Source organism: Notolabrus celidotus, chromosome 5, assembly GCF_009762535.1.
Source record: "Notolabrus celidotus isolate fNotCel1 chromosome 5, fNotCel1.pri, whole genome shotgun sequence".
Lineage (NCBI taxonomy): Eukaryota > Metazoa > Chordata > Actinopteri > Labriformes > Labridae > Notolabrus > Notolabrus celidotus.
This window is the reverse complement of record NC_048276.1, coordinates 34,624,805-34,871,202: the sequence shown is the minus strand read 5'-3', so window position 1 is coordinate 34,871,202 and position 246,398 is coordinate 34,624,805. Positions and strand designations below refer to the sequence as shown.

At 40.9% G+C, this 246,398-nt stretch overlaps 1 protein-coding gene and 1 long non-coding RNA gene across 3 annotated transcripts; one reads left to right on the top strand and one right to left on the bottom strand.

Annotated features, from left to right (window-relative positions):
* Positions 1-7,082: 7,082 nt before the first annotated feature.
* Positions 7,083-223,097, bottom strand: gria4b (glutamate receptor, ionotropic, AMPA 4b). Of its 2 annotated transcripts, XM_034684264.1 has the most exons (16): positions 222,610-223,097; positions 213,240-213,398; positions 121,430-121,669; positions 97,816-98,000; positions 89,409-89,462; positions 86,880-87,038; positions 78,898-79,065; positions 77,419-77,523; positions 75,217-75,327; positions 61,844-62,050; positions 46,657-47,030; positions 25,312-25,510; positions 22,280-22,527; positions 18,692-18,806; positions 14,927-15,064; positions 7,083-8,983 (listed from the first exon to the last, which is right to left on the bottom strand). In XM_034684264.1, exons 1-16 carry the CDS (start codon positions 222,698-222,700, stop codon positions 8,819-8,821), a joined length of 2,718 nt encoding a protein of 905 aa, XP_034540155.1. In that variant the 5' UTR covers positions 222,701-223,097; the 3' UTR covers positions 7,083-8,818. The 2 variants fall into 2 exon arrangements, with proteins under 2 accessions (XP_034540155.1, XP_034540156.1); XM_034684265.1 differs by lacking the exons at positions 121,430-121,669; positions 213,240-213,398; positions 222,610-223,097 and adding an exon at positions 109,789-110,179.
* Positions 144,517-151,110, top strand: LOC117813147. Its single transcript, XR_004631329.1, has 3 exons — positions 144,517-144,606; positions 146,489-146,584; positions 150,729-151,110. It is a non-coding gene; the product is annotated as an uncharacterized LOC117813147 (long non-coding RNA).
* Positions 223,098-246,398: the final 23,301 nt, after the last annotated feature.

The window sequence follows — 246,398 nt, the reverse complement described above, 5'->3', positions numbered from 1 at the left end:
TAATTTCAATGACACACAGGTGTCACACACATTAACACAGGTGTGGGTGTTGATGAGGACAAGGCTGGCGATCAATCTGTCATGATTGAGTGACTGGACACTTTAAAAGGAAGATGGTGCATGACACCATTGTTCCTCATCTGTTAGCCATGGTTACCTGCAAGGAAACACGTGCAGCCATCATTGCATTGCACAAAAAGGGCCTAACAGGGAAGTTTATAGCAGCGAGTAAGATTGCACCTCAGTCAACCGTCTATCCAATTATCAAGAACTTCAAGGAGAGAGGTTCAATTGTTGCCAAACAGGCTCCAGGGCGCCCAAGAAAGTCCAGCAAGCGCCAGGACCGTCTCCTGAAGGTGTTACAGCTGCGGGATCGGGCCACCACCAGTGCAGAGCTTGCTCAGGAATGGCAGCAGGAAGGTGTGAGTGCATCTGCACGCACAGTAAGGCGAAGACTTTTGGAGGAAGGCCTGGTGTCAAGGAGGGCAGCAAAGAAGCCACTTCTCTCCAGTAAAAACATCAGGGACAGACTGATATTCTGCAGAAGGTACAGGGACTGGACTGCTGAGGACTGGGGTAAAGTCATTTTCTCTGATGAATCCCCTTTCCGATTGTTTGGGGCATCTGGAGGAAGGCTTGTTCGGAGAAGACGAGGTGAGCGCTACCATCAGTCCTGTCTCTTGCCAACAGTGAAGCATCCTGAGACCATTCATGTGTGGGGTTGCTTTTCGGTCAAGGGAGTGGGCTCTCTCACAATCTTGCCTAAAAACACAGCCATGAATAAAGAATGGTACCAGAACGTCCTCCGAGAGCAACTTCTCCCAACCATCCAAGGGCAGTTTGGTGATGAAGAATGCCTTTTCCAGCATGATGGAGCACCTTGCCATAAAGCAAAAGTCATAACAAAATGGCTCGGGGAACAAAACATTAAGATTTTGGGCCCTTGGCCAGGAAACTCCCCAGATCTTAATCCCATTGAGAACTTGTGGTCAATCCTCAAGAGGCGGGTGGACAATCAAAAACCCACAAATTCTGACAAACTCCAAGCATTGATTATGCAAGAATGGACTGCCATCAGTCAGGATTTGGTCCAGAAGTTGATTGACAGCATGCCAGGGAGAATTGCAGAGGTCTTGAAAAAGAAGGGTCAACACTGCAAATATTGACTTATTGCATGAATTCTGTGTAATTCTCAATAAAAGCTTTTGATACTTATGAAATGCTTCTAATTGTATTTCATTATACCATAGAAACATCTGACAAAAACACCTAAAAACCCTGAAGCAGCAGACTTTGTGAAAATGTAATATTTGTGTCATTCTCAAAACTTTTGGCCATGACTGTACATAGATAAATACATAGAAACAACAACAGCAGCAAGAGCAACAGTGGTCTGATAAATAAAACCTTTTTAAAAAAGAAATGACTTTAAAAATAAATAGTCTTTACAGTTATGTAGTATTTACAGTTGTTATTGCAGTGAGTATTGCAAGTCGGGTGGGGGGGGGCAGGATATTGCACATTGATTTTATTACATGGGAGGAAGAGTGTAGTCGGTGTGTTTTATGGTGAGTGTTCAGAGCGTTGATGGCTCTACGGAGAGCAAAGAGCTGCCGCACCTGTGCGCGCCGACATCTTGGAAAAAGAGGCGAAGAGTTCAGAGTTTAGGGACATAAAAACAGAAAGCTCTCTCTTTGTGTGAGACACAGGAGGAACATTTAAAAAGGAAGCATTCGAGGACCTCATAAAATGACAACAGGTACATTCATGTTACAGCAGCGTTTGAACGTTTGCAGGTTGAGTTTACTGAACTTTTCAACAGTAAGGCAACTTTCAAAGTTTACATTGTACGTTTCCTGAAGTACAGGTGTAGAGGATTTGTTCTTTAAATAGTCTTTTTTATGCCAGGTTCTATTACTAAACAACATTTCAGAAGAACATATTCTGTTACTTGTATTAAAGGCAGAGTGGATAATCATCACAAAGTCTAACTTCACACTATATCAGACCAACTTCTTCCGCTTATTTACTTTACACTAAAATATCTGGAAAGGAAAAAAAGCTTTTGCATATTTATTTCAAAAGACAGGTGAGTAAGAGGGCAGACGATCAAAAAGTGAAACTCTCTCACGAACGAGAAATACATTTATTAGCAACTTTTGGACCTAAACCATCAGGTGAACAGTTTTTCAGAAAGGAAAAAACACCTTTACAAAGGAGTGACTGAAATCCTGCAACAGATGAATGTCAGATTATCGGGTGTGAGTTCATAAAGGAGATAGAAAATATAAAAACTCAACTTCCTGACGAAGATTATAACTAAGAAAAAGAGATTAAGAGATTAACGTAAAGCAAAAGAAGATATCAAACAATGAATTGATAAGTAAGGGGACATTGGAGGCCCCAAATGAATCATTAAATCACAAGTGTGACAATCACAAATATCCAGCTAGAAATCAAGGAAATGTCTGAAAAAAAACATAACCCCCCCAACAAAAATACAGTTAAATAGCAGAAACAATATTCAGTGTCACCACTGAGACTAAAACATGTCAGATAATCACCATCAAGATAGAAAAATGTCTCATCAGTATATGTGTTGATTAATTAGACATGTTTCAATCACCATTTTGGTAATTTATTTTTATTCAAAACTTTCCACTGTTTCAGCTCTGCTGCTTTCACTTCAGAGTAGGGATGTAAACTTAAGGTATTTTTCGTGATCGATCTTTGGAAATGTTAATGATCAATCATCGACTAATCATTAAAAGAAAACATTAACATTTTCCATGTCAAAAATAATGACAAATGTGTTTTTTCCCCTGAATCAATTTTTCCTTCACGGCACGATGTATATAACTGACAGTATTGAATATCTACGGATTGTATTGAGGTGTTCAAAATGTTAAACACGCTGAATATCAACGTGTGGAGCAGGCTCATAATCTCTGCAGACATACAGTCATAAAAGTGAAGGCTCAGACTTCAACAAGAGAACTGAACAGAAACATATTTCAGACTCACAGTGTCCACTTTTCTGTCTACTCGTTCTGAGAAAAAGAAGCATGTGAACGTGGTCAGGTGTCAGCCGGGAGCGCTACAGGGTCATAATCAGTCCTGCGGCGGAGATAAAAAGCGCTCGTGGAGACCTGTCACTCAGCTACAGCCCCCAACTGAGCGTCTCTGCTGTGAGCAACACCTTCAGTCAGCTGATTCACATCCAAACATGCTTTAAACTTCAAACACCTCCCTGATAGCTGAACCAAATATGTGACCACATGATGTTTGTTCCACGTGATAGAAAATCCAAACAAAGAAATGTGTTCAAGCAAGTTCTTAACAATCAATTAATCCATACTCCATTAATTGTTGACATCCCTACTTCAAACCATTTATATTATTTTCATACATTTTGAATAAGGTAAGGTTAAGATGCTCTGATTTATCAGCTGGGCATCGTTATGTAGAGGAAAGTATGGTTAGCAGGGAATTATGGGAAATAGAATCCCTTCAGGGTCAGACCAGACAGCGAAGCATCAGGGTTTTGTCTCACCCTGCCAGGTTTCTTTTTCCCATAATTACCTGCTCACCATAGATTATTGTGACGGTGATGGATTCTTCTCTGCCTGTTGCAGTGGATTGAACATGAAACTGTCCTCATTCAGCTCTCCTTTTTCTCTGAGCTCTGCGGTTCACACACCTTTAAAAAGAAACTAATGTCACAACTTTGAACCCTGCTGCTATCATCACCACCGCTCATGGTTTAACTTTCTTTGGAGAGATCACTAACCTAAAGTTTCTCTCACCTGCTCCACTCCTTCATCATACTGATGCTAACGTAAGCTAACGGTTTTACCTCACCTTACGGTCTATGGTGTCAACAAGCAGAAGATAAATGTGTCTGAACTCTTTTCTGTGGATTGATTTGACATGACTTGTGATCAGTTTGTCTCTGGTGTTGCTCATGTTAGTGAAAGTTAATAACCGACATCAAGGGGTTCTGACCAATCAGAATCAAGCTTCTTACACAGCCGAAAGATCAGTAAGAGAGCCGGGTAATAACGACAGATATTTGCTGTGTTGACAGACCATCAGCCCATCAGCAAATAATGCGCCATGCTCCGATGTCAGTGAGTGATGTTTGTCTGTTGTTTCAAATCAGTGCAATACGAGCTGATTCAGAGAACGAGGGTGTCACAGGGCAGAAGAAATCACCTGTTGGACTAACTTGTGTTTGTTTGTAAAGAAAATGTCACATCAGCCCTGATTTTCCACAGTCGGCGCCTCTCGGGTCGTGTTTTTATCGTTTTATCAGACATTGTTAAAGGGGACAGTTTGGGCTCTGGGTCATTGTGACTGCATTTCTTTACAAACTATTTTACGTAGGCAGGTTTCTGTTTTATATCTTAGGAGCACAGATGTGTTATCAGCTTATTGAGTGTCTGCAGGTCGCACCAAAGTGAGTCAGAAAACCCCGGGAGGTCTTAACACTTCATTCATAACACTCAGAGCTTTAGAGCATGCTATTTTTAGAGTTTAATCCCACTCCATGGAAGGCTAATAATTCTAACGTGGGTGTGTCTCTACACACTGACCCTGTTTATGTACGTACGTGCAGTTTGTAGTTTGTGCATGTTGTGGTTTGACCCTAATCATGAGGCAGAAAGTGAAGAGTGTACATGAGTCAGTTTGTTCTGATCCCAGATTTCGAAGACTTTATGCCGACAAACAGCGGTGTTCAATATCTGATATGGTTATAATAGAGTCTTCCTGTCCTCAGTTCATTTACCTTTTTAATGTATTCCTCAGTAAGGTCAGATAAATACCCAGAAACATTTAAAATGTGTGCATAGGGATGCTGGTGTGTCTAAGCGCCCCACATACAGAGGCTAAAGTCCTCGTCGCAGAGGTCGCCGGTTCGATTCCTGGCCGCGACAAATTGCTGCATGTCTTCCCCTACTCTACTCCCCACATTCCCTGTCTATCTACGGCTGTCCTATCAGTAAAGGCATAACGCCCAAAAATATAACTTTAAAGATAAATAGAAGAATGGAGCATTGGTATGTCTCTCTATAAGGCCGTACTTCAGGAGCTGCCGTCTTATTTATGCTCTTCATGGACTCCTAGAGTCGTCAGTTGCTGTAATCTTCTGGTCGTCACTCCTTGGACTCGCTCTGTTTTTGGTAAAAGTGCTTTTTTAATGTTTTGCTCCTTCGTAGTGGTCTTAGCTTCAAGGTCGCCTACAACTGGATCCTTTAATTCCATTGGAGGATATTAAAACTAGGATGAAGGATCATCAGATCAGCTTGTGCTCATGTTTTAGAGCTTAACACGCTAATTTATAAATTGATGTAATAGTTACTTGGTACCATAGACTGTATAAAATATGGACGTAGTATCCGTGACGTCACCCATCTGTTTCTGAAGAGCTGTTTTGAAGCCAATCGGCGGTGGCGGCCATATTGCTTCTGTGGAGCCAGTGTGACGTGAAGAGGCAGAGTTTGAGCCTCCTAGCCAACAGCTACAGTGTTCCTGCAGTCAGCTGTGCCTCTCATTGGAAGACTAGTAATCTCAATATCTTCGAAATTGCCACTTTACAAATAAATTCACCCCCTCACAGTGAGAGCACATCGAGAAATGAGCTACACTCGTCTTTTGAACCAGGCTGTAAACATGTTTATTTCTACTGTAAAGATCGTCTCTTTCACATTCATGTGTATGTGACTTTTGTTACTTCCAGAGCCAGCCTCAAGTGGATCCTCGATGGACTGCAGCTTTTTGCACTCCCGCACTGGACTCACATTTTTTGACCAGAAGTGGCTGCTTGCTTGGTACAATATGTTTTGTCTTGTTCTCAATGTGAAACTCTTTATGCTGCTGTCTTGGCCAGGACTCCCTTGTAAGAGAGACTTTGTATCTCAATGGGACCAACCTGGTTAAAAAAAAAGTGAAATAAAAAAAGATCAGATAATGATGTAGCTCCCAATCACATGAAATATTCCAGCACATTTAATCTCTTTTCTTCTTGAGAGTTAATCAAGAGTGATAAGACCTTCACGCCTACAGCTAGCTAGCTTGCATTAGCATGGGCAACAAGGAGAAACAGCTCATTTTAATTAGAGTGTACAGGGGGAAAAAATCCTCTTATCAGTGCCTCAATTGATCACTTATTTATATGTTACTTCAAAATATCCAAACTCTTCAACTTAAATGTTTTTTTCTAAATTGTATATAACCCTAAGACACCAACGTTAGGTGATTTTTAACCCATGTGATTGTGGTTATGGGATTTTCATTACGTTGCTGCTGTCTGAGCTGCATGGGTCCCTGGGTAGCTTCATGCTGCTCTCTGATGTCACCCAAGGTAGGCCTGTTTCCCTTCTATCATCCCTGTTTTTTTCAGCAGGCCTATGTTCCGGTGATTTTCACACTATGTAAGTGATTGAGAGTAAATTCTTTGTTTATCTCTCCCATATAGTTATCAGGGATCCAGGGAGACTGTGCTTTCACTGGATAAGGCTCACATGTCCCAGGAATGGGTGGCCTAAAGAACAAATTCCCAGCTCCATTAATTAAAAAAAAATTATAATAATGATTCCCTAATTTTCATTAATTTTGGAGCATTTGGGTCCCACCAGGAAACTTTTTTTCGTCTTATGAGATGTTTTATTCTGGGAAACCCAAGAGGAGTACTTCAATTTGCAATGTATTGTTGTACTTTGATATATTTTGATGTGAAGTATTTTTCATCGGTATATCATATTGGGTAAAATATTCCAGATGTTAGTGATGGTGTTACTAAATGTTACGTTAGTGTTCTAGGGTTAATGGACTTCTTTTATGAAAGTAAATGTGACCTACTGAAGAAAAATGACAAATCATCAACTAAAACACACAGCTCTTCCTTAAGGTCCCTGTAATGTGAGTTTTATTACATTTTGTTGTTTCTGTTTCCAAACAACATCAAAATATTTAAATCATCCTTCATCAGAGACAGAATATCTGCTCATTGATAAAGCCTTGAACTCAAAACACCAACCACGTGTCACTCTTACCTCGACGGCAAATAAAGACATGGTACATTGCAATTTGAAATTTGATTTTACTTAAAAAAGTTTAAAATAAAGATGTACAATTGAACCAAAATAAGACGCCATATTACACTTCAGCTCTAGAGACAGATGGCAGGACAAAAAGGCATGACCTGAAATATTTCCCTGTCAGAGCAAACCTGTCGAGAACCGGGAACAAACAAACAAACAAAAACATGTAAAGCCAGCCGCACCGTTGGCTGAGGATGTGGCGTCTTGTATGCTATTGCAGATTGTACTTCGGTTGTCTAAAAGAGATGAGGACGCTTCAGCCGGCGAGACCGGAGCAAATACATTTCTGCTACAGCGTTGTCCAGCCTCTCCGGAGGGTCCACAGTGTTTCTGATCCAGTGATTCGACATACAAACAGTGTAGGCTTCGTCAGCTCTGGTTCGAACATGAACACTTTAAATAACATATAATGAGAGAAATGGTGTCTTTTCATTTCATCTGGACTCACGTCTCCACACACAAAATGGTCTAAAAGATCTACCCAGATAGTACTTCACCGTCGACACGTAAAACCAGGAGACAGACGGCTGCTTCTTAATTTCTCAGTACAAAAAATAGATCAAAGAATGAGAAAATAGTAAAATCTGACAGCAGAAACTCGATTTATAAAGCTCTACTCATGAGCGACTGTCTGGGTCTACGGCTGCACAGTGAGGGGGCGTGGCTTAAGGATTGGGGGTGGAGCTACTTAACATTCATCGTTGAATATATTAATGAATTTGTATGTAACAGGTATCAGAATATTTGGGCAGTCGATACCCCTTCACATTAAAAGTTTGAATGTTCCTACATTATACAGTTACATTTTCAACACGTTACAAGTTTTAACACTGCCGTCCACACTCCTCCTCCTCCTCCTTCAGGTGGCATCGTCTTTTTTATTATTGCAATGAATAAAATCTTTAAAGATGATTTACAAAAGAACTGTCCGTCTGTCTGTCCACTACAGTATCTGCTATGTACATCTGTTTAAAAAGCAAGCATGTTACACGGTCGTCCCTATGTACAGCTAAAGTCTTCATTTATTTTTCACGGAATATACATATTTACTTATTTTCACAGTTTCTATGTTTGCTCATATATTCAATATCAATAGATTTCTTTGTCATAATTATGAATACAAATATTTTCTGTGGTGTCCTCTCGGCACTGGGCTACAACTTCTCCCAGTGTTGATATCTGGGGAGACTGTTGTCCTTGAACGCTGCCCACGTCTGTGCAGCAAATACTGCTCAGTTTGAAAACAATCCTGATTGTGGTTCAGTTTTTTGCCAAATCACAGCAATCCCCCAAAATGCACAGTTTTCAGTTTCAAGTTTACAGTTTTCTGGTCTTCTTTGTTATCATGTGTCATGATATTATTCATGTCTGGTCCTCTTCCGTCACTGGATTAGAAGTTTGAATGGTTCCAGTGGATCCCATGAACACACTAGCATAGCATAGTAAACGTATGCCACACAGTTATAAAAATGGAGAATGTTTTCCTCTGGTGTCCACAGATTTCTGAGAGAAATCATCAAACCACAACAAGTCGTGATCTCAATCAGTGGGGTTTGTTTTTTGCGCCTCTTACGGTCCCGTCTCGCCCACTTGGAGGTGACCAGTTGCGTTCCTGGATCCTGTTCTTGTGAAGTTAGTTTCTGGTAGTTTCGTGGGCGGAGTGATTGTTGTTTGTTTACTTTATTGGAATAAGGCACTTGAGAGGTTTTTGGTTTTCATGGGAGTTCAGAGGACACCAGGGCGAGGCCAGAGCTCTGTCGGAGGGGGGGTCCGGTGTGGACGGCCTTGGGACAGTCAGGTGTCAGCACCCGTCCGTTCTCCCCGACACTGCCTGTGATGGACAGACGGGCCTTGTTCCTCATGGCCTCTGTAAATGTTAGCTGAGGAGAACAATAAAGAGAGAGGTTTGTGTACAGAGCAGGAGACAACAAGAGCAGGTTCACACCGGCGGATTGGAGTTTTAGAGATCTCACAAAGCTCTTTGTTTAGGGATTCCACAGACAGGTCCTGTTCTCTGACAGAGGCAGCACTATTATCTAAAATTAAAGAAATTTAATTTAACTCTGTCATGTGTGGAAAATGTTTTGATCGAGTGTCAGGTCTTGGTAAAGCTAATTAATACGCCAAAACATGAATTTACAATTGAAACAACCCGCAATAAACCAACTGTCTGAGTTAAAGACTTGGTTCTGATTGGTCAAAGACTCCAAAGCAATCGTTGATAGTTTAGTTGGTAGACTGGTAATAAGCATAACCACCTGCTCACTTTATACATTAACCCTTATCTAATTGTTATCCATGCTAAAAGAATGAATATATTCCATGTTTATATACTGATCTTTATTATGGAGTTTGTTAGATAAAATACGGCACATGTGAACAGAGTAAAGTCAGATGCAGTCTGGATACTGGTTCAGCCCAGTTTCTGGAATCAGACTGAATCAGTTAAGAAGTTTGAGGAAGGACAGCGCGCCTGATTAATTACTCAAAGTAAGAGTTTAATTGGTTTAGTCTGCTATCATCTTTATGAGAATACTGCTGCTGACTAATGATATGCATTAATCTTTAGTGAGCTTGTTTTAATTAACTGGATAATGACAAAAATCTACCAGGGGTTCAGTGCAAAGACCTTATATATGAAGAGGAACCAACCACAGTGACGTTAAGCTTTGGTTTTTGAACTACAGCTGAACCCTTCTGATGGCTCGTGTTTGGTATGTTGGGTGTTTTGGTTTTTTTTTTTTAGCCTACAGCGTCTATTTTAGTCCAAAGGGGAATGTTATTTACAAAATGAATCAGCAGTTTAGTTCCTGAACTCATTAAGAAAATGTTTCGGAATAAAATACAGACTTACACACAGCCAGAATTATTTTATCAACTTGTAGAGGCTCCCCCTGCTGGCTGTGAAAAAAGAATGCAGGCTCAACAGACATGAGCATACACAAACCAGGAGGATCAGGTAGTTCTAATTCTGTCTACGGTCAGTGTTTAGTTTAAGTGTGAGACTTCCTTGTGATGGTCAGTAAACGGACCACTACAGAGCTAGCTCTGGCTGTGCTAAGGGGGCGGCGCAAGACTTTATTTGACTTGGTGGCCGTACTGGGACACTGACTTTTGCATCATGACATTAAGTAGCCTATGTTTGCACACATGATGATCAGCATTTCTACCCCTCTTTTCATACTTTAACTACTTAAATAAAAGTATTGAAAACATGTTTTATTCATGTGTATTTGTTGTTTTTACTTTAACCCTTAAAGACCTAGACCATCTTTGGGGGCGCCAGACTCTCCTGAATTCGAATATGCTGAATGAGACAAATGCGGCATCAATGGAAAGCTAAGAATGTCCGCTGTAACAAGGATTTTAAAGCTTGTTGATAGGATTAGTGGTTCAAAAGTTATCAAACATTTAAGAACAAGTAGCCGGTGGCAGCTGCCGAGGTCTTTGAGGGCTACAAAGTAAAAAAAACAGAGGGGTAACATTTAAATCGTGTTAGCTTGAATTGACCGGCTAAATTTAAAATGCATGTTCGAAGTCACGATCTAAGCTTCTGACAAAAGGAAAATACGTTGTATTAACTTGCTAAATGCTGCAAAGTGCTCTGCTCATGGTGGATTAAGATCAGATCATCTTGTAGGTACATCGCTTTTGAAAAAAGCGTCTGCTAAATGACATTGTAACATCAGACTGAGTCCTGTCTGTAAGATGGGACTGGATCTGATCCTGTCTTGATGTTGGGTCTTTGTTAATAATAGAACATAGAGTACGGTCTAGACCTGCTCTGTTTGGAAAGAGTCTGAGGAGAACATTTGTTAGGATTTGGCGCTTTATAAATAAAGATTTAGTTACTGAAGTATTGCCTCTGACAAATAAGTGAACATTGTTTAGGGTTTTGGGGTGGGCACTGAGACGGCCAATCAGGTTTGTTTATGGAGGGTCAAGGCCACCCCTGGTCTCCCGTTGGAATGGCACACAATTACATAATCATTAGACGTTGGTTTAACCCAATGAGTAACTCAGCTTGAGTAGAATTAAAACTCCAATCTGCTTCAACATTATTTAAAAAGACAGAACAGCCTCACAATAAAAACAGGTGTACATTTAAATATGTGTACAGTACAATCCACAGAGTCAGAGAACACCTTTCATAGCCATTCAGTACAATATCAAGCCAGCCCCAAACTACCAGTAAGTCTATTAGCGACAGAATTATTACACAGTGAGTGATAGTTGCAGGCAGAGGGACAGGGAGGCTGACTAAGCAACAGAGAAGCTAATGAAGAGTTTGTGCTGAAGTGCTGATGGGGGACACATAACCACGCTGGACAGATACACACCGAGTGTGAGAGTGTAAGTGTAATGGTTGAAGGCCTGAGGGAAATATCCGGAGGAAGCAGCTCACATCAATAAAATCAGCTCGAGGGAAACTTCACTGAAGTTTACTTCACAATGTATGGTGTTTAAACATGGCCTTATTATATATGGGTCTTCCTGTGTGCTCAGGGCTGGGTTCTCATTAAATTGGTTCTGTGGCTGTAGATTGAGGAGGGTGTTTTGTTACTGACTGACTGGAGACAGTACACTCCCTGAGCGGCTGCATGTACTGCTCAGGCTGTACTAAGGTTGAGAGTGTGTAAGCCCTCACAAGGATGCAGAGAAGTTTCAATGGTTTGCTGTGACAAAACAAAGCAGTGGGGTGTTAGAGGCTTTGGCTCGATGGACGAATGCACTGCGGTTTCATGAAATGTCCTCACAAGTGTAGACTACTGTGTACAAGTAAGACGTTGGTCCTCATTTAACACGCCTTTCCTTCCCATAAGCTTTGAGTCCAGAGGCCTGCACTATGAAGAAGGATTAGCGAGCAAACTTCAGGGTTCACTCAGGTTTTCAGTACTGGTATCAGGTACAAGGGTATGTTCACTAAAACTGCACGCGTCTGTTCGAGATAAGAGGTCCACATTTGTGAAAGCTCTGCCCACAGAACAAGCTCAGGTGTCTGGATCCTGGAGCTCCGTGAGTATAGATAGTATAAAAAGATGGCAGAGACAAGAGATCCTCAAAAGTGAAGCCAAAATGTTTGGAGCCTCCTCCACTGACTGGCTGCAGCACAGGTCATAAAGCCTGTCCCTCCATTTTAACAGATGGACCATGCCTCAAACTAGCTCCCTTGACTGGTAGGTTCCTCTGAGCTGCCGTAGACGTCCTCCTGCTGTGGACGTTCCAGACTCCAGCTGATACGGACGTGCTGGACTCCAGCGGCAACAGCTACTACTACTCGTCTCATCACTATCACCACTCCCTCTCTGTCTTATTCTCCTCTATCCCTCTTTCCAGACCCAACTCGGTCGAGGCAGATGGCTGTCTTACAGGAGTCTGGTTCTGCTCGAGGTTTCTGCCTGTTAAAAGAAGTTTTTCCTCTCAGCTGTAATTAGCTAAATACTGTGAGGTGCAATGCTCATGGTGGATTAAGGTGGGGTCAGACTTATCCTGTCTTGGTGTTGGGTCCCTGTTCATAATTTGACATAGAGTGGTCTAGACCTGCTCTGTTTGTAAAAGCGTCTTGAGATAACGTTTGTTGTGATTTGGCGCTATACAAATAAAGATTGATTAATTGATATCAAAGTAAAATAAACATCAAATACATTTTTCTACAACACGCTTTTTATCATAGCAGTTTCGTCTTTCCTTGCTGAATCACGCCAACGTGTTCTTTAATCTGAGAAGTTCAGTTTTAAAAACAAGTTGAACACCATGATTGATAAACGTGACTCTTGCATCACTGTGTGCAGCAGATAGTCAGACTACAGGAGGGACAGGGTGAGAGAACATAACAAACACTTACAGTCATTGAACTTTCCATCACCATGACTGTTCAAACCAACACACGACTCTGCTGCTGAGGGAGCTTTGCTGAGTTACTGTGTGTTCCTGTTAGTTGAAGAGGCAACACATTGATATATGGCACCATGAGTCGTTCTCCACTGGATGGATATTTTGGCTTCACTTTTGTACAATGGTAGAAGTTGAGGACCTGCCATCCTTTTTAATATGCGGTCAATGGAAGCAAAATGTAACTATGTGTCAAAACAACACAAACTGCCCTTTGATTGGTCTGCTGGGTAGCATCGCATTTCCTGCATTTACAACATGTCTGGTCTTCCCCTGTACTCTGCCTACACTGGTACATCCCATCTCCAATAATCACAGTGTGATCAGCTACTTTCAGCTCAGAATTCAACATAGTGCACTCTGATTCAGACACACAGTTTCTTCTGATCAAACAAGCAGATCATTGAGAGGAACTTCAAACTGATGATATGACTATGAGAGAAACCGCTGCCAACTAGTGTTTAGGCGGGGCTATGCACGTAGCTGACATGCACCTCCTCCAAAATTTAACTACGCGTGGAATTGACGAGTAACATAACACGCTCTGAATCTCTGTGGAAAAGTAAACAGAGATCGCAGCGGGGCCGGAAGCAGGCGACCGGCTATCAGAGAGACCACACTGCCCTCAAGTGTTTCATTGGAGAATTGCTGCGTGACACGGACACATCGACACACAAGTATGTGGTGCTCATGTCCTCGTCTGCCCCTGCTGCATAGGAGCGCCTTAAGTAGTGCTCGCGGTGTAGGCCGCTATAGCGTGGATACAGCGTGAAGTCAATGCAGAAGTAGAATCATTTCAAATGCATTGATATAATTATAGTCAGATATTCTTTGTACAAATGATGGAAAAGTATACATATACCTTTATTGGCTCATTAACACAGCTAGAGACTCTTTTCAAACTATCCTTCCTGTGGTTTGGCTTCATTTCGGGCCTGGATGTGACATCTTCTTTAAACTTCTCTGATATGACAGTTAGCTCTAAATGTATAAAGTTAAACCGCTCTGCAGACACAACAATAAAAAATGTTTGCAAATATTTAAATTCATCTTTTATGTCACTTCTCCTTTAGGGATAGTGAAGCTACATATCCAAGGTAACCCTGAGTATGTTGAACTCCCTCCCTAGGGCAGGCCCCTGGTCTCAACAGAAACAAATTCAGTCCATTAAAAGCAGAATTTTAACTTTAAACTACACGCTGAAACTGTCTTTTTAAAATTATCTGATTTGGGTATACTTACTTTTCTTCCTCATTAACACTTTTGACAGCAGTAATAAATTACAGCATTATCCTGCCTTTCTGTGTTATTGAACTCCCATAAGAACACCAGACATGGATGTTATCTCCTTCTGAAATCAGAGTGAGTAATACTTTTTTGATTTTGGCAGGAAAATGGGTCACACGGTATGCTCGCTTGATAAATGAGGGCCAACGTCTGCAGCCACACAAGCTGCGAAGCATTAGAGGCATTAGACGTCATGTCTGAGGATGACTCATCGCTTCCTGTCACATTGAGAAAAAGCTCCAAACGCAGACCAGGACGTCACATGACCACATACTGAGCAGATCAGACAGAGGAGTGGGAAGCGCTTTGCCACTGGTCACGACAGTCACTCAGCATGGAGAAGCTAGCAGCGGGGGTACGGGAGGTTTCACTTACAGTCTCTGTGCAGGGAGCTAGAGAGGGGGAGGGGGCAATGGTTTGGGCAGACCCGCTATGAAAATCCCCAACTACATCTTATCAGCTTCCCCATCGCTGCCGTATGCATTGAAAACCTCGCTAAACTCGGCTAAGTTGGGGATGCTGGGTCTGGGGCTCTGGTTCTGGCTAGGCTCGGGGCTATGGCGGGGGCTGCTTGTGTGGCAGGGGTAGCAGGGATGCTGGGGGAGGTGGTAATTGGGGTTTTGGGGCTGGGATTGGGCCTCCACCTTCATTCTCTTGGCCTCGTTGCGGGACTTGTAGCAGAATTCAATGAGGGCCACCAGCATGGCCAGGCCCAGGCCCCCGACGAGGATGTAGAAGACCCCCGCCACGTTGCTCAGACTGAGGGCCTGGGACGACTTGTCCTGGAGGCGACGGGGAGAGAGACAACAAAATAAAAGTCAGAGCAAGTTTTAGAAGCAGCAGAACACAAACACACAAACACTCAACATTTATACTCAGTCAAACCACTGACACACTAAGACATCACACATCATCTTCACCATGCACAGACACACACAAACACTCACACTGAACATTTATGACTACTCTACCTCTACACAATCAGTCTATTGTTTGCACAGCTGTATGTGTCCATGCAGCTGTGCAACTGCTCCTGCAACCATCTTGCCTCTAATGTTTATGAGTACTTCAAAGATCAGCTCAAAACTCTTTAAGAGGAATATTTTCTCACCCACTCCCAGTGCAGATAGCAGATCTTTTTTTTTTCATGTGTTTACCTCTGCTAGGACTAAACAGTGGATAATACAACAACATTTAATGTTTTAATTGTAACTTTTCTTTCCAGAAACAATGCCATTTTTGAGATAATCCATAGATTTAATTTCCCACCAGCAACTTTAGCACGCCGTGGTTTGTCAGTATCCTGATCTAGAAAATGGAGACAATAGTTGTAACTAGCTAAATACTGCGAGGTGCAATGCTCATGGTGGGGTCAGACTGAGTCTTACCCTATCTTGGTGTTGGGTCTCTATTCATAATTTGACATAGAGTGGTCTAGACCAGGGGTGCCCAAAGTGGGGGTTGTGAGATGTCTTCCAGAATGTTTTTTTTCTTCAAGTTATCTAAAAATAATACATTTTACCCATTTCAGTAAAAAATCTAAACAAAAATAGCAGCTAAACTTGAAATAAAACCTTGAAAATAGAAAAAGTAATGAGTTTTCTGTCTTTCTTTGTTTCCAGATGACTCCTAAGTTTAGGGTTAGTGAACAGTTAATTATCAAAAGCATCAGTAGCAGTAGATTAATTCATAACAGCACAGGAAACACAGACACATGCTCATGTAGGTAGGGTCATTTTCTGCAGACCAGCTAAATGAAGCCACATTAAATCACTTTGAGGGACAGTGGGGGTCACAAGTCTTTGGCACCTATATTTTGGGGGCCGCGGGCTGAAAAGTTTGGGAACCCCTGATCTAGACCTGCTCTGTTTGTAAAAGCGTCTTGAGATAACGTTTGTTGTTATTTGGTGCTATATAAATAAAGATTGATTGATTGTATCTCGTCTGTGTCTGGTCAAACTTGTTTGAATTTCGACTAGTCGGCTATTTGTAGATAAAATTTCCATTTAAAGGGCTGTAATATCAGTCATTGCAGTCGTTTCCTAGTGACAATAATTAATCAAATAGATGTCAACAACTCATTAAATCAACAAATGTTTAAGCTGATTAAATATTTCACATAAAAAAAAACGGTTTCTTAATTCTGATAATGTTCTGGTTTGATACTTCTTTAGGACAGCTAACATGAATGTTTTTATGTTGAGAATGTCGTCTTGAGATTTCTGTTCTGTTTTTTGTCTATGTTACAAATGTTGGACGATTCATAGATGCAAGAAATATTTAATAAAGACTGGTTTAACTTAGCAGCAGTCAGGTGCATTGGTGTGCTTTCCTGTTGAAGTACTACTTCTTTAACCTTTGCCAGTTTAGTCCTGCTCATTTTAATTTGACCCTTTTTAAATAACTAATCTCATCCTGCTGAACAGTCAAACCACACTCACTATAGCTGTTATACTCCTCATTTGACTCCTGCTCCCTGGCAGTGGTTTCAGATATTTAAAATAACTATAAATGAACCTGTTTGCTTTTGCAGCTCATTAAAGGCATCAGTATTCATTCTAATCTGTTTTAAAACCAGCAACCACATGAGCTTTAAGTTTGGAAACTGATTTAGTGAAGAAGCTTCAACCATTTAAGTTCTGTTCTGGTAAACGTACATATTGTTTCATTTGTTGTGCTGATATGTTTATTCTGCGTCACTTTATGAATGACTGCTTGGATTATAGGAGGAGTTGGAACAGACCTAAACATGATTGTACATTTGAACACTGTCTGGGTTAAAACATGGGTCTTGAATGGAGATCTAGGACAACCAAAAACTTTAAGATCTGTCCCGGATCATTTCGGTTTCTACTCAGACGGACAACGACGATCAGAAGAGACATTGTTCCTGGAAACAGAATTGGTGTTCATATTAAAATGATCTGCACGGCCATGTATAACTGGAGGTAAATGAGAAAATAGGATTTTGCCATTTTAGCTGGACTAGCCCTTTAATTCCCTCCATAATTCCCAGCTCTGACATTCACCTTTTAGCCCCTTTTATTCAAATATATGCAGCTAATCTCACTGCGCTCTGACTCCTGCTCCTTCCTGTCACTTATCTCGCCCAGATAAATCACCCGAGTCCTTAAGGGGCGTTCAACTTATTACCTCGACACAAAAAAGTCTGCCTGTCATGCTTGGTCTCATTTGCAGGTGATAGCTGTGTGTGTGTCCTGCACTCAGGGATCTGATTAAGAGGACATGACTGATGTGGAAGCTGCATGCTGCTTTATTTAAAAGCTGGCAGTTCTCTTCCTGCTCTATTGCAAACAGGGAGGGAGTGTGTTTCTACAGGCTGAGGCTTACATTAGTGAACATGCCCCAGGACCCTCTGGGTGACACTCAGTGTAAGTGTGTGCCTTCATCTGCAGTTGCAAAACCTAGCTTAGCTGCTGTAACACTGTTGACATGCCTTGTGTCTGTCAGTCTGTATCCCTCAGGCTATGCCTCTTAAGTCTCTACCTGCGTGTCTGTCACTCGCTCTCTGAGTATTAGGTGTGTGAGTCATATCAGCCAGCCTGCTGTAATAACAGAACAGTACTGCCAAGTTATGAAAGACAAAAAGAGGAGGGGGGAGGCTCCCAGGCTGGTGGAGACTGACCTTACTTCCCGAGTCCTTGGGTCCACACTCCCCTTTATCGTACCACCATTTGTTTTTCAGTTTGTCTAAGACTCCTGCTTCACTCAGTTTCAATACGGCAAGGTTTACAGGCGTTCTTCAAATCACGGGGACGGGGGAAGGGTGGGTGGGGAAAATAACATAAATAACATCATAGGACATGTTATTTTATGTTATTCAATCAAAGAAGCCCAACAAGAGCAGCTCAGTACTCTTTACAAAGTGACGAAGCCGGGAAGGGGGCCCCACTGTGGCTACATGTCTCTTTGCTCGTAGGTCGAGATCTTTATTTAGAGGGTGGGGTTAATTTGGATCTATTTGGGGAAGGGGCGGAGCTAACAGACATATATGCTGGGGCCCCGGCTGCATCGCTTTCTGGAACGGGAACATACTGCCGGGACCTTTTCAAAAGAAACACAGAGGCAAGTCCTGTTGACCCAAAACCATTTACACAGGAAGTGTACTTCATCCTGTATCCCGATAACCCAACATGGGCTACTGTCAGATGTTAGTTTAAGCAGCAGGCTAATAATGCTAAAAGCAACATTTTTTATAATTTAACCTTTACAATCATCCCCACACACGCAGTGCTGCAAATATTTTTGCTTCAACAGTACTCGCTCTCTTCTTTAGACTTAAGAGTAAACTTCCTGGTCGACCCGGCAGATGCTCCTGTTACCAACAAAACACATTTCTCTTTTGACCGCATCAAGGTTCACATGGGCATAGCGTCATAGCGGCTAACCTTCTCGCCACCGCCTCCGCTGCCACACTCTCCTTTGTCGTACCACCACTTGTTTTTCAATTTGTCCAACAGGCCTTGCTCATTGAGTTTTAACACTGCCAGGTTAACTGCACTTCTTGAAAACGATAAAACATATTTGGTGAGAGGGCGTGAGTATGCTGTCCAATTCAAGAGGGAGGGGGAGAGAGAGGGGGGAGAGGGGGAGGAGCAGCATTAAGAGAGGGACAAGGGTGGAAAAGTGCATTTAAAATTACATCCCATCCCAGGACCCAGACGCACTCTGAGCACAACTCTCTCCCTTTAATGTGTGTGATTTAAAGACGTGTTAAATAATGTGTATGTTTGAGCTAAAGCTAAGTCTAACCTGCTGTATAGAGACAATACTCCTTTTAAATTAAAATTTGACGTCAGTTAATGTTACACACATCTTAAAGAAGGTCAATTATGTTAAACTGATTTGTGTTGCCATCATGTGCAAATTTGAAGGCTTTAACACGTATTTCAACCAATTATTTTTAGCTAACAATTAGCTTGTACTAGCTAGCAGCTGATGAAATGTGTTAGTCACAATTTGTATTCCTGCTACAAAGTGCACTGTCATTGGCCGGTGATTAAAGCCAGCTTTAGTGAGGGGGTTAGTCTTTTATTGTTATGGCTTAAGGGTAATTATGCTAAAACAAAAAGTCAAATACAGACTGCTAGCATAGCAGAAGTTGCTAAAAGGATATGAGGCTAAATGCTGGGCTTTTGTTGTAAATAATCTTTTTTTCTGCTATTTTGAGGGAAAGTTCTGTTGATAGATTATGGAACTGTGTATAGAAAGTGGGGAAAAACCATAGACTGTATAAATAATGGACGAGGTATCCATGACGTCGACCATCTGTTTCTGAAGCGCTGTTTCGAGGCCAAGAATTTAAATTATTAGAAATTAAACAAACCTTAATTGATTTTTTTCATCTGGCGCAGTAATTGATGCTTTAATTTATTAAATTTCAACATGAAACACTGGCATCAGCACCGCCAGTCCCAAAACATTGGCAACAGCTGACGCTTTGAGAAACAGACGCCTTGAAATAATTTGGACCTGTTTTGGCACGTGTGCATGGAGTACGTCTGTTGTCAGCCAATTCAAAGCTCACAGGATTTCTGAGCATTAAGCTGTTCTGGAAAATCATGATTGACTTGCATAAAGCGTCTTTGAATAGCTGTTTAAAAGAAGTGAGTGTTTTGATTTCACGGCTGCTTTTGAAAGCTGCAGTAGTGATGTCTGATGGCTCAGATCAAGAGTGGAAGATTTGTCTCAGGGTGCGTTTTGGTCGTTGTAATTTATTTGCATCGTTATGAAAAAAAAAAAAAAAAAAACAGAGATGGAAATGGATCAGATACACAAAGCAGGACAGCTCATATTTCATTTTATGCTGACGATGTTGTTTTCGGAGCTGTTTGAAATAACAGACCTGAGCGACAGTGATGCCTGCTCGTGATGTTGCTGGTGTGTTTCCTCGCTGATATCTGGACAAGTGGCTGACAGAAAATGATAATCCCCAAAACAACAAGATGGAGGCCCTGAGAGGGTGGAGGACTACCGTGATCTGTCAGGGACTCCTCCTGGTCAAAGCAGTGGCTGAAAACTGGCATCAGCCTGGCTGCAAAACAAACCAGCAGCTGCTCCGCTGTGCTTCAGGAGTCATGGGCAGAAGAATTTACAGAGAACACCAGGTGGGGTTGAATTTATATGCTGTGAGGAGTTTAGGTGGTCAAACTGTCATGTGAGAGGCTGGACTTCTACACTTTTTTCCTTCTTCTTTTTTTCTAAAATAATCATCATAATCTGCACCTCTACTAGACTGAAGAATGGTGTTACTTTTGCCCCCTTTGGTTAGGAGATAGAACAAATGACCTAATTTGTACCTATTCACTCGAAGTAACAAACCTAATATTTGGGGCCAGAGCACCGACAAGGTCGGCAAAGGCCCTCTTGTAACCCTAAGGATTTTTCCTTCTTTCTGGGGAGCCCCTCAACACGGTTCAACTTACATGCATGGCATTTTTTTCACATATCTATCAAGACCTACAAAGAGGATTCCTAATGTCATGGTGAAATCCCGACAGGGAGTCTGCCATTTTTTTTTCTTTTTAGTTTTTCACCTGATTCGCAAGGGTATGTATTTAAGAGATGTTGCCCTCGGCCTTTTCTCGGATCAAGTTCAAACCACACACATTTTGTAGTAGACACATTGACGAGTCAAAGTTATCAGAAAAATTTCGCGAAATCTAAAAATTGTGGGCGTGGCAGACATGCAGGCGATGCATCAAACGCACATGTCTTGCCATAAACAGGAAATTTATTTTGGGTGGCTTTAAAATGCACAAAATATCCCCAAATCAGCCACACTTATCAGCCACACATCCCATTTATATATTTTGGGACTCTCGTCAGAGAAATTAAAAAATCTGCTCAAAAGCGCCCCCTAAAGGATTTAAAAAAGGGGTAAAATAACCCTTCCCTTAGAGGTTTTATTGAGCTATGTGCATGATTTCGGACATGCATATTCAGGGCACCAGGACAAACAAAAAAGCCTCTTGCACCCGTATCCTAAAACCAACAGGAAGAGCGCCCGTGTGAGAGGGCCCGTTCATCGTTGCTAATTTAATTGGTCATTGATTTGGATGGACTCTTTCATTACACATGACTAATGATAGTCGTGCTCCCCTTAAGTGGAGTTGCTACGAGCCTTTAAAAGACCAGCACTCCCCGGTGTTCTCTAACATGTGTGTGTTGTATTCCGGTGTTCTCCACAGGAGGAAATTAAAGTACAAGCAATCATGGAGCTGCTTCACACTGTGCTACAGACACACACACACACACACACACACACACACACACACACACACACCTGTGAAGTTTTGCCCTGAGTATATTTTTCCACACCCCTCAGTGAGGTCTTTCTGGCGGGCTTTGATCGATGAGCCTGTGGATTGAATGTGCTACTCCCCACAGTAATGACACTGCATTCAGTGGCAGGTCTGTAAATTCCACTATGTGCAGGAGGCAGTGACAGAGTCTGGCACAGTCACCCAGGGCTGCACTTTCAAACAGCTCCCAAACTGCTATTTTAGTCACTTAGTCGAAAAGAAAGAACCAGTCAGCCGTGAAGGAAAGCTGGAGTAGCATTAGCAAAAAATCTCAACTAATGAATCTGTTGCAAAAATGCAGATTATTTAAAAAGACATTTCTCTAAACAAAACATTTCAGGTGAGTCTAGAGCTTCAAGCATGCCATTCAAACATGTCTGCCCAAACAGCAAGCACAAGCACAAAGCACAAGCACAAAGACTTACCTGGTGTGGAGAGCTGCAAAGAAAAAGAATGAATAACCACCGCTGCATCATCACACTGACCCCACATGCATGCAACAAACACAGATGTAAAAAAAAGCTGCGACTTCTGCGCTGAAACAAACACAGAAACGCCCCACCACCCACACCAAGCATTAAGAGGACACACATAGAGATATAAGGCGGCACACCAGGGAAGGTGGAATACCATAACAACACGTAGAACATATTGTTACACTATTCCACCCACCTTAACTGTGAACCCTTGGGTGTAGCTACTCCGTAGCCTTTGGAGTCCAAGTTTCCTCCCACTTTCATCGTGTCGCACGGCTTTCGCTGTTCTGTGTACTCGTTCATGGTGGACTCCAACAGGAAGGCGTATTTCCCTTTGGACTTCCGGACTCGTGCCACGCCCTCAGCCGTGGTCTTGGTGAAGACCGTGGGCTCGGCAGACTTCATGTATCCCCACATCTTCTCGTAGACGGCGATTTTTGAGCGCTGTGGGTTTTGAGGGAGGTGGAGGTTCAGAAGTAGATGTTGTATGGAGGTAAGATAGAGAGAGAGAGCGTATCCACGTACAACATCAACAGCTGGGGTGACTGGATTAAAGCATTTCATCATATTGTTACTTCACACATGTCACACAGTAAAACATGTCTCTGTCTACAACTTACCACCTCTAACGGGACAGCAGAGGATCGAAAGTCTACATGTTGGTCTGTCTTATTTGGAGTAGAAAACAACCATACAGTTGTTTACATATTTAGAGCTGTAATCTAGAGAGAATGAATTTGTGGTTTCAGGACAAAGGAGACTAAAAGAAAGCCTTTGACATAACAAGTGACCCCCACAAAAGTGCTCCCATCAGGTCAGCGCTTCAGACTGACACCATACAGAAAACCCTTTGTCCTTTAGCCGTTAGATGTCTTTATTCTTAAATCAACTAAAATAGCCCATAGTTTATTTTTATTTACTGACTTTAACCTCTCTCACTTTTCACTTTTCCCCAGTTTATGAAACGTTTTCAAAATGTGAATGTCCACATTATGAAACAATGTTTTTTCTTCATATTGACTGAGATGATGCTAGAGACTCCACACTCTCTATAGCTTTTGATGTTTTTAAATGTTGTCTTATTTGTCATCCATGTCATTGTGTGTCAAAGACAATTTTCCATATTTTGGACACATTTAGTTTTCTTCTTTTTCTTCTGATTAAAAACACAGTTTCTGAGACAACTGGATCACTTTACTAACCCTTTGCATTAAACAGGTTAAGTCACAATTTTAAACTGCAAATACTCCAATCGTATGTATTTATCTAATTTCTATTCTTATCTCTAAAGCTCTACATGATCAGGCTCCTCAATATATCATTCTTACTCCTCAGGAGCCCGCCCTCTCAGATCAGTCGATATGGGTCTGCTGGTTGTTCCCAGAGCCCCTATAAGACTGAGGGGTTTCAGGCTTTTGCAGTCCTGGTTCCTAAACGTTGGAGCGACCTGCCTGTTGAGATCTGGTGTGCTGCATCCATCACTGATTTTAAATCTCAAAACGTTATTTTTAAAAAAAGGCTTTTATAGCTGTGTAAATCTGTTGTTCTGCTCTCTAGTATTTGAAGGTTATTTTTCTTGTTTTTTGTGAAGCACTTTGTAACTTTGTTTAGAAAAGTGCTATAGAAATAAAGGTCATCATTATTATGAATCATTATTATTATCATTATCAATATTATTTATTATTATTAAGCATGGTTATTATTATAATTATTATTATTATTATTACAACTATTAATACCATTCTTATACTACTACTACTACTACTACTAATAATAATAATAATAATAATAATTATTATTATATCTTCATTATCATCGCCATCACCATTATTATATATATCATTTTTATTATTATTATATCATTATTATTATCACCGTTATTATTTTTATTATTATTATTATTATTATTATTATCATTATTATTATTATTATTATTGTTGTTTTACTGTTGTTCTTATTACTATTAGTATCATTATTTATTATTATTCTGATTATTATTATTATGTTTATTTGTATTATTATCATTATTACTGTTATTATTATTATTGTTATTATTATTATTATTATTATTATTATTATTATTATTATTTAACGTGGAATATACGTGGTAGAGAAGACAGTAGCTCTTTCTCTGTTACCTGTTATCCCCAGTGTCAGCTACCTGCATGGTGGTTGAACACAGTCTATGGTGGCGTTGATAGTTGTGAAATATGAACAGACTCACTGCCTGCGACCAATTCATCAAGACTCATTTCATTACTTCATAGTATACCAATGTTTACTCTGATGATTATGACCTAGTGAGGGATTAAAAGGGTTAAAAATTGACACTACATTACAAACTGGTATATTGGTCACATGGGTGTACAGCTGCTCCCTTTTTAGACGACAACAAAGGTATCAAAAGTGCAACTCACACTCTAAATTTTACATCATTTTATCAACATTCACATGGATTAACATTTCCAATATGCTGAATATGGTCATAAATGTTTGCAGTGAGTAAAAATTGCCAACATGTCAAATTTTCTTGGCGAGTTTCTTGAAATAGGATGAAATCTGAATGTCATTTTTTCTTGTGAAATTCAATTCAAATTGTGTTATTTTTTCTTGTAATAAAATGTGTTAATGAGATATTTGGAGCAGATTTCAGATGAGCACAATCTCTCAGATTAGAGTTTTTCATTGTGTAGTACTTAAACACTAGTTAATATTCTTATATTGTATTAGAGCACTTTAATACTGGACATCGTTTTACAGACTTTTTGCAATATTATCTCAACTGTCCATGAAAGTATTATTGTGCATGAATTGTTCTTTAATGTTCCTTCATTTCTATAACCGACTCTCATCGTATTTCTTCTTGAAGTCATGCAGCACTTTATCGTTTCTCTTACCTCTCAGCCTGTCTCTGAGTGAATTTCCACTCTTGGATCGATACACTTTTATCTTATCTAACATCCGCCCTGATGACCTCCTAACATATTGCATCGATGTAGAGATGTGTAACTACCTGTATCTAAAAAACCTTTGCTACACAACATCAACAAGGGCGGCGATAACGGGCGACCCAAACAGTGTTTCACTAAACAAATTAGCGTTCATGATTTCATTTGTACGCCACCAGTTTGTCTTGAGATCTGAGATCAGCCTCTTCTCATGTGATTGGATGTTTGGTTCCCCTGCCTGTCTCAGATTAGACCATTAATCCCTCTAACACCCACTCACCCTGAAGAACTCTTTGGTGGAACCAGAGTCCAGAGTGCCGTAGGCGATGTCTGTCTGCTTGGCCAGATCCTCGGCGCTCTCGATGGGGGAAACCATCCTCTCCACTGTGAGGAAGGCAGCCAGGTTGGCCGTGTAGGAGGAGATGATGATGAGGGTGAAGAACCACCACACTCCTCCCACGATTCGACCCGATAAGGATCTTTGAAAAGCGGAGAAGGAGGGAGGGAGGGGAGAGAAAAAAGGAGGAAAAGAGTGGGGAAAGTTTGGAGGGAGGGATGACATTTCCAGAGAGTAGAAGGATAGTGGAGGGTAAAGTAAAGGTGAGGATGAAGAGGGGTAAGATAGAAAGAGATCAGTCAGTCAGTGTTTGAAGATACAGTGAGAGAACACAGGCCACTGAAAGAGATGATGTATGAGTGTGAGAGCATGAGAGCACCAGCACCACCAGGTGGAGCTCTGACAACACTCAAACCCTCCAGAGCTTTGATTTACCCCTCATTAGAGCACACTGCCTCATGAAAATACCCTCATGGTGACCAGCTATGATGAAGAAAAGGTTAGCTACTCCTGCTCCCTCTCTCCCCCTCCTCCCCCCTCCCCACTCATGTCTTTTTGTTTATTGGTGGGATGAAAAAGAGCGGCGGGTCCCTCTGGCCGTCGTGGCGGCAGCACTGTTCTTTTCTTGTTTGTTCGCTCAGGGGAGACAGATAGCCCGCTGCTCCGGAGCAGCAGAAGGTCGTGAGGAGAATCTTAAAGCATAAATGCTGCATTGAGGAGAACAAACAAGATCTCCCCTCGGTGCAAATCAAACAGAGGAGGATACAAAACCCTCAGGCCTGCTTGTCAGATGGTGAGAGAGATGGGGGTACGAGATGGGGAGGGGGGAGGCATCTGCAACACTCAGTGTTTGGCGGTTATTTCCACTTTGTCTTATTCCAATCTGGCTGCACTTCAACCTTTTCATACAGCCCCCTTCTGCAAGGAACACTGGCATGCTTTTTCTCACCTGAGTCCCTATGACACAGCTTAGTGATTTCCAACCTTTAAATGCTGGAATATGAAAAGAGACTGTATTTGAGAGGCTCCTGTCTCACACAGAATCTAACCACAGATCCAAGAGAGACCTCTGTGTTCTGGTCTGTAGCCATCAAAGTGCCTGCAGCAGCTCAGGCGACTTCCAGCAGAGGAGCGCTGCAGCAGAGCATGTCTCCTCTGCACACACAGGAAGCTTTACCCATGAAATAGACTTACTTGATGTATTAGCTCTGGATTTGAATACAAATGACTTCCTTCTCTTTTATTCCTCCCCTCTCTCCATGTTCCTCTCCTTGAGTTAGATGCAGTGTTTCTAAGAGAATTTAGGTGTAAACTAACGACTGAACGGAGGAGGAGGGGTCTGTGAATGAGAAGATGTGAGGATCTCCTCTGTTTCCCTCTGCGTCTTTATTTCTACTCGATTTTCCTCTTCCTACCTAAATAAAAAATCCCTTCATTCTCTCTCTCTCTTTAACCGTCTCCATCCTTTCCCCCTCTTTGCTGTTTTTTTTTTCTATGAATGCAGCAGAGGATTGTGGGAGTGTAATAATGGGACCAGAGGAGGAGCGTCACTGTGCAGTGTGTTTGCTGGCTGATACCACTGACTTTGATCCACAGTGACACACTGCTGTGTCTTGATGGGCCCGCAGTAAACAGAGGGGACGGGGGAGGGAGGGGAGGAGTGAGGGGAGGAGAAGCTTAGTGCGGGGAGTTGGGCTGATTTTAAGGCTACGTCAGTGTTATCTCTTTCCCCCTGTTTAACTTTCATAAATCACTGCGGTGCACCAAACTAATGGATTATATTAATAAAATAAAGACAACACAGATTAGACTCGTGTAGGGACGGATGATTAGACTTTGAAATGAGTTAGAAGCGTATAATGTACGATACAAACTGCAGCAGTATCTAAGACATACTTTGCTTTCAGGGCCTCAGGAGAAGAAGGTTCAGCTGTATTCCTGCACAATGATTCCTGCTGCGTTCACCACAGTTCTTTTTGTTTCTCACCGTGAAGAGTTTGCACTCCTGCCAACAGTGTTATTGAATCTGGGACATACAGACAGCCTCTTTCTAATCAAACCAGCCCTCCACATTGTCTCTGATCCGGCAGGTCGGAGTCCTCCGGATCAGATTCTCAGGTCTTCTATTTTTGCTGGATGCCGGAGCACAACTGTATAACTTTACAGTCATTTTAACTATTGTTCTGTTTAAGTGATAGGTGTTTCATGAGAACATAACATGGCTTTATTGGATTGGAGTGTCCTGGTCTCCCAACTGTGTTTGTGGAGTGGGCAGGGCTTACCAAAAAGTGTAGTTAGTCCTTTTGGTTTCATTTTCACATGATGAAGTGTGAGGACTGGTACGCCTTGTCGGTGAGTAACTGTATACTGGCAGTGCTGATGTTTCAAACAAGAATGAATGTAAACTTATGTTGGTTAATTTGGAGTTGTGTTTTGTGCTTGTATTGCAGGTTTACAACCTAATTAAGAGTCCAAATAACTTCTAACCAGCAAGTGTCGGTAGGCAAGTAACAACCCTTCCAGAGGGGAGCTTATTAAACTACAATAGGTAGAGAAGTGAAATCTGGACAACGACACATCAATCTCAACAGAGCAGATGGAGCGGGACAGGAAGTCAGGTTTCACCAAAACAAAATGAAAACATCCGGTTAATTTTCAGAATAAAACACTCTGTGTTATCACCAGATCGTATTTCACTTAACTACAACAACAAACCGTCATGATGAGTGGAGCCAGGCCTGGAGTCAACAGGTCAGAGGTTTTCAGAGGACCAGAAAGACAACATGGATGAGGAGAGGAGGAGAAGAATCTTTGATTCAGTGATTACTGCAGGAAAACCTCGGTCACATGACTCCAGCTGTCCGGCGATACTATCTGTGTCTGCAGCTTATCAGTGGCATAACTCTTTGCCTTAATATATTCAAATCAGCCTCCAAGCTGTGAAGAAATGAGCTGTGAGGGACAAAACGGGTATCTGTCCCAGGCTGTAAAAACTGTCCCATGTATAAAGTGTTCCTGATCGTCTTCCAGTTGTGTTCTTTCTGTGTACGCCCAACATCTAACGCACATACGGAGTGACGTAGGATTCCTCTCCACTTACAGAAGATGGTGGCTTCAAATTCAGACCTGATGACAGCAGAGAGTTTATTTAGAGTAGAAACACTCAAAGAACTTCAAATAAAAGAAAGCTTAGACAGGAGGAAGGTACGCAACACAGACTTGTCAAAAAAGTCCCAACAAACTTAACAACTAACTCCAGCTGCTACAACTACTACTATCCGTCTCTCCACTATCATCTCCCTCTATCCCTCTCTCCAACACGGTCTCAGCAGATGTGTGTCTAACATGAGTCTGGTCCTGCTGGAGGTTTCTGCCTGTTAAAGGAAGTTTGTCCTTGCCACTGTAACTTGCTAAATGCTGCAAAGTGCTCTGCTCATGGTGGATTAAGAGGAGATCAGACTGAGTCCTGTCTGTAAGATGGGACTGGATCTGATCCTGTCTTGATGTTGGGTCTTTGTTAATAATAGAACATAGAGTACGGTCTAGACCTGCTCTGTTTGGAAAGAGTCTGAGGAGAACATTTGTTGTGTTTTGGCGCTATATGAATAAAGATTGATTGATAATGTTAAGTTATGTCAAGGAGGATTAATTTTGGGTCCCTGAAATGAATATACCAAATAATATAGATCTGCTTTAAGTGTCACAAAATGTTGTTTAATTGTTGTGATTTTGCACAAAGTCTTACTGACCCCACACTCCTTCAGCAGGAAGACTCAGCTGTGGCTCCAGATCCTTAAATGAGGCTTCAAGATTATGCAGTAAAGCAGATGTCAGCCTGAGGACCCCATTGTTTCACTTTATATTGAGTTTTAGTGTTTCCTTTGAAATTACAATTTAACTTTTGTCAAATTAACACAGATTAATCTCCACATTTTGAGCCTGGAGCATCAGTCTTCATTAATGTTTGAGGTGAAACAGTTGTCCAGATCTTTAGTTATCAGCTTTGAAAACAGCATCATTTTAACGAAGCCTTGCAGCAGTTTGTGTTGTCAGACTATTTTATAACCAAAGTGCATTAAAAATCCCATCCTTTTCTTGATGCCTGAGAGGACTGGCGATGATTTGCATGTCTTGTATTACACGATCTTGTTAAATATAAAGCTCTGCAAAAAATATCAGAGCGCAGAAACACTCTATGAAAAACGTTGACTGTAATGATATACGAGCTCAGTGCTCCCATGAGTGGAGGAAAGCAGAGAAGCAGACAGGGGAAGTATTAAAGGGAATAAAGAGGAAACAAAATAGAAATTGGCTCCAGTGTTGGAGGATTCTTCGCTGCAGTCCAGAAAGCCTCCGGGCATAAAGAACACTAAATGTAGACCAAAGAAGAAGAGAGGAGTCTCAGTGATTATACAGCTATTAGTCAGCACTTTCCCCACACTGCTGCAATTGAATTAATTCTATTTCAGATAAGATACGATCTTTAAAAAATGTCATGATTTATATGTTGGCTGGGTGGCATTTCCTCACTCATGCTTCCATTATTTCTCTTCATGTGTAGATGAACTTAAAGCCTCTGGAAACATAAATGGAATATTTAAAATTCATATAGAATTCAGTGATTGAAGCAAATATTATTAACATTAATTGAAGTTGAAGTTAAAAACGAAAAAGTAGTCCACTTACACTCTTGGTACTTGTATAAAAAAAAGAGAGGAAAAACTGCATTTTATCCCAGTATCTTTTAGTCCACTGTCAATGTAGGGTCTTAGGCCTGACAGGTCATTTGCCAAAAACACAAGACAGTCCACATGTGAAGAGGCCAGTGCTGATCTCTTTTCATTCACTACGTTCCCAGCGGAGGAAAAGACGTGTTCAGAGCGCACTGAGGATCCGGGGACGGAAAGATTTCTCTCTGCAGTCTGCTTCACGCTGTGCATGTGTGACTCCTGTGACCTGTCCCTGACCCGTCATGCAGTGCGTCCACTCGCAAAGCAGCTGCCGATGTGTTTTTTCTCCACATTTGAAAATTAATTTTCACAATCGAATCTCCGTTTTTTAAAAAATTCGAATATATATTCGAATATAGAATATTCGTTGACAGCCCTACTCTGAATCTAAAGACATAAAAACTCCAGAATCTGAAAATGATTCATTTCAGATGGTCTCTGAGTGCTGAGTCACAAAATACTTCAGAATCAGGACTTCTATCATTTATTAGTTTTATCACTCCATAGTCTCCAGGGCATTAGGACCATGGGACACCTGGACCAGCGGAGGCTGAAGTGTAGCATGTGCACGCAGAGGAGCACGGCTCCGGGTGTCAGACGGAGCTGTTCGTCTAAACTCTGAGCTGTTTGGGGAAAGTTAGTGAACCGGTCCTGGGGAAAGTTAGTGAAACGGTCCTGGGGAAAGTTAGTAGAGCGGTCCTGGGGAAAGTTAGTGGACCGGTCCTGGGAAAATGAGCAGAGCATATGCGGGACTGCTTTAGCCACTAGGCCGAGGCTCAACTCAACCGTGTCCCAAAGTTTCCCCAAATCACAGCAGTTCAGAAAATAGAAGAATGACAACAAGCTGTCATTTTCAGCAGTGGATGTGCAGACAGGGACACAGGAGCACAGCGGTGCAAAGAGCAGAGAGACAGCTATACAGACAGATTACAGGCAGTACGTGATTAGCAAACAAGCTAACAGCTAAGACAACACCGAGGGGAGCCGGCTGAGACGTCAGGAGATGGTCTGAGCAGGAGCAGAGTAGTTTTGTTGAACATGTGTGCACGTGACTCAGTGATTCATTTCTGATTGGTTGGATATTTATGTCATCATAAATATTTAAGTTAACCCCGCCTTCTTTATTCTAGCGTTAGAACAGTATCAAAAACTTAACTGATGATACTTAAAAAAATAGATTCAAGTTCAGTGTTGATATTTTAAATATATACAATCTTATGTAAATATGACCATGAATATCATAGGTAGAAGGTTTTGTTGATTTGGTTTACCAGAGGCTTTAACACAGCTGGGGAAGTACTCATCCTCCATACAAGAGATTCTTACGTCTGTTTTTATGATATAAATTTAAACTGAGCAGAGATCTGTTTTAAATCCCTGATTCTAGTTTGTCCACAAGTTGTTCAACCTGATACAACTTTAATTCAAATCCCTGAGTTATTGAAGTGAGGATTAAATATGGGACAAATGCGTATAATGGGAACAAGAACACAATTAAACACTCCTCCTTTCCGCCTCTCATACTGCCAAAAGTTTTCATGTGGTCTAGATATGGATATTTAATTCAAGCCAACACTTAAGAGATGCCAATAATTCTGATTTCTTTATTAATTACATGAGCGTTTTAAATAGATTTCAGGCTCCATCGCCAATGAGTATCACACTGGAGAATCCAACATTTGCCTCATGTCTGATGTCCCACACTCCCACCTCTATTCTTGGTTTGATCAGTCAAATTTTAGATAATGGTGTCCCTCTACACCTCTTCAAGACGAGTACATAGAATATATAGATACATATATTTGATGTGCAGTAAGTGTGCACGCTTCAAAATAGTGGTTTGAATGTTTTATGGTGTGTGTGTCGTATAGCTTCAAAGAACTGTTACAACAAGCAGCATATAGAATATCCTGAACATGTGATCCTTTCTCACTGTGAGGAATAATGCATGTTTGCCCCGTCCTAAGCCTTTAGAAGGTCAGTTTAATGGAAAACAGCGTTGTTTATTTGTGCGCATGCGCCAACCGTGCATGCAGCCTGTTAGAGTCGCTCCTCTTCGTTCATTCTTCTCTCTGATTTTTCTTCTCGTTCTTCATCAAACTTTGTCTGATTTTTCTCTGGCAGTTTGTTGAAGTTGTGACCTCTTTTGGCCTTCTGTTGGTGAGAGTGGTGTACTGTTTTTCACGTTGAAATCACTAACTTTAACTTTTACTCGCATTACTGTTGCCCGGCAACACTGCTTTTTTTTTGTTTTCACTCATACTCAGCTGGTTGAACTGAAGCCAGCTGGCTCATCGGCTCAGGCCGCTGGATGTTCCTGCAGAACTCTGGAGGTTTAGGATGCATAGAGGCAGAGGAGGCATAGAGCTACGAGGAGGAGAGCTGGTATGAGGAGACGGAGGTTTATGGAGAGGAGATAGAAGCTGTGTCTCTCCTCTCTCATCATGGGCAACGTGAGACCTCTGGCTAATAATATGGACGAGCTAACAGGACTAGCCAGGAGTCAGACGGAGTTTCAGGAATGTAGCATGGTGTGCTTCACGGAAACGTGGCTGCATCAGGATATTCCAGACCACAACGTCTCCATTGACGGCTTCCAGACAGTCCGGGCAGACCGGGATAGCAGCGAGAGCGCTGTCAGCCTCCGACCATATTATCTTGTCATGCTGGTAGCTGTTTACATCCCCCCTCTGCCAACCCGACTACGGCGTCCATGTTCTCAATGCAGCCATAGCCAGGATCCAGACACACCACCAGAATACCCTCTTCCTGATCTCCGGGGACTTTAAACTTGTATTTAATTTCTACACAGCTTATCAATGTATTTGTATAACTTATTGTGTATAGAGCAATATACACAATATCCCCCCCCCCGGGATAAATTTTCTGATTCTGATGAGATTTAATGAAATTTCAAAGATATGAAGGAACCCCAAGCTAGAGTAGATCTCCTCTCAGGATTAAAGTATAATTCACGTCAATGTCGGTGACCGGTCTGAAGAAAACCTCATGCCACTCTGTGATGGGAAGAAGCCAACTTAAATGCGCTCATGCTTCCCTCTTCTTTCTTATATTTCCTTTGATGTGTACGAAAAAATGACGCTGCTGCTGTCAGGGTTGATTTGGTGCAGTGTGTGTGTGTGTGTGTGTGTGTGTGTGTGTGTGTGTGTGTGTGTGTGTTTTCCGCAGGATTTAAGTGAATGTTTGGTTAGGAGAGAAATGAGGGCAAAGAAGAAAACACAGGAACATAAAGTGGAGGAGGTAAAGAAGTGAAGGACTTTAGAGAAGCTGAGATGGAGGGAGAGCTCTGACCTTGAGCAGCACCTAAATAAATGAGTAGGTATTGGTCTGCTCCCAGGGTGATACCTGGGGCGAGACCACACTTTTTCACTTATTCATAGCAGAAAAACTGTCACTCAAGAGCCTCCCTCTTCCTCTTTCTGCCCTCAGCCTCTCTTCTCACCGCAGCTGCAGACCTATTATAGGAACTTATATCGATGTAATACTCTCTAATAAAGCCTGTATTCAAATATCAGCCGGGTGAGGACGACCTGTCAGGTGAAAATCGAGGGTGAGGGCTGAGTGGAGCTAATGATATCAGTTCAACAGGCAGATAATACTGAGGCACAGACAAACTGATTTATTTCACACATTATTCACATTCATTTTCACTTCAGTCCACTGCTGATTTGTTCATTTTAAAAGCAGAGCTGAAATGGGATTTAAGCACCCAATCATTCCTCTCCTATCATCGTGAAGCCTGAAGACCGGCACGGGGGACGTCTCCAGCTTGTTTTTTAAAGAGCCAGACGAGACCACAAGAAGAGGGCAGCCCGAGAGGAGAAGTTCAGAGACTTGAATTAGTTGTGACATCTACCAGACAGCTAGCAGCAACCTGCTATCAGTCAGAACAGTCGCACCCAGAGAGGCCTCACTTTGAGCCTTAACTTGATTTACAGAAACCCTGATGAGTTTTCATTAATGAGGAAATCACAAATCAGCCAATACGTCTGAAATATAATCTGTCACTGTTTGTAGAAATAGCTACCTTAACAGAATTGACTCATCTTGGAGCACGCTCTAGTGGCCATTTGAGGAACTGCATTTTTTTTTGTCAGGTTTGAGTGATTATTATAACATTCATCAAGACTACATGAAAATAGAGGTACATTATAAGAAGGCACCATAATACTAAGGCTCTCTGAGGCTGTTTGAAATAAAGGTCCAGGACTTAAAGGGAATAAAACCCTCAGACCATCATTTGAAAATGTACTTCCTCAAAGCTTTCGTGAGCTCTCTTTCTGATGTCTATCTTCGACCCAAACAGCAGCTCAAAGTGGTGATATATAATCAGAGATAATCCAGGCTCTTTCATGTTGGACAGCGTTGTGCCTGAGATAACGTCTCTCTATTAACTCCATATGATGCCGGCTAATCCTGAAGAAAGTTCTCTCTCTGATCTTTATTAACATTTTAAAGAGTAAAAATATTCACTTCTGATTTATCTTTCTATAGAGCAGAAACATCACGGACACTTTACCAATATAGAATCCCGAACATTTATTTGTCTTTATTTTATTCTTAAAATGTAGACCTATTTTCATCAAAAGACTCTTGTTATAAAACGTTGGTGCTGACTCTATACTTATTTTTTTACTTCTATAATTTTCAAAGAGCATGCAGGTGAAAACACGTGAAACAGAATAAAACACGAAAAGATATCAAAAGAAATAAAACAGTCAACATCAAGTCTGAGTCCTCCTCATCGTCAGAGTCCAGTCAATATTTGAGTCTGAGCCATAGACTGTATAAATAATGGACGGAGTCTCCGAGACGTCACCCATCTGTTCCTGAGAACTGTTTTGAAGCCAATCGTAGGTGGGAGCCATATTGGTAATGCAGAACTCAACCAAACTTAGTGTGACATAAAGAGGCGGGGTTTGAGCCTCCTAGCCAATAGCTATGTGTTCCTGCCTGTCAGTCAAGTCAGCCATATCCTTATTTGGGCAAAAACTTGTAATCTTAATATCTTCTGAATGTCACTTTAGAAAAAAATTCACCCCCGATAGAGAAATTAGCTACATAGAGCCAAGCTGTTTTTTTAACCAGGCTGTAAACATGTTCATTTCTGCTGTAAAGACTGTCTTTTTGAATGGGTGTGTATGTGCTTTCTGTTGTTTCTGCAGCCAGCCTCAAGTGGACGCTCGATGAACTGCAGTTTATCCCACTTCCGTATAGGCTTCATATTTTGAAACCGGAGGTTGCCGCTTTGTCTGAGCCCAAGTCTGAGTCATCAGTCTAAAGCCTGATTTATACTTCTGCATCAAATTGATGGCGTAGCTTAAGCCGTAGGCCTCTGTGTAGTTCCCGTACTTACGCAGGGGCCTACGCACGTAGCTGAAGTGCAGCCCCTCCAAAATGTAACTTCACGTCAAATTGACATGGACTGCAAGCCCTGTGATTGGTTCTGGGATCAACGCACATCAGCAGTATATTTCATCTCCTCCTCTCTGTTCTTCATGTAATCATGTCTGTAGGATAAACAGCAACATGTATCAGCTGTAGATTAACAGAACACGCTCTGAATCTCTGAGGGAAAGTAAACAGAGATCGTAGCGGGGCCGGAAGCAGGCGGCCGGCTATCAGAGAGACCACACTGCCCTCAAGCTTGTCCGCGACACGGACACATCGACGCAGAAGTACACTTGAGGTCAAAATGATTACCCCCCCTTGTGAAATCAGATAAAACCCTTAATTTCTCCATGAAAATGACCATTAACAACAAGTGTTTATAGTTTATGTGTTTCCAAAATAACAAAGACAAATGTTCACTATGTTTGACTTGGATATTTTATTGATGCAATGAATTGAAACAAGAAAAGGTAAAAATGGCATGTCCAAAATTATTAGCCCCCTCGCCCTAAGTAGTCAATAGTGCACCCTTTCTGAGCCACACTTTACAACAACCTCTTCAAATAGTTCTTTATAAGGTTGGCACATGTCTCTGGAGGGATTTTGGCGCATTTTTGCAATGCAAATTGTTCCAGCTGGTCCAAAGTACATGGTTTCTGAGCATGGACATTCACTTTGAGCACCCGCCACAGATTCTTCACAGGATTTAGATCTGGGCTCTGTACAGGCCACTCCAGGACCTTGGTTTTGGTGTCCTTTAAGAGCTGTTGGACCAATTTTGACGTATGCTTTGGATCATTGTCTTGCTGGAAGACCCAGCGCCGACAAAAGCCTAGACTAAGAGCAGAGTTCTTCATATTATCCCACAAAATATCAACATAACTTTCTTATTCCATGATGCCATTCACCAGAACAAGATTTCCTGTGCCTGAGGCTGCAAAACAGCCCCACAGTACGATGCTCCCTCCACCATGTTTAATTCTGAGGACCGTGTTCTAAGGGTTGAAGGACCTTTCTTGGCCAAACATGAACAACATCCATATGCCCAAAAAGTTCCATCAGACCAAAAGATGGACTTCCAAAACTCATCTTTACCTTTCAAATGTTCTCGGGCAAACCTCAATTTGACTGATTTCCATTGTCTTTGGCATGGTTAGTAAGAGTAGTCTCTCTCAATAATGTGTTCAAGTGCCCTGTTTGGAGTCCCTTAAGTAAATCTCAATGCTGTTTGAATGCTCAGGTGTTGTTAGGAAGCCAACAGACCTACAGGAAACAAACTGACTGCTCAGGTGTGTTTTAAAAGTAAAAATTCACAGGGGGGCTAATAATTTTGACCACCCCATTTTTCACTATATTTGATCTAAAGTTATCCTAAAAATGTATTTTAAATTCCAAAATGTACCAAAGCTACTAAAGAACACTGGTGAATGTTTGCTTATATCAAGTTTTATCAATGATTCAAACATTGGGCAGAATTTAAGGAAAATGTTCCAGAATTCCGGGGGGGCTAATAATTTTGACCTCAAGTGTATGTAGAGCTCATGATTGCTTGGCCACTGCTGCATAGGGTCAACACAGAAGTATAAGGCAGTCTTAAGTCAAGTTATGGGTTCTGAAAATCAGGACTCAAATAAGAGTCCTGTGCTGAAGTACTACAGCACTGAAACATTTTAAATAACTGTAAACATACTATAATGCAGTTAAATGCAGATGATTAAAAACTACAACTCGTCCTCTGAGATTGGAGGACTAAGTCTGATGGTATTTGGGTCTGACAGCTCCTTTTGTATTGTCTTAAACTGTTTATTATTGCATCTTCAAATGATTATCGACTGCGACTTCATCACTCTTCTTAGATTCATCTTACATGCAGAATCTTTATCACATCTTGAACCTCCAGCTGGAACCTGCAGGCGGATGCTGCAGGGGTGGAGGGGCTGGGAGTTGAGCACAGCACTAGTATGGGATTGTGTTGCATCTTAAATCATGCAGCTTAAACAGAGAGGAGTTGTTATCCAGCTGATTAAGAGAAGGACGCATGTCAGGTTAGAATCAGTGCAGCTTGATTTACCCGCATCACTCGCATTTTATTACATTAAAATACAGCGTGCCTCTTTTTACCTCATTGATGTGGTTCTCAGTTCAAACTGAACATAAATCTGAAGTGAGCATCCTCACAATGAGCTGAGAGATAAAACAAAATGATGAAAGACGGGGCAGGAACTCAGTAATTTGCTGCTGAACACAACCTTTATTTTTGATCTTGTCTTGTGAAACACGGTTAAGTTTTTACCCCTCAGGGCCTCGACAAAGTGCTGGAATAAAACAATCTGTAGTCTGGCTACACAAAATACAGATGCACATCTCGCATTAAGAGGTCACGAGCGAAGAAGACAGGCCGAGCTGAGAAACACAAACAAGAATTTCAAAGGCTGCAGGAGATGTTTGTTTTGGATGAAAGCTACGCAGTCAGCAATTGCTACAGCAATATCAAAGCAGGAAACGGTAAATTGGCTCTTGACTTTGAAGCTGGAGCAACACTGTACATACAGAGGCAATCAGAGCTTCCAGCAACACCCGTAATTTGCAGGAATAGTGCGACGAATCAGCCGAGTGTGACGAAGGACAAGGCCTGCTGACATAAGCAATAAGCAGTGCGGCAGTAGTGCCGTGTGTCAGCTGGATAACAAAAGCTAATTGGCATTGAATGAATTAATAGAATAATGGGAATCTTTTAGATAGAGACCACTTGAAAGTCATTTCTCCTTTTCAAACGCAGCTTTTGTTGGCCCAAATCCACGGCTCAAATTAAAAGCCACGCTTCCTCTGCAGCCGTCAGGAAATTTGCCATCAGTGTTCACGCTCTCCGGGCTAATCAGGACTAATCAAGCCAATCACAGCGCTCTCATTAGCTCGCCTGCAATGTGGCGACCATGACTCAGCAGAGGAGACAAAGATAATCCATCTGAGGCAATGAGATGGAAATGACTGACAACACCTGCAACAGCCGTGACCGATTAAACCTCCAGACGGCTGCTGGGATATTTATATTGATATTTACTGATGCAGGGATGTGACATCCTGCAGTCTCAGGAGGAAAACACAGAAGAACTGAAGCTGCAGTCATCAGGGATTTAAAGTCAGTGAAGACACTATCATGTCACCATATCATTTAAGCTCCCCTCATCTCCACTTCCCACCGAGACATCGCCATCGGAGATCAGGATATTAATCACTGAATTAATTATTGCGGGCAGCCTTAAGGGAGCAGAAAGGGGTATTAACCCTTATTAACAGAACGAGAGAGGGGGGGAGGAGTGCGGTCTATGCTATTTTCACCTCTGCCTTTCCTGTTGGATCCGTCACAAAATGACTAGAAGTTATAAATAGAGAGGAAGAGGAACAGCTAGAGAAAGAAAGCTGGATTAAATGAGTAAAAAAGAAAAATTGGGAGATTAGGGAGCCGGAGCGACATGACATAAGATAATGAACTGATATGCAACGATAAAACTATGACGTCCATCTTTCAGTTAAAAAATCCATTAAAGCACATTTTTAAAATGATGATAACTATTTGGTTGTAATGAGCACTTTAGAGATTTGAGGTTTGAGAGTTTGACTCAATGAGGCATGAAACACTGAAACCAGGATTTACATAAGAATCTACAAATACTTTAATCCTCATTCACCAGGTAGTTTTTCTTCAGTTGGTTCTTAGCAAGGTGCCTAAGAAAACATAGCAGAGTCAACATTTATTCAAACACTTCTAACATATGTGCTTATTATCCTACACATAACATTACAGGAATGAAAGCTGGTTAATTTCAGATGATGTTTTTATATATTTCTTCATATACTGTATGATATTATTAGAGATACATTGATTAATAAGTAAGCTGATTAATTGACTTGATTAATGACATCTTGAAATAATCGGCATTGGCCGATGTCTGCGCTCATGAAGCCAATGAAAAAAATTAACAAACAATTTTGAGCTGTTGAGCAGTGAATTTTCTCGGTCCTTTAAATTACAACGTTTTTACTTCCCTAAATGACAGCATATCAAATCTAAAACAGTTACTGTTTAGTGTAGACACAAGCATGAACAGAACCAGTTAAAGGGTTACAGCAATATTTCCTTATAGTTTGCTGTTCTGACCTGCTCTTAATGATCAGACACCTTCATATCTTAAAGAGCTCATAGTGCCCTATTACCCCTCTAGAACACTACGCTCCCAACATGCAGGCCTGCTGGTCGGACCTAAAGTCTCTAAAAGTAGTATGGGAGGTAGAACCTTCAGTTATCAGGCCCCTCTCCTTTGGAATCATCTACCAGTCATGGTCCGGGAGGCAGACACCCTCTCTACTTTAAATCTCACTGTCCCATTAAAGTTACTAACCAAAGACCTTTCTGGAGTCCCTGAGCTCCCTTGTCTCCTAGGTTCCTCTGGATCTCTGCTGCTGTGGACATCCCAGACTCCAGCTGCTACAACTACTACTATCCGTCTCACCACTATCATCTCTCTCTCTCTTCATCTCCCTCTATCCCTCTCTCCAACACGGTCTCAGCAGATGTGTGTCTAACATGAGTCTGGTCCTGCTGGAGGTTTCTGCCTGTTAAAGGAAGTCTGTTTGGAAAGAGTCTGAGGATAACGTTTGTTGTGCTACATAAATAAAGATTGGTTGATTGACTTTGTAACAAGTCAGTAAGAGGATCTCTACTCATGACTGTTCGCACATGGTTTCTATTCAACGACAAATGTCAGAATCTTCTTTAAAGTGGATCTGAAGAGGATGGTACCTCCCTGGAGTGGTGGGTGACTGTCTAATGTGATATTATGTGACCTCCAGTCGGTCACAAACCATACTGACGGCTCAACCATTACCTGCTTATATGAAGCTACTGTTCAGTGTTTCATGCAGCAAGAGCAGGACATTTTTTAACAACTGAAACTTATTTTGTAATCCTTCCTCAGGGCGAGCTGTCTCCCGAAAATTCTAGAGACTGTTGTGGACTCAAATTGATTTTGGACTGTCCGATCGGCTCGGGACTGTAACACATGAGCGATCACCGTTGGCCTCTGGCCCTAAATCAGCCCCGTTCACCTCTGCCCTCCTCTCTCCCTCCCCTCCTTCTAATCTCCCCTGTGTTCGGGGATTTGCATGCTGTCCTGTCAGGCTAAACTGCAGCAGAAGAGCCTCTGAGCTCCGGGGCCGCGTGCTGATGGATCGGGAGAGGCCGGTGGGATTAGCAGTGACAGGTGGAACCACAGCCGCAGACAGAGAGGGCTGAAATGTGGACTTTTCTTTCGGATACCGACATTGTTGCATGGTTCTTAAGTCCTTATCTGCAGTACACAGGCGGAGATGTGGTGGGCAGGGGTGGTTATTATGATGGTGACTGTGAACAAAGCGAGAGTACTCCTTAAATGAGCAGGAACAGGCGCTCTATAGTCTCTTCTATAGGTTGCTTACGTGAGGCTGGGCTATAATTGTACCTCGGGATCCTCCATCTTGTGTGTGTCTCTGCTTCCTCTGCTGGGGGGAGGCTGAAAGATACAGGCGGGTTTGGTCCTCCTTTCATCTCCTAAAATCTTAACCAACTCTATCACAGTTCAACATTCATAAGGGCTTAGAGCAGATAAAAAGTACTGTATGAAAGACTTTAAATAACTATAGGAGCTGTTCTAGCAGCATCTTAAAATAACCCAAACAAAGTGAAACTTTAAGCTGGACAAAGCCATTCAGAGGGCTGAGAAAGGCTTTAAAAGATATGAGAAGCCATTATGACTTATAGGCTTCTCCAGTCTTTATGTTATGGATGTCAGCAGAGAGAATGCCAGAGTGTGAGGACGGACATGAAGCTGAGCTTTGATTAAGAAACAAAGACGACCAGCCCTGGAAAGCTACAAAGGAACATGAGAACGAGCCCCAATTTCTCCACCCTTTCACCAAAGAACACAAAGCTTACTGGACTCCAGCCTGCAGGTCTGAAGCCCAAGGGATTCTGGGTATTGGATCTCAGAAATTTGGCCAAAGGGGAGAGAAGAAACGAACACGGTGAAAGACAGCATGGACGGTGTGTTCTCAATGAATCACACGCGTTCAGACAGAATCATGGTCGCTACTGTAACCAGAGCTCAAATACACACAGACATGAGGCAGGTGAGAGACACAGAGACAAACTGCTTCTCTAACAAGCAGACAACATTGTGTATGCAAGTCAGACAGAAAGAACAATATGGCTGAAGAGAGAGAGAGAAGAAATCGATACTAGCTGAGAGAAGCACTCTCTTTCCCTCTCTCTAATAAACACACACAGTGTTGAATGTGCATGTGTGCAAACAGTATGAGCAGCAGATGCAAATAACACAAACAGCAATACAGAGAAACACATCACCTCTATAATACGCTATCGAACTACAATCTTCATGCACATCATTCCTCATATGCAATCGTTTCATGAACAAACATACTTAAACCTAAACAAAACAAATATTCAGTTAGCTAAGCTTAGTTGGTGTAAGAGGGAAAGATTGATATCATCGTATCTATGTGCACAATATTTGTCCCTTGTGTTTTTATTTCAGTTTTTGCATAGACAGAAACCACATACATACTAAAGAGTGAGCTTTGAAATCCTGAGTAGGAGTTTTTAAAGTTTCTGTGGAGTCATAAAAGTAGTTTCATCGTGCCTTAAAACAAGGGATGGGAATCTCCAGGTGACTCGAGATACAATATGACATGATTGATTATGACATGATTACGATATGATACAATGCTATATGATACCATGGGGATATCAGGTTTTAATAACCACAAGAAAGGAATTAAAACTTACTTTAAACTAATCCATGGAAAAAACAAGAGCATGGACGACGTAACAATGAACCGACACAGAAGGGAGGAAACACAGAGACTATATACACACACTGGGTAACGATTCGCAGGTGAGAACAACCAGGCACAGGTGAAGACAATCAAAAAGGAAGGAAAACACAGGAAGTGAAACTATACTAAACACACAGAGATTATTCTACAAAATAAAACAGGAAGCACTAAACACAACACAGACATAAGGATATATGAATAGGAAGGAGAACATGAAAAAAAAAAAATCTCAGGGAATAACTTAAATTTAACTCCAGGGAAAATCAACCCATGACACAGAAAGCACAAGAAATGAAATAAACCTGAATGGATCAAAGAAAAATCTAAAATCACTAAAAGACTGAGAACAGACCAAAACGTGACAGAACGATACGATACAATCAGATATGAGGCGATGAAGAATGATAGGATACAATGTGATAAAACACAATACAATACGATACGATACGAAACGAAACGATACAGTATGATACGATACGATACAATACGATACGATACAGTATGATACGATACGATACAATACGATACGATACAGTATGATACGATACGATACAATACGATACGATACAGTATGATACGATACGATACAATACGATACGATACAGTATGATACGATACGATACAATACGATACGATACAGTATGATACGATACGATACAATACGATACGATACAGTATGATACGATACGATACAATACGATACAGTATGATACGATACGATACAATACGATACGATACAGTATGATACGATACGATACAATACGATACGATACAGTATGATACGATACGATACAATACGATACGATACAGTATGATACGATACGATACAATACGATACGATACAGAATGATACGATACGATACAGAATGATACGATACGATACAATACGATACAGAATGATACGATACGATACAGTATGATACGATACGATACAATACGATACAGAATGATACGCTACGATACAGAATGATACGATACGATACAGAATGATACGCTACGATACAGAATGATACGATACGATACAGTATGATACGATACGATACAATACGATACAGAATGATACGATACGATACGATACAGAATGATAAGATACGATACGATACAGAATGATACGATACGATACAATACAATGCAGAATGATACGATACGATTATGAATGATACGATACGATACGATACAGAATGATACGATCCGATACGATACAGAATGATACGATACGATACGATGCAGAATGATACGATACGATACGATACGATACAGAATGATACGATACGATCCGATCCAATACAGAATGATACGATACGATACATAATGATACGCTACGATACAGAATGATACGATACGATACAGAATGATACGATACAATACAATACGATACAGAATGATACGATACGATACGATACAGAATGATAAGATACGATACGATACAGAATGATACGATACGATACAATACAATGCAGAATGATACGATACGATTATGAATGATACGATACGATACAGAATGATACGATCCGATACGATACAGAATGATACGATACGATACGATGCAGAATGATACGATACGATCCGATCCGATACAGAATGATACGATACGATCCGATCCGATACAGAATGATACGATACGATACAGAATGATACGCTACGATACAGAATGATACGATACGATACAGAATGATACGATACAATACAATACGATACAGAATGATACGATACGATACGATACAGAATGATAAGATACGATACGATACAGAATGATACGATACGATACAATACAACGCAGAATGATACGATACGATACGATTATGAATGATACGATACGATACGATACAGAATGATACGATACGATCCGATACGATACAGAATGATACGATACGATACTATACAGAATGATACGATCGGATATGATGCAGAATGATACGATCGGATATGATGCAGAATGATACGATCGGATATGATGCAGAATGATACGATACGATCCGATACGATACAGAATGATACGATACGATCCGATACAGAATGATACGATACGATACGATGCCGAATGATACGATACGATACGATGCAGAATGATACGATACGATACGATCCGATACGATATGATACAGAATGATACGATGCGATACGATACGATGCAGAATGATACGATACGATGCAGAATGATACGATACGATACGATATGATACGATACAATACGATAAGATACAGATTCAGATTCAGAATACTTTATTAGTCCCAGAAGGGCAATTCAGTTTTACAGTCAACCGGTTCATAGTTTAAAAATACGATACGATACAATGCAATACGTTACGATGCAATTCAAAATGTGACGATACTATTCGATACGATAAGTTAAGGTACGATTCGATATGTTACGATAAGATATAATTTGATATGATACGTTGCGACACGATGCAATATGATATGATTATATATATTACAATTCAATATAATTAGATACGGTACGATTAGATTCAATACAATAAGTTACGATATGACTCAATATGTCAGGATACGATATAATTTGATACGATACGTTGCGTTGCGTTACGATACGTTACGTTACGATACGTTACGTTACGATACAATGCATTACAATATGATTTGATACTTTATGATACTATGCAGAACTACACAACACGGTACAATGCAATATGATGCAGAATGATGCGATGCGATTCGATACAATACGATGCAGATTAGTGCAGAACGATACGTTACAATTTGGTATGATACGATACAATACCATTCAAAATGATACGATACGATTTGATAAGAGAAGATATGATACGATGCAACACAAGTCAGAACAATATGATATGATACAATGCAGATTGATACGTTACGATGTGATACTATCCAGAAAGACACGCTACAATTTGGTACTATACGATACAATACCATTCAGAATGGTACGATATGATTTGAGTCAATACGATACGAGGCACAATGAGACGTTTGGATACAACACGTTGTAATGCGATGCAGAACTATGCCATTTAAAATGATACGATGCAGAATTATAAGATAAGATTTTCATAGATAAGACATTGTATTTGTAAATGTACATATACGAAATTAAATCTGTTTAGATCTTTAATTTTTATAATCAAACAATCATTTTTTTGTCTCTGATGTTTTGATAATTGTTTCACACAAGTCAGGATGACATTGTTTTGCTGTGTCATCAGTTGGCCCCAATTTGAGACGTTATACTAAGCTAAGGCTGTATACTCCGGAAAGTTGGATAGATATCAATCTTTTTGTCACACCAAACAAGTATTCAGAAATAAACTCTTGAATCATTTTTGGTCTTGTCTTAATGCCTCTAAAAAATGTTAAGATATCACAGAATGACATGATTCCAGATCTTAGATTGATGATGAATAATCATGAGGTTTTCTTATCAGTGTTCTGAAAAGCAAATACTTATTTTTTTTAAGTTATATTTTTTGCCCTTTTTTCCTTTATTTTATAGGACAGCTGGAGATATGGGGAGTAGAGAGAGGGGGGAAGACATGCAGGAAATGGTCGACCTGCCGGGAATCGAACCAGCGACCCCTGCGACGAGGACTGTAGCCTCTGTACGTGGGGCGCTTAGACCACTAGGCCACCAGCGCCCCCAAAAAGCAAATACTTCTATTCAATTATCGAATATAATCTCCAGATTTTTGTTTACTGCAAACAACAATCTACCTTAGAGTCAGTAAACAGTTAACTGAGATTGTTTCAGTATTTATGGTTTATGGCTGCAGCTTCCACGTAAGAGGCAGACTCAGGCTGAGGACTCACTTCAAAACTGTCAGGGAGGTCAAATACTTAGAAAAATGCACATTCATGCTAATGGTTAATTGTAGATGTTTTTAAATCTGTAGGTTAGCTTAACAATTAGTACCTTGTCATTTTTAGTGTTATTTATAACACAACATTGAGACTGAACAACATACTGATGATGACTCCTGCCTGTCACAGGATGTCGTCCAGACTTGTCCCGTTTTAATGTGTGTCAATCAAACATGTCTGAACAACATTGAAACCTGATTGACAGGCGAGACATTAAAGCACTTGTCAGACCATCAGAGACACAATCCAATTAGGAGAGATGACACAGTGTGATTCTAATCGACCTGAAAGTGTTGTAATGTGTCCCCAGCCTGAGGACTAATGAGCTCACAGTTTATCAGCAGAAAAACATACTTTAACTTTTCTGCTTTTTGGGATTAAAAGTTTTGACAGCGGAGCTTCAAGCATATCTTACCTTGGGGAGATGTCACAGCCCTGCTGCATGAAGGCGCCCAGGGAGAACCAGAGGGAATTGAAGATACCAAACTCATTGGGGGGCTGGTCGCTTGGCGGACCGTCGGTGCCCTCTTCGGGCTCCTCGGTGTGCCATTCGTACGGGCTGAAGCGGCTGACCAGGAAGAGCACCACGCTCACGCCGATATAGGCGAACACGATGCACATCCAGATCTCATAGGCCAACGGGTCCAGGAAGGAGAACACCCCTGGTTTGGATTTCTGGGGCTTTTTGATCATAATGGAAATGCCCAACGACATGAAGGGCTTTGAGAAGTCAATCACTTCCTCCCGGACCAACGTGATAGTCAAAGGGGCCACAGCGATTTCCGCTTTCTGTGGATGAAAAGGAATTTGATTAGCCTTTCTGAGAACACCACTGAATCCAAATGATGACAGATAAACAAACACAAATGATGGATCATCTCTCTCTGAGCAGGGCGGTGCAACAATCAAACATCACTTAGTCACTGATACAACATGCTGGAGGCCAATAGCCAGCCAGCCATCAGAAAACAAAACAACAACAATTACTCCTTTTTCCTCCTCCGCTCGTTGTTCTCCCTCGACTGAGCAAATCTCAAGTTTATACGCTTGATGAATTCATCTCAGCGTGATCAAGTCAAGACAGAGAGAGAAAGAAAAGACATTCTGCACCCCCTCTGAAGCTCAGAGGCTTAGCTGAAACTGCAGGAGAATCAGCAAGAAGGGTAAAATAATGTGTCTGAGAATATGCTTACAGGACAGGAAGGTAAGAATGGGATACAACAGCCACCTCGGAGGTCTGCAGATGCGGAAAAGTGCAAACTGGCTCACTGAAAATCCACAAACCTGATTACAGTCAGTGACTTAGCAACACTTGTGACCTTGTGTGTCTGGCGACAGAGCAGAGGGCTTAATATCAGCAAGAATTCAAAGTTTCATTACCACCGTCTGACGCTGAAGGAGGCAGAAGAGGAGAAAAAACAGGAGCAAGGGAGAGAAAATGAAAGAGATTTAACTTCTTTCATCCTCAGCAAAAAGCACTAAGATGACAGCCTCGGGTGCTCAGTGCGTGCTCAAAGACATGGCAGGTTAAAGGGAGGCTGGGCTTTTGTGGCAGTGTGGCTTTTTCAGGGAGGACCGGGCAGAGAGGAACGGTCTGAGGACGGGAAAGTGCTGACAGCTTCAGTGTCCTCAGACGCACCACAGACACTTCGCCTATGCCCCCAATCACACACACGAGACACTGAATGAGAACACTGAATACATTTTCTAACACACATTCTAGTTTTTCTGTGCATGTGAGGACCTTACTCTAACGTTGATCTTTCTCTCTGCGCCATCTTGGACACAAATCTTGTTTCTTATCTCAACCCTCGCAACTTTAGGTGCATTTAGATCAAGAGTTCTGGGGTCTTTTAGCCCCCAGAACTACTTTACCCTGAACTAAAAGGTTCCTGTGCCCCCATTGTTGTCTGGGTTTTGACCGCGGGCTGAAGTCCAGGGTAGATTGTGAAAATCAGGCCAGTGACGTATAGAGAAAATAAAAAGTAAATGCACTACACCACCAGACCAGTAGAGGGCAGTAAAACAAAGATGAATGCCATTCATCACAGATGACACCATAGAAGCAGACGGACAGGCAGGTATCATTATGAGCAACACAACAGTTAGCCTGTTGGCATGAAGAGACTTAGCTGGTGCTGTTTTAGATGGTGCTATATTTCATCACAGATGGATTCACTGAATCAACACGTGAGAGGAGATAAGCGCGAGTAGCAAAGACGTTTCAACACGGCTTTAAAATCCTTTTGAACTCAAAAAGCCGTGGCAGAGATCAGCCGGTGTTTTGGTTTAAACAGCAACCCTGTTAACTGGAGACTCTCAGCCGGATGCATCCCTCATAAACGTCTTTAGACGATCATTAAATATCTGAGGAGGATATTTTGAAATCTTAATAAAACTAAACTAGTTTGCATTCCCAGGAACTCCCTCTGTGTTTCAACAGCTGTGTAAACTCCACAAACACTGACACGTTCAACTGAAGGTCTCCAGTTTACAGGGTCACTTTTAAAACCATAACACCGGGAGAGACGCATTCACGGTGGGCTGAGAGAAGACTACTGTTACAAGCTGCTAAATCAAGAGAATCACAGCTTCTTCTTTTGAAAAGTACTGCATACAAAAAAGATAGAGCTAATAAAAACTAATGAAAGAAAGAGAAATCAAGTGAATCACAGATGTGTGTGATGTTATTGTGGACGGAGGGGCGGAATAAAAACACTGCGGTTAATCTACCAATCAGACACGTTCAGCATTGCAGGCCCTGCCCCCCGAAAGTACCAGGACCTTTGAAAAATGAACTACCCCCCTAGCAGGGGCTTTTCAGGGGGGAGATTATCTACCCCTGAACTAAATTTAGACCCTGGGTCCACTGGTCGAAACGCACGTCCAGGGTAAAGTTCCTCTGGTTGAAAAACGCCATTTCACTCTGTATCTTTGTCGTTCATTTTTGGATATATCAGTTGAGGTTGTCACAATCCGACAGCTATCGATGAAATGCTCCAAAGAAGAGCAGCAAAGATCCTGGTTTCTGTGGCCTACGAGGGCTGTTTTCTGGGTCCTTCCAAAACTTTCATTAGGGGCCTGATGTAATGCACAGTTGACTTTATTAATGGTTACTTTCAAAATCTGGCTTTCTAAAAATGTATACAATAAAGTGCCAGCCAGTGTTGAAGTTGCAGATTGCAGCCAACTAGAAGCTGTTCCCCTTGGGCCCTCTTTTATCCTCTGGGAGAATCTACAGTTGTCAAGAAACTTGCAAAAACTTTTGTCCATTCTGGGCTACAGTAGAAAAACGGCTGTGGCAGAGGACCTTATTTCTCTGTACGGAACAAATCACTAAAACATGGAGCTCACAGCAGCAGTAACTCGCCGTTAGACGACAGGCAGAGATAACAAAACTGTCTTTGGAGATAATGCATTGTTGATTTGGAAAAGCAATTAATTCCTCTTGTCTTTTTTCGGCTGTAACTGCTGGTTTAGAGTTTAAATGGAAAGAAATGCATGCCAGTACGCCCCTTATGCACTTGTTGGCGACCATTCGCAGTGAATCATTACTACTGTACAGTTCAAATATCTGATTTTTACAAGCTTTGTTGAAAAAGTTCCTTCAGTGTTTGACATAAAAATGGCTCTGCATCACTCTGCCCCTATCTAATGTTCCATCAGGCTTTATAATCTACAGTAACTTTGATGTGGTGCAAATAATTCTGTAAAGCCTCATGAGTTCACATTCATTTGAAAGCTGAAGGTTGGGCTCAATACAAACTACTTTACTGTGAGGTAGCTCATAAACTTTATATGACATTAAGTTATAAACTTTATACGGTATGACCGAAAGTTTTTAATGCACGTTCTTCATGGAAATTTACTGGATGTGGACGTCTTCATCTTTTTATGAATGTATGACAGGCTGTGCACTGTGGAGTGTGATGACGCCCTCAGGGATGAGGTGACAAATCTGGGAAAAAACAAACAAAACAAACAACCAACCCCCCCCCCTCTGAACTTAAAGGGAGCAGAGGGACTTCAGGGTGAAAGGAAGAAGCTGTGATGTTGATGGTAATGGTGTAAATAATACTAATAATTATGGTTATCTATATCTATATCTATCTTATGGTTAGCTTTATTGCTATAATTACCGTTATCATTATCATTATTATAATTATGAAGTATTTAGTTATAGTATGTTTAGCTATTTATTTATTTGCTTCAAAATTTTAATATATCAAACTAATTACTATTACTATTTTTATACTTATTGTTATTATTAGGGCCCGAGCACCGATGGTGGGGAAGGCCCTATTGTAACGCTAAGGGTTTCATATTATAGGAGATTGCAGTTTTGGACCCCTGAACGTTAATGAAAGTGCGAGCATTTTTGCACACTCATCGGGCCTGGTGAAAATTGCAAGTTATTATAGGTCTCGTAAAAAAAATGTCTGTAGCGCCCCCTAGAGGTAAAAATAACACCCTACGCATCGAGTTTTTTGAGCTACATGCATGAAAAACCTTACACATATTTATGGCATCAGGACGCACAAAAAAGTCAGTGGCACCCATATTCAAAACTCAACAGGAAGAGCGCCACCTAGCTTTGAACATGAAAAAATGGGCCAAAATGGGTCTGTGCAAGGGTGCATACTTTTGCTAATTTCTCCTAGAGCTTTTCTCCGATTCAGTCCAAACTAGGCACATTCTATAGTAAGCCCATTGAGGATTAATACAAAGTAAAGGCATTTCGTTTAGACGAAAGTTGTGGGCGTGTCGGACTTTGGGGCAGGGCATAAAAAAAAACAACGGAAAATTGATTTTTGTGACTTTAAAATTCACTTAATCTCACCTCATCCAACACACTCATCAGTCCTGGGAAAAATTGCGACATTTTATGGGTTTCGCAAAAAAAGTCAAAAAAATGTGCTCACCAGCGCCCCCTACAGTTTTCAAAAACCCCTCCCCATAGGGGTTATTTTGAGCTACATGCTTGAAAAATTGTATCCATATTCATGGCATCAGGATGCACAAAAAAGCCTCCTTCACCCATATCCCAAACTCAACAGGAAGAGTGCCACCTAGCTTTGAACATGAAAAACGGGGTCACAAAATAAGGGTGTATACTTTCGTTATCTTCTCCAAAGGCATTTCTCCGATCCATTCCAAACCAAGGGCAACCTATAGTAGACACCTTGACGAGAAAAAATTATCAGAACAAATTTTGATCAGACAAAAATTGTGGGCGTGGCATGTGTTGAGGCGGGGCATCAAACGCACATACAGCTTTGAATGTGAAGAATGACGCCTAAATAAGGGTGCATACTTTTGAGAGCTCCTCCTAGAGTTTTTCTCCGATTCAGTCCAAACAAGGCACATTCTATAGTCGACATATTGACGATTAAATTATTGTTAAAGGAATTCTGTTCTGACCAAAATTGTGGGCGTGGCATGTGTTGAGGCGGGGCATCAAATGCACATACAGCTTTTAATGTGAATAATGTACATGTGCATGTACATTGTGGTTAATTGTTCCCCCACACACTGAAACACTTTTGAACCAACCTTCAGAGCCTGGTTCTGAAATTACTCTTAACAAAAAAAAGACCTAATGGTAGTGTTATGCTTTATTCATGTAGGTTAAGGATTTTAAATTCATACCTATCTGACAACAGTATAATAATTAACTTGACTGTATGAAGTCTCATGACACACATTTGTAAATTAGGAAAAACTTATACTTTTTCTCTGTAATAAAAGAGACACTTTAAAAATCCACATTTGTTTGTTTAGTTGTTGTTTTTTATTTAATTGTTTGTTGTATTTGTTTGATTAGTGGGGGAAACCGGAGTTACCCGGGGGAAACCCACTAAGACAGAAAAGGGTGAAGACGGTGAAGATGGGGGTGAGGAAATGGGGGAGGAAGGTTAGTTAGGGGTCAGAGGGATGGGGCTGAGGAGTTATTGTAGGCTCTTTCTTCTTCTTCTTCTTCTTCCAGGACTTTGGCTTCCTCAATCCAATAAAATGTCGAAACCTTTTCCAGGATGAAGGTTTGACTTGAGGCGCTATCTCAGTGACTCCAGTCAAATCTTGGGGCTCTTCCTGGGGGGTGAGGGTTGTTGCACTTGATTCAGAAGTCTCAGCACTGGTGATCTCTGAGTCCTCAGGCCCCTCCTGGAGTTGGATGGCTGGTCCCTCAGTGATAGATGACTCCTGCTTGGGGATCTGCTCCTCTGAGTCCTCAGCCTCCTCTTGGACCTTGACAGCTTCAGTAATCTCTCTATCTTCTTCCTCCTTCTCACTCATACTCTTAATCAGGTCTTCCTTCTCAGCTGTCAGGTTCATCTGGTCTTGTTGGTCGTCCATCGCCTTGTGGCTCTTGTGTTCTTTTTGGAGAAGCATATATTTCTGTTTTTCTAGCTGAAGCTCAGCGTCAAACTTCTTCTTGGTGGTTTTTTGTTCCTCTTTCAGCTCCTCATGTTCTTTCAGAAGTTGTTTGTGAGAGTTGAGCTGAATTCTCAACTCCTCTATCTCTCTCATGTGATCTTTCTCCTTGTCCAGGGTGTTTTGCAGGGAGATGTTGGTTTCTGCCATTTCTCTATGCTGGGCGTTCAGTTCCACTTGTAAGTTCTTGATGAATTGCTGGTCTTCCACAATCCTGTCTGCATTTGCCTGGACTTCCCTCTCCAGCTCACTATTAAGTATCTCAGCCTGATGTCTGAAAGTGGCGACCTCTGTTTGATACCTCTCACTGAACTCTTGGTTTGAGACTCTAAGGGTGCCCTGAACCTCTTGGATGAGCTTGTTTTTGAACTCCTCCTGGATGTTTTTGAGCGTGTTCTTCAGCACCGGGTTCTCTTGGGAAGGACATTCCTGGGGGCTGAGTTTCTGTTTCAGCTCATCCACCTCCTCCAAGAGTTTCTCCTGCTTCTTGATGGCCTCTCCCTTCTGGATGTTGATCTCTTTCATTTTCTTTTTGAGGGTATCCCGTTCAGCCGTTAGGTTGACGATAACTTGCTGGCCTTGGATATCAGCGTCAAAAGCTTCCAGCCTCCCCTTGGTGATGATATAGTCCTTCATCAGCTCCAGATACTCCTCTTGAAGTAGCTTTTTTGGCATTCTCTTGATGGACTCAATCAACTCAGCGTCTAGGACAGGAGTTTCATCACCAGTGGAATTACACGGCTCCTCTTGGTCCCCTTGGTCCTGTGGATTTCGTGCAGTGAACTCCTTTTCATTCTTCAACTCTTGCGTGAGTATGGGTCTCTTGTTCTTCTTTTTGGGAGAGATTTCCCGCTCTGCATTCAAGACTTCATCATGTTTTTTTAAGTCCAGATGAAGTGTTGAAACATCGATGGGTTCCTCCTGATGTCTTGGTTTGCGTTTAGCAGCCTTGGTGGTTTTCTGCGATTGTTTCGGCATTTTGATCGTTTGGTTGAGTGTGGACGAGTGTGGATCTCACCTACAACAGATTCAAAATGATCAGACTGAGGAAAAGCTGCTGGTTTATATAGTGCCATTTGTGACATCACAGTACATCATTGTCTTTACAATGCGTACTCATTCCATTCCGTTTGCCTCTGACTCACTTCAAGAATTACATGGTTTTTTTTGTTGTTTTTTAAAAAATGTCATAGAACAAAATAAAAAGCAAAATATGTCAAATTCAAACAATAACAACATAACACACGAGAACTGCATAAAATGTGATATCAAACCTCACACATATAATATGCAAAGTGCATAGAGTGCAAGAGTGAGAATCAAGGACTGGGAGGGAAAAATGAATGAAGTCAAATAAAGTTAACTTCATTATAAAACAAATTTTAAAAACAGCAACAGCTGACCAAGGTGTTGGCTCAGTGGGTTCAAACCTGAGGATGTGGCACCCCCTTATGGTTTGTTGTTACTCATCGGGCCTGGTGAAAATTGCAAGTTATTATAGGTCTTGTAAAAATAAATTCTGTAGCGCCCCCTAGAGGTAAAAATAACACCCTATGGAGTTTTTTGAGCTACATGCTTGAAAAATTGTACACATATTCATGGTATCAGGACGCACATAAAAGCCTCTTGCACCCATATCCCAAACTCAACAGGAAGAGCGCCACCTAGCTTTGAACATGAAAAACGGGGTCACAAAATAAGGGTGCATACTTTCGTTATCTTCTCCAAAGGCATTTCTCCGATCCATTCCAAACCAAGGGCAACCTATAGTAGACACCTTGACGAGAAAAAAATTATGCCTAAAATAAGGGTGCATACTTTTGAGAGCTCCTCCTAGAGTTTTTTTCCGATTCAGTCCAAACAAGGCACATTCTATAGTCGACATATTGACGATTAAATTAGTGTTAAAGGAATGCTGTTCTGACCCAAATTGTGGGCGTGGCATGTGTTGAGGCGGGGCATCAAATGCACATACAGCTTTTAATGTGAATAATATGTATTTCACATTCTATTGACCAGGACAGTAAAAACAAACTTCCAAACACTAACATCAAACCGCCGAAACACTTCTCCAAATAACTTTGCATTCAAATTAAAGCAAAGGTCTCTGCATAAACCAAAGAAATGTTTTTTTAAGACTTTCAAATGCCAAATTCTCCAAAAAGCATCAGGCAGTGGCCAGAACAGGCGATGCTGACTATCAGGCAGTGCATCAAAATACAAACAGATTTCAATGTGAAAATGTAAAAATGATAAAAGCAATTCTGTTCAGACTAAAATTGTGGGCGTGGCACACTGTCAAGTTTGGAGGTTTTCTTGGCAATCTGCCAAAAACTTGGAACATTTGCACCACCTAAGGCTGCATATGCTCTCAGATCTTGCTTTCGCATCATGTGATGGCAAATATCAGGCAGCGGTTTACATGTGGCGGCGGCTCGCGTAGGCGGTGGCTGCAGGTGTGCGAGGGCCCGTTCATCGCCGCTTGCGGCTTTAATATTATTATTATTATTTTTATTATTATTATTATTATTATTATTATTATTATTATTATTATTATTATTATTATTATTATATCTCTTTATTTGTATTTACTCTTGATAATTTGAGTTAATTATACTAATATGTTAATATCTTAGAGCCTACAGAAACAGTTACAGTATATACTTTATAGAGATGACCAGTAAAGGCCTCATCATGTTGTGTTACCTAAAGGAGTAATGGAAATATGTCCACTGAGGAGGCTGTGTTACCGTCAACTGATAACGCAGGAACAAACTTGTGGTCATCAGCTCTGCTTCAAGGTCAGCTGCAGGCTGAGAAGCAACACACACACATTTCTTGGTTACACTGCACAATAGTAAGACTGTCTGAAGACATTTGTATCGATTGAGAGACTAGAGCCAGTACGGAGATGGCTGCGTACAACACCCAACTTCCAGGCCAATAGGAGTTGGCTGCGTACTTCCTGTACGCCTCTCAAGATGATACTCTATATAAGATTATCATATACTGCTCTGTCATTTTGAGACCAGCGCTGTACTTTTTTACGTGTCCACAATAAATGTTTTCTGAGACCTGAACAAATTCTCCGGTTTTCATTCTCGAGCTGTCAACAAAAGAACTGGGGCTAACACTCAATTTATTACTTTCCCCACTGAACTATTTTCCCATTTTTTAAATGCATTTATTTAATTTTTTATGTGATGATAGTAATTTTAATAATCATTATTATTATTATTATTATTATTATTATTATTATTGTATAATTGTTTGTATTCAATGTTTGGTCTCTCTAATTATTGATATTTTAGCTCACCCCCCAAAGATTTGATTTCATGACTTTCTCTAAACCCAGTTTGTCTCATGCAAATACACACACACACACACACACACACACACACACACACACACACACACACACACACACACACACACACACACACACACACACACACACACATACACACACACACACACACACAAAAAGTCTAATATGATACTAATCCTGTGCTTTATTTCAATAACCCATACTTCTGTATGTCCAGACCGCTCTTCTGCTTTTGTGCATTAAACTTTTTGGGGTTTTTAATCCAGAGAGAAAAGAAAGAGTTGATAATACGCTCTTCATCTTACATCTTTCAAAATATAACATCTGTGAAACGTATTTATTTTTAACCTAGCCCGTAAAAAAACACCAATTAGAGGATGCCAGAAGCACCTGGCACCTGTTTGTTTTCCCAGGCTATGTTAATATCACAGCTGCTGTTTGTCTGTATGCGTTTTCCTAATGAAGGTCTGAAGACTGACGGAAAAATAATCAAGTATGAAAATGTTGTCAACAGTATATTTATCTGGACAAGTAGGGCTGATTGGACCTTTATTTTGAACCAAACAATGGATGTTAAAATCTGCACAGTTTCACCTTTTAACTTTCTTTGTATTTGTTTTTTGATTTCATACTTTCTTGCGGCTCATAGGTGACACATGTTTGAGGGGTGAGGGAGTTAAACCTCTTAATCCAGGCACTTTAACATCTAATGTTCAATATTTTCAAAACCGTATAATGAGCTGATAAAAGACTTCAAGAGACAGATAAACTGATAGTAAGAAACAGCCCTAGTCCTGTGCTGACAGGTTTAAACAGTCTAAAGATGACTTTTATTGGGCATGAGGTATTTCTGTGAAGTGACTTAAATTTAAGGACTTTCACGCATGGTTCCTTCTCTTCACAGTCCTTTGACAGGATCTGTTGTGGCTCACGCTGCTTGTAAAAGAGCTGGAAAAAAAGACGAGAACATAGCTGCACTTTTTACTTTGTTGCTTTTGACCAACCTGGTTAGTCTTTACAGCTACAGCGCATTGTACCGCCTGATCAGTCCTGACACATCCAGCACTGTGCCGCTCCTCGCTTGCTGCAGTCGACTTAACAATGAGTCACCGCAGCACAAAAGAAATGCAGGCGTGAAAAATGTCACTTTGTGAAAATGCCAGAAAGAGGACTCAAAATGCCTTTTTCTTCCATTTTTGTTTCAGGTTTATCTGAGACAAGTTGCTCTGCTGGTTGTGTGAATAAAAAATGCATAATTTCCTGCAGAGCAGAAAATGTTATCTATTAAAAGCCTCAAAACCTGATAGATAACTACTGTTTTCCATCGGAAACAAGGAAGACAAGATACATATATTTATACTGTATATAAGCCAATGTTCATGATTTAAAGCCTTGAGAACCTAAACACAATTTAACTTCCCTTCAAACGGTTTATTCACCTATCTATCTTATTTCTGCAGTATTAAATATTAAGGTTAATTTAGAAATAACAATTTAAAAACACAAAAACTGTCCTCTATTTTTATCATCCACCAGTTCACATCTGGGTTATGTTTTATCTCCACTTTTATTTGTTCTGTGTACAAATAATTGTCAGAGCAAACATGCAGGACACCACACTGTCAAGTTTGCTGATGACTCTGTGATTGTCTCCCTGCTCGACAATAACAGCCCGGACCACGGCCCTGTGAAGGCAGAATTTGTACAGTGGTGTAAAAACTCTTTTCTAAGGATCAACTCTGGAAAAACAAAAGAGCTTGTCATGGATTTTAAGAAGACCCTCACTGCCTTCTCCCCTGTTTTTATTGATAATCAAATAGTGGAGATTGTGAACTGGAGCAAATATCTCAGCACTTTTATCGATGATAAACTTACATTCGAGCATTGGGTTGACGCTGTTTACAAAAAGGCTCATCAAAGAATGTGTTTTTATTGTAAGCTGAGGGGTTTTAATGTCAACAAAACTTTTATGCAGATGCTTTTTTTTAATCGCTTTTAACTTTTTCACTGGTTTGCTGGTATGGGTCGACATGTTTGAAAAATAAAAAGAGACTTCAGGCTATTGTAAAGATATGCAGCAGGGTTGCGGGCACATCCCTGCCTGACATGTCAAGCCTTCATCAAACCAGAACCCTCAGCAGAGCCTGGTCCATCGTGGCTGACCCGTGCCATCCTCTTTTTTGAGTCTTCCCAATGCCAAAAAGCAGGACAGAAAGATAAAGAAACTCCTTTGTCCCGGTAGCAACTGGCCTGCTTACTGCTGCCACATAAATATTGTCTTTATGTTGTTACTGTTTTAAATGTATTTATGTTGTGGCGTCATTTGTTGTACTGTTTTGATCATGTCACCGCTGACTGAAAAACAAATTGCCCCCAGGGGATGATGAAGAAACCTTGAACCTCTTTCTGGACTCTAGATGTCTTTACGACTAAGAAACTCTCAGAGTTGTCCAACACCACATGCTTACATCCCCTTGTCTCCATCCCAAGGTCGGCAGCAGAGAGACACCTCACCTCTAAATCAAATCTCCAGATCCGCCTTCCTTTAACGATCTCCACACCTACGCTCTCTCTCTCTCAGCTCAGCTCTAATACCGCACTAATTCTCCTCTTCCTGCGAGCATTAATTCCACCAGAGATTGATAGACTGTTTACAGTTTGATTCCAGATAGGTTTAATTATTTGCACGGCAAACTCTACACAGCTGTGTAACGGACGTGCGAGGATTAAATCCAGACCTGGGGATCAGAAAATAGTGTCTGCAGAGGGATGTACCGATCAGGAGAACCCCATTTGAAGCGTAACTCTGCATGTAATGGACATATTAAGGGGTTTATTGCATATATATATAAAACTGTTTAAAGCGTGTCAGTTATTTAACAATGTGCCATGGCTCGTATACTCTGAAAGCAGGAGGACCAGCATTTATATCATCTTCTCCTAAACTGAGCACTCCCTCCATTTTTCACCTGGTTCTAAAACATTTATAACCCTGTAACGCCAAGCACATCATATTTGATACATCAGTTTTTGAGACCTCTACATCATCAGTGTGATATATTTTTTCAGAAAAAACCTGATGTATGCAATCAGATGCATGCAGTGCACGGATAATCCACCAGGTGTGAGTAATTCATGCACCAGAAGGACGTCACTTGAGACATCCAAAATGCAAGCTGTGGATCAGAGACCCACTTGAGGTTTTTCAGGGATATTTTTACCAAGTTTGACAAAGTTTGGATGTAAATAACTCTCAAATTGTTCCTGAAACTTCAAGAGGAATAGTTACTGGATTGATGCAATGTAAAATGAATGAATAATTCATTAATTAATTCATCTTCAAACCATGTTGAACATGTGTGTATCAAAATTGACACAGCAGGTATAAAAGGACATTTATTTACAGATCTGTCAATCATAATTGTATTAAATTTCATACATTATGCATTCCATAAAGCAACATACAGTCTTTTTATTAATTAAGAACATGTTTAAATGACATAATGAGATATATTTAGAGGATAAATTGAGATATTTATAAAGTATATTGTATTTTTATATATGCAACCTGCTGTATCATGATGATTGATGACTGGTTGAATGTTGCCATGGCTCCCTAGTAAATAATTGTCTTTTACTCATTGATTTCCACTAAAAACTGAACAATTCAGAGAAGAAATACACAATAAATATGTGTTTTTTGTTGTGTAGTATAAACATAGTATGTATGACGTCGTGCAATATGGAACAAATAATCTAGGTTTGAAATTACTTTGGGAAAAATCTGAAAGAAACTCAAAGTTTAATAGGCTAAAAATGTTCTTTTTATATGTTTTAATTTGTTTAAAGAAAAAGAAACTTTGAGCAATACATTTGCACCAAAATGCCTGATGTATCAAATATTATAAAAATGAAAACTCATATATGAAAATTACTTTTTAATTTCTTTTTTTTAAAATTAATCAGAAATTCCAATAAAGACTCCATTTTCTAAGAATTTTAATTTTCTGGCAATTATTTGATGGATCAGACTTTACAGGGTGTTAGAGGAGGAGTTAGTTTTCAGCTGCAAATCTACCAACTAAATACAAACTGATGACCACTTTTGTTGCTTTATGTTTGCATTTTCCTGTTGTGCGTTTCCACCAAGCAGTCTGCTGTGGTTCAGTACGGTTTGATTTACATAAACCCTGATCTTGCTTGTGTTTCAACAGCCAACTTTACCCATGGGCGTTTCACACAGGAAGCATGCTGGCTGCATAACAGCTCTGGAACGGCTTGACATACATTTCTGCGTGCGGGTTAACAGGTTAGAGCTTTCAGACTGCCAGTGTGAGCAGAGCATCTCAAGTCTGTTTCACGTGCTGAAAGTTTAAAGAAAAGAAGGCATGCTAATTTCTTCCACGAGCTGCACGCAGATCTCAGCCAAAATAGGCAGAAATGATAAGCTGAGCGCTGCGTTGCCTCTGTGTCAGTCCTGCTTATGTTACACGCATTAAAAACCAATGGTGGACAAAGAACACGTCTTCATTACTGAAGTCAGAGTATAGTTCCTCCTGGTCAAACATTCCTCCAATACAAGTGAAAGTTGTTCAGTCAGATTCTGACTTGAGTTAAAGTCCTGGAGTACTTGATTTTAAAAATACTGAAGTATTCAAAGCACTTTTTAAAATATCTCTAAATGTATTTTCACAAAGCATGAGGTCAGTCAAGAATGCATGGGTGAACATTCTGCTCTGTTCTGTTTATCTAGAAAATATGATTTCATATCTAAAAAGTCTACCATGAAATCTAAACTAAGTTACTACAAGCACAGACAAGTTTACAATGTTCCTCTGGAATCAAAGCAGTGTGTTAGCTCCAGACCTCCACATGCTTTCTCAGGTTAGATGCTGATGTTTTGGAGGCTGTGATGAAGTTTGTGTGGTAAACAGATCAGAGATTTACAACAATACAAACAATCATTCTTTATTTCAAAAGCTCAAACGTGGGTTTAAAATATGGCCGTGGTGCTCAGGTAGAGAATCATCATCCTTCTCAGTCATAGCCATCATCACCACGACTAAATGAACGCACTGATCTGAAGAACGTTTGATCTACGCTCAACCCAGGTACGGCTACACCACTGAGACAAACCAAACACAAGGACACCAACAGTTTACGGTCTTTGGGATCTGATTTCAGAAAAGAAAACTCATCAGCCGACTTCAAAGATAAAGTAGAGAGTAACTAGAGCACTGATAGAAATGTAGAGGAGTCAAAAGGATGATATTTGTCTTTAAATGGAGTAAAAGTAAAAAGTTCTCCAAAAGTAAAGTACAGCTCCTCAAAAAATGTACTCAAGTACATTTACTTTGTTACTGTCCAACACTGTTGAAAACACAGTATCGTAGTTCTTCTAGAAAGCAAAGGCCTGACCTGATTTCACACAATTCAATAAACAATGAACTTTTGTTGTAAAAAAAAAGTTGTCATTAATAATGTTGGCTGCAGACAAGCTTAGTTAATTATCAAGTATCATCAGGTTATGGGAAATGTTTGTTCTTGTGCGATGTCCCTCTCCCTTTGCATCCATCTCTGTGTCCCTCTCTCTGCTCAAATCATGGTCCAAAATATATATGAGCTTCAGGACTCTCACTTTTGAGATGATTAGTCTGAATGAAAAGAGTATTTGTGTAAAGAGCCCTGTGATAGGTTGGCGACCTGTCCAGGGTGTACCCTGCCTTCCGCCCGAAGCCAGCTGGGATAGGCTCCAGCCTTAACAGGATAAGCAGTTAAGATAATGGATGGATGGATTTGTGTAAAGAGTGCTTTCAAAGTGAGTAAAACCCAAAGCTCTTACCCCGTACACCAGCTCCCCGACCATCCCGTTCCAGATCTTCGTCTCTGGGTCCCTGGCGCCGTACTTCCCGTCTGGGACGATGGAGATTTTGTACTTGATGCCGATGTGTTTAGCGATCTCAGAAGCCAGGTCCACGCAGTATCCCTCATACTGGTCGTTGCCCTCGTACATCTCCCAGTTCTTCTTAAGCATCACATAGGGACCCTCCTACACAGGGGACCATAACCAGTGAACCAAAGCGTCAGACAGACAGACACGCAGACATGAGGGCTCGCACAGCAACACACAACAGAATGAGAAACAGAAGCTCTTGATACCAACTGGGGCTGAGGTTAAAGGCACACTGTGGATTGTTTGACCACTAGGGGCGCTAGAGAGCAGTGTTCACATGAGCAGGCCTGTTCAGTTTCTGTCTAATGCACGAGCAAGCAGATGATACAAAGTACAGACTTACTGATGGTGTTGGCTGTTTCATTGATTAACATTTGATGACAGAGAGGCCCTTCAAAATGAAAACGCAGAACAGGATTGCTCGCAAGAAACAATGATTGCTGACAGTGAATGTTTTAAATGTTATTCAGAGCTGAAAATGACTGATTGTGTAACAAAAAGATGTTTGTTTGAAAGAAGGGTTCCCCTCAGTTTCAGGTTAGCTAGTTAAAAAAAATGTTATAACATGAAAAGCTAAATGAACTGTATGATTGTAAAGAAAAAAAGATTAGTCAAAGATGAAACCAAAGTAGCATCACCGACAGATGTAGGACAAGGGGTTAACTTAAAGTGCACTGAGTCATGTTACATAAAGCATATAGGGATGTGTGCTTTTAGTTGACCACTTAAGTTATCATCTTTGTACTTAAAGCCTCTGGTAACCCAAATCAACAAAAACCTTCTACCTATGATATTTCAGACCATATGTAAATACTAAAAACTATGTACAAATATTAGAACTCAACTTTGATCCATTTTTCAAATATGTTCAATTAGGCTTTTTAACACGTTTTCACACTGGGTTTTAAGGAGGCTGGTTTAACCTGATATTTATTATGTAATAAACATCTAACCAATCAGAAACTAAACACTGAGTCATGTGCACACATGTTCAACAAAACTACTCCACTCCTGCTCATCTCCTGACGTCTCAGCCAGCTCCCCCCTAGTGTTGTCTTAGCTGTTAGCTTGTTTGCTAATCAAGTACTGCCTGTAATCTGTCTGTATAGCTGTCTCCCTGCTCTTTGCACCGCTGTGCTAATGTGTCCCTGTCTGCACATCCACCGCTGAAGATGACAGCTTGTTGTCATTCTTCTATTTTCATAACTGCAGTGATTTGGGAAACTTTGGGGAGCAGTCCCACATATACTCGGCTCATTTATGAGTTCACTGACTTTCCCCAGGACCGGTTCACTAACTTTCCACAGGACTGGTTCGCTAACTTTCCCAAGGACTAGGTCACTAACTTTCCCCAGGACCAGTTCACTAACTTTCCCCAGGGCCGGTTCATTAACTTTCCCCAGGACTGGTTCACTAACTTTCCCCAGGACCAGTTGACTAACTTTCCCCAGGACCGGTTCACTAACTTTCCCCAGGACTGGTTCACTAACCTTCTACAGGACTGGTTCACTAACTGTCCCCAGGAATGGTTCCCCAACTTTCCCCAGGACCGGTTCACTAACTTTCCCCAAACAGCCCAGAGTTTAGACAAACAGCTCCGTCTGACACCCGGAGCCGAGCTCCTCTGCGTGCACATACTACCCTTCAGCCTCCTCTGCTCCGGGCGTCACATGGTCCTGATGCCCCAGAGACTATGGAGTGATAAAACCAATAAATGATAGAAGTCCTGATTCTGAAGTATTTTGTGACTCAGCACTCAGAGACCATTGTAAATGAATAAATTCAGATTCTGGAGTTTTGATGTCTTTAGATTCAGAGTCAGACGGCTCAAACATGCAGGCTGTGAACTCTCTCTTGACCTGTCAATCAAAGAGTTAGGCCACGCCCACACAGTCCTGAGAAATGCTCTGACCTGTAAAATAAGATGTTTTTGAACAGAGTTTTTTCAGAGTTGTGGATGTTTATTTTCACTCAGATTTTTGTTGAAGCTTGATTACACATTACATTTTGATATTCTTGATGTATTTTAAATATTCCATTTATGTTTACAGAGGCTTTAAGATCCATCCGATGTAATCTCTATATCTCTGTGTCTTTGCTTCTGAAGTGATTCAGATTATTCCTCTAACATTATCTGCAGCAACAAACAGAAAACATTTTTACTCCTCGAACCCTGGATAAAAATACTTTCTCCCTCTCAGAAACTTTTAAAGATTTTAGAGATCTTTTCCGTCACCACCTGGCTGTATCAAAGGAAAATATACTGCTGCATCGTGCAGCTTTAAAAGTAATGACTTTAGGCCTGATCCCCACTGCGGTGAGATGCTTTTTTTTTCGCTGAAGATAATTTAGTCTACATCAGGGAGAGATGCACGGGTAATCATAATGACAGCCTTGTGCTTCATATGCACGGCTCAGACTAGAGTTCAGACAGGAGGCTGAAAAAAATCTTCAAAGAATTAAGGTGGATGGATGATACAGAGACTCAAAGAAAGAAGTGAGAGGAAAGTATGACGAAGCAGAAAGTGAGGCAGACGTAAAGCTGAAGGGAAGTGAGACATGTGCTGCCTTCAGACCCAATGACTTAATGCCTCAAACAGGCCCCAACACTTGAAGTAATCATTGGGGGCTACATCCATCCACACTGTGACCAGCAGTGGGCTATAGATCATTACGCCTGCTGTGAGAGGAGGAAGTGATCCAAATGTAAACCTCGTGCTCGTACTTCCAAACAGATTACATTTGTGATGGAGGGAGGTCGACTGCATATTGATGACAGGAGCAATTTATTCCTGAGATGTGTTGGCTTGACATTGCCCCGGGCCAGAGCGAGGTAACTAAAGACTCAACAGTAATGCAAATGTTTGACTGGGCCTGTGGCAGAACTGAACGTTAATATGCATCATAATGAAAGCACAATTTAACCCTTTCCTGCCAGAACTCATCATCAGAAACCTAAAACCTCCTCTCGCATAAAACTACCAATCCATAACGCTCTTTGGTGTTTAGCATTCAAATATTTTCTACAAACGATTAGGTGTGCATCACTTCGTACTTCAGCACACTGAGATTATATCCATCCCTCATCATGATAATCATACTGTAACACAATCAAAAATGCTTAAGAGCAAAATCTGTTTGGAGGACCCTGGAGCTAAAAGTGAGCTCTGTAACCCGCCCCCCTAACAGACTGCACATGCAAGCTTCATCATTTTTTCATAATCACTGAAAACTGAAACGGCTTGTTTCAGCACACATATACAGAAAGGTGGAGAAATCAAAACAGAGGCAGAATGGATTCTTTTCATTCTCGGGGGGTTTGTAGACATGCCAGGGACACATATTTCAGGTAGAGAACCATTAAAAAGTCAATTTTGCATGATATGTCACCTTTAACCTTATTGATTGTTGGTTGGGTTTGGGGCCGGGCCTGGAGTTGGGATCAGGATGGGGGGGTCTTTTTATTTTTATTTTTGTACATATCTCTATTTTTTAAATGTATTCTATTTTAAGTTTTTTTTTATGTACAGCACTTTATGTTACAATGTCATTGTATGAAAAGCCCTTTATAAATAAAGTCTGATTGATTGATATAAATGCTCTAAATATAGTGTACTCTTACACTGATGAACGTTTGAGTCAGAGATACTTAAAACTAGCTCAAAATCAGGCCCTTCTGCAGCGCTTTACAGCTTCTGTGCCTGTACTCAGGCTGGTTTCTTAGCAAAGGGGCCGAGGATCTCCTTTGGGTTTACATTTAATATTGACAAGTAGCTTAATACATACATCCCCACTTCTGTGGACAGCAACTTGTGTTTCACTTGAGCAAGAATCCCTACCATTTGCTAATCTAGTGACATGAAAAAGTTACAGAGATTAGCTCTGTTCCTTGAGCTGTAATATGTTACTGACACCACAGAAAACATTAGCTGGTGAAATAATTGTAGAAGTTTGCCTACTATCACGTCAACTCAGATATATGACCTACAAAAATGTGTGCAAACCAGCAGGCTAAGGTTAGCCCCCTATCACCAGAGCTGGGCACACATCTGTGTATCCTAAAGCCTGATTTATACCTCTGCGTCGAATCAACAGTGTATTCTACACTGTTGGTCCGTGTAGCTCCTATACCTACGCAGAGGCCTACGCACATAGCTGACGTGCACCTCCTCCAAAATGTAACTACCCATGGAATCAATGCAGTCCGCAAGCCCTGTGATTGGTCAGCTTGGCGACATTGTATTTCCCACATTTACAGCACTTCCCCACTCATCTGCCGCACATCGTCCGTGTGTTTGATCTCCTCCTCTCTATTCTTCATGTAATCATGTCTGTATGATAAACAGCAACATGTATCAGCTGTAGATTAACATAACACGCTCTGAATCTCTGTGGAAAAGTAAACAGAGATCGTAGCGGGGCCGGAAGTAGGCGACCGGCTATCAGAGAGACCACACTGCCCTCGAGCGTTTCCTGCACGACATCGACGCACAAGTATAAACCTGCCTTAAGTTATCTGCCATACTTTTTAAAACATACTTTTAATTAAAATAAAATGATTATCCAAGACTTAAACTTCTGTTAAATTCAGTTTTCGTCACTGAACGTCACATCCTCTGGTGATTATCCCAAATCATGAACAGAGAGATATATCCATAAAGGCTTTCAGAGGCAGAGAAAGACTTTCTCATTCTTTAAGCTAATTTATGATTCTTCACACATTGGCGACTCAAAGAGATTAATACTTGTAAATGTTGCACATAACATCTTTAATTAATCTTAACCATATTAATAATGGAAACTTAATTTACAAGTTGATCTTCGCAGATGTTTTGGATAATAAAAAGCCCTAATATAGCTTCCATCCATGTGATTTATGATAGCAGGGTGCATTACAGAGCTGGCAGCCAGAGGAGCAGAGGGAGTGGCAAAGATAAAGGATGCAGTCAGGGTTTCTGGCATGAGAGGAGAGCAGGGCCTCCGAGGTCCTCACAGAAAAGCCAGTATGGCTGACAGACCGGTCAATAATCCCAGACACACTGCTTCAATCACCGCCTAATGAGACTAATTAACATGCCATTGAAAGCACACAAACACACACTCACCAGGACCACTCAGTGTCAGAGAAACATACGAACACACACACTGGTGCAGGACTGTTTGACTGAGACTCCTGAAACCCGCCTGTTTGCTCCTGTGTGTGAGTGTTACGTAAGACAAACAATCTGTTTCTCATTCTGTTTGAACACGAGCAGTAATAAGCAGCAAAGCGATGGTCCATATTGAACTATAGCTGGACCACGAAAACACTTTGTGAAGCCAACACACACTCATGCCTCCCAGTAAGTGACTCATTTGTGGGTCTCAGTCATCAGCAGCCACTTGAGGCGCTAATTACATTTTTATTTGATTCAATTTGGTTGCGTGACATTGAAAATGGGGCCGCACATTTAAAGCACAAATTAGAAATAATTTTTGCAAATGTCCGCTGCCCTTTTATTTTCATGAAGAGCACTCTACTGGCTGCTGAGCGGGGAATAACTGCCGTGTTGAGGGTTTTGGATTGTCGTTGTGCTTTAATCATATCTGTATGTTTTTATAGCTGGGTTCAAATAAAACCTGAACACATGCAGGAAGTCAGGCTGTTTGCTGAAATACACATTAAGTAAAATGAATAGATAGAAGATGTTCCCAGGATTAGATAAGACCTGCCCCCACTGCCACCAGGATGTAACCACTTTGTACCACTCTTTTTGGAGCTTCCCCAGTCTTATGCCATTCTGGTCCGCCATCTTTTTGACATTCTCCATTATTTGTAGTAAGGATATACGTCCTGATCTAATCATTGCATTATTTGGAGTTGTCCCCAGAGTTTTTGCACTTACAGGCACACAGGGTGATGCTTTAGCCTTTCTGTCACTATTAGCCCGACGTTTAGTTTTGACTAACTGGAAATCCACAGAACCACCACCACACAGTAAATGGGCGGCAAGTGTGATGGCCCATCTCAAACGTGAAAAACTCAGATACTCCATTAAGGGCTCAGGACAAGTATTTTTTAAAGTCTGGAAACCCTTCCTCTCTTGCTTTGAAGAAAATTTAACCTCTGAAAAGTCAGCATTATATCTGGGTTCCCTGAACCTCCCCAACCTCAGAGTGTCTGTGAATATTCATGCAACTGCATTTGAAAGCTATGACATGTTGGTAAGTGTTTAACCCACAGAGGAGGCCGGTCAGAACCTGGCCCATTAACCGGGTCGACTCTCACACCCAAACTCTAAAGAAAATGTAAGTGCTAATGCTGTATCTGGAAATCTGTCAGTGCCATAAGAAAGCCACTTTGTTTTAGCACCAATCACGGATGCAACCCTTTCGTTAGTGTACCAATGCCTGCAGAGCTCTGGAGGGTCATGCAGCAGAACACAGTGCAGGCCCCATAGCAGCATCACTGTGATACAGGGCCTGCACTGCGTCCTGCCACAGGACCCTCCAGCTCATCGTGAGAGCAGCTGAGAAGATCGTCGGTGCCTCTCTCCCCTCCTTCCATGACATACACTGTCCCCACCTCATCCGAAAATCCCTGTGTACAGAGTCTCCAGGCCAGGACCAGCAGATACTCTCATAATTGTAATATTATTTTATTTTATTTATTATCTCAGTTAGCTTGTTTATTTTAATGTAGCTTATATTTTTTCTTGCATGCCCCTTTGTATCCTTCTCTACTACGTTGTTTATTTGTTGTACCTAAGGTCTGAGAGAAACGTAATTTCAATCCTTTGTGTGTCTGTCACAAACTTCAGTATTGACAATAAAGGACACTGCAGCAAACTGAGCAGCAGTTCAGGTCTATGAGGTGCGAGGCAACTTGAATTTTACCCAGGTCACTAACATATGGTGAATTTTGATGTTGGTGCATCTCAGCCTTACATAATTTGAAGCTACAAACACCTGTGGGTAACACTTAATATTGAAAAGTATCTCATACTTCAGCGTAAAACGATCTTTTAAATCCAGACAAAAGCGAAAACCTTTTGATCCTTTATCCATATTGTCCCCCATGTCTGAAAAGAGCTGCTGCTTCACATTAAACCGGCTCGTGTCTTTTAAAAGGCCTGATGTGTTTCCAAACACCTACGTACGTCACTCCAGAGTCAGGAGAGGTTTTGGTTTATTAAAGCATCCTGAATCTACAAATCCAAACATGTCCTCCTCCTGTCTGATTCCTTAAAAGAAGCTGAGCAAAAACATAATTACAGCTGGACCTCGTCTGTCCTTTCGCCCTCCTAAAGATGGATGGTGTGCCAGGTTTCAAGTGCAATGAAGGACTTAAAAGCCAAGACACACTTCATCACTGTGCCAGCCTCATCCTGCCAATATGGTGACAATCACACTCTGCCCTTGTCTTAGGGGCCTCAATGTGTTTACACCAACTTCCAGACAGAGAATAAAACTACCTTTGGTTTCAATCTGGCAACTAGGATACGAGCTGCCCAATTGGACTGTGTAGCATTTCAAAGTTCTGATAAGTGACTTATTTAGGACAAAAGCTTTCTTTGGTGAGGTTGTGAGTTTGGGTTTAAAAGTTAAGGTCTATGTTTTGGCCTGAGCAGGAAGCTGGTATGTGTCGGGATGATTACAAAAAATGTCCCCAGTCATTAGCTCTATGTCTGCTATAACACAGTGTAACATTATTTTCAAACTTTAAAGAATAAAAGAAGTCAGAACTGGGCAGACTTTCAGGCTACTGTGTGATTGAAAAGTTGCTTACATGGAGAAGGTGTTTCAGTGTTTGGCCAATCTCTAAACAGCTCGTTGTTTCTTTGAATAACGTAAAATCTGGACTAGAAGTCGCACTGGTATATCAGACCCGGTCAGTTTTGTGGCTCGCAGAGTGAGTCTTCCTACGTATAGTTTCTGTGCAACTGCGATGTGCTTTCCAGTACCATCTGTTTTTGCTGTCCTGCTAGCTATCGGTAGTGTAGCTTAGTAGAACAGTGTAAGTACATTAGCTTTAGCTCGCACAAGCATTGGTTAGTTTGCCAAGACTCGCCTATCCTGTCTCCACTCATCATTTGTTGTCTCACATTGAGGAGTCTTTTCAATCAAACCAGCACACCGCAAGATTTATTTACAGTAACGGACCCCTTTACAGCCTACGTCATCAAAAAGGTGTGTGTGCATTTTGGCAATGGAAGCGCCATTTAGCTACGTTCATTCAGACGAGTTAGCTAGCTTTAAACACACAATTAAATCTGTTGTCAGCATCAAAGTGTCGGGTTGTTCTGTGGACTCAAGATCTCTCTCCAGAGTTCAGACAGGATTACGACCGTTTATGAGCAACCGGTGTTTCTGTGATAAGAGTGACCGTGCTAAAAGGTGACGTTCAACTGAACTTCTCAGGGATTGTCACCATTACAGCTGCTGTTGAAATATGAAAATAGTCCTTGTGAATACACTCTAGTTTATTTTATATTGTATTATCAAATAAACACATCAGATATGTGTTTCATGAAAAACTAAAAGCATTTGTGAGAGGCACATTGGGCTGACACTCACCAGTTAACAGGGTCACACTTTTCACTGAAACACCAGCGGCATCTGTAGTTGCGAGCTTCTAAATCTCTTCTTTATCCAACCTCGGTTCATCAGGTTTGAGTGGGATTAAATAATATTAACTGTTGAACATCTGAACCCAGTTTTCACCGTGAAACAGTTGGTTTCATGTTGAGTTTATGACCAAATAATACGACTAAGACTCAATATGGAGAGGTCAATAATACATGAAAGTTTTAATTATGAGTAACAGAAACAGATTTTATGTTAACATCAACACTACAGTTTATTATGAGACTAATAACTCTGCTGACTAGTGATTAAAAAACACAGAATCAGTATTACTCTGATCTCTACCAGTGCAGTTTGCTGTCTGGACTCTGTTGAGACCAAATGTTTTTTGTTTTTTTTACCAGGCTGTTAACACGTTTATTTTAGCTGTAATACTGAGCTTTGTGGAGTGTGTGTTTTTATGCGGCCTCCAGTGCTTTTGGAGCTAGTCTCTAGTGGACACTTAAGGAACTGCAGTTTCTAGCATTTCTGCATAGACTTCATATTTCAAGACCAGGGCCCGTATGCACGTCCAGTCACGAGCGATGAAAATGGGCCATTTGTACTAATGGTGAAAAAAAAAATGTATTAGTGGTCTGCATGAGCCAGGTTAACACCCCAGCAAAGCATTACATTTTAATGGCGGTAAACCCCACCATTACAGGTGCTAACGGCAGGATTACCGCGCCCGCATGGTTGTGGAACTTGTTGCTCAAAGCTGCTTTCATGTTGCTTATTTTATTTGTTAGGTCTTCTACTGTGCGCTCAGAAACATTACACGCATTTACCCAGTTCAAGATCTTCAGCCAAACTTTCCCTTTCTTCTTGTTTGTGATCTTTGATGATTGACTTGTTGATAACAGCTGTTTGTTCATTCTATATTCTTCTAATCAAATGTTCATTTCTTCTTCCGCTGAAAAATAGTTTTTACTTGATCTTCTTTCAGTCACACCGATACCGCTCGCCATGTTTATTGTTGTTTATGCGTAGTAGGCATGCGCAATTGGAATTTGTTGGATAGGGGTTTTCCAGGAGGCTCCCTGGACAGATGACGTTTTGCACCAGCCTTGCTTTCATGGCGCAATTAGTTAATCAGCCAATTATTTGCAGTCGTGAATGCGGCTAATGCTACGAACAAATGGGCCGTTCCATAATGTTAAGACTAATGGTCCCGTTTGTGTAATGGCTGGACGTGCATACGAGCCCAGATGTTGCTGCTTGTAGACTCGTCTTCCTTGCTATGTATCCAGCGTGCTTCAACAGTACAGCGTTCGCTTGCTTTTTTGAGCACCATTTTCTGGGTAATATACAATAATGCAACAAAATATCTCTCAGCATTTTATTCTGGTGTGTTAGTCGCATTTTACGGTACACTCTGTTTAAAACCTTTCTCTGGCTAACCATAACCATACCAATAATTATCTTCAGTCTGGGAATTTAGCTGTAAATGCATCCTGTAAACCACTGTTTGTTCAACCTTTCCAGCTCCAGCCACTTATCAAATTATGGTCACTTCAGGCTCATAAATGTTTGTTATAAGTTGATATGGTCAACCAATGAAAGGGCAAAGTTACTTAAATATTAGGACATCAATTATCCTGGCCCCAGCTGAGGACAGGGTCTCTGTCAGGACATGATCTCGGAATTAAGTTCCAGAAAAGATGAAAAAGAAATGTGTAACAATATAAATGCTGCTCACTCTCCACTCTATTGTACAAAGCTGTTAAATGAAGCCTCGGGTTATAGTTTGGGAACTTTCTGAGGAGAACAAAAGCAGCTGTGTCCTTTAAAATCTATAGTCACACGGCGAAGCTGAACATAATATCCTTGTTGCAGAATTAGAGACGTGTATGCAAGTTTATTTTCTACATATTAAACATTTCCTTAATAACAGCTGCTCAGAGGTTCCTAAAACACAGAAGCAGCTGTGATGAAATACAACACTGAGACACTTCATTAAGTTCCAACTAAACAAACATTACTTTCATGAACATTAAAAGCGTGTGTATGAAAGGCAGCTGTCATAATGAAACTATAATATCATGCTGCATAAAAGCTTGATGGATATGAACTGGGATGATTATGAGCGCATTAGTCTTTCTAAGCTGTGTTAAAGCTTTACAGGAAGCCCTCAGAGTGTGTAATGTCGTGAACAGTGGAGCAGGTCGTGAGAGAAAGTGACAGATTTAGAGCATTCACTTCCACATAATGTATAATCACATTCTGGTGCCGCTTCACTTTACAGTTCAAGGTCCTTAAATCTTCTCCCAAAAATTACAAATTCAAATCACGATGGTGTTGAAGCTGTGATTGGCCACACAAACACAGCGGGCATGACGATGTATGAATCTAGCACACACAGACAGGTGTAGAGGGAGCTGGTTTATGCTAGTAAGCAGAGGCTGTGCTGTAAGGAGCTGGGGACCCATTCTAGCCTCGATGGGGGTCCATCCACAAGCAGCGAGCCAGTGTCTTTCTCCCTCCATTTGCATTTCATTTTCCTCTGGAGGGGCTCCATTACGGCTCTGAGTGGCTCCATTTCTTGTTCAGTTTTCTGTCCATTAACACAGTTGCCGAGTCTCTCTCCTCTCGCCCAGTGTGTCTTTAGGGCTTCATTTTGGCTCGGGCTGCTGTGTCCATCACTCTCCCATTAAGGGGGCTTTCATATCCTGCTTGCGTCCAACTGGGGCTCAGTTTCTTAAAATGGGGTTCCTCATCAGGGGCTGAAAAGAGGGAGGATTGTGCTGAGCTGTGACTCTCCATTCCCACCCTCCTTCCCTCCTCCTCCTCCTCCTCCTCCTCCTCCTCCTCCCAGCTGCTAAATCTGGCTGCTTTACTGTAGTCAGCCATGTCAGAGTCACTGCTACAGCCAGAGATTCACATGCCATGCAAAGGCCATTCATTCAGTCATGTGTGAATTGATTTAGCGGCTCTATTCAACCCTTTTTTTTCTGTGGAATTGGAACAAAACACTCAGTAACGGCAGCTGGTAATGGAGCTGTTTGACTGCGTTTTGAGATGTTTATTGAGCAATAAAAGACTCTCTCAGTGACGGTAGTTGATTCTGGAGTTCTCTGATGGTTTTCTGAAGTTTTTATTGGTTGTAATAAAAGAAAGCCCCTTTCCAAAGGCTCTATTTGACTGTTAATGTTGCTGTATCGAAAATAAAAACAAGCGTGGTCCCTCACCTCTAGTATTACATGGTTTAGGGGCATTCAAAAGAGAGTAGCCTTCAAAGACCTAGACAGACGCCGGCGGCTACTTGTTCTTTGATTTGATAACTTTTGAACTGCTACTACTATCAACAAGCTTTAAAAACTCAGTTACAGGGGACATTCTCAGCTTTCCATTGATGCCACATTTGTCTCATTCAGCATATTCAAAACAAATTCAGGAGAGTCTGGCGCCCCCCAAAATGGTCTAGTTCTTTAGGCGTTAAGGGCTGAATTTGGGGCGTTGCATGGGACTTTGCATCCTTGCAAAAAGACATCCTAGTACATACACTACCAGTCAAAAGTTTGGACACACCTTCTCATTCAATTTTCTTTATTTATTTTAATTATTTAAAACATTGTAGATTAATACTGAAGACATCAAAACTATGAAATAATCTGGTTTTGCCATAATCTGAATTACAACAGTAGTCAAATAGGGTTATCCATTGTGTACTAACCCTACCTCTGAACAACACAACTGATGGTCTCAAACACATTAAGAAGGCAAGTCATTCTACAAATGAACTCTTGACAAGGCTCATGTTAATTAGAAACCATTCCAGGAGACCACTTCATGAAGCAGACTGAGAGAATACCAAGAGTGTGCAAAGCTGTCATGAAGGAAAAAGGGGGCTACTTTACAGAATCTAAAATATAAAACAGATTCTGCTTTGTTTAACACTTTTTGGTTCATTCAATAATTCCATATATGTTCTTTCATAGTGTTGATGTCTTCAGTATTAATCTACAGTGTTTACAATCATTACAATAAATACAAACCCTTGAAAGAGAAGCTGTGTCCAAACTTTTAACTGGTAGTGTACATACCGCTTAAAGAATTACATGTGGGTGGAAATGTTACTGCTCCATTATTCTTGTATATTGAGGCTTGTATTGAGGGAGATTTGGTATCTTGCTGCCAAAAGAGCATTGATTGTTGTTGCAAAATGTTAAAGAAGTCCTTAATCACTACTTTAAAGGCTGGTAATAAAACATTACGACTAATAGTGCTTTATGCAGCTGAAAGAGTCTAACTGCTATGTAATCTCTGCAGAAACAGTACGTCTACCTATAATACACACCATGACAAATACAGCATCAAACAGAATTACCCATGAATGCAAGGTTAATCAAAAACAGCTGTGTTAAATGGTGAATGCAGAGTATCGCAGTGATGCTTGTAGAGTACCTTGGAAAAAAACTGAGGTACTTTACAAGAAAAAGGTTGGAAGGGAAACAGTGAAGCTAACCAGAGAAGGCTGAATGTTAATGCAGGTTTTAAAGTCTGATGTGTAGCCTCTGACTTGCTCCTGACTCAGCGTATCCCTCATGTGTGGTCTTACATGTGTTCTGCAGCAGCGCAACGTTTTAAAGTCATTACAGAGTGATAACAGCACAGGTGCATGCGTGTGTGAGTGTGTTGAGCACATGCAGGTCTCTTACCATGATGGTGGTGACGACGACGGTGCGGTTCTCCATGCCAGACGTGTCGTTGGGGAGCAGTGGAGAGTCCTGGATCAGCACCAGTTTGTCTGCATCGTTCCAGTAGCCGATCTGCAAGACGATAATGTGTCAGACTGTGTGCATGTCTATGTTCCTATATGCTGCATGATTTACCTATCATATCTTTTTCTGATTATGAGCAGCAAAGCCAACAACCAGGCTGATGAACGCTAAGTCCATTGGTGCTCCAACGGCCCACTGCAGGGACCAGATTTGAAATGCTAACATGAAACTAACAAAGAATGATAAAAGCTTAATTATATATGTAATTATATATATATATGATGATATTTCAACTATTATGTTATTATGAGTTTTTACAAAATGAGTAGATTACTCCATGCATGACATTAAGTCCACTTAAATTGAACAAAGTATTAAAACTAAAGGACTGTGATGTTTTACGTGCAAAGAGGTAGACGTGCAGTAAAATGAAGGGCACAGTCAGTCACTGCGCTCAAATATCACATAAATATTAAATTATTGCAGCTGAAACGCCCTCATGCAATTTTATTGAAAGACGGATGTTCTGCTGCTTCTTTTTGTTGAGAGCTATTTCACGTGGAGGAGACATTTGTTGTCCTCTCCGAGTCCCTCAGGGTCGAGCTGAGCGACCGGAGCTGACAGAGGTGATATGTGGTGGTCCTAACGTTTGGCCCCTCTGTATTAGAAACATGGAGTAGATGAGCCTCACAGTATTTACTCTGATTTTTATAAACACCTGATATCTGCAAACAAATATTATATCAATCAGGTGTATTGATCTTTAATAAACAGGAGCTTTGACAGCAACAACAAGCAGCTGTAAGTCAGTGAAAGCATTGGAGCCAGCTGGCCGCCTGTCCTCTGCTGCTGGAACGCAGAGCTGTGATTGGCTGATAGCTCCTGTGTACTGGGGCATCAGGATGATTGAGGAACATGGAAAATGCAGGAGAGAGGCCGGGACACACACACACACACACACACACACACACACACACACACACACACACACACACACACACACACACACACACAGGCAAGCACACACACCATGTCCTGACAGGACCCTCGCTGAGCACAGGGCGACAGGCCAAAGCAGCTTTTGATTGATGGGAACTCCTCTCTGCCTCCTCCCTTCCTCCTCCCTTCCTCCACCTTGATAGCTCTCTTTTTCATTTCATCCTCTCATTCTCATTCTCACAAGTGCTCCTTTTCCCTTTTTCCTATTTTGCTTGATTCTTTTTTCTTACTTCCATCCTCTCCTTTGAGAAATTCTGTCAGAAGGTGAATCTTTTTTCATACCTCTTTATGAACCATCGCACAACAGAGTGTGTCATCTCTCTCTGCTCTCTGAACATGTACTGTTTCAGGTGGAGGATGGTTGTTGATGTGTCTAGGTTTTGTGCTTTTCTTAGAATTACAAAATGAATTTAATAAATTTTTTTGTTTTATTCTTTAGTTTCTTATAATTTTTTGAAAGGTGGTTAATATTTATTTTTTAATTGATGCATTTATTAATCTTTTCATTTTACAAGGATATAAAAAGGTAAAAGGCAAATCATCGATTTAGAAAATGTACTTTGGTATGGAAGAAACTTGTTGAAGGTTTATATAAAACAAAAGAGGATTAGGGCCACTGAAAAAAATCAAACAAAATGAAGGTCCAATGCATTTTTTAAATTTTTATTCTGAGAAAAAAAAACAGAATTCTGACTTTAATCTCAGAATTCTGAGACAATCTACTAATAAAAAATATATACTGGACCTTCATTTTTTCCAGTGACCCTAATCCTCTTCTGTACCACACAAAGGTAAAAAACAAACACTAGTTAAAGTTGATATTTTTTATATTAATATAATCCTCCTCAGTGTTTATCATGTGCTTTTGATAGTGAATAGGTTCCTCCAGCTGCTGTCGAGGCGTTGATGATCATGCATATCCTGGTGTTTAGGTCTGTCTGGAGTACTGCTCTGGTGGTGATGTACACTGATAAGAGGACATTTAAAGTCCTGGTTGTCCCTGGATCAGCTGCACATATCTCTCCTTACTTCAGAGACATAGAGTGAGCTCAAAGAGGCGATAAATTGATCTAAGGTGGACAAATATTCATACAGAAGAATGAAATGAGGGCAGTGTTGTGTGTTGTGTGATGTGATTACCCGTCTGGGTCCATTATTCTTCAGCTCAAACACGTCCATCGTGTAGTTTACTCTGCGGCCATAGTGGTCAAACTGGACATTACCTGTTAATCCCTGCAGCCGGACCTGCACAAAGACGAGAACACAGAAATTATTAATCCATGGAAAAGACAAAGAAACACAAAATACAGATTATAGTTAGTCCAACAGAGAGTTCAGGGAGAAAAAAACAGCACATTGAGGTCCTTTTATTTGAATGTTCTACCAAAAAAGTTAAAAAATGTGTTCTCTCTGAGTGTTTTACAATGAAAAAAAATAGAGAGGTTTAGAGAATATGATATTTTAAGATGAGACAACTGGTGAAATATGCAAGATAAAGACAACTTTTTCAGATATCAAACATCTTTGATTTTTACATTTTATAGAGCAAGCTGTCTGTGAATAGAGGTGACTTTGGAAGACTTTTTATTGAACCCTTAATCCTTTCTTTCTAAGATACAGTTTAGAATACACCTCTGGTTGTTTTAAGGGCATTAAAGGAATATTTCAACATTTTATTAATCAGTAGCTTCCAAAGACTAAAGCTTTCCCCCACTGGCTTCCAATTCACTTCAGAATTGATTTTAAGGTTTTGCTGTTTGTTTTTAAAGCTTTGAATGGTCTGGACCCTCCCTATATAACTGACCTCCTGAGCCCTTACAAAACTTCCAGGCCTCTGAGGTCTTCTGACATGTATCTAGGCCCCGCTTCTTTTAATAGCCTCCCCTCCTCAATTAGGGCCGCCTCCTCTATTGACTCTTTTAAGATTCGCCTAAAACACACTTTTATAGTTTAGCATTTGAGTCCTCTCACCCTGAGTAAGTTTCTATTCCCAATAATGTGCTTTCCTTGTTGTTTGTTTGTCTAATTGTTCTAAATGTTCAAATAATTGTTTGGTTTGATCTCACATTGTGTTTTTTATTTTACTTTATTTATTAATTTTATAAATTTTTCATGAATTGTACAGCACTTTGGTCAGCTTCTGCTGTGTTTTAAATGTGCTTTATGAATAAATTTGACTTGAGTTCATATTTCCCTCTTAGATAAGAGCTTATACACACTTATTGCAGCTATGTGCTAAACGCCATAGCTAACCTATGCTTCCTAAAATTGATTTTGGATATCAATAAGGAGATGTCTGGATGTTTGCTCCCGCTCTGGGAGTGGTGAAGTGAAGTGAAGGTTATGCTGGTTAAAAAAAGAAAGGGAGTTAACAGAGGCTGCAGTCCTCAGAGCGGGCAACCTGATTCCAACTTGTGTTCATCTGCTGTCTGTCAGTCTCCACTCTCTTTCCAGTTATCCACTGTCATAACCTTTGAATCAAAAATGCATGAAAGCCCCAAAAACCTCAAAACAAAAATTAGGGGGGCAATTATTTAAGTGTTTGTTTCTCAGACGAAACGATATGATTGGATCAAAGTGAGTCAGTCTGCAGATAGCCAGCACCCCTCCCTCTCTCACCTGTTTGAGAGTGCGCTCCATGTCGATGCCTTGGTTCCACGGTGCAGCGGGGTTAGCGAGACAATCGCCAGCGTTCCCCCGTCTGGAGATGTCCACCTTCTGCCGCCTCAGGTTCCTGAAGGCCTCAGCCATCACCATCACCCCGTCGTACGTCAGCGCTGAGGTGTACTGGGGAGGAGTAAAACAAAAGAAGGGGGGGGGGTTATACATAGATGTTTTCTATGTGGGTAAAGTTGGGATCTTTGCTGTATTATGGAAAAGGAAATAAAGCAGAGGCTGGACCTGTGATTTATAACCTCCAGTCATGGTTCTCATGAGGCCTTCCTGCTGTTCTGTTCAGTTTGGGGCCAATTAAATGCCGATTAAGCTGGACAGGTAAAATCTCCTGCAATATTTAGGAGTAAATCTCTTTAACACAATCGGTGTAAGTCTGCCTCGGAGAGCATGCTGAGTTCCAGCAGGCCGAGCAGTGTGCCGTAACGGCCTCGGTGTTGCAGAGAGGCAGCAACTTCTCTCTGCTCATTATTTTCTAGAAACAAAGACGGAGAGAAGGAGAGAGAGAGAAAGCCTCCCGCTTTCCCCTAATCTATCTTTGACCTCAAGACTCTGCTTTTGCTCTGATTATTTACAGACATCACTGTCTCCATCATGAGCCATACATTTGCCTAAAACCCACCTCGAGCTCTGGACAAACTAATTGAGTGAAAGACAAAGAGAACACATGATGCAGGGTGGAAGGGGAAAGAAAGGGAGAAGAGGATGTTTGGTCCAGCCGGGAAGCAGTCTGGCAATAATTATCCGGGCTAGCAGGAGTTCATTAACTTGGCCTCCGGCTTACGATGACTCCTATTCATTAGCCCACTGCTCACTGTGACATTACGGCTCTCTGCGGAGGCTGCTGCTCTCCATCCTTCTGTTACCGTCTGACAGGCGGCCCAAAGTAACGTACACAAACACAAGAGAGGTGCAGGATGAACAGACAGGACAATCGCCGCTGGCAGCTAAAAGCAACCAGGGATGTGGACAGGGGCAGGGTGAAATGAGGGACTGTGTCAGATTTCTTCTCTCTGTGGAGCTCAAACATTGTCAGTCAGATAAGACAAGACATGACAACACAAGAAAGATCAGCCTCATTGATCTCAGAGGAGTTCATTCAGATGATGCAGCAACACAATGACAAAAATAACGCAGGCAAGTGTGATTCAAATCAACACTTCTTTTCTTTAGAAGCTAACACTTTACCCGCCTGAGGTAACGTTATCTATACAGTTAATTTAAACCCTGGCATGGCTGAGGATTGAAGGTTTACATCCTCAAAGCGCTGCCTCTCTGACTGTTCCCTGATCCAGGACTATTGCCTGCTCAGTGATCACAAACACAGAACCAACACGCTGCAAAGTGACTCATTCAGAGGCGGTGTAAGGACTCTGAAGTTTGACAGAAACAATGACACGCTCGGCTGATCATTGATCACTTTCTGTGTTTGCTTTTTGTCAGATTCAAAGATAAATGTTTGGGATGATTCCTGTTAAACAAAGATCTTTAAAAAGCTCAAAGGCTCACATTTTAGTTTACCCTGATCAATATTGTATCGACAGAGTCCGCTTTTCTCTGATTCTTACAGCAAATATTCTGAGTGTCATGACTAATAGGCTGAGCTTTCTTAAGGGTTTCAATCCTGTTGTTATCATGAGATCTGTATCTAATATCCTCACAGGGAAACACATGATAATGCAGGTGTTAACCTGACATATCGACCCAACAGTTTTAAAATCTTTCTTTCTGAAGCTTCTTAAACAAAACTACATGGCAGCATGAGTTCAGGTAACGCCTGAGAAAGCACTCTGAAACATTGTTTCTGACAATTATCAATGGACTACTGTTTGTCAAGATCCAGGTTAGAGCCAGGTAACACGTTGGTCTGTGCTCATCTAAAACAACTGGTCACCTGATGTCTTTGTGAAACAATACCCCAATACATTAGATGTCTCAAGTGACGTCCTTCTGGTTCATGAATTACTCACACATGGTGAATTATCTGTGCACTGCATGTATCTGATATATATATATTTTTTTTTTCTTTAAAAATATATCACACTGATGATGTAGAGGTCTCAAAAACTGATGTATCAAATATGATAGGCTTGGCGTTATAGGGCTAGGTGGCTCTCGAGCGTAGGTAGAAGATTTCTGGTTGGTTCATATTTGGCTCTCAAAGGAACGAATCAAGCTCCACTTGTGTTTGAAAACACTTTATTTTTACACATTTAGTGACTATCGTCGGTCGCTGTGATACACTTCTCACTGATCCAATCATCTTTGCTGCAATAGATGTGAAATGAGACCCAAGAATCTCGTTTAGTATGTTTGTGAATGTGTGGTGATTCTTGTGAGTGAGGCCGAGCACAACGCCTTAGGTAAACACAACAACAGTTGGACCTTCTTAAATAAATCAATCAATAAATGAATAAATAAATAAATAAATGAATAAATGTCCACCATGAATTACTGACATGTTGATTCGGACTGGATTAAATTATCAGAAGACCTCTGTGTGTCCTGAAATTTGGTCGATACACACAGGATTTAAAACACAGACGTCCTCCACAATTATTAAAAATCACCATAGGTCCCTCAATGATACTAATCCTGTGAGAATAGGGCTTATGACGTGACGATGAGGGCTCAGGACTAATAAATAAAGGTGACATATTAGCTAAGTATAGGCAATGATTTTCAAATGTTTGTAATAATCGAAGAGTTACTTTGAATATTTTTTCATTTTAAAAGTACAATTTTTCATCATTTTTATCAGTGCCTGGTTGTAATACAGTGTTCCCACCAGACGGTGGCTACAGAGCGTCTTAAAGCTGTTTGCTAACCGCATTAAATAACAGAAGAAGAAGAATGCTAACTACTAACCCAACTCAAAACCCATCTGTTTAAACTGGTTACTCCATCTGACCACAACTCCACTGTCCATTCACTTAAAACTTTTTAAATTGTGTTTTATTTACTGTTTGTTATTTAAACTCTGTTTGTTATTTAAACTCTGTTTGTTATTTAAACTCTGTTCTTTATTTAAACTCTGTTTGTTTTTAATGTTGTAAGGTGATCTTGAGTGCCAAGAAAGGCGCCTATAAATAAAATGCATTATTATTATTATTATTATTATTATTATTATTATTATTATTATTATTATTATTATTATTATTATTAATAGCAAAAGAAGAAGAAAACATTAGCGACAGTCGCTGTGATTTTCCCCATTTCTGAATCTCACACTACTACACATGTATTTCCAGAGACTGAGCATGGCTGTAAAATGTAAACACACATGCCAAGCTGCGTCACAGAAACACTGACATAAAGATCAAGACAGACACTGTCAGTGCCCGCTACAAGCAGCACCTCGTCCTGCTGCTGGTTAACAAGACTGCCACACAAACGGGCTGTTAATGGGACAGGTGTGTGTGTGAGTGGGGTGGGGGGGATTATTCGAATAATCGTTGAATAGATAACAATGATTATCGAATAGTGTTTTGGCTTGAAATGCCCATCCCTAATATTAGCAAGAGCATTACATAAACTTGATGCATCACAGGTTTAAGGAAGATAACATCTGAAGATATTCAAAGGCATCTCAGCACAGTGAGTCAATACATCAAGGAGGGTCCTCTAGTTTTCTTGGAGATAGTATTTTTGAAATACCTTTCAAAATCTGATAGAAATGCTTCCTCAAAAATGAAACAAATTTAGGGACGATTTGGAGAGCTGAGAAAATGTGTTTTCATGTTTCTACTTTTAGAATACTTTCGGATAATATAGCTGTTTTCATGATAACTCCCCAAAACCTTTTCCAGATGGGCTGCATGTGTGAGCTCGAGCAGGCATTACTTTCACTCCCACTTCATCTGGACTTTATCCTCCCAGCTTGCAGCACAGAATCCCTTTATTCTACACTAATCTTCATTTGCATTGTCAGAGTATGTGCAGCATGCTTTCATACTTTGTTATAAAATCCTGAGTTACACGTCCTGCATGTTCTTCTCCACTCACCTGGGCTATCGTGGATATGTTCAGTTACTAACAGCATTGATATAAAGGCAAAAACTGCAGTCAGAACATCTGACTCGGTTGTTTTAAGTAACCTTGATGTTAATCATGGACATTAACATAGCAGGGACTTAACAAACAAATACAAATTCAAAGGGTAGAGAGAGAAAGAAATAAAAGGAAGAGGAATAAAGTAAAACGTGGACGAATAAAAGCATTAGCAGTTTGACTCTGGGATAAGATTGTGAAGCATTACTCTGAGACTACCGCAGTGTCCTTTGACGTCATGTTCAGCCTCCTGAGACCTCGCCCCACCCCACAGGGAGAACTTCACGCTGAGAGGAGACTTTCGAACACTTTTAGGAACACTCAACCCAAGAAAGTTTTGGAGATAAAGCTCCTGAAGGTTTTTTGCAAACATGCATATCTGAAGAAAAGTTTCAGTTTTAGTGTTTATATAACAACTTTTGATGATTTTTTTTCTTTCTTCTTTTTTGTTCCTATTAAATGGATACCAGTGTTTACAACTACTCAGAGAATTGACTTAAAGGTACAGTGTGCAGGATTTAGCAGCATTTATCAGATCAAGGCTGAAATGGAATACAATATCCATAAGTAAGTTTAAATAGTGTATAATAGTTTTGAATTAATCTTTTATCTCTATATAAGGAGCTGGTCTCCTTCCAGAGAGGCTGCCATCTTGGACAAACAAGTAACATGCATTTTAGGATTTAAGGCTGGTATATACTTCTGGGTCTCCCCTACGCAGCAGGGACTGACGCAGACATGAGCACCACGTACTTGTGCGTCGATGTGTCCGTGTCGCGCAGCAGTTCTCTGCTGAAACACTTGAGGGTAGTGTGGTCTCTCTGATAAGCCGGTCGCCTGCTTCCGGCCCCGCTACGATCTCTGTTTACTTTTCCACAGAGATTCAGAGCGTGTTATGTTAATCTACAGCTGATACATGTTGCTGTTTATCATACAGACATGATAACATGAAGAATAGAGAGGAGGAGATGAAATACATGGCCAATGTGCGGCCGATGAGCGGGGATCCAGGAAGTGCTGTAAATGCGGGAAATACAATGTCGCCAAGCGGACCAATCACAGGGCTTGTGGTCCACGTTGATTCTACGCAGAAGTATAAATCAGCCTTTAGATTGTGGCTGTGTGAAATGCACAACTTGGAAGACAAAGACGAAGAAGAGAGAGGTTGTTGTGTGCAAAATAATTTGTACTTAGATGGTAAAAACTTGACTAATGGAGGATCATATTTATCATTCATCAGCAGCATCTTGTCCTCGAAGGCCACCATCGCTCACCGACAGGAGGGGTGAGCAAGGGAAGCGTTTTAATCAGACTGAATCTTTAACAATGAGAGAAAATACCAAAGTAGGCACTGACTGAAGTTCTTGAAACCTGGCGGACACAGAGCTGAGTATCACCTTGTTTCTCCCTGAGATGATAAATCTTGTCGTCATACACAGTACAAAAACGTCTACCTGCAGATTCTTGTAACTTTGAACACAAGGTGTTAGATTTGTCTCTGCAGAGCGAGTTAATATGCCAGAAGAAGACCTAACTCGCAGGCTGTGTTAATATATTAGAAGAAGACGGGCCGACTGTGACTCAGGCTGTGGACAAACTTAATGGCGAGCAGAGTCATTTAGTCTGAGTGGATTTCCAGGAGAGAGAGCAATTTATCAGGAAATGGAGAGGGGAAATAAACACACACACACACAGAACACAAACAGCCCAGCAAACACACACATATACACACAAACACGCATTATATCATGTGATATCACCCCGTGGTGTAAACTTTTAATTTGAACCGCCCAAATCCATCAGACACACATCCTTCACACTCACACTCACATTCACTCACACTCACACTCACACACACACACACACACACACACACACACACACACACACACACACACACACACACACTCTCTCTCTCGTCTTGACTCACACGGTTTCCACTCTGCTGCATCTGGTTTTTAAAATAGAAATCTTTGTTGGGCACAGATTTGCTCGGGGGCAGGAGGAGGTTTGCTGACCACCATGGCGTGATGCCTTCTTGCCCCAGTGCCATTTGCAATCTGTGTGCCTGAAAAGAATCTAAAGTGGGTCAGTCTGTCACATCCCTGCAGAGGAAAGCGCAGGATGAAGTGCTGCAGATCTCTGCTGCTGCCGCTGAATCTTGTTTTTGTGCATTATCATGAACGTGTTTTATTATGGGTTACATCAAGCCAGCTTTGTACGTGATTCTGAGTCTGAGTGCTCTGCTGCTGTTCTCTGCACGCCTGGCAACATGCTGCTTTGACTTCATACACTTTCATGTAATCTGGTCCTGTCCACCTCTCTTTTCTGCATCCTCTCTCACTCACGCACTCTTCAAATTTCTCTGTAGAATTGCTGAAGCTTCATCCCCAAAGTTACTTGTTCCTACATTTTCCTCACAGCGTGAGTCTCTGTAGGCAGGAGATGACATCAGAAGCCCGCTGTGTGAGCTGCAGTGTGATGTTGAAGCAACAGAGACCTACGCTATGAAGACGTTTTTTGCACTTATATCCACGCTACATGGACGAATGAACAGACATCTTCAGTGCTCTCATTCCAAACATTCACCCTCTTCAACCTCTCCTTTTTTTATTCATCCTGAACGTGTTTCTCTTCTGGGTTTGCACTATTTGTGTGATTTTAATGCCATCAACACTGGCCCACTCACTCATGGTGACTTATCCTCAATATTTCCTGCAACATTTTCACATCAGCTCACCCTCATTTCACAATGCTTTGCAGGATTGGGGGCGCATGGAAGGCAAGAAATGTAAACAAAACTTGCCAAGCACCAATCACGATGCATCAATCTCAACAGAGCAGATGGAGCGGGACAGGAAGTCAGGCACCAAAACAAAATGAAAACATCCGGTTAATTTTCGTCATGATGAGCGGAGCCAGGCCTGGAGTCAACAGGTCAGAGGTTTTCAGAGGACCAGAAAGACAACATGGATGAGGAGAGGATGAGGAGAATCCTTGATTCAGAGATTACTGCAGGAAAACCTCGGTCACATGACTCCAGCTGTCCGGCGGTCCTGCTCCGTGCTGCGTTCCGAAAACGCAACCAGTGGGTGTTGACGGACGAGAGCGCTCAGGGGGAAGTCAGTCCCATCTTGAAATGGCAATGTAAAAGGGGCTTTCCAGGAATTGGGAACGTGTCAAGACCAAGAAAACGGCAGGGGGTGACCAATCAAGAACAAGACTTTGAGGAATCAAGGGATTGGGTCGTAATGAAGACTGAGGCAGGGAAAAACCAAGTCAGGACCAGGGCCAGACTAGTCTGCCCCATGCTGCATGAAACTCAATAAAATGTAAAGTATGCAAACTATATCCACTCTTCAATTTGATCTAAGATAGAACTTTTACACAAAAAAGCACAAATTCCTCCTCAGATTCTTCTCCATTCACCTCTCTGTTTTTGTGAGTGGATGCCGATGAGTCCAGCTGTTTGTTGCATATTGAGTAAGACATTTTCTACCAACAGTAACGATGGGATTAACATCATTATAATCCCTTTCTTGTCTGAAATCCAAGACAAGACTAAGCAAAAAAAAACAAGACCATAGACCAATCTTCAGTACTACAACATTCATGTCCACACACAGCAGACCGGTAGCTGTTGGTTTCAGCTCATCTCTGTCATCTGTTGATCTAGAGAATATAAACTGACTTTAGTTCACCACAGAAATTTGATGCAAGAGGAAACTAAGTAACTCGATCGTTTCTGTAAATGTTTGCATGTCTGCAGAATTTAAGAGCTTACCAAAGTCTCTGAATCCACAACAAGAAGCTTTCAAGAAGGATTCAGTGCCACAGATCCAAATCACAAGAAGATAAACGTATTAATACATTCATACCTTGGGTGGGGCGTCCGAGCCTGGGTACTCTCTCTGATCCAGCTTGTTCCAGCGCTGCATCAGTTTGATGACCATGGGGTTGCTGAAGTCAACCAGCTGGAAGCCTGTGACGTTAGCTCCACCATGCATGAAGCGCTCCAGGTTGATGTCCTTAAAACCCTTCAGGGGCAACAAAACAGGAATGAGTGGTCGTGGGCTGAGTCAGATGGAAAAAAAGCTTACAAGTAGGTGACAGCAAATACAGCTAAGAGACTGATTCAGGACCTTCATATCAAGCTCTCTGAAAGGGGAGGGAGCTGAACCAAACTGTAGATTGTGTCAGGACTTAAAGTCTCCATGGTTATGATGGGAAGACCCTGTCCTGTAACTCAGATTGATTACTGAACAGGGACAGGTCTATCCCTCTTTCCAGACCCAACTCGGTCAAGGCAGATGTGTGTCTAACATGAGTCTGGTTCTGCTCGAGGTTTCTGCCTGTTATAGGAAGTTTTTCCTCGCCGCTGTAACTAGCTAAATACTGCGAGGTGCAATGCTCATGGTGGATTAAGGTGGGGTCAGACTGAGTCTTATCCTGTCTTGGTGTTGGGTCTCTGTTCATAATTTGACATAGAGTGGTCTAGACCTGCTCTGTTTGTAAAAGCATCTTGAGATAACGTTTGTTGTGATTTGGCGCTATACAAATAATGATTGATTGATTGATTGATTGATTGATTGATTGATTGATTGATTGATTGATTGATTGATTGATTGATTGATTGATTGGTAGATTGAGGTGTAATTTGTGTCAAATCAACCATAATGCAGCACCAACATGCCCGGATCCCTGACCCTCAAGAAATCCCTTGGTAATGTGAGTCCGTTAGAAATGAAGGACCAAATCCACTGACTTCATTTAGAGTGAAAATGAACCGGCCTCGAGGTTCATATGAGGCTACAGCAAGCTGAGTAAATATCCTCAAACAGAGATGAGCACATCTTGTTCCCTTCACCTAGTATCAGTTTATCTTCCTGACTTGGGCAGAGCAAATTGTGCTTCCAGATGCTGGAGAGTCTGCTCCAACCAGCCTTTAAAAGAAGCAGCCACTGGGGCCTGAGCTGGAGAGGAAGTGGAGCAGATGCAACAAATTAATCCAGCTAGATGGAGTCAGGCTATGACTTACATCTGAATATATTTAAAGGATGTATTGATACAGTCTTTGCAATCAGCTAATTATATTGAAGCAGCCTGTATCAATGGGGATTTAAGTAAGGGGTGATGTATAGTGAGCAGGCGGTCATATGAATTAGAAACCTATTGGGTACAATAGAATAGAATAGAATAGAATAGAATGTACTTTATTAATCCCTGAAGGGGGAAATTCAGGAGCAGGACCCTGATGTGGCTACCTAAAGAAATAAACATGTTGAATTTTTTTTCATGTTGGTTTAATTGATTTAAATAGCAAAATGGTCAAAGCCAGGGAGGTAAACGGCTCCTGTTTCAGAATAACTAACTCCAACAATCCCAAGTTTGTGAAGGTGCTGTATGATGGCTTCAAGTATCGAGCACAAGCCCTTTTGATTTCTTTATTTGATATACACTACCAGTCAAAAGTTTGGACACACCTTCTCATTCAATGTTTTTATTTATTTTAATTATTTAAAACATTGTAGATTAATACTGAAGACATGCTATGAAACTATGAAATAATCTGGGTTTGCCAGTAGCCAAATAGGACTATCCATTGTGTACTAACCCAACCTCTGAACAACACAACTGATGGTCTCAAACACATTAAGAAGGCAAGTCATTCTACAAATGAACTCTTGACAAGGATCATGTTAATTAGAAACCATTCCAGGAGACCACTTCATGAAGCAGACTGAGAGAATACCAAGAGTGTGCAAAGCTGTCATGAAGGGAAAAGGGGGCTACTTTACAGAATCTAAAATATAAAACATATTCTGCTTTGTTTAACACTTTTAGGTTCATTCAATAATTCCATATATGTTCTTTCATAGTTTTGATGTCTTCAGTATTAATCTACAGTGTTTACAATAATTAAAATAAATACAAACCCTTGAATGAGAAGGTGTGTCCAAACTTTTGACTGGTAGTGTATATGTGGAGGGATATTAGGGTTCATTCAACCTCTTATGGATTTTACATGACTAAGTATGAATAATTGAGTCAGTGTGTGTTTATTGTTTACCTTCCTTTGACTGATCCAGACCTTTGCAGGTGGATTTAATACGACCCAAATCCTCAAATAGTTATCCCATGATACATTACATATAGAGCCGGTCCAGAGTATACTTTTTGTTAACATTAAAGGTAGTGCAGAATGCATGATATATCGTTTTTCATTTCATCGTAAACATGGATGCAAATGGATAACAGAACTTAAATGCACATTGGCACCACAAAAAATAAAGTTAAGCTACAAAGAGGAAGCAGTAGTAGGCAAAATGAGAGAGCAAGAGGAGATGGATTGAGGAAGATATGACGAGAAGAAAGAGAAAATCAAACACAGTAAGTTTCCCTCTCACCAGGTTGGCCATGATGTAATGGTAGCCTTTGACATGTTTCCCCACGCTGACAATCTGCAAGGAGGCGGAGCAGAAATCACGTTAATCTGACTGGATTACAGCATAGCATACATTAATTACAGTTAATGAAGCATGTGACAGAGTGTGTGTAACTTGACACAGAAGGACCATCAGGTTTAATCCTTCGGAGATCAGACGTCTAAACAAATGAACGGGCGGTCACGTCAGTGTCTCATGGAGGGAGCAAACACTTCACGCTTTCAGACACACAACAATGCTTCTCGACACACTGCTATGCACACAAGTATAGGAGAGCTGCGTGCCATTGAGAAAAACAGGTTTTGAAGGCTGACATCTGCTGGGAAATCCCACTGGACGTCCGGTTAATAAGGGCGTGAGTTAAGCTGAAAGGGAAAAGCTTTGATTCACTCACAAAAGCTTGGATGGGAATCAGTGCTGTCAAGACTTGAGAATCAGGTGGGAAGATTAAAACATGAAAACACATCCATGAAATCAATCTGAGTCACAGCATGGAGGTGCAGGAGAGATTAGCATCCAAACAACGCCACTAAGAGGCTGAAAATACATCTCTTTACTCCTGTTGAAAGGTATGTTTGATTTTTATAGAGACTACTTTTTCAGCTGAAAGTAGTTCCAGTCAAAAGTACAAAGACAGAATATATATTCACTTCTGGGGATTTCTTTAGTGTTGTTACGGACATTTTTATTACATTGAGGCTGTATTTTTACTACTCTGCATACTTAAGTTAGTAAAAATGTATAACTTGCATTTACTCATATCTTAGGAGAGTTAATTTATCCAGTAGATGTAAAAAAAGGAGGGAGTAATGACCTGTGCTAGGATCTAAAAACTTTAGTTTGAAGTTGAGATGATTAAGCAGAATGAAGAAGACAGATCCAGTGGCTGCTGTGTCTTGATTGTACAGTTTAATGGTTGAGTTCTGAAGCAGAGTCACGCTCAGGTAGAACATATTAGAAGAGAGAGGCGCTTGATCACTACCGGGGAACGGAGATGAGTTAGAAATCAATGACTCAAAAGACAGCTAGAAAGTTTTGTTATGATTTATCGTGCCATGAAGCCTCAATTAATAAATATTGGTTGCACTCAAAAATGCTGACTCATTAAGTGTTCATGACAGCGTCCATAATTTTCAAAAAGAAAACCAAATTTGGATTCGTCAGACCAAAGGACAGTTTTCCACTTTGCCTCAGTTTATCTTAAAAGGCTCAGGATCCTGGTTATAAAGGGTTTTCTCTTTGCATGGTTCATGCAGCACCAAACTGTGTTCACAGACAGTGATTTTCATTGTTACTTTAAGCCCAAGCAGTGACTTCCACTTCAGAGTCATGTCTCTTTTTAATGCAGTGCCTGCAACTGGGCTGGGTCACACCCATCCAGTCTTGGCTTTGGGCCTTGTTCCTTTCGATTGAATCTTTAAATTATATTTTGTACTGCACATGATGTAACCCCCAAACTCTTAAAGTCTCTGGTAACCAACAAATGTTCAACCTATGATATTTCAGACCGTATGTAAATACTAAAACTATGCAAAAGTATTAGAACTCAACTTTGATCAATTTTCAAATATGTTCAATCACGTTTTTTAACACTTCTTCACACTGGGTTTTAAGGGGGCTGGTTTAACCTGATATTTATTACGTGATAAATATCTAATCAATCAGAAATGAAACACTGAGTCATGTGCACACATGTTCAACAAAACTACTCCGCTCCTTCTCAGACCGTCTCCTGACGTCTCAGCCAGCTCCCCTCAGTGTTGCCTTAGCTGTTAGCTTGTTTGCTAATCAGGTACTGCCTGTAATCTGTCTGTATAGCTGTCTCTCCGCTCTTTGCACCGCTGTGCTCATGTGTCCCTGTCTTCACATCCACCGCTGAAGATGACAGCTTGTTGTCATTCTTCTATTTTACTAATAGCGGTGATTTGGGGAAACTTTGGGACGCGGTTGGGTTGAGCCGTGGCCGAGTGGCTAAAGCAGTCCTGCATATGCTCGATTCATATCCCCAGGACCGGTTCACTAACTTTCCCCAGGACCAGTTCACTAACTTTCTCCAGGACTAGTTCACTAACTTTCCCCAGGACCATTTCAATAACTTCCTCCAGGACTAGTTCACTAACTTCCCCAGGACTAGTTCATTAACTTTCCCCAGAACTGGTCCACTAACTTTCCCCAGGACTGGTTCACTAACTTTCCCCAGGACCGGTTCACTAACTTTCCCCAGGACCGGTTCACTAACTTTCCCCAGGACCGCTTCACTAACTTTCCCCAGGACCGCTTCACTAACTGGCTGTGAACTCTCTCTTGACCTGTCAATCAAAGAGTTAGGCCACGCCCACACAGTCCTGAGAAATGCTCTGACCTGTAAAATAAGATGTTTTTGAACAGAGTTTTTTCAGAGTTGTGGATGTTTATTTTCACTCAGATTTTTGTTGAAGCTTGATTACACATTACATTTTGATATTCTAAATGGATTTTAAATATTGCATTTACGTTTCCAGAGGCTTTAACAATTTCAAACTGAGGAACAATATTCTGAAACTGTTTTACTATTTGCTCACGTGCTCTCTAACAGAGTAGTGTACCTCCTCCCATCTTCACTTCTGAGAGATTCTGCCTCTCTGGAATGGCCTTTGGAAGATGTTCCTCCAGATGTTAATTCTAACATTGTTTACCGGCAGACTCTGTGATCCTGTAGTTAGCTGTGAAACATAAATTCTGCTAACGTTTTTTTAGACTTGTCGGCTAGTCCCAATTTAAATTTCCATATAAAAAACAAATTTGCTGCTTCAGAACATTCCTAGATCTTAACGTTAAACATTTAATGGAAGCAGTAAAATATGTTTGGCACGTGGTGAGATAGAGAGAGGTGTCGCTGCAGTAGAACAGCTGTGAGCTGGAAATAACATGCAGGGAGCCAAGACTAATTTTGCCTTGGAAGACCAAATTAATGACGATGCTCACACGAGAGGCGCTGGCACTCACTTTTATAACAAATCATTAACTTGATTTTCAAATCCTCATCACTTTCTTGCATTTACGTGTCATGTTTATTCATCAAAGTACATTTTATTCCTGTAGAGCCAAAATAAGAATGCTGAGAAGATGCATTCTGATCCGTTGATCATCATGTGTTCATCACTGTTTGAAGCATTTTACTTTATTTGAAATATCAACCGTCGAGTTCACATGGCTGAAGATTAGAAATGAAAGCAGTGAGTTCTCTTTTGTTTTTTTTTGTTGTTGCAGTTGTAGTAGCATCTTTTCATGTTTTTTATTATTTTCTTTAACTTTCTTGATCTAATGTAAGAAGACTCAACTCAAGACCAACCGTTTTAGTCTAGCTTTTAACTGAGTTTTATTCTTAGAGCAGTTTTATTTCACCTTACTTTATTTATTTATTTATTAGCGATTTAAAATTTTAGTCCCTTTTTTATTTTATTTATTTATTTATTTATTCATTTTAAGTAAAGCATCTTATTTTCTTTTAATGGTTTAATATTTTAGTGTTGTATCATCTTAGAAATGTATTATATTTTCGTGAGTTTATTTTCCTGTGTTTTAACATCTTATGTTTCCTCCAGTGTTTCCTCATTAATATATCATGAGAGCGTTTCCTCAGTTCATTCAGCAACTTCTTTTTTATTTTTCATTTAATTATTTATTTATTTAATTTAATTTAATTAATTATTTATTTTATTTATCAATTTTTTTAAGGATAGCATCTTATTTTCATTTAATGGTTTAATATGTTATTGTTTTATTATCTTAGAAATGTATTTTATTTCATTGAGTTTCATTTCCTGTGTTGAGTTTTAACATCTTATTTTACCTCCAGTATTTCCTCATTAAGACATCATGAGAGCGTTTCCTTAGTTCGTTCAGCAGTTTCCTTTCTATTTTTCATTTATTTATTTTATTTTATTTTATTTCTAATGTTATTATTATTATTGTTGTATATATTGTGTTCTTAACCTTAGGACTGTGGGGTGGATTTGGGGTCGGGCTGGGGTTGGGATTAGGATGGGGGGTGTCTTTTATTTTCATATATATCTTTCTTTTTTAAATCTATTCTATTTTCAGTTGCTTTTATGTACAACACTTTGTGTTACAATGTCATTGTATGAAAAGCACTTTATAAATAAAGTCTGGTTGATTGATTGAAGACTCCCCTTGGCAGCTTCACAAAGCTTTGTGTTTTATCAGACTTATTTTCTGCAGAAGAGGTGATAATGAAGTAACACATTTATAACCGTCCTCTTTAAAAAGCACTCCAAGACATGCATATTCAACCTTTAGCTGCTGCAGCATGTATGTGAATGTGAAGGCTCCACAGCACTCATTACTGACATCGATCTACCTTTAATACAAGTTACATCTGCTGTCTCTGGACTCTCTGGATAAAAACTTTCTTGGACTTTAACTTGAACTTTTATTCCACTTTAGTTTGCAACGATGGTTCAGTTTGTACAACTTGCTAATGAGCTTCCAGCAGATTAAATTCCTGCCTGTAAATAAAGAAACATTTAGTATTCAGAGATTTAATGCTCCTAAATCCAAAGTTACATCTGGTTGCTCACAAGCCCTAATATCTCCTGACTGTGCCGTTAATAAGCAGCTAATGAGGCCCAATTACGTATTCAGATCCTCATCCTGGATCAGCAGTGTTTGGAGAGAAGCAGCTACAAACAGGATGCTAATACATACTAAAATACATGTTTATGAGTTTGGCAGTGACTCTGACCACCGCTGCACACACAGTGCATCATCCCACAAGCTCTGAATGTGACAGGGTGCATTATGTCTACTCTGACTCTGGCATTAAGCGTGGATAGAACGAGATGTCTGCTGCTCTGTGGGCCAAACGCACTCACACACATACACACACACACACTCTCACACACATCTGCAGAGTAAATTGTTAGAACTATGACAGATGTCAGAGTGGAGGTTTCCTGAATAATTGAACAACAAACAGAGAAACCAGGTGCCCCTGGGACAGATGCAGGGATGAAGGGATGAGGAGGAAGAGCAAGAGGAAGGCAAGCATCGTATTCTGAGTGTGTTTATGCCAAGTAACACCACCCGAGATCTGAGCAGACTGATTTCAAGCTCAAAACTGTCTAATTAGCACAAACATACAAAAAAACTGAGCAAATGAAACGCAGAGCATGTGTGTAAAATGATACCTCTGTTATTTGGAGATATTTAGTTCATAAAACCCCTTTTTTTTGGACAATGGAGAAGGTTACTTCTGACAGTTTTGCCAAATGTGGAGCATTTATCAAAGGATTTAAGATTTTATGATCAGAAAATCTTTAATCTATTTCCTCTTGTTGTTTAAACAGATATAACACATCGTTTTGGAACCTTATGAGCTGGAGCTTTAGATTCTTTTTCAGGGTATTACATTAACTTAGTAAATTGCTGAGTCATGGATATACAGCAACCATTTAACAAAACCAGCATTAGGACATCTTGGTTACACTTTGACATGATCATGCTTAAAAGAAAAAACAATATCTAGAGGTGGAAACAAATCTAAAGGTGTTTTTCGACTGCAGGAACTTTACCCTGGAACTGCATGCGTTTCGACCAGAGGAACCAGGGTCTAAATTTAGTTCAAGGGTAGATAATCTGCCCCCTGAAAAGACCCTGCTAGGGGGGTAGTACTTTTCAAAGGTCCCAGAACTTTCGAGGGGCAGGGCATGAAACGAATAAGCATTTTCGTCCAAAAGACTAAGACTAGAACTAAGATGACTGCCAAAAACAACACTGGTCTAAATGCACCTTAATCTCCACCAAACTTTATAAAGTCCTCACGCACAGCTACAGCAAGTGAGGAAGGTCAAAGTTACAGGAAGTTTGAATCTGCTCTGATGTACCAGGACACCTCATCCTGCAAGTATAACTCTTTGTATTATGAATTTTTAAACTAGGAAATGTAATATTCATAAAACTTTCAGGGAGCCTTGAAAGGTGATACCTCATCACTTTTAAGTCTGTGAGATGGGACGGGCAACCCGACTTAGGCTGAGAGCAGCAGAGTGTAAGTGAGCCGGGAGGAGAGCTGAACTTGGATCAGGGCAACAACTGAAAACCAAACTTCTAAATCTCAATGACTAGAAAATAATAAATAATCACAGGGGATGTTTTGGATGTTAAAGCCTCTGGAAATGTAAATGGAATATTTAAGAATATCAAAATTAAATGTGTAATCAAGCTTCAACAAAAATCTGAGTGAAAATAAACATCCACAGCTCTGGAAAAAACTGTTCAAAAACAGCTTATTCTACAGGTCAGAGCATTTCTCAGGAGTGTGTGGGCGTGGCCTAACTCTTTGATTGACAGGTCAAGAGAGAGTTCACAGCCTGCATGTTTGAGTCGTCTGACTCTGAATCTAAAGACATCAAAACTCCAGAATCTGAAAATTATTCATTTACAATGGTCTCTGAGTGCTGAGTCACAAAATACTTCAGAATCAGGACTTCTATCATTTATTAGTTTTATCACTCCATAGTCTCCAGGGCACACTTTAAGAACAAGACTGGCATTACTTCTCGCCATATGTGGTTTCATACATCTGTTTAGATTTAAAAAACGTCTACCTTGGCCAGCTTTAAGTTAAAGGTGGTAAACACAAGCACCTGGAGATGGTTTTGCTCAGTTTGTAGCAGTGTTGTAGTACTCGGGTCACGTTTTGCAGGACTCGTGACTCGGACTTGGACTCGAGCACTGATGACTCGTAACTTGACTTGGACTCGAGCGCTGATGACTCGGACTTGGGGTTGGACTCGAGCATTGACTGCAAGAGGACCCGGATGATAGAGAGGAGGACTCGGGCTTATATATTGATACAGACTGTTTTAATGTTCATGTTAGATTTTGTATGTTTCATAAAATGTATTCCGTTCAGAGCGAGGGCTGGCACGAGCGTTCGCCTGCCTGCGCGTTCACGTGACGTCTGCCAGGATTAAAAGACGCTACCAGCCATTCATTTTTCATTCAAAGATTTCACAGTAAATGCAGTGAGAGCAGAGCGACATGTTGGAGATTTAAGAGACCCATCAAGGAAAGAGACCAGCTCAAACTTTAACAAACATCTGTACAGGATGAACCGAAAAGTGAGAGAGATGCTTAAGTTTCTTGAGACCGTTCATCCCTTTACTGTTAGTATAATGGTAATATAAGACTAAAATAACTAAACCCTCGTTATTAAGTTGTTTGATTTATTGTTAGCTTATTGGACACCGACAGTGATCCCAGTGCAGCAGAATCTCTGAGCGCGTCCTCTCATCAACTGAAGCGCGGCGCGCATTTACGCACGTCACACAACGCTGTGACTTCATTCATAAATTAATCTACACACACACCGGTCGGATTTCATTAGCATCTCACTGCAGTGGCATTAAGACCTCGTCAATTTACTAAAATCGAAACTGAAAATTAAACCGGCCACAGCTCTGGGGGAGACTGGATCGTACAGGATCAGACACATTTTAAATGTCCAGGAAAAAACTGCAGATTCTCTGATGTCATATTGAACAAGATAGTTTGATCACCAGTCTGTAGCGTCCTCGTGCTCTAACGTCTTCTGGTAAAAAAAAAAGAACATTCACCTCTCCCTGTGTCCGCCCCTCTTATCTTACCTGCCCATCCAGGTGAAAACAATCAAACTATCAAAATGCTTACTAAAATAAAATAATGATAATGCACATGACATTGCCCTTAATATAAACAACAACAGATAAATGACATAAAGTAAAATGATTATGAATATATTAGAATAATTTATATTTATGGCATAAAATGATGAAAATAGCTCCAACACTAATGTTAATGAAATAAATGTGTTTCCTACACATCCAAAAAGTCCCACACAGCCAGTCTAACAGTCAATAGTTTGGATTCAAACGGCTGCCCTCCTTGTTATATATAACATTATCGGTGAGGACTCGACTTGGACTCGGACTCAAGTCACTCGGACTCGGACTCGGACTCGAATATAGAGGACTGAGGACTCCACTCGGACTCGGATTTGGGGACTCGACTACAACGCTGGTTTGTAGATACATTTACAATAAAGGTGTGTTTGTCATACTCATTTGAGTTTTGAATCCTGTTGCAGCTGAATTCTGTGACTGCTGTAATTTCTTGTCATAGTTGAACGCCAACATGGCAACAAACATGTCTGGCTCGTCTTGTATGAGCTGCACTTTGCTCTGATTCCTCTTGGTATCAAATTGGCAGACAATATGCGTAACGTCTCTTTAAACCACAGCTGTCACACAACATGGCACGCTTCTGTTGAACAGGAAATTGAGGATACACTAATAAAAAGTGAAAGCTGATGTCATGGTCACGTCACCTGTTCCAGCATGTTCTGCAGACGCTCCGCCTCAAGGTCGATTACGAACTTCTTCTCCTGTCTCCGGTCCAGATCCTCCAGCAGCCGTCTGTAGCTGGCATCGTTGAAGTTTTCCACACAGATGGCGCTGACCTGCCAGTTGTTCTGCCCCGCCTTCTCCATGATGGCCTGCAGGATGGCGTATCCTGATAGAGACAGAGAGGAGAGGATGTATCAGGAGGGGGGTAAGCACAAGAAAGGGCTGAACACATTAGACTGTGAGTTTGAGCTGCATCATTATATTTATTGGATCACACAGTATAAAAGTCGTATATATTAACCATCTGGTACAGGCAAAGATGAACACAGTATGCCCAATAAAACTTCAGGGTTTGATATGCAGGAGGAATCTTTGTAAACCCTTCTTATACATCAGCAGTCACACATTTTCCCAAGTTTAGTTTAGAGGTGAGCGCTATTTTGAAGCTAACAATCAAGAAAGGACTAAACTTTTATCTTATCCATTCTAGCATGAATTCACCTCATTTTAAAGAAGTCCTTCAGGGTGTTTTTGCCTGTATGGTCTACATTAACATGATAACCTCTCTGTCACTGTGTAATGTTGCAATCGTCTTAAATGTTTATAGAAACAGCAGAACATTATTTGTGTTTCTTATTATCCAGCTTTCTTTCTTATTACCAGGCTGTTAAATACTTGATTCTGATTGGTTTAAACCCCTTACCAATGATAATTGATTATCAACAACAAAAGCATGGCAAGGCGAACTGATCACACACGTCACATCGAAACTGTTGAGGCGTTTTTTGACCGCAGGAACTTCACACCAGAATTACGTGCATTTTGACCTGAGGACCCAGGGTCTAAAATTAGTTCAGGGGTAGATCATCTCCACCTTAAAAAAACCTGCGAGGGGGGTAGTACTTTTCAAAGGTCCTGGGAGTTTCAGGGGGCCATGGCCTCCAATGCTGAATGTGTCTGATTGGTAGATTAACCGCAGTGTTTTTATTCCCCCCACCGTCCACAATAACATCACACACACCTGTGATTCACTTGATTTCTCTTTCTTTCATTAGTTTTTATTTGTTCTATCTTTTTTGTATGTGTGTGTACTTTTCAAAAGAAGAAGCTGTGATTCTCTTGATTTAGCAGCTTGTTACAGTCGTCTTCTCTAAACTTATTGCAGATGCATCTCTCTCGGTGTTGCGGTTTTAAAAGTGACCGTGTAAAGTGGAGACCTTCAGCTGAACGTGTCAGTGTTTGTGGAGTTTACACAGCTGTTGAAACACAGAGGGAGTTCCTGGGAATGCAAACTAGTTTAGTTTTTATTAAGATTTCAAAATATCCTCATCAGATATTTAATGATCGTCTAAAGACGTTTATGAGGGATGCATCCGGCTGAAAGTCTCCAGTTAACAGGGTCGCTGTTTAAACCAAAACACCGGTCGATCTCTGCCACGGCTTTTTGAATTACAAAGGATTTTAAAGCCGTGTTGAAACGTCTTTGCTACTCGCGCTTATCTCCTCTCACGTGTTGATTCAGTGAATCCATCTGTGATGAAATATAGCACCATCTAAAACAGCGCCAGCTGAGTCTCTTCATGCTAACAGGCTAACTGTTGTGTTGCAAAGATAAGATTTATCACTCTCTGAAGGCTTTGTAGTCGTGAGTTTAAAAGCTCCTGCATATGTTTACTGAAGAAAACTTGGCGGATGTCCTTATTGGCTTAAACACGGCTCTTTGACCATGTGAAGCCATAAAACACATGCTGATAATTGCTGCTTTGAATGCACACTGGCATTAGTTGACACAACACCCTTGGCAAGAGAGCATCCTTCCAATCTAAGAGAAAACCCACTGAGTCAAACTGCACTAAATGTTTTCGAACCAGATCCTGGTTTTTAGTCCACTCAAGGACACGGACTCGTCTCCATGAGGCCGGCGTAACACCAGACTCAGGAGGGGATGTGGGGCTTGCTCTTCGCTGTCATGTTTGTGTCTGAAGAAGATGAGTGTCAGAGAGGAAGCTTGGGAGCTGTGAGGGCGGCTGTTCTCCAGCAGGAACAGATGTCCCCCTTAAACGGCCCCTCCTGGTGGCCATCACAATCTGGCAACCCGTCTCCCTTTGCTCCCAATTAGTGGATTAACCTGTGCTCTGGCAACCAGGCTCCCTCTCCACCTCCTCCATCCCCTCCCTCACCCCCTGCTCCCCATTAGAGGGATGCTGGTGCCAGGAGGGACTTCTAGTTGGGGCAACACACACTCACACACACTCGTATCATCGCTGATTGTCCTCAGATGCTCCTAAAAGGGGAACGAGTTCGTGACATTTTGGCTACAGCTCCAGAAATGTTGGAAGCGATATCCCCAAAGGGAATCAGTGTTCATTTTCTCTGTTTTAAGAGACAAGAGGGGTTTCGTGTTAGAGAAGCTTTAAAAGAGCAAGAAATCCTTGAAATGTTTTGATGAAGCCGTCACTGGACCAGACCCTGGAGACACATCTCTCTATTTTGTGTCTTTCTTTATTTAGTTGACATTAAGCAGCAAGGATGCAGAATGGAATGGGCTGAAAGAGAGGGCTTATATTTCATGGTTTACACAGGGTCATGATGGCCCAGGTGCCGCCTCAGAATCCTTCACTATGATTGGCTATTTGCCTTGTTAGAGACAAGGCTGATGCACATTTATACGGCCTGTGTTGCAAAAGGGTGTCTGTAGTTTTATTTCTTAATTGCTGTTTTTCTTTAAACCAAGCTGCAACCTCCAGTCTTAAAATATGAAGCCATTGCAGAAGAGTTAAAACCTGCAGTTCTTTAATCGTCCACTCGAGGCAGTCTCCAAAAGCCCTCGGAGCCACATACACACCCATTCAAAAAACCCCATCTTACATTAACAGGTTTAATCCTGGTACAATGTTTTTTATTTATTTTAATTATTTAAAACATTGTAGATTAATACTGAAGACATCAAAACTATGAAATAATCTGGTTTTACCATAATCTGGATTACAACAGTAGTCAAATAGGGCTATCCATTGTGTACTAACCCTACCTCTGAACAACACAACTGATGGTCTCAAACACATTAAGAAGGCAAGTCATTCTACAAATGAACTCTTGACAAGGCTCATGTTAATTAGAAACCATTCCAGGGGACCACTTCATGAAGCAGACTGAGAGAATACCAAGAGTGTGCAAAGCTGTAATGAAGGAAAAAGGGGGCTACTTTACAGAATCTAAAATATAAAACAGATTCTGCTTTGTTTAACACTTTTTGGTTCATTCAATCATTACAATAAATACAAACCCTTGAATGAGAAGGTGTTTCCAAACTTTTGACTGGTAATGTATATAGACACAAAATAAATGAATGTGGTTGAGGGTGGGAGTAAACAATCCTTCATTTTTGCATAGCATCTCTGTTATAACCCCAAGAACAACTATATGTTGTAATTTAGGATTTTAATGCTGTAACACTTATATAACCAAGGAATCATGTAAAATCTCTCCCATGTAAAAATGTACTACTTGTAATTAAAGCAAATAATCTGAACAAGATAAAGTTTTCAATCAGACTTTGTTGGAGTGACAGCTTGATGATTTTTTACTTGCAAACAGCTGAATGTTCAAAGCTGCTGCCAGTGAACTTTAACTTAATAAAATATGGTGATCCAGATAATCCAGCCTTTCCTCTGTAAATCTAAAATGTCTCTTTGCAGTGTGCCGCTCTGCTCCTCTGCTAGCTGGGACCTCTTTTGCTTTCTTCTTGTTTTGCGAACGTAGCTTTCCTGAACACATAACCTTTGCCTCGCATGTCTTAAGGGTCCTTAGAGACCCTGAGGGCTTTGAGCAACATGCTAACGTCAACATAACAGCATGCTGACTATAACGGATTCAGACATGCAGATGTTCAGCAGGTGAACACAGCCGTGGTCACCCTTGAAGCTTCATGTCTCTCTATGCTAATATTTACTCATTAGCATCAGAAGTACAGCTGAGGCTGATTTTGACCTGATGAAGACATTAAAGGCGTTTTTAGACCGGAGGAATTTTACCCCTGAACTACATGCATTTCGACCGGTGGACCCAGGGTATAAATTTAGTTCAGGGGTAGATAATCTCCCCCCTAAAAACCCCTGCAAGGGAGTTAGTACTTTTCAAAGGTCCCAGGACTTTCGGGGTGCAGGGCCACAAATTCGTCTCTCCCGGTGTTACAGTTTTAAAAGCTACCCTGTAAAATGGAGACCTTCAGCTGAACGTGTCAGTGTTTGTGGAGTTTACACAGCTGTTGAAACACAGAGGGAGTTCCTGGGAATGCAAACTAGTTTAGTTTTTATTAAGATTTCAAAATATCCTCATCAGATATTTAATGATCGTCTAAAGACGTTTATGTGGGATGCATCCCGCTGAGAGTCTCCAGTTAACAGGGTCGCTGTTTAAACCAAAACACTGACAATCTCTGCCACGGCTTGTATTGTGTCTGCTATAGTGTTATTTGTGATGAATGGCATTTGTCTTTGTTTAACCGCCCTCTACTGGTCTGGTGGTGTAGTGCATTTACTTTTTTTTTCTCCATACGTCACTGGCCTGATTTGCACAATCTTCAGACTTCAGCCCGTGATCGAAGCGCAGACAACAATGGGGGCACAGGAACCTTTTAGTTCAGGGGAAAGTAGTTCTGGGGGCTAAAAGACCCTGGAACTCTTGGTCGAAATGCACATTATATAAAGAATCTCTCATGTGGTAAGGAGAATGTGTGTACAACCTCCCATATCTTCAACATTTACAAAAATATTCCAGCCTGTACTGAAGCTATTGATGACCAGCAATCTGTTTATTCTCACTACAGAGTTTGGACTGTTTCATCTCCCTTCATATTTCACCCATTCTAACGTCTCATTTCCTCTTTTTAAGAACTAGCTGTGGTGTATGTTTGTGTTGGACTTGTCTTTCTTGGGGGTATTGATTTATTAGATAGTGTTTTAAAAACAGAACTGCCTGACACTTATGGGTCCTCTTTTTTTTGCAGCATTTTTCTCTCCAAGGGAGAAAAACCAAAACAGACAAACAAACTAAAACTGCATAAAAGACATCAAAGTCTGCAGTTCCCCTGTCGCCTTCAAACTTTACTTACTTCAGTGTTTACTTTGTGGCATTTGTGTCCACCTGTCGAGGGACCGCACAAAGAAAGCTGCTAGCTAAATCTGATATGAAGTGTTAGTGCTTTTGTTTTGTTTATTGTCCCTGACAAATAAAGATAACATGAAGGCCAGGCTCTGTGCAGAGTGGGATACCACAGACTGGGCTAAAAATGACTCCCTCTGGTCTCTGTAGCTACTTTGCCGCCATCGACTGTATTGACTGTTTCAGCTACAAATGAGCAGCTGTTTTAGACAACTGTTTTGTGCTATGGAAAACACTGGTTTGCCTTACTTTTGGGTCAGGATTGAGCCTTCCTGTTGGAGTTTAGAGAGGTGGAGTTGTATACATATCAATGAGCCCAGCGATGGGAGACACCATATTGTTTTGCTTACTCAGTCAAACTCTAAGCTGAGGTGGGCCTCAAGCTACAAGCAAGCGGCAAGCTCCGGTCTAAAAATATGAGTCCAATGCGGAATTGCTAAAAGCTGCAGATCATCGATAATCTGCTTGAGGCTGGCTCCGGAAGTACCACATACACAGCCATTCAAAGAGACGATCTCTACAGCAGAAATGAACATGTTTACAGCCTGGCACAAAAAACGAGTATAGTCTGGGTAGCTCATTTCTCGATCAGCACACACTGTACAGGGGTGAATTTTTTTCTAACGCTGCAATCTCAAAGATATTAAGATTTTGAGTTTCCCATTACGAGAGGCACAGCTGACTTGATTGACATGCAGTAACACTGTAGCTGTTGGCTCGGAGGCTCAAACCCCACCTCTTTACCTCCCACTTGCTTGACAGCAGTTATGTTGAGTTCAGCATTTCCAATATGGCTGCCGCCGCCGATTGGCCTCAAAACAGTGCTTCAGAAACAGATGGGTGACGTCACGGATACTACGTCCATTATTTACACAGTCTATGGCTACAACATGCACAACATGTCTGTCAACATGTCACACGCCTATTTATGCAAATGTATGCATCCCTTTTAGCTTGTTATATTAAAAACATATATAATAGAAAAAAGAACTCTTATACTGTGTGTGGATAAATAAAGTAGCCACACAGATAAAAACATTTTTAACCAGCCTGTAAACATGTTTTTATTTTTGGCTTTAAAAATGAACATTTTAATGTGGGACCTAACAGAGAATTATTTGCTTTTGCAGCCAGCCTCAAGTGGACACTTGGGGAACTGCAGCCTTTTGCACTTCTACAATAATATCATTTTGTCACAACTGCAGGTTGCTGCTTGGGCAAGACAGAATAATGTGTAAGAGGGAGTGGAGGTGACATTTAGCAAAGGGCCAGAGATCAGAGCTCAACCTGGGGCTGCTTTGTTGAGGACTCTGGCCTCTCCATGAGGCACCTATTCTACAAACTGAGCTTAACTGGCACATCCACAATACATATTCACCCTCTCATTTCAATATGGTCTCCTCTGGCTCCAAGAACCATGATGGAAAAGGACATAGGGCTGCGCTTAAGGTTTCAGAGAGGGGTTCACAAACTAATGAGATGTCACAGTGTCTACATCCACTTCTTTTACACAGTATAAGAAAAACGTTCTATAACTCAAAATTCAGAGTTCAGATGTACACAGTAACTTCCCTGCACCTATTCAAATCAGCAGCTGGAGTAAGCTGTTAAATTGTACGCTATGTAACACTAAGAAGTCCCATCATCTCGTATTGTGCGTTGAGTGTTCACAGCACACGGACAGAAAGCCGCAGTGATGGCAGTCCAGCCAACCAAAGCATGCAGTGGGCCGGCTGATTACCAGCTGATAAATGTGTAGCCCTGAGGCGGTGCGCGGAGCAGCAGCCAGCCGCAATCAGCATCAGCGTCAGAGACACGGCCACAGGCCGCCGGGCACACCAACGCTGGAGCGTGTTTGTGATGATTGGAGCAGAGCTGGATGCTAGATGGAAGCAGCTACAGCACACAGAGAAGAGAGAATATCTGAGGTTATGTGTGTCATTATTTCTTCTTCTTCTTCTTCTTCTTCTTCTTCTTCTTCTTCTTCTACTTCTTCTTCTTCTTCTTCTTCTTCTTCTGTTGGCCAGTCTTTACCCTCCAGTGTGTTTCATGCTGTCAGACTCAGTACGCTGGAACTGGATCCTGCCCTCTCCTCATTGAGTCAGTCTTTCTTTCACCCCTCACTCTCCACAGAGTACACACAGTCTTTCTCTTTTAAACACACTCATTCATCATGTTCTGTAAACACTGCTGCTGCCTCACATCTGCTGGAGGAAGATTGTCCTGTTTCCTGCGCTCTCCTCTTTCCCCCTCTTTTCTTCATATAATCTTGCCTCTTCCTGTTTTCATGTTCTCTTTTTGTCCTCTTGCCTCCTCTCACTTCCTATTTTCCCTTTTTGTTTCCTCTTTTTTCCTTTTCTTTCACAACCCCTCCTCTGTTTTTCTCTTATATTGTTTTCTCTTCTCAACTTTCCTCTCTTTTCTTTTCTCTTTTCTTATCCTTCCTTTCCCTCCCCTCTTGTTTCACCTACTCTTACTTCATTACTTCTCCATCTGCTTGTTCCTCCTCCTCTCTTTCTGACCTCCTCTTGTCTTGATTCATTTCATTTCATTTTGTTTTACATATCGTTCCCTTTCTTCCTCTCCTTCTCTTTCTTCCTCTGTAATCATCTCTTGCTTTGTTTCCCATGTTTTCCTTTCCTTGCTTTTTGTTGCATTTCATTTCATTTCCTTGCTTTCCCTTTCCTTTCCTGTCCCCTTTTTCCTTGCTTTCCCTTTCCTTTCCTGACCCCTTTTCCCTTCCATTTCCTATCCTTTCCCGTCCCCTTTCCCCTTGCTTTTCCTTTCCTTTCCTGTCCCCTTTTCCCTTTCCTTTCCTATCATTTCCCTGTCCCCATTTCCCTTGATTTTCCTTTCTTTTCATGCCCCCTTTTCCCTTTCCTTTCCTTCCCTGTCCCCATTTCCCTTGCCTTTCCTTTTCTTTCTTGTCCCCTTTTCCCTTGCCTTTCCTGTCCCCTTTTCCCTTGCCTCTTTTCCTTTCCTGAATATTCTTGCCCTTCCTTTTTTTTCACCAAAGCTTTTTCAGGTCCTTTCAACCCTTCTTTAACTAATGCTTTCCCTCATCCCTTTTCTTCTTTCTTTCTCCCTTCAATTCCCATTTTTTTCTTTATTATGTTTGCTTCCTTTCCTTTCCCCCTGTGTCTCCTCCTTACCTTCATTCCCTCTTGTTTCATCGTGTTGCCTCTTATTTTTCTCTGCCCTTTCCTGTAATCCTGTGTTTTATCTCCTCGTCATCTTTCTTTCCTGTCATCCCTCTTTGTTTTCTATCATTTTGTCTCTCTCCTCTTCGCTTGCATTCACTTATAGAATCCATGAGGGCCTCTTGCTTCCTCTTCTTTCATTTTGTGTCCAAACCTAACTTGGTTTGTTAAAACCCTTTACTTATATAAACAAGCTTTAATGTATCTATTCTGCTGTGTGAGTGTTGTGGTGATAGTATAGGCAGTATACTCTCCCTCTCTCTCTCTCTCTCTCTCTCTCTCTCTCTGTCTCTCTCTCTCTCTCTCACACACACACACACACACACACACACTCACTGGGCTACAGTAACAGCCCCTTGTATCTCTGGAGCTTTGATTCAGGGAATCAGACTGGCGCTCATTGACTGCGCTCAGCCATGCGTGGGCTGATTCTACATTACAGTCAATACTGGATGAATGCCCGGCCCTGTGTGTGAGAGAAAAACCTCAGGCCAGAGTGCTGCAGCCTGCACCCAAAAGCCTTCTGAAAAGCACCCACATGCACACACAGAACACTCACACGTACACTGAAGCAGTGCTGACGTACACACACATTCATACCCTCTGACAAAGACACAAGAGCTCATGAGCTTTTTAAATATGCAAGTGTGCCTCTTCAGAGAAACAGCCTGAGCGCTCTTACTCATTTTTTTCATAGAGAGTGTGCGGTTACAACATCTCCACAGGAAATACACAAAGATAATGATCTGAAGGATGCTGCCCGCAGTCCTCCGGTAATAGTGATTCTCTGCTGTTGCAGTTGTTTGCAGAAAGAACAGCTCATGATTTTTTGAATTGTGGAAAATGCTTGTGCAGAAAGTTGCTTTCATGCTCTGCAAGGCGGCAAAACAGATTTCATGTGATCAGCTAAAGCTGCTGGTCAGAAATGAACGAGTAAGGGACACTGAAGTTTAGAAATACAGCAATAAGCAGTTATTGATGATTCTTCAGAGAGGCCACTCGCTGCCGGAATCCTATAGCATCATTTTAGGTGCTATTCATTCAAGTTTATTTTCAGGTTCTTAATGCGTTCATTTAGAGGGAAGAGAGGAGGGCAAAGTGTTTCGTCAATGTACATATTATAGATACATCATACATGGTGTAGGAGCCGTATTCTAGTTTATTCCTCATTTGCATAGCTTGTTTATTTTCTGCATTTGGCTTGGTCCCAACTTATTAGAGTGTGTACCAAGCTGAAACCTCCGTTCTAAAAAAATGATTCCAATGCGGAAGTGTTAAAAACTACAGTTCACCGAGGATCCACTTGAGGCTGGCTCCCGAAGTACCGGAAACCACATACACACCAATTCAAAGAAGACGATCTTTACAGCAGAAATAAACATGTTTACAGCCTGGTACAAAAGACAAGTGTAGTCTGGATAGCTCATTTCTCAATCTGCACACTCTGTAGGGGGGTGAATTTATTTCTAACGAGGCAATTTCGAAGCTATTTAGATTACGAGTCTTCCAATGAGAGGCACAGCTGATTTGATTGACAGGCAGGAACACTGTAGCTGTTGGCTAGGAGGCTCAAAGCCCGCCTCTTTACCTCACAATCACTCAACAGCGGCAATATGGCTGCTGCTGCCGATTGGCTTCAAAACAGCTCTTCAGAAACAGATGGGTGACGTCACGGATACTACGTCCATTATTTATACAGTCTATGGTGTGTATCTGCAAAGATCAAAAGCCACTATGCCTTGCGCTCCTCTGACATCTTACAAATGTGTGTTCCTCGTGTTCGGACAGAGTTCAGTAAGAGAGCATTTAGTGATGCTGCACTCTCTGCTTGGAATACGCTCCAGATGACTTGAAACTGTCTGATTTTATTTCACTTGAGGCCTTTGGCTCCATTTTAAAAGAAAGACAGACCACAGAACAGTGCCTGCGTTTTTAAAAAATGCTCTTTTGTGATCACAAATTGCACTTTATTTGCAAATTAGTTGCACTTTTAAATTATTGATATTATACTGTTTTATACTGTCTGTATATATGCTCCATACTATTGAATTGTAATATTTATTTTAAGGTGTGCTGCTGACCTCTTGGCCAGGTCGCCCTTGTAAAAGAGGTCTTGATCTCAATGGGTTCTCATCTGATTAAATAAAGGTTATAAAAATAATAATAATAATACTTTTCTGCATTTTTATTTTGCCTTTTGACTTTGTCTGCGTGATGAGGGCGCTAGTATTTAAGTTGACGCACATGGCACAGAGGAAAGAGGATGGACAGAAAAGATTGTTTTTATTTTATTTATTTTTATTTTTATTTATTTATTGTTTTATTTTTGCAATAAAAAAACCTCAAGCAACTTTGTACCATCGCTCACTGGATTTTTTTTATTTTTGATTGAAAGCCTGCGCTTGTGATGCACATGCCTGTACTCCCTGTGGTAAAGACAATAAGGCAAGGCAAGGCAATTTGATTTATAAAGCACCACTCATACAAAAAGCAATTCAAAGTGCTTTACAGAATTAAAAACAAAAACCAGAACAGTAACAAATCCACAAAAACATACAGCAAACACTTTGAACATTTAAATTGTATATGCGGCCAGTTATATCTGATCTACTCTCTCTCTCTCTGTAGCTTAACGTACATGGTAAATAGTGTTGGGTCTTATTATTTATTTAAATTAGGAGTGATTATTATAAATAATAAGCCCCTTAAGCAGAAAAGGTTCCTGGAAAAACCTGATTTACAATGTTTTCGCCACTTCAAATGGTGCTATTGTAGCATTCACTGCACACATGTTAGTAGTACTTCTAACCCAGCCATGATTTTTAAACGTAACCACAGACCAGCTGCATTAAATATGGATGAAGTCTCGTTAACATCACAGACAGGTTTCTGGATACATCTTGAATCCAATCAACAGCGGTCGCCATATTGGAAATGCTGACTCAACCTAACCTTCAATCAATCCAACCACAGGCAAAGAGGTGAAGCTGAGGCAGGCCTTAAACAGCTACAAGCCCACCTGCCTGTCAACTCTCCTCGTCCCTGCTGATGCACATTATACATAACTCTCAGCCTTATTATTGTTGTTTACTCCAATGCAGTTTTAGTGAAAAGAGGAATGAAAGGTTTTCTGTACCAGACTGTAAACACGTTATTTTATGTGTAGTTAAATCGATGGTCTAACATGTAGCTTAATGGTGTTTCCTTGGCATCCATGGACAGCCTCAAGCTGACACCTAAGGAACTGCCGTTTTTTGCAATTCCACATTGACTTGAGGTTCCAGCTTGCATGTAATCAAGAGGTTTTGTCCTCAAACTGTGGCTGTTTTCAGTTTTAATCACACTATTTACTAAATGTATTGTCCTACTACTAAACTCTGACAAAACTGAAGTCATTGTTATTGTCCCTAAACGCCTCAGACAGACTTTTTCTAATATAACTACCATCAGTCTGGCATCCAGCACCTCTGCTAGGAATCTAGGAGTCCTATTTGATCAAGATTTATCCTTCAACTCCCAAACTCAGCAAATTTCAAGGTCAGCCTTTTTCAATTGTGTAATTGTGATGGCTGGAGCCACACAGTGAGTTACCTGGCTGTGGGAGCATGGCACTTCCTGGAATGAACAAAAGGCGTGGCCAAGGGTGAAAGGGACTTTTATGCTGAAGCCAACTGAGTGGAGCAAACCATCGGCTCTGATGTCACGGGGGGGTTTGGGCTTAGTTAGTATTATTTTGAATTCAGTTTGATTAAGCATCCATTTTGTTTACCCCTTGAGTTAAACTTGGTTTGGCTCAACCACTATATAAGTTCCTTGATGTCTCATTGTGTCAGGTCTGTTTGTTTAGCTCACACGTCACCTTTTGTTGTGTTAAATTGAGTTATGTTAAGTTGACCTCTTTTATAGGCCTAGTTCTTATAAGTTTGTTGGCCTAATTTTGGGTAAAATAAAAAACCCACTTCTCTTTGAAACTTACACCTGTGTCTTGTGCCTTACTGCTTGGTCCCTAACAGTAATATTACAAAGAGCCACGTCCTGTCTCAGAGTGACGCAGAAAAACTAGTCCATGCATTTTGTTACTGCTAGGTTAGATTACTGTAATTCCCTTTTATCAGGCTGCCCTACTAAGTCTCTTAAGACTCTTCAGCTAGTTCAAAATGCTGCAGCTCGAGTATTGACTAGAACTAGGAAGAGAGAGCACATCTCTCCTGTGTTAGCTTCTCTACACTGACTCCCCATAAAATCTAGACTAGAATTTAAAATCCTTCTTCTGACCTACAAAGCTCTTAATGATCAGACACCTTCGTATCTTAAAGAGCTCATAGTGCCATATTACCCCTCTAGAACACTACGCTCTCAACATGCAGGACTGCTGGTCGTACCTAAAGTCTCTAAAAGTAGTATGGGAGGTAGAACCTTCAGTTATCAGGCCCCTCTCCTTTGGAATCATCTACCAGTCAGGGTCCGGGAGGCAGACACCCTCTCTACTTTTAAGAGTAGGCTTCCTTTTTGATAAAGCTTATAGTTAGAGCTAGATCAGGCTTGGACCGGCTCTTACTTATGCTGCTATAAGCTTAGACTGACACACTGGGGACCTGTCTTTCCCTCTCTCTCCTCTCTCTCTCTGTCACTTACTGTAACTCTTCCTGTCCCATTAAAGTTACTAACCATAGACCTTTCTGGAGTCCCTGAGCTCCCTTGTCTTGTAGGTTCCTCTGGATCTCTGCTGCTGTGGACGTGCCAGACTCCAGCTGCTACAACTCCTACTATCCGTCTCACCACTATCATCTCTCTCTCTTCATCTCCCTCTATCCCTCTCTCCAACACGGTCTCAGCAGATGTGTGTCTAACATGAGTCTGGTCCTGCTGGAGGTTTCTGCCTGTTAAAGGAAGTTTGACCTTACCACTGTAACTTGCTAAATGCTGCAAAGTGCTCTGCTCATGGTGGATTAAGATGAGATCAGACCTGCTATATAAATAAAGATTGATTGATGTTTGACTTGTTTTTGATTATTTTGGAAGTCCAGATATGAAAACCTGATGGTGCAGGATTATTAGAGCCAAACTGTAGATAGAGTGGTACCTACTGTAGAATCTTTTGATGCAAACTGCTCTGACTGATTAGTCGGTTGTGAGAACGTGTTGGAAATGCAGTGAGTCGGAAAAGAGTGACTAAAGGATAACGATCAATGAACATAAGTCTGAAGATGTTTCATTACAATATGAAAGATCTTTAAAAAGACAGTTCTGTGGAATACTCTCAATGTCCTTTGGCAGGAATATCGCATTCATAATTCAGCAGTACTGACTGAAACATCAGCAGGTCATTAGTATGTTTCACTGAACAGCAGCTAGCAGCAGAACCACCAGAGAGACGGTCACGTTCTTTTATTTTTTCTGTAGCATTACATCTCCAACATCAGATCCCTGACAGCCAGAGTTTCCCACTCTTAAGACGACAACAGCTTCAACAGAGAGTCAGAGCACAAACATCAGCCTTCAGTCACATGAAATAAGCTGCTGACTGATTTCAGCACCACGGACAGAGCTTTAAGGATGAAGTGACACTTCAAAGAAAGTCCGACTTCAGAAAACACAGCAGAAACAGAGCTGTTCATACTAATCTGACCAAAACACATGGAGGCAGCTCTTTAAAAGACTGATATGGTTACACTTGGTGTCTTTGTTTTTTTCATAACAACTTTATTTAAACATTTCAATGAATACAAAATGCCCATTGAATGTATTGAGCTAGTAATTAAGACACATTCAAGGAACTAATTATTAACATGACAAACAGATAAAGCTTTTCTTTAAATACAATAAAAAAAGTCTAAGGAGACAAAAATAAAGGTCTGCTAAAAAGATATTGACCTATGCCCATCATCATCATAATAATAATAATAATAATAATAATAATAATAATAATAATAATAATAATAATAATAATAATGCATTTTATTTATAGGCACCTTTCTTGACACTCAAGGTCACCTTACATCATTAAAACAATGAGATTTTAAATAACAAAAAGCAAAAAATACAATTTAAAAAGTTTTAAGAGAATGGACTATGGAGTGGTCAGATGGAGTAAACCAGTCTAAACAGATGAGTTTTGAGGTTAGATTTAAAATGTGGGAGTGTGTCAGTATTACGGAGGTCATGTGGGAGAGAGTTCAAGAGCATGTTAACGAGGCGAGCTGGGGGACAGTGAGATGGATGGAGGAGGAGGATCTGAGGGTGCGGACGGGTGTGGCAGTATGGAGGAGGTCAGAGAGATATGGAGGGGCAAAGTTGCGTATGGATTTGAAGGTGAGGAGAAGTATTTTATAGTTGATCCATTGGTGATGGGGAGCCAGTGGAGCTGTTGTAGAATGGGTGTGATGTGGTGGATGGAGGCGGTGCGTGTGATGATACGGGCGGCCGAGTTTTGAACCAGTTGTAATTGCATACACACCAAGTATATTTTTATAATAATATCGCTGATTTCTGGTGAGAATACAAAAAGGTTTCAAATTATAAAGAATGAAAATAATCAAATCCAGAAAGAACAGATTTAATCAAATCTTTAATCAAAAGTTAAAGCTACACTCTGTTATGTGAGGCTACACCAGACATTAAAAGGCTGATTGGCACTTTTTTAATACTAATGATTCACTTAATTTTTTTTTAACCTTTATTTTACCAGGAACAGTCCCATCGAGATACAAAGTCTCTTTTACAAGGGAGTCCTGGCCAAGACAGCAGCATAACAAGTTTCACATTGAGAACAAGACAAAACATATATTACCAAGTAACTATTACATCAATTTATAAATCAGCAGTGTTAAGCTCTACAACATGAGCACCAGCTGATCAGATGATCCTGTATCCTAGTTTTAAAATCCTCCAATCGAATTAAAGGATTCAGTTTTAGGTGACCTTGAAGCTCAAACCAAGAAGAGGAAGCAAAAACATTAAAAGCAATTTTTACTAAAGACAGAGCGAGTCCGAGGAATGACAAGAAGAATAATTTGTCCATGGGACTGAAGATTACAGCCACTGACGACTTTAGGAGTCAATAAAGAGCATAAATAAGATCATGGAGTACGGCCTTATAGAGAAAGACATACCAATGCTCAGTTCTTCTGTTGTATAAGGAAGACAAACCCACCTTTTCATACAAGATACAGTGATGTGTGCAGAATCCTAAACCAGAAACAAAACCGCAATGCAGCATGGTACACTGAGTACAACATTTTCAGAGAGGTTGAGGAAGCATGCATATAAACAACATCACCAGACTCAATTACAGAGACAAAGGTTGATTGAATGAGCTTTTTGCGAGCAAGAAAAATAAAAACAGCGTCTGTTTCTGTAAAAGAAAGACAACTTCGCCCTGAGTTTTTTGGTTAAACTCTCAATATGATGATTAAAAGAAAAAAATTCATCTAAGAGAAAACCCAAGTATTAAAATGTTTGGACACATCCGATTTCCTCATTTGTAGAAGTGAAAATATGAGAATCATCTTCCACCATCCTTTTGGACTTTGAGAAATACATCACCTAAGTCTTGTTGGCATTTTAAAACCAGTAAATCTTTATAAACTAAGATCCATTTGTACTGTATTAAATGCAGCTTGTAGGTTATTGATTACACTTGATAGGGACGACACTGAAGTGTACAGGATGGTGTCATCTGCATGAAAATGAAACTTTGCAGGAAATAAAAAACAGGATGGGACTCCTTGTTCATTTTACTGCAGGGTTAAATAGTTTTAAGTTTACTGTATGGGATAATGAGAGTTTTAAATGGATTGACTCTGCAAGGACACTATATTTTATGGTTATGACTATTAAATATGAGAGTTTTTAACTCTCTGGCTTCCTGCCAGCATGCCCAGACTATTTATTTATCTTGCAAACTCTTCACCTCAATGAACAAGTCCATTTCAAAGCTCTGTTGATACTCAGAGTCTCTGTTCCTCATGAGAGACAAGCTAAGGTTAATGTCAGGAAGTTGTATTTTACAAAGTCAGCCAACAACCTTCCCTCAATCCATTAAGGCACAGGCAAGGAGAAAAGGAGGGGATTATCGCTCCATAATATGAGATTGGACATGCAGTGAAGGTCTGATGGAAAGTGCATTCAAGGAATGGCCTCAGCGGGAGGTCAAGTTAAGGACAGCTGTGCTTAAACTTAAAGAATAGGAACGAGGAGATAGTGCTGCCCGAACAAGCACATATAAAACTAAACATTCCTGAAGGTGACATAAATCTCAAACGTGCTGCAAAGCTAATGATGTCTGCGCCTTGATGTAAACAAGATATTTAGCATACATTAAATCTATATCCATTTATTATTCAACAAAATAAATTAGTCTGTTAGTCTGGGATTGGATTTCAGTGTCGCTACATGTTCTCTCTGTTGTTTGTAGCATATACTGTATGATCAGTATTTTCTCCTTTTCTGAAACAGGCAAAAAAAAGTGAGAGCAAAAGGAGTAATCCACCTCACAACAACAATCCTAGATCACTTGTCACCCAATGACCATTTAGCTTGTGCATTTCGATGTAGCATGCTAGCCCAGCTAACACTCCACTTTCAATGTAGTCTCTCAAATAAAACTTCCAGCTTGCTTCTGAAACTACGAGTTGGACAGTAAAAATTGGCGACTCACAAAAATGGAAGTCATGGCAGGAAGTCATTTATGAGCAGCTGGCTTCACTGGAAACCCTGAAAGGTTGGCTTTCATCTATCAACCTCAAACGCTAACTGATGGGCTCCTAAGACTGGGAGATATCTGATACCAAAGACTCTTTGCAAAAATGCATTTAAGTTCAAAACACAACTGCAGATTTTAAATTAAATTTTTAGTATCTTCAGAAAGTTTGCAACATGGGTGTTTCTGTAACAGGAATCAAAACATGATCATTACAGCTGTGACTGTAACCCGGTGAAGGCCTCATCATGTGCAAAAGTGTGGCCAGGGGTCATTGGCCCTCCTTGAAACCTGATTGGCCACCCCAAAATTCTAAGCTATGATTGGCTGTTAGCCTTGTCAGAGCCGGGACTTACGGTATGTTGTGTGTAAATGAATAATGTAACACGTTTTTCTCTTGTTACTGCCTTCAACTGTAACTTTAAACAAATGTCTTGTTATCGAGCGTTAAAGAATTCAAGAAGCCAAGAACAATCATGTTTACCACTTTGTTGTGTTTCTGTTACAGGTATCATAGTAGTATTAAAAGTATTACACACAGCATCATAATGTAAGATACTTTAATGAGTAAGGGATAATGTATGGTTAGCAGGTTGTTATGGGAAAAAGAATCCAGACAGGGTGAGACAACCCTGAAAGTGGTTCTTTTTCCCATAATTAACTGCTCACCATAGGGGGCCTGAATATTTTTGTACATGTGATATTTGAGTGTATTATTTTTAATTTATTTGCAAAAATTCCACAAAACATTTTTCACTTTGTCATTATGGAGTATTGTGTGTAGAATGTTAGGGAAAAAATGAACTTAATCCATTTTGGAATAAGGCTGTAACATAACAAAATGTAGAAAAAGTGAAGAGGTATGAATACTCTCCGTACTCACTTTAGCATGCTAACCGAAGCTAACGTTTTAGCCACATTGTTTACCAATATGATGCTAACGGAAGATAACGGTTTCCCCTCACCTTACGGTCTATGATGTCAACAAGCAGAAGCTAAATGTGTCTGAACTCTTTTCTGTGGATTGATTTGACATGACGTGTGATCAGTTTGTCTCTGGTGTTGCTCATGTTAGTGAAAGTTAATAACAATCATCAAGGGGTTAGGACCAATCAGAATCAAGCTTCTTACACAGCTGGAAGATCAGTAAGAAAGCCGGGTAATAATAGGTGTTAAAGTAGATGGAGAGGGTAAATGTTAATAATCTGTGTTTGATACCAGATAAATGAAGAGGGAAGGTTTCATTCAAGATTCATGGGCGTGTGTTTTCTGTGTAATATCACTGTGTATCTCGTGTGAATGGTATCTTAATAAAATTGCAAGTGATTTCAATGTATCTGTCTACCTCTATCAGACCCATGACCCCCTCTTTCAGTTCTTGCCCCTTAGAATTGTAAAATCGAACACATCAGTGGCGATCAAATACTCTTATTTGATACTCGTGTTGAGTCTTAGTCCAGATTTCAAACAAAGAGAGACAGCCGTGTTCAACTTCCCTCTGCAACAAGAACACAATCTGACTGTGGTGTAAAGGGCAACGTGTACTGACATGACTTTCAGAGTGTTTCTGCAGAGTACTTCTCATCCATCAGTCATCTGTCTCCTGGAACAGATGCACTTGTATTTCTACAAAGTCTATCACTCCACATCATCTCTGACAGGCCTGCATGTGTCACACGTCAAAACTCCATCGCCTCGTTTTTATTTTTCATTTCAGCTCTATTGTTCCCTCTTTCTCAGTGTTGTAAACCTGACCTGTGAGAAAAACATCCACAGAGGTACACCAAGGAGGCAGTTGGTTTCAGAGTCATGTTAAAGTTGACATTTCTGAACTATTCTTTCAACATCTCTTCATTTTTTTCCCCTTACGCACCCTGTCTTCATCGCTTCTCTTTGTTGGAGTTTGATTGGCACGCCAGACAGATCATAAAGTGTCTGGAAATGGAAACTGTCTTCACTGACCCTTTATTTCAAAGGGAGGCAGGAGACAGAAGTCGTGACATAAGAGACCGTGAGATCATCTGAATGAAGACAGAAAGTGTTCATAGTTACAGTGGAACAGGAGAGAATGGTTACATGAGACCCATAGAGACAGCTGTGGTGGATAACAGCCCAATTTAATCTCCCAGGTGTGGAATGCCTTTGCTTCTTCACAAACTCACATCATGATGTCTTCAGTATTAATCTACAGTGTTTCAAATAATTAAAATGAATAAAAAACCTCGAATGAAAAGGTGTGTCCAAACTTTTGACTGGTAGTGTATATGTAGTAATTTAAAGGTGACATATCACGCTTTTTTCATCAATATATATTGGTCTAAGAGGTCCCCAAAACATGTCTTTAAAGTTTATGCTTAAAAAAACACTTTGAAATCAGATTTTGGCCTGCCTGAAAAGCCCTCCTCTTCAGCCCTCCTAAGAACACTCTGTTTTCTCTCTGACCACGCCCCCTCAGGAAGTGGATGTGCCTCGGCTCTCCAGCACGTTGATCTAATGTTTACATGTTTGCTGAATATACACGGCTGCTCAGAGATCACGTTACTTCAACCCCCTGAATCTGATCCAGAATCTGATCCTGACGGAGAGGCGCCTGCAGCAGGACCTTTCTGAACGATTGGTCACAGATTTAGTGTTTCTTATTGTTTTATTTATCATTATGTAGACATGTGTCTTGGTACACAGCTACGAACATGTAGCTATGTGGCGATGCTAACTAGCGCTAGCACTTATCCATGATAAATAAAAATCATCCACTAGATCTTCAAATCTGCAGACGTGGGGAGTAAAACCATCCTCTACAGCAGGACCTTTCTGAAGGATTGGTCACAGATTTAGTGTTTCTTGTTTTTGTTTATTTGTCAGTATGTCGACGTGTGTCTTGGTACACAGCTACAGCTACAGCTATGAACATGTAGCTATGTGGCTATGCTAATTAGCGCTAGCACTTATCGATGACAAATAAAAATCATCCACTAGATCTTCAAATCTGCAGATGTGGGGAGTAAAACTGACCTCTGCCAGAAAGGCAGCAGGACCTTTCTGAAGGATTGGTCACATATTCTGTGTTTCTTGTTGTTTTATTTGTCAGTATGTAAAAATGTATACATAATATTGAGGAGATCCCGTTCAAAGCAGAGCATAACATAGAGAGGATAATCCACTCATAACATCTAAACAGTAAATACTGAGTCTTCTAGTCAATAGACCTGTTTTTTATTGTGTTTTTTCAGCGTGTCATGTTTTCACCATGCTGCTAATGTGAAGAGCTGCTGATCTGCCACAATGACAATAAAGATCTCTTCTGCTGTTAACTTTATCCCTTTGTTTAGTTGCATAAACCAGACAGACTGTGACTTTAACCACGTCTTAGAAAAACAAATTCAGCATCTTGTGGATGGAATTGCTTTCTCTAAGTATCTTCTATCCTGTTTCCTTTTCAGTTACATTACTCCCTCACACAAGAAGACAACACGGAACATAAACAGACAATGATGAGAGCTGAAACATTTAAAGTGACAATAGATTTAATATGTAGACAGAGCTTGATTTAAAGCTGTATCCCGTACTGTAATGTTTACAGGAGATAACAGATACTAAATAGGTTTATATGATGTATTTAATTCAGTTCTTTGTATATAAAAGAGGAAACTGTGTGTTGCTTTTCTTTTGGCTTCTGACTCCTTTGTTTAGTGCCGTTCAGAGGTTGTCGTCTGTCTACCATCTGCCTGAATCCGTGGGAATGCACCAAGTGCTGATCTGGAATCAGTTACAATGCTGGGAAGAAGCTCAAAGCAACCTAAAAGTCAAGTTGTGTGTCCTCTGCCTGTGAGTCTCACAGCGAGGACCCTCTGTTGTGCTTTTTGAGAACACTTGATCAGATACTTGTGGTTTTTTGTGGAGAAGAGAGGAGGCTTTTTACTCAGCCGAGCGTGTTCGACCTGAGATAAGAGTCAGGGAATGAGTCGTTGTGAGGGGAGGCCATCCTGATACGCTTCTCACTCTGTAGCACGCATACAGACAATCTGCTCACACACTCACTGCAGCCCCCACAGACACACACACACAGAATGAAACCCCTGACTTGCTAGTGGAAAATGTATGAAAGCAAGATGTGGAGATGTGATCCAAGCAGCAGTCCATATCCATTCTGTCTTGTAATGGAAATGTGACACGGAGGGTTGAATAGGTACAAACCTATTGACTGTGTGAGAGTGTGTGAGCGTGTGTGTGGAGAGAGAAAGGATTGGGTAAGGGACAGAAAAAATGAAAAAAAGGCAAGAAAATCCAAAAAAGTGAGAAACAGAGAGAGAGAGAGAGAGAGAGTGACACCACGAAGAAATACAATGTCCTCCGACTCAGGAGGAGAATTGAGCTCCAAACAGAGAAAGAGAAAAGGTCCAACAGTATCACATCTCTAACTGCAGCTCTGCACTGTGATATCGATCGCTCAGTGGCCCCAAGACATGTTGTGGACAAAACAGCCATTATTTTAGAGCCACATCCATTCACACCTCCGTGTATGCTGTGAAGGGGGCACAAGGGCAAAAACACACCGCATAGAGCAGCTCTGTATCCAGTGCTGTTACTTTATTGGAAATAAATGTGTCCTTTTTCAGAAGAGTCAGGTCTATCTCTTTCTATTATGTTATATTTTTATCTTTTTATTTTGAATGATGAACAAAACAATGCTTAGAAACAGCCCAGACAGTTTGCATTAGCACAGCCATTAAACATTTCAGCAAAACAGCGCTACTGGTCATGTGTTTCTTTGTGCTGTTCTCTGGTGTATGCATTCAAGTGCATAGGAGAGTTAAATTGAATGTTTAAGAGCTGCAGATATTTTGAATTCCTTCAAATTAACCAGAAATCTGATACACCATGCACATAGTTCGACAGGTGCTTTATACCTGAACAACGAAATCAGCAAAATTGTCAAAGCCAAAATCAAGTCTCTTTATTTTTTCTATTCCATCATATCCGGAGCATACGTGTCGATGTATTGATGTGTTTCATATAGGGCAGAATACTGGCAGAATTCCCCTTATATAATAAAGTGTGTCCAGATGTGTCGGTGTAACTTTTGATCATGGATTGCTTTTTGACCAACGCATTAAATTAATAACCCGTTCATGCTTCTTCCACCTAAGAAATATAGTGAAAGTTAAATGGCTGGTTTCACACACAGAGTTAGAGATGCTGGGTCATGCTTTTATTTCCTCTCAGCTCGACTTTTGCAATTCTCTTTTCACCAGCCTCAATAAATCTTCTCTTGACTGACTACGACTAATTCAAAACGCTGCCGACTGTTAACCAGGTCCAGCAAAACAACCCACATCACCCTCATCCTATTCTCCTTAGGATATATGATGTTTAGCATTGATATAACAATCATGATGCCATAATATAATTATGATACAAATATATTTTTTCAATTCTTGCAAGAATCTGGATCATATCCGGAGCATACGTGACATTTTATTGATATGCTTCATATTGGGACAAGTACAGGCAGAATTCCCCTCATATAATAAAGTGTGTCCAGATGTGACAATGTGTTTTACATTATAAAATTGAATAAATAAAAACCATTGAATGAGAAGGTGTGTTCAAACTTTTGACTGGTAGTGTATGTCATATCTTGAATAACACATCAGAAATGTGAGTGGTATTTGAAATACAGCATCAGTCATATCAGAAAAATATCCATATTCTGATGGTATCAAAGTCCCGTTCTGGAGATCAGATATACTTCCAATGCTGTGGTCGGACAATATCTAGTATGGACTACATCACATATCGATCATTCTCTGGATTGTGAGGTATCGTGAGCAGTGATTGGCTGGTTCAAGACAGGACGTAAACTGCGGACTCCGGTTTGTGAGTTTGACACTACAAACACTGAACCGTCCCAGTGACTGTAACTTTCTTTTGGTGCTATATTCATTGACTTTGTCAGGTCATGGTAAGAGCTGCTATTTTAGTATGTTTGCATCTCTTCAAGATGCAGATGGATAATTTGAATGCACTTTGAATGGTGAAAAAAAACAGATAAATTCTGAAAACAAGAAAAGTGTCTTGCATGTACATTTGATGTTGCACACTTTAAATAATGTAACTTCAGTAATCTAATTGCATGCACATTGTTTCCTTCTTGGCTTCTGAAAGGTTTGACATTTAGTGCCATTCAGAAAAATTGACTGTTTCCAAGATGTCAGTTCACACAGTTTGATGTATGTTGCAGAAAACAGCTGAGAACAGTGAGGCTTTAACATTAGGCTTTAACATTAGTTTAGCTATCTCAACTTGTGAAGCTTTTTTAATCTTGTTAGTTATTTGTTTGCCTCGTAGTAAAGGTTCAATATCTTCTAATGCAGCCAAAGATTAGATCAGCCCTCCCTCTACTTTAAATTGTGCAAGCTGTTTTCTAGGAAGTACATGCTCCACAGGCATATCAGCAGAGTGCATTCACAGGCTTTAAAAGGCTAAAAAGAAAGAAGAAAATAGTCCAGCATCATCCTCCTCATCACTCACCTCGGTCTGTGTCGTACAGGAAGACAAACTTGTTCCAGTCATAGTGGTCGAGGAGGGACAGGAGCGCCCCTCGGATGGACGGCCGGAGCTGCAGGGTGAACTGGCTCTCGCCCTCAGTGGGGAAACTGGGCGTGATGAGGGAGATGTGCAGGGCGCTGCAGAAGGATGTCAACGTGTGGACTGAGCGCTTGTCATACAGGCCGAAGATGGCAAAGACACCACGGGAGTACTGGGAGCAGACTGGAAGAGAAAACACACAAAAAAACATTGCTCAATGAAATGATGAATAAAGCCAGTGTGCCTCTCCCTTCCTTCAACTGTTCCTCTGAATGTGGTTTATAGTTGGATGCATGTATTCTCTATGAAGCTGCTGCTACTATGGTTTAAAACAAGGTGGTAAAAAAACATATAGACAGGGAATCACAACATGGCACTAAATGATGATGAAAGTCATGTTAGAGCCTGGAGGAAGTGAAAGAGAAGGTTGACCTGAGAGGTTTTGAATGAAGTCTGTTATTTACACAGAAAATAATGAAGCATCTTTAAACATAATGATAATAATATATCTTACTGGCCTCTCAAATTTGAACAAAAAGTAATTCTATTTTTTCATGTATAAATCTTAAATCATTCATTCACACATCGGCGTATCTCAAATGTTGAGTGTTTATTTATTCTTATTAGCTCATTTTGCCGGTGATAATTTTGTTGGTTGGAGTAAAACACAAACAAACAAACAAACTGAGGGCTCATCTCCAGACCTAAGTTGCATTTTGATCAAGAGTCCCGGGGTCTTTTAGCCCCCAGAACTACTTTACCCTGAACTAAAAGGTTCCTGTGCCCCCATTGTTGTCTGCTGAAGTCCCGCATAGATTGTGCAAATCAGGCCAGTGACGTATGGAGAAAAAAAAGTAAATGTACTACACCACCAGACCAGTAGAGGGCGGTAAAACAAAGAGGAATGCCATTCATCACAGATGACGCCAAAGAAGCAGACGGACATGCAGGTATCAGTATGAGCAACACAACAGTTAGCCTGTTAGCATGAAGAGACTCAGCTGGCGCTGTTTTAGATGGTGCTATATTTCATCACAGATGGATTCACTGAATCAACACGTGAGAGGAGATAAGCGCGAGTAGCAAAGCAATTCAACACGGCTTTAAAATCCTTTTGAACTCAAAGAGCCGTGGCAGAGATTGGCCGGTGTTTTGGTTTAAACAGCGACCCTATTAACTGGAGACTCTAAGCCGGATGCATCCCTCATAAACGTCTTTAGACGATCGTTAAATATCTGATGAGGATATTTTGAAATCTTAATAAAAACTAAACTAGTCTGCATTCCCAGGAACTCCCTCTGTGTTTCAACAGCTGTGTAAACTCCACAAACACTGACACGTTCAGCTGAAGGTCTCAGGTTTACAGGATCACTTTTAAAACCATAACACCGAGAGAGACGCATCTCTTCTTCCTTTGAAAAGTACACACACATGCAAAAAAGATAGAACAAATAAAAACAAATGAAAGAAAGAGAAATCAAGTGAATCACAAATGTGTGTGATGTTATTGTGGACGGCAGGCGGAATAAAAACACTGTGGTTAATCTACCAATCAGACACGTTCAGCATTGCAGGCGCTGACCCCCGAAAGCCCGGGACCTTTGAAAAGTACTACCCCCCAAGCAGGGGCTTTTTAGAGGGGAGATTATCTACCCCTGAACTAAATGGGTCCACCAATCGAAACACAAGTAGTTCAGGGGTAAAGTTCCTCCGGCCGTAAAAAGGCCTATACACATCCTCTTAATTGATGTTTCCAGTCTGCTTTGCACAAATAGAAGAAGTAGGTGGTTAGCAGGTGGAGTATTAGTCATCACATTAAACATGTATTCACCTGAAGAGATGATGAAGACAAAACAACGCTTTCTGTTTCGATTGACAATTGATTGCTGGGTAATGTGTTGCAGAAATCACCACAGCAGTGAGCGCTTAGGAGACAAAATAACAAACCATTATCCTGCTGATTACCACTTGAAGTCCTTTCAGGAGCAGCGCTGAATGCCGTAAACAGAGATCAAAACCAAACACATCCGTTTCCTCTGACACTTTCATCTCAAACTGTTCTCTTCACTCATTTAATCACCAACAACAACAGCAGCAGCAGCGGCGCTTCCTCGCAGCAAACTGAATAATTCCCCTCGCTGCTGTGTGGATTTACTCCAAAGGACATATTCCCCCATTAACTAAACACTTCACATTCAAACCGCAGCGCTGCGTGACATCCAAACTGCTCAAACTCAACCTGAGCCTATCCTGATTCATCGTCGGACTTTGAATTAAAAGGAAACTTTGAATTTCCATAAAGTCTACGCAATCTGTTCTACACACACAGAAATACACACAGAGCAACACACAGGCAGTGTTTCCTGCTCGAGGAGCTCTCCTCATTATGGAAAGGGTTGGCTCTCTCCAAGAGAAAGTGCCATAATTACCCATTTTTTACATTCACGCAGAACAACAAGAGAAAGGGAAAGATAATGAGCGCCCTCTGCCAGTTTCCGGGTACGGAGAGAATCAGAGCGAGCCTGAAGATGTGGCTCTTGTTAAAGGAGAATGGGGGGTGGGGAAGCAAACAAAAGGGCTGCTTTACTGACAAACCCAATGTTTCCACGCAGAGTGCACTACTCCACTGTACAGACACAGAGAGAGGGTGTGCATCTCTCCTGATCCGCCTGCAGCTCCCTCTCCCTCAGAGAGACAAACAAGACAACAGGCAGAGAGAGACACGGAGAGAAGAGAGGAAAGCTTCTTCTGCTCACACAATTAAGGTACATGGAGGTGCTCGGGAAAAAACGCTGCGAGTCAAGATTCTGCTGTGGCAGAGTTTGTTTTAATACCACAGCTTTATTTGCTCTTTCTCATGTCGTGGATGTAACACGTACAATCCATCGCAGAGTGATGTGACTACAAATATTGCCTCTTCACACATCCAAGGAACTGCTCACACCCCGAGGCCATCATCTCAGGGCTGTGGTGCTGCGGTGCATTAAAGACTGTCGTTTATCACAATATATGCAGTTCATCATATATTCACATAATGGTAATTAGCACTCAGGTTGCTTTACTTGCATAACTTTAGCACTCCTCCATGTTGCACTTTCACATACAGTACTTCCAGTCAGTGGTAGTTTCTGTTTCAGCATGAGCTCTGATTTTACTGCAGATGTTGTTGATATTGTTTATATGATGTAACATTTGTGTTGTGTCTGATTTTATGTGTAACGTGCATAAACTGTATAAATAATGGACGTAGTATCCGTGACATCACCCTTCTGTTTCTGAAGCGCTGTTTTGAGGTCAATCGGCGGCGGCAGCCATATTGGAAATGCTGAACTCAACCTAACTGCTGTCGAGCGACTGTGACGCAAAGAGGCGAGCTTTGGGCCTCCTAGCAAACAGCCACAGTGTTCCCGCCTGTCAATCAAGTCAGCTGTGCCTCTCATAATGGAAAACTGGAAATCTTAGTATCTTCCAAATTGGGACGTTATGAAAAAAATTCCCCCCCGTACAGTTTGAGCTATCCAGACGACACTTGTCTTTTGAACCAGGCTGTAAACATGTTTATTTCTGCTGTAAATATCGGCTTTTTTGAATTGGTGTGTATGTGGTTTCCGGTACTTCTGGATCCAGTAGAAGTTAAACACACTGTCTAGAATAGAAATAGTATCCGGTGCTGTGACGGATCAGACACAGACTGGACACGGATTCATTGGAATTTGGCCGTGAGGTGCTACAAAGTATGAACTGTATGTAGACGGAGAAAGAAGAAGTCAAACCAGAGGCACTCTCTTAGCTCCTCACTGGAGCTCCATCATAGCCATGATACACTGCTCTGCTCAGTAACATATGGTGATAGTTCTCATTTGCTCCTTAAGACATAAAGTTCTTCAGTAGGTTATGTGCAAGGGTTTGTCTACTGACTTTTCTGATGTGGTGGGAGACCTTGTACCAATGCATCCTTTTCTTCAACTGAGTGCTTTTTATTGAAAAGGGAGAACAGGTTATTTGGAGAGAGGATCTTTATGCTGAGGAAGGACAAAAAGTTTCATATTTGAGCTTTGAAATCTGTTTAAAAACTGCATCATGACTAAAAAAATCAAAGTAACTGCTGTTATTTCCACAAATGACGACACCTGCTCCCTGCAGACCCCTGGGATTTACATTTATCTTAAAGGTCAGGGTCCGTGTGAGTGTGTGTGCCTGCATGTGTGTATATATTTATATATACACATATGTGTGTGTGTGTGTGTGTGTGTGTATGTGTGTGTGTGTGTGTGTGTGTGTGTGTGTATGTCGTGGTAGAGTGTCAAGTCAACCAAAAACAGAAGGGACCAGAGGTTGAAAAAGCTACATAGCCCACTGATGTCCCCTCCAGGGATGGGAAGAACCAAACACATTCACACACACACACACACACACACACACCCACACACACACACACACACACACACACACCCACACAGGCACACACGCACGCGTGCATACACACACACACACACACACACACACACACACACACACACACACACACACACACAAACACAAACACACGTCTGCACACTGATGCAAACACTATAATCCTTATATTTCAGCACACAACCTCTTTCAAGGTGCTGCATTGCTTTAATGTGTCCCACTTTAAATAAGAAGACATGAATATGCATGTATGAACGCTGCCAGTCTGAGATCAGAACCTCTCAAACTTTGTCTCCCCCTGCTGTGTTCAGCTCTAATTACTACCCGCTTCACCAAGGTTCAAGTCCTGAGCTTTTTGGACTGGATTCAACAACAAAATGAATGCTACCACTACTATTCGTTATAAAATCCAATGCTCTGACTGCTCTGACTAATAATGTCTGGTGCCATTGACCTGTTCATGACTGGGAAACTAAAGGCAGCAATAATCACGCAACATAAAGGAAAATTTGAGTTTTGCACACAGTTTATCTCAAAGTTTGTACAGTCCTGTTTGGTTCAGGTAGAAGAGTAAATGATCTACCTCAGTTCACAGTATCTATTTCATGTGTCAACAATGCATCTTTAAACGTGTGCACAGTTTCTGGTAAATAAATAGTGGTGTTTTTGTTGGTTTGAGTTCATGTGAATTAGTAGCAGTACTTTATTTTGTTAGAGTTAAAGTAGAGGTGATGCAGATTTGAAATACTCTGAAATAAGTGAAAGTCCTGCAGTCAGAGTTTTATTAAAGTTAAAGTAAAGAGCATAAACACACTCATTCTACAGAACAGCTGACTTCAGAGAAAATACAATGACGTTTAGGACTGTAGCTCTCTGAGTTATAATGTGGTCAGTATTTTTATGTTGTTGGTAAAAGTGGAGCAGATAACAACAGCTATATTTACAGCTAAATAAGTATTGATCCACCACAGAGAATCAATAGAGTCTTAATTTGAAATATAAATCATGTCTGGATCCCTATTTAGACAGAGATGATTACCCTGACAGTCACTATTGACGTGTTGTGATATTCAAGTGTCTTATCCCTGTTCTCCATCTGTGGTCACTGGATGAGGTGACACACATGAGGTGTGTAATCGTGGTGTCAAAGTTTTGGGGAGAGACGCATTCACGGTGGGCTGAGAGAAGACTACTGTTACAAGCTGCTAAATCAAGAGAATCACAGCTTCTTCTTTTGAAAAGTACACACACATACAAAAAAGATAGAACAAATAAAAACTAATGAAAGAAAGAGAAATCAAGAGAATCACAGATGTGTGTGATGTCATTGTGGACGGCGGGCGGAATAAAAACACTGGGGTTAATCTACCAATCAGACACGTTCAGCATTGCAGGCCCTGGCCCCTGAAAGTCCCAGGACCTTTGAAAAGTATTACCCCCTAGCAGGGTCTTTTCAGGGGGGAGATGCTGGTCATCAATAGCTTCAGTACAGGCTGGAATATTTTTGTAAATGTTGAAGATATGGGAGGTTGTACACACATTCTCCTTACCACATGAGAGATTCTTTATATAATGTGCATTTTGATCAAGAGTTCCAAGGTCTTTTAGCCCCCAGAACTAAAAGGTTCCTGTGCCCCCATTGGTGTCTGCGCTTCGATCGCGGGCTGAAGTCTGAAGATTGAGCAAATCAGGCGAGTGACTTAATGAGAAAAAAAAAGTAAATGCACTTCACCACCAGACCAGTAGAGGGCAGTAAAACAAAGACAAATGCCATTCATCACAAATAACACTATAGCTGGCACAATACAAGCCATGGCAGAGATCGTCAGTGTTTTGGTTTAAACAGCGACCCTGTTAACTGGAGACTTTAAGCCAGATGCATCCCTCATAAACGTCTATAGACGATCATTAAATATCTGATGAGGATATTTTGAAATCTTAATAAAAACTAAACTAGTTTGCATTCCCAGGAACTCCCTCTGTGTTTCAACAGCTGTGTAAACTCCACAAACACTGACACGTTCAGCTGAAGGTCTCCACTTTACAGGGTCACTTTCAAAACTGTAACACCGGGAGAGACGGATTTGCGGTCCTGCACCCCGAAAGTCCTGGGACCTTTGAAAAGTATTACCCCCCTAGCAGGGGCTTTTCAGGGGGGAGATTATCTACCCCTGAACTAAATTTAGACCCTGGGTCCACCGGTCGAAACGCACGTAGTTCAGGGGTAAAGCCCCAGGTTGTAAAAATGCCTTTAGGGTGATGACACTTCAATTATTAAGCTGTCTAAATGTGTACATCCCTCATTGTTACACACTGTCAAGTCAGATAAAAGTAAGGACAACAAAATACATCATTGTATCACTTTATCACATAATATTGAAAAGAAACAAAAGTATGATAATAAGAAAACAATTCATCATTATTCATTGAAATATGGATCTTTTATCTGACAGCACCCAGTGATTTAAGTCATGAAATATTTGTAGCAGAGTAAACAGAACCCTATTTCCCTCTGAGATGAGCTAAAGTAGAAGTTTGAAATAAAGTCTAAATGGTAAACACTCGAGTCACATAGAGATATCTGTAAACTGTGCTCGCATACAGCAGCTGAGAGCTCGTAACTTTTCTTTCCACTAGTGTTCAAAGAAACGTCCTCTTGCCTCAAAGATACCTTTGAAAATCATTATCAGAGAACTGAGCGGGTAGGGTTTGGAAATCCTGGAGCAGCTGTCCCGTTGGCTGCCGTTCACACTTGGCACCTCTGACGCTGGAATATCCCGTAAACTTTTTCACCGTGTGTTCGGTTCAACTGTGAGTCCAACAAAGGATTCCTTCAAGGTCACATTTCAGGAACACATTCAGGAGCTGCCAACGAGAGCGATCAGCACAGAGACGACCTGGCACAGAGCGCCGAGTACAGTACACAGCTACAGTTCATGCCAAATGGCCGATGATGAGTGTTCTCCATTTCATCAAAAGAGAGGCAATCCATCTGAAACCATTAACAGCTACCAGCTTGGCCCAGACCAGCTCACTGTGGAGTGAAACCGGGATGACAACTTTGGACTTTTCATTCAGTCTTACAGCACCACATTACAGTTTGTCTGTTTAACTGAAGAGGAGGAATCTATGTGAGTACAGGTTCCTCCACACAGCACAGTCATCAAATCAGGAGCTGGTTAGAGCTGACCGTGTGTCTTACTCACACAGGGATACTTTAATTATCACTACGCTCAACCTGTCACTCTACAGACACCTTATTGAGAGAAGCCATGGCTCTGTCACTACCGTTTACTACCAGTTTAGAACTGGAGACACGCTTTGCTTTATTTCTTCTGTAACTTGTTTTCATTATGATGTCAACCTTTACATACTGTAAGTTTGATGCAATGATTTAAAGTAGGCAAAAACCTTGGAGATATGTATGTGATCTGTCTGTGATGGAAAACAAAACAGCTCTACAGCTAACGTGGTTTAGCGTTCTTTGAACTTTGTACAGATATTCATTCGGCCTTGCAGCAAATTTTCCTTCTAAACATGCAACTAATCCTAACAGTACTGCAATGTAAAAATTTAAACTTTATTGTTGGCCTGAAAATGATTTTTTGGTTAAATAAACAAAAAATGTTTTTTTCCATTTTGTTTCAAACTACATCAAAGTAGTTATCTCAACTACCTGTATTAAGTTTGTTGTAAAGTTGTTCTCATTTCATAAGTTAGGTTGGCTGAACTTGAAATTATGGGTTTGAGGCTCGGCTAAATTATTTGAGTATGCTTCAGGTAAAGAACGGGGTCTCCAACTCAAATCTACAGGGGTCTTCATCCACACTTTCAATTCCCCACGTGGCGCCATCTCTCCTGTCCTGGCTGGATTTGTTCGCCCTAAAGGTGAGTGTTTTGTTTGAGTATTGTATTGAAACTCTATCTTTACAGTTGGTCAGTTGATGGTGAGTTGATTACCTGTTAATGTAACTTTAATTTGTTTAGTTAGTTTAATAAGGCATGGTCATTACCAAGAGTTAGCCGCCTTGAACATTAGCTAGCTACCTTGCAGGTGTGAAAAAGGTGCAGTTGTTACACCCTTGAAAAAATGAAGAAATAATCATGAGCGTGATTGTGTTGTGTTTCCTCATCAAGAGCGTTTGATAGAATGCAGAAAAAAATGCAATCTCCCCGCTCTGCAGGTGGAGACCGAATTAATCGATCACAGATGAATGTCTGACAGACTACTAAGTAGATCACAGATCAACATGAATAAATCTTATTTTTAAATGATAGAAAACATAGTAATACAGTATATTTAGACACACTTAGCATGACGCTAAGTTTGCTAAGTTAAGTACTGTTTGCTTTTTAACCATTAACTGATTTAATGCATTTTAAATGACTTAAATGTTTCATCCCCTTCTTTCTTCTCCACGTTTCTTGTCCCTCTTCAGCTGTCAGCAAACACATTTATAATTTAACACTGTTGATTTACTGAAACATGCAGCACAAAACTTGCACCTCTTTTTTCTTCCCACTTAATGAACTGAGTAATAATTCAAATACAGCAATTTCCCTAAACAATTGTTGATTATAAGAATTAATAAATAATTGTGATTAATATAACTCATTGCTCAGGTATGCTTTAAAAGAGGTCAGGATGGGAGTGAGAAGGCGTGGCTTGTCTGAGAAAGTTGAATACATGGACTGTATAAAAAATGGACGTAGTCTCTGTGACGTCAACCATCTGTTTCTGAAGTGCTGTTTCGAAGCCCATCGTTTGCGGTAGCCATATTGTAGTGAGGTAAAGAGGCGGGCCTTTAGCCTCTTTGCTAACAGCTACAGGGTGCCCGCCTGTCAATCAAGTCAGCCATGCCCTTATTTGGGCAAAACTTGTAAGTTAAATAACTTCAAAAAATAACGATTTATAAAAAAAATCCCCACCCCATACAGTGTGTGCTGATGGACAAATGAGCTACTCAGAGCTAGACCGTTTTTTGAACCAGGCTGTAAACATGTTTATTTCACCTGTAAAGATTGTCTCATTGAATGTGTGTGTATGTGGTTACTGCAGCAAGCCTCAAGTGGACGCTCAGTGAACTGCAGTTTTTATCACTTCCAGTGCAGAGTTTTAGTGAGAAAAAACAGAATATAACTTCAGAAAACTGTCAGTGTGACTCGTTTCAGCCTGAGATGTGACTCTTCCCATGTGTGTTTTAAGACAAACTGCCTCACAGACAAACTCCAGACCAGGACCGCTCCGGTACAGAGAAGACAGAAGAGACCGGTAGTAGCGATCCATCAGAGTCAAGCAGTATCAAGCAGTTTGCTCCATATGACCCAGTGCTGATGTGACAGCAGGGTTACTGACAGCGAGAGGGCGGCCTGCTGCTGACAGGCCGGCCTCCTGGACTGGTCCATTTAGTCCCACACCAGCAGTGACCCTGAAACTGCATCCGCTAACCTCACACTCCACTGCACAAACAGGTCAGAGCGCACACTCTCTCTGCGGCTTGCTGTGATCAATGGGCCAGACACTGTGCGTGTGACACACTAACAGAGCGCTGCAACAGAAGCTCTTCTGTCATTTTACATAACACTCGTCTGAAAGCGACTCGCAGCATCACTCCTGGCAAGACTAAACCTCCAGTGAGTGAGTTTCTGTGGGGTGAGTCCTGTGGAACTTACCGGAGCACCAGTCTGAGCGAGCCTGGGCTCTGTTAGAGTGAAATGAGCTTCTTTATCTGGTTCTATCACCGAGCAGGACTTTTGGAGGCTAAACTGCTTTGTCATCAGTGCTCGCTGTAAATCAGTGGATCTGGTCTGGTGCCAGTGACACACTTTCCCCCCTTAGTCCCCCAGGTGTCAGGCCCCACCCACAGCGCAGGGCGAGCTTGATGATGACAGCCCACGACCTCTGCCCTGTCGATACATCGATCTCAGCTGCACAGAACAAACCTCCATTATTTACCGCTCGTTTTACATCAAATACATCTTCACCAGCTGAGTCCTTCCAGTGAAGTTTGAATTATGACGAATTCTTTGCATCTGAACTCATCTCAAATCCTTAAATCAATTATTAATCAGGGAGAAAGTGAATAGAGTCTGATGAAGAGCTATATTTAGCCTGCTTTATTTATGGCCCTGTGGATTTCACCTACTGTAACTCATTGAGATCAATCCGCCTTTTCAACCTGATCAGCTGCATTAGTTGTTTGTTTAATCACTGGAACAATAAAGGACTTCACTGAAGGACTACATCGTACTCACAGAACATCAGCTAGCATTGCTGTGGTTTTGCAGGAATCACATCAACCGAAAGGAGACACTGAAAAGTCTTAATATAGTCCATAATGCTTTCAGTTAATGTATGTGTATTCAGCTGTCAGTGGGTGAAACTCTTACTGCAGGGTCAGGACACTCATTCTGTTACCATCCCTCCTCCCAGCTTTACTTCTTGCATGCAGGAAATGAGAGCGATGGGATCATATCTTAAACTCCTGAGTTGGAGTCTGCAGGTGGTGCAGATGCCGGGTAGGTGGTGGGGCTGAGTTAAAGCGTGCGTGGCACAGGTGCAGGGCAGCAGAGGCAATGACAGAGCAGAGAGAGAGAGAGAGAGAGAGAGAGAGAGAGAGAGAGAGAGAGAGAGAGAGAGAGAGGACAGCTGAACAGTGAGGGTACGGTTTGCAAGGTGATTGTGAGAGTGACGCACGTGGAATATGAAATCAGTTCAGCTGGAGTTGCGTGCCTGAACTAGCTCGCAGGCGACGTTCCTTCTAACCTCAAACTGAAATCTCTGATAAATTTGTTCCACTGATCCCTGAGAGATTTTTTAACAGCTGTAAGAGTCACAAGATTCACCTCCAGACTGTCATCATGTTATGTGTTATTTATTAGACAGGGTGAATAAGGGTGATGTTTGGTTCCCATTTGATTACACAAAAAGCTGATGTTTAAATATAAAATGCTATTTACTAAATGCATCTGCAACTGTTTTGTGTGGCTCTTCATATAAGATTGTGAGAAATACATGGTATGAAACTAAAATCTAAATGCAGTAAACCACATCTGATCAAGGTTATGTACACTACCAGTGAAAAGTTTGGAAACACCTTCTCATTCAAGGGTTTGTATTTATTTTAATGATTGTAGATTAATACTGAAGACATCAAAACTATGACAGAACATATATGGAATTATTTAATGAATAAAAATGTGTTAAACAAAGCAGAATCTGTTTTATATTTAGATTCTGTGAAGTAACCCCCTGTTGTAAATTTCCTATGTTTCATTTGCATTTTCAGTATTTTCCTTTAGGCACCTATATGGGCAGCCCAGGTTGCTTAATGTTCACATTATTTGATTATTATGTAGTGGAAAGCGTTGCGCACCACGAACGTTCAACATGCCGATGCGCCGTAAAGTTAAATAAGTGATGCGTTTGTGAAGAAGTAAGTTTAGCTTACTATAAACGTATTTAAATGGTTGTTTATTTGTTACAAACTTTGCGTGTAGTGCTCACTTTGTTTATGTGATCACAGATGTCACATGTTGATTGACGTCGTATTGCAAACGCTTATTCTAACTCGTCCAGTACATGACATGTTATGCCTGGTGGGACTGGTCATTAATATTTGCATTCTGTAATAAAAATAAATAATAAATTCTCCAATACCCCCTTTTTCCTTCATGACAGCTTTGCACACTCATGGTATTCTCTCAGTCTGCTTCATGAAGTGGTCTCCTGGAATGGTTTCTAATGAACATGAGCCTTGTCAAGAGTTCATTTGTAGAATGACTTGCCTTCTTAATGTGTTTGAGACCATCAGTTGTGTTGTTCAGAGGTAGGGTTAGTACACAATGGATAGCCCTATTTGACTACTGTTGTAATCCAGATTATGGCAAAACCAGATAATTTCATAGTTTTGATGTCTTCAGTATTAATCTACAATGTTGAAAATAATTAAGATAAATAAAAACCATTGAATGAGAAGGTGTGTCCAAACTTTTGACTGGTAGTGTGTGTCCAAACAATAGTTTCAAAAATGAAAGTTCAAAAGATTGCGTTTATTGATCATTTTGACATAAATCCTACAGCATGGATATTTATGCGTAGGAAACTTTCCAAGAGAGATCCGATGACCGGAGTTACATAAAGAGCTATTGATGGGAGTATTTTCTATCATCATGAGCTCTTTTCTGGTTCTGGTGTCTAATAGCAGTGAGACATCTGTATCGACTCACAAAGGATCAGGCAACATGAGAGGGGGCCGTTTATGAAAAAAGGATGAAGGGGAAGAATGGAACCCCTTTGTGTCTGTAATAGTTTCAACAGGGGGGAAAATCAATACGGACCTCTGTCTGAGCAGTCTGGATGAAAAGAAACCATCAGTACTTCAGAGAGCGTACGCAGCGCTCATGCCGGGCAGGCAGCCATTTTGAACAGAATCACAGCAGAGAGCAATCGCTCAGTTCCCTCTTTTATTTCAACACCTCTATCGACACGGCCGCTGTCAGGCACAATGAAGTGGCCTCACTGAAGCCCACTTTTCCTTTATTTAAGGTTTAATTACTTTGTTGAACCGCTTCCCATTGTGTCAGCAGGACAACAGAAAGAGAAGGGTGAACACACTGACCCACCGCAAACAGAAAAAAAGCCTCATATTAACACTTCAATTATGACCATGACACTAAGTGGCAAACTGATTTACACTTAAACAGCTCCAGTGTAAACACAATGAATGAACGGCTCCGTGCAATAAATTGGTTCATGTCCAAATACCTGCAGAAACAGACTACATCCTATCAGCTCTTCACTGCGTGTGAGCTGAGCAGGGTTATCTTTGTAATGGAGAATCTATTCTGCAGAAATGGGAAATGTCTGATGAAGGCATCTGCTCCAGGAAGTACAGGTAGAGCTGCACAAGAGGCATCATAAAATAGACCTGTTGCTAGAGCTGGGCGATATTGAAAATGATGTTATCACGTTAAAATATTTCACATCAGTCGATATCGATAATTATCACAATAAATGTCAAATCAATATTTAATTTAAATTTAAAGTCAGATTTTTGCTCCTGAGTGAAAGTTGAAGACAGTTTGTTAGTTTGTGTCTGGATTTAGTTTTCTGATGAACGACCTGAATCCATCATTTCTGACGGTGCTAACAGGAAGCAGGTCTTTAATGGAAAATTAGATTTTCATGAAGTTTTAGTTTGTAGATTCTTAGTTTTCTCAGGTTGAGCTTATGATTTACATTTACAGCAAAGATATATCAATCATCAAGAGTATTGTTTTCAGTTGTGCTCTCCCCCTTAAGATTACTAAGGGTTGCAGGCAGAGTGATGTTGTTTCCCACAGTGCAGTGAATGCATCGCGGTTATTCAGTGTTCAGTTGTCCTACGGTCGAGGTGGACATTAAACGTGTTCACAGTAGAAGTTGTCTCTGTGCTCTTCCTTTACCCACATCCTGAAAGTACATTTAATGAAGTGTATGAAGTTAATAGTTAATGCAGAGTCGACACAGTGTCAGACTAACGACTCTGCTTTGAGCTGGGAGGTTTTGAGTTTTTTTCCGTGTCGCTGTCGCTCGTTTCAGCTGTGTTTACATTCCACTCCAAACGTCTTTAAGCCCCGCCTATCTCTCACCCTGCGACATGATTGGCTGTTCAATGCTGTCTTCATCTTCTGTCTAATGTTGGGTGGCAACCAAGCGGCAACCTCCGGTCTCAAACTATGAAGCCCATGTGTAAGTGTTATAAACTGCAATACATGGAGAATCAGCTTGAGGCTGGCTGCAGAAACACCTGAAACCACATAGACATGAATGGGAAAAAGACGATCTTTGCAGCATTATTAACATGTTTACAGCCTGGTTCAAAAAACGGCTTGGCTACAGTAGCTAATTTCTCTTTCGGCACACACTGTACGGGGGGTGAATTTTTTTCTGACGTGACGATTCAGAAGATATTAAGATTACCAGTTTTTGCCCAAATAAGGACATGACTGACGTGACTCCCGGTCCGGAACACATAGCTGTTGGCTCGGAGGCTCAAACCCCTCCCTTTATGTCACACTTTGTCTGGTTGAATTCCGCATTTCCAATATGGCTGCCTCCGTCGATCGGCTTCTAAACAGCGTTCAGGAACAGATAGGTGACTTCACGGATTTTATACAGTCTATGGTGGCAACTAGCGTCTGAGGCTCATCAGTGCCCCCCTTTTCAGTGGTAGAGAGATGTAATTACAGGTTTATTCATATTGAATTTCTATTGCACATTTGTTATACTATATTGAGAAAAAATATATTGCAGTTGTTATCAGTTGTTATAATTGTTCTGGACTCCAGCTGATACGAACGTACTGGACTTCAGCGGCAACTACTATTCTATCACTATCACCACTCCCTCCTACTCCCCTCTGTCTTTCAAGACCCAACTCAGTCGAGGCATGATGGCTGTCTAACATGAGTCTGGTTCTGCTCGAGGTTTCTGCCTGTTAAAGGAAGTTTTTCCTCTCCACTGTAACTAGCTAAATACTGCAAGGTGCAATGCTCATGGTGGATTAAGGTGGGGTCAGACTGAGTCTTATCCTGTCTTGGTGTTGGGTCTCTGTTCATAATTTGACATAGAGTGGTCTAGACCTGCTCTGTTTGTACAAGCGTCTTGAGATAACGTTTGTTGTGATTTGGCGCTATACAAATAAAGATTGATTGATTGATTGATTGATTATCATTATCAAATTATCGCCCAGCACTACCTGTCGCTACACAGAGAGGATCCACACATATGCAACATCAAAGCATATTTTACTCTTAAGAATCTCAAAAAGCAGAGGAAATGTAAACAGCACAGATACACAACCCAAACATGTTCCATTTAAAATCATAAAGTTCCTCTTTAAATAAAAAGCTTTGTTCGGAGCTCCTGAAGTCCCAAAAAGAAATATTTTTTATCTTGAGCGCACAAGATAATTATAACCTCTCCAACTAGTTCAGTGCAGATGTGTGTAGTCAACATAAAGCCAAATGGAGGACACTAATTTAATGAAGTTGTACTTGATATTATAGCTGCTCTCGTATGGTACTGTTATCAGCAGAAATCATCTGCTTTGCTTACTGAAAGACAACAGCCTCAGCCGGAGTCTTTTCTCTGACAGACACGCCCCCTTATCGAACATCACTCACTGTTTGGACGCTGCAGCGGCTCGGACTTCTCTGAAACTTCACATCACGAAACAACGGCGAAAAGACGGACCTTAAAACCATCCCTAAGATCATAAACATACATAGTTTCTAAACAGTCGGTTTGTGATGAGCTGTGATTAAAAAGTGTTTGATGTGAGTTTTAAACACTAAACACTGAACATGAAAGCAAAACCATAAAATCAATGTAACAGAGGATTACTCCTGAGTTTTATAGGCCTATCTGTTTGTTTATTTCAGATTCACCGTGTAAAGAAATAGAGTTATAAAGCCTAATATCAGAGATAGAATTAATATTCAAGCACTATAATTAACTTTTGCGCACAAGATAAAAATGTTTTTTAGGGGGATTTAAGGGGCTCTGTAGCTGTGCCTGGCCCTGGCTACTTTTGCATGAAACATTGAAACATTACCTTTTAAACAGGTAACAGTTTTTGCATTATGTCTGGATTTCTTCCTCTTTGCACTTCCACAGAGAAACATGCATACAGTTTTTTTAATCAGGTATGTAAAATACCTCTCTACAGCAACATCTGTTCCCGCAGTTACTCAATGCATTTCATTACCCTCAATGTCCTTCTTCCAACAACAGTTAAAATAACCACTCTCTGAAAATCTCATTCAGAGGCCAGAACTGAAAGTGGAACAGCTTTTGGTCACTGGAAATAGACTAAATGTAGTTTAGTGTTACACAACAAGTAGGTGATAGAGAGCAGGAGGAATCTGAAAAGGGCAGAATTTGAATACAACACTACATAAAGCATAAACATGGCATTCAGATCCTGCCTTCAGCTGCCATTCAGCTACACTTTCCAACTACTGCTTAATGCTGCTGCCTTTCTTTCTTGTGTGTGTGTGTGTGTGTGTGTGTGTGTGTGTGTGTGTGTGTGTGTGTGTGTGTGTGTGTGTGTGTGTGTGTGTGTGTGTGCTTGTGTCAGATTGAATAAGGCATTTGCACCATGTGCTTGTGTGCACTCAAGTGCACGTTGCATGCATGTAGGCATTTGGGCGCATGACTTTTCCTTTGGCATCAGACACACACACAAAGATGAGAGAGAGCGGGAGGGAGAGAGAGAGAGAGAGAGAGAGAGAGAGAGAGAGAGAGAGAGAGAGAGAGAGAGAGAGTCCCACTGGGCATCACTGCAGCCCATTCCCACATAATGCATGAGTGCCATCGACCAACAATGTCTCACTGCACACACACTTACACACACACATACACATGATCACACACATATACTGTGCGGCACCGTGTTCTGTATGCTTGACTTTTTTTCTCCCACCATGCCCGGGGTTAAAGAGCGGCGGCGCAGGGACAGAGGGAGAGAGGATGAAGCTCTTTGCTGCGTTTCGTTTACACACTCCTACCTCCTCCTCCCTTCTGCGGCCAGTCTGCTACACAATCAGGGAGAGGTCAGATCCCAGGAGTATAAGGAGGACCCTTTTAGTGTCACAACTTGGGTATAAGCCTTAATAACTCAAAGACCAAATTTAATCATAGAAAAGACACACAATACCGTATGCTTTAATGCATTAGGATCATATAAAAGATAAAATATTATTCTTTGTGATAAATACATACAATATGATACAACCTAATATCAGACAATGCAAACAGTACAATAAAAGACATACATGTGATGCCATACCACATAATAGGATTTTAAACTATGTAATAGTCAACATTATAATACGTAACACTACAATATAGTGCATACTGTCCAATACTGTTGGATAAGGTAAGTACAATTACATACCATACGTACCATATGATACAATACAATGGCCATGCCATGACACATGATACTATACTATAACATAGAGTGTGGTCAAGTACGATACAATGTGATACGATGCAAAACAATGCAATACAATGCGGTGCGATATGATGCGGTACAAGCGGTGCGGTGCGATACGATGCGATACGATGCGGTGCGATACGATGCGGTGCGATACGATGCGGTGAGATACGATGCGGTGCGATATGATGCGGTACAAGCGGTGCGGTGTGATACGATACGATGCGGTGCGATACGATGCGGTGTGATACGATACGATGCGGTGCGATACGATGCGGTGTGATACGATACGATGCGGTGCGATATGATGCGGTGCAATATGATGCGGCGCGATACGATGCGGTGCGGTACAAGCGGTGCGGTGTGATACGATACGATGCGGCGCGATACGATGCGGTGCGATACAATGCGGTGCGATACGATGCGGTGCGATACGATGCGGTGTGATACGATGCGGTGCGATATGATGCGGTACAAGCGGTGCGGTGTGATACGATACGATTCAACGCGATACGATGCAACGCGATACGATGCAACGCGATACGATGCGCCACGATTTCATGCGGTGCAATACGATGCAACGCGATACGATGCAACGCCATACGATGCAACGCGATACGATGCAACGCGATACGATGCAACACGATACGATGCAACACGATACGATGCAACACGATACGATGCAATACGATATGATGCGTTATGGTGCAAAATGATACAATGTAATAAGATGCGATACAATACGATGTGATGCGATACGATGCGATATGATGCAATATGATGGGATATGATGAGATCAGATGAGATTAGGTGCAATATTATACGACATGACATGATGCTATGTGATACGATAAGATGTGAAAAAATAGGATGAGAGACAAAACGATGCAAAACTATCTGATCCGACCGATGTAATGCGATACAATGCAGCGTGATACGATGTGTTGCGATACAATACAATGTGATACAATGTAATGCGATACGATGTGATTCAATACGGTATGATGCGATATGGTGCAAAAATGATACGTTGCAAAATGATATGATGTGATACGATGCAATGTGATGGGATTCGATTTGATGCGATACGATGCAATATGTTAGGATATGATGCGACATGATGCAATATGATACAATCAGATGAGATTAGATGCAATATTATATGACATAATATAATGTGATGTGATACGATTAGATGAGATACACTACGATGCGAAATGATACGATCAGAGGTCGTATGAAATATCTTCAAATCTTCTCATTATAGTTTCAAATCATATTTAGTTCTTCAGTTTGATTAACTGTCAGACATTTTACACTTTTACATTCACATAAAACACAAACCTGGAGCAAAATAAAGGCTCAGACACACAAAGCAAATGCACTGATGCAGAGATTCTATTTTAGAAAGCTCATTACTACCCTCCAGGATATAAACTTACAAACTGCCTCAGACCCATCATATCAGTAAGTATCAGCCACAAATATATGCAAAATGCAAGTTTTTATTGGTGACACATTCAATCCCACAGTCAGAAACTGAAATGGAGCGACACAATTTCATTAAGTGCATGCTGCAGCCTGTGACTTCTTGCCTGTGCTCCTATGGGAAATAGCATATGACAGATGGGTAAAATACAACTGTGACCGTTAGTCAGCCATACAGCAGCCACCAGCACTGCTGCAGGCCCCACTACCCTTTACATACCAGCTGTATCTCTTAACAGAGAGAGCATCCGGTTCATTTCCAAGTCAAAAAACATAAAACACAACAAATATAAAAGCTAATAATGTAGCTGAGATCCACAGAGGTATCGCTTAGAGGCACAAAACGCTCTAAACTGTGAATATTTTAAGTGCAACCACCGAGGGATGAGTGAACTAAACTCCTCGTAAATCCTTTACCACTTAGCATCCATAAAACATGAGCCAACCAGAGGGGGAGGAAAGGAGGGAGGAGGACGGAGGTAGGGAGGGAGGAAAAGTTACTGGGAGATAATGGATTGCAGCCAATCAAACTTGCTGGGCTTCTTGCAGAGATTTCTGCTCCTGTGGAGGGAGACTGAGGGTGAGACTGAGGGTGAAACTGAGGCAAAAAGACGCTATTTTTATTATGTTTACTCGTCTAGCTTCCTTCGCTTAGTCATAGGTCATAGGAGGAGACGATGACAAGGGAGAAATGGTTTCATTCAGAGCATCAGCTCGAAGTGAAAACAGATTCTGAGCATGTTTATCACCTCCTGGAACGGCCTGGTATGAATATTTGAAAAGGAATTTAAAATATAAAAGTTTATTAAATCTCTTATAGTCTGACCTGGTTTTCTGCACACTGATATAATATATAGCCGTGTTAAATTGTGTGCATGTTGATTTTTCTGTAAAATACGAAACAAGACATTTCTGCTTTGTGGTGTGACAACCCATTGCAGCTTAATATTTCTTCTTCAGTGTTTATTACACACAATGTTACGGCACATTCATAACGAATCAGCATGTAACTGAGTCTGCTTATTGCCTTTAGATGCTTATCCCTGGCACTTCAAAGTAGGCACTGTGCAAATTGTGTGCATAAAGAATAATTGGTTTGGAGTGGTGGCATTTAAAGCCTACGTGACATCATTTGATGTAAGACGTCTGCATGTTTCCTCACTTTGAGCTCCTTCACAAGCTATCACACTCCTTGTTCCTCCTCTACTCATATAACCGTCTACTTGTCTTGTTGAAGTGCATTTAAGGGGGTTAGATGTTCCACCATGATGGCAGAGTTGGAACAATATTCAGGTCACAAGAGGAGAGAGGACGCGAGAAGAGACATTTAAGGGTGCAGAGAAGTGCTCTCTGTGAAGTGCAGGGTGAAAAGGATCAGGAGAGTATCAGCGTTAAAAGACTTTAGAAGATGCAGCCATAAGTCATTTTTTACAGAACATGCTCTAACATGCTGTGGTGGAAAATGTACACAGGGGCATATAGAGGCTTTAACAATGAATGAATACCATTGGGCTGCTCCAGTTTCAGGGTCTTGCCACACTATCATGGCTTATTGAGACGCCTGAATACAACACAGCCATTGTCAATGTTATTAGTCACACCTGTGCTTGTCTTGCTATGACAAACCAAATTATCTGCTGTGAAAAAGGCCTTAAGTCATAGGTTCTGCTTTTATTTCCAAGTAGGGTAAAAAGTTCCTGGAACTAAACTCCAGCACTGCCCGAGGTTTGATACTAAATCTGAGCTCCTTTTTTCAGCAGTGCTGTTAATCAAGATCGGCCCAGCAGATGTGGACTCACACCAGCGCAAGGGCATCTGCAACAACACTGGTTATGAGATAAAATGCATCTAATCCAGGGATGGGTTCAAAGATACAAAGGACTGTCATGCATATAAAGAGCAAGCTACAGAAACGCACTGAGCAGTCTGTGCGGCTCCAGCGGCGCTCTGAAGGCCCCCTTTGTGTTTCACCTTGCATATCATGTTCTGGTAAATGTGACAGAAAATCAATAACAATACGAGCAGAATTCATTTAAGATATCTGCCCCACAAAGGCTTATTTCACTTCTAATTACTCGAGGTTATCTGACAGCTGGCTGATAAATTAACCACCTTGATGCCCTCTTACAAATAAACTCTACGAACCCTGACAGCTCTGCCAACGGTGAACAACCTATCGATCAGCTGACTGCACTCTGATTACCACCAAACCATACATTTCCATAATAAACAATCAACTCGTCATTCCAACACTAGATTATTTGACTTATTAGAGGGCTACAGAGAATATTATACTAAGTGTTGTTAGTTTGAAGATGTTACGTCACACATTCACTCTCTTCAACTTCAGCTTTGAGTCCTCAACAACTTCTTCTAGATAAATGGCTCTTTGGTGGCTAAATGTTCAACTTGCGATAGATTCCAACTGTGCATCTGCTGGTTGGAGCTCAGCAGGTGATATAATATATAAGGTTATAAGAGCTAAAATAGATTCCTCCTCTTTTTTTCCCTCATAAAAAGGAGGGAGTTGGGGGAGGTCTTATTTCACCCTGACTCTGCCCTCCCTGTCCTCTCTCTAACATCTCTCTGCAGACTCTGCTCCACAAGATCTGTCTTTTTTCCCTCATTAAAATATGGGAGCTTGGGGAGGTAGGGTGTACAGGCAAACTCAGCAGGCGTAAACTCTGGCTCAAACTGACTTCCCACCCTGGCTCTGCCTTTCTTCTTTCTAGTCCTGAACCTCTTGGTCCTTTCCGGGTTCTGGACGCTGTAAAAATGTTGTTCCATGGAGGAAAAGACATCAGCTAAAGTGAAAAAGACGCTCGTGTTCATGCATGACAATGCACCGTCACATGCCCACCCATCCATTATCCACCAACCATCTATCCATCCATCACCAATCCATCATTCATCCATCCATCATTCATCCATCCATCATTCATCCATCCATCCATCCATCCATCCATCCATCATCCATCCATCCATCCATCCATCCATCCATCCATCCATCCATCCATCCATCCATCCATCCATCCATCCATCCATCCATCCATCCATCCATCCATCCAACCAACCATCCATCCATCCAACCAACCATCCATCCAACCATCGAGCCATGTTATTCTCAGGACAGGATGACATCTCAGGGCTTTAAAGACGATCGTCTCATAAACTGGCCTGCCTGCTCACCTGATCTCAACCCGACTGAGAACTTGTGGTCAATAATAAAGAAAAATAATTTACAGTGATGGCAAGAAATACAGCTCAAAGAGCATCTTTGGAGAGCCATACAAGGTACAGCTCACAGTGTCAGCAGAGAAGTCCTCAGAAACTAAATCAGTTTACAGTGACCTCTGACCCTCACTGAAAGAAAAGGAGCTTATATTGGACATTAGAGAAACACTTTAGGTTTGAAATGTTTCAAAGACATTAACAGTTTTATTTTGTATACAAATGTAAAGAAAATTGTTGTTTTTGTTGAAGTTTGAATACAGTTGTAGTAAATATTACTATTTTCAATCAATAGAACGTTTAAAATGGTGCCTAGTGTTTATTTTTATAAGTGATATGCTTTTTATCATCAACTTGCATAATAATTTGGCACGCTCATTTCTGCAGATTCTGCAATTATTTAAAAAATAAAACAAACTTACTTTGAAAAGCATCATTTTAACCACACAGTTGAAGTAATATATTCACTATCTGACTTCTTAACTAATTTGAAAATGACTGTTAACATACTTTTTTAAATATTCACAAAAACACAACTTGCATAATAATTTAGCACACAGTGTAAATACTGTGAGGTGCAATGCTCATGGTGGATTAAGGTGGGGTCAGACTGAGTCTTATCTTGTCTTGGTGTTGGGTCTCTGTTCATAATTTAACATAGAGTGGTCTAGACCTGCTCTGTTTGTAAAAGCATCCTGAGATAATGTTTGTTGTTATTTGGCGCTTTACAAATAAAGATTGATTGATCGATTGACCTTGTGTTTCCTGTTTTATTTTGTAGTTCTTGATCCCTGTGTTTCCAGTTCAGTGTTTCTTCCTGTCCTTGTGTGTTTCCCTCCTTTTTGATGAACCTCATTAGTCTCACCTGTGTGCTGTGTTCACACCTGTGTTAATTACTTTGTGTATTTAGTTCCTCTGTTTCCCCTGTCCTATGTTGGATCATTGTTCATTGCTCCTGTGTTCTCTGTTTTTCCTTTTTGATTTAGTTCTTCATCATTATGAGTAAGTTTTGTCTCTACCTTTTGTTCTTTTGTTTATTTAAACCTTTTTTTTTTTTAAATCTTGCTGGATACCTAAACAGTGAAGTTATTTTACATCTACATTTTGAGCTGCAATTCTCCATAAACCTCAGCAGGCAGATTATTGGGATAACTCTTTGCAGTTTAATTACTTTGAGCAACCTCTAAAACACAGTCACATTCCTCCTATGAAAACACTCATTAGCTGCTTTAAAGGTGCCTCATTTCTGACAGAGGACCAGAGTCGATGTGGGGGATAAGATGTTAATGGAACCAGGGAAAGTTTAATTTGTGCTGTCAGTTAATTAACATGCAGTTGCAGTAAGCTGTCTGATCTTCTTTAAAGGAACAACATTTCAGCGGAGAATAATTTGATTGACAGACTGCTGCCAAATATTGACAGTGTGAAAAACAGACTATTATGTACAACGCCATGAGCTGATGTCCCACAGAGACTTCACACTAATCACCACTCAAATTAAAAAGTGAACAAATACAACAACTTAGAGCATAACATATCTGTTTTAGAGCTTTGATGAAAACTAAGGTTTCTTAAAGGCCCTGGAAATGTAAATGGAATATTTAAAATTCATGTAGAATATCAAAATGTAATGTGTAATCAAGACTCAACAAAAATCAGAGTGAAATAGAAGAATGACAACCAGCTGTCATCTTCAGCGGTGGATGTGCAGACAGGGACACATGAGCACAGCTGTGCAAAGAGCAGAGAGACAGCTATACAGACAGATTACAGGCAGTACGTGATTAGCAAATAAGCTAACAGCTAAGACAACACTGAGGGGAGCTGACTGAGACTTCAGGAGACGGTCTGAGCAGGAGAGGAGTAGTTTTGTTGAACATGTGTGCACATGACTCAGTGTTTCATTTCTGATTGATTAGATATTAATCACGTAATAAATATCAGGTTAAACCAGCCCCCTTAAAACCCAGTGTGAAGACGTGTTAAAAAACATAATTGAACATATATGAAAAATTGATCAAAGTTGAGTTCTAATATTTTTACATAGTTTTTAGTTTTTAGATATGGTCTGAAATATCATAGGTTGAAAGTTTTTGTTGATTTGGGTTCCCAGGGCCTTTAATGCATGCGTTCATTTCTGTCTGGGTGAAGATGTTGTATTCTCAAGGAGGATTTCTCAAGCGTTGGTGGAGAAGAAGTCAGTTCTTAGTTTCAGGCTGATGTATTGCTTCATGTTTGTGTATTGTTTGCATCCCGTGATGGATCTTGCCCTATGTTGTCTCTGCAGAGCGACCCTTCTCTGTGGTGACTCTCTGTTCTAGTTTCGGCCCTCATTCCCAGCAGTGATAATTACGCTGTACTCACAGATTAATTACTGATGAGGGCTGAGTTTGAATCACTCAGAAAAGGTCATTTATTTTTGGGTGTGTTGCCATTTGAACAGCAGCTATTCTATCTTCTCTCTGATGGATAATCATCACTAAAGGCCAACATCTCTTCTTTTTAGCCTGGGACTGAAGTTTTTCTTTTTTTCCAACCACTCCCCTCCTCAGGGAATCTATGTTTAGTCTTTATTTATATATTTCATCTCCAGGCAGGGTGTTCCTTATTTACAGCCTCCCCCCTCATCTGAACGTGTCCCTCCTCTGTCATTATTCAATGCAAGCTTCTGTACACGTGTATTTTTACTTCAAACGTGGCTCACCCTAACATGAAGCTGCACACATACACATGTATTAACAAACGCACATTAATAAGAGCATGTCAGCACATCAGGGGGAAAACCAATAAGCTGCAGCAGCACCCCTGACGATCACAGCTGCTGCTGCTTCATATCTGTACGCTCTGATTTACAGCAGCTGCTGGACGTTTCTCTGCTCCACAGGTGACTTGGCCAATACAGTCGTGTTCCTCCGATACAGACATCAGCGGTGACAGCACACAGCTGCTGCAAAGTCTATTGCACAAGGATCTTTTTAAGGTAAAGGAAATAAACCCTCAAATCATAAAGATATTACATACAATACCAGTCAAAAGTTTGGACACACCTTCTCATTCAATGGTTTTTATTTATTTTAATTATTTTCAACATTTTAGATTAATACTGAAGACATCAAAACTATGAAATAATCTGGTTTTGCCATAATCTGGATTACAACAGTAGTCAAATAGGGCTATCCATTGTGTACTGACCCTACCTCTGGACAACACAACTGATGGTCTCAAACACATGAATGATAATGTTTTTCAAACTTTTGACTGGTAGTATATTGTGAAAATTGTGTCTAACAATATTAGAAAAGTCTGACATTTTATTAATAAGCACAGAGCATGTCCTCATTTTTATCCACTTCACTTAGATTGAACTGAAGATTTGGGGAAAGATTTCCTTTGCCTTAAACATGAAAAACTGACGTTTTCTGTGTATCTGTACTTGGTATAAAAAACAAGGAGCTTGACACGTTATCATGGCAAGCTGTTTTGTTCCCGTTTATTGAGCATGAGCACGAAAGAGGAACACATTAAGATCAGATGAAGAAATATATCCCAAAGTTTTGTTTTTCTCACCCGCAGAGCTTCTGCAGTTTGAAAGTAAAATTAAGATTTTAGACAAATCAAAACATATCACAGCTTTGAGGAACTTTCTATTTTACATTCATAAAGCCACCCTGAGGAAAAAGCACCAGGTCTTATATATGATCTTGTCTTATAGATGCAGGAGTCGTGTTCTCTGACAAGAGTGACACCCTGCTTTCTTGTAGGTGTCAAACATATCACTCACTGTCAAGCTGTTTTTGATGCATGTCAACAATCCCTTCATTTCAGCAGCGATGACGGGTATTCAGGAGTAACCATTCAGAGTCAGTCTTCACTGTGAGGGTCTCGTTTGCTTACTTAACTTACAAAGAGGGATCAGTATTGGGCCGATTATTCAAGCTGATTAATGTCATGATTAAAAATAAACAATAATGTCTGCAGACACTGCAGGCAGGCTCGTCAGTGTGGCTGCTGTCCAGCAGTGTTAACGTCCCCCTGAATGATAACATGTTGTTCTTATCCTACATGACAGCATATTAAATCTAAAACAGTAATATGTATTTGATATGAATCATGTAAGACATATAGAATGTTTTTATATTTTGTCAGTTAATAAAAATCCATCTAACACATGTTACTGGTTAAGATAACCACGTATATCAGCCTCAGATCTTCAGGCAGGAACCTTCTTAAAGTTCCTGTTGCAAACTTAAAAACTAAAGGTGAGCTAGCATTTGCTGTGCAGGCTCCACGACTGTGAAACTACCTGCCTGAAAATCTCAGGCGAGCTGCATCAGTTTCTTCTTTTAAATCACACAAAACATATTTATATCAAAAGTCCTTCTTGTAACATTGTTTTTTGACACGATGCTACATTTATTTTTAATTTACTTTTATTCATGATTTTCTTTTATTCACTCATTGTTTTTCTTTGTTTTACTGACTTGAACTGTTTTATTGCTTTAATGTTTTTTAGTAGTTTCTCTTTTACTCTTTCACTCAGCTGTTCCCCTCAAATTGTCTTGCTAGCTCTATATCCCCCCTGCTTTGTTTATTATTGTGGGTATTTATGATGTAAAGCACTTTGTAACACCTGTTTTGATAAGTGCTATATAAATACACTGAATGATGATAATGATAATAATAATAATAATGATAATGATAATGATAATAATAATAATCCTAATAATAAAAATAATAATAACTACTATTATTATTATTATTGTTATTATTATTATTATTATTATTATTATTATTATTAAAACAGTGTTAATTTCGTTAACAAAATCCAAATATTACATTAGTGGCCGACTGCCAGGTATTCAAAATCCATGTTTCCCACACTGCGTATTTAATCTTTAAAATAACAGCCATGCACCCTCGGGGTTGATCGCTATTTTTAAAAAACTTGAAACTCCTCACAGACTGGTTAAAAATATTGTTACCTCTAAAAATGACACTCTGAAATATATTTTTATAAGGGAAAGTGTTCAAGTCTTTGATTTATTTTTGAAGGTAGTAATAAAATATTATTTCATTATTTCTGGGCTTCATGAATTGATCATGTCACAGATATATTGATAATGATTGTTCTCTTTGGATGAGGAGTGTGTGGTGAAATAAAGGAGGGGAAGGAAAAGAGACATAAACAGTTTACATCTGAACTGTGCTCCTCCTCTGAGTCATTACAAACGCTTATTTTTAGACTTAGTGTGACTAACACTTCCTGAGGATATCATCATGTCCACGTCTATCGCGAGTAAACACTCAAAAATAAATCCAACAAAAACAATGCTCTGTTTATCTCCAGAATCAGTGGAGAAATAAACTCTTTTCCTTCATGTCATTACATGCAAAAATAAACTACCTTACCATATGCACTCACTATTTAAAGTACCTAATACAATCCCACTTTTACTTTGGCAATCCAGCAAAATGTGAAAGTAATATGGGCAAACAAACTTAAGTTGTAGCTCACAGCTAAAGACCCGGGGATGAACATTCAAGAATAGTGAAGCAAACTGGCTCAGTTCATCAAATCCAAATCATCCAGGACAGGACAGTCCAATGTCACATCTCAACATCTAGGACGTGTACCAGACGAAAACGCAAGCTGACATTGAGGTTCCTAGACGATAAATCTTGGTGACTTGATTCCCCTGATATTTTTCTTCCACTGCCAACGGCAAGTTGACATTTTTTGGGTCATATTAAAAAGATAGCTGCTGAATAGACTGCCATGAATTCTGATACGGGAGTTCATGTTCTCTTCCTCATGGCACAGAATTCATTTCAATTTGTGTTCAATGCTGACGAGCACGCTTTGGCGTACTGACTCTGTGAAGTCAGACAGCAGTGTGGGTGAACATTACTTACTGCAGACATGTTAACATACTGATCATGGCTGCATGGATTATTAGTTTTGTCATTTTCTTTCCCCAACATGCATCATAAACTGGCTGCCTGTTGATTTTAGGATTGATTTTAATATTATTTTAATGACTTTTAAAGCACAACATTGAGGTGCCACTCTCTATATCTCTGAGCTTTTATCCCCTTACAAACCTGGACGCAGTCTGGGATCCTCTGGCAGTGCTCTGTTAGCTATTCTAAGGACCCGACTGAAAACTAAAGGGGACAGGTCTTTCTCAGTCAGAGCTCCGACACTCTGGAACAGCCTGCCTGAGGAGATCAGACCTGCAGAGTCAGTCCTTGTTTTATGTCATTACTTAAGACATTTTTTACAGGACAGCTTTTATTGTGTGGTTTTATTTAATTTTAACTCTGATTTTAAGGGTCTGTTTTATAAGTGTGTATGTTTTTAAGTTTTTATTTCTTTTTTTTGCTTTAGACTTATTTATGTTTTTATTGCCCAACGTGAAGCACTTTGTTACCTGTATTGAAAAGTGCTACATAAATAAAGTATTATTATTATTATTATTATTATTATTATTATTATTATTATTATTATTGTTTGTATATTGTTACTTTTTGGATTATTGTTGTTGGTATTATAATTATTATTATTATTATTATTATTATTATTGATGTTGTTGTTGTTATTATTATTGTAAGTCTCATTATTATTATTTATATTACTATAATCATATTCATTATTATTATCATTATTATTGTAATTATTATTGTAATGATTATTATCATTATTATTATCATTATTACTGTTATTATTATTATAATTATAATAATAATAATAATAATAATAATAATAATAATAATAATAATAATATTATTATTATTATTATTATTATTATAAAAAGCTTTATCTTCATGAGAAATGTAAATACCAGAAGAAACTTAACATACAAATCAATAAGAAACATTTGTAAAAATGAACAGTTGTAATTTTGTGTATCCGTACATGTACTGAATGCAGGCACATTTAGCAGGCATCATCCTTTGCCTGCTGAACCAGGGGGCAGTGCTAGCATAACAGAGTTGAATTTGCTAACTTACTACTACTACAAACCTGTGAGTGCACAAGAGAGTCTGTTGGTGCAGCCAACAAATGCCCATCACTGATTGAATCTGTGAGTGAACAATAATGCTCTGTGTCTTGTATCACACAGCAGTGGTCGGCAGAGCTGTGGGAGAGACACACTGCTTCACTGGAGCACTTGTCACACACGAACACCCGCAGGTGCAGAGATGTCACTGTACATGCTGACAGTGGGAACAATGGGTGAAGGTAGCTGAGCGAGGTGCTCAGTCGCTCATAAATAAGGAGCACAGACTCAGCCAGACACAACATCTGACACCAGGTGCTCTGTGCGTGCATGTGTGTGTGTGCTTGTGTACTTGTGTGTGTGTGGGTTATTCTTTGTGACCACTTAGGTGTGTTAATGTGTGAGCATGTGCAGTGGTGAAGCTGGGACTTTGTGTCCAATTTTCCTCACGATGTATCTCCTTCTTTTTTATGATCTGATAATCTTAATAAAATGTTAAATTTGGGGTGTGTGCAGAGCGGTTGCTTCCATATATGATCTAGATAAGTGGTTCCCAAACTTTTCGGCCAATGACCCCCAGATTATAGGTGCCAAAGTCTTGTGACCCCCACTGTCCCTCAAAGTGATATAATGTGTCTTCATTTAGCTGATCTGCTGAAAATGACCCTACCTATATGAGCATGTGTCTGTGTTTCCTGTGCTGTTATGAATTAACCTACTGCTACTGATGCTTTTGATAATTAACTGTTCACTAACCCTAAACTTAGGAGTCATCTGGCAAAAAGAAAGGCAGAAAAACTCATTACATTTTCTATTTTCAAGGTTTTATTTCAAGTTTAGCTACTATTTTTGTCCATATTATTTACTATAATGTGTAAAATGTACTATTTTTAGATAACAAAAAAAAAAAAAGACATTCTAGAAGACATCTCACGACTCCCCATTTGTGTCTCGCAACCCCCCAGGGGGAACTTTGGGAACCCCTGATCTAAATAATGTCACATCAGAGGCTCTGTGTGTTGTCATTTCATCCAGTGGTGGGGGATGGGACGCTGCTAGCATGTTAGCTAATGGTTTCTGACTCACTGGACGGTCAGAAAGCACAGCATGGGCCTGCGGGGAGAGCTGCACCACGAGGCCTCCACCTGCTCAGCATAGCTCAGTCAGGTGGCTGCTGGTTTGCTGTCAGCCCTAGAGCCCAGCTTGGAGCTGCACCCTGGGGCCCTGCCTAGCTTTCCTCAGAGGAATATAATCGCTAATAGGATCTATGCTAGGTCAAAGAAGAGCACACATGGGAAGGCTCACATGTGCGCACGCACGCTTAGACATCATAAGGAAGGGCGTTCAGAGCGTGGAAGCACACTGGTTGAGGAAACACTCTGCTTCACTGATCTCTGAGGCAGCGTATCCTCCCACCCACACACACACACACACACACACACAAACACACACACACGGAGACGCAGGAAGAGACAGACATGCACACACACCAACACGCATGCAAACACAATAACAGAGCTGGGAGATTCTCGGTCTGAGGACAGTTCTTTTTCGGCTGATGCTGTCAGATTTACTCATCTTCAGAGATGCAAAGAGATCACTAGGAATACACACACACACACAAACACACACACACACACACACACACGTATTTTGAAATAGAGTAAACATTGATAGAATCAGATTAAGGCAAACAAGCAGATTAATATTCATTATAATCGGTGTGATGTTTTTACAGGATGACAGGTTGAGATAAATCAGAGCTCTGTGCTGGGAGGAAGGGGAACACGGGGGTGAAAGGGTTAAGGGCAAAGAGAGGACAGGACAGAGAGCGCGGACAGAACAGAGAGTGATCTCTGCAGCCATAACACGCCAGAACCCAGACACACTTGTTACATCTCTGTGTCGCTGCAGCCTTCAACTGCTCCTCCCTCCGTGATTCACCCTCCCTCCACTGTCTCTGTATTTAAATTACATCACTCTGTACTTCCATCAGTGACAGAATCAGTCCTACTGAACCTTCTTTTCTCCTTTTGAATTAGAGATGATCCTGACTCAAGAGGTAAAAACAGACGAGGCTGTGGGGATGAATACAATTTTGGTCTTGCTGTAACAGTATTTAAATATTCAATGTACCCGTCTGTCCTTCCAGTAAACACATTGATAAAAGACAAAGACATATGAAAAATGTATTTTTTTTAATTATTAATGTATATTCATTGTCCCCAGAAGATGACTCCTCAACCTAATGTCCCCTTGAGCCTTTAAGCCACATGTTTAAAGGTCCACTTTTAAAACTCTCTATCAAAGAGTCAGGAAGACATTCACCCAGGATAGGATAACAAGCACATTCATGCACCCCAGAACTGTGTCTTAAAAAAGGAAGGACCAGGGGCAAAGAGAGGACAGGACAGGGAGTGATATCTCTGCAGCCATAACACACCAGAACCCAGACACACTTGTTACATCCCTCCTCCCTCCATGATTCAACCTCTCTTCAGTCTCCATGAATTATGTCACACTGACTGCCATTCATGGGTGTGTTCCTGTTCATCAGCTGAGATGGCTCCTGTTCCTTTTTATGTTAGATTTAGACTCACCTTTATCTCATAAAATAAGACTACTGTGGTGATGAATCGAGCAGCAACCTCCGGTCTCAAAATATGAAGCCCAGACAGGTGGGAACACAAAGCTGTTGGCTCGGAGGCTCAAACCCTGCCTCTTTTCCTCACACTAAGTTAGGTTGAGTTCAGCATTTCCAATATGGCTGCCGCCGAAGATTGGCTACAAAGCAGCGCTCGGGAACAGATGGGTGACGTCACGGATACTATCATTAGCTGGAATGGCTCCTGCTCCTTCTTATGTTAGATTTAGAATCACAATCACAAAAAATAAGACTACTGTGGTGATGACTACACTATTCCTTATGTTGACCTGTCTTTCCATCTGGGACTTTAAAGAAGAGAAGAGCACTGTCGAAAATAAAGGTTGCTACCAGGTTCAGAAAGTTACTAACCATAGACCTTTCTGGAGTCCCTGAGCTCCCTTGTCTCGTAGGTTCCTCTGAGCTGCCGTAGACATCCTCCTGCTGTGGACGTTCCAGACTCCAGCTGATACAGACGTGCTGGACTCCAGCTATCCCTCTCTACAGACTCAACTCGGTCTCAGCAGATGTGTGTCTAACATGAGTCTGGTTCCGCTCGAGGTTTCTGCCTGTTAAAGGAAGTTTTTCCTCTCCACTGTAACTAGCTAAATACTGTGAGGTGCAATGCTCAAGGTGGATTAAGGTGGGGTCAGACTGAGTCTTATCTTGTATTGTTGTTGGGTTTCTGTTCATAATTTGACATAGAGTGGTCTAGACCTGCTCTGTTTGTAAAAGCATCTTGAGATAACATTTGTTGTGATTTGGCGCATTACAAATAAAGATTGATTGATTGATTGATTGATTGATTGGTTGATTGGTTGATATTCATGGTCTTAAGTGGATAACCTATAAACCTAATAGCTCCTCAAACTCTCTGCAGCTTCTTCATCAGGTCAAAATGTTCCCAAACCAGCTCTTGTCCTCAATAAAGGTACACTAATTGCAAAACAAACCTGTTTCTAGTTTTAACTCCACACACGTTGTGACAGCTCACAGTTTGCTCGGTTCAGTCTGCTCTCTGTCTCTGCGAGTGCACACCTACTGCAGGCTTATCAGCAGTACAGAGCACACCCTGGCTCAGTGTGCCCCATGCATAAAAGCCAGAGCAGACGCCGGTCTTTGGCAGACCTCCTCTCCCCACATATCTCTGCATTGTTCTTTGTTTACTTTGTTTTTACAGCACAACATCCACGCAGAGCTCATCCATACCCTCCATCACTGACGTCAGTGATTCTCCACACAATCTTCCCTTTTATTTCTGTTGAATTTCTGTTGAATTTCTTCTTACTAATCGATCTGACGCCAGCATCAGCTCAGTGGCGTCCTGGAAGAAAGAACATCCTGTGCTGTAAACACACACTATGGCTGATGATCATTCAGGCATGAGCTTTCTGTCTCAGAGATACCATCATTACTTTTCCCCCCTCCAGTTAAAAGAAGAGAATATAGCAGTGAGTTGTAATCTGTTCAGGAAGGAAAACTAGTAAACTAGTTGCCAAAGAGCCCTGTGCTCCATACATTGGTGAAGACATGCTTCCATATCAGCTGTTGAGTCTGCTTTCATTAATATGGAACTTCCAATGGATCCATGTCCGGTCCGTCTCTGATCCGCTGTGGTCCTGCTCCAGCAGCTGCTCCAGCAGGACCTCCGGACAGCTGGAGTCATGTGACCGAGGTTTTCCCGCAGTAATCACTGAATCAAGGATTCTCCTCCTCCTCTCCTCTTCCATGTTGTCTTTCTGGTCCTCTGAAAACCTCTGACCTGTTGACTCCAGGCCTGGCTCCGTTCATCATGACTTTGGTTTGTTGTTGTAGTTAAGTGAAATACGATCTGGTGATAACACAGAGTGTTTTATTCTGAAAAGTAACCAGATGTTTTCATTTTGTTTTGGAGCCTGACTTCCTGTCCCGCTCCATCTGCTCTGTTGAGATTGATGCATTGTGCTCCGGTATCTTGAAAAAATAGAAGTCTTGTGTATCTGATCCGGAGGGCTCCGACCTGCCGGATCAGAGACGAAGCCGGAACACAACGGAGAGGATCCAGTGGAAGTTAACACATTGACTAGAATAGAAACCTATCAGATCAGGTGCTGTGAGGAATCAGAAATGGACCTGAGACAGAGCGGACACGGATCTGGTGAAATTTGGCTGTAAGTCTAGGTTTGCTCTTGAAGATAACTTTGCCGCTTGTTTGTACTAGTTGCCACCTCTCATGCCATCACAATGCTCTGTGTAGAGACACAGCTTAAAAACTAATGCACATTAATTCGACTTACAAAATAAGCAACTCCAGGTCTCGACTGATGACTCCATGTTTCGGCCTTTAGGGGGCTGGTCTGGTCTGCCTGCTGTGACATTTGTAAGCATATTAATGCTCCTGAGGTTCCGAGTGCTCTCATGAACATGTTTTATTAGCTCCATGCTCTTATGTCTTATATTTAAAACCCCACTACAAGTAAAGCTCAAAGAACAGTGAAATTATTAGCATGCTGTTGGCTCTTTCAGACATTTTCTCAGTGTGTTGATTCTTCAGTCTCTAGAGACTTCAGCTCCCATCTGCAAGTCTGTTAATATTGGGATTTTATTATAACAGAGACTGGCAGCCAATATTTAGGTTACAATTTTCAGACCTGCAGTAAGTAATTAATATCTTTACACTCCTAATAGATCAAATGACTACGTGGAATGTGACAGTTGTTGCTTTGAGTGCCAAACCCACAGAGAATTATCACCGGCTCTGCCATTTTTAGCATCATTAAGCTTGTTTCCAGGTTTCCAGCCGCAGCAGCAGAGTGATAAATTACATTAATGATGATGTTACTTTCTGTGTGCTGTGTGTCAGATGTTGAGGCGAAAGGTGTTTGTATCAAATCAATGTTAAGGATTACATTTGATGCAATAAAGCTCTAAAATGTTTCCACTTTATTATGAATACTAATGTTTTTCAGCTATGATGAGGTCAGTTTTCATTTTAAAACTATTGTGAATGATATGGGGCGCTGTGTGTGAAGTTGTGCACACTGAAAATAACAACTACAATTTTCCAGTAAGCTCCAAAATGTCTTAAAAATGTAGTGTGAATTTTTAAAATTCACTTTTATTTCACACATTATACACAATATTTGTGATCTTCTTCACATTCAATTTTGTTGGGAAAAATACATTTAAGTTAAGAATCACTATAAAATACAAATATTAAATATTTATATAATTGTAAAATCAAAAAGTGAAATATGAATCTAAATCTTAAATCTAAATGTTAAATGTTAAAACTAAATGTTAAATTTAAATCTAAATGTCAAATGTTAAAACTAAATGTTAAATTTAAATCTAAATGTCAAATGTTAAAACTAAATGTTAAATTTGAATCTAAATGTTAAATGTTAAAACTGAATGTTAAATGTTAAATCTTAATGTTAAATCTAAATGTTAAATGTTGCTTTGCGATCTTAAATATTAAGCTAATATGCAAATTCACACTGCAGCGTAGCAGAAATATCAAAATAAAAGCTTCATAAAGAGATACAGACTTAGCAATACCAACTTAGCTTGTCTGTATAGACTAGTTCAGTTCTGTCTCTTAGCGTTGTGAAATCTCTTTGTGGCCTCAAAAACTGCCTATCCAGCATTTTTACAGCTGGCACTCCGGCTATAACTCCTGGGATATTTGTGTCACTTTATGAAGCTTTTATTTTGGTATTTCTGCTAGGCGGCAGTGTGAATTTGCACATAAGCTTAATATTAAAGATCTCAGAGCAACATTTAACATTTAGATTTAACATTTAGATTTATATTTAGCATTTGGATTTAACAGTCAACAATTAACATTAAGATTTATATTTACCATTTATATTTATATTCAACATTTACATTTATATTTAACATTTATATTTAGCATTTGGATTTAACAGTGATTGTAACTTAATATATTTTTCACAACAAAATTAAATGTGAAGAAGATATCGAATAATCCTCTATATTTAATAAAAAAGTGATTTTTTAAAATTCACTCTACATTTTTATGATGTTTTGGAGCTAAATGTGGAGAGATGGAGCTGTTACTTTCAGTGTGCACAACTTTACAAATGGCGCCCAATAGAATGAATGCCTCAAAAATGACCACTAACATTAACTGTCATCATCTGTCTGGCACATTGTAAAATATCTGAATATTAAAGCTCCACATACAGTTTGTAGTATTTAGCTGCATTTAGCTGAACAAGAATTATTGGAAATAGATCATAATATTCATGATAAAAACTTGACAAATAGAGGGTCACATCATTCATCACAGGAGCTCCTTTCCCTCCAAGGCCACCTCCTCTTCACCGGAGAGCAGGGTGAGCATTTCAATCTAGAATCTAACCGCTAGATATCACTAAATATTCCCATTTCAACACACTCTACTTTAAATCATGCACTTATCAAGACTGTCTGCAACATTGAAAAACAATGATATTCATGGAATAATCAAGTGTTTCATTTATATTCCTCACAACGTGGTCCGGTTCCTCCTCTGTTGTCACACAGCTGACATGTCCTGTCCTACCGCTACCTTGCACTAACCGCTGTAGAGATATTCGACCTATTTTTAGAAAACGCTGAAAGCAGCTCAGACAAGCAGAAAATATCAAAAAGCACACAATATATTTGTAGAGTTACCCAGCACAGGGATAGGACATGGAGGAGGAGGATGATGGGGGGAGGGAGGGCGGTTATTTAGAACTTAAAGTAAGCATCAACTTGGATTGCCAGGGAATGCCTGAAGGAGCTTCCATCTCCATCCCTCTGCTGCCTTTCATCAAAACCAGAGAAAAGGAGGAGAAAATGCTGCAGCGACTTTATGTAAATTCTGTATATATTAGTGATGCATGTAAATCTGCAGTGGGTGCTTATGGATTTACATTACGGCTACTAACATGTCCTGCACTAAGATGACAAAGCCAATACAATCTAATAACAAGGTCATCATCTCAGTGACAACAATAACAGCCAGAGGAGCGTCTCTCTGCTGCTGGCTGAGTGTTCAAAATGTGTGCTTGTGCTACACTCTGCCCTCCTTTCTTTCCCTGTTTGTTATTTCTGTATCAGCTTATGTCAAACAGACTGAGAACTGGTACCAAATGTTTGATTTTCTCTAAGTCTCTGTGAAAGAAGCTGGGTCCGTCCGTGTGAGGCTTTGGACATTAATCAAAAAGGAAACACAAAAATGTTTCCAAAAGAGGGAGCATGTTTTTACAAATCTCTAGGGCTGCAGGAGAAGCTCAAAAAGCACCGCCTGGAATTTATTCAAAGAAGCAAATGTGCATGAAAAGTGATTAAACTAGTAATGAGATGTTTTCACCCTTGGGTGGTGAATATAGAAGGTCACGTAAAAAAAAGAAAGACGTAATCCAACAATGACCTTCAGGCAGCGCTGCTCAAACACAAACACACATTCAAACACACATACTGTATATAAATGCGCACATATTAAGAGAAGCAAGGGTGCATGGAGAGGACAGAGAGATTGTGCTAAAGCTTAATGGAAAGATGCAAGACGACAGAAAATACAAACCCTTAAAAAGAACGGTGGACCCCGACCACACATTATATGTGGAAGTGCTTTAAAAAACAACTTTCATAACTCTGGCCATATAGGTCATCTATAGGTTACTCACTGCAACACATATTTACAGGTAAGGTCGGCCCGAGAGCAGTATTGAGCGGAGATGAGAGCAAAGACAGAGGTTAGGTTTGTAGTGTCAGTGTCAAACTGGACTGATGTCGCAGTCTTTGTGAGTTTGGTCATCAAATGTATTTATCAAATGAAAACATTAATGTATCATATTTACATTCATAATTATAGAACATACTTCCTCTTTACGTACAGTATGATTACTTCTTCAACTCAATCAAACGGTGACTATCTCACAGCATGAAGATAAAAATTGTTCCCTGGAAGTACATTTCAAAATATCTGTATCCATAAGACAATGATAAAAATCCCTCATATAACAACTTAATTACAACCACTGTCATCCTAAAACAATATCTATTTTCCAAAGTCAACACAGGTAAGCCTCTGTCTGTACCATAGACTGTATAAATAATGGACGTAGTATCTGTGACGTCACCCATCTGCTTCTGAAGAGCTGTTTTGAGGCCAATCGCTGGCGGCAGCCATATTGGAAATGTTGAACTCAACATACATAACTGCTGCCGAGCTACTGTGAGGTAAAGAGGCGGGCTTTGAGCCTCCTAGCCAACAGCTACAGTGTTCCCGCCTGTCAATCAAGTCAGCTGTGCCTCTCGTAATGGAAAACTCTTAATCTCAATATCTTCGAAGTTGCTGCGTTATGACAAAATTCACCCCGTACAGTGTGTGCCGATCAAGAAATGAGTTCTCCAGACTACACTCTGCTTTTGTACCAGGCTGTAAACATGTTTATTTCTGCTGTAAAGATCGTCTTCTTTGAATTGGTGTGTATGTGGTTTCTGGTACTTCTTGAGCCAGCCTCAAGCAGATCCTTGATGAACCGCAGTTTTTAGCACTTCCGCATTGGCCTCATATTTTTAGACTGGAGCGTGCCACTTGCTCTGTAAGATCGAACATAAATCTGCTTCCATATTCATGTGGGTGAATAAGCTGCTCAAAGAATCCTGGGATATCTGGCTGCAGCTCCACTTTTTATCAATCTTCTGCCTCATTATATCATAATCATCCACTCTAAGAGAACACTGTCATACTGTTAAATCAAACAGTGGGGTTGAAAAGAAAAGACTCCTCAGTTCACACCAACATGTGACCAATGAAGCTGACATCAGTTAACCTCTACATTTTCCTTCCTCTTTTTTAACACTGGGTATAGCAGGATGGCTCCAGCTCCTGGGAAGAGTAAGACGTGGTAAATCTAGTGTAAAGTATGAATACATACTTACATAAAATATACATTCTAATCTCTGTTCACTTTATCAGAATGATTGCTGCACCCTGCCCGTTTTGAAGGATCGACTTTAAGAAAAGATCTTATTTACATCAGAAGCGGGTCCTTCATTTACATTCAGGTGCAAAACCAGTGTGTGGAGAGACAGAGATAGGAAGGCAAAAACAGGGTGATAAGGAGAAAGAGGAATCACACTGGAAGAGACATCTCCCAGACTGAAAATGTATCAGGCATGTAAGAAGACAAAGCTGGCTGATCCCGCCTTCTGGCTCTTTTGGGTCCATTTAGATAGTTAATGTAGATTGTATACAATAAATATCTTGATTGAAAAATGTAATGTTTTACTTTGATTTTGCTGTAGGCTCTTAAGTGTAGTTATAAACATATTTAGGGTGTTTTTTAACCTCATTTTGTGTCTCCCTCAAAGTTACATGTCTCTGCTGTAGCATCCATTACAATTCAAATTATGCAAATTAAATAATGACATCATTTCGTGACTTCTAGCTACTTTTAGGACAGCCAATAGTTACTTTCCTCACTGAGGAGTTGGCAGCACTGGTTGGTATTATCAAAAAAGATCTTATCTTGCTTTAATTTTCATTAAAGACATGAGCTTGATTTACACACTGATGCCAAAACATCTGTATGCAGAGGTAGAGATACAGAGAGAGAGGAAGAGAGATAGGACAAGAATTAAAGATCACCTGTAACCTGATGTTATTGACTAATGACCACAGAACACCTACAGCTTAAATGATTTACGCCATGTTTACAATTAAAGTTTAACAGAGAGTTGGATGAAGAGTTTTAGAAGTGACTGTTTTCACCAAACAAATGCCTCGCTCAAAAATTCAGATTAAAATCATTATGAGTCTCTCCACAGATAAAACAAAGGAAAGCATAACCGAAGTGTTACCATTCTTTATACTTATTGCAATGGAAGTATTCTACAGATTTAAACATACATATTGTTGACATAAGATAAATAAAAGGTATATTTTGTAGAAGCAACGCTCAAAAGGTAAATAAAAGTAGTATGGGAGGTAGAACCTTCAGTTATCAGGCCCCTCTCCTTTGGAATCATCTACCAGTCAGGGTACGGGAGGCAGACACCCTCTCTACTTTTAAGAGCAGGCTTCAAACTTTCCTTTTTGATAATGCTTATATTAGAGCTGGATCAGGCTTGGACCAGCTCTGAGTTATGCTGCTATAAGCTTAAGGCTGATTTATACTTCTGTGTCTCCCCTACACAGCAGGAGCTGACGCGGACATGAGCCCCACAAACTTGTGTGTCGATGTGTCCGTGACGCGCACTCCTCAGCCGACCACTGCTTTGCCATGGAATCCATTAGTCTCTTTAATTTTTCACTGCAGGACAATGGCGGAAACACGTTTGTGTTTTTGATCACTGCAACCCCAACCCTCACCCCCGACGTAAGCGGTTCGCGGTTCTACACCAGCAAAGAGTTGGAGCCGTACTGGAACTGGTTTTCCAGGCTGGGAACCAGTTCTCGGTCTTGACCTGCTCTGTTTGATCAGAGTTTTCAGAGTGCTTTATAAATAAAGTTGAGTTGAGTTGAGAGTCGAGATAACATTTGTTGTGATTTGGCGCTGTATAAATAAAGATTGATTGATTGAAAAGGCAAGCCTCTAATCTCTTAATACACACACCCAGTGTGAAACAAGCCTTAAGCCACCGAGGCAGATCAGGGCTGATACAGAAGAGCTGTGATAAATGCTAACATGCAGTCAAAGGCAACGCTTACATTTCAACCATCTTAGGTTAGCATGCCTGCATGCCATCAGTTGCTAATCATAACGGAACCTAAGACACAGTGAAGTCTTTTTATTTACATTAATGATAGCTTATGTCCATGACCGTGTCACTATATGGAAGACAGGGACTGAACCATGACTGATTTCAACAACAGCTTCAATTGTCAGTCTGACCCTCTGAGATGAATAAATCCTGAGAGGTCAAAGGAAAAACACAGAGGGATAGACAGAGTGGAAGAGACTGCGCCAAGAAACCACACGAGAGAAAGAGTAAGCGACCCAGAGCCGGAAAGAGAGAGGAAGAGAGAGAGGGGGGAGGAAGTGGTGATTGAGTGACGGTGCCTGGAAAGCACGCCTCTATTTAAACACCGCCACAACTCAAAACCAGATGGGCGGGTTAATGAGGAGAGAGTCATGCCTGAACACGACGCCACGGTGTTGGGCTGCACCAACAGGGAGCCCTGAAAGACCCAACAGGGACTGTGTGTGTGTGTGTGTGTGTGTGTGTGTGTGTAAGCAGAGTTTACAGTATGTGTTGTGTGTGAGGAAGGACTGAAGATTGGAGCTAAAAACTGCGTCACTGGCAAACACCATCTGTGTGTTCACAGGAGCGTGGACAACCAATCTCTTCCTCACGCACACACACATAGCGGCGTATAAAGACACTGTTACTGGGTCTTTAAGAGTTATTGCTGAAACGGAGGATAGTTCGCCATCTTCCCCTCATTCCCAGCCTCCTCCTGGGTTTCTACTGTGTGTGAGTGTCAGGCTACATGTGCTCTCTCTAACAGCTCCATTTGACTTCCACCATTACTGTGGTGAAATATGCAGGGAATGTAAAGTTATACAGCTTGCATTATTAAAATGAGACCATAAATAATCTAGACTGTGTGTTGCAGTTACACGCTTCACAACACAACACAGATTGTTTTCTCAAACCAGATTGCAGCACAATCAAGAGGTAAGCACTCGACTTGAAAATGTCAGAGTTGTGACACTGTAACGCTAGTGTTTTAAAAAATGCAGCGCACATGCTTCTGACTGACAGACGCCGCACAAACAGATTGCTTCAAAGGATTTAAACCTTTTATTTTTGTCTTTTTCCGTCTTGATCTTCCTTTATTTACAGCAAATCACAAAAGTGCTACTGAGGCTTGAACATGTTGTAGAAGTTTATCATATTTGACACATCAGTTTTTGAGACCTCTACATCATCAGTGTGATATATTTTTGAAGATAAACCCTTATGTATACAATCAGATACATGCAATGCATGGATAATCCACCAGGTGTGAGTAATTCATGCACCAGAAGGTCGTCACTTGAGACATCCAACATGTCAGCTGTGGATCAGAGACCCACTGGAGGTTTTTCAGGGATATTTTTACAAAGTTTGAAAAAGTTTGGATGAAAAAAACAATTTAAATTATTCCAATAACTTCAAGAGGAATAGTTACTGGATTGATGCAATGTAAAACTAGTTCATTTCATTCCTTCATTTATAGTCAAATTGAAAATGTGTGTATCAAAATTGATACAGCATAATTGACCACCCTGAAGGGTTCTTTTTTCCATAACAACCTGCTAACCATACATTATCTCTTACTTAAGAAGTGTATTACTCAGCCGCCTGAGAGTCCACCATCTCAATTTAATTGGCGTCCAATGAATCTTGGGATAAGTTGGGCCATGAGAGACACACCTGATGCATCCTGGATATTCATTTGTTGGCTGATTCTGGAAGGAGGCTGGGAAACATGTCTTTGCTGCATTGCTGTGGCACAATAGGTCTTGAAATGCACCCTTCAAAGGATGCATCTCCTGAATAAGGACACATACATTTCCGAAATGATGACTTTAGTATGTTCAGGGTCTGATAAACTTCAAAAAGCACGCATGCACCTATAGGCATAACACCCACATTTAGAGTTGTGCTTTCAGTTGTTCTGAAATTCCTGACTGCATGAATTCCAGATTAATCTCAGAGGCCTGCACAGAGGTTTGCTCACACAGTTCTTTGCAGCTCTGCACTCACAGAACAAAACATTTCAGTCGTAGCTTAGGGGCAACAGCTGAGACGTGTTTTTTCTTTTCATTTTAAAGTTACTGTTTGCTCTGCAACCATGGATGTATGGATAAAAAACAACTGCAATACTTTGAATAGTGGGGGATGCGACATTTGATAACTATGAGGAAAATATGCTTATTTAATCTTCTATTTGAGTGTGATCTATTTATCTTCAGTAAATCAGATATATTGGATCAGTTTGCAGATGGGCAGAGTTGACAAAGGTCCAATATTTGATGAAGGACTCAAATGTAAGGAAAGGTCCAATGACACGCTACCAGTTCTTCCTTAATGGGATGCAATTCCTGCAGAAACAGGATGCTGGGACAAGACTTCATGACACCGTGAAGAATAATTCCACTAATAGGATATCAGAGTTTTTGTTTAGACTGGATCACGCAGGATAAGGTCCATATTACAGGTTTTCAGGATGTAATTGTTCTCCAGCGGGTGTCCCTAAACCCTCCTGTTGGATTAGGAAAATGTATTGTCAGGATGTTTTCAAGGTTGGAGAAATCACATTGATCGGCTGCAGAGGCGATTTAAGCAATACACAGTTGTCCTGCAGGGACTGAGCAGTGTAAAGGATCTTTCCATGTCCAACATATTTCACAGAGATGGAGTTGGTTACTGTGAGGATAACATTACTACTTGCAGCAGGACAGTCTCACAGAACACTTTGTACCTGTGGAAGGGGCACCTGGTAAGCTGTCACCTTCAATCCTCACGGGACTATCCGGCTGAGTTTCAAACCAGATACTGTATCTACCTCCAAACTCCATCTGTTATCCCCTGGTGTTTTCCTTTCTTTGTCTTTCTTTTTCACTCCAGCTTCCTGTCCTTCCCCCATTGACTGTAAATGTGTCTGTTCCTTTTCTTTGCTCTGCCACTAATGTAGTCTCTCTCTCACAGTGGAGAGGAGATGAAATGGTGAAGGGAAGCTCTGCTCCTTTGCTCTGTTACTGTTACACTTCAGTAAAGCTCAGTACAGTACATTGGTTCAGCCTCTGTGTTTAATTGCTTTTCTCTTCCAAGAAGCCTCCCTGCTGGCCAAGACTTGGAAATTCATACATCAGATGATTGGGGTGAGACTAATAAAGTGCCACTGTAGTATTCTGCTCTGCACTTTTACAGAAATAATCTGCTGCCATGAAATCATCCACTGCCCATCTACAGCTTGATGACACTGAACTGAAGCCCGGGAGCCAAAAGGCAGCCAGTTCATGGCTGTCCAAGAGCGACAGTAATGACCCGACTACAGCGTCCAAATCAAATGATAGATTCAGGTTTGGCTGGGGAAAATTCAGGAAGCGATTCATTCCATGACTTTAAAAATAACCTTGTGCAGAATATTTGCTTTCATCAACAACACGAAGGGAAAAAACTGAGAACATAATGAAGAGAAAGTGGATGAAAACACAGAAATAATCTCATAGCACATACACAGGAACAGTTTTTACAGCCAACTAAGTCTATAGGGTCAGCACAGCTCACTGCCATTAACATAATCTTTGGTAGCAGGTCATATTCTGATCAGTAGATTGGTGTTTTTATCATAGACTGTATAAATAATGGACGTAGTATCTGTGACGTCACCCATATGTTTCTGAAGCGCTGTTCTGAGGCCAATCGGCGGCGGCGGCAGCCATATTGGAAATGTTGAACTCAACCTAACTGCTGTCGAGCGATTGTGAGGTAAAGAGGCGGGCTTTGAGCCTCCTCGCCAACAGCTATAGTGTTCCTGCCTGTCAATCAAGTCAGCTGTGCCTCTTGTAATGGAAAACTAGTAATCTTTATATCTTCAAAATTGCCACGTTATAAAAAAATTCACCTCCTGTACAGTGTGTGCCAATCAAGACATTAGCTATCCAGACTACACTCGTCTTTTTAACCAGGCTGTAAACATGTTTATTTCTGCTGTAAAGATCGTCTTCTTTGAATCGGTGTGTATTTGGTTTCCGGTACTTCTGGAGCCAGCCTCAAGTGGATCCTTGATGAACTGCAGCTATTAACGCTTCTGCACAGCCCTCCAGAAGTGGTGCCAAAACTATCTCCTCCATATAATAGGTGGGGTATGGATTAAACTTGAAAATCACATTATACTTCAATTTATTTTTTCAAACATGCCCTATTTCATGACAGTTTCTACCAAGCAATGGAGTTTCATCTTTATCTCCAGACATCAACTACATATGCTCAATTTGTTCCCCCTAATCACAACCTTCATTAAAGGTGACATATCATGCAAAATCAACTTTTTAATTGTTCTCTACCTGAAATCTGTGTCCCTGGCATGTCTACAAACCCCCCCAGAATAAAAAAAAATCCATTCTGCCCCTGTCCTGATTTCTCCACCTTTCTGTAAATGTGTGCTGAAACGAGCCGTTTCAGTTTTCAGTGTTTTTGTTACGTCACAACGACATCTGGTCTGTCACGGAGGTCAGAGCTCGGAGCTTGTTCAGCCCATAGACTGTATAAAATACAACTCAACTTCTCCTCTGTTTTTCAAACATTTTTTAAGCAGCTCAACACAAAACGATGACTTTGTGCATCATAACATCAGACACACTTTACAATAAGTAAGATCATCCAAAAGATCAACAAAGATCACATCAAAGATCAGTCCCTGGATCCTCCACACTTCAAGAGATAATCTCACACAGTGTTAGAGTGTCAAACCTTACAAATCAAAGACCACACTAAGTAGTTTGTAACAGAGACCCCTGGACAACTTTGACGAAGTGGAGGGCTCTCTGCATCTGCATCAGCTGTGTGCTTGCAAGTGGCATTTGTGTCTCGATGCACTGGTGATCGCTCATCTCTCATCCACAGTAAATGCAAATAACGCTGGTCTTGTCGAGAGAACCATCTGGCAGAGTTTTTTAAGCTGACCTTGCAATTCAAAAGACAATTCAGTTTATTTCTCCATTTCTGCTCACCATTTCTGCTTCCCTCCTCAGGGCAACAGAAACTGACAATGTCCTGCGTGCTGAAAAAATTTGTTGGGTTATATGAAATTTTGGTCAACATATTATTATCCTGTTAACTTTGACAGCCCTTAAAAGTAAACATATTACGTTACAAAAAATTATTTCCAACTGTCAAATGAAATCCATTCAGTGTAAAAATGAAAACTTAAAATTGTTGGCCTGAAAATTATTTTTTGGTTCAGTAAACAAAAAAATGTTCCATTTTGTTTCAAACTACATCAAAGTAGTTATCTCAACTACCTGTGTGAAGTTTGCTGTGTAAAGTTGGTCACATTGGGTTTGAGGCAAGGCTAAATTATTTGAGTCTGCTTCAGGCAAAGAACGGGGTCTCCAACTCAAATCTACAGGGGTCTTCCATACTTTCAATTCCCCATATGTGGCGCCATCTCTCCTGTCCTGTGTGGATTTGATCGCCCTAAAGGTGAGTATTTGGTTTGAGTATTGTATTGAAACTCTAGCTTTACAGTTGGTGAATTGATGGTGAGTTGATTACCGGTTAATGTAACTTTAATTTGTTTAGTTAATTTAATAAGGCATGGTCATTACCAATAGATAGCTGCCTTGAACATTAGCTAGCTCCCTTTCAAGTGTGAAAACGGTGCAGTATTGTGCAGTAACAAGGGAACATTTTCTGAACAAACAATAATAAGTTGGCACAGCTTTCACTTCTTAGTATGTAGAACTCAACACTATAATTCAACTAATCAGTTGGCTCAAATGTAACATTTCTAGTTAGCCTTAAAACTCAAAAATCTAGTGCAGACAGCTGCCTTGAAATTTTGAGTTTTCACAGCTTTTTTGTTTGAACAGTATACAACTTAAAATCAAAATGATCATTTTGTTTTGAGATTTATTTTTCTTGCAGCGTTTTCCAAAAGTAATACATGCTGCTCTGCAATAAAAAGTTATAAAATCAAACCTCAAAATGCTCATCAATTCTTGTCTTTTGGCCCAGCATGAGTCTCCTTATTAGATCCTTTCTTTCTCATTTCATTTTGTTACTTTGTTGTTTTTGATTTGCTCATTTTGTTTGATCATGTTGTTGTTGTGTTGTTTTCATGGTATTATAATCTGGTTGGAGCACTTTGGTCTAATTTTGTCATTTTAAATGTGCTTTATCAGTAAATTTGAAATGGATTGGATATAAGAGTGCAGCTTTACCTCAGCCCAAGCCTATTACTTGATTGGCTGCAATCAATTCTAAATACTTCTCTGAAAAGTCATGACTATGTGCCGAGGTCTTTATAACATTTTCCCTATCTTTGAGCTTTTTAGATAATAAACATCCATGTCTAAAGGTTAGCGTTCAGGTTCAGTCACAGTTCAATCATATTAAATTCAAACTTTCCCTTTGTCAAGTCAGATCAGAGTTCATGCTTCAGTTGAACTCATCATAACGCTGTTAAAACTAAATGACAAAGTGATCTCAAATGTTGATGGTTTTCCTGTAAAAGCGGTTGCTCCACTTCAACACAGATCAAATCAAGCATCTTCAACGGCCACTGCGGTCAGAAAAGAGGACCCCATTATCTAAATTGTTCTCGGAGTGAGAGCACAGTTTGGCGTTGGATGGCCCATCATCAAAAGCAATGGTAGTTGACTGTGAGTAGAGGATCATTGTTCCTCATTTAACCGCCACTTCTCTCCACAATGTGAAATACAACTGCATGTTTGTCCTCTCCCATATCTGACCACCAGCATCCTCTATTTCATCCCCGTCACCCTTCATGCTCCCAGCCACTGGAGTAGATCTATCTTTATTGGTATGTGCTGTGGAGGACAGCTGGACCTCTTCATTTCTGTATAAATCTCCATCTAAGCCCGACAGCGCCGACTCTGACCTCATTACTGCCGGTAACAAGCGTTATCAACACCGCTCGGACGCAGGATTTATCTTCCCATTCCCCGACTACTCCCTCGTTTCTGCTGCCACACAGCCCGATGACAGAAACTCACATGGCATTGACGCTGGTGGCCTGAGGAGCTTATGTGGTTTCACTGTAGAGCTCAGATCTAAAGGCCAGTGAGCCTTTACAACACAAAGTCAATCGCTCTTATTTAGCAGAAATCTATCACGTCTTACGTTAGTGATACTTAATGTGTGGAGTTAACCTGAGAGCACAAGGTCTCATTTATGCTTTACGTTTGAGATTCATACAAATACAGACCGAGCCGTCCACCTATACTCTGAGTTAATTTCATCCATATTTCTAATGATTTCTGGACCAAACATTGCAGTACCACTGGGGACCATGGAAGGGGCAGTGTAGCCAACAGTTGAAGCCAGACCAGCAAAATACAATGAAGAAGAATACTTTTGAAAATGGTGGTAACTTGTTGAAGAAAGATGGACCCACTCTCAATGTCCACACCCACACACTCACTGACTTTAAGGCGCGTTCCTGCTTAGTCTGTGAGGGCTTAGGGCTGTCCCACAAATCATCAAGTGTGTGAGGGATCTCTCACTGACCTTTTGAGCCCTTTATGCTCCCTTTCCGTAAGTGGGCATTTTTGCAGACTTAGCGTAAGGGAATTACCCAGAGTTCATAGCATTGTGACGTGAAACCAAGTGGCAACCTCCGGTCTAAAAATATGAGTCCAATGCGGAAGTGTTAAAAGCTGCAGTTCATCGAGGATCCGCTTGAGGCTGGCTCCAGAAGTACCGGAAGTCACACACACATGAATGGGGAAAAGACGATCTTTGCAGCATTAATAAACATGTTTACAGCCTGGTACAAAAGATGAGTGTAGTCTGAATAGCTCATTTCTCGATGTCCTCTCACTGTGAGGGGGGTGAATTTTTTTCTAATTCGGCAATTTCGAAGATATTGAGATTACTAGTCTTCCAATGAGAGGCACAGCTGCCTGTGGGAACACTGCAGCTGTTGGCTAGGAGGCTCAAAGCCCGCCTCTTTACGTCACACTGGCTCAACAAAAGCAATATGGCTGCCGCAGCCGATTGGTCTCAAAACAGCTCTTCAGAAACAGATGGGTGACGTCACGGATACTACATCCATATTTTTTACAGTCTATGCGTGAAACACAGGATGCCCAAGGGAATTCCGCGAGCATGGAAGGGTAATGAACGCTATATTATAAAGTGCGACGGTAAAAAAGAAGCATGAAAGTTGCAATGACATTTACAGGTAAAAAGTTTGCCTGTAAGTATAAATATAGAAAACAGCCTTAATCTATTCATCTTCACATATATGCATACAGAATTATTTAGATATGTATGGTTATATAGCCTATTTATATATTTTAAATTGTGTTTAAAAAAAGCAGTCTGGCAGTCAGTTGTACCTTAAGCGCCTTGAATTTGAGTAAAGTAAAAATTGTTCAATAAAAATTCCAAATATCGTTAGGATGAGCTGGTGACGTCATGCAGGTTACGAGAGAAGTCTCAAAGTGCTGTCCCATGCCTCCTGCCCTCAACAGCTTTCCAGCTGACGTCAATTAATTCAAGAAGGGCTCAGAGCTCAGGGGGGACATTGAGATTGGGCCATTGTGTGACTTTGAAACAAGCGGCAACCTCCGCCAGAACATGTTTATTTCTGCTGTAAAGATCGTCTTCTTTGAATGGGTGTGTATGTGGTTTCCGGTACTTCCAGAGCCGGCCACATGTGGACACTCAATAAACTGCAGTTTTTAACACTTCTGCATTGGCTCCAATTCTCGTGGCCGGAGGTTGCCGCTTGGTTCACCCCTGCTAATATCAGCATGTTAGCACTGTCATTAATTATGTTAGCATGCTGGCAAGCGTGACCTACAACAGAAAGCTGCTACAAGGTGGCTAGCATGGCTCTAGACTCTGTTGAATCACCCAGTTTAAGCACTCCTGACTTATCATGTTACAAAACAATGAATAGTAAACTGCTTTTACATTTGCAACATCCATAAAATCTGCCATCCATAGCCATTTACAGTGCTGCTCTGTAGTCAGTGTTTGGATGCTATCAGATGGGATGCAGACTTTCTGGAGAACTGGAAGTTCATTTTCCACGAGGCTCTGCTGAGAGTAATTTATGACTTAAGAGTACAAAGGGAAATAAAGGCAAGCAAGAGGGCATGTCACAGCCTGAACTAACTTACAGTATTTAATGTTCCCGACACCAATATATCTGCAGCCCTGCTATTAACCTCTGGGTTGCTGCACTGTATCATTGTGTCGCTCTGATTTAAAAGCTGTAATTTCTGCTTTTTCCCTTCCTGGAGTTTCACACAGAGGTTTCCAATCCTGCTCAAACCTCTGGTTAAATCTTCCAAACACTTAGTTGGAGGAATGATAAAATACGCTGCAACAAGCGTTCTTACAAACAGCCTAATGGCTTGATTGCTCTGTTCACTGATGTCTTGAATAAAAATCAAGTGAAAATGTGATATAAAGTCGCTTGACTTTACGTTCCCCTCTTGACTTCATACTTAACCTCAGCAGCTGCATCTTAAATTAACTAAAGGATCTTAAACTCAGGATAAAGCTGTGCGCAGTCTGCACAAAACCTTTGAGCTTCCCTTCACAGAAGAGCTTATGAGAATCAACAATGCAATAAAGGATCATGTCCCTTGAGCACAGCCTGTTTAGTTTAATATCCCATGCATGAAGAATGGATCTGAAATTAAAACAGACAATGAAAGAACTGATGAAGTTTAGTTCTATCAGAGGGCAAAGGAGAAGGTCAGCTGGAGCCTTAAAACCATGGTCAGATATCATCTTATATCTTAGTGTAAATCCCTGTATATGGGGACGTGTTGTCCTCTCCATGGTGAACAAGTCCCATCAGTTCAGCAGCCTTTTCGAGGTGTGATGCAGCTGCAAACTGTCACACAAATGGAGACAAAAGAGTCTATTGGGTCTGAAGAGTCAGCAGATGAGATCTTAGTCAGTGGAGACATCAATAATTAAAACTGCTGCTGTTTGTTTGTTCGTTTGTTTAGTTCTTACTGACAGTGTGGTTAAACAGGTTTAACAGAGAGCAGTCCTGACAGTCTGTGTGAGCGCTGGAAACAGAAAGACAAACATGGGACGTGTAGACGGATCAGGACTTTAATGGAACAGCTCTGTTCAAATTTACCTGATAGAGTCAGATCTCTCCGGCTGATCCGGGAAAACAAAAACAAGATAGATAAGCAGTGTGAATAGTTTCCAGAAAGACAAGCGGCAACTTCAAGTGTTTAATAATGGAGCCAAGGGTCAAAGTGCAAAATACTGCGGTTCTCCAGTGTCCATTTGAGGCAGACTTCAGAAGCCAAGGAAACTTATGTTAAAGTGTCCTTTTTTTACTGCAGCAGCACTCGCTCTCACAGCCTGACACATTCGTAACGACTGTATGTGGGTTGAATTTTGTCATAACGGCTCTGTTTTGATCATAATAACAAGTATTGCATTAGTCATAATTCAGGCATGTCTGATTTGACGGAAAGCTAGCAGCATAAGTATAGACCCCTTCCACCCAGGCCCCAGTCTATTTGTCCCTTTGCCATCAGGTCAGAGATACAGGACGGTAAAAACTCAGACTAACTGAGTACAGAACAGAGTCTTCTTCAGAGCTTCAGCCTCCGTCACCCAACCTTCCCACAGCTGCTGAAAACTGACCACACAATATACACTCGCTCTCCTGTATCCTGTCCATCCACACCAGGTGAAATCCTTCAGATGTGGTGTTAGTGTCCGGTGTTAGCTCTGTTAGCATGATGCTACTCTGGTGCTGGGTTAGCTCGTCCACCTTATCGTAGATAGATCTTACATTCCCCATAACGGTGGGTGGAAGGACAGGTCGATGTCGTCTTATTTAGCCTGCACCTCAGTACCAGCACGTCATCCTTGCCTCCTTCTCCTCAGCTCGCAGGGAACATCAGGCCTAGCATCATTTAGCATCGACATGCTACGGGCTGCTAACAGCTGATCTCGTATGTAAACAATGGGACTATGGTTACACACAGCATCTCCGGACAAACACAAGTAAAAATACCACTGCAAATGTAGCCAGTTTGGTGTCTATGGCCAACAAATGAGTCATCAAAAGTCATGACAGGCTCCAAATACAAATATAATTAAACAGATATGAAAAAATAGTCTAAAAAAGAACAAGGAAGAGAGAGCTGCTGCAACAAGCAGCCACTCGAGTGGCGCTAAGCAACATATATGTTATAGTAGGAAGTTAGCTCTGCCTCCTTTAGCATAACCAACTTCCCCATTCAATGTCCGCGAACTAAACCTTGTTTGATGACAACAGACTGCTGTGGCGTGGGAAGCCCCCCTCCCTCTTACGAATATTTGTGTATTGAGCACTGGTTTACACGTGATTATGACGCGCAAATTGAGCGAGTCATTCGTGTGAATAGAGTGAGTAAACACAAAACATTCTCGCATCTGTATTCGCGCGAATAGCGTGATCTTTTGCATAACATAACACTGGAGGTTGCAACCTGGAACTTTATTTTCTTTAATCTCTTCATCCAGTATGATAATCAGGTCCAAATGAAACTGGTGCAATGCCATTTTTATCACCAAAAAACTGCAAACTTTGTATCTAACTTTTGGTTAACTCTGTATTTGTGTGCTATTTAACAGATGTAGTTCTCTAACATGCTGAACTAAGTGAAAAAACATTCCTGGTTAAATAAGCATGTCAGGATTGCCGTTAGTGGTGCGTGGGCATGCTGTTGATGTTGGTTAAAGGTGTGATTTTGAGGACACAGGCTGAGGAAACTTGGTTAAAATATGTTGATTTCGGTCATGATCACGTCTCATGGCTCACATTAAGCAAAATGTTTGGTAAACATTTCCGGCTTTGGATAACCACCAGTAATCCAGTCAGGAGTTTGAACTTCCTGCAGCTTTCGTAATGTTTTCAGTCTGAGTTTTTTGGACCTGACTGAAACTAAACTTTTGATTTATTCACCCCGGAAGCTGTTGTGTCTCACTGTAGAGTAAAGCTGATTAACTTCATGGTCAAATCACTGACTGACTTTGATGCTGGCTATATGTGACCATGGTGACTCATATTCATATTGGCTTGTGTTCAGGCTGAAGTGTTAATAAAGACCAGGAGGTGAAGATACTGTTCGTCTGCAGGTATTCATGGACTATGGAGATGTGTATAAAGACTCCAGTTATGACTAATGGCTCCATAACACAACCAGACTTCACTTCAACTCCAGAGATTTACAGTAAATTAAACAAATCCTCAATGTTTTTGTTGCTTTCTGTTTTTAAAAACAAGTTCAAGTGTTGCAGGAGTGAATAAAGTATGACAATAGCTGCCAGGCAGTAGATGTTCACAGGAGTTTTAATGATCAGACACGCACATATCAAAAGTACTTTAAGCTGAAAAAGACAGGGATGAGACGTGTACATAAGCCGCTTCAAACAGCCTCTTTTTTCACATTGTCATGCTTTTTGTCAGACGGGGGTGTTGCATAATGCAGGTTTAAGACTTTGAATGTTCTCCACCAGGAGGTGCATCATCTGGCCCGTATGCCTCATTAACCCACCCTCAGCTTCCTCACTGAGACAGGAAGCAACACGGGGAGGAGGGCTGGATCCATAAGTCGTTTGAGTGATAGCTGTGTGTGTGTGTGTGTGTGTGTGTGTGTGTGTGTGTGTGTGTGTGTGTGTGTGTGTGTGTGTGTGTGTTTGGGGTTCTCATAGAAAAATGGGGCAAAAGGAGCTCAGGGATAACATGGGAGTGATGACGCACAGAGGGAGGGGGCAGAACGAGGAGGGAAACCAAAAGATTACAGGTGGTTTAAATAACACACACAGTATGATATAAACAATTATAATTTATTAAAAAAAGTATAAAAGGAAAGTTATTATCCTGGTTTATCCTCATTTTAACCAGGTAGCAGCCACCTTTGGATGATAACAGGGAACAACTCATCTAAGAGCATCACATAATTTACAGGATGAGTCAGGAAGTTTTCTTTGCTGTAAGTATGGAAAACTGCGTATGTATGGCGAGCCTAAGTCAAGCCTCACCCTGCGGCCTCCTCTGGATGTAAACAAAGTGGTCAGAGTGGACTGTTGCATCTTAAGTGCAGGCCTCTGATACCAAAGATCAAGGTTTTTATCCTAAGTGGATAAGTTAAGACAACAAAAACAATTTAAGATTAAGATTAGGAGGAGATTATTGTTTTAGTGGTTTCATAGAGCTGTAGTGTAACACTCATTTCCAGGCTTCTGTCTGAACCCCTTGAGCTACTGTCTCTTTAAGGCTCTGCCACCACTCCCCTCACAACCACCCAGGGTTTAAGTTAGCCGGTATTTACCTAGACTAGAAGAGGTTCAGGTTAGATTAACAGTGCCGGGCTCACAGGATGACGGACCAGAGGAGGCTCAGGTTAGAGTAACAGTGCCGGGCTCACAGGATGTCGGACCAGAAGAGGATCAGGTTAGAGTAAAGTGTGGGGCTCACAGGATGACCGACCAGAAGAGGCTCAGGTTAGAGTAAACGTGGGGGGCTCACAGGATGACCGACCAGAGGAGGCTCAGGTTAGAGTAACAGTGCCGGGCTCACAGGATGACGGACCAGAAGAGGTTCAGGTTAGAGTAACAGTGCCAGGCTCACAGGATTACGGACTAGAAGACGTTCAGGTTAGAGTAACAGTGCCAGGCTCACAGGATGACGGACCAGAAGAGGCTCAGGTTAGAGTAAAAGTGCCAGGCTCACAGGATGACGGTCCAGAGGAGGCTCAGGTTAGAGTAAAAGTGCCAGGCTCACAGGATGACCGACCAGAGGAGGCTCAGGTTAGAGTAACAGTGCCGGGCTCACAGGATGACGGACCAGAAGAGGATCAGGTTAGAGTAACAGTGGGGGTCTCACAGGATGACCGACCAGAGGAGGCTCAGGTTAGAGTAAAAGTGGGGGGCTCAGGATGACAGACCAGAAGAGTGTCTGCTGCCTTCATCTGTACTAGTAACTCCTTTTTTTTTAACAAGCCCTCAGCAGCCTCATCCTGGGCTTACTTTTACCTCACATTTTGAAACATGAAACTCTGTGAGCACTGATGTTCAACATTTAACCTGGTATTTGTTTTAAGAATAAGAAAAAGCATAAATCAATCTCTTGAAATCTTCTTTATAGGTTTTCCAGTAAACTTTCATGATGCACCGTGCTCAGACAAACAGTGAATCCATCATTCCTTGTCTGGCACCCAGCAGCTTTGACTGAGCACTGTCTGGTTGCAGTCACACCACCTTGCACCATCCTCCGATCACATGAAGGCTGAGATTGATTGACGTTAAGCTCTGCTGGAGCTTGAAATAAAATATTCTGAGTGAAAGTTTCCTTTTTTTTATAAACCAGAAAGCATCATTTTTAAATTAGTAAAGCAACTAAAGCAAAGGAAGACTGTTGTAGTTCCTGTTTATCATCCTGGACCAGCAGAATGTGTTGGTTTACATTAAACCTCTCACAAAGAAAATTCAAACCCACCTGTCTGCACTGCAATGGCATCTTCTGACACACCCGTCTTGAAATTTTTAAATCTCAGTGTTGCATAACAAAATTATCTCTCACCTTGTTCCTCCTGACAGCAGACAACAAAGTCTAAACTTTCTCAAACAACAGCTCCAGGCAAAATAACAGAGCAGCGGCACAGAGGGGAGCAGGTATTCCTGCATGTGTACAGTATGTTTTAACTTTTAATACTTAGCCACACAAACACTGTATTTACTTCTGTTCTTTAAGAGCCCTGTATCTGCACTCATTTACATTTTAGTCTCAATGCTAATCAAAGTAAGACGTGCTCTTTGTTTCTCCAACGTCATCCTCTCTCTCCTTCCATCCCCTTCATTATCCACACTCCTCTTTTCCTCTGTCTTTTTCTTTGTTTCTCTTACAGAGTCAAACATCTCATCGGTCCCAGCCGTGCGGCATCGGGGGGAGAATTGTCTTTTTTCTCAGAGCCATTAATGTGCATCATCATGCAGTCTGTTCCCACAGGATCAGGCAAGTCAGCGGATTTACTCTGAGAGAGAGAGAGGAGGGGGTTTAGGATCCCCAGTCAGGATTCAAGGACAATTCATTATCACTGTCAGGGTGCGGCAGGGCATGAGGAGGAGGAGGAGGAGGAGGAGGAGGGGGAGGGGGAGGAGGGGTGGATGGATGTGGTAGTGGGCTGCAGGAGCCCGGTTCAATAATACACGTTTTGATTCTCTGACTGAGCCGAAGTGAGGAGCTGGGAAAATGTCAAGGGCGCCGCATAAACAAGCCGCTTCCCTACTTGCTCTCCAAATCCACTGCAAGCTGTCTCAGAGAATAAACCCTGACGTCAGCTGTGTGAAAGCATCCAGAGAGTGAGGAGAACGCAGAATGAAACCCAGCTACAAATCAAATCAGGGCTCAAGGATGGTGTTATATTTACAATTATTTATAACCAAAGGAAACACCACTGCTGGATTGAAATGATGTACTACACAAACAACTGAGGCTTACTGTAACGACGGATCAGTACCTGTGAGGGATTTCTTTATGAGTTAGAAGTCTGATATGTTTGTTTCTTGAGAATAGTACTCTCCAGTTTTTTATTTTGTCCATGACTACCTCTCAGTTTCCATCCAGAGCAATGGTTCTCAACTGGTCGGTTAAGGTGGCTGACGAGGGCAGAGGATCTGTTGCGGCCTGAATGTTCATCATTAAGAGAAAAGTGCTGCAAAAACTCAAACAACGCAAAATCAGAGACACATGTAGAAGTCCAAAACAAACAGCAGTGAAAATGTTCTGCAAAAAACAAATATACTGTATATATATATTCTGCAAAAGCTGAAACAACTGCATTAACAGAGCACGCACTGCACATATAGGGTCAAAAACACTCGGTCACACACAGCAGTCAGCACGTTAAAACCCATCAAGTCTCTCTTTAAGAAGACCGTCAAACTCTTATACAGGAAACCTCTTTATCTCCATTATTGCAACAAAGTCAGGAAGTATAATATTTTAAACTTTGAATATTTTCAAACTTATACTGACATCTGTCGTGTTTTTAAAGTTTTAAACGGGCTTGCCCCTCCATCATTGATCCAATGTATAAAGAAAAAACACAGTATGATAAATACTCAAGCACAAACAAGAGGAGACTGTGATGTACCAAGACGTAAAACCACATCCAGTCAGATGGTCTGTCAGAGGCATACAGTCCTAGAACAAACTAACAGCTCACATTAGGGAGCTTGAGAACTACTGTACCTTTAAAAAAAACACTTAAACATTAAAAACGAACCAGGAATGTACTCATGATGCTCGTTCCCCGGGCTTCGGCCTCACCTTCCATCCTGTTTTTATAAAGTTACTTTAAATGTACGTTGTGTATATAAAATCTGTTAGTGAGTCAGTTCATGTAGCGTCCTGTTAACTGTCTTGTGACATCCTGTAATTTTAAATCTTGTTGTTTTATGTTTTATGGAAGTACCTGCTTTAGGACTACGCATTAAATTTAGCTATTGTGCAAATTCCGGCATATTTACATTGAGGCCCACTGTTAAAATGTTGATTAATGTGCATTGTTCTAATTAAATCAACTCAACTTAAATTCAATTAAAATAACTGCAAATCAAGACTTCACCAAAGTGCTCCCGGCCTGGAGGGACTCAGTGAAACAGCTGTATTATTGGACTTCTACATGTGTTTGGGATTTGCATTATTGCAGCAGGTTTTGCAATCTGCCCTTGTCAGCCACCGTAGTCTGGTTTTAGGATCCAGTACTTTATCTTTAAAACAGTCAAGACCAAGACTTCTGGAATGTGTAATTTAATGGCAGCTGACCACCAGAGTTTAGAAGCATAACCACCACCTACTGTGTTGGTGTGTGACTAAAATACCCAACTACTAGAAGCACATGTCTCTCAAAATACAGACAGAGCAAGGACTTTGTCAGGCACTCATCTGGGACCCTCTGAAAATGGCACTGCGACCCACTTCTGGGTCCCTAAACTGGATCCACCAGTTGAGATAACCAAGGATCCAGAAGCGATCCATTTTTACCTCAATGAGAGGAGCAACCCGTCTTTACTTGTGGATTTGCAGGTGAAGACAAGGCTTCCTTGTTTTTGGCCCATGGTTGGTGTGTTCTGTCAGAAGAGCCATGCTGCATTTCAAGGATTCTTATTTTGCCTCCAAGCTGCCATGTTTATTTCAAACAGCAGCTTCTGTTTCTCCCAGCCTCCTGTTTGCTCTCCTGTTTCCTTCCAGCAGCTGCTCTGCGAGCGTCCTGCTCCAAACCACAGCCATCAACCCCGTCATCTCAGTGATTTTCAATGTGAGTTATTAAGCCACCATTCACGACTGTGAAATTGCCCAACTTCTCCTAATCAGCTCATCCACTTGCTCCCCTCTGTCCAGCGGCCAATGACGGGGAGGATCTGGTGCGATAAAAAGTGCAATAATCTGCCAATCAGGGTGCAATCAGGGGCTCTTCTCTGCGAGCACACTGGAGAGAGAAGCTGCAACGCTGAGACCGTCCAACTGCAAAGCTTGGCATCCACACGCACAGACACACACATACACAAAAGGATGAATGGCGGGCAGGTAGCTGAAAACTACTAATGATTGGCTATAATAATTGCATCATCTTTAAACAGGCCATTTATAGCATAAGGTGAAAGGTCAGCGAGAGAGTGTGTGTTTGTGTGTGTGGGGGAGGGGGGTCTGAGAGAGACATGGAGCTAGGAAGAGGGTGACAGTGTGTATGTTTGTGTTTGTGTTTGTGTGTGTGTGTGTGTGTGTAGCAAGGTTATTATAGTTTTGCATTTTTCATTAGTTTTTATTTTTGTTTCGTTTTGACTTTTTGTTTTCAATTTCAGCTTAGTTTTAATTAGTTCTTAAAGCGGGTTTGCTAGTTTATTTTATTTTATGGAAATGCTTCGTTTTAGGTTAGGTTTTTATTAGTTTCAGTATAAGTTTTAGTTTTGTTTTAGTCTATTTTCATTAGTTTCTATATTAGTTTTAGTCTTTATTGTAACATGAGTTAGTTTTCAGGGGCGAGATTATAAAAGGTCAGAAAAGGCATTGTGTAAGCTTCCTCTCATTGTGATGTTCCTGAGTATGTACTGACAAGCAGCTAACAGGTCTCCGGTGGAAGCAATGTTTCAGTGTTTTCTGAGGTCCTCCGGTTGTCTCAGGCTCCATCATGCTGCCTGGTTGGTCATGCGCTTCTGTTTCAGGGGAAGGGGGCTAGGCATTCTCCCTTGCCTTGACAAGGTAAGCTAGGTTAGCTGTCTTTGTTTGAGCTTTTTAAATGGACTAGTGGGATTTTTCCCCCCTTGAGAAATGTTCCGCATATTTGATCACCTTCCACTGCAAGGCACTTCCTCCTATCAGAGATACAGTCATATTCAAAGTAATCCTAAACAGGGCTCTGCAGCTTTCTCCAGGCTTTCGCTGCCATTAGTGCTCTGCTAGCAGGTAAAGTGAGGGCGCTCTGCTAACAGGTAAAGTGTGGACGCTCTGCTAACAGGTAAAGTGAGGACGCTCTGCTAGCAGGTAAAGTGAGGACGCTCTGCTAGCAGGTAAAGTGAGGACGCTCTGCTAGCAGGTAAAGTGAGGACGCTCTGCTAGCAGGTAAAGTGTGGACGCTCTGCTAGCAGGTAAAGTGAGGACGCTCTGCTAGCAGGTAAAGTGTGGACCCTCTGCTAGCAGGTAAAGTGTGGACGCTCTGCTAGCAGGTAAAGTGAGGACGCTCTGCTAGCAGGTAAAGTGTGGACCCTCTGCTAGCAGGTAAAGTGTGGACGCTCTGCTAGCAGGTAAAGTGAGGACGCTCTGCTAGCAGGTAAAGTGTGGACCCTCTGCTAGCAGGTAAAGTGTGGACGCTCTGCAAGCAGGTAAAGTGAGGACGCTCTGCTAGCAGGTAAAGTGTGGACCCTCTGCTAGCAGGTAAAGTGAGGACGCTCTGCTAGCAGGTAAAGTGAGGACACTCTGCTAACAGGTAAAGTGTGGACGCTCTGCTAGCAGGTGAAGTGAGGACGCTCTGCTAGCAGGTAAAGTGTGGACACTCTGCTAACAGGTAAAGTGTGGACGCTCTGCTAACAGGTAAAGTGTGGACCCTCTGCTAGCAGGTAAAGTGTGGACGCTCTGCTAGCAGGTAAAGTGAGGACGCTCTGCTAGCAGGTAAAGTGTGTACCCTCTGCTAGCAGGTAAAGTGTGGACGCTCTGCTAGCAGGTAAAGTGAGGACGCTCTGCTAGCAGGTAAAGTGTGGACGCTCTGCTAGCAGGTAAAGTGAGGACGCTCTGCTAGCAAGTAAAGTGAGGACGCTCTGCTAGCAGGTAAAGTGTGGACCCTCTGCTAGCAGGTAAAGTGTGGACGCTCTGCTAACAGGTAAAGTGAGGACGCTCTGCTAGCAGGTAAAGTGTGGACCCTCTGCTAGCAGGTAAAGTGAGGACGCTCTGCTAGCAGGTAAAGTGAGGACACTCTGCTAACAGGTAAAGTGTGGACGCTCTGCTAGCAGGTGAAGTGAGGACGCTCTGCTAGCAGGTAAAGTGTGGACACTCTGCTAACAGGTAAAGTGTGGACGCTCTGCTAACAGGTAAAGTGTGGACCCTCTGCTAGCAGGTAAAGTGTGGACGCTCTGCTAGCAGGTAAAGTGAGGACGCTCTGCTAGCAGGTAAAGTGTGTACCCTCTGCTAGCAGGTAAAGTGTGGACGCTCTGCTAGCAGGTAAAGTGAGGACGCTCTGCTAGCAGGTAAAGTGTGGACGCTCTGCTAGCAGGTAAAGTGAGGACGCTCTGCTAGCAAGTAAAGTGAGGACGCTCTGCTAGCAGGTAAAGTGTGGACCCTCTGCTAGCAGGTAAAGTGTGGACGCTCTGCTAACAGGTAAAGTGAGGACGCTCTGCTAGCAGGTAAAGTGAGGATGCGTGCTTGCTTGTGCCACTGTGCCAACTGAAGTGAAATTGGCAGAAAACAAAATAGTGAGTTTATGTCTGAGATAGATTGTCAAAGAAGGAAACTAAAGACATTTTCTCTATGGTTTGAGTTTATTTGAGTCAGTTTTGTTAACTCACAATACAGTTACAGTTAGTTAAAAAAATTTGTTAAGCCTCGTTTTTATTTTTATTTCAGTTAATGAAAATGTTTTTCACCTCTTGTTTTGGTTATTTTGTTAGTTTTTCGTTAACGATAATAACCTTGGTGTGTAGGTGTTGTAAATGCTGTGGTGAGGTCCTGTACTCCATCACTGACTCTATAGACTCATGTTCAGTAGCAGGTGCAGGACAGCAGACTGTAAAGGGTGCTAGAGTAAAATTGGCTGCTCCATTATGTCACAGAATCAATACTGAGTGATGTAACAGTGCGCCCAAAATGTGTCACACCATGGTCACACTACATGCTGCTTTCTGATTGGCTGGTAGTTTCAGAACCCTGTGCACTTTTTGACTGAGTGGAAATGTCTGCAGTGTAAAGACGGTATGATGATTCTTCCATTTGATCATAAAAATACACAAGAAAACACTGAAAACATCAACACACGGGTGACCTGAACCTGGAGTCTGACATTTTTAAGACAGCCATCACTGAGACATGAGCAGAGATCAGCTGTGCACGCTCCTTTAATTGGGTTTTGGGCTGCAAGGTTGCCAGGTTGCCAGGTTTCAATGACAGATGGGATGAAATGTTGTGTTGTGTGGGCTGCGTTCTATAGCCTGATATCTGACAATGATACATCCGTTATTGATCCGTGCATAATAGGATTACATTATAGGTTTGACAGCCATGCATATAGCAGAAACACACCAGGAGGCCAACAGGTGATGGTCGTACAATTTAGAGAAACACAAGATCAAATATGCAGATGTGGGATAAAGTCATATGCATTATGCAGCTCCTCTGATACACAGCAGTAACGAGCAAAGAAATATGGTAATGCAACAACAAAGGGCATAGAAGAAGAAGAGTACTACAGCTACAGCTACTACAAAGATGCCTCAGAGATCAATCGTTGCTCTCCTCAGCGTACTACGACAACAAAGGTAGCTGTGAGAGATCTATTAAGCTGCTCTTGTTTTCAGAAGAAAAGGCATGTTGCAGCCTAACATGAATGTTAATGCTTTGTTCATCACTATAGACTGTATAAATAATGGACGTAGTATCCGTGACGTCACCCATCTGTTTCTGAAGCGCTGCTTTGAGGCCAATCGTTGTCGGCAGCCATATTGGAAATGTTGAACTCAACACAACTGCTGTTGAGCGATTGTGACGTAGAGAGGCGGGCTTTGAGCCTCCTAGCCAACAGCTACAGTGTTCCCACCTGTCAATCAAGTCAGCTGTGCCTCTCATAATGGAAAACTCGTAATATTAATATTTTCGACATCGCCAAGTTAGAAAAAATTCACCCCGTACAGTGTGTGCCAATCAAGAAATGAGCTATCCAGACTACACTGTTATTTTGTACCAGGTTGTAAACATGTTTATTTCTGCTGTAAAGATCAGCTTTTTTGAATTGGTGTGTATGTGGTTTCCGGTAGGGATGCACCAAAATTAAAATTCGAAAACTGAAAATGAGGAAACTAAGGCCGAAAACTGAAAACCGAAAAACCGAAATAAATTATTATGCTAATTATTAGTAGGGAGACCGGGGACAGTTGTAACATTTCACTCCTTGTATTTGAGATTAAGCCATGCATTTTCTGTTTGTGTTGCACAGGCATTATCTAGGCCATTTATTAGCAGACACTTGAAGCTAAAAAGTATGGTAGCATTATGACAGCAGCCATTAACCGGAGCTTCAGCCCTGATGAGTGGTGGGAGGCTACGGTATATATTAGACACAACATATGAGCAGCATTTTGGTTCTACAATAATACAGATATAAGGAGTTAATTAATTTTGACTGACTAGTGATTCTGGTGTGGAAATGTTTTGCGGTTTAGTGAACTGAAAGCACTTACATCTCATCATTTTAGTTTGTTTTATTTAGTCAGGTATGTGTCATTGAGGTAACTGATGCTATTCAAGTGAACAAGAAACACTCAAAGTCAGACATCCTCATTAGTACACAAGGATGACACATAACAAGCCAGACAGCTTCTTTTTCAAGTGTCAGAAAATATTTTTTTTACAGATTGTATGACTTTTTAAAAAAACACAGCAGATAGTTTAGTGTTGAGATGCAAAAACTTAAAGAACATTCTCAACATCAAAGGAAAGAACAACCATCCTGACACCATGTGTGTCCCAGGCGGCAACCTCCGGTCGCGAGAATTGATGCTAAAGTGCTAAAAACTGCAGTTCCTCAAGTGTCCACTTGAGGGTGGATTCGGAAGTACTGGAAATCACGTACACACCCATTCAAAAAAGACGATCTTTACAGCAGAAATAAACATGTTTACAGCCTGGTACAAAAGACAAGTGTAGTCTGGATAGCTCATTTCTCAATCAGCACACACTGTACAGGGGGTGTGAATTTTTTCAGAATGCAGCAGTTTCGAAGATATTAAGATCATGAGTTTTCCATAATTAGAGGCACAGCTGACTTGATTTACAGGTGGGAACACTGTAGCTGTTAGCGAGGAGGCACAAAGCCCGCCTCTTTACCTCACACTAGCTCCACAGAAGTTAGATTGAGTTCATGTCATGGCTTCAAAACAGGGCTTCAGAAACAGATGGGTGACGTCACCGATACTACATCCATTACTTATACAGTCTATGGTGTCACCACAGAAACAGATCATGTACTTTTAAGAACGTATAACGATTTAACCTCACATATTCGTAAAGAAAACAAGTGCAACAACAGAAAAGCTCCAAGATATGGAACAAGATGTTGGATGTTTCCAGGAGGTGATGATAACAGATGATAACAGATGAAAGCCTGTGGACCACCAACACTGGGTGAAGTCATTATCTTCAGTTTAATCATGCAGTCACAAAGTAAAAAAAAAAGAAATATTATCATCTCATTTTAAAAATCAAGTAACAGGAACCTTCATGTATGATTATGTCTTCACATTAAAAAAGTGCTGCGTTCATAGTTGTTTGCTGATATCTGGAGCTTCATTAAACCCATGAAGTCTAATTTGATTGCATCCATTAACAAAACCAGAGTCCTGTTTTTAATGGGAATGACTCTGAAGTAAAGTATTACACTGCTGCAGTCTGTGTTTGCAGTAAACATACAAATGGGTGCTAACAGCTGTGAGGACGTGTAACAAGCTTTGCTGGGGATGTGTGACAGCTGACCATAAACACTTCTGTGGAATTATTTCACACTGAAAATGATCTGTGACTGAAAGTGGCTCGTTGTGAAAGCTCTGGGGAGCTTCAGACAGAAAATACGTCTAACACAGGAAACAAACATTTAAAGCCACGTGGACATGAAAGCATCCCAGTGCGACACTCAGATGTGTGTAGAAGTTCTGATACTCTGAATGATTGAGCTGTGATAAAGTACTTTTCAGTATTTTTGGGAGTATCTTTACCTAACTTGACTTTTTATGTCTGTCAACTTTTATTCACTCCACTGCACTCCATGAATAAAGTGCAAAGTTTTTCCTTCATACATTTACCCAAACATCGGACTTCCACCAGATCCGCTGTGGTACGTCTCCGTGCTCTCTCGTCCGTCAACACCCACTGGTTGTGTTTTCAGAACGCAGCATGGAGCAGGACCTCCGGACAGCTGGAGTTACGTGACCGAGGTTTTCCTGCAGTAATCACTGAATCAAGGATTCTCCTCATCCATGTTGTCTTTCTGGTCCTCTGAAAACCTCTGACCTGTTGACTCCAGGCCTGGCTCCGCTCATCATGACGGTTTGTTGTTGTAGTTAAGTGAAATACGATCTGGTGATAACACAGAGTGCTTTATTCTGAAAATTAACCGGATGTTTTCATTTTGTTTTGGTGCCTGACTTCCTGTCCCGCTCCATCGGCTCTGTTGAGATTCGTGTGTCATGCTCTGACATCCGGCAATAATAGAAGTCTTGTGCATCTGATCCGGAGGACTCCGACCTGCCGGATCAGAGACACAGCCGGAACGCAACGGAGCGGATCCAGTGGAAGTTAACACATTGACTACAATAGAAACATATCAGATCCGGTGCTCTGACGGATCAGAGAGGGACTGGACACAGAGACTCCGTAATAGAAAAGCTGACATTCTCTTCTGTTTTGATGTGATATATTTACTTTGACTAAAGTATAGCTTTCAAGTACTTCATCCAGAGCTGCTTGGTTGGTTTTAAACCAACATCTAAAAAACACATTTTGTGGTTTTGCTTGAAAATGATAATATAACATATAATGATATTATTATAACGACATTATTTAGAAAAAGAACCAACCCAAATTGAGAGAAACCATCTGGCCACTCTTCATGTTTTTATTCCTTAAGGAGCAGGGGTCAAAGGTCAAGAGGTCATCATAGCTGTGGGCCGGGGACAATCAGGTCACCATTCCCTCCCTCCTGAGGCCCTTCAGCGAGCGCTTGACCGCTTGACCTCAAACTAATGAACACACGACTAATGAACTAACCTGGAAGGGTTTCTCCATCAAAGCGTCTCAAATCACTCCGGAAATCTAATGACCATTAAACCAGGAGGCCTAATTGTTTGGTCATACCTACTCATTTATTGAACAAACATGTCAGTCATTTGTCTTTATAGAGTTCAGGGCGGCTCAGACGTTTCTAATAACAGGTCGACTGTCTGGGTACAGAGTCCTGAGAGGGCTTCTTCTGTAATTTGGAGAGTAATTTAGGCTCATAAAGCTGAGCTTCCTCATTAAAATCAAGAGAAAATCACTGCATTATTCTGTGCTGAGTCATCACCGCTTCTTATCCAAATCATCTCATATCTGCTGAGATGAACGCTATCTTAACGAGACACGACAGCGAGCGCATCCAGTATGGATCAAACAAATACTGGAATATTCATCGTTGTCTCACTGATTAGTATTGAGAATATTAACCTCATTGAGTCGAACACAGTTTTCATCACAACAAGAGTTTGTTTCTGTAACCAGCAGGATATCAGTAGATTGAATTTCCCTTTGTTTTATTGCTTAAAAGCTTCTTTATGATCTTTTCTTTGTGGTTATTTTTTGTTATGAATCAGGCCAAACACAGCATCTCACTTAAAGCTTGCTGAAACGGTGGCTAGCAAAAATTAGCATAGTCACCATTATGCTAATCCAAGAGATTCCAGTTTTTGTCTTACTAATGAATAAAGGTCTAACGCTTCTTCTCACTTAGCTTTAGTTTGACTATTCACCTCTTACTAGAAATGATCCAGGTATTTAGCTGATTAATGCTCCCCTTTGGGAGAAAGCTAAAGGCTAACTGTAAACCTGCTGTGTTGTTGTTGTTGTTGGGCAGGAAGTCGAGCTTCTGATTCTGCTCATGGAAAATTGGAGAAAGGGTGAGTTAGAATGCTAAAATGTTCTCAACAAGTATGCCAACATGCTGATGGTGAGCAGACTACTAGCATGCTAATACTGGCTTGTTAGCAGTAATCATTTAGTCAGTGTTTCCAACTTAGCGACTTTGTCTCTATATTTAGCGAGTGTTCAGACCCCTCTAGTGACTCTTTTTCAAAAAAGCAACTAGCGAAAAATCTAGCAACTTTTTCTGGTGTTAGACTTTTGGAGACTGACGTGAAAGCATGTATCGTTCTTACTCTACTCAACGAGCAGTGGATGCTGCTGTGAGTCCCTCCTAGCTGCATTCAGAGCAGGAGGCGTTCACCCCTCAGCATCCAGACTGTTAATGTATCACGCATGTACAAAGACACCCCTGGCGGATCCCGCCTACCGTCTCTTTTTGGTCCATTTAGATAGTTAATGTAGATTATATACAATAAACATCTTGAAAATGTTCTGGTTGAAAAATGTAATGTGTTACTTTGATTTGTTGTAGGCTCCTAAGTGTAGTTATAAACATATTTAGGGTGTTTTTTAACCTCTTTTTGTCTCTCCCACATCGTTACACCCAGAGCTCTAAATTAACAGCCGCAAAATGCGAGTGAAAATTCATTTTGGCGGGTATTAAAAAAAACTCACTAGCCATCTTGGCTTGAGATAAATGAGGCACTTAACCATCTAGCGTGGTTTCTATGGGAACGCAATTATCAAGGCTTCAATATCACGAATCAATAAGTTTGTTTTTAATCAAAGGATTTATAAATCAATGTTTAAACTTCAGCTGGAGTTCAGATTTCAAACCCACGTTGTTGACTGCTGCAGTGATTTCATCCAGACGTGTTTTTCTGACGGGAAAATGAACCTGATTTAGATGTGGGCTCTGAGTCAGAGTCCAAAGACAGTTCAGAGAGCTCTGACAATGTTTAGCCTTTACATACTGTTCATATTCGAGCATTTCACAGTGTCCCCCTCATAATTAGTCTCTTTATAAAATATGTAATTTTTTGTATATTCAGGGTCACATTAAGATAAACTGTCCAATTTCTAGCTCAAAAGAAAAGTTTTAATGTTTCTTTTCTTTTTATGTTAAAAAAATGGGTCAAGTTAGACCCTGAATAGTGTGGAAGGGTTAATGAGTAATGAAATGTTAGGATCATTTTGTATGTACTGAGGTTTCAGACTTATTGTAATTATTTTAACTGGATATACATTCCCAACTTAAGTGTAAGATTCATGTGAAGCTTGAGTTACTAAAACTATCAAATTAATTTAGTGGCTCTGATAATCTGTCTTTTTTGCACAGAAAAAAATTGGCTAGTGAAATTCGGATTGGCTGGTATTTTCAGATCAAAAAAGTGAATTTAGAGCCCAGGTTGCACGTCTCTCCTACAGCGTCCATTCCAGTTCCAATCGTGCAAATTAAATAATGACGTCATTTTGTGACTTCTAACTACTTGTAGGACAGCCAATAGCTACTCTCCTCACTGAGGAGTTGGCAACACTGCATGTGGCCTAGCCTCCATGCTGGTAGCTTGGTGAAAGCAAATAGCTAGACAAATACATTTACCAAAATGACATGCACAGAAAATAACACAAGCCGACCTTTCTCTGGGTAAGAATCTTTTATATGTTATCATTTTAAATACATGGCTGTCTAAAATATCCAGATCTCTTCATTTTGGATAAATGTGTTTAGAACAGAAGACATCATTATTACAGTCGGTGGACTGGTGCTACAAGCAGGAAACAAAAACATGTCTTCTTTTGAGGTATGATGTTTACACCGAGCTGATATCTACTTGTATCTTAGTGATAAAACAACTGAAATACTTATCTCTAAAATGGATTGCTGCACTAGTAAGATAAGGGACCAGACTGACTCAGTTATGTCTGCTGTAGAGATATCTGTTTGCTAACTTTAGTCAAACTATGCTAATGGCCTTAGCAGTGAGCTTATTGGCTTAAGCAGCAAAAACTTTCAATGAAGTGGTTTGGGCATGGTGTCATTTTCAGTGTGACTTCAACATCTCATCAGTGTAACAATTAATGCATTACTTCCTGTTATAAGTTAGATGGTTGTGCTTTAAACTGAAAAAAAGAACCTCTTAAAAAATGATAAGGAGAGAAGGTTAAAGGATGCTCATTTGAAATCATAGTAAGAGGATCATCTTTATTTCAGCCTCCTTTTATATTGATCATTAGCCTCTTTTCTTCAGCGTTGTCTTTTCTACTTGATGTACTGACCATAAACTATATAAAGCATGGGGCATAGTCTAGGTAACGTCACAAGCAGTGTTCATTCCGTTAACGAGAATTATGACGATAAATGTTCGTCAACGACTCCTTTTTTCATGACGAAATCGAGACTATGAGGAGCTAAAGTGCATCACTGATACTACAAACTCTGATGAACGTATGTTTAGTTTTTGTTGAAGAGACGAAAACTTTATTGGCCAACCGCCGGACATTAAGAATCCATGTTTCCCCCGCTGTGCGTCTAATTTTTAAAGATAAAGTGATGACTTCCTGTGACAGGCTGAGTTATTATCTGAGGGGCTCAGTGTTAGCTTGGTCTCTACCTGCAGCAGGTGTGCTTTATGAACCAGCTCTCCTCACCTCCATGCATCTGTCTCATCTTCATTAATGATTTTTAGCCCCGGTGTGCGTTAGTGACAAAGACACAACCGGAGGACGTCTGTATAATATTTGATGTTTGACGTTTTTGCCGCTATTACCTTAAAAAGCTCCGCGTCTACAGCTTGATTTAATCCAGTTTCGTGATACAGTTACAGGGACAGAGTGAATTATTTAACTTGAGATATTACACAAGCAAAAGTTTTAAAAGTGTGAAATGTTGTCGATTTTAACACTCGGTGCAATCCTGACACCGACATCTGATCAACTACATGAATTATTTAAAGAGTGAAACATTTCTGGCAAAAATCAAAGACTAAAATGTGACTAAAACTAGACTAAAACCATAAAGGCATTTTCATCTAAAGACTAAGACTAAATCTAAAATAGCCGCCAAATTAACACTGGTCACAAGTTAGTTCCTGAAGAGGCTTACGAAGGTCAAAGATGGGGGTCACCATGTTGCAAATGCTGACTCAAACTAGCTTTTAGCTAATCTTGACACAGGCAATGAGGTGGAGTTGAGGACATAGCCTTGTAAAAAATGTGCTGCAACACTCCCACCTGTCAAGCCACACGGCAAAGTATGAGCAATTATGCTTAACTCTCAGCTTTAATAAGATCAAAACAGACGATCTGTAGAAATTACAGAAGACCTGAATGTTGTCACAAATGAGTCTAAATCCATTGTTTTGTACTTCATGGGCTCTGATGGGTCTTCCTGGGCTTTTCGAACCAGCATCTAAAGGACATTCAAGGATCAGCAGTTTTCTTGCACTCCTGCTTTAGCTTAATTCTTCATCCCCCATGGTTTCTGCTTGGGACCAACATTAGGAATTACTTACAGTTAAAGATCTGAGGAATGCAGCATCACAGCTCCCTCCTGTTATCTCCTAAAATGTGACGGCAGCTCATGCATGCATTACGTATGACTGTGTGTGCATGAGCTGTAACAACATCCTCCAGTGTGTGAGAACAGCTCCCCTGGCCAGAGTGTGTTCCTGTTAGAACCGATCAGCGAATTCACGAGTTATTCACTGTGATTGGAGAGCAGACCTGCTGCTACCCCCCCCACCTCTCTCTCTCTCTTTTTCTCCGTCACTCTTTTAAAATATTCCAGGCATCTTTGTCCTGCAAAGCAATTCACTTCAATCTGTTAAGCTTTCATTAGCGCTAATGTTGCATGAACAGTGTTGATATTAGTAAGTGACTGATACGGTTGTTTGAAGGTCAGAATGAACCGAAGTGCGTTAGGAGGTGAGCGTTGTCTGTATCCTTAATGTTGTGTTTTCCATTTTTGTGAGAGGGAGTGGGAGTTTGAGCAGATTAAATCGGGGAGAGTGCGGAGTGAAAGGTAGGACAAACATTTTAAAGAATTAACAAGGCAGCAAGGTGGATTACAGAAGACAGCCATGTTGATTTATTCAGAAAAAGAATGTACAAATAAGGGATTAGAGGTAATGAAACCATAGACTATAAATAATGGACTTCAGTGACGTCACCCATCTGTTTCTGAAGCGCTGTTTTGAAGCCAATCCTCAGTGGCGTCAGCCATATTGGAAATTTTGAACTCAACATAACTGCTGTTGAGCGAGTGTGACGTAAAGAGGCAGGCTTTGAGCCTCCTAGCCAACAGCTACAGTGTTCCCGCCTGTTAATCAAGACAGCTGTTCCTCTCATAATGGAAGACTCATAATCTTAATAGCTTGGAAATTGCCGCGTTGTGAAAAAAATCCCCGCCCCCCCCCGTACAGTGTGTGCCGATCAAGAAATGATCTCTTCAGACAACACTCTTTTTTTGTACCAGGCAGTAAACATGTTTATTTCTGCTGTAAACATCGGCTTTTTGAATTAGTGTGTTTGTGGTTTCTGGTACTTCCAGAGCCAACCTCAAGCAGATCCTCGATGAACTGCAGTTTTTAACACTTCCGTATTGGACTCGTATTTTTAGACCAGAGGTTGCCGCTTGGTCGTAACAGGTGACAAGGCGCTGGTCCTGGGAATGTAATGGAAAAAAGACATGACTGGTCACGTTGCAGCCGTAAACGCTGCACGGAAGAGGAAGCCTTGGCTTGAGGTTGTCTGATGTTAATATTGCATAGTGTGGTCAGACGATGATTGCAGATGGGTTCCAAAATTGGGACTTAATGTACACTGAAACCGCAGCCAAGGGGAATAGGTTTTACTTTGTGACCCTGAATAACAGCAGAGTACTTCACCCAGTCTATGCTTTATTAGACTGATTAATTCTGTGGGCCCAGACCTTCACCAACAGGACTTTATAAATCCGATCTGACTGCAGGGTGAGATTAATCTGCTGAACAGACGTTGTTTTCTTTCATTTGAAGAAGGACATTTCTACATTTGTTCCACTAAGTCATCCTTCAAAGACAGTCATGTTGTATCTAAAAAGCTGACCCACTCATGTACAGCTTCACTAAACTCATCTTGTCACCAAATTAATTGATAAGAGCACAAACTTCACTTCAAACTAAATACTTTGTCTCCTCTTGAGATTTCTTCAAACAAAATCCAGTTGAGTTTCACAAACACAGTTCAACTGTTTAATTATCGTCAATCATCAGTTCAAAGAAGACAAATAGAGTAAATATCTGATGAAGCACAGCAGACGTCCTGTTCTGACTGAGGTGATTCAAGGCCACGCTGCTTAATTTATGACAAATGATGCACTTGTTTACTTCCATCATCAAATTTACCCAATTCTGTTTAGTGTGCTTCATTTCTCTCTGTGGAAATGCAAAGTGACGCATAAAAAATTCAACAGAAGCTCAAAGAAGCTCAAATTTGAGCAGAGCTCTCTGAGTGATTAACACAAAGTAACTGGCATGACTTCCTGTCCCAGTTTGGAGCGAATCCATCCCAACATCCTCACATCCCAAAATAGATTTCTAATTGAGTAAGAAGGTGACGAGGCAGCTTCACAGCACTGATGGCTTCAAAATGTTCAGTCATCTGCTCTGAAAGGAAGACATTACTAATCAAACCCGATCTGTTTTCATTGTTGCGTCCTCTTCGCTGTCCAGATCGGCCTGCTGACACACTTCAGCTGTTCGTCTACGAGCAAACATGCAGAGTCATAACATGACTTCTATAAAAGGGAAGTGTTAATAATATGATCTGAATATCTGCTGACAAATTCAATTCTGTGTCTGCCTGACACGACTAAAAAACATCACAGCGTTAAAGTCTTTGTGTATTCAGTAACACCTGCAGGTTTGTGTCAGTCCACAAACTGTCTGATAAAACTCTACTGTATTAAAATAACACACTAAGCACATGAGGAAATCTTCTGGTAGAGTTTGAGAAACAAAGCATATTTGAGATCATTTATATATCTAACTAAAGGACCAGTATTTACTTGCACACTACAAATACCAACAAATACCAGTTCAGTCACACACCTCACACACTGATGCAGCAGAACATTGTTTGTGTTTGGCCTCCAGGCTCTGACGCAGCTTTATGTTCTACATGCAGATATCGGAGTGATGAAGTAACTCCTTAAAGCTCCCCGTCAGAGCCTGCAGGTGGATGCTGGGAAGTAGGTGGAGCTGGAGGTATCGGTGCAGGACTGCTGCAGGGCAGTGGTGACACTGACAGGGTGGAGGCAGAGACTGAAAATCTCACAGCTTAAATAATCTACCAGATTGGGAGTGTTTGTCAGGTGATTGTGAATGACCCCTGACGAGTGAAATTAATGCAGCTCAAGTTGTATGCCCTGGATGCTGGGTCGATTCTGACCCGACTTATGAGTATAACTTAGGATGTCACGATTAATTTCAGCTCCAACATGCATCTTTTGCCAATTATTCAAAGGCTGTCAAGAGGATCGATCACACCCTGCTCTCGACCAGTCTGATGAATTCAAGGCTGAATTTTTAGTTGGTCAACAGTCCATGTGAAAAGCAGAGCTGCAAGCCAATTCTTCAACCTTAGGGCTCTGATTGAGCAAAAAGGCAGCATATGAACTAGGGGTGACCCCAAATAGTCAAATATTCGACTATTCGTTCTAACAAGTCTTAGTCGACTGCCAATCTCATAGTCGAACATTTGCATATGAAATGTGGATCATTCCATTCAAACCATGGGGGTGCTCAATGTCTAATTTTACATTATTTTCCTGTTTCCCGTAAAAATAGTGTTTCATATATCCTATTTTTATATAAATATAGACTTATTTAATGTAATTCTGAGAACAGCTCTTGAAGTGTTAAATCTCCTTAAAGTGGTAATTAAATCTCCCCTGGTAATTAAAGGTGGAGTATTTAGCGGGACCTGTGGAGCAGACGTACCTCAGCTGGCCTTCAAATCTTTCTACGTTCATGGTAGCTCAAAAGGATTTACAGTTTATTAAAGCAAGGAGCGCACTTCTGCCCGTACACACGATGGTTTTCCTCACGTACAATTTGAAAAGACTCAAGCAGACAAAGACGTGATGAAAGACTGTTTTAAAAGGTTCTGTTAAGAGATTTAAAAACCCTTTAGCTGGTTCAGATTTGATTTTGAACATTATACAGATGTTTAGTCTTAAGTTGGACAAACTACCCTCTGCAGTGCTGCTCTCCGCTGTGTGAACACTGTTTAAATATCTCCTGATTCCTTACTCTATAGTGGAGCGTTGTTCCATGTTTAACGGATGGTGGCCTTATTTGAGTTTTCTCTCCTTCATCACCTCGTTGTTTTTGCAATATAGATTTAAAAAATCTAAGTTTTATACTTATAATATTCTGTTGTCCCTTTTACTTTAAGCTACGAGTCTCTTAATTGTAAATGGTGATGCGTAATATTGTCATGCGGTCACCATCATGCAGACTTTGGGTCAATACGGAAAAACAACAAACATTCGACTATTCGTCGACTATGGGCAAAATCTGATGAATCAGATTCGACTAATCAAATCCTTAGTCGGGCTCACCCCTAATATGAACACAATGATCAGCTGGAACATTATGACCACCTGATGTTCAGCTATTCTAGTACAGGCCCTTACAGCTAAATTCCTCCAGATCTGTGTCCGGTCACAGCTCCGGATCTGATAGGTTTCTATTCTAGTCAATGTGTGTTAACTTCCACTGGATCCGCTGCGTTGCGTTCCAGCTGCGTCTCTGATCCGGCAGGTCGGAGTCCTCCAGATCAGATACACAAGACTTCTATTTGTGCTGGATGCCGGAGCACGATGCATCAATCTCAACAGAGCGGGACAGGAAGTCAGGTTTCACCAAAACAAAATGAAAACATCCGGTTAATTTTCAGAATAAAACACTCTGTGTTATCACCAGATCGTATTTCACTGAACTACAACAACAAACCGTCATGATGAGCGGAGCCAGGCCCGGAGTCAACAGGTCAGAGGTTTTCAGAGGACCATGAAGACAACATGGATGAGGAGAGAAGGAGGAGAATCCTTGATTCAGTGATTACTGCAGGAAAACCTCGGTCACATGACTCCAGCTGTCCGGCGGTCCTGCTCCTTGCTGTGCTCTGAAAACGCAACCAGTGGGTGTTGACGGACGAGAGAGCACAGAGAGTCCGCACCGCAGCGGATCGGAGACGGACCAGACACGGATCTGGTAGGAGTCCGGGGTTACGGCTCACCCTGACAAATAATGAATAAGAGTAAGTCCGTTCAGTCTTATGTACCATACTTAGAAGTTCTGCTAGGTTTGTTATCTCTCCTGAGGTTCTGGTTTCTCACTCTATCCGTTTCTTCTTCGGGTGTTTGGCTCCGTGTAAAAACGTATTTTTCTCTGAGGAAGCAGCAGAGATACAACTCTGATTCTCTACAGTTGTCTGAACAATTTGATCTCTTTTTCCTCAACTGTACTTCTCTTTTTAAAACTTGGCAACAGAAGCCACAGCCCTTTGAATGGACTATTGATTTCATGAGAGAGAGAGAACAAGAGAGAGAGAGAGAAAACGAGAGAGAGAGGGAAAGAGCATCTGTTGGATCAAATTAACAGTTAACTGTTTTTCACTGCATGTTGTTTCCACTGAGTTTTTCCTCAACTATCCTCTGCAAGCAGTAACAAATATAAATACACACACACACACACTCCCACCAAATACACAAACACACCCACCTCAGAGGGGCGCTTACATAACCAGAGCTCGGATCGGGAGGGGGAGGTGCAGGGAGGTGCAGTAGATGAGAAGGGGAGGAGACTGAGTTAAATGAAAAAAGGAAATCAAAAATGTTTTCTACCAAAGTCCATAGATCTGATTTATGCTGAAGAACACTGAAACTATAAAATATAATAAGCTTAGGTTGTGGTTTTCCTTCTGGTGGAGCAGAGCTTCTAGAGATCTCCTTGTGAACAGAATGAATGCATGCATGACTTTCTGTTTTTCCTTTCATGGACATATTAAACATAAAGTCTTTCATCTTTGTGTCAACATTTGGAGTTTATAAGAGTCTTAATATATTTAACTAGTGATCAAAATGATCTCTCTCTCTCTCTCCTCTCTCTCTCTCTCTCTCTCTCTCTCTCTCCTCTCTCTCTCTCTCTCTATCTCTCTCTCTCATTTGTTGTTCATCAACTAAACCTTGAGTATTTTTCTACATAAAGGAAAAAAAGAGGAATCTCCAAATGTATACAAGTGGTTAGGAACAGCAGTGAACTTTTACTCGATGGAATAAGTAACTTATAGAATAAATAATAATTAAAAGATGTTTGAAAAAAGATGGGTGTCTTTCAAAGCAAGGACAGGATATGAATAAATGTAATGTTATTTGCTTGTATAAGTATATGGAAATATAGAAGCCTATGCCCCCCCTTTGTTTTTTGGGTTATTTATTCATTTATTTAGGATTTTTTAAATCTCAATTTTGATTATTTTTATATACCCTTCTTTTATTTATTTATCTTTGCTCGGCAAGTTGGCCTTCTGGACTACATATATCGATCTAACATCTGTTTAAAAGGTAATACATCGATCGTATCCATACTAGGAAATAACACATTGGATTTAAGCACGGCAGACTTTATATGGATGTGTTTTTTTTACACTTTTAATGATAAAGACGTTAAACGTTACTCAATTCAGGCTGCCTGTCTGTGACGTCATCACCACGCGCCAGCAGACAACAAAACATATCATGGCGGATGGCAGAGGAGAAGCCGGCGAGAAATTATCAAGCAACCATTGTGGTCCAGTGTGTGGAAACACTTTGGCTTTTGCAGAGACGGAGATGTTCTAAATAAGTCGCTCTCTGTTTGTAGGATATGTAAAGGTCAAGTCAAGAACCACAGCAACACGACAAATCTATCCAACCACCTACTAAGGCGCCATGGGATTTCACACAACGCTGGCCGTCCAGGAGCCTCTTGCAGCGTTCCCGCTGCAGCAGCAGTGCAAGGTAACATCAGCTCTGCAGAAGCCTCAGGCCTCGCCAGCACGTTTATTCAGAGACGAGGACAAAACTCGGCTCGGGTGAAGAACATCACGGCAACAACAGGAATCTAGGACTGTCCAGTATCAAGGTGTTTATTTCACAGTCACACTGGTTGAATTTTTGGCTGAAAAGTTACTGAATCGATTTCAAGTTACTGAATCATTTCGGATCGTATCGTTCTAAATGAATCAACATCGTCCTTTAATCGTATCGACAACCACGATCATGATACGAATCAAATCGTTGTTAAAAAGAATCGTTACACCCCTAATGTATAATATTGACACAATAATGTATGAACAAAAATAATAATATGTATAACTATCATCAGTTAAAGCTTCAGTATTTTGCTCCATAAAGAAACTCAATGTGTGCATTGTGCAGGCTTGCAGGGTCACAGACTGTTATGCAAAGATGCATGACTTTGTGCTGTTTCTCTGGCTGCAAAGTCAACGCTTTTCCTCGATGCCCTTGCATTCTGCCCGCCACACAAACAATTATGCAGGAGGACACTTTTCATCCAAATGTGCAAGCTCATGTTTAGCAAAATATAACTAATGTTGCAGCTTCACACATTACAGAGACAGGTGTGAATGATAATAGAGCCAGATGTTGAAAAGTCATCAGGCTGGGATCTACTGGAGCAGACTTATTTACTGATTTTGAGGCTGACATGTTACCTTTCAGCGGGCTAATGAATCCTTCTTGTAAAAATCCTCCTTCCCCTCCACATCCTCCATCTTCCTCCCTGCTCCGCCACATTAATCTCTCATTAGCAGCCCCCTCCCCCTCTACTACATCCTTTTCTTTCTTCATACACCAGCCCTTACACACACACACAAATGCACACACACACACACACCGACACACACAGTGCCACATCCATTGCCTGAAGGCCTGTATATTTTCACCCACGTATCAGAAGAATCCTCTGACAAATGTGAGGCCAAAGCCGGCTGAATGAAGGGCAGCACTTCTGAGCAGAGGAGCCCTCCTGCATGGAGCCCACAGAGGGGGAGATAATGGAGTCAAACAGAGCTGCGTACACACAGAGTTAGTGTTTAGGTGCAGATACATATACAGGCATGTATAAAACACCAATGTGAGTGCTGCCCCCTTCCTCAAGGACCTACAGGAGAGGCGTGAGCTAAGCAGCAGAGGAAATGTAAGTGAGGTCTCCTCTGCTGCATGAGTGCATACAGGAGTGCAGTCTGCTCCCTATCTGGCTCTGGAGTGAGTCAGAGCGCCGGGCTGAATATAAATGACTCAATGCAGATTAAGATGTCACTGTTTCAATGAAGGCGAAGGCAGGGGCAGCATGTAGGAGGTCAAATTAACCCCTTCCACCCCCACACTGCTCTCGTCTGGCTGCGTGGTGAAGAGGTTACCATTGAACACACAACAAGGATCAGCCGGGTGAGAGAGCTGCAGAGGAGAAGGTAACAGACGCCTCAAAGGAATACTGATCAGGTCTGATTCTCCACATGATGATGCTTACACTCAATCTACATTTCCATTTAAATAAGAGTTACAGTTATTGCGTTAGCAGGCACGAAACACTCCCGTTGAATCACACTGTGTGCCTTTAAAACACACAGCTCTATAAAATCTACATTTTTATTAAATATCCTGTTTCTGATTTAGAAAAAATAATATTATTTGCTTCATAAGGACGTATTTCACACATTACTCCAATTTTCAATGAAATCCTCCTTTAAAATAATCCTGAAATAAACCATTAAGTCTAATCTCATGATCAATTTAAATGAAGTTAGTATAACGCAAGTTCAGGAACAGGACCACGCCTCCAAAATTCAATCCAATCACCTGCAGCTCATGATCTCTTTCATCTGAGCAATTATCCACAAATGTGCATATAAGTCTGCCTCCTGTTCGTCTCAGTTCTTGCTATCCTCCCCCCCCCGGACCAGGTTTGCTTCTCTCTCCTTCCCCTATCCTCTTTATACAGGGACGGGGGTTGCTGAACCAGAGGCGCATTGAGATGTGTCTCCATCCTGACAAGGGACTTCCACCGGATCCATCTCCGATTCACTACGGTCCTGCTTCGTGTTCTCTCATCAACACCCACAGGTTGGGTTTTCAGAACACAGCAAGGAGCAGGACCTCCGGACAGCTGGAGTCATGTGACCGAGGTTTTCCCGCAGTAATCACTGAATCAAGGATTCTCCTCCTCCTCTCCTCATCCATGTTGTCTTTCTGGTCCTCTGAAAACCTCTGACCTGTTGACTCCAGGCCTGGCTCCGCTCATCATGACGGTTTTCTTGTTGTAGTTAAGTGAAATACGATCTGGTGATAACACAGAGTGTTTTATTCTGAAAATTAACCGGATGTTTTCATTTTGTTTTGGTGCCTGACTTCCTGTCCCGCTCCATCTGCTCTGTTGAGATTGATGCGTCATGCTCCAGCATCCAGCGAAAATAGAAGTCTTGTGTATCTGATCCGGAGGGCTCCGACCTGCCGGATCAGAGACGCAGCCGGAACACAACGGAGCGGATCCAGTTGATGTTAACACAATGACTAGAATAGAAACCTATCAGATCCGGTGCTGTGACGGATCAGAGACGGACCGGAAACAGATCCGGTGGAATTTGCGTCTTGACACCTCAATCCTGACTATCCAGATACCTCAACCCTTACTCATCCCTCCTTTCCTTGACCCTTTAACTTATTTAAATTAAATTCTTAAAACTGAACCATCGTGTGGTTCCTTTGTGGATGTTCAATGATGTGTTTATGTTTCAGTGGGTCCTGTTACAAACATAATTATACTGAACAAGAGTGTGGTCTTGTTAGTGAAATGAAAACCAGGATCATTCAGGGTCACGTTTTGGACCTGCTGTCATTTCCTTCATCATGTGTCATCAATGTCTGAAACATTTGACAGCTGCAGCATTGCTAACAACATATCCAGTGAGTACCTAAATACAAGGCGATTCTCTCAATGGTCCAGCGGGACAATCTGCAATATCACAAGTAACCCCTTAGAAGCTCAGATACAAGTCCCCTTATCAGAAAGAACCATTTTAAAACGTAATCTCAATCACAAACATTTAGACCTGGTGGGGTTTGTGCATCAGCTGCATGCGTTCATATCTTTATCACTTTTTGTGTCATGTTTTATGTGGAACATGTGCAATATGGGTAACGTGAAATGTATGTTGTTTTTGTTGGTGCATATGCGCTTCTGTTTACGTGATTTTATTCATGAACACTCCTGTGGAGGCAGCTACATGTGTACAAGTATATTGTATCATATTGCATCATATTAAATCCAATCATATCCAGGCATGCTGCATCACATTGAATCAGTTTGTATATATTGTATCACATCATAAGATCTCATATTCAATCGTACCACATGGTATTACTTTATCACTGTATCTCTTACATTAACTCTCCCTGTCCCATTAAAGTTATTAACCATAGACCTTTCTGTAGTCCCTGAGCTCCCTTGTCTCGTAGGTTCCTCTGAGCTGCTGTAGATGTCCTCCTGCTGTGGACGTTCCAGACTCTAGCTGATACGGACGTGCTGGACTCCAGCGGCAACAGCTACTACTACTCGTCTCATCACTATCACCGCTCCCCCTCTGTCTTATTCTCCTCTATCCCTCTTTCCAGACCCAACTCGGTTGAGGCAGATGGCTGTCTAACATGAGTCTGGTTCTGCTCGAGGTTTCTGCCTGTTAAAGGAAGTTTGTCCTCGCAGCTGTAACTAGCTAAATACTGAGAGGTGCAATGCTCATGGTGGATTAAGGTGGGGTCAGTCTGAGTCTTATCCTGTCTTGGTGTTGGGTCTCTGTTCATAATTTGACATAGAGTGGTCTAGACCTGTTCTGTTTGTAAAAGAGTCTTGAGATAACGTTTGTTCTGATTTGGTGCTATACAAATTAAGATTAATAGATTGATTTATGGTATGGTACCATTAGCATCGTGTCAGATCTAGCATATCCCATCCTATTTTACCACAGCGTATCATACTGTATGGTATCTTGTTGTTTCATATTGAATTGTATTATATCATATTGTGTTGTGATGGGGAAAAACGCATTTGGCTTTGGTTTTGACATGGAAAAAGTTTTTTTAACGATTTACCGATAATTGATAGTTAACATTTCCAAAGATCGTTCACAGAAAGTACTTGAAATTTACATCCCTAATTGTATCATATTATTAAAGAAACACCAGTGTTATTTTTCTAGCTTTCAGAGTTTTAGAGTTAATTTACATTCTGTCTTAACAATCATTATACTGCTAATGTTTGTCTTATAGTAAGAACTCCAACACAAGATCGGATCTTAGTGGTTCATTTGTCGAGGGGATTGGCTTTTGATCATTCAAACAGATTAAACGGATGGTCAGAACAACAGAAAGATAACTGGAAATAAACTTGTATCGTTGACTTTAAAATTAAATTTGTTCCACTGTCAGCAAACGAAAAGACGAATGACCATTTATATTTGATGCCAGAGACAATCCATAATCAGAGAATCAGATAATCAGTCATTAGAAACGAGCAGTACTTAAATAAATCTACGTCACAGCAGCTTAGATGCGTCGCCTTCCTTTAGAGTCGAACATCAAGTCGAGCTGCAGGGTAAATATTTGATCTTCTAAATGTGCTGGACAGTGATGTTGGCTCTTAGCTCGGTTCAGTTGTTGTACATCAGTCAGGTTATGTTGCAGCTCACCTCAGTGATCTATACTGGATGTAAAAATGGAGGAAAATCATGCGGGTGGAGTTTGACTGCAGACTGAACCCCTCACTGACACAGAAGACTTCTCCTTTCAATTATTCGCTTCACGTCTTCTCCTCATTTTCATTCCACTTCAATGTGGAGAATCTGAGCTTAAAGAATTATCCTGCAGAGTATTGTTGAGGTGAAATCTCCTCACTGAGGTATTTTTCTCAAGTGTATCAGCACCATTGTGCTGGAAATAGACAGGATATCCCCAGTTCTTAAGCATTAATCCACTACCATGGTCACAGTGCCAAGATTTCCACTCTTTTCTTTTTTCTGTTTCTTTTTTTCAGAGTAGTTTCACTTGTGATTTTGATAACAGGCCTCTCCGACACAGGCTCTTGTCAGGAACACCTGGATGTTCTCATTGACTTTCAGCCTGTATTCCCGGAGGAGACGTGCTCACATCTGAAGCACAAACTGTCAAGAAGCCATTCAAGTTCAAGGACTCACTAACAATCACTCTGACTGTCCTGAACTTCAACACATTAGCAGCAATGGCACCTTGACAGAGAGGCAGGAATCCATGTAATGATTGCAATGCTGGCTCAGGGTGTCGTAATAAACAGCCAGGCTGTTGTTGTGTTGATTCCACACATGTAAGAGGAAGGGATCATCGTCTTCTTCAGGCCAAAAAAAGCAACAACAGGCTGAATCTGCAGCCAGCGTGCATGCACGGCATATCTTAGTGCTCAGTAATAAAGCTAATAATTCAGGTTTCAGTCTCGGAGAAACGTAATGTGAGCGATGCATCATGCAGAGTTTGTAGGTGACATCAGGCACCATTAAACATTTCACTCCCCACTTGATGTTCCTCCAGGCTGGTCAGTAAAATCTGTGTCACTGTTATGACCTCATATTCTCTTTTAAAGTATTCAGACGCAGCGAGTCTGAACAGCCTGCTGCTCACACACACTTTTACAATCAGTGCTGTTACATGTTTTTACAACGCTGTCTGGGTTTTTATGCTGTTACCTTGGATGTGCAGTTGAGTCCACTTGGCCTTCACTCATATTCTTACTCATATTCATATATCACTTTTTTTTTTACACTGTTATGCACAGTTGTTTTTTATGCATGGAGTTTACAGTCTTACTCAGGCTGTATCTCTGTTCCTGCTCACTGACCTCAGCACATCACTTTGCTCTCTTCTATACTGACATGTTCCAGAAATCACCTTGTTCAAACCCTTGTATCTCTGAGTTAGCTTCAGCTTCACACTAGTGCTGGCCCATATTGAAAATGATTTTATCACAATAAAATATTTCATATCCGTCGATGTATCGATAATTATCACGATAAATATCAAATCATTATTTCATTTAAATGGAAAGTTAGATTTTTGAAGAAACCAGACAGTCTGTAGTTTTCTGATGAACTTCTTGAATCCATCATTTCTGACGGTGCTAACAGGAAGCAGGTCTTTAATGTAGGATGATTTTTTTGTGAAGTTTTAGTTTGTAGATTCTTATTTTACTCAAGTTGAGGTTATTTGAATAATTTGATTTAAAATGACAACAAAGATATATCTTACTGTATTCTGTGCATCAGTTTAGGATTGTTTTCAGTTGTGCTCTCCCTTTAAGATTACTAAGGGTTACGGGCAGTGTGATGTTGTTTGCCACAGTGCAGTGAATGCATCACATTTATTCAGCGTCCTTTGGTCAAGGTGGACATTAAACATGTTCACAGCAGAAGTAGTCTCTGTGCTCTTCCTTTACCCACATCCTGAAAGTATATTTAATGAAGTGTATGAAGTTAATAGTTAACTCAGAGTCGACTCAGTGTCAGACTAACGACTCTGCTTTGAGCTGCTAGGTTTTCAGTTTTCTTCCGTGTCACTGTCGCTCATTTCATCCGAGTTTAAATTCTGCTCCAAACGTCCTTAAGCCCCGCCTACCTCTCACCCTGCGAAATGATTGGCTGTTCAATGCTGTCTTCTTTTTCTGTCTAATGTTGCCCACTGGCGTTTATAACTCATTAGCGCCCCCCTTTCCAGTGGTTGAGTGTGTAATTACAGTTTTATTTATATCAAATTCATATTGAACATTTGTCATATTTATATTGAGAAAAAATGTATCCCGATAATTATATTCATCGAATTATCTCCCAGCCCTACTTCACACACCATCATTATGCAAAAATGAAACATACACAAGTATTACATTAATGGATTCATCCATTGTGATCTCAGAGGAAGTTGAGCCCGACCCCTTTAAAACGTTCCCTGTCTCTTTCTGAGGTCGATTAAATTACTTTTTTTTTTTTAGAAAAGTCACAATTGAATAAAAGTGAAGTTTGAGGAGCAAAAAGACCTGAAGAGTTTAAATGTTTAAAAAATGCAGCTTGTTAATCCGAACAGAAGGTTGTTTTCAATAACTCAATGTTGCACTGAACGTTTTTTACTCTCACTGTACTCAAAGGGACAGTTTGGTGTTTTTGAAGTGTGGTTTTATGAGTTATACGCAAGCGGCAACCTCGGGTTTCAAAATATGAAGTCCATCCGGAAGTGTAATAAACTGCAGTTCATTGAGCGTTCGCTTGAGGCTGGCTGAAGAAACACCAGAAACCACATACACACCAATTCAAAGAAGACGGTCTTTACAGCAGAAATAAACATGTTTACAGCCTGGTTAAAAAAACTGGTGATTTTCTTTGTAACGCAACGGTTCAGAAGATATTAAGATTATGAGTTTTACCCAAATAAGGACATGACTGACTGGATTGACAGGCAGGAACACATAGCTGTTGGTTAGGAGGCTAAAGGTCCTCTTTACCTCACACTAGCTCGCCAGAAATTAGGTTGAGTTCAACATTTCCAATATGGCGGACGTAACACAGGCGTGCTCTTCTGCCTGCAGCACACTGATCTGATGCGGACCCTTTCTGAACCGGAGTTTACAGAGGAAGAACGAGACTCAATGTACCAAAGGAAGAACGGGAGAATGCCAACTGGAGAGCAGGAGAGAATCCAAGTGACCTAGTGGTGCAGGAACTGCGAGCTCATATCTGCAAACCGAGAAAACTACTTGCTGTCACAAACAGGACCTGCATCTTGCACTAGTTGGGGATTCACTTGGACTCATTATGTGCCCAAGTATGACATGAGTGCAATAGGAAAGGGAATCACTCAGAAAAACTACAACATCTGCCCGCATAGAAACTCTGCGACAATGCTGTAACAAAGTTCGGCCATCATCAGGCCTCTGTACTCGCACATTGAACCACACAACACTGTAGGTGTCCCTGTTTGTCATTCTACACTGCTTACAAATTGCAGTGCAAGTTGCAGAATGTGAGATGAGCAGCACATAACCACAGCAGGAACTCCACATACATACAAACTCAGACATCCCCACCTACCCCTCTGTTTCTACCTCTGATGGAGGATCAGAGGGGGATCAACCTCACCGCACCATTACATCTTTGTGCGTGCATTTTTTAGACAGGGCGTAACATCTTACCTATCTTACCTTGAAGTGGTAGTACGTAAGAGGCTGGTGTGTTCAGTGTCATAAAGGAACCTTTGTGCAGAGGTCTGCCTCATGTGTTTGACGGCAGAAGAGCTCAAGGCAAAGTGAGATCAAGTGTAAGTGAGATACGTTGAGTGCTGTTTTTTTTACATTGTAATGTACTTTTCAACAAAGAAAAACATCTTTAACTTTCCTGTTTCTAGACTTAAGAAACACCGCACATCAATGCAGTGCTCTCAAACAGGGATCGTTTTCAGAATAAGAAGAGGAGAATTCAAAAAACAAGCAGAGATTCAGCACAAAAATGGCTGAGGTGGGGAAGTTTGTGTATTTATAAAAACAAAATGCAACAAAGTGCAATGAAAACAGACGTTATGAATAAATCATGACGAGCATGAAGCGCATTTTTCACTCAGGCTCCAGTGGAGAGACCAAATCACCAGAACTGTGTGGATCCACAGAGGAGGCTGCAACTTTACTCAGATTTACTGATGGAACGAACAGGAACAAACATTAACATCATCTTTCTCAAAGGCCAAGAGGACGGTGGAAGATGATTCTCAGATTTTCACTTCCACAAATGAGGAAAATCGAATGTGTCCCAACATTTTAATACTTGGGTTTTCTCTTAGATGGAATTTTTTCTTTTAATCACCATATTGAGAGTTTAACCAAAAAACTGAGGATGAAGTTGTCTTTCTTTTACAGAAACAGACGCTGTTTTTATTTTGCTGCTTGTGAAAAGCTCATTCAATCAACCTTTGTCTCTGTAATTGACTATGGTGATGTTGTTTATATGCATGCTTCCTCAACCTCTCTGAAAATGTTGGACTCAGTGTATCATGCTGCATGGCGGTTTGTTTCTGGTTTAGGATTCTGCACACATCACTGTATCATGTATGAAAAGGCTTGTCTTCCTTATACAACAGAAGAACTGAGCATTGGTATGTCTTTCTCTATAAGGCCGTACTCCATGATCTTATTTATGCTCCTTATTGACTCCTAAAGTCGTCAGTGGCTGTAATCTTCAGTCCCATGGACAAATTATTCTTCTTGTCATTCCTCTGACTCGCTCTGTCTTTAGTAAAAGTGCTTTTAATGTTTTTGCTCCCTCATCTTGGTTTGAGCTTCAAGGTCACCTAAAACTGGATCCTTTAATTCGATTGGAGGATTTTAAAACTAGGATAAAGGTATCATCTGATCAGCTTGTGCTCATGTTTTAGAGCTTAACACTGCTGATTTATAAATTGATGTAATAGTTACTTGTTAATATATGTTTTGTCTTGTTCTCAATATGAAACGTGTTATGCTGCTGTCTTGGCCAGGACTCCCTTGTAAAAGAGATTTTGTATCTCAATGGGACTGTTCCTGGTAAAATAAAGGTAAAATCAAAAAATAATAATAGTCTTTAGGGCATGGATTTCCATTGGGTTGGGTGGAAATTTCCATGGGAAGATAAGCTGGGGGATTTTGGAAATATTCCAAATTGGAAACTGAACATGGGTAATTATGGAAATGTATGTGAATTGACTGGGAGGTGAGGGTAATTTAATGAAAAGGTATCATATCCCAACATAAACATTTGTTTTGTTATAAGCAGACATCCATCCAAAATAATACAATTAAAACAGATTTATTTATGAGTAGAATTTTATCAAGTACTCAATATTCAATTGAACAATCAATTATTTCATTTAAGAACAAAAACATGAATGTTGAGTTAAATATTACTCATCCCCCCGACCTAACCCATTCAATAATTAACAAAAATGCAATCCCAACAAAATCCCATTCAACATGCAAATAAAAAAGCACCTTCCCTCAAGCTTCTCAAGCCGAGCCTCTGCAGGGTTCTAGAAATCATCTGTGCTTCATGTGATGGAGGAATGCACAGTGCATGTAGGGGGCGTGGTCTCAATAGCCCTGCAGTAAGCAGTGTGCTATGTGCATGTGATTGAGGCATAGCATAGATATTCAACTGTACTTGCCTGAAATCTGGTTGTTTTAGTCAGGATAATGCTAAAATATATTTTCCCCAACTATATTTAAGTTCTCTATTTACAGCCAACCTTCAATTTAGTAAATCCCTGATTTATTCACGTTTATTCCCATTAATTCACATGGAAAGTTTCCAACTTTGAAAATTCCCGAAATTTTGCAACCCTAGGTTGGATCACTTAGTTTTAATGTCTCTCCTCCAACATGTTTTTTATCAGTGAACCGTAAAAAGAAGCTCCATCATTGCTCAGCTCCAGCGGTGGATTCAAATGAACTCACATTACCTTTTGAAAAATCACAACAAAAGCCAGTCTGTTTGTGCATTTGAGAGAAGCTAAAACCCGATGACATTTCATCATGTTTTCTCCTGGGTCAGTCAGATAAACAAGACTGAACCAGAAAAACTGAAATGATCACTTCATTGTTTATTCCCTGCAAACGTCCTATAATGAAGTCAATTAATGCGCTAACGTTCCTCTGAATATTTTCTTTGTGGAAGACAAACTATTCTCATTCATCTGATTTTTAGCAAAATCTCATTCGGCTCACAGAGTTAATCACCAGGAATAAATCTCAGCCTGAACAGAGAGTAACTCTAGTCTTGACCACTGTCTTGTGTGTTAATGATATGTAGGCCAAGGTGTCACAATTAACTTGATTCTGACATATTATGTTGCGCTGTGTTATACAAAAAGAGGGACCTTTCAAAGTTGAGACATAACCAACAAAATGAAGGGCTTTATGGCTGCTGCAACACTATGGCCTTACTGTGAATAATATGAAGGCTTTACTCTTAATCAAACATGTGAAACTTAATCTTCCAGGGTGTCTTGGGGCGACTGAAAGATTATCAATGGGACAATGGGAACATACAATAACATTTGTCCCCGTCCTCCCACCAATTATCCCCATCAGCCTCCCCGTCAGCAGCGCTCTGAGCCGCTGAAAGGCCTAATCTCTCTTCACAAATTAGCTCCCTCTCTCATCTCCCCTTCCCAAATGTACGCCGTGCCCTTAAACGTCACATGCTAACGCTGCCTATTCATAACCATTATCTCAGGGCCGATGACAAAGGAGCGAAACAAGAGAGAGGGGAAAAAAGGCATAAAGACCCTGGGAAATGCAAAATGTGGGGGTGAATACAAGCGATGCAGTTCGATCTCAGATTCCCCGCTGGCCCTGAGCTATCAGAGCCATTGATTGGCTCATGTAATTCTGCTCTGATTTGGCTTTGGCCAATCAATGCGCTGCAGTCTCACTTCCTGTGACTGTGCAGCCATTATACCACGAGGTAAAAAATCCCATAGTTTTCTGAGATATGCAGCTGAGATGCACCCTGGCGTCTGAACTACAGGAGCACTGCTGTCACAGAGCGCTCCTCCATCAGCTCCCTCTGTCTCTGCCTCATTTTAGAGTCAGCATTGACCCGCTGAACACAAAACGCCTTTGTGGAAGACGGTGTAACCTTGAAGTGAAATACAAGAAAACTCAAAAGGGCTGTTAAAAAAGACGGCAGGTCTCGTATTACCTCAGAGAAGCTACATGTGTAAATAAAGGAGAAGTCATGGTTATGATCTGCCTCATTAAGGTTCTGATAAGGTTTCTTTTAAATAACCACACTAATGGGCCTTTTTAGTTTGACTAGGCCACATACATATTGATGCAACTTCCCTGTAGTCTACTTTAGAATTACAGCCCCTATCAGCCTGTTATTTCAGCGTGCATGTTCACAGTCTACATCACCCTGAAATTATTTTAATTGCTCATTGTCTATTCTTGTGCTCATAACCCACTTTTCTCTGTTTTTCTTTGCATTATTCCCTCTGCTGCAGGCAACTCATTTCCCCACAGAGATCAATACAGCTTCATTTACTGTAACTTCATCTTAAAGGTCAATAACACACCCAACCTTACAGAGACACTGGTTTGGGCGCTAAAAACATAAACAATGAAGTGAATGCTTACGTCAGCATTGTTTACAGGTTTCTAATGATACCGTCAGAGAAAGAAACACAATGCCACGGAAGAAAACTACTGAGGTGTCATTATAGTCCACACTGCTTAAATGAAGTGAGCCTTTAGACTGCTGCATGTTTGATGTGTAGTTCAGAGCAGGGTGTAAAATTAACTTTTTACCTCATCTGTCATTGGCTAGTGACCTCCAAAAGTTTACCGGGCAAAATATTTTTAATCGGCCAAATAATTGACTTTTCATGGTCCCTAATGCTTTCCAATTTCATGTTCGTTGTGCCAACAATGAATGGCTTTTGCTTCTTTTTATCCTTTGCGTGTTAGCGGGCAAAGGCTGCAGCTCATGGTGTGGTTTGTCAGGTCGTTAGTCAGCCAGGACCGAGGTTGGCCAGCCTCGTCATTTTTCCAGTTTTCTTTGAAACGTTGTATAGTGACATTACTCCGTTTAGCTGTCTGTTCCTCTTCTTGATCGTCTCCTGCCTCTGTGTTTATCCTTTTTGTTTGTGGTGGCTTCACGCCGAGAATGTGTCGCCGAATCTTCCTCAAAACGCTCTTCCTGCCGTGCTTCTTCAAGCAAAGGGAATGAATAGAACTTCAGTATCTGACGACACACCGTTCCCGATGTACCAAATCACAACACAAGTACAGCGCCGCAAGGGTCAAAATAGCCTGACAGTCGGCAAAAATGGGCGAAAGTATGAAAGCAAAACATCACATGCAATACAACGTTTTCCATCGGCCACTGGCGCGTGTTTTTGTTTTACCCGCCATTGGCACTTTGAGGGTGTTAATTTTACGCCCTGGTTCATAGGTTTTGAAACCTTTGGAAGGTGGAAACCAAGCAGCAACCTCCGGTCTAAAAAGTCCAATGCAGAAGTGCTAAAAACTGCAGTTCATCAAGGATCCGCTTGAGGCTGGCTCCGGAAGTACCAGAAACCACATACACACCAATTCAAAAAAGACGATCTTTACAGCAGAAATAAACATGTTTACAGCCTGGTTCAAAAAAGTTTAGTCTGGATAGCTCATTTCACGATCGGCACACACTGTACGGGGCCCGCCTCTTGATGTCACAATCGCTGGACAGCAGCAATATGGCTGCCGCCGCCGATTGGCATTGAAACAGCGCTTCAGAAACAGATGTGTGATGTCACTGATACTACGTCCATTATTTATACAGTCTATGCTTGAAACATACAGACAGGTATTTCTAGCTCCTGTGTGCCTCCTGTGTTACTTTCCATGATATAATCACATTTTGCATCCAAAAGTCCCTAAATCACCTGAAACCATACAGAAAGCAAGTGGGAAAACCATAGACTGTATAAATAATTGACGTAGTATCCATGACTTCACCAATCTGCCTCTGAAATGCTGTTTTGAGGCCAATCGGCGGCAGCAGCCATATTGGAAATGTTGAACTCCACATAACTGCTCTCGAGCTATTGTGATGTAAAGAGGCGGGCTTTGAGCCTCCTCACCAACAGCTACAGTGTTCCCACCTGTCAATCAAGTCAGCTGTGCCTCTCATAATGGAAAACTTGTAATCTTAATATCTTTGAAATTGCTGCATTATGAAAAAAATTCACACCATGTGTAAACATGTTGATTTCTGCTGTAAAGATTGGCTTTTTGAGTGGGAGCCAGCCTCAAGGGGATCCTCCATGAACTGCAGTTTTTAGCACTTTCGCATTGGCCTCATATTTTTGGACCAGGGTTTGCTGCTTGGGGAAAACATGCTTTTTATGACTCCTGTGACAGAACCTCCCATTAAAATACAACAATTTTAAGTTTTCATTGAAATCATTATAATGATTCAATGGGTGAATGAAGGTGTAAATGTGCGACCCTCAAGTGTGACAGAAACCAAAAATAAAATAATCTAAAAAATGTTTTCTTCTGCTACATCACTGAATGAGGACATTTCTGAAATTTGTCACTCACACACAAACACACACACACACACGCACACACACACGCACGCACACACACACTGCCTCCCCCACTTACCAAACAAACATAACAGCACTTAATTCTCTGCTTAATTTAGCCATTGATTTTTCTAACACCAGATCCCACCAGAGATAGCAAAACACATCAGGTCATGGTGTTTTATGGCCTTTGCGGGAACCCCCTACCCACACACACACACACACACACAAACACACGCCCACACGCACACAGTCCAACACAGAAACTAAGAGAAGGAAAAAGAGAGGATGTTTCCCCAGGGAACATCAACAACAACAAAAATCACTGACTACTACTGTTAGGAGATCTAACTGAGGCAGAGTGTGTGATTGTTGTGTGTGTGTGTGTGTGTTTACAGCTGCTGTCCCCTTCAGCGTTTGCAGCGCTGCTCTCAGATCAGATGTGAACCAGCAGATTCACACAGACACAGCTGTTGTACCGCAGAATCACACACATACATGTACAATCTCAGAGCCTCACACACAGAGGGAAACACACACAAACACACACAATGAGCTGTTTTACTGGCAGGATATGTCTGGCCTGGATGTGGGTCATCGATGTGTAATTTAGCCCACAACGTTTTCATGTTTTCTTTTGGTTTTACGTTCACTGTGTGACATAATGAATACCTTTTCACTCATTTTGTTCCTTTTAGCAATGCAGAGTTAATACAGTCCAATAGAGTATTCCCAGTTTATTACACTTTGGGTCTTATTTTCACATGTCTGTCCTATATCTTATATATGTTATCATTTGTATCGATTATGACAACATGGTACTCTTCAAAATAATCAATGAAATGTTATCAAAGACAAACAGTCCGACAGATCCAGATTTTCCACCTGTTTCTATATAATAATCTGATCATCTGGCCTTTTCTGTTTCAGACATCTATTCAGTGATGCTCTTTGAACCCTGAACACAGAGTTACAACATTTCCTCTATTATTAATAATTAATTATATTACTTTCTTCTTTAAACTACAGGAAAAGAGGAATCCAAATATGTCGGTACAAGAGGAGCAGAGCTTTCAATTGGACGTGAGTATCCTAGCTTAGTAAATATACACTACCAGTTAAAAGTTTGGACACACCTTCTCATTCAATGGTTTTTATTTGTTCTAATTATTCTCAACATGTTAGATTAATACTGAAGGCATCTAAACTATGAAATAATCTGGTTTTGCCATAGTATGGATTACAACAGTAGTCAAATAGGTCTATCCATTGTGTACTAACCCTAGCTCTGACCAACACAACTGATGGTCTCAAACACATTAAGAGGGCAAGTCATTCTACAAATGAACTCTAGTTTTGATGTCTTCAGTATTAATCTACAGTGTTTCAAATAATTACAATAAATACAAACCTTTGAATGAGAAGGTGTTTCCAAACTTTTGACTGGTAGTGTAGGTCTGGCTCAGTGTAAGATGCTGAACTACTCCTTTAAATGTGTGGGTACAAAGTTGTTACTACAAAATTAACAGTGAAACTGAATTACCCTTAATAACAGGCCGATAATGTTCACTTGTCTTGGTGGCACCCTGCTCTGGTGACCTCAGAGGGTGATAAGCTTAAACCACGTCACACATGAGCCTCATATCCTTCCAAAAACGTACACTTGCACACTCTCAGTATGAATCATTGTGTTTGACTTACAGGCGTTGGTGACGGCGAAGCTGTTGGCCGTCTCGATGTTGTCCACGTGAGGCACCAGATTGAACGGGGCTTCCGAGGCGTTCGGGCTGGTGTTGTGCAGGAAGATTGCCAAACGAAAGGCAGTGTACTCCTGATCAGTGTTCCTGATGAACAGACCGCCTGAACAGAGAGAGGAGAAACACAGAAACAAGGGTCTAATGAGGGGCAAGGGGAATACAAGACACCTGAGAGGAATCAGCAGTCTTACCGTGGACGGTTCAATTATTGCTAAGGAGCAAAGAGACATGGAGCGAGTAAAATAAAGATGGGAACTGATGAAACAATCACCACTCTACCTGCAAATCTTTAAAAGTGGGGTACAAATGAGTTTTTACGAGCCAGTATGGAACAGTCATGAAGAAGATGGAGAGGTTTTATCAAATATTTTATGACTCTACGTAGTCAACCACCTTTATTTGATCAGATCAATCGGCATTCCTGGAAATACAGCTGTTTTTCAGTTAAGGTTGACCCATTTTTACTGAAACGTGTTGCTTTGTGTACTTCTATGGGGGAAGGGGGAAGGGGGGTCAAAGGTTACGCCAATTCACCACTTAGTATCACTGAGAATCTGCACTTGACGCCTTAACAGCATTCAATGTGGGAGACAGTTATAGTGTATCAGAGACGTTTCAAAAGTCAAGACTGAGTCTCTAAGTAAGGGTGAGACAAGACCCCTCCACTTCATGTTGGGGTCCCACTCACCCTGTCATGAATCCAACCCACTATAACCACCCACTCACTATAATTTCTCTGACTCAGCACCAGGCTACCAAAGAAACAAACAAGTGATTTTGCCGATTTAAAAATGATTTTTTACTACAGCTTAAAAATGTAGTCCCTCCACTTTTATTATCAGCCTGTGGTTATCAGCCTACTTACAAGGTGAATTAACATTAAACTAAACCTTTTCCATTACAGTTAAGTCAGGCCATGGCCTGTTTATGTGTTGTTGATGGTACAGTTGTTCAAATTTTAGTCCCTTTTTATTTATTTCATTTTATTTATGTATTTATTTTAAGTATAGCATCTTATTTTCTTTGAATAGTTTAACATTTTAGTGTTTTATAATCTTAGAAATGTATTTTATTTTAGTGAGTTTAATTTCCTGTGTTGAGTTTTAACATCTTATGTTTCCTCATTAAGATATCATGAGAGCATTTACTCAGTTCATCAGCAACTTCTTTTGGATTTTTTCATTTATTTATTTCATTTTTATTGTTCTTATTATTATTGTTGCATATATTGTGTTCTTAACAATAGGATTGTGGGGTGGGTTTGGGGTCAAGGCTGGGGTTGGGATTATGATTGGGGGGTCTTTTTATTTTTAAATATATCTTTCTTTTTTGAATTGATTCTATTCAAGTTGTTTTATGTACAGTACTTTGTGTTACAATGTCATTTTATGAAAAGAGCTTTATAAATGAAGTCTGATTGATTGATTGATTGATTGATTGATTGATTGATTGATTGATTGATTGATTGATTGATTGATTGATTGATTGATTGATTGATTGATTTTCTGTTTTCTGGTCAGCTCTCCAAATCAAATAATATAACATAAAACATATCCTTCATGTTATTTGGTGATGCAGCAGGCTAACAGAAAAGAACAGTTTTGCCACAGTATCAACAGGCTGAGATAAAATGTGTTGGACTCCTCTCTGTGGATTGATTTAATTTGATAGAACATCTAGGATCAACTCGATCCTGGCAGCACTTCTGCAGCGACATAACACACTGTTGCTATTGGGTTATGACCAATCAGAATCAAGTATTTAAGACAGCTAGGTAATAAACCAGTAATTACGTAAGGGATAATATATGGTTAGCATGTAAAAATATATAAATGAGCGAGGGAAATGTCACAACTTTGAACCCTGCTGCTATCATCACCACCGCTCATGGTTTAAGTTTCTTTGTAGAGATCACTAACCTAAAGTTCCTCTCACCTGCTCCGCTCTTTTATCATATTGATGGACAGGATCCAAGATGTAAACATCCGTAGCCTGCTAACGGAAGCTAACGGTTTCCCCTCACCTTACGGTCTATGGTGTCAACAAGAAGAAGATAAATGTGTCTGAACTCTTTTCTGTGGATTGATTTGACATGACGCGTGATCAGTTTGCCTCTGGCGTTGCTCATGTAAGTGAAAGTTAATAACCGCTGTCAAGGGGTTTGGACCAATCGGAATCAAGCATCTTACACAACTGGAACATCAGATTTTTAAGTTTTCTAAAAATAGTAAATTTTACCCATAATAGTAAAAAATATCCACAAAAAGTAGCTAAACTTCAAATAAAACCTTGAAAATAGAAAATGTAATGAGTTTTCTGCCTTTCTTTTTGCCAGATGACTCCTAAGTTTAGGGTTAGTGAACAGTTAATTATCAAAGCATCAGTAGCAGCAGGTTAATTCATAACAGTACAGGAAACACAGACACATGCTCATATAGGTAGGGTCAATTTCTGCAGACCAGCTAAATGAAGCCACATTTAATCACTTTGAGGGACAGTGGGGGTCATGAGTCTTTGGTACCTGTATTTTGGGGGTCACGGGATGAAAAGTTTGAGAAGCCCTGTCCTAAATAATTGCCTACATTACAAGTTAAACTAAATCCACCACAAAGTTGTCATGGCTAACACTGGTTTAGGGCCACTAAGAAGGACAAACAACAGTGTGGTGCAGCCGGACATTTAACTCTCAACACAAGTCCCCAGTTTGGCAATATTTTAAACAGGAACTGCAATACAGGGTTAGTAATGAAGGCCTAAACTCAGAGAGTCAGATCCGTACTCTGAATCAGAGGATACATAGGTGGTAAACTATGCATAGGGAAAAAAATACATCGCACATCAGTAAGCCAACATCTCAGCCTGCAAACATATTAGCCCTGAACACTAATTCAAGCTGAGGCTGATGGGATTATCATTTTATCACTAATGGTTAATCATAAATCAAAGTATTGGACAGTTTGAAATGTTGATCTGATGATGGTGCTTGTTGAAACAATAAAGGGTCACCCAAGTTATTACACTGCACCCTGGGGGGACCATACACATCTGTATCAAATGTCATGGCGATCCATCCAATCGTTGTGGAGACATTTCTCTGTGAAGGGAAAATGTCAGCTTGCTGGTAGCGACAGAGGAAAAGTCAGAGGATCAAAGTCAGACGGATACATCCTCTGGGAACCGTCCACCAGATTTTACACCAATGCACATATTTTCACTAAGAACATGAACACTGTGACCAGCTGGTGCCACTCAAGGAGTAATTAGTGAACACCAAAGTAACTCTACTTTGTCCTTTGGACACATTGAATGGCTGCGCCAAATTTCATGGCAGCAAAGTCAACCGTTCTGGAGAAACTCTGGTACGATGTTGTAGAGCAATTGTGTCCCAATTTGAGGTGTTGGAAATAAATATTTTCACCTCAGAAATATTTCAAAAATTTGGTCCATTTTAACTTTTAAAGACACAGAGACGATTTTACATGCGTTTATCTCATCACGCCTGGACTACTGTAACAGTCTTTATAGCAGCCTGCACAACAAATCCCTCGATCGTCTCCAAACTAAACAGAACTCAGCTGTCAGGGTTTTAACCAGAACAAAAAAATACAACCACATCTCTCTGGTTTTAGGTTGTTTGCACTGGCTCCCTGTATGTTTTAGAATTGATTTTAAGATTTTACTGATTACTTTTAAAGCTCTACATGGACTTACTCCGAGCTATATAGCAGACCTTTTAACACCTTAGGAGCTGAGATGTGCATTGAGATCCTCGGTCAGAGGTTTATTGTGCATTCAAGTAACAAAAGTGAAAACGAAAGGGGACAGGGGGTTCACAGTGAGGGGTCAGACTCTCTGGAACAATCTGCCCAAGGGGGTCAGGTCTGCTGAGTCAGTGAGCTCTTTTAAATATTGCCTTAAAACATACTTTTACCTTAGAACCTTTCCTGATTTGATCTGAATTTTATTTTATTTTAACCGCCTTAGGAAATATATATTTAAAATAACTTTATTCCTTTAAAGCTCTTTTAGGGTCTTTTAAAATATGTTTTATTGACTTGTATGATTTGATGAACTGCCTGTTTTATTTAGCTGCCCATGTGAAGCACTTTGTTACTTGGTTTTTGAAAAGTAACTTCAAAAACAAAGTTACTTTTTCCCCAAAGTAAATTTTGGGGAAAAAAATGTAAAAACCTTTTCTGGTTTCAAGAAGAACTTCTCATCAATTTTGTAAAGAAACAGGATCATAGATGATTAAAACCAAAGTCCTTGTTCAAGGCCAAACGATGTATTTAAAAAGAAAATCAGCTTCCCTCCCAGGACGGCCTCCATATGTGGTTTTAAAAGCTGAAGTTTGTCAGGGTTTCATAGACTGTTTCAGTAGCTGTGCTCAGAGATAGTCCTCTATCATATTAGAGACAGACACAACTGGCTGGACATTATATGAAATGCAATAAAAGCCCAATATTGGTCTGCTAAATCACTTTGCCAATATCCTATCACAGGCAATTCTGTGTTAATCAGACTGTATAGCAACGTGTGATTCTCAGCACCATTAAGCTTTGTGAGCATGTAGAAGAGAGTCTGATTAGCAGGAAAAATCACTGCTGTTTCAGATACAGCATAAATGCTAGCACAATATGATCACGCTTATGTCCTCCTGGATTACACATCTTTTATTTAGGCTTTTAATGCTGCAGCAGCAGCTCTGAGTTTGGTCTCAGAGATAAGACCGGACCCCATAGTTTCCTGTCATTTTTTCCCATCACTGCAGTGTCCACATGTAAAGATCTTGACAATGCTGCTCATAGTAGTGCAAATGTCAGTGGTGTTTAAGGTTCGAAGCAGTTTGTTTCACTTTTGAAAATCTGCCTTCAGGCTGTATTTCATGCGATGAGATTGTGTAAATGTCATTTCAAGCAAAATGCCAGTGTGTGTTTTTTATGGCTGACCTATTTAAAAGGTACACTTAAGAGTTGTGTTTCATGTTATGATGCAGTTTCATGTAAAATCTTTGGACAAATGACAGTAATTCATTTAAAATTTGCCACTGAATTCTCAGCGGACCTTTTAGTCCCTGATTTACAAAAAGAAATGTTGTGAGCAGATTGAATATCTTGGCTCCTGATCAGTAAGAATGCCATTTACATGTTTCAGATTTGAAAACTTATCTTCACTGCTAATTAAAACAGGATAAAAATCCAGCTTTGACCTAAATCCCACTTACTCAGCTCTGACTTTCCCTTCTGCTAGTTGTTACACAAAATGAGATTCAGTTCAAAATTACACACTGAAGGCGCCCCACACTTTGAAGTTTCAAAAATGCCATATGGTTTGCCAAAAACAAGAATCTCGCGGCTCTGAAGCACCTGTTTGTTTTTGACCTCATTTCCACCTGGTACACACTGTGTGGTTTGTGACATCTGGCCTTTTACTTCTAAGGTAGTAGAAGTGTTCACTCGATTTTACCTGCATTGAAATCACTTCTCCAAATGCAAATTAGTAAAAACAAAAAGCTGCTCAACATGTTTTACTCTCTGAAGTTGAGGGTAACGATGCTCGATGCTCTCCAAGGGCCACTAAATTGTACAAGAAGACGATCACATGACAGCTGGGACTGGCCTGTGGTATCAGTAGGCTTCTTTTTTTTGACATTCGTGCTAACAAGGCTAATGCTACCAAGGCTTGCAGACACTGGACGTCTTTTAGATCCTTACCAATTTAGAAGGACAGTTCTGCAGCAAAGAAATGAAAAACTAGGAAATGAATCTGGTTGAATAATAACACAAGATGGTCTTCTCTTTCAGTGCTCCACTTGGCTCGGGGTACATTTGTATTTACATTCGCTCACATGTTTGTGAGCTGTAACACAGGACTTCCACCAGATCCGTGTCCAGTCCATCTCCGAATCCCCGGCGGTCTGGCTCCGTGCACTCTATCGTTCGTCAACACCCACCGGTTGCGTTATCTGAATGCAGCACCGAGCTGGACCGCCGGACAGCTGGAGTCACGTGACAGAGGTTTTCCAGCGGTAATCACTGAATCAAGGATTCTCCTCCTCCTCTCCTCATCCATGTTTTCTTTCTGGTCCTCTGAAAACCTCTGACCTGTTGACTCCAGGCCTGGCTCCGCTCATCATGACTTTGGTTTGTTGTTGTAGTTAAGTGAAATACGATCTGGTGATAACACAGAGTGTTTTATTCTCAAAATTAACCGGATGTTTTCATTTTGTTTTGGTGCCTGACTTCCTGTCCCGCTCCATCTGCTCTGTTGAGATTGATGCGTCGTGCTCCAGCATCCGGCAAAAATAGAAGTCTTGTGTATCTGATCCGGAGGACTCCGACATGCTGGATCAGGGACACAGACGGAACGCAATGGAGCGGATCCAGTTGATGTTAACACATTGACTAGAATAGAAACCTATCAGATCCGGTGCTGTGACGGATCAGAGACTGACTGGACACAGATCTGGTGGAATTTGGCTGTAAGAGTATGCAACATCCAGTTAGTGGCGCCACAAACATTGAGAATTATTTGGCCAAATAATCGGGTATCTGATTATCGGAGCCAGCGGAGACTCTTGTTAGCCCAGTGCAATGTTCCCCTGATCTTTGTGTGGCATGTAGTCCAGTTTCTCATCATTTGTTGTTTTAAACTCAATCTTGCTGTCAGTCAGTCTTTTTCTCATCCTGTTGTTATCCTTTGTATCACTGGAATGGATATCATTGTAATCTTAGTTTGTCAGCAGGGGTCTCTCTGCAGGCCATAGCAGGGAGCAGCACAAGGGTTAGAGGTCGTATATTCAAGAAAAGTGCAAGAACTACAGCTCCAGGTCTAGGGTTCACTTGCTCCTTCAGCCAGAATCTTCACACAATTTATTTTTCTCAGAGGCTGTGTTTCAGAACACACTGCTGCAGAAAATGACATCTTTGGACGTGAGCTCTTCACTGTTCTGCTTCTAAACAGTTCTTGGAGTGTGATTCCATCAGGAGCAGGATGGTATATAACTTTAAAAGTAGTCTAGGAGCAGTCTTGCAAATACTGCCCCTGCAGGATCTACCATCTTTGCAAATGTGTCTCTGTCTTTGGATGTGAGAGGGGGACATTAAAGACCTCAGTGCAGAGTCCTCTGAGTTAGCAGGCTTTAGGAGGAGAGGATGCTGCATGGGTTTTGTTTATTGTTCCTCTGATGAAGACAGAGCTGTCTGAAGCTTTTTGATAAGGAGCGTGAGACAGCAGGATGAGGCGGAGGGTGAACATTTCTAACCTCCAGCGCGCTCCAACAAACACTCATTTCTTCTGCATGCATTAAATCCAGTAACGTGAGCTATGCCTTATCAACATAAGATATCAGGTACGTACTGTAAGTTAAAACCTGGTGCTGATCTCACTATGCGTAAGACACCAGCATAGCTGCTTCACCTGAATAAATGACTTCTGAAGACGTGCAGCCTTAAGAGAAGTCACATCCACACACAGCCCGGCTGCTCTGATGATGTAAGGATTGTCTTTAGAAGTGACACAAGCCTCACGATCCTGAGCAGAGGACCTAGGAATCCTCACAGAAGTCTCAGAGCCCTTTAGGTGATAGTTGGAAAATCCCTGGTCTCTAGCACGGGAGATCTGAATCAGTTTGATTTGTGAATTTAAAGAGTCCTGACCCTTCTTCTGTTTTTCTAACCCTATTTCCTCTTTATGTTGGTGACAGATTGACTTCTTGTCATGGATGCCCTCTCTGCCCTCCACATAATGCTGCTGGGACTTGCTAAAACCCTAAGATGCTAAAAGGAAGACACTGGAGCAGAGACGGAACAGAAGAATGAACCCCAGTGGGATGCATGTGTTTCCCTGGTGTTAGAGTTAGTCTGTGGCGGTTAGAGATCGTGTTTGCCGTGCCTGTGTTCGTGCACACAGCTCTGTGTCACATGCATGTGTACACAGCAAATTTCCCCCTGCTAATAAGTGTTGATTTTTCAATGATAATTATTGAAACTGATGAGTGTTGAAAAGAGGGATGTTTGCACTGTGAGGACTGATGTGATCTGATGTGGTGGAAACTATGTACAGTGATAAATGCAGTGTTTGTGTGAGGAAGCACTGGTGGGTTTTTACACTTTAGGAGGTCAATTACAGAGCTGAAGGGACTCATGATGACACAAAGATACTGTATTATGATTGGCAACGAAGCACAGAAAAAGATGAGGTGATCATTTGGAAATGATCTTAATTGAATATAAACTGTGGCTGTATTACGTGGGTTTGCCTAAATCAGCAGCATGTGTTACTGTAGCATGACAGCGCAGCAGAACCACTGATGCAGGTTAAACACCCCCTCTACCCAGATAAAGTGTCTCCAGTTGCAGGGGTGCTGTTCTGCTACAGACCCTGACCTCTGACCTCCAACCTCCCTGCAGGGCCAGGGATTCGAGTATCACGTTGATAAAAAAGGACAAGGAGAATCATTTGAACAGCTTGTCATTTTTCATCAGCCTCAGCGATTTTGACGTGCCTCGACTTCTCTGCAAGCAGGCGTGTGTGTACGAGATGGGAGAGCATCACAAAAAGTCAAGAAGGTTTAACACCTTATTTAAACCAATGAACTGTAAGAGAGGAGGGGTTCTAAAGGAAATGCATGAATGACTGTTTTCCTGATAATTGATTTTTTGGGGAAGGTTGTGATGATGAACAACTGGAGGTCACAGTTTGCCCTTCTTTTCATTCCCTGCCTTTAAATCAACCGAGCCAGTCTGCCTGCCAGTGAAATGAAAACCATGAATCCATCATTCTTTACTCCCCCCTGTGTGAAACGCTGTTAAGTTGTTGGAGGAAATAAATGCACGTGTTTGTTTAAAAAAGAGTCCAACTGGGGGAAAAGAGGAAACAGTGTCGCTGTGAGGCCTGTGGCACTATGGCACAGAGGACTGTTGCAGCGCGAGTACCGGGGGTCTACGAGTGTTAACAGCAGTCAATGCACAGGCAGCCTGCATAGGGAATACACACACGCACACACACACACACACACACACACACACACACACTTTGCTGCTCTGATCTGCTGCAGTGGCGGAGTGCACTGGGATACACATTCTAGCCTGCAGATACAAAGCGCATTAGGTGTGTGTGTTACACATGCTTATCTCCAGCACAAGCAACAACGCGGTGTGCATGTGGAGAGGAAGAGGAGGAAGAAAAGACTGCGGAAGAAATCTGTACTTTGAGTAGTGCTGAGGTGTTAAATGGCAGCATGCAGGACGTCCACAGATTCATCCACATGATTCATTCTGTGCTCGGGATTAACATTTAGGGCTCACACTTACCGATCTGAACGCTGCTCGGGAAAGCACCCATTGTCAGTCCCCAAAAGCCCGAGAACATCAACAGAAACCAGTCGCGAGAAGAAATCCTCATTTTGTTTCGGTTATAAACTGATGAGAGACATCGAGCAGGTTTAATTAACACCCCTGGGGCAAAAGCAACATCACGGGGTAGAAAAAAAACAAAGAGAGACAAAAAATAATTCAAATGCCCGTTAAATATCCATGTCTGATTTGGATGTCCCTCTTTTTCTTGGATATTTCCCCCCGCAGAGCCGCGCGTTTGTGCCGTCAAACTGCGTCCGTCCGTCCGGCGCTGGAGATTTTGCGCACAACACCACCAAGAGGAGAGGAGAGGAGAGAGAGAGAGAGAGAGAGAGGAGAGAGAGAGAGAGGGGGAGGTGGAGGGGAGGGCAGTAGCAGCCAGCGGCGGCCAGTGCGTCTGGATGCGGCTCAACTCACATCACAGCAATAACACACATGCGCCTTTTACCCGAGCAACCAAGCGGGGCAGCAGGCAGGCAGGCAGGCAGGCAGGAGGGGAGGAGGTGTCACTCAGTCAGCTCGGAAAGTCCTCATAGCTTATTTAACATCCAAACTTCCAGAGCTGCTGGTCAGAAAACACACAGAGAAGATCTGCGATGACTGATGGCTGACAGGAGTGTGACAAATCATCACTGATTAATGCCTTTAAATCTTAATATAACACCAGCTCTATTCTCTGTTTAAATTAACCTTCATGCTCAAATCAGTCTGCACACTGGCTTTAAAAGGTGCCATTTAAAATGCATTAATTGCCAATTAATAGGATTATTCTCGGCAAGCTACATTCTATAGCCTATTGTCCGTGAAATTATATTTTCCTTCCTTTAGTGGGATTAAAATGGCTCCACGCTGCACCCTAATATCCTCATTTATCATCTTTTACCATAATAGCAGAGAACAATGTGGCTCCAAGTATACAACCCTGATTCTAAAAGGTTGGGGCGTGTTAAATATGAATAAAAACAGAGTTTAAAGGTTCCTGAATTATTCAAACCCTGTATTTTAATACCACAAAAACAAAAAATGTTAAAACTGCATGAAAAACAATGTTGTATGAAAAAAATGCTCAAAAAGATCGGACAGAGACATGTTCACCATCATGTTGTTTCTCCTTCAGGCTTACAACACTGGAAACCTTTGGGGACTGAGGAGATTTTGAAGATTTGAAAGTGAAATGTTGTCCATTCTTGCCTTCATAAGACTGATTTATACTTCTGCGTCTCCCCAACACTGAGGGCAGTGTGTTCTCTCTGATAGCTGGTCGCCTCCTTCCGGCCCTGCTACGATCTCTGTTTACTTTTCCACAGAGATTCAGAGCGTGTTCTGTTAATCTACATCTGATACATGTTGCTGTTTATCATACAGACATGATTATATGAAGAATAGAGAGGAGGAGATGAAATACACGGACGATAAGTGGGGATCCCGAAAGTGCTGTAAATGCAGGAAATACAATGCCACCCAGTGGACCAATCACAGGTCTTGCAGTCCGCATCGATTCTATGGGCAGTTACATTTTGGAGGAGGTGCACGTCAGCTACGTGCGTAGGCCTCTGCGTAGTTACAGGAGCTACACGGACCTCCGGTGTAGGCTACGCCATCAATTCGACGCAGAAGTATAAATCAGGCTTTATGTTGTCCATTGTTGCCTGTTAGAGGATTTCAGCTGCTCAACAGTTCAGGGTCTCCAATGTTGTGTTTTCATTTAATCAGGAACCAAATATTTTTAATGAATAGAAACAGAATAGACAGTCCTTAATAACTACAACGGTACACAGTGCAAGTTATCCAACAAACACAAACTACAAGTTAAAAGTATGAACAAAACACTACATACTCCAAACACGCTATTAATAAATGATAATGATGATGGGGGGCGATTCAGGACTGCATGCAAGCCAGTTTAGCACCTGGACTAATCTACTACAGAGCCATGCTGTTGTAATACATGCAGAATGTGGTTGAGCGTTGTCTTCCTGAAAAAAGGCATCGTCTGGATGGCAGCATAATGTTGCTCCTAAACCTGTATATATAGCTCAGCATTAAAGCTGGGGTTGGTAGCCACGGAAACCTAGCATGAATTTGAATGTAGCATTTCCTCAGGACTCCGTCTAACCCCTCCCCCCCTCCCCTCGGAGCCCCTCCAAAACGACGCCCCCGCTCACATGCGCGAGCACCGCTAATTCGCAACCATATGATGGTGACTGATTCAAAACCAGTCCTCAGGACATGGTTTGTGTTTTGCACTACGTCAACTCATGTCTCACTCAGCGGTAAGAAAACACCAAAACATTCTCATAGTGAAAGTTAAAAACACAAACAAACATGAAATGTATGCTTTGCAGGAGGCGGGCAGAACGGCAGGACGGGATTTGATTGGTTTTCATCATTTGGCTCCTGATGGCAGGGATTGGTTGGTGTTTTCCCAGGTTTACTCCGGCTGTAGATAGCGTTTTTATTTACCTCTTTTTAAGAACACATTATGTATTGATTGCCATCAGGACAGAAAGATCATTTTAACCAGTATAACAAAAAGTGTCTCTAAATCTGACTGCGAACCCCAGCTTTAATGGAGCCTTCACAGATGTGGAAGCTTCCCATGCCATGGACTCTTATGATCCCCATACCATCATGGACGCTGGCTTTGAACTGTGAGCTAATAACAAGCCGGGTGGTCCCTCTCCTCTTTAGAGCGGAGCACACAGTGTCCATGATTTCCTAAAAGAATGTCAGATTTTGATTCATCAGACCACAGGTTTTCCCCTCCCCCTCAGTCCATCTTAAACGGGCTCAGGTACAGAGAAGTCTCCACTATATTTGGATCATGTTTATGACCTCCGGTCTCAAAATATGAAGCCCATGCAGAAGTGTTGTAAACTGCAGTTCATTGAGTGTCCACTTGAGGCTGGCTGCAGAAACACCAGAAACCACATACACACCTATTCAAAAAAGACAATCTTTGCAGCATCTATAAACATGTTTACAGCCTCAAAAAAGGGCTTGGGTCTATGTAGCTCATTTCTCTATCGGCACACACTGTACGGGAGTTGAATTATTTTATAACACGACAGTTCAGAAGATATTGAGATTATGAGTTTTGCCCACATAAGGACATGACTGATGTGATTGACAGGCGGGAACACTGTAGCTGTTAGCGAGGAGGCTAAAGGCCTGACTCTTTACCTCCAAATAGCTCGACAGAAGTTAGGTTGAGTTCAGCATTTCCAATATGGCTGCCACTGCCGATTGACGTCAAAACAGCGCTTCAGAAACAGATGGGTGATGTCACAGTTACAACGTCCATTTTTTATACAGTCTTTGGTTTATACATGGTTTCCTCTTTGCATGGTTAAGTTTTAACCTGCATTTGTGGACTAAGCAACAAACTGTTTGGTTTTTGGTTGTGACTTTGTGACTTCAACTGATATGAAATCTTCACATGTCATGTATGTGTTGACAGTAACTTTAAAGCCAGATGTCTTCTGCTGTTCCTCCAATGGTCTTAAAATTATGCTCAACAGTTTTGGTCAGTTTTGGGTCCAGCTCTTTTTTTTTTTACTTTATCCCCCAACACCCTTTCTATCAATCAATCTTTATTTGTTTAGCCCCAAATCCCAACATTAATCTTTCCAAAAAGAGCAGGTCTAGACCATACTCTATGTTGTATTATTAACAAAGACCCAACATCAAGACAGGATAAGATCCAGTCCCGTCTTCCAGGCAGGACTCAGTCTGATCTCATCTTAATTCACCATGAGCAGAGCACTTTGCAGCAATCTAAGCCTATAGCAGCATAACTAAGAGCTGGTCCAAACCCGAGCCAGTCCTAACTGTAATCTTTGTCTATTTATTACTTTGCATGGACTGTAGGAGAACATGGTGCTCTGAAAATGTACTATTTCATTGTTTCTGAACACAACAGAGAGCAGAAGATCAGTGAAAAGAAACATTGAAGGAGTTGACTGGTCACCTTTGGGTTTTGGGTCCTAAAGCGGGAGGAGATATTTAATCAGACGTCAGGTAAAGTTTATCTGATTTCCAGGTTTGCTGTTGCTTCAGTTGACCGCTTAAAGTGTGTCTGAATATTTGAGCCATGTCGGACAAAGAGGAATTTCTCTTCTTTCAAAGACTGGATTCCCCAACGACGCCTTCAGCATTTACAGCCTGATTTTTACTTCTGCCATAGCTCGGCGTAGCTCCCATACCTACGCAGAGGCCTACGTACGTAGCTGACGTGCACCTCCTCCAAAATGTAACTACCTGTAGAACCGACGCGGACCGCAAGCCCTATGATTGGTCCGCTCGGCAGCATTGTATTTCCTGCATTTACAGCACTCCCGGGATCCCCACCAAGCGTGCCGGATACGGCCCTGGTGGTGAGGCTTTCAGCAGTGTGACTGCCCCCTGGTGGCTGTCTGCAGTATAGGTAAAAAAAATCCGTCTCCCCCATTCATTTGAATGGGGGAGCAGTCAAACTTTAAAAAATAAATACACGTCGTACGAATGTTTCTCACATCCGTATGCTGTGGTGATATGTAGTTATTATCTGAGTGTTTTGTGTCCAAGGCCTCTTTTTCCTGAAAAGTTTCGTTAGCTATTAGAGTTTAAAAAATGGGGTTTTACTTCCGGGTTTCCTTTGATTCACAGCCGCCGTAGAACGAAACTTCAAAGGGCACACAGCATCTTGTGACGTTACGCTGTAGGGCGGAGCTTATTACAAAGGCTTCACAGGCTCTGGCTGCACAATGGCTGTGCCCAGGAGAGGGATTTTTTGGCTTCAGAACTGTACAACGGGAAGAGGTGGAGCAACGCTGTCCATTTTTATTTACAGTCTATGATCCCCACCCATCGGCCGCACATCGTCCGTGTATTTCATCTCCTCCTCTCTATTCTTCATGTAATCATGTCTGTATGATAAACAGCAACATGTATCAGCTGTAGATTAACATAACAGCGGGGCCGGAAGCAGGCGACCGTCTATCAGAGAGACCACACTGCCCTCAAGCGTTTCAATGGAGAATTGCTGCGCGAAGTATAAGGGGCTCGTGTCCGCGTCAGCCTCTGCTGCGTTGGAATGACGCAAAAGTATAAACCAGCCTTAAGTGTGCTGGGATTCTGACAAGGTAGTGGTTTGAAGTGAATTGGCACATGTTCACCCTTGAAAAATAAAGACGGTGTTTCAAATTCAGTCTGCGACTCTACCAGACAGGCTGCAATCCCCAACAACACAAATGGAAGGTTAAACATTCAATTAAAAGAAACCTTGCACAGAAGACCGTGTTGATATTTACAAGGTTTAAAGAGGACATTCAGCTTGGACTTAAAAAGGGCAGAACGTTCCGACATGTTCTGTCTCCATGAGCTGAAGCTGTACAGCAGCTTGACCTTTGGACAATGCCTCAGTTATAATTATATAAATACAATCTTAAAGTAAAGGGAATGTGCAGTGAGCAGGTGTTTATAGTGGATTAGATCCTGAAAGGGTGAGTATGCAGGACCCCTGAGCAAGGCGAATGTAAAGTCTTAACATGAGTGTTTTTCGTTGATTTGAACTGATGTGTAAAATGACAGCAGCACCTGTGTGAGGTCTTCTCTCCAAACATAACATTTTTTTTTTTTTTTAATTAACCCTGTCCTTCAACGCTCCCAAACCCTGCACTGTGCCCTGTTATTGGCTTGCTTTGTACAGGAGTGGAGCCAGGGGTGACTGGGGGTTTCCATGCCTCCCTGAAATCTGATTGGCCATCAGTAGCCGCCTCAAAATTTCTTTATATATGCAGACTTGACGCATAGCACTCCAGCGTACGCATCTTAATTGGCAGCTTTGTATGGTCTTTTATGTATGTTTTTTTTTTTCTTTTTTTTTTCTCTCTGCTTTCTCTCTACACTATGTATGTGTGTATGTATGTGTATGCATACGTATGCATGTGTGTGCATATGTGTGTTTATGTGTATATATGTATTTCTATTTATTTTGTTACTTATCTTCATTTATTTTGTTATTTAAAATCATTTCTCAACTAACATTTTCTTCACGTGTTTTTTATTAATTTATTTGTCTATTTTTTATTTTTCATATTATCCATTTTTTATTTTTTTTAAATTTCATTTCACATGTCTGAGCCCCTGTTTGTATTTGTTTTGTCTTGTTACATTACAAAAGTTACAAATAAAATATTTGAAAAGAAAAAGTAGCCGCCTCAAAATCCTAAAACCAAGTCGAAGAGGATGACTTTGGACAGAAATCTATTTAAAGTCCTTAAAGATGTTAGCAGAGAAGATTTCTTTATCATTTTTTGTGTTCCCTTTTAAATTTAAAAATATACAAAGGAATATAATATCTGTGTGATACTAAAATACAACTTGTTGAGGTGCTGATGATCAGACAGAGAGGGTAAATTGATATATGTGTATCAATAATTGTTTAAAGAATGGACAATGTGCCTTCATCTGTGAAGCCAAAAGCCCGCCTTGATAGACCCTGACACATTGCTCTGGTGCAGCCAAGACATGCGCAGAAGTGACCTGGATGGTAGAGCTGCAGGACTGACGTCACATCCTTTATGCTAACCATAGTTTTCATCCTCTCCAGACAAATAGGTGTTTCTAGCCCATTTTTGGGGGTGCTGAAGCACCTCTAAATTGAAACCCAGCAACCCTAAAATTTGAGAGATGTTTTTTTTTTACCTGTATGTCCTTTTTAACAAGCTAGAAAGTTTCAAAACCATATAGTACTTAATTGAAACGTAATATTTTATCAACAAAAATACAGCAGCTCCACCACGTTTTACATGTTGTGCATTGCATTTCAAATGAAAGTTCATTAAATAACTCCAATGTCATTTTTTTGTATTTTTGGTACTCACTATAGGGGGTTTCTGGTTTACTCCAGAAACATACATACTATTTACATATATGTTGAGGAGCTGCTGAATCAACATGAGTTGTCTTTCCCCAGTAATTAGGGCTACTAAGTTTCTTTTATGATTCCAATCCCTTTCTCTTTTGCTGTGGCTCAAAATTTAAATAACCTTTATCAGATTTGATGGTTTAGTCACAGACTTTCCCAAAAAGTGTACTTTTTTCACAAATGTGTAAATGAAATTGCTTTAATCTATACAAAACAGTGAAATTTATCTTGCCCGGCTCAGCACCCCTAAACATCCGATCCTAGAATTGCCCCTGCTGTAAAGAATACCCTCTGTGTTGCTGACTGATTGAGGATGCAGGAGGAAAATTTAGATTTTGCCACATTGTTCAAGCTAGGGTTGGTAGTCACAGAAAACTAGCATGAATTTGAATGTAGCATTTCCTCAGGACTCCGTCTAGGATCTAACAAAGACAGGAAAGAAGATTGTTCAAACTGGATCGCAAAAGTCAATTTAAAACCTTGAATGTTTTTAACCGCCATGGGTCTCTCTGTTTGTTCGATTGATATTTAGTTACCTATGTTTTTATTTTGTTGTTTATTTTATTTTTGAATGTATTTATTTTTATTAAACATACTCTGACATCACTAAAGATAAGAGCATGCCCTCAATGATTTCTCAAGATTCAAGTAAAGGTTGAATTGAACTGAACTTTTATCCATCATGAGGACCAAGAGACGCAGCACAAAGGCATTCTCTGTGGGCCCCTTCCTGCTCTGATGGCTTATCATTAATTAGTCCTTATGCCCCTCCCCTCTCACATGACAGGCATGTTAACCATAATTCTCCCATGATGGGAGAAAAGTCTCCCATCATGCTCAGGTTTGTTGTTTTTCTGAACTCCATTACCTTTTTAGCCTCTAAGGGCTGGTTTCCCCACAGGGATCAATAAAGACTCATCTTCTTATACCTGCTGAAAATGTTGCTGATGTGAGTAGAGGCTGATTTGAATGGAGTGAATATGCTCATCAGTCTGTCAATACTTCATCATGAGGCCAATAATGAAGTAATTCTCCATCATGGAAGCCAGACATGGAAAAAGAAGGCTCCTGACATTACCACTAAAAGTGTTCATAGCTGTGTTTCACCAAAGAGTAGTCTCAATCCATGCAGACAAAATACAATGTGCAGTAAGGTAAGGACCTCCGTGGCCTTAGGTGGAGTACTCTCCTAATTTTTTTTTTTTTTTTACCATTCTTGAGATTTGGATCTTATGAATGTCTCCCTAGAAATATTAACTTTAGTAGCACTTAAGAAAGAAGAAGGAAAAGCTCAAGGTTTGACTTTGTACAATAAAACGTAGTGAAAGAGTCAATTCATCTCCAGTGGGTATCTAATGTCTGTGCACATTTATTTTGTTTTAAACTGTCTCAAGCCAGAACATCTACAAACTTTAGCAACCATACATTGTGTAATCATCTGGATTTACAACAACAAGAGGATGGCATGCAATCTAAACCCCTCAAAAAAGTTTGAAAACGATATTTTGGTCAATTATTTCTTCCTTTTGATAACACTTATTGGTGTTGTCTCATATGTAGTTGGAAAGCCTGATTAGTCACCTTAACAACAAGGTATAACTTTCTATGGAACGTGCTTCCGTGGAAGGAGCAACACAGCTAAACGTGTGAGTAGCGCCTCCCAAATATGTGCCAAAACCCCCTGCAGTATCCTCCTGTTGGTGTTCACTCTTGTCTTGAGTTGCTTGGGGGATTGGATGATTGCACTCTCCCACAGTAATCAGGAATAAACAACACATAGTGGCCATTTTTACACTTTATTCATGTTACACTGTCAGGGACCTCAGTACATGTGGAAGATCCATACGCAGCCACAACAGCCTGGCTCCTCCTCATGCTGGTCACCAGCCTGGTCACATTTTGCTGTGGGATGGCGTCCCATTCCTTAACTAGGAGATTTTCAAAGTCAACCAGCATGGTAATGTTGGTCACTCTGGCTGGTACAGCTCGCCCAAGCTGATCCCACCAGTGTTCAATGGGATTGAGCTCTGAACTCACGGCAGGCCACTCCACCTAAGGCGGTTAGAAAACCAGCAGCCTGTTGCACCAGCTGTGCGTAGGTTGTGTCTTAAGTTAGAGTGTAAAGTCCTCACTAAAGCATACGTTGAAACTAGTTAGTTTGTAACTTAAGTTGTGTCATTGTTTGGTTTCTCCACTGAGACGTGAGGTTCATTTTAACTAGTAGACTGTAACGTCCAAACTAACCAAAACATTGTCGGAGATGTGACGTTTACACTTCTGGCCGAACCAAAGGAGTGCACCAAATTTTGATGCATTGTCATCTTTCATGCCTAATCTTCTCAGAACTGACCAACAGCTGAAACAAACTGCTGCTACTGTTGCAGAACAACAACAGAAAGTATGTAAATCTTGATAAAGTGTAATATTAAGATAATAAATATAGCCTCAATCCTTAATCTACAGTGTGTTTATTAACAGATATGTTGAGTGGTAAAATTATCAACTACAACATACGTTAATACTCAGGAGTGTAATCTCTCATGGATAACACGTTGTCGATGTAATATAGCTGGGATGAAGACTTACACCTTCTAGGAGCTAAGTGTAAGAATTAAGTTGTAACTCAGGCTGACGTTGGAACTGTCTCAGCTGGTGCAACGGACAAAACATTAGTAGAATGTAAACTCCATCCTAAGTGAGAAATTACGTTCAAACTAGAATACGTTTCAATTTACGCACCGCTGGTGCAACAGGCTGCAGGTGTTTAAGTGTGGACCCAAAAGCACAACTGGAGGCAGATGAAGTAGTTAAGTTAATTTATTGAAGGGGAAAAAAGGGTGGAGGGAAGGGATCCAGGGTCCAAGGCGTTAGGAGGGGAATTCGAGGAGAGATGAAGGCTCGAGACGTGAGGGCTTGAGGAGGAGGCTGGGGAGTGAACCCAGGGAGAGAGTGTGGCAGCGTGGCAGAGATTGGGCGGTAGCACTGGGGGCTTGTGGAGGCACTGGAAGAATGGAGGACAGCAGAGGAAAACTCAAACAATTGAAAATGCACGAGAGAACTCTAGAGAACGGGCTGAAATACCACATCAGATGCAAGTGGTGATTGCAGTAATCTGGTGCAGGTGTGAAGGTGCAGGTGGAGCGGCCCGATCTATGTGAGGAAGAGTGAGAGATTCTACACAAGAAAACAACCAAAAGTGCCAACTTAAAAGCCAAAAACATGTTGCAATCACAACACCACCCTCTCCACTCTCAAATTCCGTAGGTAGTCTGTGATGATCCTGGCTCTGTGGGGGCTAACGTTATCATCCTGGAGGATGGAGTTAGTTCCCAATCTGGTGCCGGTCATACACCTGTGACTGGCACACACCTAGCAGCACAGCTCAAAACCAGAGTGAACATCAACAGGAGAATACTGCAGGGGATTTTGGCACATTTTTTGGGGGCGCTACTCACAGGATTGGCTGTGTTGCTCATCTCAAGAATACAAAATCCTTACAGGTTATACCTTGTTGTAAAGGTGACTAATCAGGATTTCCAACGATAAATAATTCAATAAAAATTGATAATATTAAAGGGGAGAAATGATTTACTGTAAAAACGTTTCCAAACTTTTGCAGCTGAGTCTCCCTGCTGACCCACACCACTGCACTGAGACCAACGTCCTCAAAAGAAGCATGTCTTGTTAGTTGAGCTGACAGCTTCTTGAGAAGGGGGCATCCCAGCAGCATGAAGGAGAAAGTTTGTGGTGTGTTAAACTATTGCAGAAAGCCTTCAGAGAAATGCTGCAGAGGAAGAAGTCATCCAGTGAAAGTTGGCTGCTGTGACTCTGTGAGCACTTCCTGAGAGACATTAGCTTCATGTCAGTGAAAGTCATAAAAATAAAGTCCTGAAAGATCTCAGAGAATCAGCAGAAAAGTTAAGTTTTCGGTTCTGGGTGGGTAGAGCAGACAAGAGCTGAGGGAACTGAAGGACCATGTAGTGGAACGATCAGACTTTATGAATCCAGCTGCTGGAAGAGACAGGAAGTAAGCTCTGCTGCTGCTCTCAAGTGTTCTGGGATTAAAGTGGTGAAAAATAAAGCCATGATGGCTTTCAGCTGAGGACACTGCAGAATGTCTTCAGACACAAGCAGAGGTGTGACCATAGACTGTAAACAAGACGTGAATATCTGTGCTTTTAAACCTGCAATCTCTTACAGCACGCAGTTCTCATTTCCTCTGGCTGCTGAATAAAGACAGACATCTTTAAGGGGTCTTTGAGGAAATACTACTGCTTTTATTTGATTTATTATTTCAATAAAAGATACAAAATTACATTGTGGTCTTAGGGCTTTTTTCGACTGGAGGGACCTTTTCAAAGGTCCCCGGGGCTTTTGGGGGGCAGGGCCTGCAATGCTGAATGTGTCTGATTGGTAGATTAACCGCAGTGTTTTTATTCCACCCGCCGTCCACAATAACATCACACACATCTGTGATTCACTTGATTTCTCTTTCTTTCATTAGTTTTTATTTGTTCTATCTTTTTTGTATGTGTGTGTACTTTTCAAAAGAAGAAGCTGTGATTCTCTTGATTTAGCAGCTTGTAACAGTAGTCTTCTCTCAGCCCACCGTGAATATGTCTCTCCCGGTGTTACGGTTTTAAAAGTGACCCTGTAAACTGGAGACCTTCAGTTGAACGTGTCAGTGTTTGTGGAGTTTACACAGCTGTTGAAACACAGAGGGAGTTCCTGGGAATGCAAACTAGTTTAGTTTTTATTAAGATTTCAAAATATCCTCATCAGATATTTAATGATCGTCTAAAGACGTTTATGAGGGATGCATCCGGCTGAAAGTCTCCAGTTAACAGGGTCGCTGTTTAGACCAAAACACCGTCCGATCTCTGCCACGGCTTTTTGAGTTCAAAAGGATTTTAAAGCCGTGTTGAAACGTCTTTGCTACTCATGCTTATCTCCTCTCAGGTGTTGATTCAGTGAATCCATCTGTGATGAAATATAGCACCATCTAAAACAGCACCAGCTGAGTCTCTTCATGCTAACAGGCTAACTGTTGTGTTGCTCATAATGATACCTGCCTGTCCGTCTGCTTCTATGGTGTCATCTTTGATGAATGGCATTTGTCTTTGTTTTACTGCCCTCTACTGGTCTGGTGGTGTAGTGCATTTACTTTTTATTTCCTTCATACGTCACTGGCCTGATTTGCACAATTCAACCTGCAGTTTAAATGCAGACAACAATGGGGGCACAGGAACCTTTTAGTTCAACCTAAAGTAGTTCTAGGGGCTAAAAGACCCCGGAACTCTTGGTTGAAATTTACCTTTAATCTCTAATATTCGGTCTTAGTACAATATGATGTTCATTTGACTTTAGATAATGAAGCAGGGAATACTTAAGGGGCTACACATGACTGACATTTGGCCTGTCAGTGCAGTGTGTGTTGAAGGCAGCTTAAACTGCTCATCTCTATATGATCATTTTTTACCAAGAACGTAATAAAATATAATTAAAAAAATGTACATGGCAAATAACAGCAATAATATTACTACTATTGATATACATATTCTAATAACACCTCTCATCTAATAGTTTCATAGTGTTTCCTAACAGTAAAAACAAAAAAACAGTTTCATCAAGTTACAAAATAGAAACAATAAAGGAAGAACATGTGGTTATAATGCATTAAAATAGAGTACATGAACTATAAAACATCAGATTCAAATCCAAAGGAGATCGAGCCTTCTCCGTCAGAGCTTCTCGACTTTGGAACGACCTCCCTGAGGAGATAAGGCTCGCAGAGTCAGTGACATCTTTCAAATCTCTTCTTAAGACTCATTTTTATAGACTTGCTTTTATGTGACTTCATCCTTTTAACCACTTTTACTTATATTAGATTGTTAATTTTAGTTTTCATCCAACTAATTCATTGTCTCACATTTTATTTGATTTATTGTTTTAATTTTTTTTCTTTTACTATTTTAATGTTCCTTATTCATCCTTTGCACTTTTTCTAATTTTTCTGATGTGATGTCATCCTTTTACTCTGAAAACCTCTTTTATTGTCCTTTTAATGCTTTTATTTACTTATCCATTTTTATTTATTTTTATTTAAGGATTTATTTTTATCTATTTACCCTGAAAAGCCTATCAACAATGATTTACTGGTCTATTGTCACACCACTCCATACTGTTTGATTTACTTGTATTCTTTTTAACCTCTTGCGTTGCATTTTGATTTGCATTGTTAAAATTCCTCCTTCCATTGTTTACTCTGCTATTTGAACTATGCTTTGTCTGTCAAGGCACTTTGTAAACATTTGTTTTTAAAGGTTCTATATAAATAAACGTATTATTATTATTATTATTCTTATTCTTCTTATTATTATTATTATTAATTTCCGTACTGTCAAAGTTGAGACTGCTGAGTTTTTAAGCACAAGCTATGGTTGAAAAGTGTATTGACAGGCAGAAACGCCATGTAGTATTCACACTGTGCTTAACCAAACTAACCGCTCTGGACAGACTTGGACTCTGTGCAGGACTCTGTGCACTGGAGTGGTGCTGTCCGTGGTGCTGAAAGCCTCTGAGTTACTAATGATGACTCAGCAACTCTTACGATTCTGGGCCTTCTTTTGATTTCCTAAATTCAGTGACACCAGAACATTTGTCAGGCTGCTTCCCAGCTTGGCTCTGACTGAAAGAAAAAAAAAAAACTGACCGGAATCTCCAAAGCTCTCTAATTAACAGATCGTATCTTATGAGTTTAATCTGAGCACAAACAGAAATATAAACACGCCAATTTGTGGTTGTTTTCATCCTCCCAGCATGTTCTTCACTGTATCAAAGCTGGCAGCTCCACTGTGGTGACCGAGCTGAGTGATTCTAGACTCAACATACAAACAAAGTGCAGTTTACTGTATGTCTGAAGTGTCATTGGTTTCTGCTTCTGTGTTTACAAGGTTTGTTGTTTTCATTTTTTTTCATTTACTCCAAAACAATTTCCTCTGACGGTGTGACGCCCCTCCCTGCTGTTTCCATTCTGCCTCTCTTGCTGTTCTGTGTTTGTGTTCCTGAAGGTCGCTGGTGGGCGGAGTTTCACCACACCTGGGAGTGCCTGACCAGCCTCAAATTATGGGATGCTGGCCGTCCGGCTATAACCCGTAGGAGTCAGTACTGACAGGTTATTGTTGGGATATCTGTATCGCTGTATGAAGCTTTGATTTTGGTATTTCCGCCAGGTGGCAGTGTGAATTTGTATATTAGCTAAATATTGAGGATTGCAGAGCAACATTTTACATTTAGATTTAACATTTCAATTTAGCATTTAGATTTAACAGTGATTTCAATTTGTATATATTTGCCACGACAAAAAAAAAAGATCACAATTATTTATTAAAAAAATGACTTTTAAAAATTCACTTTACGTTTTTATGACATTTTGGAGCTAAATGTGGAGAAATGTTGCTGATAGTTTCAGTGTGCACAACTTTATAACGGTGACCAAGAAAACTGGGGCATCTGTACATTTAATTTGTTGCCCTGCTCATTCTGCTGTAACACTTAATAGTTTTTAATATTCTATCACATGGATATTATATTCTGCAAGCCTCTTCCTGTCCATACACAATTTAAAGGCACAGAGGCCGTAGATACCTTTAACAGCCCTCACAGTCGACAGTAATTGACTGGTCCACTGTAAATGTAATATGTCAATGAAATGCCTCAAAAGATTAAAACATTGTATTGAAAGTTGGAATACCTCAGTGAGAGATCTTTGAAGTGTAGATGAGACAGTCAGAAATGTCATTCATTTTAAGATATTTCCTCCCAGTTGTTTGAGACATCTTTCCTTTCAAGGGAGAAAGCATCATGAGTACTGTGCAGGACCTGAGACTGATGCTGCTATGATCAAAAAACACTGAAATACATCCTGATATAAAGTAAACTTTCAACGATGAAGATCTTTCACATTCTCCTCTAAGCCTTGACTCTTCTTTAAGTTAGAGAGAACACTGTGTCTGCTGTTTGGGGGATTGTAAATGTTTGTTTCTGCTGAGTGGCAATGCAGATGTCGTTGCGGATTATGGAGGTCGACACTGACTGACTCAAAGAAAACATTTAAAGAATTCCCAAAAAGAAAAGTGACAGAAGTAGTCCAGGTATGAGTGATTGTAATGCTTTATGAAATATCTGACCTGTGTTTAAACACAAAGAAATATATCAGAGAAGATAGCATTGGATTACGGATGGTAGTGATGTGACAGTTACATTCAGTGTTAAATACTCGCTAAGCAAGAGTAACATTTTGGTGCATCAGTTTTCATCCAAATCATACTTTTGAGTATAAAGACAGCAGCGGTAAACACTCCAACATCACCATAAATCTGTCTTTAAGTACGGCACGTCTCACGTAATCTCCTTTCAGTCCTATACATCACACACAGTTCCCATACTCAATCATCCAATTTACTGCATTGCATCTTTTCCAGCAGGCAGCATCATACACTATAGACGAGGCATCAGTAAGATGTATGTCAGCCGTTTGCATCAGAGGCACAGCTAGTCTTTAAATCAGCTCATTGTTTTTACATCCTGTGCATATTAAGCACAGGTTCAAAGTCTTTCCTCAGTTATTCTCCGTCGTAGAAATTAATCCTTAAATCAACACTGACACACACTAAGGCAAGTGATGCTAATGAGCTAAACATGATCAACCTACAACAAGCAAGTGACAAAGAGGGAAGGTCTATTATCAAAGTGAAGGAGAAATGATGTACACTCTGGTTTTGTTTGATTTATTTTGAAGAGGCAGAAATCCTCTCAGAGCAGGAGGAATCTCAGCCAGAACAGAATTTCTTTCTACTCGGAGGAGATCAGTATGGGCACTTGTCCTTTATGTGAGTATTTCCATTTTATGCTACTTATTTCAGAAGGAAATATCTAATAGTACACTTCTAGTAGTCCATTATGTCGCTCCTGGGACCCACTTCAGCTGTATCATTAGCATCCGTTAGCAGGTTTAGAGAGAACATTAGCAGCCAACAGTGACCCTCCCATCCTGCTGTCTTCTCCTCTGGACCATTTGTTCCCTAAAGTTTCAGCTGTTCAACTTTGGCTCAGTGACTCAGGCTGGAAAAATCAGGGGATACAAGTATATTCTTTTTCTTTTCCATTGAGCTGCTGCTACACCATGCAGGAAGCAAGACGAGCTACATGATTAGCTAACACTAAAGGTAACTGTGCGTGATGTCAACGTCAGAGGTAAAGTCAGTGCTTTCTTCATGTAGGTGTTCACCATAGACCTCCTCAAACATCACTCCCCATCTCACCGCCTCAGATCATCAGGTGCTGACCTCCTGTCCCCTATCACCAAGACCAAGCACTGCACCTTGGGGGACAGAGACTTTGCCATCGCTGCTCGACTCTCTGGAACTCTCTCCCTTCAAACATCCTCAACTCTGACTCTCTTCACTCATTTAAAAACCACCTCAAGACCTTCATGTTCAAAAAGCATACATCACATAACCTCTACTCCCGCCCCACCTCTGTCCCTGTTCTGTTTTATTTACCTTTTTTATCTTTAGTTTTATCTTATGTAAAGTGACTTTGAGTATTGAGAAAAGCGCTATAAAAATTCTATGAATTATTATTATTATTATAAATAATGGACTTGGTATCCGTGACGTCACCCATCTGTTCCTTAAGAGCTGTCTGAGGCCAGTCATTGGCGTAAAGAGACGGGCTTTGAGCCTCCTCGCCAACAGCTACAGGGTTCAAGCCTGTCAATCAAGTCAGCTCTGCCTCTCATTGGAAGACTTGTAATCTCAATATCTTCAAAATTACTGTGTTAGAAAAAAATTCACCCCCGTACAGTGTGTGCCGAACAAGAAATGAGCTATCCAGACTACACTCATTTTTTTGTACCAGGCTGTAAACATGTTTATTTCCCCTGTAAAGATCGGCTTTTTTGAATTGGTGTGTATGTGGTTTCCGGTACTTCTGGAGCCAGCCTCAATGGGGTCCTTGCTGCAGTTTTTAGCACTTCCACATTGGGCTTATATTTCTAGACCGGAGGTTGCCACTTGGTGTTCACACATGACCCGTGTTAGGACTCCTACCTGGACATTCCTGTAACCGACAAAACTAGCTAGTAGGTAGTCCTAGCATACCCACGTCTTCCTGATGAATCCGCAGCTATCATCCACTCCATGTACATTAAAAAATGTAAAAAGCAAATAACTTTATTCAAAATGTGTCAAAACAAATAATTACAAGAAGATGCCGGAACCCAAACTAAAAAAGAATGAGGTAAGAAAAGCATGTTACTCTACAGCTAGTCCAGCCTCCAGAAGTGTTAAAAACTGCAGTCGAGTGTCCACTTGAGGCTGGCTCTGGAAGTACCAGAAACCACATACACACCTATTCAAAGAGACGATCTATACAGCAGGAATAAACATGTTTACAGCCTGGTTCAAAAAATGAGTTTAATCCTGGGGGTTGGTAGTCAGATTTAGATACTCTTTTTGTTATACTCATTAAAATGATCTTTATGTCCCGATGGCAATCAATACATAATGTGTTCTTAAAAAAGAGGGTTTAGACGGAGTCCTGAGGAAATGCTACATTCAAATTCATGCTAGTTTTCTGTGGCTTCCTACCCCAGCTTTAATGGGACAGGAAGAATTAAAGTTGATGTGATCAAAAAGGATGAGTTGAAACATATTTATCCTCAGACAATACCAATGTTTGTTCCAGGATGTAAACATGTTTGACTCTGTTGTAATAATGGGTGTTTCAGTACAGGCACTGTTGGGTTCCTTGGCTTTTGAAGCCAGCCTCAAATGGACACTTTAGGGACTGCAGGTTTTTGCATTTCTGTACTAGATTCCTTTTTCAAAACCTGAGGTTACTGCTTGGTGAGGAAATAATAGAACACATAAGACAAAGAAATTGTGTGCTCACTCAAAAGTACTCACAAAGTTATTTGGTGCTGACCCAAAAGGACAACGAGTTGAAAAAATGTCAGCACTCGCAATAAGTTCAAAACTTTTAAAGCAGAAATTGACAGCAGCTCAAAGAAACGAATGCGTTTCAGCCCGAGGCTTTCATCACCGTCTCTGAGGAAATAATAGAGCCTTACTCAGTGTTCACAGTACTGTCCGTATTGTGTTCAGAGAAGCTTAAAATGGAACAAATAAATGTAACCTTAAATAGTTTTTAGTTACCCCTTGTAACAACAAAAACATTGCTCCTCTTTCTTGTTGACATGCTTACATTTGCAAGAGTCCTTTGGCCCCATCACATGTCCTAACTTTGTTGGACTGTGTGACAAAAGCCAGAAAAATCTGACTGCGGTGTTTTTTTCATGACACCTCGAGGTGTGTCAGATGCAGCATGAGTTGTAGAGTGAAGCAGCTTTTGTTCCTGCTGTAATCAGTCTGATAAGATGCAGCATCAATCCTGCATCATACTTCACCCAAACAAGACATGTCTGCACTCTCATTTCAGAGTACTGGATATGGATTGAACAGGGAGGAGTTAATAGATCAAGACTTGTTGTTTACTGGTGTTTTTTTCCTCTGTGTAACCTACAGACTGAAGTTTGTATTCAAACAGTCAGGGGGAAGTTTATATCACACACACTCAGTGGAGTTCGGGCTCTAATGACTCAGTGAGTTAAGACTCGACTTCACAGGAGTTTCTCTAACACTGCTGCTGCTCTGACTCTCACTCTGCTCCCCCTGGACCAGGGTCTGAATCTGACCGACTTTGTGAATGAGGTTTTTTTTGTGTGTGTGTGTGTGTGTGTGTGTGTGTGTGTGTGTGTGTGTGTGTGTGTGTGTGTGTGTGTGTGTGTGTGTGTGTGTGTCTGTGATGGATCTCTGCCATAACTCTGGAGTTGAACAGATGGGAAGCCTGCAGTAGGTTTTTCCTGCTCACATCAGGGGTGATTGAGAGTGTTGTTCAACCGCTGTTAGGGAATCCCGAACACACAGTGTCGGCCTCTGCTTGCGTGTGCGTGTGCTTGTGCGTGTGTGTGTGTGTGTGTGTTTTTTTTTTTAAGGAGAAACACACCAAGTTTGCAGCTCAGCAGGATTCATCCTTCCTTCTTCAGTGGACTTGAGATTTCAATTTACAGCTCCAGACACTTTTTTTTTTAAGTGACAGAAAAACTGTGAAGATCCTTTTGACAATTTCCAGAAGTGGTAAAAAGGAAACCAAGAGATGGAAGAAGAAAACGGGTTGTTAAAGAAAAAAATCATGTAACCATCAGCTATTCTCTCAGTTTTAAAGTATCCTTTTAACTGAAGTGAGTGATGAATGTGAATGGGACTTCAGTCACTTTATGCAGATATTAGAGCACTTAGATGAAACGTGTTCAATGTTACATCTTCAGTCACAAGTGGGTTTTTATCACAATGTTAACTTCCAATTGTTGGAATTGCTGTGATGAGTCCTGAGCTTTAGAAAGAGAAAGAAAGGAAAATTGACAGACTTTGTTTTCACTCAGGAAAAAATGGAGGTCATTGTTTGTCACTCGTACACAACATGTGTTTACAAAAATTGGAAATCGAAATGAGTAATAGAGATGGGCATTTCAAGCCAAAATACTATTTGATAATCTCTGGCATTTATTCTGTGATTATTCATAATCAAGTTCTCTGACAGCAGGTTTGAAACGTCAAGTTGAAACAACAGCGACTCACACAAGATTTGATTTGCTGCAGGTGTAAACAGTAAAAGTAAACACTCCACCAGCCACTGTCCCGTAAACGGTCCGTTTGTGATGCAGTCGTGATAAGCAGCACCAGGACGAGGTGCTTCTAGTAGCGGGCACTGTCAGCGTCTGTCTCGACCTTTATGTCTGTGTTTCTGTGACGCAGCAGCGTGGCATGTGTGTGTTTAAATTTTACAGCCATGCTCAGTCTCTGCGTGTTCTCTGTTTCTGGATCTCACACCACTACACACGTATAAACCTTAGACAGTGTGTGCCGATAGAGAAATAAGCTATACTTAGACCCAAGCTGTTTTCTGAACCAGGCTGTAAACATGTTTATTTCTGCTGTAAAGATCGTCTTCTTGGTTGTGTGTATGTGGTTTCTGGTGTTTCTGCAGCCAGCCTCAAGTGGACGCTCGATGAACTGCAGTATGAAACACTTAAGCATGGGCTTCATATTTTAAGACCGGAGGTTGCCTCTTGGTATAAAACAGATACCGTCGCTAATGTTTTCTTTTTCTTTTGCTCTTTAATGCAGTTAAAATTCTTCTTCTCCTATCACTTAATGTGGTTCGCAAACAGATTTAAGATGCTCTTTAGCCCCTGTCCGGCAGGATTACCAACTAGGCACTGGTGAAAATGATTAAAAATGTTACTTTTAAAATTAGAAAATATTCTCATTAAAGCTCGGGTTGGTAATCAGATTTAGATACACTTTTTGTTATACTGGTTAAAATGATCTTTATGTCCTGATGGTAATCATTACATGATGTGTTCCTAAAAAAGAGTGAAAAAAAGCTGCTATCTACAGCCGGAGTAAACCTGGGAAAACACCAACCAATCACCGTTTTTTGGCTCCCCAAATTTTAAACCAATCAAATCCCGTCCTGCCGTTCTGCCCTCCTCCTGCGCGTACATTTCCCCGGCGTGCACTCCTCCGAGTCCCCGTCTCCTGCCTCTGCTTCCCCTGACTCTATTTACTGCCCCTCTCGCTCGTCCTCGGGCCTGTCCCCTCAGACCCGATGAGGTGCTTTGCTCAGGACAGTAGTCCGGATCAGAGTCTAAAAAGCTCTCACCAACAAGCAGAATAATTAATGACGTTCAGTAAGTCCTACAGAAAATATAGATGTACTGTAGCGTCCGTCCGGACGCTGTAGGGATGACGAGCCGATTCGTGAACACGTTGAGTTTTAATAACCGGTCACTGTCGGCCGTGATCACGACAACCAACAAAACAACAATCAATGTTTGAATGAATGAAGAACTTCTCCTTTTGTCTCTCCTCTCTCCCACTCGCACACTCTACACCTCTCCTGATGCCTTCACAGACCGTCAACACTGTAGGAATTAAGAGCATCTACACTGAACAGGTTTAACAAACAGTAGAGTTGTTACAGTATTATATATGTGTTATAACTTTTCTCCTGACATCGTGTCACCGGTACAACTGGATAATGCTAGCATGATAGTTGTGAGTGCTAACAGCAGCCATGTTTGTTTGTGTTTTTAACTTTCACTATGATAATGTTTTGGTGAGGACCGTCTTTGAATCAGTCACGATCATATGGTCGAGAATCAGCGGCGCTCGTGCATGTGAGCGGGGGGGCGTTGTTTTGGAGGAGCTCCGAGGGAGGAGGGGAGGGGTTAGATGGAGTCATGAGGAAATGCTACATTCAAAGTCATGCTGGTTTTCCAAGACTACCAACCCTAGCTTTAACTCTTTGATTTTTAATAAGTGAACGAATATTCGGGAATTTGAAAATCATGACCCATCCCTATTGAGTAACATCTATTTTTTGGTATTTTCAGCTCTATGGTATAACTGAAGACTCCTCTTCTGTTATGAAAACATTCAGATGTCACTATTATCCTTTAATTTAATGAACCTGACACCTGTAAGTGTACAAGACTGGATTATGAACATGTTTAAATTAGATTCAAAGTTTGTCTCATATTCACATTTGTAAAGGACTTCCCTGGAACACCCAATGAGCTGGAGTTCAAATCTCATAACAAACGATTAAATCAGGATTTATCATCTTGCTCTAGCTGCTTGTAATGATTTTAAGGTATGGCTATGGGATTGGTAATCGATTGAAGCGTTGGTCAGTGAGGTTTAAAAGTCAATTTTAATAACTCTTAGGTTTCAAAAGCAGCACACATTATCAATATAACAGTGTGTATACTGAATGTACACAACCTGATACACACAGGACAGCTGCCAACAAGCTTTGTAAAATTAACAGTACTGACTTTGATTTTATAGGTCTTAATTATTTAACATTAAACTAAACACATTTAACAAGACATTAATGTTTAGCAAAAACAAGTAGAAGAAAATAAATAATACAAAATAATAATTTCATATTTGGAATACATGTGAAGATATTCACTAACCTTCATACCCTCAGCCTTCCCACACAAACATTAATCCTCACAAGACACACTTTTTGTTTATTTATTCATTTTTATACATGTTTATATATAAAGATACTTTTGTCGTTGTTGTATTGAATATAAACCCCTTGAAATTAATAATAAAGAAACTGTAATTCAGCCCTATCTGTTTCATTATCTTTATTGATTTAATGTATTTATTTTCCTATTATTATTATTATTATTATTATTATTATTATTATTATTATTATTATTATTATTATTATTACTATTATCACTTCTTTGTTGTCTGTTTTTTTATGTTTTCCATATTTGTGCCTTGTTTACTTGTTCTTCTGTCTATCACTTGGTCACCCTTTTCTTGTAAAGCACATTTCTTGCACAATAAAAAAAATAATGTAAAAAAATATATATAAATAAATAAAATAATGAATAATAAAATAATGAACTAAACACATTTGAAATAAATTTAAGAGTAAATCATCAGTGTAATTACTTTCAGACTACGTGATAGCCTGATTTGAATATTGATTTGTTTTAGCGTCTGTTTTCTCCAGTAGAGGGCAGTAAAACAAAGACGAATGCCATTCATCACAGATGACACCATAGAAGCAGACGGACAGGCAGGTATCATTATGAGCAACACAACAGTTAGCCTGTTAGCATGAAGAGACTCAGCTGGTGCTGTTTTAGATGGTGCTATATTTCATCACAGATGGATTCACTGAATCAACACGTGATAGGAGATAAGAGCGAGTAGCAAAGACGTTTCAACACGCCTTTAAAATCCTTTTGAACTCAAAAAGCTGTAACAGAGATCGGCCGGTGTTTTGATTTAAACAGCGACCCTGTTAACTGGAGACTTTCAGCCAGATGCATCCCTCATAAACGTCTTTAGACAATCATTAAATATCTGAGGAGGATATTTTGAAATCTTAATAGAAACTACACTAGTTTTCGTTCCCAGGAACTCCCTCTGTGTTTCAACAGCTGTGTAAACTCCACAAACACTGACACGTTCAGCTGAAGGTCTCCAGTTAACAGGGTCACTTTTAGAACCGCAACACCGGGAGAGACACGTTCACGGTGGGCTGAGAGAAGACTACTGTTACAAGCTGCTAAATCAAGAGAATCACAGCTTCTTCTTTTGAAAAGTACACACACATACAAAAAAGATAGAACAAATAAAAACTAATGAAAGAAAGAGAAATCAAGTGAATCACAGATGTGTGTGATGTTATTGTGGACAGCGTGTGGAATAAAAACACTGCGGTTAATCTACCAACCAGACACGTTCAGCATTGCAGGCCCTGCTCCCCGAAAGTCCCAGGACCTATGAAAAGTACTACCCCCCAAGCAGGGACCTATTTAGCGGGGAGATTATCTACCCCTGAACTAAATTTAGACCCTGGGTCCACAAGTCGAAACGCACGTAATTCCGGGGGTAGAGTTCCACCTGTCGAAAAGGCCTAACAAGTACACTTTCAAAAATCACTAAAAAACTAGGCTATTCCGAGGGGCCAACTGTACCGCATGAAGGCAGAAATCATCTGGCAGTGAGGATGAGAGGAGCCAGGGTCTAAATACTGCAGCAGGTGGTTAACTGATGAGAACCAGGTGTGCCTGTTGGGAGCGCCAGCACCTGGAAGCCACGCCCAGCCTCTGAAAGAAAAAACACAGACAAAGGAACAAAAAAACTTGGCAAAAATCCTCGTTCCCCACAACCAC

Coding starts and splice junctions, on each gene's coding strand:
- gria4b (XM_034684264.1), bottom strand. CDS start 222,700: ATGAGGATTTCTTCTCGCGACTGGTTTCTGTTGATGTTCTCGGGCTTT. Junction 98,001..121,429: donor CCTGTACGACACAGACCGAG/GTGAGTGATGAG, acceptor TGTCTCTATCAG/GATACGCCATCCTGCAGGCC. Junction 15,065..18,691: donor GCGGAGGCGGTGGCGAGAAG/GTTAGCCGCTAT, acceptor CGTCGCCTCCAG/GACAAGTCGTCCCAGGCCCT.